Source organism: Cupressus sempervirens, chromosome 1 (assembly GCF_028749045.1).
Source record: "Cupressus sempervirens isolate cs-2001-9-10 chromosome 1, ASM2874904v1, whole genome shotgun sequence".
In the NCBI taxonomy this organism is placed as follows: Eukaryota; Viridiplantae; Streptophyta; class Pinopsida; order Cupressales; family Cupressaceae; genus Cupressus; species Cupressus sempervirens.
The window spans coordinates 796621945-796891309 of NC_143118.1; the positions used below are offsets into that span (position 1 = coordinate 796621945).

The 269365-nt window shown below is 34.7% G+C and overlaps 3 protein-coding genes and 1 long non-coding RNA gene across 14 annotated transcripts; 3 read left to right on the forward strand and 1 right to left on the reverse strand.

The window, feature by feature from the left end:
• Positions 1 to 52233: 52233 nt before the first annotated feature.
• Positions 52234 to 243511, reverse strand: LOC149580280 (uncharacterized). Of its 11 annotated transcripts, none has more exons than XR_016353479.1 (2): positions 243301 to 243511; positions 52234 to 52447 (listed from the first exon to the last, which is right to left on the reverse strand). It is a non-coding gene; the product is annotated as an uncharacterized LOC149580280 (long non-coding RNA). The 11 variants fall into 11 exon arrangements; XR_016353477.1 differs by lacking the exon at positions 52234 to 52447 and adding an exon at positions 140613 to 141023; XR_016353473.1 differs by lacking the exon at positions 52234 to 52447 and adding an exon at positions 152774 to 153091.
• On the forward strand, positions 160776 to 161702 carry LOC149580281 (ABC transporter G family member 38-like). The gene has a single exon (XM_089790201.1). The coding sequence runs from the start codon at positions 161025 to 161027 to the stop codon at positions 161409 to 161411; it is 387 nt and encodes a 128-aa protein (XP_089646327.1). The 5' UTR covers positions 160776 to 161024; the 3' UTR covers positions 161412 to 161702.
• Positions 162205 to 173811, forward strand: LOC149580282 (ABC transporter G family member 36-like). The gene is made up of 18 exons (XM_089790214.1): positions 162205 to 165072; positions 165245 to 165298; positions 166961 to 167051; positions 167149 to 167450; positions 167576 to 167857; positions 167951 to 168267; positions 169019 to 169179; positions 169269 to 169372; positions 169648 to 169801; positions 170248 to 170414; positions 170569 to 170901; positions 171014 to 171304; positions 171385 to 171468; positions 171850 to 171983; positions 172069 to 172296; positions 172647 to 172818; positions 172958 to 173212; positions 173418 to 173811. The coding sequence occupies exons 1-18, from the start codon at positions 164998 to 165000 to the stop codon at positions 173688 to 173690; spliced, it is 3477 nt and encodes a 1158-aa protein (XP_089646340.1). The 5' UTR covers positions 162205 to 164997; the 3' UTR covers positions 173691 to 173811.
• LOC149580283 (ABC transporter G family member 29-like) lies at positions 219894 to 229302 on the forward strand. The gene is made up of 24 exons (XM_089815648.1): positions 219894 to 220580; positions 220674 to 220794; positions 221240 to 221328; positions 221430 to 221514; positions 221608 to 221767; positions 221861 to 221937; positions 222151 to 222204; positions 222471 to 222561; positions 222661 to 222962; positions 223194 to 223475; positions 223562 to 223878; positions 224073 to 224233; positions 224318 to 224421; positions 224703 to 224856; positions 224952 to 225080; positions 225254 to 225420; positions 225644 to 225976; positions 226087 to 226377; positions 226467 to 226550; positions 227363 to 227496; positions 227582 to 227809; positions 227905 to 228076; positions 228164 to 228418; positions 228867 to 229302. Exons 1-24 carry the CDS (start codon positions 220225 to 220227, stop codon positions 229137 to 229139), a joined length of 4419 nt encoding a protein of 1472 aa, XP_089671774.1. The 5' UTR covers positions 219894 to 220224; the 3' UTR covers positions 229140 to 229302.
• Positions 243512 to 269365: the final 25854 nt, after the last annotated feature.

Here is a 269365-nt window from a genome sequence, read left to right on the forward strand (position 1 = left end):
CATTTTGTTTGCCCTGCCAAGTTTCAAAATTTGAATGTTACCCCGCCCAACGGTCACCTCCCCAATTACTAATATTTTAATACCCATGAAGATATCAAAATTACCTAAGTTCTGAACCTTATGATATTTTTATGCCTTGCAAGTTCTTCGCCGTTAGATCAGGGCCGATCAATGGTTGTCACCATCTTGCTATGATAAAGTTGTGCGAGGGTTACGATGGTGACATAGTGACTGGTCGACGCGTGTCCAGTGGGTCCAACTTGTAGGGCAGAGGATGGCGCAGGTCAAAAAAGTTTTATCGCGAGTCAGAAATGTTCTGCGGCATTGTAGGCACTATGTCACTATTACGCGTTGGCCCAAAAATTTCCATGGCAACATAGCGCCCATCAGAAAAGGTGTGCTGACAACGATGAGTCAGCATGTTCAGCGGCAAGGTTTGGCAGGCCGGAGAAGATAGCGACGAGGTTTCAAGAAAGTAGTTGGGTTACGTCAGGTACTTCATCTACCCAGTTGGCAGAGTCTGGTGTCACGGCAAAAAATTAGAGGGAACCATGCGCACTGAATCTTTAGTTCAGCCAACACAAAGATGAGTCTTCATGATCGTCAGATTTGTAGAGATCTACGGTTGGCGCTATCTCGCCATTAGAAACTGCTCGAGAGATAACATCGGCGATGTAGCAACAAGGTGCCATGTGTCCTGGTGGGACCATATTTCATCTTGCCAGTGCAATAGGGATTAAATGACCGACAGACCAACAGGGAAGTGCCACATGTACCACGGGCCTAGCGAATTACGAGTGAGGAAGGTTGTAGGAAGGTGGGTCTTCATGGCTGTTCGATTAGAGAAGATCAATGACTGTCACCATATCGCCATGGTGAAGATGTGCGATCTTTACCATAGCGACAGGTCGCCATGTGTCAGTGGGGCCAGGTCTCGCCAGGGTGCGATCACTAAGGTATTGCTAGGTGTCGGTTGGATACGACAAGGTTGCAGAGGTGGCGCCAATTATGATGGGCCTGAGGTAGGGATAGCGTGGAGTATGACAAATCTTTACAATCGTCGGATCTAGCCCAATCAATGGTCATCGCCACCTCGCTATGGGTAAGTCGCTCGAGGTTTATGTTGGTGACATAGCGCCTTGTTGACACATGTCTTGCTAGTCTGATCAGAAAGGATGGTCGGTGGCTGGTGGTTAATGTAATCGTCACAGTTAATATGAATATCTGCAAGGGTGGCGCGGTTAGTCCGATGACGGAAGGTCAACCACGAAAGACTTCCCCAGGTGGCGGAGCGAATAAAGGTGATTGGCCCGCATGACCTAGCTGGCTCGTATAGCCTATTTGACTTGCTTCAACCCTGTTGATTCACGAACTAGGAAGCAAAAATGATCAAGGTTATCTTGTGATCTGATCTTCATGATCAATTCTGACCTACCTGAAATGAATGCAAGGCATAGGGAAACACTCCACCATCTCAGTCAATCCATCTACTGTGTCAGGATCATTCATTGGCATTTTTTTTATCTACTCAAGGTGTTCTTTCAGTCGAATATCTAATTTTGTACTTCAGAACCATGCTCGAGTGTGATCTTTGATCGGATATTTTGGGGTTCAATGGCAGTAGTTGAGCAATTAATGCAGAATAATTTCCCTCAGTTATGCCTGAACTATAAAGGCAATTTTGTAATCTTTTCCAAGGGTCTACTCTTTCTAATTTCTCTGATATTGCTCTGCAACTCTCAGTGTAACATTCCCTGTGCCTTTGAACCGAATGATTCTCTATTTTATCCCTTTCAGCCATTGATGTGTTTGTGCATTCCTTTTGCCTCTCATTGGTGTATTGTCGAGATCTGTAACCTGCATACTGTATATGTTTCTTGCCTACTGGATAATATATAAGTGAGATTCCTCTTTCCTTGTGTTATTCAGTTGTGCTTCTTGATCTGCATGAGGTTATTAGATCAAAACAAGCCTATACGTATATATCCTTAGTTTCATTCTGGTTCAATAGTGCATATATGGGAAGAAATGGTTTGAACACTCTATTTTGGTGCATCACCTCCGTAGTTTAGGTAGAGTAGAGTTGTTTTCTGCATCTCCTCCTTCCCCTTTTCCTTTTGAGAGTAGTTAGGTGCGCCCTGATAGTAAGAGGAAGCCGGCCTTCTCCGGAGACTCAACCTCACAGTTCAAGTCCCATAGCTTGGAGGTTGTTTCCATGTTTCACTAGGTTGTCCTTGCGCATAGGCCTTGGACAAGGGTGAAAACCTAAGTGACAACACATATGACTAGGGATAAAAAAAAAATTGAGCACATGGAATATTATGATGGTGGTAGTGTAAGATTTGGAAACAATAAACCATGTAACATAAAAGGAAGAGGTTGTGTTTCTTTTACTAAAGAACTTGTATGTGATAATGCTTATTGGGTTGAAGGACTAAAGAATAATCTACTAAGTTTGGCATAGTTGAATAACATTGGATTCAAGGTAGAATCCATGAATGGAAAGGCCAAACTACTAGACGAAAAAGGAAATCTGGTTGGATCTGGCAAACAAACAAAAGGTAATCTATTTTATCTTGATCTTAGTGAAAGTTCATGTTTCATTGCTCAAGTAGAAGAAATATGGTTATGGCACAAAATATTATGTCATGTAATCTTCGATTATCTAGTTAAAATAGGAAAACATAAAAGAGTAAGAGGCATTACTAGTTTGAAGAAACTTGATATGGGTCTATGCAAAAATTGACAAATTGGCAAGATGAGAAAAACTAGTTTCAAAAGAAAGTACTATCATTCAGAAGAAGTTGTTAGCCCTTAGAAAGTTTTGAGATTTGAGTAACACACTTAATCACTTTTTTATTGAAGTCAAGTACACCATGTATGTTGAGCCACAACGTGTGCCAAGTTAGTATTGCAATAGGTGTCTAGTGACTTTAGGTGCTGAGTAGTATATAAGTGCCAAGTGATATACAAGTGTTGAATGCCAAGTAAACCAGAATCATATATGTGTTGAGCAAGATAGATTCTAGTTGATGCCGAGAAATCCAGTATAGTATGTGTCGAGCATCAATAGTCTAGTAAGTGTCGAGTAACATAGAATCAACATATGAGTTTGTGCCTTCACAAACTCAGATGTAAATCATTTTTGGGGCCGACATAGAGAGATTTTGAAAAGGCAAAAGGAAAAAGATGAATCATTTACATTCCCTATGAAATCTACATGCAGCCAATAAGAAAAATGGTGGAGACATGAAACCAATGAGAAAAATACAAGGTATGAGGGGGAATTTGAGATTCAATATGGATTGTAGATCCATACCAAACCCTAAGTCTTCACATTCTTTAAAAGGAGGTCAAAAATCCATTGCATATGAGGATAAGAATAGTGTACAAGAAGATTATATCAAAATTTATAGTTTGAAGAAGGAAAGACTTAGAGAAATAGAGCACCAATTTTATATCTAGTTGGTTAGAATAGGATAAGGGACAAGGAACACAATTAGACATAAGATTTTAGAGGATCAAGATCAGGGAGAGTAGATCAAGTGCCTAAATCTAGCAATTAGAGATTGCATACTATTAGGTCAAATGTTCTAATACTTTATTGCAATTGTATTAGATGCTGAAATCCTATATTGATAGATTAGCTTAATAGCTAGGTAGGAGAACCTTTGGAGAAGGTGATTGAAAAGCCTATGTATTAGGTGGGTTTAACAACTATTGTAAATCCTTTAATAGGGTGACACTTCATGTAAAGTGTTTGTAAATCCTCTAACCAAGTCACTATTGACACAATGTAAAGCCTTTAATAGGGCATGCCTTTCATAGGGTAGACCATCAGAAGTGGTTGAACTATTATTGCTGCAGTGATTTTTGTGGGTATCATCTCCACCCCAGTTTACCTTCTTATTCCTGGAGGGTTTTTGGGTTATCAATTCTAGTGTTATGTGTTATTGCATGTGATTTACTTTATGTTTCTTTATATGTTTACATGCATCTTATTTTATTTTTTCAATTATATGTTTAAAAGTTTGAATAAGGTGAAAAGTGTGGTACTTTTTATTCAACCCCCCCCCCCCCCCCCCCCCCCGTCTTAGAAGTACTCTTCCCATTTGAATATTCCAACAATTGGTATCAAAGCTTGGTTCTCACAAGGAAGAAGTCAAACAACTTGGAGAAAAAGATCAGAGGATGGAAGTCTTCAAACTTGGGAAGATTATTGAAAATGAAGTGATTGATGTGCAGTAGCTCTACACAAAGTAGAGAAAGTCAGAGAGGAATTGAGAAAATCCCTGAAAAGAAGAAAGGAGATAGCCATAGCTGAAAATGACATACACTACAAGGAGATTGATACCACAAAAGTTTTTTCCAATGGAGACTCCAAAGAGTTTGATGCAACAATAGTAGAACTAATGGAGAAAAATAGAGCTCAAGCAGAAGAGATAAGATCTCATTAAATAGAACAAGAATCACAAGCCATAATGCTTTGTGAAGTGACTGAACAAAACAAAAGAGCTATTGAAGACAAGACCATGATAGAAGATGACAAGAGAAATCTCACCAATAGACTGGAAGAGAGGACAATTGAGTTTGAAAAGATCTCAAACATGTATCTAAATACCTTAAGCCAGATGATGAATTCTCATCATGAGCTAAACATGAAGGACATTGAGATCTCCACCTTGAAAATGTAGAATGAACAATTGTGGAATGAGTTGAAGAGAGAAAAGGAGATGGAAGAAAGCTACAACAAAACCAATGAGACTATCAAGTACTTTGACCAATTACTAAAATCACCAAGGGCTAGTATTGATACTTCAGGACTTGGTTACACCAATATTGAACAAGGAGAATCATCCAAGGCTACAACAAAAAGAATCAACAAAGGTAAGAACACGAAACCTACTTGTCATTTTTGTGGTAAAAAGAGAAATGCCTCTAATGTGTGCAAGAGCAAGAATAGTCATCGGCATGATAAGCCTACAAATGCAAGCCTTTGTCACAAGTGCAAGAAACAAAAACATCAAGCACATGAATGCAAAATCAAGACTATGAGAACACAAAGATTTGAAGGTCACTGCTACAACTATCGAAAGTATGGACATAGAGCTTCTAAGTGTGGATCAAAGCCTAAGTGGACACCTAATAATCCTCAAAGGAGAAACAATAATGCACACCACTACAACTGGGATTGCAATACCAGATATAGTTCTCACTATTGTCAAAAGTATGGACACATTCCTAAAAATTGCATAAGGACACATTTTAGAGGAAATTACAGCAGATGGTTAAGCCAAACCACATGTTTTAGTTGCTTAAAGACTGGTCATATTAGCAAAAATTTCCCAAAAAAGGCCAAGTCACCCAAATTAGAAGTCAACAAGGGTAAAGAAAAAGTTAATGTGGAACACAACAGGGCAGAAATGAAAAAGACATGGCAAAGAAGAGATGGATCAAGTTCATCCAATGGTGAGATCACTTCACCCAAGAGGTCAAGTGATCACATTCCATCTAATTAAGCACAAGATAGGTACATGGGGCTGATATATATAAAAGATGTATTATACATCAGCCCAAAAGAACAAAAGAACCAAAAAAAAAAGGCATTGCAAAGAAGAAATTAGCATGAGAAAAGATGCCAAGAAAATTTTTGAAGAAGTAGTCAGGTTACCCTTAGATACTGAGTGAAGCTCCAATGGATGCCAAGTTTCCAATAGCTATTGATTCTGAGTAAAGTAGAAGTCTAGTAGAAGCCAAGTAAATAAACTACAATAGAAGCCAAGTGATAGTAAATCCTTTGAGTGTTGAGTTCTACAACTATAAGCACAAAGCATTTAATGCTAGGTCATTGATAGGTATAAGGTCAAATTTTTTTCATTTTCACATAATTTAAACACAGAGCAAAGATGAGAAGAGCGAAGAGGGAATAAAGCAACTACCTTATAGTCAATTGTATTAATTTCAACAAATATTCAACACAAACACATCGATTCAAAGGTATTTATCAAGTGTTGAGCTATGTAGAGTTTCAATTTTTAATACATTTTAAAGCCCTAGTTTGCTAAAATGGCCTCTAGCTCCATAAACCCTAAGGCTAAGGAAGACCATGAGATTCAACTAGTTAGCAACAAAGTTAAACAGCCTGAATTCAAACCAATACTCAAAGTTGCCTATATAAATGACCCAACTAGTGCGTTATCTATCATTCCACCCAAGGTTATTATGGTTCAAGATGTTAGGAAGTGCTACAATTGCAAAATTGGTGCCATAAGAGACTTAGAAATCTTTCATTCCTATGATAAGCTATGTAACAATGGAATACTAAAGGATGAGTTTCAAATTGTTGAGAAGAAGGGTTTGACCAAAACCCTAGTTTTTCCTACGGTGTTCAAAATAGAATGGATTCGCATTGTTATGAGCCAAATTCATGATGGATTTCTGTGGCTAGAGATAGGAACTATCAAGATTACAAAGAGGATTATGTATAGGGTTACTAGTCTCCCAACCCTATATCATCTAAAGACTTTGAGAAGTGACAGGAAGGAAGTAATTAAGAAGAACATGGGTACAAAATGGAACAATATGAGAATGACTATTGACACTATGACCAAACCCCTACTTGACTTTGTTGTAAGCATAATTTCACATAAATTTTATCAATCCAATAGACTGAACAGCATACCCTACATAGCTATTGATGTGGCATATAAACTAGTGAAGAAGGATCATACTTATGATCTAGCTAAACTTATGCTGTAGCAAATCAATGAGAACTTAGGAGCTATAAGGAGATCAAAGGGTGCATAATGAAAATTTGGCTCAGTTCTCATGTGCATATTCTTTTATCTAATGGAAGAATTCCCTTCAATTGGAAAGGTGAAGTGGAACTCTAATAAGTCAACAGTCACCCAAATTAATGATTTCATTGATCAAATGGGAGATAACTTTGAGGCACATATGACAAGCTATTTTGAAGACTTTAAGAAGTCTATGAAGCAAAGAATGAGGATACCAGTTTCATTAGTTGAGAAACATGTCAATGATATATGTTTCTTGGTTGATATTGATTTTACTTATATTCAAGTAGCAATACCAAGGGTAAGATGGCTAAGGCCATTAGGTTATGAGCTTGACATAGATGAAGCCACAACAACAATCACAACATTTCTAGAAGAAGAAATTGATAAAGAGGCTCCTCACTTTGGGACTTATGATGTGGTTAAGTCCAAAATTGAAACAGAGTTGAAAACTACTTTAGTCATCAAAAAGAAAGCCAAAATGGTAAGAAAAATAAAGAAGACATTTGGAGTAGATATTGAAGGCAAAGAGGAAGAAGTAGAAGAAGTAGAAGGTGAAGAAGAGCAAGGGAAAAGGCTAGTTGATCCAACACAAGGCCTTGGAGAAGAAAAAGAAGAAGGTGCCAAGGAAGAAGAATTTGAGGAAGCACCTACACTTGCGAAGAAAAAGAAAAGAAAAGAAAAAATATAGCCTACAGTTCAGCCAAAGCCCAAGAAGGTGATCAGGCAAGCTCAAATGAAGTTAGATCTAGCTAAGCCAGTAGCAACAAGGGCCACAATAAGAACATCAACTCAAAAAGCCAAAGAGGTAGTAAAGGAGAAGAATAAAGCCACTGCCCAGCCAACATAAGAGTGCAACAAAAGAAGAAGATATGTGGCTCAACCATATATAGATGATGAGAAAATAGAATCTGAGGATATAAGCCAATTCAAAGCGGTAAGTCATCCTCTAAAATATGCAATTGAAAAACTTTTTAATAAGATTAGAAATATAGATCTAAATGATTTAAAATCTTTAAATTTCAATAAGCTTAGTAGGGAAGAGCAGAATAAGATAGAGGAATCTGTGTATGCCATTATGGAAAAATTCAAAAACACACCTCTAGAGCTTAATAACACAATGCCAAAGGAACTATATGAAATAGTAGAGTATAAGTGGCATTATTGTTTAAATATGGAAAGGAAAATTAGAGAATCTACCCTAGCACAAGTAAAGCCCAATATGTTAAAGGCTCAAATAACCAAGGCTAACAAGAAACATAGTGCGAAATTTGCACCCAAATATAGAGATTTTTGCATTCTTCAAAACAAAATTGAAGATGTGGTAACTAAATCTACACATCTAGAAAACAATATACAAGATTACTGATGATAAAGTGGAGGAAACTAATAAGGTAGAAACCAGTGCCAATAAGAGGATAGAAGAGTAGAAAGGAGAAGAGAAAGCAAAGGAAGAGGAAAAGAAAGGTGAGGGAGAGAAAGGAGAAGAGGAGAATAAGGAGAAAGAAGAGGAGGAATCAGGAAAGGGAGAGGAAACTATGGCAATAGCTAACTAGTAGCAAGAAGATGAATAGAGTGTGCAAGACACACAATTGCCACCTCATGTAATCACTACACCTACAAAAATAGTAATCATAAAGGATGTTATTGACAAGACACCTCAGAACATCAATCCACTTACTATAGAGGATCTCTCAAAGATCCTTCACCAATCTACACTACATGTACAATTGTGTACAAGCTCTATATTGGTGAGTGTAGATGAATTACAAAAAGCAATAGCAACACCACAAAAAGAAAAGGTGAAGCTAAAGAAATAACCTTTCACATTAATTGCTACTAGAACTAAAGTCTTGATGCCGCCACCACCACCTCCACCAAGTGCAACAAGTGATAATGTTCAGATGCTGAGTGTAGAGGAGAGGAAATTCGGTGAGAAAGAAGATGCAACAAAAGATAAAGAGTAGACCTCCATTCAGACATTGGTAGAACTACCAAAGATTGGCACTCCTACTAAGACCATTCAAAAGCTGAGCATTGACACTATCTCCTTGCAATTTTCAACTCTAAGCTCAAGTTCAACAAGAGTGGTCAAGGTACCTCACTATGGAGACCTTGAATTAGATGAAGAGATTGTGATACCTTCTTATGATTCCAAAACTATCACAATAGCACAAATGACTAAAATGCAAAATGTATTGGATAGAAGGATGAGGCAAGAGATATTGAGGAAAGATTTTAAACACAAGAAAGCACTTCATGACATCAAGGAAAGTTTCATGGATGCTTTTAGCTTGCAGTCACTCGATGAAGGAAAGCCAATAATTGAGCAACTATCAGACATAGTTGACCAGGTGACAAATGAGGACAAAGACACCAATGTCAAACTCATGGAATGGTCAAAAAGAAAGTTTCAAGGAAAGGTTAACGAAAAGATATCAAGTGGCATTGCACTTGAACAAGTGGAGTTGGCCAAGACAATAGATAAGGCCAAAATTGTTCTTGAAAATATTTTTTCATTGTATAGGAAGTTCTGTGATTTTTATAATTTCACACAAGAAACAAATCAAAGAATAATGAGCTTGGAGAGGAACTTGAAAATCTCTAACATACAATTACCTAGAGATCCAGCTTAGAGTGAGAAGCATTTTGCACAATCACTTCACACACAAAGGGAATTAGTTGTATTAATAGTAGAGGAGGAAAATATTAAGGCTAAATTAATGTAGATCCAATCCTCCATAACCCCTCATTTAGAAGTCCTCCACAAGGAACAAGTCTATGCTAAGACAGTATTAAAGAAAGATCCAAATCTTTCTACTCTCGATGGACTTGTACACCTTGCTGCAGAGACTGCCATCTAGCATAAGTCATTAGACATAGCTTTGGAGAATTGGGACACAGCTCTAAAAACAATAGTGAAGGTAAACAATAATTTTTTGGCTAAATATGGTATTACTAATTAGAACCCTTTGACATTAGTATCAAAAAGGGGGAGAATTAATAAAAGGGGAAGAATTAATGAAGAGAGAAATACAAAATTTTGACACTAAGGGGGAGATATATGTTTTGATGAAGATATAAATTATGATAGCCAAAAAGAGGGGGAGATACAAAAAAATTTAAATTTTGGTACTCATATGGAACATAGCTTCAATGATAATGCAAAAATTCCATAAGAAGATACAGAGGCATAGGTACAGAATGCAAGTACAAGATAGAAGATAAAGAGAATCAGGCACAGTCAGCATAGAGTTTTGATTCCAAAATGACAAGGTTCAAATCAACTAAGGGGGAGTTAGGATATTTTGAATTTTTTTTGAAAAATTGTAAATAAGGCATTCATAAGGATAGATGAATAAATATTTAGTTAAGTTTTTTTGACACTCATGTCAAAGGGGGAGATTGTTGACCCTTAGAAACTTTTGACATTCGAGTGTCAAAACACTTAATCACTTTTTGTATTGAAGCTGAGTACACCATGTATGCCGAGCCATAATCTGTGTCGAGTTAGTATTTCAACAAGTGTCGGGTGACTTCAAGTGTCGAGTAGTATATAAGTGGCAAGTGATATATAGGTGTCAAGTCACAATATGTGTTGAGCAAGCCAGAATATTGTATATGTCAAGTAAACTAGAATCATATATGTGCTGAGAAAGACAGAGTGCAGTTGATGCTGAGAAATCTAGGATAGTATGTGTTGAGCATCAGTAGTCCAATAAGTGTCGAGTAACACAAAATTAGCATATGAGTTTGTGCCTTCACAAACTCAGATGTAAAATATTTTTGGAGCTGACACGGAGAGATTTCAAAAAGAAAAAAGGATAAGGATGAATCATTTACATTCCCTATGAAATCTACATGCAACCAATAAGAAAAATGGAGGAGACATGCAACCAATGAGAAAAATACAAGGTATGAGCAAGAATTTGAGATTCAATATGGATCATAATCCATACCTAAACCTAAGTCTTTGCATTCTTTAAAAGGAGGTTGAAAACCCATTTCATATGAGGATAAGAATAGTATATGGGAAGATTATAGCAAAATTTATAGTGTGAAGAAGGAAAGTCTTAGAGAAACAGAGCAGGAAGTTTATATCTAGTTGATCAGAATAGCATAAGGGACAAGGAACACTATTGGACATCATATCTCAGAGGATCAAGATTAGGGAGAGTAGATCAACTGCCTAAATCTAGTAACTAGAGATTGCATACTATTAAGTCAATTGTTCTACTACTTTCTTACAATTGCATTAGATGTTGAAATCCTATATTGATAGGTTAGCCTAACAGCTAGGTAGGAGAACCTTTGGAGAAGGTGATTGAAAATCTTATGTATTAGGTGGGTTTAACAACCTATTTTAAATCCTTTAACAGGGTGATACTTTAAATCCTCCAACCAAGTCACTATTGACATAGTGTAAAGCCTTTAACAGGGTAGGTCTTTCACAAGGAAGACCATCAAAAGTGGTTGAATTATTATTGCTACAGTGATTTTTGTGGGTATCATCCCCAACCCAGTTTTACCTTCTTATTCTTGGAGGGTTTATGGGTTATCAATTCTAGTGTTATGTGTTATTGCATGTGATTCACTTTATGTTTCTTTATATGTTTACATGCATGCATTTTATTTTTTTAGTTATATGTTTAAAGGTTTGAATAAGGTGAAAAGTGTGGTACTTTTGATTCATCCCCCCTCTCAGAAGTACTCATCCCATTTGAATATTCCAATATAAGTCTTAGAGCTTGTGAAAATAGAATTAGTGGAACTATTAGAATAAAAAGTTATAGTGGAGAAAAGTTTTTCATTCTTTTTGTTGATGACTATTCTAGAATGATGACTATAATGTATGTAAAAGAAAAATTAGAAGCCTTTCAAAAATTCAAGTGGTACTTGGTAAGAGTAGAAAAAGAAACTAGAAAGAAATTTAAATGTTTGAGGTTAGATAGAGGTGGTGAATTCAACTCCAATGAATTTAATGAATTCTACATTGAAAAGGAAATTAAAAGACAAGTATCAACCCCTAGTACACCTTAGCAGAATGGCATAGCTAAAAGAAGGAACAAATCCATCATGGATTGTGCAAGAACATTGATGATAGAAAAGAATGTTGCAATCAAATATTTGAAGGAAGGTATTAGCAGTGCAATTCATACCTTGAATAGAATACGACTAAAGAAAGATTCAAATCAAACTCCTTATCAACTATGGTATGGCTACAAACCTAATTTAGGTTACTTGAAAGTATTTGGTAGCAAATGTTACAAACCTAATATTACTGCAGAAGTAAAGAATACAAATGTTTGAATTTTTCTACTCATAAAACTATAGAAAGTGCACATGTAAGAATTGATGAGTTTGCAGGAAAGAGTGAAGAAGAAAGCAACAAAGAGCTTGAGGATTACATAAGATTTGTTTACTATGAACCTGATACCCTGCCAAATCTATCTGGAAGAAAGGAGGCTTCACCTCTTGAGTCCCAAAAATCTCCAACAATTATTGAGTTGTAGACAATGTAACCTGAGTCACAGTCAAAGGCTACTGAGCTAGTGCAAATCGAGTCAGATGGACTTGAGTCACAGACAATGGGAACCAAGCTTGATATGAAGCTCATGATAAAATTAGTGAAACTCATTCTAAATCCAAAGAACCTATGTTAGCAAGATATATCAGAAGACATCATGCTCCTAATCATATCATTAGAGACAAATTTGATGGAAGAATGACAAGAAGCAAATTGAAAGGTACATGTTTACTTGCTACATTTGAACCTAGAAATGTTAAAGATGCATTAGATAATGAAATTTGGATTGAAGCAATGAATTAAGAAGTAGAAAAAATAGAAAAGAACAAAACCTAGACTCTTTTTCCTAGACCCAAGGATAAAAATGTAATTGACACAAAGTGGGTGTTCAGAAACAAGTTGAATGAAGATGGAAAAGTATCTAGAAACAAAGAAAGGTTAGTATGTAAAGGCTATTCATAAGAAGAAGGTATTAATTATGGTAAAATTTTTGCTCCTATTGCAAGACTAGAAGGTATTAGAACTGTACTAGCATATGCAACTTATAGAGGATTTCAAGTTTATCAAATGAATGTTAAATCTATATTTTTTAATGGAATTCTCGATGAGGAAGTCTACATTGAACAACCAAAAGATTTTTTAGATCCTAGCAAAAGGGACATGGTTTAAAAATTACACAAGGCATTATATGGTCTCAAGCAAGCTCCCAAAGCTTGGTATGAAATACTTCATAATTACTTGGTACAAATTGGTTTTCAAAGAACAAATGATAATAGTAGTCTATATATCAAAGAAGGACCAAACAAGAAGATTGTATTGGCAGAAATATTTTTTCATGATACCTTATTCACAAAAAATGATGACTTGTGCAAAGCATTTTTAGAAGAAATGAGTAAAGGATTTGAGATGTCTATGTTTGGTGAGATAAAATTCTTTGTTGAACTGTAGATTTAGCAGAACAAAAATAGTATCGACATTACTCAATCTAAGTACGTCAAAGAAATACTAAATAAATTTGGAATGAAAGATTCAAGACTAGTTGGAACCCCTATTTCCACTAGGCATAAGCTTTCCAAGAATGATGATTCCAAAGAGATAGATCAAACCACATAAAAATCAATGATTGAAAAATTACAATATGTAGTGCATACAAGGTTTGATATTGATTTTGTAGTTGATATGGTGGCAAGATTCTTAGTAAATCTCAAAGATAATCACATGATGGCAATCAAGAGAATCATGAGATATCTAAAAGGTGTTGAACACTATGGCTTATGGTACAAAATAGAAGGTAATTTAGACTTAAAGGTATTTACTAATGTTGATTGGGTAGGAAGTATTGATGACAGAAAAAGCACTAGCGGTGGAGCATTCTTTTTTGGTAAAAGACTAGTGTCTTCGACAAGCAAGAAACAAAATTGTATCTCTCAGTCCACAATAGAGGAAAAATATGTAGCAATGATAGTTAATTATTCTAATATTGTTTGGTTCAAACAACTAATGAAAGGTATGAAGATGGAGATAAAAGATCTAGTAGTCATATACTGTGATGATACCAGTGCAATCAATATATCAAAGAATCTAGTGATGCATACCAAAACCAAGCACACTGTTATAAAATATCACTTCTTAAGAGAATTGGTGCAAGATAAAGAAGTTAGATTGGAATATGTGAACACAAAGGAACACATTGTAGACATATTCACTAATCCATTACCTAAGGATGCATTTTTTTATCTAAGAGGTAAGCTAGGGGTTATTCCCCTATCTAAAGCTCACTAAGTGATGCATCGACTAGAGCAAGTTGGAAATCAATTAGTTGGTGCAATATTAACAAGGGAATATTGCAAAAGAATTTTTTCTCAAGGTATGTTTACTTTAACAAAGTATTGTCTTTGGCATGTGTTGTCAAAAAGGGAGAAGCTTACTTTCATATCTGATAGAAATTTTGTTGAAAAGATGAGAAGTGTGCTATCATAGTGAAGAGGGAGATTGGGAGAAAAGATCTAGCATACAAAAGTTTACTGACATAGGGAGAAATTGAAGGCAAAAAGAGTTCACACTAATAGAGGAAGTTCTCATGGATAAGAATTAGAATGAAACTAACGATATGTTCCTTATTTTATTCTTGCTCCAAAATTTAATTCTATTATGAAATGTTGTGTTTCCATCAATGCCAAAGAGGGAGATTGTTGAATAAAATTGATTAATTATGTATTTTCTTTGATGTTACACAAAATGTCATATCATTACTAGTCAGTGAGTTCTAAACTCACTCAGGCATTGAAGATAGTTTTCTATGTCTATTGAGCATTCTAGAGTTTGTCTAGTTTAGAAGGCAGTGTCTACCAAGTTCACTTGGGCATCACAAAAAAGTTTACGGATGATGAGTGTTAACTAAGCTCACTCAATTAATGAAGAAAAGTTGGATGGAACTAGTGTTAATAAAGCTTACTTAGTTACCAAAGGAACTTTGTGAGTACGCAGTGTTGATCAAGTTCAAGTTGGTTAACATAAAAAAATCATTTCTGAGTTAGTGCCTATTGAGCAAGGTTGACTAACGAAGGATTTTCTTGTTTTAGCATATTGAGTTCAATTATTTTATCTATTGGTTCTAGCTAACTGATAAGATGAATATTAATTATTCTAAGTTATATTCTAAATGACATGACATATGAAAGATATAAATATAAGGTCAAGTTGAGATTTAGATGTGTGTGTGAGTATGGAAGAATTGATGATGCTAAGAAGAAGCGAATTAGATAGATAAGAAGAATATCCTTATAGAGTAGAAAAAACATATTCAACCAAGAAGGATCAAGTATAACATAGAATTGAGATCTATAATCAACAATTCAATTGCATCCAAATCAGATCATGTCATTGTTACTCTCTAATCATTGTAGAAATGGTCTAAATCTCTTAATAGAGTCAGCTTAACAGTTATTTTTAAATCCTCTAACAAGGTGGCAATTCTATTGAATTGTCTAAACACCTCTAACAAGGTCACTCCTAACAGGTTGATTAAATCTTCTAATAGGGTCACACCTAACATTGTGTTTTGTAACCTTTAATAGGGTTGGCTCCTAATAGGGCTCACTATAGAAGAGTGGAAAACAAGAACTAGTTGCAATTGGTGGCTTTTCCCAAATTGGGTTTCCATGTTAAATCTTAGTGTAAAATGTGTTCATGCTATTTCTTTTTATATACTTGAAACTAATTTAAAGTAATGATAATCAAAGATAAAATCTCAAGATTTGTATGTTAAGTAATTACTGAGCATTCTCAATGTTTACCGAGTTACAACATTTCTTTGTTTGCTGAGCATAAACAAAATTAAGTTTTGATAGAATTATTTTGTACTAACATCTAAGGGATTTGAGCTCTATTTTGTAGTAACTAATTCACCCCTCCCCTCTAAGTTACTCCTCTTATATTTCCAACATAGGTCATATCTAGTATGTGTGCTCTAGTGGCTAGTCTAGGTAAAAAGTGTCACACTTCTATAAACCATTATTCTTGAGAGAATCCATGGAAGATGGAGTCTCAAGAGTTGGCTTATAACTCTCTATCTATGATGTGCAAAGGTTGTGAGATGGTGGCTCTCAAATAAATCAAACTATGCAACCCTTGCAAGGTACACCATAGAATGAGAGATTCAAAGAGTAGAGGCAAGAGTGCCAATATCCAAGAATCTAGAATAAAATGCAATGAAAATGCAAGCTATTCTAAATGAAATGCAAGCTAACAAAGAGAAATAAGATAAAGCATAAATGAAACTAAGATGAAAAGTATGCCATAATGTAATTAGACTGAGAGCTAAGCTAAAATTCAAAAATGCAAGAATTTCTAAGTCTCCAAAATCACCAGGAAAACTTGCAGCATAACAATAGCATGAGAAACTAAGATTTTTTGAATGAGGAGAGAGCCCTCCCTTTTAAAGAAAAATAGATGGTAGAGATTAAGAGGCAAGATGAATGTAATCAAGGGTAGAGTTTAAAAGTGGGAGTGATCCATGTGCACAAACATCTCAACCAATCACAATTAATGGCTGACTTTTGAGAGGGTTTGAAATGTGTGGAGGAGAATTAGAGTTATTTTTAAAAAAGAAGATTCCTCTCACATAGGAAATTGTGCATTCATGTGTAGACAAAAATGCCTTTTCTTTTATTTCTAAAATAGGAATAATGCTTTATGTGTGCACACTTAGGATAAGAGATGAGTGGGGAATTTTATTTAATTAAAAGGGGGACATGTTCTTTTAATTAAATGTGAACTTGATATAAAGTGATCACACCATAGGTTATAACTGAATAAATAGATTTTTAAGGATTTGATAAAAATTAACCAATGGATAAATTAAGCAAAAATGCTAGAAAGGGAGCTCATAGTCTAGATGACTTTTTTTGGTGATTACATTTGCCCCTCTTCGACTAATGTGTGATCGATCTGGGAACACATTATGTCAAAGAAAATATAAGCCAAGTAGGCATCTATAGATATATAATTTTGAAGAACAAAATGTAGAAGAGATAGAAAATCTTGAATGTACAGTCTGATAGCAATAGTTTTGAACATTAGGATAGAGACAATATCAAAACTCAAGAAGAGTACTAACACCAAGAAAAGAAGATAGATCAAGATAAAATAGATAGTTTTAGTAGAAAGAAATTTGCAACAATGATAGAATGTTCATGTCCCCTCGGGATCAAAATCAAAATGAGATAGAGATGTAGAAATAAGTGAGATTTGATCAAATTAGGACAAAGAAAAGTTCATGATGATAAATAAGAGATTAAGACCAAAGACAGGCTACCAAGCAATGAAGATATGCCCTAGTTTGACTAACTTTGACCAAGAAAGATAACGCATAAAAATTAGGTCAAGGAAAGAAGAAAGATGAAATGAGATGAAATAAAATTGAAAGAAAAGAGTGGAAGAGAGTAGAAATGATGATTTCCCCAACAAGATTCAAAGACTAAGCCTCAATAGGTTAGCCAACTACATAGAAGAAGGAAGAAATTTTTGACTAGCAAGATGAACCCGAATTTGGATTTTGATCCCAAAAATGGATCTAGGATATCAAGATTAGCAAAGATAGGTCAAAAGCATAAATGAGATAGTAAGATAGAAAAGAAGTGAGAAATAGGAAAAAAGAGATAAGATAAGATCAAAAAGACACCAAAGAAGGATGAACACAATTATCTGACAAGTCCATGAAAGATAAAGAAGAGAGCTCTCTCAACATGCAAAATGCAAAGTAAGCTAGAATGAACCCTAGAATGCAAGCTAGTATGAAAAGGTGCAATTGCAAGGGTTACATAAGTATGTCCTATTTTTTTATCTTTGAGCTTTATTAGGGACATCATAAGATCATACAATCATCACTAAAATAAATATGAGGATATGAATATGATCTATATTAGATAGAAATGTGGGAATCCAACTTAAGCATCAAAGGCATATAAGTCAAGATGACTATGCAGTTAGATTCCCTAAATTAATTATAGCAAGATTACACATGTATCAAGACATAAACACCAGGATAGCCCCCAAGTGTGGTCTTGTGAAAAAAATCAAGGATGATACGTTTGTGAGTCAAAGTGTCAAATAAGCCTCAATGCTCAAAAACACCTTTAAAAAAACAAAGTATACCCACAAACAAAAATCAAGAAAACATGCCCCATGCCCCCAGTCTTCTATTCAATGACATCCTCAAAAGACTATTAGAGAGGGAACATATAGCAAAGAAACCATCATAGACAACACACAAAGTAGATAAAGTTCATTATAGCTCAGTCATTCAAATGTTTAAGTGTGTGTGTGTGTGTATGTAAGTCACTTGGCCATTTCTTCAAGGCTTGATTCTGATAGTGAGAAATATAGTGACATTGGAGACTATATGTAAACTTATGTGAAAAGTATTGAGAAACACTTGATATCAAGTTGGGGGTAGTGTTGAGAAACACTATTTTGTGAGTTGTTAAAGAAACCCTAATGCATAAGGAAAACTCAAGTAGGCTAAGTAGTTGCGCCCCTAATGTATAGTGAAATGAGTGATTAAGACTGATAGACATAGGTGCAAGGGTCTCAAGTAGCGCCTGTTTCTAGGTTTTCACCACTTGACAGATTTTTTTAGGACCTTTTCAATTTATTTATTTATGTTTTGTTTTTTTTTTTTTTTTTTTTTGGTGATACATCAAAGCACCTATTGATAGGTTTTCACTAAGATGATCCCTTTTTTAGGACATTTTCTGATTTTTAGGATTTCTCAGCATCATGTATGATTTTTTTGGATTTTTTAGAATGATTTAGAGATCACTAGTTCTCAAGCAAGATCACATCATTTTCTCCCAATGTCTAGCAAGATGTATAATATGAGTAGGAAGCTAGTGGATAGACAGAGATGGATACGCAAGGAATATGAAGCAAGTGAAAGTGATCCTCAAGGATTGACTCCTCAAGAGTACCCAAGCTAGGAAAAGATAGCCAAATGAATAAGGTTTTGGATAGCAATGGAAGCAATAAGCAAGATAGCATGTAGGATAAGTAGTGAAGCCAACAAGTGAGATAGCATGAAGTGTGTAATCCAAAAGAGTAGACATGTCAAGAGACCTAAGAACCATTTTTTTCTTTGTGTGATCAAGACCAAGAGATCAATTGGATGGGATAGTGATGGGATAGAATAATAAGAATGAAACTAGATATGAAGGCTATTAGCGAACGATAAGGATGGGGTGAGCAATGGATAAGATAGACAATTCACTTGGATAACTCAACAATATCAAGATCAAAGAGGAAGAGGGAAAAGGGGATAGATGGATGATGGAAGAATTATGCATGATACCTATTTACCAGGTTTTCATCATGGTACTTATCCAAGATGCCACAAGAAGTGGTGTTCACCATAGGACAAATTTATTTCTCTTTAATTTTGCTACTAGGGTGCTACAAGAAGTGGTTTTCATGAAGGCACATTCTTTTTTCTTTTTTATTTTTCTATTTTTTTTTTTTGAACTTTTAGAAAGAGCTCAAGCTTTGTCAATTTAGATAGTGCTCTTATAGGAAGAATAAGTCATGATAAGCTAAGACCATAGATAAGTATGCTCAAAGATGTCTATAGGGTGATGGAAGGGAGGTGATAGTAGGAGTATATGAAGGATAAGGGCTCATGTCTTGAAACAAATGAATGAGCATTGATAGCGAGTAAGTGTAAGTTTTAGAGGATTTCATAAGGCTAGCCAAAATATTGGGCAAGATTAACATTGACACACACCTTGAAGGGTATTAGAATGATGGAGGAATCGTGGAAGAAATAGCTTGAGGTTTAGATGTATGAGGTGGTAGAAGATATTTGGAAAAAAGTGGAGTGGAAGGCTTTGGAATATTTTTAGGAAGATTTTTGGAAGAAGATGGAATGGAAGCCTTTGGAAGCTTGAATGTCAACTTTTATTTCCTTTCAATGTTCAAGTCTTTCAAGAGAGACTTTGGAATCCATATAGCTTTAGATTTTCCTTTGGAGACTTCAAAACATATTTCTTCAATAATGGGTTTAGGAACCCATATTTTCTTTGAGTTATCTCTTTGGATAGTGGACCTTTGTGGTCTATTGAATGTTTTATCTTTCTTAGCATTCACATGTTGATTAGATAGAACATAGTGATCTTCATTTTTTAATGGATTCTTATGTTTATTCTTGCTTCCAAAAGACTTGAGATTTGTCGATGAATAAGGCTGATATGACTAGTTTAGATGGATATATGGGTGGAAATTCATCAAGTATGAGTGTCTTTGTTAATCTTGAGGTATGATGGGAGAGCTAGGAGTGTAAAATGTAGGAGATGAAGGAAAATAAGGTCCCAATATAGATTGAAGGTTTGAAGGCTTTAGCTTTGATGGATAAGGACTAGGGATAGATTTTGGATATGCAAATGGATAGTGAAAAGGGATATCAACATCTTTAGAGTGAGCAACATAGTCAAAGCCATCAATAGACTCATGAGTAACTTTGATAGGAACAACATTTTCAATAGGAGCACTTGAACTTTGAGCACAATTTTGAAGTGGATATGGAGAAGTAGAACATGAGGGGATGCTTTGATCTTGAAAAGTAACTTTGGATAGCATAGGAAGAGAAATTTTCTCATAATTTTTAGTAAGCTCAAGGGAAATAGTGGAAGTGATTTCTTCATCATACTTAGGATGTGGATAAAGCATAGGATATGGAGGAGTGAAATTTTAAAGGAGATGAAAGGGTGCTTGACCTTGATCTTTCTTGAAATTTATAGCTTTTTCTTTTTGAGAATCCTCTTGACATGGAGCCACTTCTAAGGACAAGGGAGAATTAAGAGTGAATGGAGTAGTCATTGGATTGTTAGGCTTAGTAGCATGGAAAATATTTGCAGCCGAGTAAAGGTTAGCTTGAGTTTCTTTTAGAGGTAGCCCTTGAGGATAGGCATAGTGTACATGAAGAGCATTAAGTTCTTTATTTGATAGAGGCATGTTGGAAATATTTGAAGTGTTGGAAGGTGTAGGAGTGTTGGAAGAAGTGGAGATATCAAGGAAACCATCACTAGACATAGGTTCATTAATATGATCTTTCTTAAGAAAAGTATCCTCATCACATGATTCATTAGAGGTATCAATAATCCCATTATCAATAAGATTTTGGATTTTATGTTTCATCTTAATGCAATCTAAAGTACTATGCTCATTATGTTGATGATAAGAACAATAGATATCCAAGAATGGGTTTCCATATGAGCTAGACTTAGGTAACATGATGAGCTTGGTGCCAAGAAGTGTTTGCAAAGTGTCATCATAATAATTTTCCAAGGGAGCAAAATTTCTATCAAAAGTATGTCTAGAGTCCTTTTGTTTTTTCTCAAGTGAATGGTATACATCCATGTCTTCATCACTATCTTGGTCAAAGATAGGTCCATCATGATAGCTTGGAATAGGCTCAAAGGAGGCATCATTTTCTTTCTCTCTAAGGAGCTCTTTAGATCTAGAAGATGAAGACATTTGATGTCTTAGAGTAGAATATGTAGACCTTGAAGAAGATGAACCATGTATATGTAAAGGTCTTAAGGGATATTCATTTAAGAATGTAATCTTCTCCTCTAAAATTTTCTCAAGTTTAGACTTCATTTCTATCATGTGCTTAGAGAAATGAAGGTAAGAAAGATCATTTGTCTCTTCTAGTTCTTTGTATTGAGTGTATAGATCTTGAAACTCTTTAGTGGCATGGAGGATATCATGATCATCTAGCTTTGGTTGAGGTTTGGTAGCAAAAGGTTTGAATGCCATAGTGGTAGATAGATAATCAAGAATGAAGGGGACTAGAGGAAGCTAAGAAGGTGACACAAGATAACTTGCTATCCAAACTAGAGTGGTAGAGTGTTCACTTGCCAAAATAGTTAAGATAGAGTAAAGTGACTTATCAAGAAAGTGTCCAAGAAACTTACAACACTAGTGACTCAAGTCAAGATCTAGGAAAGAAGCCAAATAGCCAAGTAGATTGAGAAAGTGGGGTGACAAGTGAACAACTTTTCCAACATAAGAGTGTAGTCAAGAAATCAAGGAAACCATTTCAGCAAAAAGATAACTAGCAAGCAGACATAGGCAATGAAGATAGAAAGAACAAGAGTACTAAGACCAAAGAGTCACTTTAAGAATGTTCAAACACTAGAGACATAGAAAAGAAAAATCAAATGATAAGACTCCCCTTAGCAAGAAACACAAGAAAAATGTTAAGACTTGATGCTTTGACTTGCTTGACAAAGTTTGACAATAGTTGATAGCATAGCAAGTTTGATGTTCAAAAGCAATTTCATTCCAAGCAAGATAGTGACACATGGAGTAGTCTTCAAACAGTCAAGAAAGGGAAAAAGAAGCCTTGCATGATACAAGCATATGTGAGGTCTTAAAAGAAATCTCTAGAACTATCATCATGTGTATATTAAAAAGATTTCCATAGGTCTAGCACATTTGAGAACACATCAAGCAATATCTACCTAAAAGTCATAGTTCATTACTTAAAAACTTGGCCTGTGCTTGATGCTCCTTCACCTCACACCAAGTGGTTTCCCACAAGAGATTTTGGCTTTTTCATGGAATTGCCATAAGCACAACCAAGGGAACACAGATGGTGAGTGTAAAATCTTGGGGTGATTCGGGTAGTCCACTAGGATCGATCCTTGCACCAAGAGGTTGAGCAACAAATTAGGGTAGATACTAACCTAGGGTGTTTAGAAAGGGCTTCTATTCATAATGTTCCTCTTGCACCCAATTAAGGGACACCCCACCTTGCAGTGTGTAATAGACCTTGTGGTCACAAGAGCACCTTAAGCATTCTTACCTAGTGATCTCCTTATGGTCAAAATCTCATAAGAGATCACACTAAGTGAAGAAAAACACTACGTCTACCAAGTTTTTGTATCCTTGATAGCTTTGAGTTTATAGTGTATTGGAAGAGCCAAGTAATTTTCTTGTCCCCACTTGGGTCATTCCTCTCAGGTTGTCTGAGAGCAAGCCCTTTAAGGGATTCTAACTACCGCAAAATGGATCCACTCTCAAGGGTCAAGATTTTTTATTCACCTTAAGGGTGAAGAGCATACTCTTCTATCTTTATTGCTTTCCCCAAACACCCCAAGAAGATCCAATTACCCCCCTACTTTTGAAATCCAAAGGTGGGTCAAGATTTTTGATTCACTGCAAGGGTGAAGAGCATACTCTCCTATCACAAAGAAATCCCAATTGCAAGTTTAATGTGCCTACAAAAAATAATAACCAGAAAATAATACACATGAAATAAAAAATCATGAAAGTCTTGTTTTTATGCTTTGGGCAACCCTGTAAACAATCATTTGTAGCCCTTGCACATTTGAAGCTTTGACATGCATTCTTTTTAGCAATGAAAATTACAAAATCCCTATAAAGAAACCAAGGTTAGGGCATAACAACCAAGTAAGACCTAAAACATAAAGTGTTTAGTTGCCTCAAAAATCAAAATTATCTTCCAACCAAGTGTATGCAAAGAAAGTGCAATCTCATCACAAAATGATCTATTTTTTACTCTTTGATTTTGACGTAGTCAACAAGAGTGGACTTGTTTGCTATGATTTCAGATTCAAAAATAGAAATGAAAAGAAGAGACCCCTACTAAAAATTAGATATCTTTCCAAAAATACAAGAAATTTAGAAAATTCTCTTTATTTGTGCCCTAGGGAACCATTTTGTCAAAATAGACTAGATTTATCAAATCGAGTTGTTGATGCCTAATATGAATTCAAAAATCAAAACACAAAGAACTAACCCCATTTATAATTTAGAGATATTTTTGTAAATGTAATATTTTCCAAAATAATTCACTAATTTGTGACCAAAAATGACTTTTATTTTATTTTAAAAAAAAAATCATAACTAACGCAAATCAATTCAAAATTATGTAAAAATTGGATCAGACACATAGTAAACCTATTAAAAAAAAATTAGAACCAAACTCCAACTGGTTTAGGAGATATGATCAAATCATCAAAAACCCAGGGTTTTGGCCTTCATACCAATCAACATATGGGTTAGCCTTAAAACCAAAGTGAGAACTCTACCAAACCACTTGATTAGATCCAATATGTCATTGTAAAGAAAATAAAAATGGAAAATTAAAACAAATGGAGCTAAAAACTTGATTCAAGCCCCACGGTGAGCACCAAAAATGTGTGTAGCAAATGTGGACACACTTCTATAAACCATTATTCTTAAGAGAACCCCTAAAAGAGGGAGTTTCAAGAGCCAGTTTATAGCTCTCTATCTATGACATGCAAAGGTTGTAGGATGGTGGCTCTCAAATGAACCAAACTATGCAACCCTTGCAAGGTGCACAATAGAACAAGAGATTCAAAGAGTAGAGGCAAGAGTGCCAATATCCAAGAATCTAGAACAAAATGCAATGCAAATGCAAGCTATTCTAAATGAAATGCAAGCTAACAAACAGAACTAAGATAAATCATAAATGAAACTATGATAAAAAAAAAAGTATGCCATAATGTAAGTAGAATGAGAGCTAAGCTAAAATGCAAGAATGCTCCAAATCTCCAAAATCACCAAGAAAACCTACAGAATAACAATAGCATGAAAGACTAAGATTTTTTGGATGGGGAGAGACCCCTCCCTTTTAATGAAAAATAGACGATAGAGATTAAGAGGCAAGATGAATGTAATCAAGGATGGAGTTTGAAAGTGAGAGTGATCCATGTGTACAAACATCTCAACCAACCACAATTAATGGTTGACTTTTGAGAGGGTTTGAAATGTGTGGAGGATAATTCAAATTATTTTAAAAATAGAAGATTCCTCTCACATAGGAAATTGTGCATTCATATGTAGACAAAAATGCATTTTCTTTTGTTTCTAAAATAGGGATAATACTTTATGTGTGCACACTTAGGATAAGAGATGAGTGGGGAATTTTATTTAATTAAAAGGGGGATATGTTCTTTTAGTTAAATATGAACTTAGGATAAAGTGGTCACACCATAGGTTATAATCAAATAAATGGATTTTTGAGGATTTGATCAAAAATAACCAATGGGTAAATTAAGAAAAAATGCTAGAAAGGGAGCTCATAATCCAAATGACCATTTTTTGGTGATTATAATATTCATCATTCTCATAATAGCATAAGAAAGGAAAGCATGTATAATCATGAACATCATAAAGGGCATAAAAATCTCATAAACATCATAAGTGCTATAAAGAGATGCAAGAAAGAGAATGTTGAAAAAGATAATCATAGACCAAATGATCTTCATGATGTAAGAGAAATGTAACTCCAAGGACAAAGAAGAGTGTGTCGGGTTCACCAATAAATGTGCAGTATCAAAATGGAAGCAAGTCCTACACACATTAATAAGAAGGGGGAATACCAAGATCCACCCTTTTTGGATTAGATTAGGTTGGTACCTAATAGCTAATGACAAAAGAAGAATGGATAAAATAGGTTTACTTCTTTCTCACCCCCACCTTAAGAGGATTTTGGAAAGGAAATAAAAATAAGGGAAATAATGAAATAGAAACTATAGAAATAGAAAGGAAGAGATAGTACCTTGAAGAACACAAACTTGAAAATTTGTAGTCTAATGATGTACAATGTGACTAGAATTTGAGATCTAGGTTGGAATATGTGTGATAGAAAAAACTAAGAAATCTTTGGACAATCTATTAGGGGCAAACTAGTGCATTAGAGGTGCAGTGTGACCCTGAGTGATAGTGTTTGAAGTTGATTCTAATTTTACAGTTCTGAAGAAAGTCGAAAAGGGCATCTAAAGCTATGACCTGTTCATTTATCTAAGATCCAAAACCTACAAAAAAAGGGATTTTTTTGTTTTGGGGGGGGGGGGGGGAGAGGGGGGCGGGGAATGGTTTTCCTCAATAAAATATTAGTTTAGGAATTAACCTTTAATTTAAATGATTGAAATTGAATGCTAACAAGTAGTAGTAACATGAAGTAATGTAAATCTATGAATATGCTTTTGAATTTAGAATATAATCAAGTATGTGGATGCAATAGCTTTGACTTAGCCTTAAAAACCTTAGAAGGAAATTAAAGTGAAACCAGCACCTTCTTCAATGCATGTGTTTGAAATCCACCTTTGATGAATCATGAAGAGGATGCAACAAAAGACCTTGAATGTATGAAGGGAGAACTTGAATTTTGAAACTACAATGGAAGATCTAGCATAAACTTCTTCAATGTCTTGAATGCATTAATTATTGATCTTCAATGGAAGAAACCTTAAATGTCTTAGATTCTTGAAGTGAGCTTGAGAACTTGGATGCTTGAGCAATTGAGAAAGATGTTGCAATTGATTGATAAGAAATGGAGAAAATGGAAGGATTTGAATAAAGATCAAAATCAACTAACTCCTGCAGACCAATTGAAATTGGACTTTGTATCCAATTATCAAAAATATGGGATCTAGAGAAAATGGCCCAATCAGGGGTGTAGTGTGCCCCTAATGTATCAATGGTGTGTTCTACCCCTAATGCATCACGAGTGCAATGCACCATTGATTCTCATGTGCGCAAATGCTGGGGATAATCTAGGGACCCCAAAATAGGTTTTAGAATTTGAAAATCATGCTCAGATTTTGAGGAAACCCTATTTTGGCACAAAGATCAAGTTCCAAGTGGAAAGGTGGATGGAAAGGAAGGTTCTAGGGGAAATGCATCCTACCTTGAGCTTATGACCATGAAAATAAGATCTTTAAAGAGGATCTATTAGGTTTTACCCCAATTCCACGTAGGAGAAAGGATAAAAAGGGGAGAAAGAAATGAAAGAGAGGGAGAACATGATGAGCTCACTTTAAATGGGTGATAAGACTTCATTAAATTAGATTACTTCTAGTTTAAGATGGTACATTTACTAAAGAGTTACCTTCTCTAAAGGACTTACAAACATCACTAATCAGTGTTACCATATAGGGCTAAAACTAGTCACAAGGAAGAGGGATGAATATCAAAAAAGGGTAGAGAGGAAAAGAATAAAAGTTTTCCTTCTAATGGATAAAAAATAGTGTAGAAATATTGCAATAATTTGACTTCAATACCATTAATATAACCCCAAAATAGGGAAAATAAATGGTAAAAAATGCAAGAGTATTATTTCTATTTTAAGGGGAGATTTCCACTAGATTAATATTTTATACAACTAGGAAAGAACAACAAAGAATTTATCACTTAGAAGAAGAGGTTGAGGAAAAAAATTCAGATTTAGTTTTTAGTTCCAATTTTTGGACTTTGGTTTGTTTGAGATTTATTTTTTAATATGCATAAACTCGATTACTTCCAAAACTATGATTATTTTAGAGGAAATGCATTAATGAAAAGAGTAATAAAAACCCCTTGCTTCTAAGGTTGTGGATTTGACGGTAAACAATACATTTTTTAGAGATGAAGTCATTGATAAGTTATATTCTAATCATGAGAACTTAAAACGTGAATATATGAAGAAAATTGTTAAAAATCAAGAACTTTAAAGGAAAATTGAAATACTACAAGGGGGGACAATTCCAATTATTTAAACTCCTACCACCCTTGTGCCAAAATTTATATATGGAAGCCTTGATGATATATATAAGAGTTTAATAATAAATTTGAGAAAGGATAAGTCATCAAGGGACCATGTCACAATAATATAATTACTAGTTTGAGGCATCTACATATTGCAAAAATCAAATTGGTTGAGAAAGTTATGTCATTCATAATGAAATTACAAGTTCAATTGGAGAAAAAAATTTAAAACCATTGATAATTAATATAATGTAAAGTATTTATGAGCATAAAGGATGAGAATAAAATATTTTATCAATGGAAGTCAAAAATGTAAACTCTCTACTTTTAGAGGTGATTTCAATTGTCTATAAAGATAATTAAGTGAATATAGAAAAAATCAAATCAATTGATTGAAGAATTTTATTCCTTTACAGTGGCATATGTGACCTATCAAAAGGATTCAAGGTCAATATTAGATTCCAATTATACTAGCAACATGAAATTTTTGTGTGGATCCTTCAATGGATCTTCTTGGTCGAATGAGTTCAAACTATCTAGCTTCTACAATAGTGGGTGAGCTCACTTATTCAGTGCCACTTCCTCTACTTCAAGTTCCTCAATTCCAACTATAATTTCGAATCCATAAGATCCCTTTGCATCAATACCATTTTTGGATTAATATATTACACCTTTGATTGGGGTTGGTTGGAGGGTTTTCTTTGGTTATGGTACTCGAGGTTAGGATATTTCTACTAAAATAGTGCTCACTAGGAAATATTCTGAGAGATGTATATCTACTAAAGTTGGGAATGAGGGGGTATCCCCCCACCCAAGACTCTATCATCTTTCAGTGGGTAGAGATTTGATCATGTTGCTTGTAATGCCTTGCTAGGGAACACAAAAGAAATTAACCTAAATTTTCACTAAGTTTGTTAAGAAAAAAAATTAAAAGATAATAATATCAATAGATAATATAGTAGAAGCAATAACAACAAGAGATAAAATAATAATGAAGGCATTAACTCACATGCATAACAACCAACATAAACATATTGCATCTCTTAGGGTTATGTGACATTGAATCATATTTATGTTTTATTAATATTAAATATAACAGATTACAATTCCACATCATAGAATAGCTACAAGTATGGATCCATTAAAATAATATACAATTATAGGATGCCACTTGACAATAAGTAGAATGCACAATCATCGACTGTACAAGTCATGGGGTATGGAAGGCTGAAAGTATATACATCATAAAATAGATTACATCATTCTATAAGATCTATCAAATCAAATCAAATACATTTAGAATATAATCATCAATCATAGAAATACAAGATCAGATAGAAAGGAACATTTGCATAAACACACCCAATAATGACATCCTACAGTCAAATCTCAATGGTATAAGAAAATGTACTACCAACCAACCTCATGGAACCTAAATGGCCCACTCCCACTGTGCTAAGGAGATAAACTCAAGTCCCAAATAGGATAATAATACATAAGTCAAAACCAACATCTAGGTCAAGGAAACACCTTAAAGCAATCTATCTCAAAGGGTACCAAGACACAAGTATCAACTAATCCCAAAGGAAACCATGACACATAGGAAATCTACTATGAAAGTGGGTAAGTGTCATCGCACAAGCCAACTCTAAGGTTACCCTGTAGCCACTATGGAATTTGGACCCCCTAGTGTCTCTATTCAGCATCACTATCCTTTTGTATAGACAAAACATACTAACATGTCAGCTCTAAGGTTACCTTGGTAGTCTTTTAATAATCTAGACCCCCTAGTGACTTTTTGTGGCACCAATATTTTATTAATTAATTTTTAACCCATTTAATGAAATATTATCACTTATTAAAATAACCTACAATGGGTTATCCCCCATCCTCTTTAGGGCCTCGACCTCCATTGCAAGCCACTTCCCAACATGACATATAGATAACCTACCCTAAGCTCAGCAAAAAAAAAAGATCTCAAATGACTATAAACCATACATCATTTCTTAAATAGGCAATAGGAAAGTACTGGAATATTATTGATCATAATCACAAATTCGACCAATATGATCATTATAATAGGATTGATCCAAAATCAAGTACACATCAACCAAATCCAAATCATAAAATGACATCACCAAGATCAAATCACATAATCGCCTCATTTTTATACAAGCAATTGGGAAGCAATCCAAAGATAAGTGATCGAAGACTCAAAAGTTATATCAGGAAAGACACATCATCCACCTTGGTTCTACACAAGAACTCGAAAACACATCAAAATTACTGATCAGAATCATCATAGCACACACATGAGATCACCACGGTTGGGTATAAAAGATCATAATCAAAACATCATCATGACATTATAGAATAGAACTCCCAAGCCTCTGGGAAACATCCTGACTAGACAAAGCTAAGTCAACCCCGAAACCCATAACATTAAACCACACGTCATAAAGAGTACATACAAAAGTCATTTTCATAACTCATTACATTTTGAAAACACAACAGTCCAATTTTCACTAAACGTTTCAAGTTTTCATTTTCATTTTTCAGGTATTACAGATTCACTAAAGTTTTTGAGTTCACTAGAATCCTAGACGATTCAAGAATTCATATAAAGTTGTTTAAACATTGTTTCATAGTTCAATTCATTTTTTAAACACAAGATTTAATAACAACCAGGGTTTCAATTTTCTTTTCCAAGTATTATTGTTTATAGAGTTTTTAATCTCACTCAGGGTTCACATTTTTATTTTCTCAAAGTATTATAATTACTAAGGTTTTTGAATAAGAAAATTTCCCTAGTATTAGAAATCATTTTCATATATTTGAACCATATAAACACATCCAAGTTTATAAAAGAAAAGATTAATTCTCCCAATTAATTTTTTTTTATTTTCAATTTACTTTAGAATTATATTTTAATAATAAAGTAATAAATCAAAATTTTAAATAATTAAATTTAAAAAATTAACAATACTTATTAAAATTATTAATAATAATAATTATCAATTATTACCATAATAATTTAAAATTTATAAAACTTTGAAAAAACTTTCCTAAAAAGGAAACATGCTTAAAATAGAAACATGCTAAAATTGAAAAATTTTCCAAAATGTAAACCTACTAAAAATGAAAACCTACTAAAAACAAAAACTTTTCTAAAATGGAAACTTGCTAAAAATGGAAACTTTCTCAAACCCTATCCCAAAAACACAGATTTCTTAATTGATTCAAACTACAAATTATCTAATTAATCAAATGAGGGTTTTAGATTTTAAATTCATTCACAAATGCTTTTAAAAAGAACAATCAAATTCATACAGACAAAACAATTAACAAGTCAACTCTAAGGTTACCCTTGTAGTCTTTTAATAATCCAAATCCCTAGTGGCTTTCTGTGGCACCAATATTTTATTAATTAATTTTAAACCCATTTAATAAAATATTATCACTTATTAAAATAACCTACAGTGGGTTACCCCCCATCCTCTTTAGGGCCTTGACCTCCATTGCAAGCCACTTCCCAACATGACATACAGATAACCTACCCTAAGCTTAGCAAAAACAAAAGATCTCAAATGACTGTAAAGCACACATCATTTCTTAAACAAGCAACTGGAAAGTACTAGAATATTATTGATCATAATCATAGATTCCACCAATACAATCATCATAATAGGATTGATCTAAAATCAAGTACACATCAACCAAATCCACATTATAACATGACATCACCAAGAACAAATCACATATTCACCTTAGTCCTATACAAGCAATTGGGAAGAAATCCAAAGATAAGTGATAGAAGACTCAAAGGTTATATCATGAACGACACATCATTTGCCTCAGTTCTACACAAGAACTAGAAAACACATCAAAATATATGATCAAACTTATCATAGCACACACATGAGACCACCATGGTCAGGTATAAAAGATCATAATCAAAACATCATGATGACACTATAGAATAGAACTCATAAGCCTCTAGAAAACATCCTGACTGGCCAAAGCTAAGTCAACCCTAAAACCCACAACATTAAACCACACATCATAAAGAGTATATACAAAAGTCATTTCCATAATTCATTAGGTTTTGAAAACACAATAGTCCAATTTTCACTAAAGGTTTCAAGTTTTCATTTTTATTTTTTAAGTATTACAGATTCACTAAATTTTTGGTTCACTAGAATCTTAGATGATTCAAGAATTCATATAAAGTTGTTTAGACATTGTTTCATAGTTCACTTCATTTTTAAAACACAAGATTTAATAACAACCAATATATATATATATATATATATATATATATATATATATATGAAAATATCTTAAGTTATAAATATGAATACATAAATAAGTTATAAATAATATAATCCCTCACATTGTTATATTATAATCTCCATCCTTCTAATATAATCAAGCATCGGCATATTATCAAGTGTCAATTTATTGTTTGTCATTAATGTCAGTTATCTAAAGTCATGTCTGATAAACGTGACTCAAATATGAGTCACCACTATTGTTCATGACTCTTGAACCATGCCACATTCATATAAAGGAGTCATTGTTGCTGACTGTGGGATATACAATGAACACATAAAATACACAAGTCTTCCAATACATTCAAAGTAACAAATACTTCACTCGCATCTTTCAATATATTCCAGAGCATCAAATCTTCATACCACCTTCAGTATTAATCACATTCTTGTCTTGAATTATTATTTTGAATAATATTAGTCTTCAGTCTGATACTTTAACATGGTATCAGAGTAGGTTTAAAGAAGTAATCCTGATATCAGACTACAAATATCTAGGTTATAGAAGCAATGCATATTATTTAAAATAAAATGGTGAATGGTATGAGGCTTGAAGATAGACTAGAAAGTGATTTAGATTTTGTAGGTTGGAAGCTATGTTTAAAACTTTTACTTAAAGAACATGGTCTAAACAAGTTTATTGAAAAATCTAACCCATCACCTAAAGGAAATGATGAGCTAGAAAAATGGGAGAATGACAACAATAAAGCTATGAAAATTATTATGGATGGTGTTAAAACTCATATACTTCCTATAATCTTAGAACTAGACACTGCACATGAGATGTACAATGCTCTTCAAAATATGTTTGAGATAACAATACTATTTCGATCATTACATTAAAGGATAGAATGTCAAATATTAAAATGAATAAAGGAGAGAAAATTTCCTCTTCATGAGAATAACTAATCTTTGAAATCAACTCTCATCCATAGGACACATTTTTTATGGAAAGGAGTTAACAATAATGGCTCTTAAAGGACTTCCATCATCATGGGATACCTTCAGATAAGGGGTATGATCTCGGTCAAAACTACCTAAATTTGAAAGACTTAAAACTAATTGTATAAAAGAAGAGTGTATGCAAATTAATTGAGGTCAAAAATTTTCCTCCTTAAAAGAAGATTTTCAAGTTCTCTCAACTCAAGTAAAAAAGAAGAAAAGAAAATTCAAAGGAAAAAGGAAGCCACCTAACTTCTCCAAAATACAATGTTATAGGTGTGATAAAATTGGACATCCAATATCTAGATGTCCTGATAGAACTAAGTCTCAAGCTTCATTTGTAACCACTCAAAACTCTAATGGAAATTCTAAACACAATACTTTCTATTTAGCACTCTCTAGTGAAGCATCAACTAGATCAATTACTTGGGTAATTGATAGTGGAGCCTCTCAACATATTACATGTTTTAAAGGAAAATTAGACTCTCTAAAAGAATACTATGTTGATGAAGTAAGCATTGGAGATGATACAAGATATCCCGTAATGGGAATAGGAACCTGTACTATTCATCTAAAATTAGGGGAAAAAATTGAACTTACTAAAGTACTATATGTACCTGGTATAAAAAGAAACTTTCTTTCTATCTTTGCTCTTGAAGATGAAGAACTCAGAATTACGTTTATGGAAGGAAAGGTCTTAGCTTGGCCTAAGAATTCTAACATAAAAAATGCATTCAAAATTGGCTCTAGACATGGATGTCTTTATTAGATTAACTCTCTCTCTCTCTCTCTCATTTAGCTCTAGTTCATGATTCCTTCAAAGAAAATGAAATCTGGCATAGGAGATTAGGTCATTTTCATTTTCAAGGATTACCCTGTATAGGAAAAATGGTAACAAGTATACCTAAACTTAATCCATACCATGAAGGAACTTGTAAAGGTTGTTCTCTAGGGAAGAATATTAAAACTACATTCCAAAATAGTCAAACCAAATCCAAAGAAGTTCTAGAACTTATTCATTCAAACTTATGTGGTCATATGTCAGTTCCTTCTCTAGAAGGTTCTCTATATTATATCATATTTGTGGATGACTTCTCTAGGAAAACTTGGATCTATTTTCTTAAAAGTAAAGAATCTAAAGAAATCCTGACAAAATTTAAAGAATTTAAAGTCCTTGTAGAAAACCTTTCTAGAAAGAAAATAAAAGTCTTAAGAACAGACAATGGTAAAGAGTACATTTCTTACATCTTTATAAATTATTGTAAAACTACTGGGATCAAGAGGGAGTGTTTTTTTCCTTATAATCCTCAATAGAATGGAATAGCTAAGAGAAATAATATAACTATAGTTCATTCTACTAAAGTAATGCTTCATGATTAGAATCTTGAAACTTTTGTTTGGGTTGAAGCTTCAAATACTATTGTTTTCCTTCAAAATAGGTGTCCTCACTCTTATCTTGAATTCAAGATCCCTAAAGAGGTATTTATCAGGAAGAAACCTGATCTTAAATACCTAAAAAAATTTGGTTGCCCTATCTATGTACATGTTCCTAAAGAGAAGATAACCAAACTAGAGCCCTCAAGAAAGAAATGAATCTTTGTAGGTTCTAGTGAAACTTCCAAATATTATCATATCTATATCCCTGGACAAAGAAATATTGAACTTAGTTGAGATGTAATATTTGATGAAGATTTGGCCTACAAAAGATCTAAAGATGAAAATGAAACAAATTTAGAAGAAAATCTAGAAGAAAAAAACTCTGATAATGAGAGGGAGTCTCTAATGGAGGAAGATAAATCAGTTGAACCCATGGACATTACTCGCACCTCTAAAGAAAAGAAAAGACCACTATGGGCTAGAAAGCTAATTGAAGAAAATGATTCCATTCCCTCATATTTCATTAGGTTAAGAAAATGTCCTAATATATACTCAAGTTACATTGCATTAATGAGTGAAATACCCAAATCTGAACCATCTAATGTAAAAGAAGCTATAAAACATCAACATTGGAAAGATGCCATGATAGAAGAATACAACTCCATAATTAAAAATAATGTTTGGGATATTGTTGCTAGACCCAAAAATAAATCAGTTGTCTCCTCAAAATGGCTATTTAAAATTAAACATGATGTAGATGGAAGTATTGACAAGTACAAAGAAAGGTTTGTAGCAAGAGAATTTTCCCAAAAGGAAGGAATAGATATGAGGAAAATTTTTCTCTAGTAGTCAAATATACTTCAATCAAAACTATTTTAGCCATTGCTGCATCCAAGGGATGGAAAATTCATCTAATGGATGTAAAGACTACATTTTTGAATGGTGTTACAGAAGAGGAAGTTTATCTTGAAAAACCAGAAGGATTTGTAGTACACAATAAATAATATCATGTATGCAAATTAAAAGAGGCTTTATATGGATTGAAACAAGCTCCCTGAGCTTGGTATGAATAGACAGATCAACATCTAACTGAACTTGACTTCTCTAAAAACATTGCAAATCCAAATTTATATTACAAGATAATACAGGGGGATATGTTAATCATGGTTTTATATGTTGATGATCTTTTGATTACAAGAGAATATCATATAATTGAAAAATGTAAACAAGATCTCATATCTAAATTTGAAATGAAAGATCTAAGAATACTACACTAGTTCTTAGGACTAGAAGTATGGCAACATTCAAAAGGAATCTTCTTAAATCAAGGAAAGTACACTTTGGATCTACCCAAAAATATTGGCATGTTGGATAGCAAGGCAATGAAAACTCCTATGGAAACAAACCTCTAGAAACTAAAAGAAGCAACTAAAGATTCTATAAGTGTTGATCCTACTCTATATCGACAGATAATTGGTTCCTTAATATATTTGCTAAACACAAGACCTAACATTTGTTATGCTATAAGTGTTCTTAGTTCATGTGCAAACCTAAACAAACTCATTTAGTAGCAGCAAAACACATTCTCAGGTATCTCAATAGTATAATTGGATATGGTCTCAAATACACTAAAACTAAACTAAATCTAAGAAGATATATAGATTCTAATTAGGTAGGAAATTTTGAGAATCATAAGAGCACTTCAAGATGTTGTTTTACATTGGGTTCAAAAATGATATCTTAGTTTAGTTGAAAGCAGTCTTCAATAGCATAGAGTTCTACAGAAGCTAAGTACATAGCTACTCCTATGGGAGCAAGAGAAGTTTTATGGTTGAGGAAAATTCTATTTGGATTATTTGGGAAGCCACTTCTACCTACTACTATGTATTGTGATAACCAGAGCTGCATCAAGCTATCTCTTAATCCTATGTTTCATAACAGATCAAAACACATCGAGATACCATACCACTATGTTGAAGACATGGTTGAGAAGGATGTAATCAAGTTGGAATATATTAGTACAAGGGATCAAATTGCAGCTACTCTTACCAAACCACTTGCTAAGACAAAAGTGGAGCACTTTCATAAAGAACTTGGTATGATTGTAAAATCTGAGGACATGTATCAGAGAAATTGATTATTGTACATTTTTTATATATATTATAAATAAAACTTGTGTTGATGATTAAGAAGTGATGACTTCAAGATGATTTCACTTGTATTAGGAAAAGTTATTGTAAAGTGACATCGTTACAATAACTTGTAGCATGTCTCACTTTTGTGAAAGTGTTTCATGTAAAGGCTTTATCTTATAAATCAACAACTAGGTGGTTGATACCATTAATTTGATTATCTACAAGTTGATTGTATAGATATATTTTTGGTACTTGGTGTATATCTTGCCTTGATATTCTGATAGGCCATTACCACACTATGTACTTGGTGATCATCATTAAGTTGATGTTTCTGATAGGCCATTTCTCTAGAGAGCTTGGTGAATATCATGTGATTGATATTCTGATAGACCAACTCTCATATTACATGATATCATATATAAGTTGATTATATTAATCAACACTTATATTTGACATTGTATTAAAGAAGCCTTCTAATCAAAGGCCTCTTATGTGTGTTTATCTTACTAATCTAAGAAGGAGGGTTGATGTATAGATTAGTTGAAGAGTTATTAATAACTCTTATATTGATTTATGTTATTCTATATAGTTGATATATATATGTATAAATGTATATATGTATATATATGTATATGTATGTATATACATACATATATATATACATATACATACATATATATATACATATATATACATATATATATATGTATATATATGTATATATATATGTATGTATATACATACATATACATATATATACATATATATATATGTATATATATATGTATATATATATATGTATATATATACATATATATGTATACATATGTATATATATGTATATACATATATGTATATATGTATATACATATATGTATATATATGTATATACATATATGTATATACATATATGTATATATATGTATATATATGTATGTATATATATATATGTATATACATATACATATATGTATATATATATATGTATACACATATACATATATGCATATATGTATACACATATATATATACATATATGTATATGTGTATACATATATATATATACATACATATATATGTATATACATATATGTATATACATATATATATACATATATGTATATATAGATATATATGTATATACATATATATATACATATGTATATATGTATATATATATACTATATACATATATGCATATATGTATATATATATATATATATATATATATATATATATATATATATATATATATATATCCTAAGTTATAAATATGAATACATAAATAAGTTATAAATAATATAATCCCTCACATTGTTATATTATAATCTCCATCCTTCTAATTAGATCAAGTGTCGGCATATTATTGGGTGTCGGTTTATTGTTTGTCATTAATGTCAGTTATCTAAAATCACATCCGATAGATGTGACTCAAATATGAGTCATGGCTATCGATCGTGACTCTTGAACCATGCTACACTCATATAAAGGAGCCATCATTGTTGACTGTGGGATATACAATGAACACATAAAATACACAAGTCTTCAAGTATATTTAGAGCAGCAAATACTTCACTCACATCTTTCAATATATTGTAGAGCATCAAATCTTCATACCACCTTTAGTATTATATCACATTCTTGTCTTGAATTGTTATTCTGAATAATATTAGTGTTCAGTCTGATACTTTAACAGTTTTCTTTTCCAAGTATTATTGTTTATAGAGTTTTCAATCTCACTTAGGGTTCACGTTTTGATTTTCTCAAAGTATCATAATTACTAAGGTTTTCAAATAATAAAATTTCCCTAGAATTACAAATCATTTTCATATATCTGAACCATATAAACACATCCAAGTTTATAAAAGAAAAGATTAATTCTCCCAATTAATTTCTTTGATTTTCAATTTACTTTAGAATTATATTTTAATAATAAAGTAATAAATCAATTTTTTAAATAATTAAATTAAAAATTTTAACAATACTTATTAAAATTATTATTAATAATAATTATCAATTATTACCATAATAATTTTAAATTTATTAAACTTCGAAAAAACTTTTTCGAAAAGGAAACATGCAAAAAATGCAAACTTTCCCAAACTGTAAACATGCTAAAAGTGAAAACTTTCCCAAAATGTAAACCTCCTAAAAATGGAAAATTTCTCGAAATGGAAACTTACTAAAAACCAAAACTCTCTTGAAATGGAAACTTCCTAAAAGTGGAAATTTTCCCAAACCCTATACCAAAAACACAGATTTCTTAATTGATTCAAACTATGAATTATCTAATTAATCAAATGAGGGTTTTAGATATTAAATTCATTCACAAATGCTTTTGAAAACGAAGAACAATCATATTCATACAGAAGGGTTTCAATTCAAATGTAATATGAAACAATTTTGATTTGACATAGAGAAGATAGATATATTTAAGAACAAATCTATTGCATGAAACTCATAGGATCCTACCTAGATTTGATGCTAAAACAACAAGCACATAGAATTCGCAAACAATTCCTTTTTTCCTTCAAAACTATTTTCTTGAAAATTGGCTCCTCCAAATCTGTGTAATTGAAAAATGAGCTCTAGATCTCTAATAAAGAGTTCTCCCTTAAATTTAGGGCTTCGATTGTGCAACCATGCGAGAACACTCATTGATCTTTAACTGTTATTATATTTTAATTTCATGCATAACCTTTTTGCCATTAATTAAAATATCTTTATTAAATAACTTTCTTTCTCTCTTTAATAATTCTTGAGACATTTTTAATATAATATTTTAATTTAACTAATAATATTATTTAGAGTTTATTGTTGAAATAAAACTCCTAAATAAATTATTATTAAATTAAATAAATATAAAATTCTAAAATTAGAACTTTCATTAATCATTTAAATTTAATTATTTTATTTTATTAATTTCTCAATTAATTAAATATAATTAAATATTGATTTTTCCTTATTAAATTTTCATTAAATCAATTCATTAATTATCTTTTAATTTGATTTAATTATAACAGAAAACCATCACAAACCCACAAGACTATATACAAAAATCCATCATAAAGTACAAAATACCAAAACAAACTCTAGGGTCAAAATCATGAATTCACGTCACTTGAAAAATTTGGAAGGGTGAAACTAACTCAGATACTTGTCCTATTTTCTAGAACAATTGGCTTAGGTTAGGATTTGGACTCAAGAATTATCTCCCCACTTATACTATTAAAATACTAGAATAGGGTACGTTCATCCTGGCAAGTCAGGGAAGTCGATACCAAGTACCTGTAATCTACATAAAATCCACACATGTACAAAACACATATATTCTAAACTAAATAGGCAATTATGGGAAGTAGTGCATCATATAGATCCCAACTTGCAAGTGACTATGACTCCCTTCCTCAACCACATCAAAAATTTCTTACATAAAGTAAAATAGACAAGTACACCATACACATGCAAGTATGGGGTAAGTAACCATAGAAATGCTTATAAATAATCCATCTACTAATCATCACGAGATAACTGAAATTATTAAATTAACATAAATCTATCATATTAAAATAATCATGAAATAACTGAAATAACTAAGTAACTCATCACATAAATCAACTGAGTATGAAATAACATTTAATCAAACTTGGTAACCAAGCACCAATAATCATAAAAATAGCGTAAAAGAATTCAGTGCTACAATAGAAATGTCAACTAGGGGTAGCCATTACATCCACTCCCCCTAGACTTAGGCTTAATCCTAGAAGCCTATAAGAAAGATAAAACCATACTAGGGGTAGGCATTACATTGCTAGATCTCCTAATACTCTTCCTCCAAAGGTAAAATCTTGATATCTTGCTTGTATAAAGACCTATCCCATGTGGTTTGTGGTCATGAAGTAGTGGACAATGTTGGTCCAAAGGATAAGTGTGACGAGGGGTTTAATCAAAGATGTTCCCACTTAGACCTATAAGGGAAATACAAGGTTCCCCAAACCCTCTAAAGAGAAAAAGTTCACAAACAATTCCTACACCTCCCCAATAAACAAGGTGGGTGTCTAGTGTAAAGGCTTAAGGTTCCAACCAAACAACCTTTAGTTAAGGTCTAATCTTGAATCTTCCAAAGATTCTTGTTCTTGTCCTTCTCACCAATACAAGACTCCAAGGCTTCTTCACCAACTTGCCTCCTAGGTATAGTTGATTTGATGTGGACTCAAACTCCCCTCTAAAGCACTAGTCCAACTAATCCTCCTCTTCTTAGAACCCTATCCCCTACTTAGAATCTTAACCTTCCACTACCCTAGAGTCTACTGACCATCTAGAGACTCTCCATAGCCTTCCTAGCCTCACTCACTATATCATCTATTTTAGTATAGTAAAATGAACACTAATCTATAAAAAGCATTCTCAATAATAAAAACAAGTAAACACTTAAGATAGGACCAAAGAAGACAAAATTGAGGAAAGTAGACCAAAGATGGTAAACTCCTCAAGTGCTTCTCATGATGACGAAGCTATGTCCCTGATGGATAGTGGATGTATGCTCACAATGTGCTCAAGCTCCAAGTGGATGAGTGATAATCAAATATGGGTGTGGATGAATGATTCGACAATGAAGGTATGGAGGGGTTTCAACATTATAATAGTATTTTGGTAGTTTTTAGGCTCTCAAAATAGCATTATAAGTTTACTTCAAAAGTGGATGATTTTAGTGAAGGGAGAGGCTTCTATTTACAGGCCAAGGGGTAGAGGGATGGATGGTGATGGCAAGATGATGAGGGAAGGCTAGGATGCACTCAAAGGGGAACATATGGATTGTGCTTGTTTGAAGCCAATTAGGAGGTGACACATGTCATAGGGTGATTGGATGTGAGAGGATAGGATAAGGGTTGGTCAAAGGAGTAATGAGGGAGGTTGAGCCATAAAGAGGGATGGTTGGGTCAAATAGAGATGGTTGGGTCATAAATAGAGATGGTTGGGAGGAGGATGAGACTGTTGACTTTGGCTTGGGTTATAAATAGAGATGGTTGGGAGGAGGATAAGATTTTTGACTTTGGCTTGGGTCAGCAAGTCTTAAACCTTGCTTAAGTTGTGCACATGATTAGAAGAGGGATTAGGATTAGCTTAGGAGTTGGCTAAGTTTCTTTAGGGAATATGACAAGGTTAGAGGGGGGATTAGGATTAGAATCAAAGATAAGGATTGACATCTTCTAGAAGAGTCTAGGCTTTGGATGAGGATAAAAAAGGTTTTTAGAAATAAATAAATTTTTATTTATTTGAAGGGTTTGAGTTGAGGAAATATTTATTAAAATATTTTTAATAAACATGGAGACTATTTATTTAATCTTAATTAAATATTTTGAGTTGGGATTAGGGTTAGGAAATGATGGGATTAGCCTTTAATCGAAATTAAAGAAGGATTAGAAGATTCTAGAAGAGGTTAGTGGTCTTAAGGAAATTGGCCAAGTTTTGGGCAAAAAATAAATAAATTATTTATTTTGGGATTTTTGGTCAATTTATTAATTAAATAATTAATAAATAAGAAAATAATGTTTAAATAAGATTTAAACATTTTTGGGAGGGATTCCTTAATTAAATATTTTTAATTAAGATAAAGGGATTTAATGGCATAAAAATAAATTAATTAAATAATTAATTAATTAATTAATGATGATGTCATCAGGGAATTTTTTCAGAAAATAAAAATACTTTATTTTCTAAAGGATTTTTAGGTGTCTACATTTTGCCCCTCTTTGAGATAGTGTTGGAACAATACTATTTCAAAGAATTTTGAAGATAGACGACATGAAGGAAACTTTGAAAGCAACATGATTGCCCCAGTCTTGAATAGAAGAAGAGAGAGTGGACTGTGGTGTGATGCCCCCTCAAGAAGATGGTGGGGAGAGAAGGTGAGGCCTGGCAGCTTCTTGAAAGGTACAAGAATCTAGGGCAAGAGGAGGACTGAGGGTAGCTAAGAGAGGTGTTTCAAGGAATCTATGGGGGAATGATACAAAAGAAAACCTTGTACGCAAGGATAACCAATGGGTAAGAATACAAGCTTGAGGGAGAGGGGAGAGGGTGATTGGTTTTCTAAATTGAACCTAGGGAAGTGAGTTGGAAGATGGGAGATTTGGGGAGATTATGATTCAAGGATTTATGATTGGTGATGACTAAGATTACGATTAATGCAGGAGCTATGATTATGATTGATGAAGGAGCTATGATTATGATTGATGTAGGAGCTATGATTATGATGGAGGAAGGAGCAAGGATTATGATTGATGAAGGAGCTATGATTATGATGAATGAAAGAGATATGATTATGATTGATGAAGGAGCTAAGATTATGATTGATAAAGGAACTAGGATTATGATTGATGAAGGAAATAGGATTATGATTGATGAAGGAACTAGGATGATGATTGAGGAAGGAACTAGGATTATGATTGATGAAGGAACCTCGATGATGATTGAGGAAGGAACTAGGATTATGATTGATAGAGGAGGTATGATTATGATTGATACAAGATTAGATACCATGCGATTGATAGGAGATATGATTGTGATATGGATAAAACTATTAGATCATGATTGTAAGACTAGTTCGATGGGATGCTTGGATAGGATGGGATGTTTTGATAAGATGGGAGTATTAAGGAATCTATTGAAGCTTGAGCATGTGGGTGTTCCAAAGGGAAGCACCACTATGTAGTTGAGCACTTATTTTGATATATGAATATTAGGGATATGCCAAGGTTACTAAGAACATCAAGGCCTTGTTACCAATATTACATAGGACTGACACAAAACAAACATGCAAGGATTGCCCCAGCATCACACATGAATCCTGAAAGAATCAAAGTGGAAATGATACTGGGTAACCCACAAGAAAACAATATTTTCCAAGTGCATCATGTAACCATGAGTGATCACATGTTTGGACTATGCAAGGGTCATATCCGACTGACTCACAAGCAAAAAAGAAAAAAGAAAAAGACCTGATCAAAACCTTGCTCTTGAATTGCCCCATTCATAGCACACCATGATATAAAATATCATGGTGACCATGAGGAGGGAACAACCCAAATCACCTTGAAGAGATAGTTTTTAAGAACCAAACTTTGAAATCCTGAAAAGAAAATAAATTGAAAGAAAATGTAAATCCATGAAAAAGTAACCTTTTGCCAAAGAGATCGGTAGGACTGGATACTGACAGACCAAGATCAGATGAGAGGAAGGATGCATCCTACAAAGATCTATTAGTAATATCGAGGACTAGGATGAGCTAGGCAATCAAAACTCTTTAGGAAAACATTTTGATGACAAGGGATCTCGTATGAGGATTTGCTAAAGCACCTAACCAAGAGAATTGCAAGTTATGATCAAGCATGAACTAACACGAAGAGATGAGAGATATACAATGGTACCATGTGAAGGACTGACATGCAAGGATGGTACAATGGACAAACCAAAGTATTTACAAGGGATTACCATACAAAAGCTCAACGTGATAGGATAGTGGTGGGAAAGACGAAGATGAGAAGGTTAGCAGAAGAAAATCTAGGGATGAGGAGATGGTGCAATGAAAAGCATTAAGAAGCTAGTGGAAAGAGGTAGGATATAGCATATTGTTACTATAGGGGAGGTGAGGTGTGGAAAGGACAGAAGTAGTTGCCTACTTGACTATTATGATGGTGGGTATTGAAGCTTGTTGCCGAAGATATGGATAGTGTGTAATGGAAGCTATGGAGAATGTTGTTGGTTCTATAAAAGGTGAGTGAATTTGATGAAAGCCTAACAAAAAGAAGTGTTAGCTAAAGCATAAGAAAAGTATGAGCGAAGAATTAAGTTGTGAGTGAAATACCAATGGCTGATTCGCAAGAGCAGAGGTAGAAAATGCCAAAGGTGATAGAAGAAGGAATGAGGGGATGGAGTGAAAAAGAAAATGAAAGCCAAGGACAAAGGAAATGGTTGAAGGGGTAGAAGCAGGGTGTAAAGTAGAGCCAACAATGTGCGACATTGCGATCGGGGAGTGGTGGAGGCTCAAAATCAACCAGAAGAGGAAGAAGAAAATCCAACCTTGCTGGTGCGATGAAACAAATAGAGGTGAGGGAAAGAGAGAAGGAGACAAACTTACCAAGTGGGGGCATATTGGTAGAGAGAGAAAGTGCAAAAGATCAGCCATCTATAGAAGAGACTCTTCCAGAAGGGGAACAAAGATCTGTGATGCGACCAATATCGATCATATGGAAGAAGGGAAAAAGAAGTTTAGGGGATATGATGTAGAGCTCTGGGGAACAAAAGGGTGACCCAATGTTGTCTATATTTTAGCCATTTCAAGAATTGCAATCTAATGTTGCAGTACAAGTGGCTCATGATGCGTCTGTGGTGATGGAGAAAGCATTGGTAGTGGAAAGAGAACGAGCTGACTAGGTAGAGAAAGATGCAAATTTCTTTCAAGGCCTGATTGAAAGAGCACGAGAGGATGGTGCATGGATGGAAGCTGAGTCCCTAGGGATGATGTTAATGATGGAGCAAACAAGAGTGGAGACTTTGGAGGTGACTTTGGCAGCTGAGACAGCGGCGATGGAGAGATGTTAAAATGAATTAGTGCTCCTGCGATCGCAAGTAGAAACATTTAGGGAGTTAGCAGTGCAGACTAATAGTTTAGCGCAGAGGTCACAAGAGTAGCTGAATGCAAGTAATGTGCTCATTACATGGTACCAAAATCAATTGAATACAGTGAAATATGAGAGGGAGTCAATTAAATTCTAGCAAATAGATATGAAAGAGAACGTGATATTGTGTGGAGGACAACAACTATTACAGGAGCAAAAAGACTACGGATAGAAATGAAAGATGTCATGGAGCAATTAGTGAGGGTTGCACGAGAGGCGGCATACTCCATGGGATTATATCACCAAGCAGTCCCTTTGGAGCAAAGGAGAGGAGTTGTATACGCTGAGAAACATTTTATGGAGCAGATAAACACCCTCTTGAGGCATGGTAACATCCTGATCCCTATGGATACACTTTGGGTAGGTGTGAGGATGACTCCAGGGGCATCATCATCTGGGACTGGGTTTGAAGGAATGTCATTGATTGGACACCCTATCTTGCCACCTCCCCCAAGGAGGCTAGAATAAAAAATCTACCAAACATTATTAGTTAAATGGAATGTTGTTGTTTTTTTCGTAGGAGAATAGAAAGTTTGTGCTTTTTGTCATGGCAATCAAAGGGACAATGAATGTTGTTTGTAATGCAATCTCATGTTTTTTTGTTGGGATTTTATGGAAGATATATGGATGTTTTTGTGTTTTTGTCAAATATTTAAATATTTTTGGGATGTTTGATATATATTTGAATGTTTTTGTGTTTTTGGGATAAATAATGAAATAGTTTGACTCTTGTAAAAGTGGGAACAATACAATCAGTAGAGTAAGGGTAACCATGACTTGTAGGTGAGAATGTCTGTGTAGATTTAGCAAGTGTGACAGACAATAATAAGACAAAATGTGGGGATGTTTCTCTAGGTGTGTGATGAGATGAATGTTTATGAGGCGTGGAAAAGGCATTGGGACCTATGCAAGGCTGGTGATGGCCAAAAGAGTTCAAACAGGGTCTTGAAAAGACCAAAAGAGGGCCTTGAAAAAGGCATGTGGGCCAAAAAAGATGTCTCAAGGGCCTAAAAAAGGCATTTGAGCCTGAAAAGATGTCTCAGGGGCCGAAAAAGGTCAAAATAAGACCTTGAAAAAGGCGTTTGGGCAGAAAAAGGCAGTTTGGATGCTTGAAAAAAAGTGCTTGGGCCTATAAAGACATTTTTGGGGCTTGAAAAGGTCAAAATAGGGCATTGAAAAAAGTGCTTTGAGCCTAAAAAGGCATTTTGGGGGCCAAAAAAAAAGGCGCTTGGGCCTATAAAGGCATTTTTAAAGTGGAAAAAGGTGCTTGAGGGGTCCAAAAAGGACACTTGGGCTTTGAAAAAAAGCTTTCAGGCCTAAAAAAGGTGCTTGAGGTGTCCAAAAAGGACACGTGGGCTTTGAAAAAAAGCTTTTAGGCCTAAAAAGGTAATAGAGGGGTCCAAAAAGGACACATGGGCCTTGAAAAAGCATTTAAGGCCTAAAAAGGCGCTAGAGTGGTCCAAAAAGGACACTTGGGCCTTGAAAAGCATTTAAGGCCTAAAAAGGCACTATAGGAGTCCAAAAAGGACACGTGGGCCTTGAAAAAAAGCTTTTAGGCCTAAAAAGGTGCTAGAGGGGGCCAAAAAGGACACGTGGGCCTTGAAGAAAGCTTTTAGGCCTAAAAAGGCGCTAGAGGGGTCCAAAAAGGACACGTGGGCTTTGAAAAAAATCTTTTAGGCCTAAAAAAGGTGCTAGAGGGGTCCAAAAAGGACACATGGCCTTACGAGACACTATTGATATATTTTTTGAAGGTGAGTAGACAAATCATGGCCACTACAACTTAAGTAAGACTAAAAATCCTTCTTGATTCACATTAATAATGGTGCATGGAAGGAAGGCGACAATTGGCTTTATGGCATCTCTTTCGCTATCCGAGTTGTGCTGAATTTTCCTAAGTCTGGAATTATGTTTCAGGACATTACCACGCTTCTTAATATCAATTTCTTAATATCAAAATTTTGAGAGGAATTTTGGGGTAGTGTCTTAATGTTTCAAGCTTTTATCGCCATATTTGGCATTTATGACCCCCTTTTGAATGCTTTAGAATGTTATTTTATTTTTTTTGATATTGTTTGGGTAATTTTTGAATTTTTTAGGTATTTTTGGGTGATTTTTGAATTTTTTGGGTATTTTTGGGTAGTTTATGAATTTTTTTGGTATTTTTGGGTAGTTTATGAATTTTTTTGGTATTTTTGGATAGTTTATGAATTTCTTTGGTATTTTTGGGTAGTTTATGAATTTTTTTCGTATTTTTGGGTAGTTTGGGTAGCTGTTGTGGCTATCAACATTGTCTTTCCCTCCATCCTTGTGGGTTTGATTTTGGGGTGGTTTGTGCATAATCCTCTAGCCATCCAATGGAGGACATTGAAGAGAGAGTTTGGCTTCATTTTCTAGATGTATTGATGGTCAGTAGAGGAGTGATGGGGTTGGTTCTCCTTTTATGGTGTGAGGCAATTGGCATGGGCCTTGCAAATGGTTACAACTCCAAAAGATTCTCTTCGAGAGGTCTATGTGAAAGGGTTGTAAGTCTATTTGTTTCTCATTGTGTAGGGTCTATGAAAAGTTTTTGTCTCATTTCAAGGTCTTTATTGTGGAAAGTAAGGTCTGTGTGAAAGGATTGTGAGAGGAGGAAGCTCTTTTTTTTTTGGGATGATTTATGAATGTTTTTGATAATTTTTTGGAAAAAAAAAAAATTTATTTTTATTTTTTGGTATTTTTGAGTGATTTTTGGGTCTGTGGGGGTAAAACAGAGGATGTGAGCGAGATTTGGTGGAATATGGGGGTAACCAAGACCATGTGAGGTACAATGAAGGGAGTTTATAGATGACATTGGAGTATATGGGGATAGCCAAGAGCTAGATACCAATGACAAGGGATGTACCAAGTGAGGGAAAGATGAAGAGATGGTGAGAAGTGCAAGGATAGAAGAAAAGGGAATGAGTGGTTTTGGGAATGACAAGAGAAAACATAGGGCTAGGATGGGGGCAAAAGAAGGATGAACACGACATGATATCCAGGGAATATAGTGCCCCTAGTCTATGTGATTCAAGGGGAGGGTTTATGAGGGAAGTGATAGGATGGAAGATTGGTCAATAAGAGGATAAGGGAGATATATGGAAACTAGGAGGAGTTTTTTTATGAGGCATGTGATAGGATAGAGGGGTGGAGTGGATGGTGTAGAGGGAAGCTAGGATAGAAAAGGTGAAGGAGCAAGGAAGATAGGGGATAATAATATTCAATGGATGAGGATGAGGGATAGGTGGAGGCAAACTTCAATGGGGAATGGATGTCAAAAGGATGACCAAAAGCATGTATCTAGTGGTGGACTTTATTTTTATCAAGATCTGAAGGAGGATGGAGGGTGAAATGGATAAAATGTGGTGGGTATGGTGGGTGATGGAACATGCCCCCAAGTGTATAGAGCATTTGGATAAAGGGATTACGCATGACACTTGTTTGCCAAGTTTTCATCATGGTACTTATCCATGGCACTTGAATTGCCAAGTTTTCACCAATGGATTTTTTTTTTTTTTTTTGGATGCATTTTGACTCATAGATGTTGGTAGGAATGGAGGGAGTTGAAAACGATTAGATTATACAAGTAGAACGATAGTTGAGAGTTGGCCGGTAAGGGATAGAAAGATATGAGGCTTGTGGGTAAATGAATGAGGAATATGGAAGGATCATCATCGACACACACCCTAAAAGGTGATGAAATAGTGGGAAATATGGTATTGAGCAAGGTTGAGGAAAAAATGGAGGAGTAGAAAGATAAGGACTAAAAGTAGAGTTGGAATATGGAGGATGGGAATTTTAGGATAAGAAGCATATGGGCTAAGAGTGGATTGGGGGGACGAAGGATGTACATATGGAGATTTGGATAAAGGATGAATGGATGAGGCTTTTTGAGTAGCATGAATGGATGCCAATTGAGATTTTTCTTTGAGATGCAATTCTTTTATGAGCATCTTAGGTATCCACATGATTTTTGACTTTTGTAGCTTGGGCCTTTGTGGCCTCTTGACTTTTTCTTTGATTAGGATTACATGTTTCACTTTTGGAACATGTATTTTAGAAGGGACATGTCAAAACTTGGATTTTGTAGATTTTTGGATTTATGCACTTTAATTTCAGCATCCAATTTTCTTCTATTAGCCATGGTATGGGAACAAGAGGATAGGGGATATGGAGGGATTATGGATGGAATGATAGAATTTGAAGGTTGGAAGGAATTCAAGGATGAGTGCCTTTGATGATCTAGCTTATGGATATGAGGGGATGGAATGATGGATTGGAATACAAGATATGGATGGATATAATTTCCCAAGATGGATGGAGGGAATGAAGGATGTGGGCCTAAAACAGATGGAAACAAGGAAGTGTAGGTCCCAACATATATGGAGGGGATAAAGGATTCATATTAGGTATATAAGGACCCAAAATGGATGGAAAGGGTGTGGGATTTAGATAAGGGATATATGGACCCAAAATGGAGGGTTGGAGATAAGGAGTAGGATAAGGGCCCAAAATAGATGCGGAATAAGATGGATGGGAACTTTGGGGTGGAGATGGAAGGACTTGTGACCATGTAGGAATAGTGGGGATACCAACATCTAGAGATACATTTTTATTTCTTTCTTTAATATGATGTTCATTATTTGAACACAAGATGTGAGTCCATTATTAGCTAAAGGAGTTGAAGCTTCATATATGATAGTTAGTTCTTCTCCAATGGATCTATCATTATGGATTATGGGAGATGTATGATCATGGAGTAGAGGGGATGGAAGGATATGATCTTGATTTGGATGGAGTGATGGGAATGGATCTTGAGATGGAGTAGGTAAGATGGTAGGATTCAGATATGGAGGGGATCGTAAAACAAGATCATGTAGGGGAATAAGTGGGATGGTGGGATCTTTTGTTGTGTCGAGGGATATTTCAACATGCTTTTGGACAAGATCTTGACAGGAATGGGTGGGAGTGGATGGTATGATAGGATAAGTATGGATTCTTTCTTTAAGTGTGGTAGATGGATGGGTAGGAGGTTCTTCAATGGGGATGGGTTGATGCGGAATGGACTCAGTAGGTTTGTTACATGTGATTGGGGTAATGCTAGGAGGAGGTGATGTGGATAGGATTTGGAGGGATTCAATGGATGGGAGGTAGGAGATGGAAGGGGTTTGATAAGTGGGGTGGATGCGATAGGGATAGTAGCGATAGGATGATGTAAGAGGAATGATGGGTGTGGGAAATGGATTTGCTTTGGGTTTCCTTGTAAAATTCCTTGGAGACAAGTGTGTTGGACTAGGAGGAGTAAGGGGATTGAGGTGATGTGTTATATGACTAGGATTGATTGGAGTATTTGGAAAGGGGTTTGAAGGATATTGGGATGGTGGATTTGGGCTAGGGATGTAGCTACTAGAATTGTTCTGGAATGGTGGAGGTTGGGAGATGAAGGTAGAGGAAGATGGAGATATGACTGATGTATAAGAGGAATATACAGGCACAATATAAGGAAGAGGTAAGGATGAGGATAATAATGGATTTCCCTTGTCAAAGGTATGGTAGGGAGTACTAGTGGGTTGCATGGAGGAAGGATGGAGTAGTTGGGAGGAATGTTTGGATTTTGGAGGATGTTGGGAGTAATATCTCTAAGGCTTTCAATGTACCCATCATAGTTGACAAGATCATCATCATCATTGGAATAGGATGGGGTGGGAGAAAAGGTGAGTTGACCAAACTCATTGTAATAGGATTGTGACATTATGTTTTAATGATGAGTTGTATGGGGATGAAGGATGTATATGGATGGATAGGATAAGTTCGGAAGCTTAGATTTGGATTTGGATTAAGCTCATGATGAAAGGAAAGACTGACTCCAAAGGATATGGAAATAGGGTGGGGAGATGACTAAGAAGACTTTAGCTATCTCAGGATAAGGAAGACTTGATGGAAGACTTAGAATGATGTAGGAAAGGGTGTGATTATGACAACAATGCTTTGGAAGTTGTGGATGAACCTTTTATGAGGCAGTAACTATGCCAAGTATGCCTTTCATTGGGGTTGAATGACTTACCGAGGGATAAAGTGGAACAAACTAGACTTAGGATTGTTGCAAAAGGACTTGCTAACAACTGTTGTGAATGGTGTATAAGTGATCTCTTTAGCAAAAGGTCTTGATTGTTTTTGAAACATGGGGAGGATTTTTTAACACTCAAGCACATCAAACACACCAATAGCCCTATAAGATGTTTGCTAGGATATACAAGATTAGCTAGAGGTGTCCTCAATATACACAAGGTATGTGAGGCCCAAATCTATAGATGAAAGAAAATAATGCCACTTAGCTAGGAGGAGACGGTAACCCAAATCTCCACCTTCACTTCCCAAAGGTATAAAGTTCTTTGGGGCTTAGCCAAGAGTGACAAGATTTTTCTTCCAAGAAAGGTGTCTTTCGATTCACCTCCCAATGTTTATACTCTGCCAGAATGCTAGAGATGAGGTCATCCCAAGGGGTGATGAAATCCCCAAGAAGGCCTCCTAAAAAGAGTTAAAAAAGATCCACATATGTGATCTTGGTTTTAAAAGACACACATTCATTCCAATTGATGATTTAGATTTTGTAAGCTATGATTGAAGACACTTGTGATTATGGCATACAATGTTCATTCCAACTTGACAATGTCGTCAACATAATGGAAATTGAGAGTTCATCAACATAAGAAATTCATGCACATGAAAGCTTTTAAAAAGGAGGGAATAAGAACATTTTGACTTTAGAGCATTCAATATTGAATAAAGTTCATTTTAAGCACCAAGGTTGAAGTTTGTTGATTTGCAATGTTCTTTAATACCCAAAATCAAATGTTCATCGCATTCATTCTTTTTAACCTTTAGCATCCAAGATTGTGTTGATCATGCATTCCAATGAAAATGTTATATTTTAATCCATGGCATTCAAGATTTTATTTTAGCAACATGCATTCAAAGACAAGTGTTTAAACATTCAAGTTCATTTTCCAAGAGCTTTAAACCATGTAAGGAGAACTTGCAAGAAACATGGTTAGTGGTTTCATAGAAGTCTTCAACCAACAATGCATGAGTTAGCAAATATCCTTGCAAAAATCACCAAAGTTCAATCATTGATAGTGAAAATAAGTATATAAAAGGCTGTAAAATATGATAAAAACCAATACCATCATGACAGGCTCAGAACCAGCTTTTTGATGATATTTCATTTTCTGAAAACGGAGTCTATATGCTCAAGTTATGAGCAAAACACCAAATTTTGCTTCTCAAGACTTAAAATGGCATGTAGAAATGATGTCGTGCTGACATCATCAAAGTGTAACTTTAAATTTCAAGGCTATATGGCTATCATAGGCATAAAAAAAATTGACCTGCTAACATGGCAGATCCAATGGGCGTGGACTATGCATGATTAGATAGTGACTTAATATGATGATGTTTTACTACAATGGCTAGAACCCAATGAATGAGTGCAGCGGTGTTGGTGGTCTTCAAATGCCATGGGTTGTGACTAGGAATGGCATTCTGGTGGCTGCCAGGTTGGTCTGGATGGTACCTACAAAAAAATTGAAAAAGACAGGCATGTATTTTACATTTTTTTGAATTTTTTTTTTTTTTTTTAAATACATATATATGAATATGCATATTTTTACCAAACTTTCACAAAAAAAAGGTGTACCCATAAAAATAAAAAATAAAAAATAGTTTTTTTAGTTTTTTTTTTTTTTAAAGAAAATTTGAAGAAGAGAGAAGATGAGATTTTTTTAATTTTTAATTTTTTGGTATTTTAGGATATGTTTTCTTCCTAAATGTATCTTTCAACCTACATAAACAAGCAAAACACCTTGCAACACCCTCAAACAACAAAAAACATTAGATCGTTAGTTTGTAAACAAACAAAAAAATGGATTGAATATGGATTGAAATGGATGAATGAATGACCGATAGTGGGGTCCCACCGAGCATGCCAAAATGTATCACTTATTTTAGTAGAGTAAAATGAACACTAATCTATAAAAAGCATTCTCAATACTAAAAACAAGTAAACACTTAAGATAGGACCAAAGAAGACAAAATTGAGGAAAGAAGAGCAAAGACAGTAAACTCCTCAAGTGCTTCTCATGATGACGAAGCTATGTCCCTGATGGATAGCGGATGTATGCTCACAATGTGTTCAAGCTCCAAGTGGATGAGTGATAATCAAATATGAGTGTGGATGAATGATTCAACAATGAAGGTATGGAGGGGTTTCAGCATTATAATAGTATTTTGGTAGTTTTTAGGCTCTCAAAATAGCATTATAAGTTTGCTTCAAAAGTGGATGATTTTAGTGAAGGGAGAGGCTTCTATTTATAGGCCAAGGGGTAGAGGGATGGACGGTGATGGCAAGATGATGAGAGAAGGCTAGGATGCACTCAAAGGGGAGCACATGGATTGTGCTTGTTTGAAGCCAATTAGGAGGTGACACATGTCACAGGGTGATTGCATGTGAGAGGATAGGATAAGGGTTGGTCAAAGGAGTAATGAGGGAGGTTGAGCCATAAAGAGGGATGGTTGGGTCAAATAGAGATGGTTGGGTCATAAATAGAGATGGTTGCAAGGAGGATGAGATTGTTGACTTTGGTTTGGGTTAGCAATTCTTAACCCTTGCTTAAGTTGTGCACATGATTAGAAGAGGGATTAGGATTAGCTTAGGAGTTGGCTAAGTTTTTTTAGGGAATGCAACAAGGTTAGAGGGGGAATTAGGATTAGATTCAAAGATAAGGATTGACATCTTCTAGAAGAGTCTAGGCCTTGGATGAGGATAAAAAAGGTTTTTAGAAATAAATAAAGTTCTATTTATTTCAAGGGTTTGAGTTGAGGAGATATTTATTAAAATATTTTTAATAAACATGAGGACTAATATTTAATCTTAATTAAATATTCTGAGTTGGGATTAGGGTTAGGAAATGATGGGATTAGCCTTTAATCAAAATTAAAGAAGGATTAGAAGATTCTAGAAGAGGTTAGTGGTCTTAAGGAAATTGGCCAAGTTTTGGGCAAAAAATAAATAAATTATTTATTTTGGGATTTTTGGTCAATTTATTAATTAAATAATTAATAAATAAGAAAATAATGTTTAAATAAGATTTAAACATTTTTGGGTGGGATTCCTTAATTAAATATTTTTAATTAAGATAAAGGGATTTAATGGCATAAAAATAAATCAATTAAATAATTAATTAATTAATTAATGATGATGTCATCAGGGAATTTTTTCAGAAAATAAAAATACTTTATTTTCTAAAGGATTTTTAGCTATCTACACTCACCACTTCTAGTCACAACAAAACACCAAGAAATTCCAAACTCTTCACATAGGCTAATTAGGCCTATTGTCTATTAGGTCTAATGACCCTATTTTGCTCTCATTCTTTCAATTCTTCCAAAAATCCCCAAAATAAACTTAGGAATCTAGTAGGTATCCCCTAGCACACCAAGAATCCAAACTTTCAAGGCTCTATGACACTTAAAACCCCAATTAGTACCAATCCCTAGGTTTTAGCCTTAACATTAGGCATTTTGTCCAATTAGCAAAAAAAAATATCTTTGACCCCTCAAACTTCTCAACAAGCTTCCATTCCACTTGCATGTTCAACCTAACATCCTAGGGTTTCTAGAAATTGCACTAGTTTTCCTTAGCATGATCATGGGTGTGCCCTGCATTGACATTTATAAAATTGCCCTAGCTCACTTGCTCCTAGCAATTAGTAGGCTTTATTGTTTGGCTTGGAATACCATAAAAAAATGGAAAAAAAAAAGTAAAACAATATCTACATATTTGAACCTATCACCCCACCTAGTTTCATTCATTATCCAGCATGGGTGATTAGGTTAGAGGCATTTTTGTGCAAACAACACTGAGAACTATTTCATAGACCAGTCAACAAGATAGTCTTGTAACTTGCAAACCCTAGGACTCCAACACCAAAAATAATATGGAAAGGAATCAGTAAAAACTAATCTACCAAAAACATGAATGGATCTACTATGCCAATCTGTGCAAGGTCATACTACTACATGGAAACACAAAAAACCCTACAGAGATGTTTGTATAGTAATGTTACACATGTTGATCTTAGATTGGTTTTGACAAGTGAGTGTCTACACACTTATGTCATTTACTTAGTTCATGTCGAATAAGTAATACATGTCGAGCACAACATGTGTATTATAGAGCATGCCAAGTCCATAGTGAGTGTCAAGCCACTCATGTGCCAAGTCACTCAAGTGTCGAGAAGATAGTGTATGCCAAGTGATTCAAGAGCCAAGCAAGTAGTGCATGTCGAGTGATACAGATGCCAAGTCTTAGTATAAAATTTAGTATACGTCGAGCATCAGAGACTTCATATGCCGAGTCAAATAGTTTTGTTACAATTGTTTGTAATGGCACAAACAACTACGTAAATTATTTTTGAGTTGACTTAAGATTGAATTATGAAATTTTGGAGATAAGGAAAAATCTTATGTTGGATTCCCAATGCAATTACGTGCAGCCAATTAGAAAAAGGGAAGGTTTAAGTGGAAAAATGGATGAATTACAATCTTTGATTCATACCTAACCCGAAGTCACCTATGTCTTCTTAAGGAAGAAAAACCCTAAACTATCAAGAGTGTGAAGGTGGTGTCTGAAGGAGTGAATAGAGAAGTTTGCTTGTGCAAAAAGAGCATTTGTGGTGACTTAGGAGTTATGATCTAAGATTGCATTGCAGAATCAATTAAAGGAGAACAAAGGAAGAGAAGATCATACATTAGAGAGACATTTTACCAAGACGGATTGAGAATACATTAGTTTAGAGGTGATCTATAATCAAGCAATCAAGTGCTAATCAAAGGATCATTGTTGAATCATTCTAGTAGGTGAATTACTCAAATATCTTAATAGAGTATTCCTAGCAGGCTATATTGAAATCCTCTAACAAGGTGCTTACTTAATTGTGAGTTAAATTCCTTTAGCAAGGCATACTTCTAACAGGGTGTTGAGATCCTTTAATAGGGTGAGACCTAACAATCTTTGTAAGCCTTTAACAGGTAGACCTTTCATAGGGTAAATCATGTATCATGATCAAAAAATTGTAACCTTAATTATATACACTTTATTACTATAGTAGTGAAGATTTGTAGGTTTTATCCCCACCTTTGTTTTACCTTCTCATTGGAGGGTTTCTGGGTAATCATATCTAGTGCCATACATGTGTGAATGTTTACTTTCTTACATGTTTTAGATGTACATGCTTTACATGTTATTTCAATTTACTCATTGAATGCATGAGATGGATGTGTGGTGAAAGTTTTATTGATTAAATTTTAAATTTTTGATTCAACACCCCCACTCGCCCACCCCCGCCCTCTTCAGAAGTTTACTTTTCCTATTGTAATTCTAACAATTGGTATCAAAGCCTTGTTCTATGAAAGAGAAGCTTTGCACCTTTGAGGAAAGATCTTGGAAATGGAAGTCTACAAGTTGGGAAAGACTATTGAGAATTAGGAGATTGAAATACATCTCATTCTATATCAATTGATTCAAGCAAGAGAAGATATAAAGAAATCTTTGAATAGAAGGAAAGAAATTGTTGTTGAGGAGAATGACACACAATACAGAGAGATAGACATTACAAAGCTATTTGTTGATGGAGACTCAAACCAATTTGATGCAGCAGTTGCAAATCTAATGGAAAAGAATAGAGTCCAAGCAAAAGAAAACATAAATTTCAAGTTAGAGCAAGAATCACAAGCCATACTACTATGTGAGAAAAATGAACAGAAAAAGAAATCTATGGAAGACAAAGCCATGATTGAAGAAAAAAAAAGAATTTTGAGCAATAGACTAGAGGAGAAATCATTAGAGCTAACCAAGATTTCCAACATGCAATTGGATACATTGAGTCAAATGATGAATGCCAACTATGAGTTGAATGTCAAGGGCATTGAGATAACAACATTGAAATTGCAAAATGAGCAATTGCAAAGTGACCTAAAAGGGGAAAATTAATTTTCTAAAAGAACCCAAATGAAGCCATCAAATACTTTGAGAAATTATTGAGATCTCCTAGATCCAATGATGAGACATCTGGATTGGGATACACAAGTACTAAAGAAGGAGAGTCATCAAAAATTTCTAAAGAAAGGAGCAACAAAGGTAAGAATTCCAAACCTACTTGTCATAATTGTGGTAAGAAAGGACATACTACTAATGTTTGCAAGAGCATAACTACAAATCAGAATGTCAAGCATAAGAGCATGGTTCACTATCATAAGTGCAAAAAACAAGGTCATTAGGTACATGAATGTAGAACCTAGACCATGCACACACAAAGATTTGAAGGATATTGTTATAACTATCAGAAGTATGGACATAGAGCTTTTGAATGCAAATCCAAACACATGAGGTCATCAAACATGCAAACAAAGGTAAGGAACAATAGAAATTCTTATAATTTGGATTGTAATACAATATATAGCTATCATTATTGTCAAGAATATGGACATGTTCACATGTTCCTAAGAATTGTATTAGGGCACTAACTATAAGAGGTGCTTGAGTCAAATCAAATGTTTTAGCTATCTGAAGACTAGTAACATTAGTCGATATTGCCCAACAAATTCAAAGGCACCAATTTCTGAGTTTGATAAAGGAAAAGGCAAGGTAGATGTTGAAAATGTCAAAAATGAAATGAACAAGAAATGGAAGAAGAAAGATGATTGTAACACATCAAATGGAGAATGGATCACTCCACCCAATAAGTTAGGTGATCACACCTCATCAAACAAAGAAATGAAGAGGTATGTGGGATTGATATTTAAAAGTTATATCTTTCATTAGTTCCAAAGGATTTAGTACTGAAAATATTACATTAGAAAGAACAAAGATGCAAGATGTTATCAGGAATCCAAGTAAATTCTTTAAGTTTTTCATGTTTTTGTGAGCATGAAAATTTTCCTATGTCTACCAACTAAAATGCTAGAGGATGCTAAGCTAATAAACTAGCTAGTTGATGCCAAGCTAGTAATGGTTTCCAAGTGAATGAAATGTTAATGGATGTTGAGTAAGCTTGAAATTGGTTGATGCTAAGCTTATAGTTGTGTAAGAACTCAACATTGATTGCAGGGTTTCAAAAGGGTATTTGATTGATTTCAACTCATTTTTCATCATTTCAAAATCAAGAAAGAGAAAGGTGGGTGAGAGGCAATCTAGAAATTTATTAGAAGTGATTGCAGAAGATTTGTGTAACAATTCAACATCATTTCATCAAATCTTGCAAGGCATTCACCAAGTGTTGAGCTACACTGTTTATATTTTCATAAACCTGAGTTTTGCATTATGGCATCTAGTTCAAATAATGTAGAGGGTAAGGATTTTTTGAATGTTTAATTGGTTATTAATGAAGTTAACCAGCCTATATTCAAGGCCATACCTAATATTGCTTACAAACAAGACCCCTCAAGTGCATTATTTATGATACCACTGAACATTTTAATGGTGCAAGATGTTCAAAAATGCTATAACTATAAAAAATTTAGCATTGGTGATATGGAGATTAGGAAAGAATATGTTAGACTATATGATAATGGTGGACTAAGGGAAGAATACAAAATTGTAGAAAAGAAAGGGTTAACATGAGCCCTAGATTTTTTTAATGTATTCAAAATAGAATGGATTAGTTTAGTATTAAACATAATAAATGATGGTTCACTATGGTTGGATAATGGACCTATCAAGATAATCAAAAGGATAATCCATGGGGTTACAAGATATCCAACCCTAGATTGGCCTAAGACATTAAGAAGTGATTCAGAAAAGGTCATTGAAAAGAATACAGGAGCCATGTGGAATAAAAGAGGAATGACTATCGACACCATTATTGATCCTTTGATAGAATTTGTAGTAAGGATTATTTCACACAAATTCTACCAATCTAGTAGATTGAATAGTGTGCCATGTATTGCAGTGGATGTGGGTTATAAAATTGTTAAGAAAGATCACACATATGATCTTGTAGAGCTACAATTATAGTAATTGATGGAGAACCTAGGAGCAATAAGAAAGACAAAGAGCACACAATGAAAATTTGGTTCTATCTTGATATGTATATTATTTTATGTTCAAAACACTTTTCCTATATTTGGCACAATTGGTTGGAAAAAACATAGGTCAATGGCAACACAAATTGGTGAGTTCATTGAACAATTAGGTGAGAATTTTGAGTTTGTGATGATAAGTTATTTTGAAGACTTTAAGCAGTCAATGAAGAAATGATTGAGAATTCTAGTGTCACTAGTAGAAAAGCATTATGATGATATATGTTTTCTTGTGGATGTCAACTATACATTTTTTCAAGATGCTACATTGAGGGTAAGATGATTGAGACCCTCAAGATATGAAATAAATGTAGATGAAGCCTCTACAACTATTACTACATTACTTGCAAAAGAGGTGGACAAAAATGCCAAGGCATTTGGAAAGTATGAATTGGAAAAGTCTAAAATAACTATGGAACTCAAGACTACCCCTATCATTAAGAAGAAATATAAGCTAGTGAAGAAGTTGAAAGCCAAGTTTGGTGAGTGTCGAGTGGGAGGAAGAAGAGGAATAAGAGGATGAAGAGAAAGATGACTCTCAAACCCAAGCACCACTTACATTAACAACAAGAATGAGATAATATTAGGACAAGGAGGAGATAGAAGTTGTTGAAGATGTTGAGGGAGAAGAATTTGAGGAAGCACCTACACCTACTAGTCAAAAGAAGAGGAAGGCCAAGGAACAAACTATGGCAAGGGCTAAGAAAACTATCAAGCCAAGCCAAGCCAAGCCTACAACACCTACTACAAGGGCTAGTGCATGTGTGACTACTCAAAAGGAAAAGGAGAAAGCTAAACCAACTAAGCAAGAAGGTGGTGTATAGAAAAATCTGAGGAGGAAGTACATTGCACAAGTTGAATCTAATAAGGAGAAAACAAAATTAGATGAAAATACCCAGTTCAAAGTGGTGAGTCACAATCCTTTATTAGACTTAGAAAATCTATGTGAGAATGTTAAGACATGCAAATTTGTTAGGATTTTCACATGTTGACTTTGATAACCTTGGTAAAGTTGAGAATTGAGAAAATCAAATGGAGGAAGCTATATATGCCATGATGGAAAATTTTAAGAAATCTCCACTAGAAATTGCTAACTCTATGACAAAAATCTTATATGAGAGAGTTGAGTAGAAGTGGCATTATTGTTTAAACTTGGAGAGAAAAATAACAGAGGCTTCACTTGCCCAAGTCATGCCTGAACTCAGTAAGGCACAAATTTCTAAGGCTATGAAGAAATAAGAAGTTAGGTTTGTACCTAAATACAAAGTCTTTAGCATTTTGCAAAATTATATTAAAGATGTTGTTAAGAAGTCCACACAGATGGGGAAAGTAACATATGGGCTTACAATAGTGAAGGAAGGTGAATGAGAACCCATAGAGGTTAAAGATGATGAGGAAGATGATAGCAATGACAATACTATTGAGGGAGGGATAGAAATGCAAGTAGATGACAAGGCAACTACTGAGGCAAATTAGCAAGAAGAACAAAGTGTACCAAATACATAATTGCAAAATGTAAGCCCTCAACAATTAACAAGTGAGAATAATGAAATAATAATAGTTAAGGATGTTTCTAATGTCATAGCTCAAAACATCAATCCCCTTATAGAGGAAGATCTCAAGAAGATACATGATTAGTCTACACTGCATGCAAAACTATGTGATAATCCTATTCTAGTGAGTGTAGATGAACTACAGAAAGAAATGACTGATACTCCAAGGGAAGAGGTGAATACACAAGAACCACCTACTATCATCCCTCAAGTCACTTATGTACAACCTTTGGATAAAGTACCTGAAGCTACATTAGAAAAGGTTGATATAATTGAAAAAGTTGATACAATTGAGAAGGATATAGTCAAAACCAAGCCACTACAGAAACATAGAGCATAATAGGTTAGATAATATTTTTTGCACCTACAACACAAGTACAAGGTGCAAGTCAAGCCATTGTGGAACACAAGGACAAGCCTAAAGAGATCGAGTTGACACCAAAGTTGAAGGAGAAAGTTACCATTCAAGCCCTGGTAACTTTACTAGAATCTAGAACACCTTTAAGTCATACTTTTCAGAAGTTGAGCATAGATGCAACACCATTGCAGATCTTAGTGCCGAGTCCAAGCTCATCAAAGGATGAAGAAGTAATCTGATATGGAGATGTGAACCTTGATGAAGAGATTGTATTAACTAAATTTGATTATGACACAATGACCATAGAGCAGATGGGTATATTGCAACAAGCCCTAGTATGAAAGAAGCATCAGGAACTACTCAAAAGGAAGTAAAGGAAGGAGTAAGCAATGCTAGACATCAAAGACATCTTTTTAGATGCATTTAGTCTACCAACTCTAGATGAGACCAAGCCACTCATTGAACAACTAACACACATAGTGGAGAAGGTTAGTGATGTAGAATTAGACACAAATGCCAATTATTAAAATGGTCAGAAAAGAAATTTCAAGATAAAGTAAATGAGAAAATATAAGGTGATATAGCACTCACACTAGTTTCATTGGCAACTAAGGTTGAGGATGTGATGAAGGTACTTGGGAACATTTTCTCACTATACACTAAACTATGTAATCCAACACTCTCTACCCAAGAAACCTTAAGTCACATTTTGAGTTTGGAAAGTCAAATCAATGCATCAGGTGCAAAACTACCTATGAATCTAGCTCAAAGTGAGAAGCACTTTAGAAGTTTTCTATAAACCCAAAGTCAGTTAGTTACATTGTTAGTCGATGAAGCCAATATAAGGGAAAAATGATTAGGATCCAAAAATTTCTCACACCACACATGAAAATTTTGCATAAGGAATTAGGCTATGCTAAAACACTTATGAAGAAAGACCCAAATCTTTCAACATTAGATGGCCTAGTTCGCCTTGCTACCAAGATGGCCATCCAAATCAAGTCTTTGGATATAGCATGTGAAAATTGGGATGTATCTCTCAAGATTATACTAGATTTCCATAAATATTTTCTAAACAAACACACTATTAGTGTATAGCCCATTGACATGAGTTTCAAAAAGGGGGAGATATAGATCTTGGGAGAATAAGAAAATGAATAGAGAAAAAGATAGAATAAGCTAAGGGGGAGAAAGTAGAGAAACAACATGAAGTCAAAGAGTAATAGTTGAGACACATTTACTCAGTAGGAGTACATAATTTTGGATATAGAATTGATCTATCAACTTAGGGGGAGTTATAAAATTTTGAGGTATATAAGTTTTTACAAAATTTCCAAATTTTGGAGTTTTGTACATAAGCCAAGTAAGAGATATAAGAGATATGTTATGCACATAAGATTAAGGATATTAATGCATGACCAAGTATTTTCGACACTCATGTCAAAGGGGTAGATTGTTGATCTTAGATTGGTTTTGAAAAGTGAGTGCCTACAAACTTATGTCATTTACTTAGTTCATGCCAAACAAGTAATACATGTTGAGCACAACATGTGTAGAATACAGCATGTCGATTCCATAGTGAGTGTTGAGCCACTCATGTGCTGAGTAGACAATGTATGCCAAATGATTCAAGATCCAAGCAAGCAATGCATGCCAAGTTATATATATGTCGAGTCTTAGTATAAAATTCTATATATGTCGAGCATCAGAGACTTCAAATGCTAAGTGAGGTAGTTTTGTTATAGTTGTTTGGAATGACACAAACAACTATGTAAACCATTTTTGAACTGACTAAATATTGAATTATGATATTTTGGAGATAACGATGAATCTTATGTTGGATTACCAATGCAATTACATGAAACCAATTAGAAAAAGGCAATGTTTAAATGACAAAATGGATGAATCGCAACCATTGATTCATACCTAACCCCAAGTCACCTATGTCTTCTTAAGGAGGACAACCCCTAAACTATCAAGAGTGAAAAGAAGGTGTATGAAGGAGTGAATAGAGAATTTTTCATGCAAAAATAGAGCATTCATGGTGACTAAGTAGTTATGATTTGATATTGCATTGTACAATCAGCTAAAGGGGAACAGAGGAAGAGAAGAGCATACAAAAAAGAAACATCTAATCAAGAAGGATCAATAGTACATTAGTTTAGAGGTGATTTATCATGAAGCAATCAATTTCTAACCATAGGATCATTGCTAAATCATTCAATTAGGTGAATCAATCAAATCTCCTAATAGATTAGTCCTAACAAGCTATATTGAAATCCTCTAACAAAGTGCTTACTTAATTGTGAGTTAAAGTCCTTTAGAAAGGCACATTTTTAATAGGATGCTGAAATCCTTTAATAGGGTTAGACCTAACAGTCTTTGTAAGCCTTTAATAGGGTAGATCTTTCATAAGGTAGATCATTTCTCATGATTAAAACATTGTAACCTTTTTTAGATACACTTTATTATTGTAGTAGTGAAGATTTGTGGGTGTCATCCCCACCCCAGTTTTACCTTCTCATTGGAGGGTTTCTGGGTAATCATATCTAGTGTCATACATGTGTGAATGTTTACTTTCTTAAATGTTTTAGATGTACATGATTTACATGTTATTTAATTTTACTCATTGAATGCATGAGATGGATGTGTGGTTAAAGTTTTATTGGTTAAAATTTAAACTATTGATTCACCCCCCCTAGAAGTTTACCTTTCCTACTGTAATTCCAACAACACGTGCAAAAATTGATGGTAATTATTCCAACCCTTAAAAATATGTTCTAACCTTCTTATATACCTTATAATGGGTAGTGACAAGCTCAAAAAATTGATAAATGTACATTCTTGCAAAAGTTTCAAAAGTTGCGAAAGTTGCCAAGCAACATTTTTGTAATTTTGCAATTTTGGAGCAACTTTTTGCTCACAAGACTTTGTGGAAAAATTGGTCCACCTAGAACCATCCTAGGAAATTAGATAGAAAAAATAGGACCTATTTGGCTAACCAAAGATCCTATTTACTCATCCTTTCCCATATTTTCCCTACTGAGCAATTTTGAGCAATTAAGACCTAGTGAGCATTTTAGCTCTTACAATTGGAGTAGTTATCTTCCAAGGACATTTGGAATTTATTAAACACACTCACACACCTAATCAACCCCTAATCACACAAAAAACTCAAATTTTGGGATGTGCTCTCCACCATACTCACTTGGGACAAAGAACTCAAGTCCCTTGAGTTAGGAGGTCTTCAGTGGTGATCCCATGTTTCAGTATGTCTTCTTTAGTAATCCAAGTGGTCTCAGCATCTGGTAGTCCCTTCTATTTCACCAAGTAGTTCTTATAGGTACCCTTCTTGGTCTTCTTGATCACCTTAGAATCCATAATGCATTATAGCTATAAAGGTTGGGGTGTGGGTAAGCCTTGCACCCAGTTAGCCCCTTCCACATCTGCAAGAGTATGGTGATCAACATCTACAAGAGTCCCCTTATATGGAAAAAAATCACACACATTGAAAATAGGATATGTTCCAATGTCTGGAGGGAGTTTTACTTCATAGGCATTGTTTCCATATTTGTGTAGAATTTTCAAAGGCCCTATATTTTTCATCTGCAACTTTGTTAGAAGTCCTTCTAGTAACCTCTCTTTCCTGACGTAAGAAAGGACTAAATCCCCCACTTGGAATTGTAAGTCCCTTCTTTTCTTATCTACCCTTTATTTATAGTTTTCCACTTGGTGTTGCAATGTCTCCCTCACTTGGTCATGTAACTCTTTCATCTATTTAGTAAATCACTCCCCTTGGCCACTCCTTTTGTCATGTAGGCTGAGATCCCTCAAATCCAATATCCCCTTAGGGTGAGCTCTATACACAATTGAAAATGGACTCCTTCTAGTGCTCCTATTGATGGAGTCATTATAAGAAAAAATTTCCTACCCTATAACATGATCTGATGATTGACCATGCTATTTGGTTAAAACTCTCAATAGATTGCCCAAATATATGTTCACTACCTCTATTTTCCCATAAGATTGAGAATAGTAAGCTGAAGAGAATGAAAAATTAGTTCCCAAAATCTTCCAAAGAGTCCTCCAAAAGTGTTCAATGAATTTAGTATCCCTATCACTTACAATGTTAAGTGGAAAACCATGGATCCTTGTTATTTTCATAAAGAATAGACATGCAATATGTGAAGCATCATTTATTTGTTTTCATGGAATGAAGTGTGCCATCTTGCTGAAATGATTAACAACCACAAACACACTATCATGCCTGCTAGGTGCTTTAGGAAGACCTAAACCAAAATTCCATCCTCGAGAACTTCCATGGTCTTTGTGGTATGGTGAGTGGTTGGTATAATCATGCATTACTACTATGTTCTTTAGCTCTCTGACACACATGGAATTTCTCCACAAACTTCCTTATATCTATTTACAACCTAGGTTAATGATAGCACCTAAAAACCTACTCCAATTATTTGTCTATTCCAAAATGTCCTCCCAATATACCCTGATGTTTTTCCTTGAGAATATTCTCCCTCATATAACATTGAGGAATGCACAATAGATTTCCCTTAAACAACAAACCCTTTTACAAAATATACTCAGTAAAATTAATTTTAAAACCATGCTAGAATTTCACACATACCTAATATGCTTCTTTGAAATCCTTTTCCTCCTTGTAGATGTCACTTAGACCCTTCATTCCCACACTTTGCAACTGAATCTCTTGGATGCCTAGAGCTCTTCTACAAAGAGTGTCAATACCCTTGTTACTCACACCTTTCTTATGTTTGATCAAAAACATAAAGGCTAAGAAATATTCCACCCATTTGAGGTGTCTTTGATTCAATTTCTTCTGCCCATTCAGAAAACTAAGGGCATGATTATTTGTATAAATCAAAAATTCCTTTGGAAGGACGTAATTCCTCCACTTCTTCAAGGCTTGCACCATTGCATATAGCTCCAAATCATAGGTGAAGTACTTCTATTTGGCCTCATTTAGCTTATCTAAGAAGAATGCCACAAGATGTCCTTATTGGCTTAGAATTGCTCCAATGGCTAGCTTACAAGCATCACATTCCACTACAAATAATTGTTTGAAATTAGGAAACCTTAAAGTAGGCAATTCTTCTATCCTTTTCTTCAACATTTAAAATCCCATTGTTAGTTTGTGGTGACTGATCAAAAAAGTACTATACATACTTCATAAATTATTTGGGGTTCAGGGTTGACATTGTGGCCGACATATGGCTGACATGTTGTTACCCTAAAGTGACATAAAATTACTTGTATAAAAGGGCCTAGGGTTAGGTATTTTCATTAAGTTTTGATGCAAAATTGGTTCTTGCGATGGTATTGAGTTGTAAGGATTATAGATTGTAATCAGGTTATAATCACTAGATCATAATAATATTGGACTTGTTTGGTGGACATAGCCCAGGGATTAGGCGAACCACGTTAAATCTTGGTGTGTTGTGTTCTTTTCTATGTGGTCTATTATTTTCTATTATTGGTTATATTTGCATGTAATTGTTATTTATGTCCGTAATTTAATCCTAACAAGTGGTATTAGAGAAAATAACTCTCAAAATCGTGGGAAATCAAGACTAAAGTCAAAGGGGAGGAGGTCCCAATCAAGAGGACTGAATGATTGCTAGTACTATAGGAAACCAGGGCACAAAAAGAAATATTGTTGGAATCAAAAAAAAAATGAAGGAGATAAACTAGATGGAGACAAGGAGGCAAATGTGGTAAGTGACAAATCCAAAGAGGATGTTTTGCTTGTCTTTAGAAAGTGTTGATGATTCATGGGTTTTAGATTCTAGTGCTTTATTTCATGCTACACCTCATAAAGGTTATTTCATTGATTATGTCCAAGGTGATTTTGAACTTGTTTATTTGGGAGATAATGGACCCTATTAGATTGTTAGAAAGGGAAAAATTAAGATTAAGTTGTAGAATGGGAATCATTGGCTACTACATGAGGTAAGACATGTTCCAAGGTTGAGTAGGAATTTAATTTCAGCAAGGCAGCTCAGTGATGAGGGTTGTGTAGTTACTTTTAATGATAAAAATTGGAAGGTTTCAAAAGGTTCCCTTGTAGTAGAAAAAGGTGTGAAAATAGGAACCTTATATCTTTGTACAGGTCATATTTTTCCTTCTACTTTGATTGTTTCAGAGAAAAATGAATATTCAAGAATAGTTGCTACAATTGAGCAAGGAGAACAAATAGTTGTTGTAGATTCTGATACAACGTTGTGGCACAATAGACTTGGGTACATGAGTGAGGAAGATATGAAAGTACTTCATTCAAAGAGAGTTTTACCAGGTCTAAAATGTATTAATATGGATTTCTATGAAAGTTGTGTGTATGGAAAACAAAAGAGAGTGAGTTTTGTGAAGACTAGGAAGGAAAACAAAAAGGAGAAATTAGAGCTTGTCCATACCAATGTATGGTGACCGGCTCAAGTATCTTCCCTTGGTAGCTCTCATTATTATGTTACATTTATTGATGATGCAACTAGAAAAGTATGAGTTTACTTCCTTAGACAGAAATCTGATGTATTTCAAACATTTAAGAAATGGAAATGCTTGGTTGAAAATCAGACTAGTAAGAAATTAAAATGTCTCAGATCTGACAATGTTGGTGACTATTGTAGTCATGAATTTGAAGATTATTTCTCCACTAATGGTATTCATAGACAAAAAACTATTCCAAGGACTCCACAAGAAAATGGAGTGGTTGAACACATGAACAGGACTATAATGGAATGTGTAAGGAGCATGAGGTTGCATGTTGGGTTTCCCTTACACATGTGGATAGAGGTTGTTAATACTATTGAATATTTGATTAATAGAGGTCCCTCTACTCCTTTACACTATGGTATTCTAGAGGAAGCATGGACTGGTAAGAAGGTGAGTTATTCTTTTCTCAAAACCTTCAGTTGTGAAGCATTTGCTCACATAGATTTTGAAAATAGAACCAAGCTAGAAGCTAAGTCAAAGAAATGTGTATTTTTTGGATATGGCATTAATGAATTTGGTTATAGGCTTTGGGATTTTGAAAATCAAAAAATTGTAAGAAGCAAGGATGTCATATTCAATGAGAAAGTGTTGTAGAAAGATCTGTTATAGCAACATGAGAAGAAAGAAGATGATTATGTAGTGCTAGATGATACTCCAAAAGTTAATGTTCCATCCATTCCTCATGACACGCAACAACCACAATAGCAAATACCACACACACTAGTGAATGTTAGATGGTCAACAAGGAAAATTAGACCTCCACAAAGATTTTCTCCCTCTTTGTATTCTATTTTACTTACTAATGCTGGTGAACCTGAAAGTTATGATGAAGTTATGCATGTGGATACTAAGATTCAGTTGGAGTCTACAATGAAAGATGAAATGGACTCTTTGCTGAAGAATAAGACATGAGATTTATGGAAGTTGCCTACATGTAAAAGAGCTTTATAGAATAAGTGGGTTTACATATTAAAAGAAGAGGAAGGAGGTAAGAAAATATTTAAAGCCAAGTTAGTTGTGAAAGGATTTGCATAGAAAAAGGGCATTGATTTTGATGAGATATTTTTTCCTGTTGTTAAGATGACTTTTATCTGTACTATTTTAAGTCTTGTAGCTATTGAAGATTTGCATTTAGAGTAGCTTGATGATAAAATAGCATTTCTTTGTGGTTATTTGGATGAAGAGATATATATGGCTCAGCCACAATGATTTGCGATCAAAGGTAAAGAGAACTTAGTGTGCAAATTGAAGAAAAGTTTATATGGCTTGAAGCAAGCACCTTAGCAATGGTATATAAAATTTAATAGTTTTATGCATGAGCATGGTTATATTAGGTTTCATTCAAATCATTGTTTCTACTTTAAGAGGTTGGATGAAGATAGCTACATTATTTTATGTTTATATGTTGATGATATGCTAGTAGCTAGGTCTAACATGGATCACATTAAGGAGTTGAAACACCAATTAGCACATGAATTTGCTATGAAGGATTTGGGGGCAAAAAAACAAATCCTTGGTATGAAGATTCATAGAGATAGGAAGAACAAAACATTGATGCTATCTCAGGCTAATTATGTGGAGAAGGTGTTGCAATGTTTCTCTATGGAGAATGCTAAAGTTGTCAGCACGCCTTTACCTGGTCATTTGAAGTTGATTAAGGAGATATATCCTAAGACACAAGAAGAGGAGGATAAGATGTCCAAGGTACCCTATGCTTCAGCTATAAGAAGTTTAATGTATGCTATGGTATGTACTAGGCTGGATATTGTACATGTAGTGGGAGTTGTTAGTAGGTATATGAGCCATCTAGGAATTGAGCATTGGAATGCAATCAAATGGATTCTCAGATATTTGAGAGGAACATCCAATAAGTGTTTACACTTTGAGGGCTCTACTACTAATTTACAGCGTTATGTTAACTCAAATTTGGCAGGGGATATTGATACCAAGTAGAGTACTATAGGTTATGTCTTTACTATTGGTGGGGCATCTATGAGCTGGGTTTCTAGGTTACAAAAATGTTAATGCTTTATCCACTACAAAGGCAGAGTATGTAGCTACTACAAAGGTAGCCAAGGAGATGATATGGCTTTAGTTCTTCTTGGAAGAATTGGGACATCCTTAGAAGGATAATTATTTGTTCATAGATAGTCAAAGTGTCATTCATCTTGGAAAGAATTCAGCTCTACATTCAAAGACCAAACACGTCCAATTGTGGTACCATTTCATTCGATCAATTTTGGAGGATGGATAGTTAAAGTTAGAGAAGATACATACAAATGACAATCTAGCAAATATACTGATAAAGGTAATAACAAGGGAGAAGTTGAACTCCTCTTTAGCTTCGATTGGTCTTCTAGACTGAACATAAATAAAAGAACAATAGAGTCCAAGGTGGTTTGATCTAGTGGGAGCCCCATGTGGTAGTGGTATTGCTACAAGATCAGTCTCCAAGTGGAAGATTGTTGTCTAGTGTGGAGTCTGATTAGTCCCCAAGTGGGAGATTGTTAGTTTGTGGTGACTGATCAAGAAAGTATTGTACATACTTCATAAATTCTTTAAGGTTTGGGGCTGATGTTTTGGCCAACATATGGTAGACATGTTGTAACCCTTAAGTGGCATAAAATTATTTGTATAAAAGGGCTTAGGGTTAGATATCTTCATTAAGTTGTGATGCAAAATTGGTTCTTGTGATAGTTTTGAGCTATAAGGGATTACAGATTGTAATCAAGTTATAATCACTGCATCGCAATAATATCAGACTTGCTATTTGGTGGACATAGCCCAGGTATTGGGTGAACCACATTAAATCTTGGTGTCTTTTGTTCTTTTTTATGTGAACTATTATTTTCTGTTATTGGTTATATTTGCATGTAATTTTTATTTTTGTCTATATTTTAATCCTAACACCCCTATTTGTTGCATCTATCCATTTGAACTGACATTTCATTCCCCCCTTGATTGTGTTTAGTAAAGGTGCACATATATGGCTAAAACCTCTTACAAACTTCCTATAGTAGGATGCTAATCCATGGAAACTTCTAACATCCCCTATACATTTGGGAGTTGGCCATTATAAGATGGACTTGACCTTATCAGGATCCATCTTGGTACATCCATTAGTAACAACAAAATCAAGGCACACTAGTTCAATTTTTAGGAACTCACATTTATCTTGATTGATCAACAACTTCTCTTGGTGTAACCTCCTCAACACCATCTCCAAGTGTATCATATTCTCTTCCTTGGACCCACTGAAGATTGAAATTTCATCTAAATACACAATGAAAAGCTTACCAAAAAATACTACTAGCACCTCATTCATTAGTCTCATAAAGGTACTTGGAGTATTTTATAGGCCAAATGGTATTACTATCCACTTATACAACCCTTAATTTGACTTGCTATGGAAATTATCTCCTACTTATTAATTGATGAGCTTAAGGGGATTTCTAATCAATGGTTCATAAGGAACAACACTTGGTGAAGGTTTTGCAAATGTGATTGCAAGCTTTGGGTTTAACCATGGAGGAAATTATATAGTTAAGCACACTTAGGTTGGAGAAGTATTGGGATGGGTGACCTCTCAGGAAGTCCCAGTGCTTCACCCCTATGAGAATCACCTAGATCCAATGTGTATTAAGTGTTCCATTTACTCTCATGAGAGATGAATTTATGTTGAATCGCTACTCATGAAACATGGGTCAATTAGTTTGACTCAAAAATCATGAAGTTAAATCCTAATAGCAATATGATAATTTGACTTACTATGTAAATTATCTCCTACTTATCAATTGATGAGCTTAAGGAGCTTTCTACTGAATAGTTCATAAGGTATAAAACTTGGTGAAGGTTTTTCAAATGGGGTTGGAAGCTTTGGGTTTAACCATGAAGGAAATTTTTTAATTAAGTGTGCTTAGGCTATAGTAGTATTGGGATAGGTGACCTCTCAAGAAGTCCCAATGCTTCACCCCTATTATCATCACCAAGATCCAATGAGTGCTAAGTGTTCCATTTATTCTCATGAGAGATGAATTAATGTTGAGTCACTACTCATGAAACATGGGTCAGTGAGTTTGAAATCAGAAATCACATAGTTAAATAATGATAGAAATATCATACTTTGACTTGCTATGGAGATTATCTCCTACTTATCAATTGATGAGCTTAAGGGGATTTCTAATGAATGGTTCATAAGGAAAAACAATTGATGAAGGTTTTGCAAATGTTATTTCAAGCTTTGGGTTTAACCATGGAGGAAACTCCATAGGTAAACATGCTTAGGATGTAGTAGTATTGGGATGGGTGACCTCTCAGGAAGTCCTAATGCTTCACCCTTGTGAGCATCACCTAGATCCAATGAGTTACAAGTGTTCCATTTATTCTGATGAGATATGGATTCATGTTGAGTCACTATTCATGAAACATGGGTCAATGAGTTTGACTAAAAAATCACACAGTCAAATCCTAATAGCAATATCATAATTTGACTTACTATTGAAATTATCTCCTACTTATCAATTGATATTCCTAAGGGGCATTCTAATGAATGGTTTATAAGGCACAAAACTTGGCGAAGGTTTTACAAATGGGGTTGCAAGCTTTGGGTTTAACCATGGAGGAAAATCTTTAGTTAAGCACACTTAGGTTGGAGTAGTATTGGGATGGGTGATCTCTTGGGAAGTCCTGGTGCTTCACCCCTGTGAGCATCACCTAAATCTAATGAGTACTAAGTGTTCTATTTATTCTCTTGAGAGATGGATTCATGTTGAATTTCATGAAACATGGGTCAATGAGTTTGACTCAAAAATCACATAGTTAGATCCTGATAGTAATATCATAATTTGAATTATTGTGTAAATTGTCTCCTAATTATCAATTGATGAGCTTAAGGGGCTTTCTAATGAATGGTTCATAAGGTACAACAATTTTTGAAGGTTTTACAAATGGGGTTGCAATATTTGGGTTTAACCATGGAGGAAACTTCGTAGTTAAGCGTGCTCAGGCTAGAGTAGTATTAGGATGGGTGACCTCTTGGGAAGTCTCGGTGCTTCACCATTGTGAGCATCACCTAGATCTAATTAGTGCTAAGTGTTCCATTTATTATCATGAGAGATGGATTTATTTTGAATCACTACTCGTGAAACATGGGTCAATGAGTTTGACTTAAAAATCACACGGCTAGATCCTAATAGCAACATCATAATTTGACTTGCTATAGAAATTATCTCCTACTTATCAATTGATGAGCTTAAGGGGCTTTCTAATGAATGGTTTTTAAGGCACAACACTTGGTAAAGGTTTTGCAAATGGGGTTGCAGGCTTTGATTTAACCATGGAGGAAACTTCATAGTTAAGCACGCTCAGGCTGGAGTAGTACTAGGATGGGTGACCTCCTAGGAAGTCCTAGTGCTTCACCCCTATAAGCGTCACCTAGATCCAATGAGTTCTACATGTTACATTTATTCTCTTGAAAGATTGATTCACATTGAATCACTACTCATGAAACATGGGTCAATGAGTTTGACTCAAAAATCACACAATTAAATCCTGATAGCAATATCATAATTTTACTTGTTGTGCAAATTATCTCCTACTTATTAACCCTTAAATTTTTTAAAGGTTGTTTTCTACTCATCACCAAGCCTCATTCTAATTTGATGATATACTAACTTTAAATCTACCTTAGAGAAGTATCATGAGCCTCCTAGATTGTTCAATAAATCCTCAACCCTTGGCATAGGAAACCTATATCTAATAGTGATCTTATTTATTGCTCTAGAGTCTGTACACATCCTCCAGTTGCCATCTTTGTTGGATGCAAGGACTATAGGGAGTGCACAAGGACTCAAACTTTTCCTAATGAGCCCTTTCTCCAACAAATCTTGAATTTTTTTGGCTATCTCTATATTTTTCTTTCATGTCATCTTATAGGCTACCTTGTTAGGTAGGTTTTCCCTTGCTATTAGATCTATTTGATGACTCATTTCCCTCATAGGTGGTAGTGCATTAGGAATCCCATTATCCACTATCTCATGGTATCCCTCCAACAAATGCTACACTTCTTGAGAAATACCAACTTTGGCCTTGGTTTCTTCCTCTGGCTTCACAATTGTAAGGAAACTCAAATACAAAAACAACTTCTTACACTAATCCCTTAAGGAAAATATTGTGCAAATTCCTATTAAATCCTTAAAAATTTTAATTCAATATTATGTAAACAATAATATTGCAGTCTACCATGAATATAGAAAAAAGATAGAGAAAGAAAACACATAAACACAAAGATATGCTAGTGGGAAAAAACCTTTTGATAAAATAAACCCACCCCTTCAAAAATTACATAGTGTATTATCTTAAATACAAAGGTTACGAAACTCTTGCAATGCAAGTTCTTTCGAGATATACAAGACAAATCTAGTTGCAACTAGATGGAGACTCGAGTGTATAGTACTCAATGATCAATTGCCACATGTCTTCACATTTTCACCCATCATCAAATCTTTCAGAGATAGCTCTTATGCATCATAGGAATCTATCATAACCATTTCAGCCATGATCTCCTTACAGATAATTCAAGATGTCAACACATACAAGTGGAGTGACACATCAACATGCCAACTAGACATGTACACTCACAATTAATTACATTATTTGCAAAAAAAAAATATTTACAAAAAAAATAATAAGAATAGGAATTATCCAAGGTTGAAAAACCTTATTCCTAACATTCTCCCACTTTTCCAACACCTTGTAAGAGCAACATGAACATAACAGGAACTAATTGATATAGTCAAAAAGGTTAATAGACTCTGAACACCATCTAAACTTCTCTTTGCCCACTAGTTTTGTCAATGCATCTTCAACATTCTTTATAGTATCTACCTTCTCCAAATTTTACCTTTCCATCATCCACCATATCTCTCACAAAGTGAAACTACACATCAATGTGCTTCATTTTGGCATGGAAAGTTGGATTCTTCGCAAGGCAAATAGCACTCTAACTATTGCACCAAATAGTAATATGTCCTGCATCAACACCAATATCAGAACACAATATCCTAAACCAAATGGATTCCTTATAAGCATGAGTAGCATCCATGTACTAAACTTCTATAGTGGACAAAGAAACCACAGGTTGTTGCTTACTCATCGAACTGATGGCACCACCAAACATGGTGAACACATAAGCACTGGTGGATCCCCTTCTGTCAACTTCACCTACCCAATCTGAATCCACAAAACCATAAATACAAACTAAATATAGAGCTCTAGAAGAGTTACCATGATAGCAAATGGAATAATCTGATGTACCTCTCAAATATCTAAATACTCACTTAACTGCATCCTAATGTACTCATCCAGGATTAGCCATAAACTAGCTCAAAACTCCCACTGCTTGGGCAATGTTTGGTCTAGTATAGACCATAGCATATATAAGACTGCCAATTGTAGTAGCATAAGGTGCTCTACTCATGTCCTTCACCTCACTAGGAGATGTTGGACAATCATCTATAGATAACTTTTTTCCCATAGAAATAGGAACACACAATGCTCTACAATCTACCATCCTGAACCTGCCCAATACAAACTTCACATACTTACTCTGACTCAACCAAATCTTTCTATTAGACTTATCTCTACTGATTTCCATACCCAATATGTAACTTGATGCCACAAGATCTTTCATCTCAAATTGTGCTAACAATTGAGATTTAAAATTAGAAATCATACCCTTACCCTTCCCAAATTACAACATATCATCAAAATATAATGCAACAATAAGAAGGTGATCATTTTCAACTTTGAAATAAACATAATGATTTTATTTCAATCTTACAAATCCAATTGACAACACAAAGGCATCAAACATAAGGTACCGCATTGTAGGAGATTGTTTCAAACCATATGGAGACTTCTTTAATCTACAAACCAAAGATTCTTTACCTTTAACAATGTAGTGCTCAGGTTGTGACATATAAATCTCTTCCTCCATCACCATGAAGGAATTTTTTTTTCACATCCATCTCTTCTATCTCTAAATCATATGATGTAGCAAGAGATAATAAAAATCTAATAGATATTAACTTTGCAACAGGAGAGAATATTTCACCAAATCTATTCCCTCTACCTGGGAGTACCCCTTTGAAACCAATCTAGTTGTGTACCTTTCAACACTGCCATCTGCACATAATTTCTTTTTGAACACCCATTTTCTACCAACAAGTTTTTTTCCTTTAGGAAAAGGTACAAGGTCCCAAGTTTTTTTTTTTTAATCCAATAAAGCCATCTTATCATCCATGGCCTCAATCTAGGAACCTACATCTTCCATATACAAATCCTCTTTAATAGATCTAGGCTCATCAGTGTTAGTAATCAAAGTGAAGGCAAAACTAGAATCTAACATAGAATAACCAAACCTTTCTAGCATATTTCTTACTCTCATCGATCTCCTCAAGGGTTGAGGTTGAGGTTGTTCTTCCTGTTCTTCTAAACTATTAGAGCTACTAGAGCTCTCCTCGTCATTAGACCCAACATAGTCTTTTTGTTTAGTCTTCTTAGGGGTAGGAGGAAACTTAACAATATCTTCCTTCTTTTATTTTTTATCTAGTTGTAGCACAATAGGAGAAGATGTTAGCTCTCTTAAAATAAAATTTATGCTATACAACACCTTACTAGTCATAGGGTTCCAAAGCTTGTATCCTTTCAGACCAATATTGTATCTGATGAAAATACATTTGATAGCTTTGTTTTCCAACTTAGATCTTTTCTCCTTTGGAACATGTGCATAAGCTTCACAACCAAAAATACAAAGATGTCTAATTGAAGGCTTCTTACCAGACCACACCTCCATGGGTGTCTTACCAACAAGACCTAATGTAGGAGATCTATTAACCAAATAGCAAGTAGTGGCCACAACTTCAACCCAAAACCTTTGTTCAAGACCAACTTCACTAAGAATACTCCTAGCCTTCTCTATCAGTTTCCTATTCATTCTTTTTGCAACTCTATTTTTCTGTGGGATATAAGGAATTTTCTTATGCCTCTCAATACCTTTTTCTTTATAGAACTATTTGAACTTTGCTAAGAAAAACTCGCCCCCATTATCAATCCTCACACACTTAATCTTCTTACTACTCTAATTCTCTACAAGAGCTTTAAATTCCTTGAACTGACTAAAGACTTGTGTCTTACTTTTTAGAAAATAAATCCATGTCATTCTATTGTAAACATCTATGAAAGATACAAAAAATACAGACTTGGAGATTGAAGGAACTTTTATAAGACCAAATAAATTAGAATGAATAAAATCCAAAACATCAGAAGATTTGTGAGAACTAAAGTAAAATTGAACACGATTTTGTTTACCATAGACACAATGTTCGCAAAAGTCAAACTTGAGATTACAATCATTTAACCCCTCAATGAGGTTCTTGTTTTTCAAGGGTCTAAAACCCTTCTCACCAATGTGGCCAAATCTAATATGCCACAACATTGACTTTTCTACAGAAAGCTTGCCTTCCAATGTGTTTGCACCCTTAGGTACACATGTTGCACTACCATCAGAACCAATAACCACAGTCTTCTTTACTGCTCAATCAGATGGTGGGATGAAGTCATAGATACTTTCTTCTTTGAAACAGAAGAACTATTACACTAAGAAATGCATGCATCAAGCTAAAACAGAGTACCTCTCCTAGCACCCTTAGTAAGCACCATAGCTCCTCTCATCATCTTGCATCCATCTTTAGAAAAAAATATTAGAGTAAATAATTATTATTTATGCTTTACTTAAGTTTACTTAGATAAATGCATTTAGTTATTAGTTGTCATCTAGTAGTTATTGATAAAATGGGAGTTTATTCCTACCTAGTCATACTTATCTTCTCACCTACATGGAGGATAATCCACCTTTTTTGGACATATTCTTAGTTGTCACACTTATCTCCTAGCACTTTCTAGCTTTTTCTAGAAGCTTCCTAGAGGCCTTTATAAACAGGCTCTCCCATTGTATTTTTGTACAACACTTTCACTTTTCATTGTTGGAATATAATTTCTCTCACTCCGTTGAGTTTCTCCAAGCCCTACCTTTTCTTCTTCAATTTCTCTTCAACAAGTTATTTGCATGCAGGTGATATTGGCGAGCTATGAAGTTGGCTTTCATCAACTTTTACATGGTATCAAAGCCTCCCTCTTGCTTCCTGGTTTGAAGGATTTTTGAAGCCGCGATTCGGAGACACAAACCCTAGTTTGTTTGTGATTTTTTCTTCAATTGAGAGGAAGATAATTTTTTTAGGGAACTTTCAACTCAAATGGATGCTACCCTTGCACTCAAAAGGCCCATTACAATCAGAATCAATATAAAATTTTCCATTTTTGGTGACTATAGCTTCTGGCAAAAAAAATTTGCCCCCTAGGAGGTCATATGGATGCATTTATTTCTCCAAAACAAAAAAAATGCAACAGCGCCTGCCACCACATAGCTAGTGCACCACTCTGGTGCCACCACCACCAATAGCACCATTGCAGAGCCCCCAAAAAACCACCAAACCTCAATCATGTCTCCATGGCCACTATCGCACCAGGGCCACCACCTCCCACCACTTTGCGGCCACTACCACCTCACTAGTCCACCACCCTACTCCACGATGCTGCCTAGACCGCTACCCCTATGGCCACCTCCATTAGGTTCATCCACTCTATAGCCACCCATTTTCCACCTGCTCACACTGCACACTTTGCACCAATCTACGTGTGCCATGTCGGCACCTGCCACATCAACGGACCGTACTGCCACATGGAACTACCATGTACTAGACTTTTTTTTCCTTGATAACCTTCAAGCCATCAATTTTATGCCAGTGATATATTGATGTTAACATGATGTCATCATTGCACCAGCACTCCAAGATCCTCTTTAGGTCCCTTTTTGACCTACTTGTGGTTTTTTGGCCATAACTTGAGCATACAAAGATCTTTTTCTGATCTAAAAGAAGTCTCAAAAAGATGGTTCTATGATAGAGACATTGGTGTACGTATTTTTTGGTTTTGATATAGTTTTGTTGCCTATTTTTGTAGTAAAAGTTAGATGTTCTATTTTCACTCTGGTGAGCATACCTTGTGCATCCCATCTCTATTTTTTGAAAACATTATATTTTTGGAAAGTTGGTTCTGTCATCTCTTTAAAAATGTTGTAATCTCCTTTAGATTCTTCCTCGTGCTCTTTCTATCATGCTTTTTTGTTTTTTTGCACTATGGTGGATATCTTGGGTGTTCTAGGTTCAAAGATCATTTTCATGGCATGGGATTCTTTCTTTTGGGTTGTACTATCTATTGTATTAGTTTTTTTTTCCTTTCTAATCATTGTTGATATCATTTGTAAGAATTTTTATGCAAACACACTGAGATAAAGTGCCACTCTTGCATTTTAGGATCCTAAACATTGTTTTGAGTCAATTATACTCACACTAGATTATAAAGTGACATGGGGAGGATATTTGTATGTTATTTTTATTCCCTCTTCCTTTTTCAAGTGAGTGTCCCTTCCATGACATTAGCCCCATGATGTATTGATGATACATGCCTTTATAGGTGTTTGTACCTCTTTCTCTCTCTCTCGCTGTTCTTGGTTCTTTTTGCAAAGGGTTTTGGTCCACTTTCTCAGTTGCCTATCCCTTCACCCTATCTACATTAAGGGGGGTTTATTTTGTTGTTTCTAATGCTTCCTTGGTTTGATGGTTCGATGGAGTGAGCTATGTATTCATTATTTGATCCTACATACTAGGCAATTGTAATGGTTGGCTACCTATGCATTTCGGTGAGATGGATCATCTACCATATAGACATTCTCTTGTTCACAACCTTCTATTTTTTTGGAGGTTCTTCAAATTAGAAGTTTCCTTTTGATAGATTTTGTGGCTTCTTCATGCTTCAGTGATGTTCCTCATGATCTTCTCTTTGTTCCTATTTTTTGGGACATTCCTCTAGTTGGAGCCTTCTTCAGTCCTTCACTAGGTTTTGTGCTATCTCTTTTTGGAGAGGGGTTTTTCCCGCTAGGTTTTCTCCTTTGTCTCTAGTTTATAGAGATTGCATTGCATTTCTTTGCATTTGTACATAGGTACCTAGCATGGCCTAGTTGTCATGACCCATTTTTCATTTCATCTTAGCTTTTGTAAGCTTCAGTGCATTCCCCTAAGTTGCACTTAAGGGGGGGTGTTAGAGTAAATAATTATTATTTACGCTTTACTTAAGTTTTCTTAGATAAATGCATTTAGTTATTAGTTTTCATCTAGGAGTTTTTGACAACATGGGAGTTTGTTCCTACCTATTCATACTTATCTTCTCACCTATATGGAGGATAATCCACCTTTTGTGGATGTATGCTTAGTTGTCACACTTATCTCCTAGCACTTTCTAGCTTGTTCTAGAAGCTTCCTAGAGGCCTTTATAATCAGGCTCTCCCATTGTATTTTTGTACAAAATTTTTATTTTTCATTGTTGAAATATAATTTCTCTCACTCCATTGAGTTTCTCCAAGCCCTACCTTTTCTTCTTCGATTTCTCTTTAGCAAGTTATTTGCATGCAGGTGATCTTGGGGAGCTATGAAGTTGGCTTTCATCAACTTCTACAAAAACAACTTGCACACATACATCATTAAACATACTTATAGATAATAGGTTTCGTGTCAAACAAGGGATGTACATTATCTCGTTGATCCCTTTTACTCATCCATTAGGGAATCTAATAGTGACTCATCCTTGTGCAACTATTTTTAGGTGAGAATCATCACCTAAGTACACCTTTCCACCATCGAAAGCTTCATACTTTAAGAACCAACTTTGATGAGAGGTCATGTGGAAAGAAGCGCACAAGTCTATCAACCATACATCATCAGATCCATATTTTTCCAGGGCTGTAATGGAAGCATCACCATCTTCTTGAGATTTTTCTAAACCTAAATTTGAGGCCTTATTCTTCTTATTTGGCTCTTTATAGTCTTTATGGAATTGTCTAGTCTTATCACAGTTCCAACATTTTTCCTTGGACTTTCCAAGATTCTTTGAATTTCCATAGGATTTGGATCTACCCTTTCCAGACTTATTGTCATTTTTCTTACCTCTTTCATTGGATCTACCACAAATAACAAGAGCTTCCTTAGCTAAATCTAAAGACTTTCTCTGCATCTCCTTAGATAATAGTGAAGACACCACATCATCCATTTTGAAAGTGACTAAAGCACTTCCAAGAGCCATCACAAGATGGTCCCATGAATCTGGAAAGGAACATAACAAGGTCATCCATTGATCCTCCTCCTCTATCTTGACACCAAATGATGTCAACTATGCAATCAATAAATTAAAAGCATTTAGATTATCTATAATAGATCCTCCTTCCTCTATTCTTAGAGAATACAACTTCTTCCTCAGGAATAACTTGTTCACTAGAGATTTGGCCTGATACACAAACCCAAGCCGTGTCCACAAACTATTTGTGGCCTTCTCATTAAGAATGTTTAGGAGAATTGAATCAACTAGATAGAGTCTAATGAGACCCTTAGCTTTTTTATCCTTGATATCCCAATCTTCTTAAGATATTACTATAGGTCTCACGTCAAGTGAAGCCACCTCCTATAGATCATGATCTTCAAGCAAGTCTTCTATCTTGAGTTTCCACAACTCAAAATTACTGCCATTAAATTTCTCCACCTCCATTTTTCTTTATGATAAACTAGCCATCTCAATCTACAAATAAGATTCAAAATGCTCTAGAAAAAATTCTCACTCAACTTGAGACCAGCTCAAAAAACCCTACCCAACAACTAGGATCAAGATTTAATACCATTTGTAAAGAAACTCGGGTGTAGGAAAAACTTCCTACACTAACCCCTTAAGGAAAGTATTGTGCAAATTCCTATTAAATCCTTACAATTTCAGATTCAATATTATGTAAACAATAATATTGTAGTGAACCATGAATACAAAAAATAGATAGAGAAATAAAACACATAAACACAAAGATATGCTAGTGGAGAAAAACCTTTTAGTAAAACAACCCCACCCATCCAAAACCTACACAATGTATTATCTTAAAAACACAAAGGTTACAATACACTTGCAATGCAAGTTCTTTGAGGACATAGAAGACAAATCTAGTAGCAACCAACAATACACTTTTTTTCACTCTCTCCTATCTACAACCCTAAAGATGCTTATATCATGCACTCTTCATTTTTAGGGAAACTTCCAAAGAACAACTATATTAAGGTTTTACCATTCTTCAAAAAATTAGGAACCCAAAAAAAAATTTAGGGTGATACCTTGAACCTTGTGTGCTAGATGGAGACTTGAGTGTACAATACTCAATAATCAATTGCCAGGTGTCTTCACATTTTCACCCATCATCAAATCTTCTAGAGATAGCTCTTACACATCATAGGAATCTGTCATAACTATTTTAGCCATGATCTCCTTACACACAATTCAAGATGTTGATACATACAAGTGGAGTGACACATCAACATGCCAACTAGACATGTACACTTACACTTAATTTTATTATTTGAAAAAAATACATTTACAAAAAAAATAACAAGAATAGGAATTATCCAATGTTGAGACACCTTATTTATAACAACAATAATTGCACAACATACCTCTTTCTCCTTCTTCATGACTTTAAGAACTCCTTGCCACTCAATAGAATAACACTACTTCCTATTTGCTTCTCTCCACTAGGTTCTACCAAAGGGTCCATTTGATAATTTTTACCTTGCTTAGTTATAACATAACTATTCCTCTCACCAACATGGATGCCCTTTACATCATATTTCCATGGATACCCCAATAAGGGATGACATGCATCCATAGGAATTATGTCACATAGGACCTTGTCTTGGTATTCCCCAATCTCAAACTCCACTAAGGCCTACTCATCCACCATGACTTGTTGACCTTTTCTCAACCATGACACCTTGTAAAATGTTGTATGGGGTACTCTCCTAACTTTCAACTTGTCCACCATTTTAGTGGAACCTAAATCCACTATTACCTTGCAAATCTTTCCATGTGACCTGCAAGTTGTTCTAAACAAGTTTTTCCTTTGTGGTGGTTCAATCACACTAGGTACCTTCAACAAGATCCTTCTTAGAATCAAATTTTCACCATATACAACTAGCCTTGCCTTAGAGATAGGTGATGTGACACTTTGAGTGTCATCCTCTTGCACTAACTAATTCCTCCTTTCTCCCATGGATGAAGAAGAAGCCTTATCTAGACATCTACCCATTGTATGTCCCACTTGATTATAGTTATAACATCTACTAGTAAAAAAAGTACTACCCCTACCTTGTGACTTGTTACCTCTTGGTGGTCCCCTTCCTCTAAATCTTCCTTTTTGTGATGAACCCATGTATTGGTTGTTTCCACTATTTTCAGTAAACTATGTTTCATCATTCATATTAGGACTTTTTCCTCTTCAAAAATTACCTCTACCTCTGAACCCTCTATTATTGCCTCTTCCTCTTTGATATGACTCATTTCTCCTTTTGGCCTTTTCGTATGCTCTCAAGGCCATTTGGAAGCATTTATGCATACTATCTAGAGCCATCATGGTGATCTCATCTTGGATCCCCTACCTTAAGCCATTGAGGTATCTTGCTACCCTTTCAACCTCTTCTTCTCATCTCCTAGCCTAAAGGCTCAACCTATTAAATTCTTCTGTATAGGCACTTATTGTTAGGTATCTTTGTCTTAAATTTTGTACCTTATGACACATTTGGATTTCATAGTCAATGGGTAAGAATTGAGCTTTAATTCAAATCTTCATTCTCTCATATGACACTATCTTCTTCTTCCCTGTTGCTACCCTATCATCTTGCATCATGTTCCACTAGACTAATGTGTTGACATTATAGTCAATTTTTTTATTAGTGACACACACTTATTCAAATAGATAGTATCTACCAAGCTTATTGTATATTTAATAGTGTTAACCAAGCATTTCAAGCTTTACCGAGTTCTACAGTTGCTACCGAGTTCAAGGAACAACATTCAGTTTATGCCAAGTAGTTTCTACCATGTTGATGATCATTAGTGTAAATTGAGCTTCATAAGGTTTACCGAGTTTATCAATGCAAACTAAGTTGTGCAGTGCTTAATAAGTTTGTAGTTATAGTGATGTGAATCCAGTGTTGATCGAGCCACTCAATATCAACTGAGTGATTCAGTTTATGCTGAGCTCATAGTGATAGCATTGACCAAGATATGTAGTTTGAATCAAGTGATTTAGTTTATATGCCAAGTCACTAGTGCAAACTGAGTTCAAACTACTTGGAAGTGATTAGTATGGACTAAGCTTCTATGTCAACAAAATGAATGACGATGTTGAGCATTGATAGTGGATGTCAAGTATTAGAACCTCACCAAGTTAGTCTTTAGAACCTGGGTTACTATATTTGGGCTGACTTTGTGTATTTTGTGTAAACTTGTATTGTAGCTAACTTTGTTGAATTATAATTTGGATTGGTATATATGTAATGCATTTTATCACATCCAAAAGAAGAATATATATGACATAAGTATAATGTGAATTTGAAGATCAGAAGTGTGAAGCAAAAGGCTACATCAATTTAAGGAGTAGAAAAGATTTATCTATCACAGGAAGGTGATCATTACACTCAAAGCATTCTCATTTAGCAAACCAAGTTGCAGATTAGAGATCAGCCATTATTTCATCCTAACAGCTAGATCAGTTCAATCCTTTCACAAGGTAGATTTAACAGTCTTATGTAAATATCTTTACTGAGTGCATACTTCATTGTATGTTTGTAAATCTTTTTGCAAGGTGGACTTAGCAGTTCTTATTACTCATAATAGGGAAAATAATCAGAAGTGATCATTGTAAGCTTTGATAGGCCAAATTTATACTATAGTACTAAAGATTGTGGGTATCATCCCCACTCTAGTTTTACTTTCTATTTGGAAGGTTTCTGGGTCACCATATTGTGTGTCAAAAGTGTTATGTATGTTTTAATACTTTTAATTTTTTATGCATGCAATTAGATAAGAATAAACATGAAGGATTAGTTGGTAATAAAGGATTAAGTTTTATTGGTTACTGATTTACCCCTCCCCTCTCATTAACTTATCCTATCATATATATTTTAAAAAATTGGTATCAGAGCTTTGTGGTTCTCAGAAAAAATTTTAACAACTTGAGCAAAGATCAAGAGGCTATGGAGGTGTTTAGACTTGATAAGGCTATTGACAATGAAAAGATAGATTTGGAATTAGCTATTGGGAAACTCAAGAAAGAAAAGGAGCAACTCTCTCAATCCTTGAAAAGAAGAAAAGATCTTGCAATCCAAATGAATGACCAACTCTACATTGAAGAAAGAAGTGAAGACATCTGTTCAGAAAGCAATTCAGATGAAGCTAATGAGGCAATCAAAGAACTATTGGAAAAGAATGCTACACTTCAAGAAGAAGTTAGGAAACTGAAAAGAGAATAAGAAATTTAGTCAATAAGATTGTGTGAAGTTATGGAAGATAAAAATGAGATAAAAGAACAGATAGAAGGAAAGAATAATGAAATTCAACATCTACCCCTTCAGCAAGTAGACTTTATTGATCAGCTTACCAATGCAAATGAAGAAATCATAAATCTTAGATCAGAGAATGAAAGATTGCAAAATGACCTAAACAGTGAAATGCAAACCAATAAGAGGATGATAAAATATCAAGTAGACATGGATGAACTAAATGAGAAAATCCAATATAGATAGAAAGGCAAAGTAGGAATTGGATATATAGAAGAAGGTGAATCATCCAAGCAAGGAGCTCAAAAGAATCAAAGACCTACTTGAAATCACTGTGGTAAGATAGGTCATACATCAAACAAATGTTGGAGCAATGAGAAAGCTAAATTTAATGGAAAATGCTACAATTATAATCAACATAGACATAGAGCTAATAAATGCAAAGGAAAACCTAGATTTGAAGGCAAATGTCACAAATGTAAGAAGCATGGGCACAAATCTTCAGAGTGCAAAACTAATATATTGAACCCAGTAGAACAAATTGCAAAAGCTATATTTGGTTGGGACTATAACACTTGGTGCAGATGTCATTACTATGGAGAATTTGGACACATTGGAATGAATTTTGTAAAACATCACGTGAGGACAAGAGACACCACCAAAAGATGTTTTATTTGTACAAAACTTGGTCATCTTGCCAAGAACTATATAAATGCTAGAAGAATTGAAGATTAAAAGAAGGAAATAGCTAATAACATCATAAAATAGATGAGACAACAATGGATTTCAAAATCTTCTAAGAATGCAAGTCCAAGCAATGATGAACATGTCACTCAAGAATTGGGTGACTCAAGCATTTCTACTTCATCTCCCACAAGAAGAACTGAAACTAGGATTTTGAAGAAGACATCTCACATTAGTTCCAATCAGCTAGAAGGAAAGATCCATATCAGCATTCAAGATGTAAAGGATCACCGAGCATTAAAAAAATGCCAGTAACTATTGAGCAAGGTTAGGTTACAGACCCTACTGAGCAAGGTCAGGAGTAACTTTCTACTATATGGAAACTGAGTCGTGAAGGTTCCTACCAAGCATTTGATGCAGGTCAAGTGGAAGATGTTTTGTCATTAGTGAAGCATTTATATGAAGGATTTATGGTAATTAAAAGGAAAATTTTGATAAAAAGGGAAAATTTGAACTCATTCATTGCCGTGAATTTTCAAGAGCTATCTGTGCAGAATGATCTTAGTACATCTAAGTGATCCATGTGAATTACTATTAAAGATTTCTGTGTCTTTTCAAACCCTATCGAGTGATGGCATCCACTAGTAGTAAATGAAAGAAAGGATCTAAAATGTTAGTTCAAGGTATGGAATGTAAAGCACCAAACTTCAAGCTTAGTCCAACAGTCACAGAAACCCTAGATCCAATGAGAGCTCAATCTCAGATCCCATTGAAGGTACTATTGATTAATGATACTTGCATGCCTTTTTGATGTTCAATTCAAGACATAGGAACTCTAGAAAAGGATGAACCTCTGAGAGAATAGTATGTAAATGATGTATTAAAATTGGAGCATCAACACCTTGAATTGAAGGGTTTGACTCACATTCCTCACATGCCATAGGATTTTAGATTAAATGGATGATATTTATTCTTAGTCGTGTGCATAATGGGAATTTGTGGTTAGAACAACCTATTGCAATAATGAAGAAAATGATCCATAGGATAACAGGGCTTCCAATGTTGACAAAGACAAAAATGACCAAAAACTTAGCTTGGGTGGAGCTAGAAAAGAAAACCTTTACTGAGTGGGATGGAAGGGAAATGAAGGTCATCTATGTCATGGATATGGAATTGAAGTTTGGAATACATGTCATTGCACATAACATATATAGCTCAAGAAAACTCAACAGTGCATCATGTCAAGCTGTGGATCTCGCATTTAAAGTGGTCAAGAACAATATGTCATTCGACCTTGCTAAGTCGATGCTGAATCAGTTCAACAAGAACATGGAGAGCATAAGAAGTTCAAATAAAAATCCTTATATGTTTGGTTCACTCTTAACTTGTCTATTTTTCTTTGTGCAAAATTTTTTCCCATCAAAAGGTACAGTTGTATGGAGGAAAGATGTACTTGTTCTCTACCAAATAAATGAGTATATAGTAGAAATGGGAGAGAAATATGTTATTATAATGGATAATTATTCTGATGAATTTAAGGACAAGATGAATAATAGATTTATAATCCCTAAGAACTAGTAGAATACTATAAAGATGATATTTGTTTCATGGTTGATTGTGATAAAATGTATATACAAGTAGTAAGACCAAGAATTGTATGGGTCAACCCTCTAGGTTATGAGGTTAATATAGATGAAACTAAGGACATTATTAAAGCACTAATAAATGAGCTTGTTGACCCAAAAGCTACATATTTTGGCACATTTGAGGAAGCAAAAGCAAGAATTGAACTTGAAATAAAACTCCCTCAAGCAGTCAACAAAGGGAAGAAGAGGATAGAAAAATTGAAACAATCCAACACCACTCTCCCATTGACTGGAGGAAAAGGTGATGACATTGAGGAAGATGAAGTAGAAGAAGAAGAAGAGTCAAAAGAAGAAGAGCCTATAAAGAAGAAAGGTAAGGTTATTATAACCAAACCTACAAAGCCATCTACTGTAGTGTTCACAGGAGGGCATCTAGGAAGAAACAAGGAGGAGATGTCATATTCAAACGACCATCACCATCATTCCAAGAAAAGTTGAAGGAAATTGACTCTAGATCTGGAATGGAAAATTTCAAATCACTAAGGTATGAGATAAGAACTGCAAAGGAGCAGATGCAAATTGAAGACATAGTTATGTCTAAAATGGGTAAATGGAAATATTCTCTAGACCAACTTGCTCAACAGATTTTGAGTGATTTAATGGAGAAAATCAAGCCAAGAAAGGAACATGTTTTGAAAGTTGCTAAAGAAATAAATGAGTAGACCATAAGGTAGCTCATACCAAGCTTGAATGATAAAGAGGTCAAAGAATCCATCAAGAAAAATAAAGAGAAGCTTACCCTAAAGTTTAATAGTTGCTTGATATTGATTAATGACATTGAACATGTGGTAAGGAATGCAAACAACAACTGGAAAAACATTTTCAATCTTCATAAGAAAAGTGATTTTATAGTTCATGTTAGTGATAAGGATGATGATGATAAAGATGACAAGGAAGATGAAGAAAATAATGATGGAGAAGAAACACATTATGACAATATAGATGATGAGAAATAGGAACATGAAGCTAATGAGGAGAATCGACTAGAGGTTTAGAACATTAAGGAGACCAACCCCAAGAAGATTGCAGCAGTAGTCATAGCCTCACTTCCTCATTCTCCAAGAAAATCTTTGAAGACATCAAGCTCAGAGAAAGCTACTATAGAATTGGCTGTGTCAAACATTGTGAGTACAATTCACTCAATCAATATTTTCACCTGTTCAACTCAGAACTTCATTGACAGAAGTGACAAGCACTTCATCTACTGATCAATCAACACTTCCTCCTCCATCAATTTGGGCCACACAAGGTATTTCTTCAATAAGTGTAGTATCTAATTTTTATGCCAGTCCTACTATTTCTACCATTGTTTCCATTCCAAGCATGCAATTAATAAGTATAGGGACAATTGAGACCAAGTCTCAATTGAGTACAAAAATTTTGAGAGAGGACAAAGAAAAGGAAGAAGAAATTGATCTTGATGAGGAGATAGTTATCCTAAATTGGGATATCTCCAATCTTAATCTTGATCAAATTCACATCATTAGAGAACTTCTATAGAAGAAAGCTAAGCAGCAGAGGCTTAGAGATGAAAGGAATACATAATTTCAAGTGCATGAAGATGCTAAGAATATTCTTGTAGAGACACTTAGCACGAAGGTTGATACTTCTCAACCAATTTTGGCTCAGTTGATAGAGGTAGTCTAGAAATTTAATGAATATTTGAATGGATAGGATAAATTATTGCAAAGAGCAGAGAAGAAATTTGAGAATAAAGTTTTGGAGCTAATTGCACAAAAGATTGCAATTCATCAAGTAAATTTGTCTACTATTTTAAGCTCTTTGGAAACATCTTGCATTAATGTAACTTCTTTATTCAGTAAACCCTGTGACACTTCAAATTTCATCAACAAAATCAAAAGACAAACTTTCAAATATTGATGAAGATCTAAAGGAAGGTACACAGTATTTTCAACTTGACCCAAGTTATAGCTCTACCCACTATACAAAGATCAAATTTCTAATTGGTATGTAGGCAAAATTACTAAGAGAAGAAGCTAGGATAAGAGCTACACTTGTAGATATGAAAGGCATGATTCTCCCAAACATGGATACATTAAAAAAACATATTGCACATGCTAAAACCCTCATCCATGATAATAACTTCTCTATTGCTGACCACATGATAGAACTTCTAGTAGAAGTTTAGGTTTCATTGCACACAAGCAAGGTTTCCCAAGAAAATTGGGACAAGACAATGGCGTTGATTCTAAAGGTACATTCTAATTTCTTGTCACATTTTGGCATTATTGTATAGTATATAGAATACACCTTTGGCATTAACATTTGTCAAAAAGGGGGAGAAAATGTATATGTCATAGGTGTTGAGATAATGGGTGTTGCACACATTGCATAATATTGTTATATTTTATTTTATTATGTAATGTTGTGCCTAGATGGACGTGCAACATGTAAAGATTCCCATAGAATATTCTTAATGAGTTGTATTGTAACATTGTGAAAATATTTCATGTAATTATTTAATATTGGGGAAAAGAATTAAATGCCCAATATTAAATGTGGGGTTAGTGGGTTAGGTAGCACATGGTTTTAGCACATGGTTTATGTAATACCACTTGGTGGTTTTGTGGGACTTGCTACTATATAAGCAGCCACAAGGGTAGTTGTTGTATAGAGTGTGACAAGGAGAAGACAAAAGGCAAGAGTCGAGCGGGACAAGGCTTGACAGGTTAGCCAAGGGAGCATTTGTGAAGGTTGAAAGCATGGCATGGGATGTGTGGATTCATGCTCGTTCACATAGTTTGCTCGGTTGTGGCTATGGCCATGAAGGCTTCCATGGTTGTATGGAAATGGTATTTTTGTTGAATAATACATGGTGATGGATGCTTTTGGAGGCTGGGTTTTTTTCTCAATGAGGGTTTCCCAGGGTATATCTTGTGTCACATTTTGTGGGTATGTTGTCTATTCTCTTGCATGTGGATTTTAATTCCATGTTTATTTCATATTTATTATGGGTTATGTGGAAACAGTTATATTCTTTATTGCCAAGTTTCCTTACAATATGTAAAGACGAGAAGATATATATAGCATCTGAAAAAGGGGGAGAAGATGTGAGAAGATGTAAAGTATATTGTATATATATATATATATGTATATGTGTATGTGTAGAGATATTCAAAGAAACATCTATTACAAAATCAATTTTGAAAAATCTCAAAAATAGAGTACTCTATCGAGTTGAAGACATGGGATGAAGAATAAAGATTATTTTGAATTCAGTTTTGATTGATAAGTTTTTTTGTCACTAATTTCAAAGGGGAAGATTGTTGACATTGCAGTCAAGTATTTTCTTAGTGACACACAATTATTTAGATAGATAGTATCTATCAAGCTTATTGTATAGTTAATAGTGTTAACCAAGCATTTCAGGCTTTACCAAGTTCTACAGTTGCTATCAAGTTCAAGGAACAACATTTAGTTTACACCAAGTAGTTTCCACCATGTTGGTGATCATCAGTGTAAATCGAGCTTCATTAGTTTTACCGAGTTTATCAGTACAAACTAAATTGTGTAGTGCTTACTGAGTTCATAGTTATAGTGATGTTAATCTCGTGTTGATCAAGCCAATTAGTGTCAACTGAGTGATTTAGTTTATACCAAGCTTGTAATGATATCATTGACCAAGCTATGCAATGTGAATCAAGTGATTTAGTTTATATATTGAGTTTTGTAGTATTCACCGAGTCACCAGTGCAGATTGAGTTCAAGCTAATTCGAAGTGATCAATATGGACCAAGCTTCTATTTCTACCAAATGCATGAAGATGCCAAGCATTGACAGTGGATGTTGAGTATCAGAACCTCACCGAGTTAGTCTTCAAAACCTAAGTTCTTGTAGTTGGGCTGACTTTGTATATTTTCTGTAAACTTGTATTGTAGTTGACTTTGTTGAATTATAATTTGGATTGGTATATATGTAATATATTTTATCACATCCAAAAGAAGAATACATATGACATAAGTATAATGTGAATTATAAGAGCAGAAGTGTAAAGAAAAAGGCTACAACAATATAAGCAGTAGCAAAAATTTATCTATCACAAGAAGCTGATCATTACACTCAAAGGAATCTCATTCAATAAACCAAGTTGTAGATTAGAGATTAGCTACTTTTTCATCCTAATAGGTGGATTAGTTAAATCCTTTCACAATGTAGACTTAACAATCAGTGAATACTTCATTGTATGTTTGTAAATCATTTTGCAAGGTGGATCTAGCAATCCTTATTGCTCCTAATAGGGAAGGTCATTAGAAGTGATCATTGTAAGCCTTAACAAACCAAATTTATACTGCAACACAAAAGCTTGTGGGCATCATCCCTACCTCAAGTTTACTTTCTATTTAGAAGGTTTGTGGGTCACCATATTTTCTGTCAAAAGTGTTATGTATGTTTTAATACTTTCAGTTTTTCATGCATGCAATTAGATCATAATACACATGAAGGATTAATTGGTAATAAAGGATTAAGTTTTAATGCTTACTGATTCACCTCTCCCCTCTTAGTAACTTAGCCTATCATATATACTTCCAACATAATGTTGATGCTTTGAGTCTAGCTTTGGCATAACTAACTCTTTTCTCCTCTTGTACCTCCTTGTAGTCAAATTGGTTATCAATGAATATTAACCAATCTAAGAAATCATCCCCATCTAAACTACCACTATAGTAAGGGATGTGATCCATAATATCCTTTTTAAGAGACTTAAAGGCTTCCAAAAACACCTTCTTATCCTGATCCATCTCCTCCTTACTATCTTGTGTCTTCCTTTGTAAGGCCTTCATATTCCTCACCACTTTCATCTACTCATTTTGTGATCATCTTTCTCTTTCTCTTAACCTCTTCTTGATTGGCTTTGGATGTTAGGTCCTTGACCAAATCCACTATGGCACCCTTTCTCATTGTATTGGGTGGTATATTGTCAACTTCTTGACCTCCCTAACTTCTATCTTCATTAGATATGTACCAACCTAAGAGTTGGCTCTGATATTATTCTGATGCCAAGGGCTCAAGTTTCCAACCAAACAACATTTAGTTAAGGTCTAATCTTGAATCTTCCAAATATTCTTGTTCTTTTCCTTCTCACCAATAGAATCCTCCATGGCTTCTTCACCAACTTTCCTCCTAGGTATAGTTGATTTGATGTGGACCCAAACTCCCTTCTAAGGCACTAGTCCAACTAGTCCTCCTCTTCTTAGAACCATAACTCTTGCTTAGGATCTTAAACTTCCACTACCTTGGAGTCTATTGACCATTTAGATTCTCTTCATAGCCTTCTTGGTCTCACTTACCACTTTTGGTCACAACAAAACACCAAGAAATTCCAAAATCTTCATGTAGGCTAATTAGGCCTATTGTCTATTAGGTCTAATGACCTTGTTTTGATCTCATTCTTCCAATTCTTCCAAAAAATCCCAAAAATAAACTTAGGAATCTAGTAGCTATCCCCTAACACACCAATAATCCAAACTTTCAAGGCTCTATAACACCCACAACCCCAATTAGTACCAAGCCCTAGGTTTTAGCCTTAACATTAAGCCTCTGGTCCAGTTAGCAAACAAATTTCTCTTCAACTACACAAAATTATCAAAAAGCTTCCATTTCACTTGCATGTTCAACCTAACATTATAGTTCTTCTAGGAATTGATCTGGTTCACCTCATCATGATCATGGGTGTGCCTTGCTTTAACATTTGTAAAACTATCCTAACTCACTTACTCCTATAAGTCAGCCTAGGGCTTTACTATTTGGCTTGGAATCCGATCAAAAAAATGAAAAATAAAAGTAAAACAATATGTACATCTTCCAACCTATCACTCCCCCTAGTTTCATGAATTTTTTACAATAGGTAATTAGGTTAGAAGCATTTTGTGCAAACAAAACTAAGAACTTATTCGCAGACTAGTTAGCAAGAAAAACTTGTAACTTGAAAACCTTAAGACTCCAACACCAAAATAAATATGGAAAATAATCAGTAAAAAATAATCTACCAAAAACATGAATTGGATCTACTGTGCCAAATTGTACGAGGCCATACTACTACATAAAAACACAAGAAACACTACAAAGATGCATGTACAGTAATGTCACACATTAAAAACTTGATGGTAATTCTTCCAACTCTTCAAAATATGGTCTACTTTGCTCATATACTTGAGCATGGGTAGTTACAACCTCACAAACTAATAAATACACTTTCTTGCAAAATTTACAAAAGTTGCTCAAGCAACGTTTTCGCAATTTTGGAGCAACTTTTTTCTCACAAGGCTTTGTGGCCAAATGGGTCCAACTAGAACCATCCTAGGATGTTAGATAGAATACCTAGTGTAGACACCTAAATTTGATTACACTGCTTTGGTAATCTAATTTAGCCATCTCTAAAGGCATCATTAATTAAATTCTTATTTAATTAATCCTTTGCCATCCCTAGTTGATTAATTTAATTAATCATCTATAGTCCTAATTGATAAATCAAACAATCTATTATTTATCAATTAAATCCTTTTCTCCTATCTAATTTCAAAAATCCCCATTTATTAAATAAATCTATTTGATAAATGAAATCTTCAAATTCAAAAACCCCTAACCTATCTCTAATCCTCCATTTAGCCCAATCCACCCCATCCACCCATACTAACCAAGCTTAGCCACTAACTCACCCACCCTCATTAATGCCATCCACTTGCACATCTCTAACATCCCTAATCTAATCCTAAACCCAAGCCTAATCCACCCCCTAATGTTGTCACATTCCTTAAACAAGTTTAAGACTTTCCTAATCCAAACCAAAGTCTCCCCTCAAAAAACCCAACCACTAAGTCATGAGTGCCCTTACAAAACATAAAAGACTCTTACAAGCCCACTCATGACTCTTACACCCATCTTCCACACTCTTCCCTCTTCCACACTCATTCCTCTTACATCCCTCTTACATACTCAACCCAACTCATCATGCCTTTAACCAACCCTTTACCCTACCCTCTCACACTCATCCTCCTTGTGACAAGTGTCACCTTCCCATTGGTGCTAAACAAGCACAATCCATGTTCTCTCCTTTGAGTGCATCCTAGCCCTCCTTAAGCCTTCATCCATCCTTGCATCTAAGCCCTCCATCCCTCTACCCCTTAGCCTATAAATTGAATCCCATCCCAAGCCATTTCATCAACAATCTTTGAGCTAAAGTTACCATGCCCTTTTGAGAGCCAAAAGCCATACCCATACCCTTATAATGCCAAATTGAGAGCTCACAAAGCTACCAATTTTCCATTACCCATCTCTATTGAAGCAGCTTTTGAGCATCTTGAGCATACATCCACAGCAAAAGGACACATCTACAGAATCAAGAAAGCATGGAGTGTTTTCTCTTGTGAGGTTTTCACTTCTTGTTTGCTTTCTTTGTCTAAGCATATATGTGAATTTAGTTTTTGGTTTGTGAATGTTTACTTTATTTGTTAATGTTCTTTGCATACTAATTCTTGTTCTACATTTTGGCACGCCCGGTGGGACCCCACTATGGGTCATTTAATCATCTATTTTCATCTATATGTCATTTTTTAAACCATCTAATGTTTGTTGTTGTTTGAGTGTGTTGTGAGGGTGTTTTGCTTGTTTTTGCAGGTTAAAGAACGCACTTCGGAAGAAGAAATACCATCTAAAAAAAAATTCGCGTTTTTCAACTTTTTTCGTGTAGTTTTGGCGTCTGCAACCTGTTCTGTCTGCGAAAATCCACGTCTGTGCAAATCGACGTCTGCAAAAATCTGCGTCTGCGCAAATCAATGTCTGCAAAAATTCGCGTCTGCACAAATCGACGTCTCCGCCACCGCCAATCCAAATCGTCATCTGCGAAAAACTGCATCTACGCAAATCGGTGTCTCTGCTTGTCACCTATTTTCTATGCCGCAAATCTGCTCTGTCGTCTCCGAATACTAGCATCTCTGTATTTTTGCGTCTTCGTATTTTGGCATCTCTGCTTGATAGACTGTCATCTCTGCCTGCTTATGTTGCATTTCTATTTTAAAATCTTTATTTCTGCACTTTGTAGCTATAAAAAAAAAAAAGAGTATAAATCAAAATTTGACTTTTAGTGGTTCCGTAGGATTTAGACCATTTTAAGCATTTTTACGCGTAGAAAAAACAGCAAAAAAAGTTTTTAAAAAATTTTCCATAGTTAAGCTCTCATTTTTGAAGATTTTGGCTAACTAACTAAATTGCTTTTTTTTGTCTCATTGCAGGTTGGACCACATATGGAACCACTAACCATGTTTCTTGCAGGTTTTTCATGTTGCTAAAAAATGAACTTGAATGTTTAACCATTTGTCTTTGAATGCATGTTGCTAAAAAAATGAACTTGAATGGTTAAACACATTTTCCATTGAATGAATATTGCTCAAAACACACTCTTGAATGTCATGGATTAAAATCAACTTTCTTTGGAATGCATGCTTAAAACAACAAATCCAATCTTGAATGCCAAGGATCAATTAACCATTGCAATATCAAACACTTCATTTGGAGCTTCTAAAATTGAACAAAACAAATCTCTTTTCCACATGCAATCTAGGTAAAGTTTGATTTTTGGACATTTAAGAAACTTTGTTAAGTTAAAATACAAATTTAAAAAAATCAATTTGAGTAGTTCCTTGGACTCACCTCTTTTCTAATCACCCATCAAATATTAACCATTGGTTGCAATCTCAGCGCCATTTATGGGGATGGGTCTACTTGAAAAAGGTGTTAAATGTTCCACAATCTAACTCACTCACTTGGTCTTTGAACTTTTGCTTTAACTTTATCAAGATTCTTAAATGGCCAAAACTCTAGATTAAATCGATCACACTTCAAGTTTGGGCACTAAAATTGAACAACAACTGACGTGGAGAGCCTCTGAGCACGCACTTGAAATCGAATCTCACACACTTTTTTTTTGGGCTTAAAACAAACTCACATCAATCTTGAATGCCTTAAAGAAAATTAATCGATACTTGACGTGGAGGGCCTCCGGGCGCGCGAGTTTACTTTTGTTGACCCTAACTCTTCGTATTGTTTGCATTCTTCGATCAATTTACTTTTGTTGGCACTTCAAGTTGGAATTGAACATTGTCTCTTAAACATGAGTGCTTGCAAAGTCTAGATTAGCATACATAAGAGTCAGCTGGTAAAAGAACAAGCATGTTTTTTAGCTCAAGGTCATCCAAGTCTTCTCTCCCCTTGTCGTCTTTCGAGGCCATCTTGGGTGCATAAGATTAGGATCCAAAACCTTGTTTCTTTTTAGGAGGCCTGCTTGGGGATTTCATCACCCCTGGACGACCTCAACTCCAGCATTCCGACAGAGTATAAGAATCAGGAGGTGAATCGAAAGACACCTCTCTTGGGATCAAGATTTTTTCATTCGGGCTAAGCCTCAAGGAACTTTATACCCTTGAGAAGTGAAAGAGGAGAAGTGGGTTACCGCTCCTCTTGGCTGTATGACATCCTTTTGGTCTCATCTATGGATTTGGGCCTCACGTACCTTGCGTATATTGAGGACTCCCTAGCTAAACCAATTGTCAGCCTTGCAAAAAACCATCTAGGATGTTAATGTGTTTGGAGTGACTGATCGAAACATTTGTAGAACATACACACTCCTCGGCGTAGGTATCACATTCTGTGAACCACAAACTTCTATCTGGGTGTTCCTATCTATTTCTTGTTTTTATTTGTTGAATGAATGTTTGAAAAACTTGGTCAATCCTAGATTAGGGCACACTTAGCGTAGTCACTACCTATTTTAGAAGTTGAACAGGTTGAAGCAAAACAACCAGAATCTCCCAAAGCCAAGCAAATTCAGGAATTTATGTCGGAACAACCCAAATCCAAATAGAAGTTTCACAAAGTCAAACTCAAGCCATCTCTAGCATACCAAGAACTTTCAGCCAAGAGAAAAGAAATAACACCAAGCCCACGAATTGCCAAACTCCACAAAGCAGAAGACAAAGCTACCGACCAAGCACTTCAAGAGGCTTGGTTAGAGCGTACCATCAAATTTAGCCAACATCCAGGAGTTAATCCTGCTTATGCCTTACCAACTAGGCATGATTTCTATGATTAGACACCCTTGTTTCTCCACATCTTCTTGGATAAGCTTCACTTTAGAGTCATCTTTGTAGAAAAGCTAGCCATCTTAGGTTATCCCCTTAAGCATTATTAGCTCATCCATCTCATTTAGAATCATACCATCTAGCCAGTAATCAAAAATCTGCACATCTAAGCTTTCAAAATTGTTGTCACCTTGCTAAAAGTTTGCCATTCCTAAAATCTTCCAAATCCACCAATCTCACCAAGGTTATCCCTTTGACAGAGCTTTGTCTAGAGTAATCTAGCTTTGTCACTTGTTATCCCTCATCACCTTGAGCTAAAGTTTGGGATCCATAAGTGGTCAATCTCGTGTTCTTCCTAAAGGATCATCAGTCTATCCTTAAGTTGACACAATCACCACCAAGCTTGCACATAGGAAAGCAGACCTTTTGTGCTTTGACAACATATCTTTGAAGTTAGAATCCCCAACCCAATCCTCCTTAGGTTTTGTCATATATCTTTGCCTCAACCTAGGAAATCATTTGCATAGAAAAGCCTTCCCCCTTTTGCATCCATCAGCATTATTGCATCTCATCCCTAGGAGCATTTTTCATGCCACCCGTCACTCGCTTAGCCAAGAAGAAAGAAACAATGGAGCCCTATCATTTGGATCGAATAGCCTCACCTCCCTTGAGCACTCAGCCATCCTTCAGCCTAGAGCAAGCTATGCCATCACCTACTAACATTGAAGCTTTCATGAACCAACCAGGAAATGCAGTATTGGTAAATGCCATTATAGACAAAAACAAAGAGACAATCATGGCTAATTTTCGAAGGGACAATGTAGGAACCTTTGATTTTGGAAGACCCCCTCCATTATCAGATCCATCTCACCCATTGTTTGGGCAGCTGCCACCACCCATAGGCTCTTATGATCCAAATTATCCTCAATATATTCCAAAAGAAGAGCCTCCAACTAATCCATATGACCCAACAGACCCAAACATACCATCATCCACCCAAGTTGAAATCCCCATGCCGCAAGCCAACCCAGCCACCACCACTCCATCCTTGGTTCATACCTCTCCGCTCCAAACCCCCTTTACTCAAAACACCTCACTGTTCACCCCCTTAACTATTGCTGCTGCTCCCACACCCAACCTTCCAAATCCACCCATCTCCCAAACCATTGCTAGCATCTTTGGCCAACTTTAGCAATATACAACAGGGATGCCACCCATGGGGCCAAGTAATCAACCTTTCATCACCCCCAGCTTGTTCACCACAGCCCAAACTACAATCCCATCATTTCCATTAAGTCTTGGGAGCTCAATACCACCAGCCACAAATCCACAAGCTACTACCTTCACTCCACAAAGCTATCAAAACCCACAAGCTACTGCCAATCTTCTACCAAGCTCCCAAGTGACCCCAAGTCCCACCACCACTCTACCAAGCTTCCAAATCCAGCCACAAAGCTATCAAACCCCATCAGTTCCATTCCCAAGCTTTCAATTCCCACCACCTCCACCACCAACTAATCCATTACCTCCAATTACCAACTACTTTTCAATGCCACTTCTAGGAGGTAATCCACCACCCCAGCCAACCACCAATTATTTGCAGATACCATCCCAAATGGGGTCACAACCCACATATATTGGTCAAACCCCACAAGCCCTCTGATCCTTTCCCCAAGCCTCACAACCATCTTATACCTTACCTCCACAAAGAAATCTATTTATCCCACAGCCAGCTTATGTTCCTCAATCCCAACCTCAAATCCCATATCAACAGAAAGCCTCGCAGCACATGCAGCAATATGCACCACCTCCCCCTCAACAACCCGTCATCCACCATGCAGCTGCCTAAACAATGTACAATCCCTATCAGCAAATCCCTCATAGCCATCCATATTTAGTGGCCCCATCCAACACATACCTACCTCAAGGAACTCCTACATTGGGGGCACCCCAACCATCACCTATCAATTCAGAGTGGGAGCAAATGAAGACAGCTCTGAAAGCCATCCAAGAAGGGAATGATCCAAAGACATTCAAGTTTGAGAATGTGTGTCCTTACCCATTTGACAGAGCCATTACCACGACACCATTTCCCTAACACTTTGAGGTACCTAAATTTGACAAATTCAGAGGAAAAGGAGACCTTGTCACACATATCAAAGAATTTTACATGCATTTCCAGGACGTGGCATACAATGATGTCTTCCTCTTGGGCCTTTTTCCCAAAAGCTTGGTTGGACCAGCTCTTGAATGGTTTTATAGAATCCCCTATGGCACAATTAAAAACTTTGCTAAATTATCTGAAGCATTTGTAGCCCAATATGCCCATCTTGTTGAAACAGAGCTATCAATAGTTGATCTTGTCCACACCAAGCAAAAAGGTGGAGAAAGCCTCGCCGAATACCTACAAAGATGGAAAACCCTTACCACCCGCATATCATGCACCTTGCCAGAACGCCATGTGGTGAAAATGTTTATTGATAATGCACATCCCAGCTTGGCTCACCACATGACCATGAACTGTTTGTAGACCCATAAGGATATCAAAGAGAAAGGAATGATCCTTGAGCAAGGACTCATCAAAGATGGTGTGGTAAAGATTTACAAAGAGGCCAACCAAAATCAATCACATTCCAATGACAAGTCTAGGTATTGGAACAAAAACAAGCATGTTGCAACAGATGGGGTTACTGACACCAGACATGTGAATATTGTTGGTCCTTCTCAAAACCAGTCTAACCCACCATATCAAACAAACAACCAACAAGCTATCAATTACCAACAACGAAATAACCAAAGCTATCAAAACCACAATACAAGACCCAACTTTCAAGGGTCTAACAATCAAGCTAATGCCATCAATGCAGCTGCAGGGCAAAAGCCTAGATTCCAACCTGCACTTAGAAACTATACACCCCTTGGTGAGCCATTGGATGTTATTTTTGAGAAATTGGCTAAAGAAAACCTCATCAAATTTCCTCCTACCCAGCAAATTGATCCAAGCCAATCCAAAGCTGCATGGTACAAGGACAATGAGTATTGCAAGTTCCATAGGGTAAACGGTCACACCACCCTCAGATGCATGAAACTGAAAGACTATGTGCAAGACCTCATTGATCGAAAGGAAATCACTGTTGGTGCCCAAACCTCTCCCAATGCAGGCTTACAGATTTATCAAAATGCTTTTCCTCCACACAACAACCAAAATCTTGGAAAAGCACCTATCCAAAACAACACCAACAACCGCCAGCCAAACCAACAGCATGGGAAGAACAATGACCACACTTCATCCTATATAGACTATGGTCGCCTTATAGGTTGTATATCTGAGAAAGAGCCTTCTGTCAATGTTATCAATATCCGAAGACCAAACAATGAGTGTGCAGTCACCACTCGAAGAGCGCGATTTACATCACAGGCCCACCAGTTTCATCAACACCATCAGCTCCATCAAAAAGCCGGTACAATATCTTGGAACACCTTGGGAACATGCCAGCCCAAATATCCATTTTAGACCTTCTCCGCACTAGTCCTATGTACAAAGACATCCTTGACAGTGCTCTCATAGAATCTCGTGTCCCTTCTGATATCAATGCTACTGATTTTCATAATCTTGTTGGACACCTTTCATCCTCATGTGCCCTATCTTTCAAACCCACCGACATACCCGCGGTTGAGCCAGATCACACCCTTCCTCTTCGCATAGCCATCATGGTATCCAATTTTGCCGTGAAAAGAGTAATGATAGATAATAGATCAGCCTTGAACATTTACACCCTAAAATTCATAAAACAAGCTAGGTATACTGAGGCAGATATGATCAGTGAGGTTATCACCATCAAAGCTTATGACAACTTGGAAAGGACCACAGAAGGGACTATTTTGCTACCAATCAAGGTTGGGCCAGTCATTCAAGAGACAGTTTGCCATGTTGTTGATCTTAACCTACCATTTAACATCCTCCTCGGTCACCCATGGATTCACACTATGAAGGTCGTTCCATCCACCTACCATCAGTGCATCAAATTTCTGCATCAGGGCACTGAGGTAACCATCCATGCCGATCCAGAACCCTTTGCTTACTGCAATGCGGTTGAAGCTTCATATACAAACCATTGCCCTGGAATAGACATCGGCACAGCCATCGCCAGCTCATCCCACACTTGTAATGACGTAGAAACCATCCTTGCTTCCACCCTATCTACTGTAAAGATCAACAACAAAGGTTGTGGAGAATATAGTCTATCAGATGCATTTTCTGTTGGAGCAATCCCACTTGATCCACATACCCATGGACGGACAACATATCACAAAGCTAAGGAGATTCCACCTCCTCGATACAAACAGTTTGGCCCAACCACCTTTGTGTCCTCAAAAACCCCTCTTCATGAGGAGCTCACTCCAGATATCAACAATTGGTTACATAAGGATGCACCTCCAAGAAATCAAGCACGCCTTGATCACTTTAGCCAGAAGTATCCCCAACAACATAAGCTCATCACTGAAAAATGGAACTATCAAGGAGGTGGACTAGGACCAGAAGAAAGGGGCATGCAATGTCCCATCGAAGCACATAATTGGGAAATGAAGTCAGGTCTTGGCTTTGGCATACCCACAACTGGGGGCACCAATGAGAACGGTCACGCTTTTTCGAACATCCACGGTGACCTTGTCGAAATCGAAGACATTCCTGAGGAAGTTGAAAAGAGAGCCTACGACGATATCCCAAACCAAATCTTCCTAGGAGACTCTGTTCTCTGAGAACTATCCATCCATCTCATTGACCTACCACTTGCTCATCCACAACTCATAGATTGGGACCAACCAAGTGTCATACATATTGATGAGTTCACATTAGAGGAAGTGCTTCTAAGATTCATGGGAGCCGAAACTCCTCATAAGAAGACAAAGCCAGATTTTGCCTACATCTACAAGCTAGATCCCAAGGGGTATTTTGGAGAAAATCCCCAACCTAGTTTCGATACACCCAAAACTGGAACTAAGGTAAATCTGGGACTAGCTAAGGCAACGAAGACAACCCCTCAGCAAGAAAACCCAGAGCCACAAGCAGAACATGAGGATTTAGTATTGCCTCCTCAAGATGATCGACCAGAGGTGTCTTCTATTCTAATAGAGGATACTAGAGAAGTCAACATTGGTTCTTCAGAGATCCCTAGAATTGTTCACATTGCTGCATCCCTATCACAAGACCAAGATGACCTCCTCTTTGAGGTTTTACGAGAGAACATTGGCCAATTTGCATGGTCATATCAGGACATGCCAGGACTTAATTCAAAGCTTGTAGTTCATCATCTTGCATTCGATCCAAAGATCAAGCCCATAAGACAAAAGCTTAGAAAAATGCAACCCAAGGTGGCCTTACTAGTCAAAGCTGAACTAGAAAGAATGTTAGCTGCTAAGGTTATCCGACCTATCGACTACTCAGAATGGATCTCCAACATGGTCCCTATCACTAAGCCTTCTGGTGACATCAGAATCTGCATTGATTTTAGAGATCTTAACAAAGCTTGTCCAAAGGATGATTTTCCCTTGCCCAACATAGATATGATTGTAGATCTTACAGCTGGACATGAAATTCTTTCCCTTATGGATGGATTTTTTGGGTATAATCAGATCAAGATTGCAGAAGAGGACCAGCATAAGACGGCATTCACTACCCCTTGGGGAACCTTTTGCTACACCATGATGCCTTTTGGCCTAAAGAATGCTGGGGCTACCTATCAAAGAGCTATGACAGCCATTTTTCATGATCTTATCCATAGCATTTTGGAAGATTATGTGGACGATATCCTAGTCAAATCTCACACCTTCATGGATCATCTTGCTGACCTGAAAAAAGTCTTTGATAGGTTGGCCCAATATCATCTCATGCTAAATCCCAAGAAGTGTGTCTTTGGGGTCACATCTGGCAAGCTTCTAGGCTTCATAGTTTCTAAATGAGGTATAGAGATCGACCCCAAAAAGGTCAAGGCTATCTTAGACATGCCTCCTCCCCAGACACTGCGACAGCTTTGCTCTCTTCAGGGAAAACTTCAATCTGTCCAGCGCTTCATCTCCCAACTTGCAGATAAGTGTACACCATTTTCACACTTGCTAAAGAAGAATGAGAACTTCAAGTGGGATCTTTTATGTCAGCGCAGCTTCGATCAACTCAAGCAGTATCTCACCAATCCCCCTATCTTGGTTCCACCAGTTCCTGGTCATCCCTTGATCTTGTATATATCAGCAACACCTACTGCTCTAGGGGCACTTCTAGCACAACATGATGATTATAGCAGAGAGAGAGCCATCTACTATATCAGTAGAACCCTAGTTGGTTATGAACTCAATTACACTCCTATGGAAAAAGCTTGTTTGGCAGTTGTTTTCTCAACTCAAAAGCTTCGCCACTACATGCTAAGTCATACCATCCAACTAGTCTCTAAGATTGATCCTCTCAAATATATGCTCTCTAGAACAGCACTCACAGGTCGGCTAGCAAAGTGGGTTATGCTACTAAGTGAGTTTGACATCCAGTATGTGGACAGAAAGGCAATCAAAGGGCAAGCTATAGCAGATCACCTAGCTGATGCACCTCTAGTAGATGCATATCCTTTGCTCACAGAATTCCCAGACGAGCATATCTGCCTAATTGAAGAACAGCCCCCATGGAAGCTTTATTTTGATGGCTCATACACCTCTCATGGATCAGGGTCAGGAATATTATTAGTTACACTTCAAGGAGATTACATTCCAAAAGCCTTCAAGCTACAATTCCCTAGCACCAACAATATAGCAGAATATGAAGCTCTTGTAGCAGGATTAAAGATAGCTGCAGAATGGAATACCACTGAGTTACAAGTCTTTGGTGATTCCCAGCTCATCATCAAACAAGTCTGAAATGAATATCAAGCCAAAGATGAAAAGCTATTACCCTACAAAGAGCTAGTTGATCAGCTGACCTAGCATTTTACAAAGCTTCAGTTTACACAAGTGCCTCGAATGCAGAACAAGGTAGCAGATGCCATGGCCACTATCAGCTCACTCTTGGAAATTCCCCAAGAAGCTATGCAGTATGAGTTTTTAGTTGAGCAGCTCCTCACACCTGCGTATGCGAATGAGGATTCAAACCGTGTTTGTATCTTGGTTGGTCCCCAATCCCCTTGGTACCATGAAATTCACACTTACCTTAACGATGGTATCATATCCCCTGACCTCACACGTACCCAATGCCAGAACCTCATCCAAAAATCATCCCGCTATGTTATCATAGCCAATACCCTATATCATCGAGGTTATCATGATACTCTCTCTCGATGTTTAGATGAAAATGAGGCCGCGATAGCATTAAAAGAAGTACATTCTGGACTTTTTGGTGCCCACACGAGTGGTATTGTCCTAGCACGAAAAATCCTTAGAGCAGGCTACTATTGGCCTACCATTGAAGAAGACTCTTGTGACTTTGTCAGAAAGTGTCTCCCATGTCAGCAGCATGCAAATCTTGTGCACACTCCAGCACAGGATCTACAGCCTATTGCACCACCTTGGCCTTTTGCTTGTTGGGGCCTTGATCTAGTTGGAACTATCACACCTCTCTCATCTAATGGACATAAATGGATAATAATAGCTACAGACTATTTCACTAAGTGGGTGGAAGCAGTCCCCCTAGTCTCAGCTACAGGAGTTCAAGTCTCCAAGTTCATCTTGTACCACATTGTTTGCCGCTTCGGCATCCCATCCACCATCTTCACTGACCACGGAGGTAACTTTGAAAATCTCAACATGGAAGAATTATGCACTTCCCTCCACATCCATCACCGCTTTTCTAGCCCATATTTCCCACAAGGTAACGGCCAGGCAGAGGCAACTAATAAAACCCTCCTCAAAATCTTAAAGAAAGCTGTCAATGATTCCGGCCGTGATTGGCACCTTCAAATAAATCTGGCTCTATGGGCCTATCGAACTTCCTTCCGTACATCCACAGGCACAACTCCATACTCCCTAGTCTATGGTGCCGAAGCGGTATTACCTATAGAAGTTGAACTCCCCTCACTACGCATATCTTTGCGAGGGCAAATTTCAGATGAAGAATACAGAGTAGCTCGACTCACCCAGCTAGATCTCTTAGACGAGAAGAGACAACAAGCCTATGACCATCTCACAGTCTACCAAACTCGTCTCAAAAGGAATTTCAACAAGAAGGTGCTCCCATGACACTTTCAGCCAGGTGATATGGTCCTCAAAGAAAATATGAAAGTCCAAGCAGATCGAGAAAAGAAAAGCAAGTTTGAACCTACATGGCTTGGTCCCTATGTGGTTACTACCTCCTTTGGCTCCGGAGCCTATCAATTATCTACACCAGAAGGAGAACTCTTGAATGATCCCACTAACATCATTCATCTCAAGAAGTTCTATGCTTGAAGATCTTTGGTATACCCAACTTTTGAAAAATACAAAAAAATAGTAAAGAGAAATAAGCGTCCAATGGTGAAAACTTGGCAATTCAAGCGCCTTGGATAGGTACCTTGGTGAAAACCTGATAATTCAGGCGCCTTGTGTGCTAAAGACTAATCCATTATCTATCACTATCCTATCCCTCATCCATCCACCCACCATCCCATAAAACACCTGCTTGTTCCTTTGGTGTTCCAATCAAATATCCAAAATCTGATGGAGCTTGTCAATACCTCCTGTACAGCTTGTAAATCTTGTACCAAAGCTTGTATTATACCTTGTAAATCTTGTACCATACCTTGTATATATCCGAATCTTGTCCAAAACTTGTACCATATTCTAGCTTGTGAATAATCTTGTATCCTAGCCTGTATCCTATCACATGCACACACAGAATCCCATTTTCCTTAATCTTTTCACAAACCATCTACCTATCCACCTATCAACTATTATAGACATCCCATCCTTCACAAACATTTCCATCTCACAAAAAACCAAAACATGAACAAACTTGTACATTTGTAACATATCTTGGTCTGTCAGCTTGTACATCCTCTTTAGCTTAGTATCATTGTATCTATCTGGCTTTCGTGTTAGTTCATCCTTGGTCAACATCTTGCACACATCACACACTTTGGTTAGATATTCCAATGCATCCTTTAGCTAGATCTCCTATCACCAAAGTGTTATCATTCTTAGTTCAGCTTGCCAGATGCATCACTCATCCAGATCCATCAGCTTAGGTGCTCTCTGATAGATCCTTGCAGGATATAGCTTTCCTCATGTCTGATCTTGGTCCGTTAGTACCTCATCCTATCCATCTCATTGGCAAACAGTTCTCTTTTGGATTTTCGCTTTCTTTTGATTTGGGATCTTCCCTTTTGGGTCTTGAAATATCTTTTCCAAGCAATCTCCTTGTTCCCTCCTCAAGGTTGCCATGATCTTCCATATCATGGTATGCTGTGAATGGGGCAATTAGAGCGTAAGGTCTTGATCAGATCTTTTTCTTGTTTTCTTTTTCTGCTTGTGGGTTACCTAGTGTCGTTTCCACGCTGCTTCCTCTAGGATTCATGTGTGATACTGGGGCAATCCTTGTGTGTTTGTTTTGAGTCAGTTCGTCAGTCCTCTGGACGATTGGTAAAAAGGCCTTGATGTTCTTGGTAACCCTGGAAATTAACCAACAGTACTATAGCAAATCTAGTGCTCAACTACATGGTGGTACTTCTCTTTGAAGTATCCCCCCGCTCAAAAAGCTTCAATGGATTCCCTTCATCTCCATTATCCCCCATCCATATCCTACATCTGTCACTCCTACCCCAGCTTATGCATCAGTATCTCTTTGAATCACTCCTCATGCTTAGCTTTAGGGATCCACAATCCTAGTCTTAGGGATCCACCAATCAAATCAATCCACCAAGCTTCATCTTTCGAGATCCACAATCCTAGTCCTAGGGATCTCTGAAACCCATCTTTCGCTAGTCTGACTCTTTGAAATCTTGTTGCATCAGCTTTATCATTCTATCATCCATCTCCCTACCATGGATTCCTTTTATAGAGCTCCGCTCCTCCATCTCCCCCCCCCCCAATCCTGGAAAGTCTTAAGCTTGCTTTACTATTGTGCCTCTGATTTCCCTTTATCATTCTCCCGTAGTGAGAGTTTGAGCTAATTCAGCCCCTTCTCTTCGCCAACCTGCATCTCAGCTCGTCCCAATTTCTTGTACTTTTCAAGAAGTCGTCGAGCCTCATTTCTCTCCCCTCCGCCTTCTTGAGGGGGCATCATCTAAGTCTAGTCTCTCCTCTTCTTATCCGAGACTGGGGCAACCTTGTTGCTAAAACATCTTCCTCGTGTCATCTTCATTCGAACTTCTTTGAAATAGTGTTGTTTCAACACTATGTCAAACAGGGGCAAAATGTAGATACCTAAATTTGATTACACTGCTTTGGTAATCTAATTTAGCCATCTCTAAAGGCATCATTAATTAAATTCTTATTTAATTAATCCTTTGCCATCCCTAGTTGATTAATTTAATTAATCATCTATAGTCCTAATTGATAAATCAAATAATCTATTATTTATCAATTAAATCCTTTTCTCCTATCTAATTCCAAAAATCCCCATTTATTAAATAAATATATTTTATAAATGAAATCCTCAAATTCAAAAACCCCTAACCTATCTCTAATCCTCCATTTAGCCTAATCCACCCCATCCACCCATACTAACCAAGCTTAGCCACTAACTCACCCACCCTCATTAATGCCATCCACTTGCACATCTCTAACATCCCTAATCTAATCCTAAACCCAAGCCTAATCCACCCCCTAATGTTGTCACATTCCTTAAACAAGTTTAAGACTTTCCTAATCCAAACCAAAGTCTCCCCTCAAAAAACCCAACCACTAAGTCATGAGTGCTCTTACAAAACATAAAAGACTCTTACAAGCCCACTCATGACTCTTACACCCATCTTCCACACTCTTCCCTCTTCCACACTCATTCCTCTTACATCCCTCTTACATACTCAACCCCACTCATCATGCCTTTAACCAACCCTTTACCCTACCCTCTCACACTCATCCTCCTTATGACAAGTGTCACCTTCCCATTGGTGCTAAACAAGCACAATCCATGTGCTCTCCTTTGAGTGCATCCTAGCCCTCCTTAAGCCTTCATCCATCCTTGCATCTAAGCCCTCCATCCCTCTACCCCTTAGCCTATAAATTGAATCCCATCCCAAGCCATTTCATCAACAATCTTTGAGCTAAAGTTACCATGCCCTTTTGAGAGCCAAAAGCCATACCCATACCCTTATAATGCTAAATTGAGAGCTCACAAAGCTACCAATTTTCCATTACCCATCTCCATTGAAGCAGCTTTTGAGCATCTTGAGCAAACATCCACAGCAAAAGGACACATCTACAGAATCAAGAAAGCATGGAGTGTTTTCTCTTGTGAGGTTTGCACTTCTTGTTTTCTTTCTTTGTCTAAGCATATATGTGAATTTAGTTTTTGGTTTGTGAATGTTTACTTTATTTTTTAATGTTCTTTGCATACTAATTCTTGTTCTACACCTAGGACCTATTTGGCTAATCAAAGACCCTATTTACTCATCCCTTCCCATATTTTCCCTATTGAAGAATTTTGGCTCAATGAGCAATTTTTAAACAATTAAGACCTAGTGAGCATTTTAGCTCTTACAATTGGAGTAGTTGTCTTCCAAGGACATTTGGAATTTATTAAATACACTCTCATACCTAAACAACCCCTAATCACACCAAAAAATCAAATTTAGGGAAGTTCCCTACACTAGTGTCTTAGGCTAATACATGGTGGATTCAAAGGGTTTCAACCAAATTTGGGTTCTTAAACAACACCCAACACCCAAAACCCCCAAACTATCCAGTAGGCCTAATTGTTTTCCTAATAAGTCTCTAGCAACACAAATGTAATGTTTACTCCAAAACTTTCCAAAATGCTCCACAAAAAAATGGTGGATTTAGATACCCATTTCATCATTCTTTAACATATCCCAACCCTAGCATATGTTGTTTTGGCTCAACATATAGATCTTCAAATTGTGCATCTCTTTTAGGCATAAAATAGGGTCATTTTAAAAAGAAAGTGTAAGACCCACTTACTCACAAACTCCAATACTTTAAAAAATCTCTTGAAATGGTTCTAATACAAGGAAAATCAAATCAATTTGGCCTTCAGACCTCTGCAAGTAAGAAACCCCCAAATTGGTCTCCTATAAACCCTCAAAGTTAGAGTTTTCTCAATGTACACATTCCCAATCAAATATATAACCTCTAAGAGTTGATACAACTCCTCCATACCATATGAAATCACTTTCCAATCATAAAACACATACCTCTAATGGCTAGAACTCATGTTGTTGCTCCATAGCCATGAATTTAGTGTCCTTCACACTCACAAAATTCATTAGTGATCACCAATCCTTAGAACTTCCTATCACATTCTTTTAGGGCTACTTTGTACATATAATTACATGACCAATCCATAAGAATTGAGTTCCTACATTCATGGAATGGTCAAAATTTCATGTGAACAGTCAAAACTTCAAAGGAAAATAGTGAAATCCTTAAAGTAGTGGATAGAAAACTTAATAGGAAGAAACTTTACCAATCTCAGTACATTAGAAATTGATCAAAAAATGTATAACTATGCTAATGAGATCATAATATTTCAAGAGATCAAAATTAAACAAGAAACCATGCACAAAATGCTTGCAAATCAAAGTTTTATTTAACTTCTCATAACCAGTCTGTACACATGTTGATCAAATCTATACCACCATATTGCCCCCATGCCTTGACCAAGCCATATATGGTGTATGAAAAATCCCATAACCAATTTCATTCAGTTAGAACATATTACAAATATGTTTAAGGTCCTAAAACTAGTTTCCCTCCTAAATCCACCTAATCGTTGGATTTCAATTATTTGAATTCCATATCTTGTTTTATTACATATTTTATCAAATTAACTCCTATATTTGCATGGATTCAATCCATAGTTACTCCTAGGACCTAACTGACTCTTCTAATCAACATAGATCCTTTGTTAGCACTATTGGCCACCCTTACATCAAATTTGGTCCTACATCCTTTATTAGGACTTCTAGGACTTTTTACATTTACATCAAACTGTACATTATAAAGTGCCATTGTTGGCTTAAATATCTCCTAATTAACATTCAAGGATGTTAGAAAATATATTCCATTGATATAACTGAGAAGGGGTGCTGAGGTGAATCAATTATACAACTATCATCACAATCATTAACCTTAAATGAACTTAACCATGCAAATAATATAAACTAAAACCACAACAAGATACTCATACACAATTACCATTAGATATATTAACTAGGGAAACCCTTGATTAGAGGGAAAACCCCAGTGAGGATGGTACCCACAAGATAATGTACTAATATAAATATTCCTTGTTAGAGGATGGACCCTATTAGGAGTCTATTACAACATTCAATACATATGAGTCTCTTTTATGAGACTTTGAATCCCTATTAGGAGATTACAACCCTGTTAGGAGCTATGCCACCCTATTAGGGGTTGTGGAAGATAGATGGACCCACTGCCCAAACAAATTCATGGTTAAGATCAAAGAACCCACTATCCAAATGATCTTTGTATTATTCCTTGCAAAATAATAGAACTGAAATGTACTTCTTCCATTTGTTGAAAACAATTTGATACAAGTATGATAAACATGTTTCAATCATTATTTTGTCACTGATGTCAAATCTGCTACTTGTTGGTAAGATAATTTATTATATGATTTAAGTACTATCATTTGTTTGATTGATGAAGAGGATTTGGTCAAATGAGGTAACAATAACACTTAGAGGAAAGGTTTAGTTATGATATGAAGAAAGAGTACAAGGATCAGTTAAGATAACGATATTATAGTGCATTGATAATCTACTTAAAGTTGAAAAGGTTGGTTACACTGAGTAAGTTTAGAAGAACAAGTTAAACAAACTTTGTCTGTCAAGCTTGATCGAGTGGACAGTAGGTGCCGAGAAAAGTTAGTGCAAGCCGAGCAAAAAATTAGTTGGAGCCAAAAAAAGTTAATTTTAGTGTAAGCTGAGTAAAGTTTAGTTAATGTCGAGCACCAGTAAACTTTAGTTCATATTGAGTATTTTATCGATGGATACCAAGCAATGTAGTATATGCTAAGCATTAGGAGCTAGTTAATGCCAAGTGTTAGCATTACAAGAAAGATCAAGTATTCGATGAATCTGAGCTAATGAGTTTGATTTATTGGATTGTGTGAACCGTGTGGAAGATAAGATTGATGAGTTGATGGCACAGAATTCAAAATAAACCATTTTGAGGTGAATTCAAAGCAGATTGAAGGAGAAGTTTCTAGAAGGGAATGAAATGAAATGAGGGGTAGATTCATTGAATCCTATCTAATCTAATGTAACCCTAAAATGGATGATGGAGGATCAACATGAATATATCTTAATTCTCTATTTATAGAGATGGTTGGTTAGAAGAAAGAGGTGATGTGTGAGAACCTAAGGAAGACAAGTAGTCTAGGGTATTTGCTTCATTCAGTGACCTAAGAGAAGAGTTTGCATTGGTAAACAAAGCAAGAAGGCTTAATGGTATGGATTCTTGAAGGGTGAACAAGCTATCAAAGTTGAAGAGTGTGAAAGCCAAGCAGAATGGAGGACTAAAATAAAGATTTGTAATCTACAAATGAAATTGTAAGTTATCATCAAATCAAGCCTTACTATTACTCTCTAATTATTATATCAGTCTAGGGTAAATCCTTTGGATTAAGGTTGACCTGATAGTCATTTGTAAATCCTTTAACCAGGTGACATTCTAAGTGAATGATCTAAAGTCCTCTAACAAGGCTCACTCCTAACCTAGTGATTGAAATCCTTTAACTAGGTCATATTTAATAGTGTGTATTGTAACCTGTAACAGGGTTGGCCTTTCATAAGGCATCACTTCATAAGAGTGAGAATGAGTAGCATGTTACTGTGATTTTTTTCCAAATTGGGTTTCCATATTAAACCATTGTGTTAAATGTGTTATTGAATCTGTTATGTTTCATGTTTACATTTCTACCAATTGATTTGACAGTAACCTACAAGTTTAAGTGATTGCATAATCTAATGGATGCATACATGATGAAAATCTTTTACAGATATGGGTTCACTAAGTTGTGAAAAGTTTTAATTGTACATCTAGACCTTGGGTAACTGATTCACACCCCCCCCCCCTCTTATTTATTCTAAAGAATTCTAATGATTGGTATCAGAGCTATCTACTTAAGAGAACTAGTTTGAAGGTACTAGAAGCACAAAGATCAAGATGTTGAAAAGAGAAGTACCCAAGCTTAATAGAGATAACTTTTCTACATGGAAAAGTTTCATGAAGCTACACCTAGGAGGTCTTGGAGATCATGCACAATCTACCATTTTTTTTAGCATATTGATCCTATTGGTGCCCTAACTACTGAAGATCTAAAAAAGAAGAAAGAACACAACCAAGCAATGTTGGAGATTGCCACTGCCCTAAGCTATGCCAAGTTTGATGGTATCAAGGGTTGTGATAGTGCAAAGAAAATATAGGATGCTCCACATACTATATATGGAGGTGACAAAAATGTTCTAAAAGTCAAAGTTCAAAGTCTTAGAGGTAAGTTCGATGATATAAGAATGCAAGAAAGTGAGAATGTTGCTCAATATTGTTATAGAATAATAGATGTTTTTAATGAAATAAGAGGAGCTACTAGTGAAATAGATGATGATACTATACTAAGAAAAAATTTTAGAACACTATTGCCCATCTATGCTATTAGAGTTTCTACAATACAAGAATTAAGATGTATACCATGGAATGATCCGACTCTTGAAGGTATGGTGGGTAGGCTCACTACTTTTGAGCTATCTAATTTTGATAATTACAAACCTAAAAATATTGAATCTTCTTTCAAAGCTAAGTTGTCATTGAAGAAACCCAATAAGAAGAAGAAAAAAACGTTAAAATATGTGTCCAGTGACAATGATATAGACAAGCAAGATGTAGATCAACTTGAAGTACTACTAGAAAGGAGATATCATAGAGGTAAAAGTAAGTTACCTATCATGTGTTTCAATTGCAATGAGGTTGGTCATATTGCTGCTAGATGGCTAGAGAAGAAGAATTACAGAGGTGGTGACACGTACAAAAGTAGAAGAGATAAAAACTACAAAGAATACAAAGACAAAGGCAAGAAGTCTTGCTACATTTCTAAAGAGGAAACAGAAGATGGATCTGAAGATCATGATGATGAAGTGGGATATGCTGCAATGAAGGATGAATCTGATGAAGATGAGGCAACTACACTAGTGTCTTGTGTGAAAAAGAATGAAAGATGGATCATCGATAGTGGGTTTTCACATCACATGGCTAGAGATAAAAGTAAGTTCATTAACATAAATTATTATAATGGAAATAGCACCAGGTTTGGTAGTGACGCACCATGTCTAATAAAAGGAAAAGGTTCTATCAAGTTCACAAAAAATGTTTTATGTGACATTCCTTACTATGTTGAAGGACTTAATTATAACTTGTTGAGTGTATCACAACTAAATAATTTGGCTTGTAAGGTAGAGTTTGAGAAAAAAAAATTTAAGATATATGATACTGATGGAAAACTTATTGGAAAAGGTGATCAAACTATAGGTAATCTATTCTACCTTGATATAGAGGATGCTACTTGTTTAGTTGTAGAATTTGATGATGTGTGGCTATGGCACAAGAGTTTATGTCATGTTAATTTTGATAACTTGGTTAGTATCAGTAACATGAGAAGAGTCAGAGTTTTAACAAAGTTGAAAAAGCCTGACAATATAATTTGCAAACAATGTCAGTTAGACAAAATGACAAAGTCAAATTTTAAGAGTATGACTCATACCTCTAAAGGTATATTAGAGATTGTTCATACTGACTTTTGTGGACCAATTGAAGTGAAAGATACAAAGGAGATAAGCACATTATGCTACTTATTGATGATTATTCTAGAATGATGACAGTTATATTTTTGAAATAGAAATTTGATGTTTTCTAAATGTTTAAGTGGTACTTAGAAAGAGTTGAGAAAGAAATAGGTAAAAGTCTGAAATGTTTGAGATCTGACAGAGGAGGAGAATTTTCATCAAATGAGTTTGCGATGTTTTGTAATGATAGAGGAATAAAAAGACAAACATATGCTCTTAGAACCCCTCCACAAAATGGAATTTCTGAAAGGAGAAATAGATTTGTAGTGGACTGTGCTAGGAAACTCATGATGGAGAAAAATATTGTTTTAAAATACTGGAGAGAAGTTGTAAGTACATTTTTCTATGCTTTGAACCATGTACAAGTCAAGAAAGGTACTCATTCAACACCTTTTAAACTATGGTATGGATATTCACCAAATTTAAAATACTTTAAGGTATTTGGAAGAAAGTGTTATATTCTTAAAGATTTCAAGAATGGTAAACTAGTTGGAAAAAGTGAAGAAGGTATGGTTCTTCATTATTCCACAAGAAGTAAAGCTTATAAGTGTCTAAATACTAACACTAACAAAGTTTTGGAAAGTGCAATTATGAAATTTGATGAATATATAGAAGTATATGAGGCTGAACCTGTGAAGGAACTAGAAGAGTACAAATCATTTGTATACTTTTATGCAGGTATGCTTGCTAAAGAAGTTGATGTAATCATGTTGCAAACCAACAACAAGTTTCACTAACTATTGAATTACTTACTATGAATGCCAAGTTGTATTTAGGAACCAAGCTACATTTAGATGTCAAGTTACAAAATGAGGTTGAGGCATATTTTGATTATGAAACTAGTTTATGTAAAAGAGATGCTAAACTACCTAACATAGAGGTACATAGTGATTCAAAAGTTGAGAGACCAAATGTAGAAGCTGAAGCTGAACCAAGATTGTCTAAATATGTTAAGAGACATCATCCTGCTGCAAAAATCATTGGTGATAAAGATGCTAGACCAATGTCAAGGAACAAGTTGAGAAATGATACATGTTTACTGAGCATACAAGAACCCAAGTCAGTTAAAGATACCTTAGAAGATGTCAATTGGAGTAAAGCCATGGAAGAAAAGATTGAAAAATTTGAGAAAAATAAGACAAGGACTCTAGTTCCTAGACCAGAAGACAAAAATATGATTGGTAACAATTGGGTATACAAAAACAAGTTAGATAAAAATGGTGAAGTCACAAGGAACAAGGAAAGATTAGTTTGTAAAGGATATGCACAAGAAGAAGGGATAGACTATGGAGAAACACAAAGCTCTTTATGGTTTGAAGCAACCAATAAGAGCTTGGTATGAGAGACTTAATAATTATGTTGTAAAGATTGGATTTGAGAGGACTGATGATAACAACAAGCTATACATGAAGAAAGAGAAAAGAAAAGGTATTTTGTTATCTAAAGTTTTTGTTGATGATATAATATTTACAGGTCAAGATACTTTATGTAATGCTTTTGTAAATGAAATAAAACAAGAATTTGAGATGCGGCCTATGTTTGGAGAGATCAAGTTCTTTGTGGGTTTGAAAGTACATCATATGAAATATGGTATATACATCACTTAGTCAAAATATGTTAAGGAGATACTAAAAACTTTTGGACTAGAATATTTCAAGCTAGTAAGCACACCTATGGTGACAAGACATAAATTTTCAAAGAATGATGATTTAGTTGAGGTAAATTAAACATTGTACAGGTCTATGATTGAAAAATACAATATGTAGTATATAGAAGACCTGGTATTGCATTATCTGTAGGGATAGTTGCAAGATTCTCTGCTAATCCTAGAGAGAATCACTTGATGGCAGTAAAGAGAATAATGAGATATCTGGAAGGAACAAAGGAGTATGGTCTATACTACAAGAAAAATAAGAAATTTGAATTGAGAGCCTATACTAATGTTGATTGGGTTAGAAATATTGATGATAAAAAGAGCATCAATGGAGAAGCATTTTTCTTAAGCAAAAGGCTAGTTACATGGACTAGCAAGAAAGAAAACTGCATTTCTCAATCTACTCCTAAAGCTAAATATGTTGTTGTTGCCATGAATTGTCCAAACATTGTATGGATCAAATAGCTACTCAAAGGTATGAAGGAGGAAATTATTGAACCTGTGATACTCTATTGTGATAATACAAGTGCTATAAATATATCAAAGAATCTTGTGATGTATATAAAGACTAAGCACATTGCAATCAAGTATCTTTACTTGATAGAATTAGTTCAAGATAAAGAGGTCAAGATGGAATATGTCAACACCAAAGAACAAATTATTGATATCTTCACAAAATAATTACCTAAAGATACTCATGAGTATCTAAGAGGTAAACTAGGGGTGATACCCCTATCAAAGGCTATCTAAGAAGCATGAGGAATGCTCTGCATCAAACAAGTTGATTGACATATGTTACACATTGATGTCATGGATCTTACTTTAGGAGTTTCCTAAAGTACTCAAAGAGCTAGAACTAGAAATCAGTCACAAGCAAGGTGATAGAGGGAGAAACTAAAAATATTCATATCTACACATTAAGATGTCATATATTTGGCATTATTGTCAAAGAGGGAGTTACATGAATAAGAGGGAGAAAGTGTACTAAGTTTCATGAAATATGAAGGAGATGAAAGAGAAATCCTTATCTTCCTAATCTTGAATGTTGAGGGAGAAAGTGTACTTGCTAATTACATCCACCTAGTAAGAGGAAGACATTGTTGAGGGAGATATAAGAAGTGATCAAGAGATAAGGATGAGTTGATTGTCTGTAACCTATTCAGAAGATGAAAGTTGTTGATAGAGGGAGAGATTTCAATACAAGGAATTTTTTTTTTTTTGGTATTCTGATTGGTCATACTGATTAAGTTTGGTCAGTTTGGTTTTCCATCAATGCCAAAGAGGGAGATTGTTGAAAATAGATTGATATAAGTATGATAAATATGCTTCAATCATTATTTTGTCATTGATGTCAAACCTACTACTTGCTAGTAAGACAATTCCTTATATGATTTGAGTACTATCATTTGTTTGATTGATGAAGAGGATTTGATCAAATAAGGTAACAATAGAACCTAGAGGAAAGGTTGAGTTATGATAGGAAGAAAGAGTACAAGGATAAGTTAAGACAATGATATTATAGTGCATTGATAATTTGTTTAAGGTTGCAAAGGTTGGTTACACTAAGTAAGTTTAAAAGAAAAAGTTAAATAAAGTTTTTCTACGAAGCTTGACCAAGTGGACAGTAGGTGCTGAGAAAAGTTAGTGCAAGCCAAATAGAAAATCAGTTGGAGCTGAGCAAAGTTAATTTCAGTGTAAGCTGAGTGAAACAGTGTAAGCTGAGTAAAGTTTAGTTGATGTTGAGCACTAGTAAACTTTAGTTCATGCTGATTGTTTTGACAATGGATGCCAAGCAATGCAATATGTGTCAAGCATCAAAAGCTAGATCATTACAAGTATCAACGTTATGAGAAAGATCAAGTATTTGATAAATTTGAGCTAACAAGTTTTATTTCTTGGATTGTGTAAATCATGTGGAAGATAAGATTGATGAGCTGGTGCCACAAAATTCAAGATAAAGTATTTTGCGATAAATTCAAAGAGGATTGAAGGAGAAGGTTCTAGAAGGGAATAAAATGAAATGAGGGTAGATTCATTGAATCCTATCTAATCTAACCTAACCCTAAAATAGATGATGGAGGATGAATGGAAAAATATTTTAATTCTCTATTTATAGAGATGGTTGGTCAAAAATGAGAGTTGATATGTGAGAACCTAAGGAAGAAAAGGATTCTATGGTGTTTTCTTCATTTAGTGACCTAAGAGAAGAGACTACATTAGTAAATGAATCAAGAAGGCTTAAGGGTATGGATGCTTGAAGGGTGCACAAGCTATCAAAGCTGAAGAGTGTGAAAGCCAAGCAAAATGGAGGATTGAAACATAGATCTATAATCTGCAAATGAAGTTGTAAGTTGTTATCATATCAAACCTTACTATTACTCTCTAATCATTGTATTAGTCTAGGGTAAATCCTTTGGATTAAGGTTAACCTAACAATCATTTTTAAATCCTTTAACTGAGTGACATTGCAAGTGAATGATTTAAAGTCCTCTAACAAGGCTCACTCCTAAAGGTTGATTGAAATCTATTAACTGGGTCACATTTAATAGTGTTTATTGTAACCTTTAATAGGGTTGGCCTTTTACAGGGCATCACTTTAGAAGAGTGATTGCATAATCTAATGGATGCATGCATGATGAAAATGTTTTATGGATATGAGTTCATTAAGCTTTTGCAAAGTTTTAATTGTATATTTGGAGCTTGAATAATTGATTCACCCCCCCTCTCAATTATTCTAAAGAATTTCAACACCTTTGTCTATGTCCTATCAACTAGACTTCTACTCCTTCAAATCTTGTAACCAAATGTCATACTATGCATCCAATGATCCCTTGGATCACTTACATGCATTCAGTAAGAATTTTGCTCCTTCTTGCTCTGCACACTAATCCTTCACATTCCACTTGGTCCTCTTATCCAAGAGACATTAAAAATAAAAATTAAACAACTTTCCTTTATACCTTATCTTCATATTAATTCCTTGAGTGGGCCTTGAGGTTTTCCTAATTAATTAAAATAAGATAATTAATTCATAGTTTCAACAACACTATTGGCTCACAGTCTATACAAAACTTCACATGTGTGAAACCACATCTTGTGCACATGTTGGCATCATCATTTCACTATTATCTATTACTAAGTGACTGTGCATCTCTTCATTACATCTCACATGAAAGATAGCGATAGATCATTAGAACTATGTTTCTAATGCTCTATTTCTACACCACTTCTAGTAAAACTAGTGTAGCTTCCGTACTACATTGATACAAACTTATTCCTACATCGTCAGGACAACCTTAGGAACATATCATCTCCTATGTATCATCTAAAACTTCCTTAGCTTCTACACATCTTAAGATTAATGATTGCTATTCTTCCAATCTTAACATAATTACTCCTATGTTGACATCAATAAAAAAATACAATCACGAATGCAACATATCAATACTCTCCAATTCTTAGAATACTCCCCCAATGTAGTATCATTAGCGTTCATGCTAACAAAGGATTCTTTTGATCCTCTAGTTCATTTGGTTCCAAGGTGGGTTTAGGTGTTTGGATAGGTGCCCCTGCACCATACACCACACCTTCAAAAAGACTCTTATCCCAAGGGTGAAGGAGAGTTGTTTTCTTGCCACCCATTCTTCTAGATAGATACTTGCAAGTCTTCACCCACAACTTAACATTTTTCACATGTCTACCTCTTTTATTCAAAGTGTTAGAGCCAACAAAATAAAACTAATTACAAGCATTATATTTGTAAGTTTGTTTAGGGTGGAAAACTTCTTCTCCCACAACCTACCCTTTATCTTTATTATAAGGATCCCAAAGACCCTTACTACCACCCTCCATGGACATACCAACATCACATTTCCTTGGTGACACCATAGGACACCAAAGTGTTCCTATCATCACTCCCTCTTCATGCACTATCTGCTATAAATTAGAGTTCCTACCTTTTTGATGAGTAACAACAACACTTTTCATCATCACAAATGAAGTCTTATGCTTCATTCCTAAATCCTCAGAACCACTTGTTATCAACCCTTGAAAAGTAACATACTCCTTTGTGCCAAACCATACAATCCTTTCACATTCACTACTATCAATCGATAAAGGAGTAAGATGAAATTTATTACCATCCTTATGCACAATATACACATTTGTCAAAATGTATTGTATTCCTAGAGGCTTACCATGGCCTACCAAGAATAATATGACAACAAGTCATAGGGATTATATCACATAAAACCCTATCAATATATGCTCTAATTAAAAAATAAACAAATGCTTGTTCCCTAACAATAATATTTTTCTTATTACTCACCCATGAAGCCTTATATAGTTTAGCAATGGGAAATATTTTCAAATTTAGTTTTTTAACCATCTCATAAAAAATCAAATTGTCAAATGAACCAGAATCAATGATCATCCTACAAATTTTACCATGACTTTCATAATTTATTCTAGAGATGGATACTTGTTGTTGTATTTGTAGTCTTCTTCTTACCATAAAAGAATCTACTTTAGTATATAGTCCTATATCAATGCCTTTATCTTTGTCTTCAAATTCTTTGATTTCGTCCTCTCAACTTTGTGCCTAGTGGACTCTCTTCTCTGCCTTTTTGAAGTCAACTCCCTTCTTAGGACACCTATGAGATTGATGCCCAATTTATACACAAGTAAAGCATTTACTAGTGAATATTGTTAGCTTGATTGTTGATGATACTACATTAGGGGAGTATCCTAAGAATTGGAGAGTATTGACATGTTAAATTCGTGACTGTGTTTATCATTGATATCAACATGGAAGTAAGTCTATGAAGACTAGTAAAGTGGTAGACAAACATCTTAATAATATGGACAATGTTTTGATTCTCTAGTGATACATGTTCATGGACATGTTCAATACAATATCTTGATGTTAAGATTCAATGCACAAAAGATATGCCTAATTTACAAAGAGCAATATAGAGACAAAGTACCTAAGAAGTAGTTTCTTATGTTTATATTATATCAACTTGCAGTGATATAATATGGAGATGCAGAGTCGGCCAGTGACACATGACATTCTTGTTGACATATCAGTCAAGTTTGTTGTTAGTGACACACACTTATTCAAATTGTGTATGGCTACCGAGCTCATTAAACAATCTATAGTGTTTGCCATGTAAATTATTAACCACTAAGCTCTATAGTTGCTACCAAATCTTCTAGACTAATTCTAAGTGGCCATCAAGCATTCCAATGGTTACCAAGGGAATTCAGTTAGTGTAAAGTGCAATAGTTCAAACTGAGCATAATCAGGCAGTGTGAAGGCTAGCAATTCAACCCCGAGCACTTCAGTGGTTACCAAGCATTGCAATTTCTACTGAGCCAGCAGTTCATGTGATGCAAAGCTAGTGTTAACCGAGCCATATGCAAGGATAGTGTTTACCGAGTGAGGTCATGGTAAACTAGTAATTCAATTTATGCCAAGTGACACAGTATTTACCAAGTCACCAATGTAGACAAAGTTTGAGACTACTTTGAGGTGATTAGTATGGACCGAGCTTCTACTTCTACTGAATGCATGATGATGTCAAGTAATGATAGTGGATGTTGTGTATCAGAACTTCACCAAGTCAGTCTTTAGAACCCAAGTGTCTTCATATGGGCTAAATTTTTAATATTGGTGTTAACTTGTATAATGGCCAACTTTGTTATTTTGTCAATTGGATTGGTATATATGTAATGTATTGTATCATATCCAATGTGTATGAATATGTAATTCATGAACATAAGTATGTAAGAATGTGAATGTAATCAAATAGAAAATAAAGTATACATTAAAGGTCATATTAGAAAAGGAGTAGTAGAGATGTATCCATCACAAAAGGTTATCAGTACAATCAAGGAATCTCTATCAAGAATTCAGTTGTAAGTCAGAGATCTATTGTTTCATTCTAACAAGTGAGTCAATCTAAATCCTTTAACAAGGTAGACTTAATCTTTCTTAAATCTCTTAACAGAGTGCATACTTTATTTTGTGTATGTAAAAACCTCTAACAATGTGGATCTAGCAGTCCTAATTGCTTCTAATAGGGCAGATCCTTAGAAATGATCATTGTAAGCCTTAATAGGCCAACTTTATGCTGCAGTATTGAAGTTTTGTGGGTATCATCCCCACCCCAATTTTACTTTCTATTTGGAAGGTTTTTGGGTCACCAATTATTGTGTTTAAGTGTTGTGGATGCTTTTATGTTTTTAGTTTCTCATGCATGTAATTAGATCAATAAATGATAATTGGTATATTGCTATAAAGTGCTAAATTTGATAAAGTTTTATAGGTTACTGATTCACCCCTCCCCTTTCAGTAACCTAGCATAGTCTTGAATATTTCCAACAATCGGTATCAAAGCTTTGTGGTTCTCAGGAGAAAGTTTTATAGCTTGAGCAAAGATCAAGGATATGGAGATATTTAGACTTGATAAGGCAATTGACAATGAAAAGTTAGATCTAGAAATAGCCATTTCACAACTCAAGAAAGCTAAGGAGAAACTTTTCCAATCCTTGAAAAGAACGAAGGAACTTACAAATCAAATGAATGATCATCAGTGCATTGAAGAAAGAATTGAAGACTTTTTCCCTTCAAGAAGTTCAAATGAAGAAAATGATGCAATCAAAGAACTCCTAGAGAAAATGGTTCCCTGGAAGAAGAAGTAAGAAAGCTCAAAAGAGAACAAGAAATTCAATTAGTGAGGCTATGTGAAATATTGGAATAGAGGAACAAGATAAAAGAAGAAATAGATGGAAGAAACAATGACATCCAAAACCAATCCCTTCAGCATGTAGATCTTATGGAAAAAATCTCCAATGCAAATGAGGAAATCATGAGCCAAAGATAGATCAATGAAAGATTAAGAAATGATCTAAATTTGGAAAGACAAATCAATGAAAGAATAAGAAATGAGTTGAGGTTTGAAAATAAAATTAGTGAAAGATTGAAAAACAATCTAAACATTGAAAAACAAATCAATAAAAGAATGATGAAATCCTAAGCATACATGAATCAATTAAATCAACTAAATGAGAAAAATCTCTATAGACAAAAGGGTAAAGTGGGAATTGGATACAAAGAAGAAGGTGAATCCTCCAAACAAGGTGCTCAAAGGAATCAAATACCTACTTGCAATCATGGTGGTAAGTTAGGTCATACATCAAACAAATGTTGGAGTAATGGAAAAGAAAAATTTAATGGAAAATGCTACAATTGCAATCAGCATGGACACAAGGCTCATGAATGCAAAGAGAAACCAAAATTTGAGGGCAAGTGTCATAAATGCAAGAAACAAGGCCACAAGGCATCAGAGTGCAGAACTAAGTCATTCAATCCAACAAAGCAAATTATAAAAGCAATATTAAGTTAGGACTACAACACTTGGTGTAGATGTCATTACTATGGAGAATAAGGACATATTGGCATGAATTGTGTTAAACATCACACAAGGAAGAGAGATACCACCATAAGATGTTTCACTTGTACCAAATTTGGTCATCTAGCCAAGAATTGCATGAATACAGGTAGAGTTGAAGATGAAAAGAAAGAAAAAGTAGCTAATATTTGAAAGTAGTTGAGGTAGCAATGGATTCCTAAATCTACCAAGGAAGCCAGTTCAAGTAATGAGGGTCATGTCACTCAAGAAGTGGGTGACTCCACCATTTTCAACTAGGTTTCCAAAGGAGAATTGGAACTGTGCTAACAAGTTGACATTCAAATAGTTCCAATTGAAAAAGTGACAAAGATCCAAATCAATATTTGAGATACAAAAGAATCACTAAGGAAGATCAATATCAATCATCACCGAGTTACCTTCTCTATCGAGTAAGGTCGAGCCATAGACTCTACTGAGCAAGGTCAAGAGTAATAAGTCATACATGGTTATCAAGTCACGAAGCCTTCACCAAGTAATCAATTGAATAGTAGATGACAGCCTATTGAGCATAATGTCAAGCATGATGTCAACCTAGCTACCTTCATATCGATCATTAATGGAAAAAGTTTTAATAAAAAGCATGAAATTGAATTCATTTTTCACTATGAAATCTAAGTGCTATTATGAAGAAAGAAAATTCTAGTGTGATCAAGCGAGTTCAAGAAAATTTGCAACAAAATTTTCAAGGATTTTGATAATTTACCAAGTAATCATGGCATCAAGTAGCAATAGCAACAAAGTGAACAAAGGGTCTGAGGTGTTAGTTCAAGGAGTCGAGTGGAAAGGGCCAAACTTCAAACTTGTGCTTGTGATCGTAGAAACCCTTGAACAAGCAAAGCTCAATCGCAAATCCCACCTAAGGTACTCCATATTAATGATATTTGAACTTATTCCAAGTGTTCTATTTAGGAAATTGGAACCCTAGAAATGGATGATTCCCTAGGAGAAATGTGTATTAACAGAGTTCTCAAACCTGAGCATAAACATTTGGAAGACAAAGGTTTGACCCACATTCCTCACATGCCCTCAGGTTTTCAAGTCAAGTGGATCAAATAAATTCTAAGCCAGGTGCATAATGGTTAGATATGACTTGAGCAACTAGTTGTAATCACCAAGAAAATGATTCATCACATCATTGGCCTTCCCATGCTCACTAAATCAAAAACCACCAAAACCCTAAGTCAGGTTGAACTAGAAAAGAAAACCCTAGCTGAGTGGGATGATAGAGGCATGAAAATCAATAGTGTAACTGACGCAAAACTAAAATTTGGGATACATGTGATAGCTCACAAGATGTATAGTTTGAGCTGCCTCAATAGTCTATCATGTGAAGCTGTGGACCTAGCTTACAAAGTTGTGAAGAAAAATTTGTCTTATGACTTGGCAGATCTATTATTGAAACAATTCAACAAGAACATGGAAAGCATTCAGACTTCCAAAAACAACCCCTACAATTTTGGCTCTTTGTTGATTTATTTGTTCTTCTATGTTCAAAAGTTCTTCCCTTCCAAAGGCACAATAGTATGGAGAAAAGATGTGCCTATACTATACTAGATTAATGAATACATTGCAGAAATGGGAGAAAATTTTGCTAGCATTATGGATAACTACTTTGAAGTATTCAAAGAGAAAATGAATAATATATTCAGAATATCTAAAAAATTCGTAGAAGATTACAAAGATGATGTTTGTTTCATGGTAGATAGTGACAAAGTCTACATTCAAGTAGTAAAACATAGAATTGTATGCGAAAAACCTCTTCCCTATGTAGTAAACATTGATGAAACCAAGGACATTATTGAAGCTCTGGTTAATGAACCTATTGATCCAAAGGCACCACACTTTGGAACATATAATGAGGAAAAGGCAAGGATAGAGCTGGAGATAAAGCTCCCACAAGCAGTTAACAAAGGTAAGAGGAGGATAGAAAAACTAAAATCAAGCACACCTCTAATGTTAACCAAGGGAAAAGGAGAAGATATAGATGAAGAGGTAGAGGATGAGTCTAAAAAGGAAGAAGAACCCTTGAAGAAGAAAGGCAAGGTGATCATCACCAAGCCACCAAAGCCATCCACTATGGTCTTCACAAGGAGGTTTAGGAAGAAAGGTAGTGATATTATCTTTAGAAAACCTCCTCCCACCTTCCAAGAAAAATTGAAATAAATGGAAGAAGGTGCAGGTATAACCAACTTCAAATCCTTGAAGTATGAAACTAGGTCAGAGGCAGAGAAGAAACAGGTTGAAGAATTGATGTTAACCAAAATGGGAAAATGGAAGTATTTGCCAAATCAAATAGCCTCCCAAATCTCTAATGAATTATTAGAGAAAATTAAGCCAAGATGACATTTTTCAATGCAAATAATAAAAGATATTTATGCACAAACCCTGAGGAAATTGTTACCTAGCATGATAGATGCTGAGGTGAAAAAGTCCTTGAAGAAAAATGAAGATAAGATGACTCTTAGGTTTAATACTTGTTCAATTTTGATCAGGGATATAGAGCATGTGGTTAAGAATGCCACAAGCATGTGGAAGAATGTTTATCATTTTCATAAACAAAGTGACTTCCCAGTAGATGTTAAGGATGATGATGATGATAGTAATGATGATGGAGAAGAAACTTATACTGAGCCCACACATTTTAACAATGAGGAAGTTGAAGAAGATAAAGAGGAAGAAGCTACCGAGGAAGACAAAGAAGATGATGAGGAGACTGGCCCTATGAAGATAGTAGTTGTAGTCATTTCCTCACTTCCTCACTCTCCAAGCAAACTAGTTGCTATATCAAGCTCGGAGATAGCTTCAACAAATTTGATGATGAAAACCACAGATACTTCAAATGTCCAATCACTCTTCGCCCCCACATAGCTCAACACATCATTAATAGAAGTGACTACCACTTCATCTACCGAGATGCAGCCTCCCTCTTCTTCAGCTCCTAAGTTGCAGTCATCAGTTATGAATACAATGGCTTCTACAATTTTGAGCTCTTCAGCAATAAGTACTTTAGTTTTGAATACTACAATTTTGTCTACTTCAGTAATGGATACTTCAGCTATGACTTCTTCATTTTTGGATTCAACAAGCATTCCTATTAGTATTCCATCAATTAGTACTATATCAATTTTTACTATAAGTCCTAGTATATCTACAATTGTTTCCATTCTGGATACAAAGGCATTAAGTACAAGGACAGTTGAACCTAAGGTTCAACCAAGTACAAGATTTTTGGGTAGAGGAAAGGAGATAGAAGAGGATATAGACCTAGACGAGAAAATAGAAATTTCCAAATGGGACTTTGATAATCTCATTGCAGATCAAATGAATATGGTTGATGAACTCCTGCAAAAGAAGGCAAAGTAGAAGAAATTGAGAGAAGAAAGAGATAAAGAATATAAAATTATAGATGATGCCAAGAACATTTTGTCTAAGGCAATAGGTATTGAGATAGATTCTTCTCAACCTATTTTATTGCAGTTAGCTGAGGTAGTCCAAAATTTTAATGAGGACACTAGTGGTCAAGATAAGTTAATTGAGAAAGCAGAAAAGAAATTTGATGATAAAATGCTTGAGCACATTGCTCAACAAATTTCCATTCAACAACTTGAGCTTTCCTCAATTTTGACCAATCTTGAAACCTCTTATACCAATGTGACATCACTTTTTGGAAAGTTGTGTGATGTTATCGAGTTCACAAAGGAGATAAAGAGAAAACTTTCTAAGATTTATGAGGATCTAAAAGCCAGTGCATATCAATAGCAACTTGACTCTAGTTCAAGCTCTCCACATCATATGAAGATTAGATTTTTGTCAGACATGCAGGCAGAGTTGTTGAGAGAAGAACCAAGGATCCAGTCTACATTGATAGATTTTTAAAATATGATCCTTCTTATCATGGATACAATGTAGAAACATATTTTTTATTCAAAATCCTTGATCCATGACACTAACTTCTCTATTGCAGATCACATGGTAGAACTCTCTACAGAAGTGCAAATTGCTCTACATACATGCAAGATTTTGCAAGAGAATTGGGATAAAACTCTAGCACTTATCCTTAAGGTACAGTCTAAGTTTCTATCTCATTTTTGTGTCTCCATGTAAATAAGTTTGAATAAATTTTTGGAATTATTGTCAAAAAGGGGGAGAAACTATGTATAGTGAGAGACTATGTATATTGTATGGGGAAGAATTATGCAAAAAGGAAGAAAATGTATATAATAGAGGAGAATTTTGTAGATATGTTGTATAGTATATAATATATACTTACAAAGATAAATTTTGAAAAATCTCAAAACAGCATACCCTTCCAAGTGAGTATCACATGGTGATGTATATAAGTTTTAGCTAATAAGTGTTTTTGTCACTAATGCCAAAGGGGGAGACTGTTGACATATCAGTCAAGTTTGTTATTAGTGACACACACTTATTTAGATTTTGTATGGCTACAAAGCTCATTGAACAATCTACAGTATTTTCCATGTAATTCAGTAGCCATCGAGCTCTACAATTACTACCGAGTCTTCTAGACTAAGTCTAAGTGGCCACCAAGCATTCCAATGGTTACCAAGAGAACTCAGTTAGTGTGAAGTGTAGCAGTTCAACCAAGCATTGTAGTTTCTACTGAGCTAGCAGTTCATGTGATGTGAAGCTAGTGTTAACCAAGCCATATGCAAAGATAGTTTTTACCGAGTGAAGTCATGGTAAACTAGTAATTCAGTTTATGCCAAGTGACACAGTATTTACCGAGTCACTAGTGCAGACCAAGTCTGAGACTACTTTGAGGTGATTAGTATGTATTGAGCTTCTACTTCTATTGAATGCATGATGATGCTAAGTAATGATAGTGGATGTCGTGTATTATAACTTCACCAAGTTAGTCTTCAGAACTCAAGTGTCTTCATATGGGCCAACTTTGTAATATTGTTGTTAACTTGTATAATGGTTGACATTGCTATTTTGTAAATTGGATTGGTATATATGTAATGTATTGTATCATATCCAATGTGTGTGAATATGTAATTCATGAACATAAGTATGTAAGAATACGAATGTAATCAAGCTACAGTTAAAGTATACATTGAAGGCCATATCAAAAAAGGAGCAGTAGAGACATATCCATCACAAAAGGTGATCATTACAATCAAGGAATCTCTATCAGTAATTTAGTTGTAAGTCAGAGATCTACTATTTCATTCTAACAAGTGAATCAGTCTAAATCCTTTAACAAGGTAGACTTAACAGTCTTTCTTAAATCTCTTATTAGAGTGCGTACTTTATTTTGTGTATGTCAAAACCTCTAACAAGGTGGATCTAGCAATCCCAATTGCTCTTGCAAGGAAAATCATCAGGAGTGGTCATTGTAAGCCTTACTAGGCCAACTTTATGCTCCAATATTGAATTTTTGTGGGTATCATCCCCACCCCAGTTTTACTTTCTATTTGGAAAGTTTCTAAGTCACCAATTATTGTATTCAAGTGTTGTGGATGCTTTTATGTTTTCAGTTTCTCATGCATGAAATTAGATCAATAAATGATAATTGGTATATTGCTATAAAGTGTTGAATTTGATAACATTTTAGAGGTTACTGATTCACCCTTCCCCTCTCAATAACCTAGCATAGTCTTAAATATTTCCAACAATCTAATGATGATGTTAGTAAATGCTCAAGCCCTAGCATTACACGTGGAAGTTGTATAGACTATGAGCTGATAGTGCTATTGTAATTATGAATTAATTAATTATCTTATTATAATTAATTGGGAAAGCCTCAAGGCCAACTCAAGGAATTATTTTAAAGATGCAATATAAAGGAAAGATGTTTTCTTGTTTGTAATGTAATGTAATAGTTGCATTGAGTGAAAAGCTTGAAAATAATCAGTGTTTCGTGAATGTGAGTAAGTGACCTGAGGGATTATTATATGCTAGATTTGTGATCTGGTTACAAGATTAGAAGGAGCAGAAGTCTAGTTGACAAAAAAGAGACAGAGGAAGGAGCAATACTATTCATTTCTATTATTTTGCAAGGAATAATACAAAGATCATTTTGACAGTGGGTTTGTTGGTCTTCCCATGAAGTTGTTTGGATAGTGGGTCCATCTATCTTCCACAACTCATAACAGGGTTGGAATCTCCTAACAGGGATTCAAAGTCTCATAACAAGGAATGATATATATTGAATGTTTTTATAGACTCCTAACAAGGTCCATACTCTAATAAGGAATATTTATATTAGTACATCATCTTGTGGGTATCATCCCCACTAGGGTTTTCCTAGTTAACATATCTAGTATTATTGTGTATGAGTATCTTTTTGTGATTTTTGATCATATTTCTCATATGGTTAAAGTTTAGTAAGGTTGATAATAGTGATATTAGTTGGATAACTAATTCACACCCCCCCCCCCCCCCCCCCCCTCACTTATATTCGTGGACTATATATTCTAATAGTTGGTACCATAGCTTCAGGTCCTTGAAGGAAAAGCTTAAAAACTTTGGGAAATCAATGGTGAATATTTTCAGAAAGGATAGTCCTAGATTTGATGGGTCCAACTATGACAATTGGAAGGAGAAGATGAAGACTCATCTGCTATGTATATGTCTAGGCTATTGGCTTTTGACTAAGAGCAAAAAGATCATTGTCAAAGAAGAGAAGATTGAAGGATACAATGGATAAATAGAGTGAGATTTATTCATGTGCAACATGAGAGCTAGAGAAGCTCTACTATTATCTCTTCTAGAGAATGAATATAGTCAAGTAAAGTCACTAGAAACATCTAATAATATTTGAACAATATTAGAATCTATTTTTGAAGGTGATACACATACAAAAAGAGTAAGATTGCAAAATTGGATATTTGAATTTCAAGATACTATCATGATGGAAGATGAATCTTTAAGAATCTATATTGGTAGGATATCAGAAATTTTTGTAGGAATCAAGACATATGGTCGAAAAAAGGAAGAAGATGAGGTTGTATAGAAGATCTTGAAGACTTTGACACCATCATTCAAGAAAGTAGCTCAAATAATTCAACCACTTATACCCTATACTAAGGAGTTTACAAGGGAAATGTTGCATGGAAGTTTGGAAGCAATAGAAGTAGGTCTGAGACAATTAGGAGAACATACAAGAGTGGAGATAGATATTAGTACCTTAAATGTTCAGCCAAGTCTTTCTGGAAGTGCAAGCACACATGGAGATTTTGCTAGTAGCAATAGAACCAGATCTAATGAAGATAAGAAGATTGAGGAAGGTATAACACTTCTTATGAGAAGAGAAAAATATGGTAAGAATATCTTTAAATGTTAGACTTGTAACGAGTTTGGTTATTAAATGTCCTAAAAGAGAGAGAAAATTATAAGGGAAAGTTTAATCCTAGAAGACCTAGGAAAGTTTTGTATGCTAATAAAGAAGAAGAATCTGATGAAAAAGCTAAGAATGAAAGCGAGGATGGGCTAGAATTTGTATCTATTAAGGAAGATGATGTTGATAGAGAAATTAGATAAGAAAAGGCTCTAGTTTATCAAGTTGAAAAGAAATTTGACTGGATAATAGACAGTGGATGTTCACATCACATGACTAGTGATATAAATAAGTTTTTTAAATTCAAGAACTATGATGGAGGTATTGTTAGAGTTGATAACATGTAGCCTATCACATTACATGAATATGATCCATTACTCTAGATGGATTAACTAACATTGATGACATTTACTTGTTGATAGATTAAAGCATAATTTGTTAAGAGTTGGACGGTGGACAAAAGGTATCAATTGAAATTCACAAAAAATACTTGCACCACCAAGGATAAAGATGGTAAGATGATTGGAACTAGAACTAGGCCTAGAGGTAATTTATTTTAGTTTAATCCCACTGGAATGACATGTTTGGTTACACAAGTGGATAACAGTTGGTTATGGCATAGGATATTTTTTCATATAAACTTTGATAATATTGTGAAAGTTAGGAGCACGTAGAGATTTTCCTAAGATAATAAAGCCTACTAATGTTGTTTGTAAAGAATGTATTTTTGATAAGCAAAATAAAATGTCATTTCCCAACAATAAGTTCACAACCACAGAGAAGCTAGAGATTGTTTACATACATCTGAGTGGTCCCTCTAGAACAAGGTGATTCCATGGTGAAAGGTATTTCATGATTTTTGTTGATGATTTCACTAGAATGACGTGGGTAGCATTTCTTAAAGAGAAGTCTAAAGTATTTGAGAAGTTTAAGATTTTAAGAATAGAGTTGAGAGTGAATCTAGTGTTAAGATAAAAATTTTGAGATCAGATAGAGGACGAGAATTCACCTCTACAAAGTTTAAGATATTTTGTGAAGAGAATGGAATCAAGAGACAACTATCTTCACTTAGGACACCTAAATAGAATGAGATCATTGATAGAAGAAACAAATTAGTAGTAGAGACAACAAGAGCAATGTTGTTTGAGAATGATGTTTCTAAGAAATTTTAAATAGAAGTAGTCAATACAATAGTATACACTATGAATAGAGTACAGATCAAAAAACGTATGAACAAGACAACTTATGAATTATGGTTTGGTCATTCCCCATTAGTTAAGTATTTCAGAATATTTAGAAGTGTTACATTAAGTGAGTTGATGATATTGGTAAGTTTGATCCAAGAAGTGATGAAGGTATGTTTCTTGGCTATTCATTGAAAAGAAAGGCATACAATTTTTTTATTCATAGAACTAAAACAATAGTTTAATGCGCAAATTGTAAGATTGATGAAAAATTTGGAACTAAGGAAAAGATGTTATATTACAATTCAGATGAAGAAGAAGATAATACTAGAATTGTTAGACAGAATGTAGACATTTTCTTTGAGACTAACAATGATCTAAAGAATGATGTACAATTTGTTGAGTAAAGAGGAGAAAAAATATTTGAATCAAGAGATGAGATAAGATTCAAGTTGGAAACTCCTACCTCTAACAAAAACATGAAAAAGAATCACCCTCTAGAGAAGATAATTGGAAACATAGACAAAGGTGTGATGATAAGAAACAAAGTTAAAGAAGAGATATGTTTAATTTCTCAAGTTAAACCTGAGAGTGCAGATGAATCCTACAAAGATGATAATTGGATTCAAGAAATAAAGGAAGAACTAGATCAGATTATGAAGAATGAAACATGGTAATTAGTTCATAGACGCAAAGACAAGAATGTTATAGAAACCAAACGGGTATTTAGAAACAAGATGAATGAGCAAGGTGAAGTTGTAAGAAACAAGGCCAGAATTGTATGCAAAGGATATTGATAGAAAGAAGGAATAGACTATGAGGATATATATGCCTCTATATCTAGAATGGAAGTATTAAGAATTTTATTGGCTTATGCAGTGAATAAGAAGTTCAAGGTATATCATATGGATGTTAAATCAACCTTCCTAAATGGAGAACTTGAAGAAGAGGTTTACATTGAGTAGCCTAAAAGTTTCACATGAAAGGAATCATATTAAAAAAAAATCAAGAACTCTCAAATCCACCATAGATTTCAATGATCAACACAATCTCTTCAACATGATAGAGACATTAACACATTTGAAATAAACTTTAGTCTAGTCATTAATAGTCATCAATAACTCTTAAAATATTGAAAATTATGCCTATCCCACCATTCATATTGTAGAAATGGTAATTATATAACATTTCTCCAATTTATAGCAAGATCCAGTGGTTCAATAAAAAGTTATGAATTTTTTTCCAAAACTGGTCACTGTGAATCAGAATTTTGGGTAGTTACAAATGGTTTTCACCAAAACTTTGATAACTTCTTCATTAGTTCATGAAATAATCTCAAACCAAAAGAAATGGAAATATTATTCAATTTACTAATCTACCATTATATAAATACACTTTTTTCTAGGATTACATGGTTGTACATGACCTAAAAACAAGAGGAAAAACTTCCAAGACAACAAAACAATAGATTGAAACAATAAATATTTGATGCCAAAATGCTTCCAATGATTTCTAATGCTTATCCAACTTTAAATTTTGTCTATGAATGACCATTACAAGGTTTTAATAGTATTTACAACTTAATTTTGAAGTTATAACTACTCAACTTCCTCTTATGACCATTCAACTTCCCATTTTGTCTTTTTACAACTTTTGAAAAGTTGTCTTTCACAACTTCTACAATATTTGACTCAAATGACTTTACAACTTTATAAGAACATTCCAAACATATTAGAATGGAATAATAATTTACCTTATCACCATTTTACCACTTCATGTTTATTTTATACAAATTTTACCAAATAACCAATTCAAGACCATAATAAGAGAAAATTAAATACTTTGTTGGCACCCGTACACCATACTACTAGACTTGAAATATTTCCATGTCCCATGGAAATGTGTTGTTGAGAAACTACAAACAATTCTTTGCCTCTATTGGATCAATGCCTCTATTACTTCATCTTTTTCACTATCAACTGACTCCCATCCATGGAATTATGTCACTGCCTTCAATGGTGTTTTTCCCAATCAAAGTTCACTCTTCCATTACTGCTTCCAAACTATATTTTGTCCCTCAGTTGGGAGTCCCCTCTTGCCTCTCTCCCCAAGACTCTTGGCAACACACAAGACCATATCCTATGGCCTTTGGTAGACCTTCTTGTCCACCCACTCGCAATAGAGGGAACCACACCAAATCTACAATCACAAACTGCATAGCAAGAACCAAACAAAAACCACAATACTGCCTAGTGTAGATCCCATCTACACGCTCAAAATCTTCTGAGCTATGATACCAATTTGATTTAAGGAATCATATTAAAAAATTTAAAGTACTCTCAAATCCATCATAGATTTTAATGATCAACACACTCTCTTCAACACGATCGAGACATTAACACATTTGAAATAAACTTTATTCTGGTCATAAAATTACAATCATAAATAGTCATCAATAACTCTTAAAATATTGAAAATTATGCCTATCCCACCATTTATTGTAGAAAGGGTAATTATATACCATGTCTACAATTTATAGCAAGAAACAATGGTTCAATAAAAAATTATGAATGTTTTTTTCAAAACTGATCATCATGAATCAGAATTTTGGGCAGTTACAAATGGTTTTCACCAAAACTTTGATATCTTCTTCATTAGTGCATGACATAATCTCAAACCAAAAGAAATGGAAATATTATTCAATTTAATAATCTAACATTATAGAAATACACTTGTGTCCAAGATGTACATGGTCGTACAAGAACTAAAAATAAGAGGAAAAACTTTCAAGACAACAAAACAATACATTGAAACAATAAAGATTTGATACCAAAATGGTTCCAATTCTAATCCAAATTTACATTCTATCTATGACTGATCATTACAAGGTTTTAATAGCCTTTACAACTTCATTTGGAAGTTATAACTACTCAACTTCCTCTTATGATCATTCAACTTCTCATTTTATCTTTTTACAACTTTTGAAAATTCAACTTCTCATTTTATCTTTTTACAATTTTACAAGAACATTCCAAACATATTACAATGGAATAATAATTTCCTTTTTCACCATTTTACCACTTCATGTTTATTTTACACAAATTTTATCAAATAACCAATTTAAGACCATAATAAGAGAAAATTAAATACTTTATTGGTGCCCCTGTAGCAGTTTCCCTCTAACAAAAGACCAAGATATGGTGTGAAGACTAAAGAAATCTCTACATGGTTTGAAGCAAGCACCTAGAACCTAGTATGCAAGGTTGGACAACTACTTGGCAAAACTTGGATTTGCTAAAGGTATGACATATAGCAATTTGTATTTGAAAGAAATTGAGAATGGTTTATTGATACTAGTACTATTTGTTGATGACATAATATATGGAGGTAATGATGAAGCAAGTGATAAGTTTGCTAAAGAAATGAAGAATGAGTTTGAGATGAGCATGATAGGAGAAATGAAGTTTTTCCTAGGGTTGCAGATTGTGCAGAATAATGATGGTATTTTTATTTTAGAAGCTAAATACTTGAATTTTTTGTTGAAAATGTTTGGATTGAAAAGTTGTAAGCCTGTTGGTACACCTATGATAACTAGTCACAAGTTATCTAGCAAGGATGAGACACCTACAATTGAGCAGAAGAAGTACAAATCAATGATTGGAGGTTTGCAATATTTGACTCACACTTGACCAGATATAGAAAATGCAGTTGGAATTATAACTAGATTTCAAGTTGGTCCTAAGGAGTATCATTATGTAGCAATAAGAAGGATATTCAAATATTTGAAAGAAACATCTAATTATGGAACATGGTATGACAGATCGAGTTATTTCACTCTATGTGCATATACTAATGCAGATTAGGAAAGCAATATGGATGATAGAAAGAGCACCAGTGGTGAAACATTTTTTATTGGAGGAAGATTGGTTTCTTGGCTAAGAAAGAAACAAGATTGTATTTCATAGAGTACGCTTGAGGTAGAGTATGTAGTAGCAACAAATAATTATAGTCAAGTTATGTGGATGAAACAAATACTGAAGGATATTAGGATTGAGTTTACAAAACTTGTTATCATATACTGTGATACTATAAGTATAGTAAGTATGTCTAAGAATGTGTTGCATTATAAAACTAAGCATATATCTATTAAGTATCATGTCTTCAGAGAGAAGGTAGTAGAAAAAGAGATTAGATTGGAATATGTGAGTATAAAGATCATATTACAGATATATTTATGAAGCCCTTACTTGAAGATACATTTGAGTACTTGAGAGGTATGCTTGGGGTTATGCCCCTTCCTACTTCTAAGTAGATGTTGTAGAGATTGTATCAGTCTAGTGGTGCAAAGCACTATTGCTAGACTGGACTAAATGTTGATACTTCATGTATGGGGGAGTATCTGTTATTAGTTGAGTCATTGAGGACTCTTGGTATTTGTTCTTGAACAATGTGTTTGGATGCTTGAGCTAGTTGAAGACTTAGAGTAGTAAATTGACATAATGAGGCATTTTTCATTGATGTCAATGGGGATGAATATGCATTAAAAACAACTCCTAGGTATGTACGAGGAGAAGAGTGCATGAAAATATGTACTTTATTAGGGAGATTTAGAAAGATTCATGTAAGAAAGAAGGAATGTCTCTATGGGGGAGATATGCAACATGAGGAATCCTAATGTATGGTGAGTTGCTAACTATGAACAACTATTTATGATCCTAATAAGATGCAAAACAAAGTAGTGTTCCTGAGGTTTTAAAATTTGATTCATGAGGAGGATTTGAGAAGATAAGAACAACAACAATAGAGTACTATTTTTGGTATTCTTGGAACTTAGATATTTTTCATCTATGTTTCCATCAATGCCAAAAGGGGAGATTATAAGCATGAATGTTGATGATATTACATTGGGGGAGTATCCTAAGCATTGGAGAGTATTGACATGTTGCATTCATGAGTTTGTTTATCATTGATGTCAACATAGCAGTAAGTCTATGAAGACTGGTAAAGTAGTAGACAAAGATCTTAGTTGTAAAGACAATGTTTTGATTTTCTAGTGATGGAGGTTTATAGACATGTTCAATATAGTGTTCTAATGTTAAGGTTCAATGCATAGTACCTGAGTCAAAGATTTATGGAAGATATAACTAATTTACAGAGAGCAGTACAGAGATAGAGTACCTAAGAAGCAATTTTTGATGTTTGTATTATATCGTCTAACAAAAATATAATCTAGAGATGCGTAGTCAACCAATGATATATGAAAGTCTAATGATGATGTCAGTGGATGTGCAAGCCCTAGTATCACACATGTGAGAAGTTGTATAGACTATGAGTCGACAATTTTATTGTAATTATGAATTAACTAATTATCTTATTATAATTAATTGGAAAAGCCTCAAGGCCGACTCAAGGAATTATTTTGAAGATATGGTATAAAGGAAAGATGTTTTCATTTTTTGTAATGTATTTTATATTAAGGTAAAAGAAAGTTTTGAAGGGACCCGAAATCCTTTACAAAATAATAAAGATAAACAATAAAGCACCACTAAGTTTTACAAGGACCTGAAACCTAAATTTTAAAACAACAAAACTAGGTTTTATAGGGACCTGAAACCAAAAGTTTAAACCATAAAAAATGAACAGGTTTTGTTGAAGAAGGAGATTGATGAGAACAGATTGATCTACAAGTATGATCAATATGTTTCAATTATTGTTTTGTCACTGATGTCAAACCTGCTATTTCTTGGTAAGACAACTGCTTATATGATTTAAGTACTATCACTTATTTGATTGATGAAGAGGATTTGATCAAAAGATGTAACAATAGCACCTAGAGAAAGATTGAGTTATGTTATGTAAAGGAGTACAAGAATCAGCTAAGAAAGTGATAACATGGTGTATTGATAATCTACTTAAGGTTACAAAGGTTGGTTATACTAAGCAAGTTCAGAAGAACAAGTTAAATAAAGTTTGTCTACAAAGCTTGACTGAGTGGATAGTAGGTGTTGAAAAAAGTCAATACAAGATAAGTAGAAAATTAGTTGGAGCCAAGTAAAAATCTATTCTAGTGTATGTCAAAAAAAATAATGGATGTCGAGTAAAGTTTAGTTGATGGCGAGCACTAGTAAACATTAGTTCATGCCGAGTAATTTTATAAAGAATGTCAAGCAATGTAGTGTGTGTCAAACATTAGAAGCAAGTTAATACTGAGTGGCTGCATTATTTGAAAGATCATGAATTCGATGGATCTAAGCTAACAAGTTTGTTTTCTTGGATTGTGTGAACTAGGTGGAAGATAAGATTGATGAATTGGTGGCACAAAATTCAAGGTAAACCATTTTAAGGTGAATTCAAAGAGGATTAAAGGAGAAGTTTCTAGAAGTGATATGGAATAAGGGGTAGATTCATTGAATCCTACCTAATCTATCCTCACCCTAAATTGGACAATGAAGAATGAATGACAAAAGATCTTAATTTCCTATTTATAAGAATGGCTGGTCAGAAGCAAGGGTTGTCATGTGCAAGAAATTAAGGAAGACAAGAAGTCAAGGGAATTGCTTCATCAAGTGACCTAAGAGAAGAGTCTGCATTGGCATGTTAAGCAAGAAGGCTTAAGGGTATGAATGCTTGAGGGGTGAACAAGCTATCAAAGCTAAAATGTGTGAAGGCCAAGTAGAATGGAGAACTAAAACAAATATCTATAATCTACAAATGGAGTTTTAAGTTGTTATCAAATCAAGCCTTACTATTACTCTCTAATAATTGTACTAGTCTAGGGACAAATCCTTTGGATTAAGGTTGACCTAATAATCATTTATCAATCTTTTAACTAGGTGACATTCCAAGTGAATGGTCTAAAGTCCTCTAACAAAGCTCACTCCTAACGGGGTGATTGAAATTCTTTAATAGGGTCACATTTTATAGTGTGTATTGTAACCTTTAACAGGTTTGGCCTTTCACAGGGCATCACTTTTAAAAAGTGAAAAAGAGTAGCATGTTACTAGTGGTTTTTCCCAAATTGGGATTCCATGTAAATCATTGTGTCAAATGTGTTGTTGAATCTATTATGTTTCATGTTTACATTTCTACAAATTGATTTGATAGTAACCTACAAGTTTTAAGTGATTGCATAAATCTTATGGATGCATGCATGATAATAAATGTTTTATTAGTTCACTAAACAATGAAAAGTTTTGTTTATACAGTTGGACCTTAGATAACTGATTCACCCCACCTCTCAGTTATTCTAAAGAATTCCAATAGGTTTTACAAGCACTTGGAACCTAGAGTTTAAACAAGCTGGAAAGAAAAAAAGAAAAAACCTAAAAAATTGCCCAATCCAACAACTAGCACACCCACTCCATAGCTAGCACCTACAACAGTTGTTTGATAATGTTTGCCACCTTTACCTAATTCTATAGTACTTTGGATTATGTTAGCTAGAGAAAGAATAGGAGCCTTAAGAGCCTTAGCAACCTTTTTCCTTGTGCTTTGCCTGGTTCTCTTACTAGGCCCACCTAGACTCCCCATTCCTGCATTACTAGGATACATTATCTCCTCATTACTCTTCTTACCCAAACTAGTTGTTGTGGCACATAGACTAGAAGTGACCTATTCCATTTTTTAACCACTTTCATTTATAAGATGATGAAGCCCCTACTCATATTCTAAAAGCTTATCAGGGATGTTACCAATCTACACTTCCATCTAAGTTCTCCTAGCGTGTTCAAAATCCAATTCTTTCTACATAACCCCCGTTTTCTTCTTGAGAACCATGATTTCATTATACAGCCAAGAATCACTCTAGAGAGAAGTCTCAGCTGTAAGCTTAGCATTGTGAAGAAAGGAAAGTTTAGCATCTTGAGAATCATCCCTCTCATCAACCACATTCCTAGGCTCAAAAGTGATCACAATATTGATCTAGGTATCAGTGTTAATGTCTAGATTCTCCATCCTTTCCTCATTTTCTTCTCTACTTTGGCTATTGTCCTTATCCACAAGGCCTTTATCTTCAGTCTCCTTACCTATATCCTCCTCCATTTTCTCCTCACTGGAATTATGAGAAGGGTGATCACTATGTTTATCATCATCCTCCCCAAGGGCTTTCAACCCCACATTTGAGTCTGTATTTCTATCTTTACTTCCCTCCATATTATCTTTACTAGTAGACACACCTTTACTTCTAGAGTAACCATCCAAGTTAGAACTAAGATCCTCCAATTTTGTTTTCTCATCTTTGTCCAAATTCTCAGATTCAGTAATTTCATCAACGTGTTTCTTAGTTCTCTCCCATTTGAAGACCTTCTTGCTAACACTAGCCCCTTCTTCCATATGTATTCTCTTAGAGTGGGGCTCACTACTAGACCCTTTCCTTTTCTCAAGGACCAGAGAGGGATTTATAGCCTTACTTTTACAAAAACAATCAATGAGTAAAATTAAACCTTCATGAAGTACAAGATGAGACTCTTTATTTCTATGTGCATAAATGTTTAGAAGCAAAGAGTATTTTAAAAAAATGGAAAGGAAATCCTATTTTTGTGCCTAAAATGATTTAGGAAAACAAAGTGAAATTTATGGAATCTCTTAGCCCTACCATCAAGAATAAAATACTCATGGATACAAGACAACACATCCTTCCAGATAACTTTAATTTGATTCAATTCATAGAAGTCCCTATTTTTCTCCAAATTCTTCTCTTCTGCTTCCATCTTTGGAAATTTCTTGAATGTCACGTTGGAGATGCTAGTATCCTTGCTGAATTTGATCCCTTCCATAGGAAGCCTTGTAACCTTAGCAATAAATTCTTCATTCAATTTCACCGTGACCCCATGCAAAGTTATGCTATCTTCAAACCATTTTTTCAAGAAGACTTCCATAATGTGAGGTTTATACCCATGGAGTCTCTCAATGTAGGTTGTCACATTACCTTTCTACAATATCTCCCAAACAGAGGCCTTCGTCTTCCATACCCTGCAATTTCTTGGTTCTTGCTTTCTTGGTTCCCTGCCCATCTCAAAAATTCAATATTCTATGTGAAACACTAGAGTAGCAAAAACTAGAAAAGATAATAAAGTATTGAAGATTTTTGAGAAACTAATAACTTTACTTACATGCCAAATGCAAGTCATAATAGCACAAAGGTACTTCCTAGGGAATCTCAAACTATCCTCTGTAGGCCCACCACTCTTCTTCATAAATTTTCCAATCTTAGGAAATATTTTGTAATGTGTTGTGATCATTGCATTGAGTGTGAAGTGTGAAAAGGAGTAGAGTTTTTGGTGAGTACAAGTAAGAGATCCAAGGGATTATTGGATACAAGATTTGTGATCTAGTTACAAGATCAAGAGTAGAAGTCTAGTTGACAAGATAGAGAAGAGGAAGGAGAAGTACTATTCATTTCTATTATTTTGTAAGGAATAATACATAGATCATTTGGATAGTGGGTTCATTGGTCTTTCCTTAAAGTTATTTGGATAGTGGGTCAATATGTCCTCCACAATGTTTTAATAGGGTTTGAATCTCCTAACAAGGGTTGAAAGTCTCCTAATAGGGACTAATATGTATTGAATGCTATTATAGACTCCTAACAGGGTCCATCCTCTAACGAGAAATATTTATAGTATTACATCATCTTGTAGGTATCATCTCCACTAGGATTTTCCATCTAATCAAGGGTTTCCCTAGTTAACATATTTGGTGTTATTGTGTATGAGTATTTTGTTGTAGTTTTTAATTATTTTCTCATATGGTTAAAGTTTAATAAGGTTGATAATAGTCATATTAGTTGGATAACTAATTCACACCCCACCCCACCCCTGCCCCTCTCAGTTATAGTAGTGGACTATATATTCTAATAACACCACTACCTCTACCATGGCCAAATTTTTCACCTCCTCTATGCCTTACATCAAAATTTATATTCTTGCCTTTTCCATTACTAGGATGTCCCTTTTCTGTTATAAATGCTTTAGAATAACTGAGAGGCGGGGGGGGTGTGAATCAATTATTCAAGGTCCAAATGTCCTATTCAAACTTTTCACTAAGTATAGTAAGTCCATTCAATCATTCATTCATCCAAGGTTTAACTTTTCTAACCAGCAAGTTACTGTAAATCAACATGCAAGCATAACACATAAGAAATCAACACATAACACAGTGATTTACGTGGAAACCCAACTTGGGAAAAACCACCAGTAACATGCTACTCAATTCTCACTCTTCTGAAGTGATGCCTTGTGAAAGGCCTACCCTGTTAAAGGCTTACAACACACTATCAAATGTGACCTTGTCAGAGGATTTAACCACCCTATTAGAAGTGGGTCTGGTTAAAGGACTTTAAAACATTCACTTGGAATGCCACCTTGTTAAAGGATTTACAAATAGCTACTAAACCAACCTAAGTCCATAGGATTTTCTCTTATCTAATATAATCGCTAGAGAGTATTAGAAAAAAATTTGAGTTGACTACAACATACAACTTATCTTGCAGATTTCAGATCACTTCTCAGCTCATACCATTGCATGGCCTTCAATCACTGCAACTCTGATAGCTTGCCCTCCTTTCAAGCTTAGTCTCCTTGACTCTCCATGCTCAATGTACTAGTGCAATCATCTCTTCATGACCACTTATAGAAGAAAAGCCTCTATGCTCTTCCTTCTCCTAGATGTCTTCTCCTTGACACCCTTCCAACCACTTTGCAATTTTGGCTCTTTAGCAGCAATAGTATCAGTAGCTCTTTGCTTCTTGGTCTATGACTCCTTAAATAGAAGTCTTGAAGTTTTTTTTCCTGCTTGATTCTTCCATTCTTTATTTTCAATTCGTATGGATTAGGTAGGATTCATTGCATCTAACCCATATTTTGTTTCCTCTAGAAACTTCTTGAATAATCCTTTAGAATTTGCCCAAAAATGGTTTACATAGCTTTATGTGCCACTAGCTCATCATCCTTATCCTCCAACTCGTTCACAAAATTCAAGACAACCATTTTGTCAGCTCAAATTTGGTGAATCTTCGTCATTTGAAATAATGTAGCAACTCGTCACTATTGAAATAATGGTGCTTGACACATACTATGTTACTCGGCATCAACTGTGTTTTTCCTGACGCTCGGCGCCTAAAGATCACTCGACACCAACTGAGAATTTTTTTATGCTTGGCACCTGATCTTCACTCGGTACACACTGGAATTTTCTATTACTCAACTCCAACTGAGAATTTACTTGGCTTCAACTAACTTTCTCGGCACCCACTAATGATCTTAGTTTAAGCTTTGCATTCAACCTTGTTACAACTTCTTCCTCCAATGTTTCTAAGTGGTGACCAACCTTTGTATCTTTGAGTATGTTATCAATACATCACTTAACCATTGTCTTAGTTTATACTTGCACTTTATTACAACATTATAACTCAACCTTTCCCTTAGGTGTTGTTGTTACATCTTATTGATCAAATCCTCTTCATCAATCAACTAAGTGATAGTACTTGGATCTTATAAGCAAATGTCATTCCTACAAGTAGCAAGTTTGACATCAATGACAAAACAATGATTGAAAACATCAATCTTCCTTCTTTGCAACAATCTCCCTCTTTGATCTTCAACAATGAGTTTTTCAATCAGATTTCTAACATTTTTATCATTGGCTCTACCTCTACTTGGATTTCCTCTAACACTATCATTCTTGTCCTTTTTTCTCCTCAACTTCCTCTTCACTCTCACAACCAATTTATAACATTTCTCAATTGATCTAGGGGTTGCAAGAATTAATTCATCTTGGATGTTGGATCTAAATCCCCCCAAATATATTTCCATCTTTTCTTTTACATCCTCTTCATGGCCAACTCTAATGTCCAACTTATGAAATTATTCAATGTACCCTTGTACATCCAAGTCCCTTTTCCTAAGACCCTACATTTTTTTGCACATCCATACTTTTTAGTCACTAGGTAAAAAATTTACCTTTATTTTGTCCAGCATAGTATAACAAGAAGTAATATTTGGCGTGTTATTCTTCTATCTCTCTTCTTTAACACAATTACACAATAACAAGGCATGTCCTCTTTGTTAGTGTAAATAATTAATTATTATTACACTTTACTTAAGTTTACTTAGGAATATGCATAGAGATATGAGTTGTCTTGTTGACAACATACAAGTTAGAAACTTATTAGAGCACATGGTGTCTACAACATCTCTTTATGAGATACACCTATGTAAACTTATTCTCTCAACATCGCACAAACTCCTATGCTTAGTGGAGGATAATCCACTTTTGGTGGACATGTGCTTAGTTGTGATGTTTATCTCTTTACTGACTCCTAGTCATTTTATTTGCCTTTATATATAGACACTTCTAGTGTGCATTCATCTCGTATCCAATTATCTCATATCTCATATACAATTATCTCATATCCAATTATCTGATATCCATTCTCATTTGATCATCATTAGTCTCTCTTGTGCTATCTATTAAGCTTATTGATCTTGGTGTTATTTTGTCCTAAGGAAAATTCTTACATGGTATCAAAGCTATACCAAATTCTTACATGGTATCAGAGCCATAGGAGTTTCATTGCATAGCCATTGGAGGGATTTTTTGGTAGGTCAAGATTAGAGCTTGCTAGTGCAAATTAGGTATTGGTATCACCTTTATAAGGTCAAAAGACCCCCAAATCAACTTTTGTTTCATCAAAATTGGATATCTAAGGTGAAATCTAGAGTCATTTGATTTTTGGAGGTGCAATGGCGGTGATTCAGGAAAAATAATTATAGAGGTGATTTTCAAACAGTGATATCTCCCTCATACGGACTCCTTTTTTCAAGCATCTTTTTTTGTTTTGGGGTAGAATTTTGTGATCTACACATTGGTGTAGGATGTGTGAGATCTTTGTTCCTAATTTTTTCTAGAAATTGCAAATCTCAATTTTTGCAACTTCAAAGGCTTAGTTCAAGCTCATCTGGACACATATTCAGTTGCTATTTTTTTTAGAGTACATGATTTTTTGTCTACTTTCCAGATCTAGTATCAGTTTAGAGTAATTTTGAGTAGACATAGTACTTTCAAATTTTGGTCTCATTTTGGCCTATTGGCACTTGTAATTAATCAGACCCTTGAGAAGTCTTGTGTCTTATCTTGTTGAGTCTAATATAGCTTCATATTTTTTGTTATAACCATTACAATCATAAGCCCACTTACACCATAAATTGGCAAGTGGGCATTGTAATCACACTAAATATAAAGTGCCAAATCATGCATTAGTGGGAGGGGGGGTTCTTTGATTTTATTTACATTTTGGGAGTGCATACATTATTTGATCTCATGGAGTCATGTCACAAGTGTCAGTTTGGTTTAAAATTGAAGTTGATAAAAGGAACTATCAGAAATGGAGTGCTTTGATGATTGATCATTTAACAGAACATAAGGAAGTATTTCTTTATCTATGTTCTAAAGAGCTACCCTCTTACACTGATCTGTTGCCTATTAGCATAATTTTGCAAGCTATTTTTATAAATATCAATATAGATTGCTTGGATGTCCTTAGAAAGGCAAGTGAATGTGATGACCTTTGGATGTGTCTTTGGAAAGCATATGGAGATCCACAAGTCCCTCCATTCCCAAAAGACATTCTACCACCAGTCACTCCAGTTATGGTACCTACAACTCCAAGTGAGATCATATCTCTTGATGCTCTTGTTGCTTCTATTGATCTAGTTCTAGCCACAGATGCTCCTAATTCAGTGTAACAGGAAATATCATGTCTTCCTATTTCAGCTTCATGCAATGACTTCCTTCCAAACATTGCAAATTTTTTTGTGGAGTCTTACATTGAAGATGCGGGATACATTATTCATGACATCCATCTTCTCTTTTTTGAGGAGAATTCTTCTTTACTTGTTGTGAGGGAACACTCTGACCCTCAACCACTTGATCTTTCTTTAGTATATTTATCTCTCTTTTTGGAGGAGGGTTTTTCCCATGAGGTTTTCCCTCTTTCTTTGTTTTTCAGAGAGATTGCATTACACAGCATTTTATGTAGTGCATTGCATTTGTACATGGGTACCTAACATGGCCTAGTGGTTGGAACCCACATTGCATCTTGCATTTAGCTTTTTCAGCTTAAGTGCATTTCCCTAAGTTGTACTTAAGGGGGGGTGTTAGTGTAAAAAATTAATTATTATTACACTTTACTTAAGTTTACTTAGGGATATGCATAGACATATGAGTTGTCTTGTTGACAACATAGGAATTAGCAACTTATTAGAGCACATGGTGTCTATAACATCTCTTTATGAGATACACCTATGTAAACTTATCCTCTCTTCATCACACAAAATCTTGTGCTCCATGGAGGATAATCCACTCTTGGTGGACATGTGCTTAGTTGTGATATTTATCTCTTTACTAACTCCTACTCATTCTAGTTGCCTTTAGATACAGGCACTTCTAGCGTGTATTCATCTCATAATTAATTATCTCATATCTCATATACTATTATCTGATATCCAACTATCTAATATCCATTCTAATTTGATCATCATTAGTCTCTCTTGTGCTATCTATTGAGCTTCTTGATGTTGGTGTCATTTTTCCCTAAGGAAAATTCTTACACTCTTAATCTTGAATTTTCAATCTTTACTTTTTTCCCATCCTTAATGTCTTCACATAACAATAGTTCTCCATGGAACTAAACCAATCTATGAGTTCTTCATCATCCATCTTACATGCATACAAGGGTAAGTATGATTTTCCTTTTGCATCTCCACTTCTTATGGCTTTAGCAAACTTAGCCATCATCGCATCTTCCAAATCTAATTGTGCTTTCCCTCTCAAAGGATTTGCTTCTTCTCCATGATCTTCAAAATCATTAGCATCTTCTAACTTGTTATTTCCTCTCTTTTCAAGGATCTCATTTCCTTGTCCTTCTCAATCTTCTCCCTTCTCTCTTGTTCAAGGGTTGATCTTATTCTATTATTCTTTGCCACACACTACTTCACAAGCTTGGAAATTTAAGCATGATTGACCCTCTAAGGGATCCCATCATCTTCTCCTTTTGACATCTCCAAATGTACTAAGACTAACTATGGGACACTCAAAAGGAAAGGGACACTCCAAGGTCTGAACAAAGGATAAAATATCCAAAAGACTCCAAAAGATTCCTTCTTTCTCTCAACCTAGGATGCTCCTAAGCTCTAATACTACTTGATACAGAGGATAAGTGTGGTGGGGGTCAAATCAAGTTTGTTCCCATTTAGACCTATAAGGGAAGTACAAAGTTCCCCAAACCCTCTAAAGAGAAAAAGTTCACAAAAAATTCCAACACCTCCCCAATGACCAAGGTGGGTGTCTTAGGCCAATATAAGGTGGACTCAAAGGGTTTCAACCAAATTTTGGTTCTTAAGTAACACCCAACACCCAAAACCCCCCAAATAGTTTAGTAGGCCTAATTATTTTCCTAATAGGTATCCAGCAACACAAATGTGAAGTTTAATCCCAAAATTTTCAAAACACTACCCAAAAAAATGGTGGATTCAAATACCCATTTCATCATTCTTTAACATATCCCAATCCCAAAATAGGTTATTTTGGATCAACATATAGATCTTTAGGTTGTGCACCTATTTTAGGCATAAAATAAGGTCATTTTACAAAGCCAGTGTAAGCCCCACTTACTCTTAAACTTGAAGACTTAAAAAAATCTCTTGAAATGGTTCCACTACAAGGAAAATTAAATCAATTTGGTCTTCAGACCCCTGCAAGTAAGAAACCCCTAGATTAGTCTCCTACAAATCCTCAAAAGTAGGGTTTTTCTATACACCTTCCCAATCAAATATCAAACTTTTGAGAGTTGATACACCTCCTCCATACCATAACAAACCACTTCCAATCATAATACACAAACCTCTAATGGCTAGAACTCCTACTGCCACTCCATAGCCATGAATTTAGTGTCATTCACACTCACAAACTTAATTAGTGATCACCAATCCTTAGAAATTCTTGTCAAAAAATTGTTAGGACTACTTTGTACATACATTTACATGACTATTCCATGAGAATCAAGTTCCTACATTCATGGAATGTTCAACATAAAATAGTGAGATCCTTAAGTAGTGAACAACAAACTTAACAAGAAGAAACCTTACCAATCTCAGTACATTAGAAATTGATCAAACAATTTATAACTATTCTTATGAGATCATAATATTTCAAGAGATCAAAGCTAATCAAGAAACCATGCACAAAATGATTTTAAAACAAAGTTTTATTAAACTTCTCATAACCAGTTCGTACACATGGTTATCAAATTCGTACCACCATATTGCCCTCATACCTTGACAAGGCCATATAGGGTGTATAAAAACTTCCTCAACCAATTTAATTTGGTTGGAACTTATTACAAACATGTTTAAGGTCCTAAAACTAGTTTCCCTCCTAAATACACCTAACCATTGGATTTCAAATAGTTGAATTCCATTTCTTGTTTTATTGCATATTTTAGAAATTAACTCCTCTAATTGCATGGATTCAATCCACAATTACTCCTAGGACCAAATTGACCCTTCTAATAAACTTAGATCCTTTTTTGGCACTATTGGTCACCCTTACATCAAATTTTGTCCTAAATCCTTTATCAAGACTTTTAGGACTTTTTACATTTACATCAAATTGTCCATTACAAAGTGTCATTATTGGCTTCAAGACCTCCCAATTAACATTCAAGGATGCTTTTGATCCTCTAATTATATTTTGTTCCAAGGTGGGTTTAGGTGTTTGGCTAGGTGCCCCTGTACCAAATGTGAGCTTTTACCAATATTGTGGCTAGTCCGTAAATTTATTGGTTTAGATATATTTTTCTTTTAGATCTTCACCATTGGGTGATATATTATTAGAAATAATGTTGAGCTCTTTCCTTGTATTAAGATTTTTTTTCCTTGTAATCAAATGAGATATGGTGCTTAGAAAATTATGGACTTGGAGGATTCACTTTCTATTGAATAAAACTTTGATTGTATCTTTTAAATATCTTACTGAGCTACTCAATATGTGTATTTGGTATGACTTCATCTTCCCAATCTTTCCCTTAATTTTTGGAGAATTCTTTTTCAACTCTATGAAGAGCGGGGTGTGGTGAATCATCATAAACCAAAATTCACTAGCTAACTACAAGAGACATCATATGGAGTAAAAAGAAATGGAAAAAATGAGCAACACATGAATGCCCAAATTTTATATGTGGAGAATCAAAGCTCAAAAAAAAGGTGAGCACTTGCTCACAAAGAATAAATTATTGATGTATATAGTCTAATCACAAAAAAATTAGGACCTCACTACTTTAGACATGCAACCAAAGGTTCGTTGTCAATACGACTATAAACATACAATAGGAGATCACTTATGTAGACTTACAAACAAAGGATCACTACCAAAGTAGTAAGATATAAGAAAAACTTGTCCACCAAAGACTTATTATCTTGGGGACATAATACATACATCTCTTTACAATGATAGTGATCGATTATCCTAATAAAAAAATTATTTGCACAACATTTTCATCCTTAGAAACACACTATTACTTCCATTTCTCCTTTCCCACTATTACTAAACTCTATATTTCCAATTTTAGATCTTCACTAGTTTACATAATATCCACTTTTCACCTTACATTTTCCCAAAGAATTAACTATACTTATAGACAAGATAGATCATTTGAGATAAAACAAAGTTGACAATGTCAAATTGATATTATAGTTTGAGTTATAAGTCACCAAAATAACAACAAAATAAAGTAAGGTCCCGCGCAAGAAACATAGAATGGACCCAATCGAATAAGAGATAATTACTAAATGAATAGGTTACATAGAGAACAATCCCATATGATAGATAAAATATAATCATGAAATGCATAACCAGGAAAATCAAGAAACATGATCTACCCTAGTATATAGGGACCACAAATATGTGACACATAGCCCAATGTTAGAAACATGGTAGCAAATGAATCACTTGACTTGCCAACCATATATAAAACCCCACAAACTATATTAGAAACACTAGTTCATATCAATAATCTATGTCAAGAGTTATCACAAAATATTTATGGACCAGGGAAACAACTAGCTAGAACTACAACACTTGATGAAACAAATTTTTGATCATCAAGAATGATTTTAGGATCACAAGGAAATTCCACAACCAAGAGAAAAAATTGAAGTCTACTACATATGTATCAGTATACTTTCAACCTTCATGTTAGGAGAAGGAACCTTCCAAAATTAAGCACTATTAATTACAATCATAAAATTGGTTTTCTCTATTCATTGAATTACCAACATCCAAACCACGCAGACATATGGATATATGGAGTTCTTGGTAATACTAAACTCTTCCCTTGTATCATGGGTTTTCTTTTTTTCTTTTATTTTCTTTTTTTCCTTCTAATCAACAGTACTTATAAAATTGTGGACTTGGAGGATTCACTCTCCCTTGAACAAAACTTTGATTGTATCTTTTAAATATGTTACTAAGCCACTCAATGTGTGTATTTGGTATGACAACATCTTCCCAATATTTTCCTTCATTTTTGGAGAATTCCTTTTTAAACACACTCTCGATGTTGGGGGGCGTGGGGGGGTGGGTGAATCATCATAGACAAAAATTCACTAACTAACTACAATAGAGTTCCTATGAAAAAAAATCAATGAGAAAAATGAGCAACACATGAACACCCAATTTTTTTATTTGGAGAATCCAAACTCAAAAAAACCAAGGTGAGCACTTTCTCAAAAAGAATAAATTATTAATGTATATAGTCTAATCACAAAAATCGTAGGATCTCACTACTTTAGACATGCAACCAGAGGTTCGATGTTAATACAATAATGAATATGCAATATGAGACCACTTAAGTAGACTTACAAATAAAGGATCACTACCAAAGTAGTATGATATAAGAAAACCTTGTCCACCAAAGACTCATTATCTAAGGGGCATAATACATACAACTATTTACAACGATAACAATAGATTGTCCTAATAATTTTAATTTTTTTGAAAAATATTGTCAACCTTAGCAACACACTGTTACTACCATTTCTCCTTTCCCATTGTTACTAAACTCGATTTCTCTAATTGTAAATCTCCACTAGTTTACATACTATCCACTTCTTTTTCACCTTACATTTCCCAAAGCATAAAGTATACTTATAGACAAGATAGATCATTGGAGATCAAAAAGGTTGACCAAGTCAAAGGGATATTATAATTTAAGTTATAAGTCACCAAAACAACAACAAAATGAAATAATGTCTCGTGCAAGAAGTATCCCACCCAAAACATAGAATGGACCCAATCAGATAAGAGATGATTACTAAATGTATAGGTCACATAGAGAACAATCCCATGTGATAGATAAAATATAATCATTGAATGCATAACTAGAAAAAATTAAGAAACATGATCCACCCCAACAGATAGGGACCACAAATACATGACACATAGCCCAATGTTAGAGACATGGTAGCAAATGAATCAACCGACTTTCCAACCATATCTAAAACTCCACAAATTATATTATAAAACCTAGTGCATATCAATAGTTCATGTCAAAAGTCATCACAACACATTTATGGACCTAGGAAACAACTAAATAGAACTACAACACTGGATGAAATAATTTTTTATCATCAACATTTTTTTTGGATCATGAGAAAATTCCACAACCAAGAACAAAACTTGAACTCAACTACATATGTATCAATACACTTTCACCTTTGTGTTAGGAGAAGGAACCTTCTAGAAATCCAAAATTAAGAACTACTATGTACAATCATAAAATTGGATTTCTATGTTCACTGAACCACAAACATCCAAACCACACAAGCTTATGGATATAATATTATGACACTAAAGAACTATTGAACAATATATTATTATCATCATAGAATGTATAATTGGTTTCCACTATCTCGAGTTTATACTTTTCTTCTATTGTGCATTGTAGATCTTAATACACACATTTCTTCAACTACTATAAATACATACTTGTCTTCAGTTTTTCAATAGGTTTAGTACACAAAAATGATTCTTAGATAATAGAAGACTTCTAGACTATAGTGTTTTAGCAATCACAAACACCTTTGGAATACAATATTTGACATCAATGAGAAAAAACAACCAAACATATATTTCCAAAAATCTACCCCTTTGTCACAAATGGTAAGCAACCAAAAAAATGTAGATTCATTTCTAGATTTGATTTAAAAACATATCCAATAGAATTCATAAATAAATTTGTATTAGCAAATAGATTTGTGGAAATTTGATAATGTTAACCACAAAGTTTTTTTGGCTGAAATATTAATTACTATCTATAATGGCCCCTAATAAGATCTTAATTTTTTTTCTAAAATTTATCTTTGAAGATTTGAATGTACTCAAGTTCATGGTGATTTTTACTTAGGTCAACATATTTTAGAAGCAATGCATACTTAATATTTAAACACAAATATATATCTTGTGATTAATACCAAAGAGAATACAAGAGAAAATCATTACCATATTGCATGCATAGGTGATAACCATTCTTGTTTATAAGTAAATATTTATTAAATTAAGATATGTTATATTTACAAGAAATAATGATCTAGATGATATGTTCATTTCTTGCAAATCATGAAACACTAGCTAGAGCTACATATCCTTCCTCTTCATAAACATTCATAAAAGAAACATTGTGCTCTTTTACTAAAAACAAAGTTTGTTTACATCTTCCACTTTTATACTTCTAATGTAATCCAATACATAATGAATTTTATGTGATTTTTGTTAATGAAAATATATAGCTAGAAAGTACCAAATCTCATACAAATATGTCCAATACATGTGGAACTCAAAGGAATGAGCCTGGAGAAATTATGGTAATGTGCAACATTAATAGTAAGTCATGAATCAAGATTATTCCATGCTTCTAAATCCTTGGGACTCTTCTAGATGCCACAAGCCACAAAACCATTTATTTTTCCACATGTCACAATTATCTTTGTTGTGTTATAATGTGGACATTCCATTGAGCCCTATGAAAAATAAGTTTGAGTCATCCAAGCCATGCAAATATGTATCAAATCCAACTCATTTAATATATTTTCAAAGTATTAAGATAACAATTTGTATAAAGACTTAATATTGTTACTCTAAATATACTTTACACATAAATAATATTAACAACTCAAGCTTACTTAAGATTAGCTAGCATAAGTTAACTTTATTATAAAGTTACTTTTGTAACTTAATATTTAATATTATTCATAGGATATTAGTTACCCTAGATGGAACTCTACAAGATAGATGACAAATCATAATTTAATATTTTCTTAAGGCCTTTATTATATTGTATCACACATTTAATATTTGTAGAATGTGTAGTTGTAACTGACTTATCACCTTTCCTATATAAGGAAGGCTAATTTTTACACTGTATCATATCAATTAATTGCAAGTTATCATCACCCATTTTATTTTGATATTATATCCAAAAAGGTATCATATTTTTTTCCAGCCAAATTTCCTTCTCATTCAAAGAATTTATTAATTGATAGAGATGTTTTATTTTTCCTCTCATAGTCTAGTTCATAAACCATGCATCATTTCAACAATAAAAATTCATTGAATTTTCAAAACTTGCCTCCATTTAGGTTGTCATTACACCTATAGTGATATTATTCAATTTCTTCTCATTCTTGTAGTAGTGAAAATACTACCTTTTAATTATTATTAAACATCTCATTATTGCATAGTGATAGAAGAGATTGAAATATTTACTATGCAATGTCTCTCTATTAGCCAAGTTCAAGGTACCTTCCAACAAGAAAATCATTAGACTATAGACAATTATTGGAAGACCTATTGATAGTCAAGTTCTTGGAGCATTTATATCAAGAAACCTTCATTTATATTTAAATTATTTTACATTCAAAGGATGTTGATATTATTGGAAGTTGAAGTGATCCATACTTCATCACAACACTACAAGGATATTTCACAAAGGAGCAGAGCTCGAATTTAATAGAGTGATAATATATTATATGTCTAGCATTTTGTTAGTTTTGAATTGATTAGTGAATGCATATTGTTCGGTCAAATTGAATTAAATATTTTTCTTGATGAATAGTGTCCCTTCTATTAATTAATAATATAATATACATGTATTCACAAAAGAGATTGGGGAATGCAAGATATTTTACAAGTGTGGTTGTCCTTGCACCAAAAGATTGACCTATCAATGTCTGATATGACCACTAGACTTATACAATCCACAAGAGGCGGGTAGTCCCTTGCCAAGAATCATGAGGGGAGCACTACTATTTTTCAAACGATCTCCCCTTGAATGTTACCCAATGAGATTTAAACCTACAACCAAGATTTTATAACACTTGTTATAAGTAACTGTGGTTTTATTGTACCAAAAGATCAAGATGTTGATGCTTGATGCATTCACTAGACTTATAGAATCCACACATGAGGTAGGTAGTACCTTGTCATGAATCCCAAGTAGAGTGCTAATCATTTTTCCAAAAAGATCACCCCACAAGAGTTCACTGGGTAAGTTGGAAACAATTACAAATAACAACTATACATATGAAAACATGGTCAGGTCCTAGAGAAAGCCATCTCATTTGAACAAGGAAGTTTCAGTCGAGGGAGGGATCCCAATAATCTTTTTCAATCCAAGTATTAGGGATAGTTTTCAGGTCTAGAAGGGACCACCCATATTTATTCTTTTTTCCCTTTTTTTCTTCCTTTGTCATGGAGGGAGAGATCGCAAGGGCTAGGCAACAAAACCACATGGAAGAAGTGGGCTAGGAGGTATCACCACTAGCATTTGGCCAACTAGATCCACCCAATGTTGAAGAGGAAGAAGAAGCCATGGGCTATATAGAAGTAATTTTGTGGTGCCAAGGGGATTCTAAATGATGCCTCCACACACTACATCCTCTACTAAGAGAGCCACAAGGAGCTTGACAGCACGAAGTATAGGAATTTGATAAGAGGAGGAACTATGGTCGTGGTGGTACCCACAAGGTGGAGGTCGGTCCTTGGAAGTAAAATATAGAGGAACTTTGGCAACCATACTAGAGCACTACCTAAATGTTGAAGTAACTTCTAAAGGTGGGCTACCTCTAGTGCAACCTTGTTTACTTGTACTTGCATTTGCATAAGTGCATTATTGCACATATATGCTCTAGTATACAAAGAAACATTGATATATAAAACAACGTATGTGAATAAGACCACATTTCTATCTTTCCATAAAGTGAAAAGGATTTCCATCCAAAAAGCATGCCATGTTTGTGAGTACTTGAAAGGATTCCTAGGGGAATCACCCAATAAAACCATATGACAAGAAAATAGCTTAGGCATAAACTACCAAAAAAATCATAAATCAAACTACAATACTATAGATCTCTTCTGCAAAACCATAAAATATTAAGAAAGACTCAGGTTGCCTGTAGAAAGGGTGCCAAGGGTAAGGCGCATATGCCAAAGTATGTAGCCTAGAGGAAAGCCTTGGAACAATACACCAAACAAATTTTTGGGCTCAATAATTACAAACCAAACAGTGAGAAATTTGTCTCCATGTCTTCTAGGAATACTATAAATACCATCTCTGATTAAGAATAGTGACTATTGGAAAATGGAAACCGACCAAAGATAATCATCTTGGGTGTATAACTAGAAAGAGGAGTACAAGGATACCACTTTAAATACTTTCATCAAGGCATGATAGACTAAAGTACAAGCTTATGAATCATATTTTGATGCAATATTGAGACTAGCAAGTCAAAAGTATGTCAATCTAAGAGAGATAGTTGAAACTAGACATGGTCTTCTTATAATCTGAGATTCATAGAAGCTCTAGAGAAAATGTCTTTAGACATTTTGATGTTGCATTTCTAAAATAGAGAGCACAAACACTTTGAATCTTCATAAGAAGCATCCCCTCATAAAGAAATAATGGTGACCACCAAATGTTTTGTTGGTTGAAAGAAATCTCATCCTGAACTCTATTTCTAACCTAGAAAAGCCACGGCTTAATGGCTTCCCAAGCTCTCCAAATGCTATATTCAACAAAGATGCCCTAGATTTGAGATGAGTTATTCATTAAAACAAGGGTTTCAAAGCCAAACCCCTTCCAAGAGGGTCTGTGAGTAGGAAATCCAAAGGAAATACAATAGTTGGGAATAATATTTAAGATCTCATTGCTCATAAGGGCTCTGATTACCTATTTGGTACAAAGAGAGAACCCTTTCTATTGGGTAGATAAAAGACAAAGCCCACCAGAGTCCTTGGGAAGGTAGCAATACTCCCAAGTAACTGTAAAATCCATGATGATCAACTCCAAAGGCCTAGAGAAAATCATGCAACAACTTCTATAGCTTCTTGTACGATGCTTTTGAAGGAGCCTAACAAGAGGAATAATACACATGGGTAGCTACCAAGACTTTAGAATAAATTTGGAATTTACCAGGAAAAGAAATATGCTTAGTAATCCAAGAAAAAAATCCCAAAATAGGCAAAAAATGATTCTATAAGTCCAGTAGAAAATCTTGTAAGCTAAAAGGGATGCCTAGAAAGTAAAAAATTTCCCCATGTTGAATCCATTTCCAGCCATACTGGAGAACCCAAGGTGATGCTAGGAGAAAGGACTATCAAGATAGCATTGCATTTTATGCCACTAAATGGTTGGTCTAGACAAAAGGTATCCAAGCATTGAAGAGTTGCCCTAATATTATCTTCATCCTAAATCAGATTGACGAAAGAGTCATGTACAAAGTGGTCATTGACAAGTTTAGAAGGTGACTCGAGAAATGCTCAAATTCTTTTTTACACAACCAATAAAAATTGCAAATAAAATAAAATACCCAAATCCTTCAACAAACAACACATAGAGGGAAGGTGCCTAAGAACAACCTTAGTAAATAGATTTGAAAAGACCAAAAGAAGAGGAGTGATACCCATTAATGTTGATGCAAGAAGATGCATCCCCAAATAGATTTTGCATGGATTGAATAAAAAAAGGCCCTTGAATTGTATTTTGATTTGATATTGGCATCATTTTATAGACAATGTTATTCATATGATATTTTTTATGACAATTTGATCATTTGAATGTCTTTTATTTCCCGTTCTATGAAATATATTATTTTCAATATTTTTTAACTTGCAATAAATTTATGTTAAATTCTCTTAAATTAAAAAGATTCTAACTTAATAACAATAATATATAATAAACATATAGAACCTTGTATTTGTTCTAGAAAGAAAATAGAAGTAGAAAGTAATTATAAATTAGTATAATATGAAAAAATCTCAAAATTTCTATGTTCATATGCTTTACTATATAAAGATTCTAAATCAATCTAAATTTATAAAAAATAATATTACGTTAAATACTAATATTAGAAATTAGTAATATATGCAATTTAGCAAACAAGTTTCTAAAATTTATATATTCTATATTTAAAAAATATAAATTAATATGAATTTACAATAAACAAAATTGAATTTGGATACCAGTATTAAATGCCTATCAACTAATAATTATTAATAATATCAAATTTCTTAATTTATTTGAAAATATTTTAAAATTTAGGAATATTTATATTTATCATTTTAAAATATCGAAATAAGTTAATAGCACATATTTATCTTATAAAGTAAAATACTATGTTGTATATAATAAATTCTTATGGCTTAGTAATAATTTAATGTGTCATATTTACAGTATTATATAAATATAACATGTCAATCCATACAGTCAGAAAAATTCAAACTGTCATATGCAATCCAAAAGTGCAAAAATAACCATTACGACCATCAAATTCCATGCTTGGTAAAGAGATTCACTACTAATGAATTTCAAGGTCAGTCAATCAACATCGATATCTTTTGGAAGCCTCACTTACCGACCCTTATCGTATCTCAAGTTGTTTCTATTTTTCAATCATATTTGGAAGTTAGTCTATCATTAACATTTTGAAGAATATCATAGTATGCAATGGAATTATCAAATTGTCTTTGTTTGGTTGCTTTAAATAGGAGAAACTACAAACATTAAAGAAATGACATTATCTATCTTAAAGAGTTTCATTTATTGTCATATCTGTAGAATCTTATTCCCCTACCTTACACACTTTGCCAAAAAAAATCTAGTAATTACCATATGGATCTTGTCTTCAAAGTTGTTTTCCATCGTGTAGATATTGACACCTTGAGGTTAATTGTTTAAGTTGAATGCCCTCGTCCTCTTTGGAATGAAATTTGGGAGCTATATGGAGATCTCGATACTCCAACTTTCCTAGAAGACCCTATTGTGTCTCTTCATTCTTCAAATAAGGTACCCTATTATAACGATTCTCTCGACATTTTTGACACTTTAGTTGAGGTTACTTCAAAGGTTCTTGATGATTCTTCAAAAAAACGTACATATGTCATCACTTTCATTAACTCCTCTAGAATTGTTGACTAAGACTTTCATCATTCTTGATCAGCAAAGCTATCATTGTCTCTCACATTTTATTGGATGACACACTTTAGTATATTCGTCTTTTGCATTTCTTCTTTATTGATTTCCACGCAGTTCCACCTTGTCAGTTGCTTACATTTATATCGGAATGTCCTTAAATGGATTGTGACATCATCATCTTTCCTAAATAAGACACATAAGAAATTTTCATACATATCTTCATTGTTCATGTGGCCATAGTTCATTGCATTTCGAAAATGAGAAGCACACGTACATTTATACATAGTTTTGTTTCTTCCTAAAGGGATACAAGCAATACAATTTTGTTTCTTCCTAAAGGGATACAAGCAATACCAAGCATTGGATCTTGCTTTATCATTTTTGTAGAAGGTTATTCAGTATAGGGCCTACATCATCTCTCACTTTCCCCCCTATGGGGGGTTGTCATTGATTGGATTCTCGTGATATATGCAATTCTTTGATGGTATTGATGTTAAGAATTCCATACATTACTTGATCTATCACTTGTAAATGATTTGCACATCTCTTACTTAGATAAGATTTGTGTGCAATAGAGTTTTCTCCTTTCCTTTCTTGTAGGAGATCAATTGCATGGTTAGTAATGCATAGTTTCCTAATGTGGCCTAGATGTTGGGACCATTTCATATTGAATTTTTATACTAGAGTCTTGCACCATTTGCTGATAATTTTTGTCCCTATTATGCATTTAATGGAGAGTGTAAGCGTAAATTATATACTTACATGCAAACATCAAAAACACTTTTAAGCTTACTTGGGATGAATTGGCGTTAGTTACCATAAAATTACTTTTTTAACATTTCATTTAATATTGTTTGTAGGATCAAGTTAGTTGTCCTAGGTGACATTCTAAACAAAAAATAATATTTGCATTTTTTAGGCATTTGTTATATAGCATAATAAATTTAATATTTGTAGGAATTGCACTGTAACCACCTCACCCCCTTGCCTATATAAGGAAGGCTCATTTATGTACTATATCATATCGAAGCATTGCAAGTTCTTGTCAAGCATTTCATTCGATCCCATTGTTCTTCATTCCTCTGAAAGTTGCAATATTCTATTGTGGTTGGATAGTTTCTTCATTCAATTTCTTGAAGTGTGGCCAACTTCATGGTGGACTCCTATTCTATCCATCAAATAATTCAATCATCATGAGATTATAATGTTTCAAGGATAAATTTGTATGCAAACATATATGATGAGCATGAAGCTAGATAAGATGTAAGGAATAGATAGAGCAAAAATGGTTAAACAAAACAACAAAAAATACCTATTAAAGACGATCTTAGAGCAATTATCAATGAGGGATCAAACAAAGAACCAGGGCACCCAAAAAGACAAACATGATGCCCAAAGAAGGGGTTAGGTAAACTATTGTTATGGTGTGATCTTTTTTTATTTATTATTTTCTATAATTGTAATAATTATTGTATTTGCATAACATCTACTCAATACTAAGTGAAGACAGTGTATTTTATATCTTTAAAACTTAGAGAAAAATAATTAAATCCTCGTCATATTTTAGACATCAAATTTAAAATTAGTAAAAGTACCAAGTGAAATAAACTTATTTTTCAACTTTAACATATAATAATAATTAATTTTAATAAAAAAATAAAAAATAAAAAATAATCTTCTTCACCCCACTCTCTCTCTATATATAACACATCACTCATGATCCAACATTTAAATTGACATTTGAAAGTCGTGGGGTTACAACTCTTAATTATCTGACATAGCAGATTCTACAAAGACAGAAAAAATAAACGCAATGGGATTAAAAGAAGCGTTAAATTATATCATATGATAGCCTGCATATTGACTACTTGATGAACATCAATGACAACTTCCATTTAATTTATAGTTTTTAAATTAAAAATTCAATGAAATTGTAACTTGTCTAAATTGCCGTATATGGACGGCCTGAGGAAGACCAGTGACAGCTTTCCCCATATATTATTATCGTTTGCTGGGAAACTTTCCCAGATTGATAGTTCCAATGCAGAAAAGCCTATGCAAAATGCCATTTCGTAATGGACAAAAAAAGCATATGTGAAGAGTTTATATTTATCAAAAAATGGAACATAAAAATTAAAGGTGCCCCTGTAATCAAATAATTATGAGTACAATTTTGATTTATATCATACATTTCTTATGGACAGGACAGGAAAGTATGCAAAAATATCAGTGAGTTTTTTGTTTAGCTTCAAGTACATGGAGTGTTTGAGAAAAATCACCAAGTGTCTCCGTAAAATAAAACAAGTGATGTGATGACATTAAAGATTCCTCCGTGGTAGCTTACTGTTTGGACGCGTAAACTACATAAGTTTAAGAATTCAGTGTTAGAGAGATTGGAGAAATAAAACAACTTAGCAATATAGGAAGGAAGATGATTGATTAGATTGTATAGTTTGTAATACAGAGTATTTGAATTCATAAAGATGGCAGTTTTAGAAATGAGAAGCCCAAATAACAGAAAGTGGGGAATGTCAAGTCCAAGTATTTCTGCAAGATCAAGCCCAATGGAGATGCGACGTGTGGAGGATGATGAAGCTGCATTGAAAATGGCTGCCATTGAGCAACTGCCATCATTTAACCGTTTAAGGACTAGTATCATGTTTCAGAGTTTTAGTGATGATGATGATGAAGGCCATCGTAAGGAAATCCTCAAAGAAGTTGATGTTCGAAACTTGGATGTCAGTCAAAGAAAAAAGTTCATCGAGAAGGTCTTCAAAGTGGTTGAAGAAGACAACGATCAGTTCTTGAGAAAATTGAGAGCTCGCATAGATAGGTTAGTTTTTTTTGAGAGTTGGAAAGCTTTGGATTAATACATGCTTTAGATTAATACATGTCTGTGTGTAGTATGAGTGAGAATAGTTTTGGAAGGAATTTGTTTATAATTTTTAAAGGAATGTTTTAGATTGTATTGGGCAATTCAGCATTTAGACGAGGAGACATTTGAAATATTAATTTGAAAATTATTTAAGGGAGATAATTTTTACATCAAGTCAAATTGTGACATTGCTATCAGGATTTAGTTGTGTGATTTTGAATCAAATTCATTGACCCATGTTTCATGGGCAGTGATTCAACAGAATCCATCTCTGAGGAGAATAAATGGAACACTTAACACTCATTGGATCTTAGCAGTGATTCAACACAAATCCATCTCTCATGAGAATAAATGGAACACTTAGCACTCATTGGATCTAGCTGAGTGATAACTGTTCTTTTTATTCTCATGAAAGATGGATTCATGTTGAATCACTACTCATGAAACATGAGTCAATGAGTTTGACTCAAAATCATTTAATAGCAATATCACAATATCTAAGGGCTTAAACATCACACACTAAGGCTTGACAATTCCTAGATTGAAAGTGTTAAATAGTCAAAGTTGACTTATTTTTGCAAGCTTAGTTTCTTATGTTTAAGGATGACCGAAAAATATACATTATTTTTTAGGGACGTAAATATTTAGAAATTGGAATTATTTTGATTGGGTATAGAATTGAGTAGTTGAGGGGGTTCTAGTAGATGTGATAGTACCTGCTCATTTAATGTTTTATGTTTTTAATAATATTGTACCAATGAAGTACGATTTGGTGTATAATTGTTGGTTTATGTTTTCATTTATTTTAATGCTTTGGAAAATATGTTGATGTGGAATCATATTTGATATGTAGTTCTAAAATTTTAGTTATAAAACATAAGACATGTCAAATATAACATCATATTTGATATGTAACTCTGAAACTTCAGTTATAAATAGAGCAGATTAAAAAATATTATAAGTGATTTGAAAAGTTTCCAGAGAGTATTTTTAAAAGTACTAAATTAGAATACTCTATAATAAAAATGATTGTGGTGATATGCAGAGTAGGGATGAGGATTCCAACAGTAGAAGTTCGGTTTGAAAATCTGACAGTAAATGCTGAGTGCCTAATTGGTGGGAGAACACTTCCCACACTTGTTAACTCGGCCAAGAACTTCTTGGAGGTAAAGCTAGATTTCAGTAGAGTTAATCCATCGTAGATACTTAGCACAGTTTGCCATAATAAAAATAGCATAACGTTAAAAAATAGGTTGCTCTGTAAATTAGTTAGCAATAGTATTTAATATTTTTTTTGCTTTTAAATTAATATTTATATTTTCATTAAATCAGGGAGGTTATAAATGAAAGATTTCGTTGTCGGACATTATTGTCAAGAACGTCATCAATATCATTACGACATGTTAATACTAATAATATGATTCAAATTGTAAAACATAACTGTTTTATATAAATTACATATTCATAGTCGAATGATAAATCATATATACAAATAGACAAAATATATTGAATATGCCAAAAAAAAAAAAAAAATTATTGATTTTATTTTATAGATTAGTTATTTCCATTCAATTATAATTAAAAATACACTATTCAAAGTCAACTGACATTATTTATTTTAATTATTTTTCAGTAAAATCAACATTATGAAAGTTTCAAATTTTTAATAAAATTTTGAGAGTGAGGTTTGAATTATGAGTACATGTTCAATATTGACTTTTTTGATGATTTTATAATTAATTTAAAAATTACATTACCATGCTTTCTTTTCTTTTATTTAATTAAAAAAATTCTAACATACATAATCTAGTCTATTAGTTAGCCACTAGCTATGTTTAATATTTTAAGATTCTATAATGCATACAAACATGCTTTATCCATGTTTTTATATAAATATGACTCTCTACTTTTGTAGATCTCGAATCTATTAGGCTGGGGTCCCATGGAAGCCAGCTTCCTAAAAAATAAAGCTGCACCCGTTGAGATTTTTTTTAAAATTTGTAAGCTGAACGGTCCTATGAATTTTGAAATTTGAGTTTCAGCTCCCAAATTCAAGGAAAAACTTTCTAAAATTTATTTTATGATAAAAGACTTTTTTAGTTTTAAAGTTTCAGTCTTTGACAAATGGCTAGATTTTTCCCTAAGCTGGTGGGGCTATTTCCAGCCCCACCCCATTTTCATCCGCTTCCTAAAAAAGTGAGGCTCCTATTATGAAGGAAAAGATTCTAATTAACCCTGTAGCCCCTCAAAAAATTTCTTATGGCACCTCCTCTACCTGAAAAATAGCCTTGTAGCCCCCCGTCATGGGACCCCTGCCTTAGTTTCACTTACATCCCTTGGGAGTGGAACTGACTTGTTGATTGCTTTTGGCTAAATGGGTTTCAATTGGAGTGCAAGACTAAAATATTGTTGATAAGGGACAATTACCCTTTGATTTATCGAATAAGACACTCTAGAACTCTTTGCTGAACTACTCCTTGTGTTTCTCTTTTGTTTTAATAAAAGAATTATCCCTCTTTTAATTTAATTTATTGACATAAATATTATGTATAAATGTATATTTTTCTTCATATTTTCATATGAGCATTTTTAATTTTATAATATCTTTTAAATTTTTCTTATATAACCATTTCTTTTTATGTTCTCGAAATTAAAAAGGAAAAAGAAAAATATTTATATCCCTCAAATCCATTCCCGTTCCCTTCCATCTTTGGTCCGAAAACTTGGGTAACCTTTAGTAAAACCCATATCTGCTATAGCTCATAATTTTAAGAAAAAACAATGCTTATGTAGCATTCAATAAGAACTTTTCTAAGGCAGAATTTCTCAGAAGCAGTTATCTCGTTTTATTCATGCTTCTAGATTTGTAAGTATTAGCAGTCTAAATAGATCTTGGAAAAGATTTGCTTACTAGTGACTAGTAACAAATAAGGATTGGACAATGAATGAATGCAGACCATGTTGGGCACGATTGGATTAACACCGACTAAAAAGACAAAATTAACTATTCTGAAGGATGTTAGCGGGATCATAAGGCCAGCCAGGTAAATTTTAGTTAAGATATGTCAAAACATTACAACCTGATGTACAGATAGTACTACACACAGATTTCAACGATTGTGATAAGTCCGGATATATCTGTTGCAGAATTACTTTGTTATTAGGTCAGCCTGGATCTGGAAAATCTACTCTACTTTTAGCTTTGGCGGGAAGATTAGACAAGGAACTAAAGGTCAGAACAAATTCTGCCATTCACGTAATTTACAGGAGTTCAAATTATACTAAAATTTTGGGGATTCTACTTACACAATTATAATAAGTACAGGCGAGTGGTTCAGTCACTTACAATGGGCATTCACTGGACGAGTTTGTCCCTCAGAAGACATCTGCCTACATAAGTCAAAATGATCTGCATGTAGAGGTGATGACTGTTAGAGAGACATTGAATTTCTCTGCAAAGTGTCAGGGTGTTGGTAGCAAATATGGTATGGAACTAGACAATGAGACATCTCCTCCCTGCATTTTATTTTATCTTTTCAAACGTATGGTATAATTATGTTGTATTGAATATGTGAATAGAAATGTTATATGAACTGGATAAAAGAGAGAAAGAAGCTGGAATTGTGCCAGATGCTGAAGTAGATCTTTTCATGAAAGTGAGCCTCTTCTCATATTCTTGTTATGAATATTATTGATCAAGTGCGTGTTAAATATATTTAAACAGCTTTATCCAAGAAATTAGCATACTGAAGTTATAAGCATTTGCATATTTCTTAATGAGGTTTAAGGTTAGTTTTAATAATGCTTCTACCAACGTTGAGATTGCAGGCAACATCCGTGGAAGATGTCAAGAGTAGCCTTCAAACAGATTATGCTCTGAAGGTGGGTGAAATTTTCAACATGAGGTTGCATTCCATTGATGGAAATATGGAAAGTAAATATACAATTTATTTGTATGGTTGGGATGATTTTATAATATAATTTTTAATTTAAATTTATTGCGATATTTTATGTACTATGGTCTACAAGAATTTATCTTGTATGAGAATTAAAGGTACACTTAGTATTCATTGTATCTAGATGATGCTTATAAAAATCAAGCATTGGGCCTCCATGAGATATTATCAATCCCACTACTACTCCAACTCAAGCACAATTAATCATGGAGTTTTTTCCAAGGTTAATCCCACTTAGCTTGTTACTCGATTTGCAAAGTCTTTAGCAAGTGTTGTATCTTATGAACCCTCTCTTATAGAGCCCATTTAGCTCATCAATTGATAAGTATGAGATATTTTTCAAACAGGTCAAATTATGATATTGCTGTCAAGATTTAATTGTGTACTTTTTGAATCAAACTCATTGACTAAGTTAAATACAAATATTCTTGAAAAGAAAAAGGTATTTTCCACAAATCAATTTATATTATTACTATTATGCAAGGTTGTATAGGTACTCGTACCCACACCCCTGGTACTCGTACCCATGTTCCCAAGTACCGGGCACACGTATCCCACATACCAGGTACTCGGTGGAGAGCATCATAGCTAAGGACCTTGATTAAGATTCTGATTTTTTTTTTTGGTTTTTTTTTTTGTATTAGCTTGTTGTTTATCAAACTAAATTCAATACCAAATCAGTTTGAAACTTTGATACTCATTAACAATAAACTTTATCACTGTTCAAGTCATAAGTTTATCATTTGCAATATGTCATTGTCATATGATTTAGGATCTTCTTGTTCATGTTTAAAGTCTGCCTTCTTTGTTATGCATCTAAGCATTTATCATGTATTATTATTTCAAACATATAGCAAATCTGAAACTGAAAACACTACATTACATTTGCAAACTTTATCACTGTACTTTTTTTGAAAAACCATTGTCATGACTCATAATTTCAGATTTTTAATAAATATAAAAGCATAATTTTTAAATAAGTTTGACATACCCAAGTACCTCTGTCCTCTATTATGAAAAATACTTTAAACATTAAACATTTAGCAATAGCATATATATATATATATATTATAATTTGACTTATGGCTCATATTTTCAAATTTCTTATTTTGAATGTTCAATGTCATGACTAATGACATATATTTTGATTTTAATATTTTCTATAAAATATTAATTATATAGAAAAAAAATTAGGCATACACACGTACCCCCGTCCTCTATTTTGAAAAATATGCATACTTGTACCTGTTCCTGTACCCATTCCTGTTCCCGTACCCACGTACCCGTGCAACCTTGCTATTATGCAGTTTTTCTAGTCAAATTCCTTGATCCATGTTATATGAGTAGTTCACAAGAACCCATCTCTCATTAAAAAAATAATTAGTATACACTTATCACTTAATATCGACTTCACATATTCGTATATGAAAAATCCAAATAGAAAATAAATTCTAGATGACTAGAAAGTTCATAAGAGCTCATATTTTCCTTTAACTGACATTGAGGCCTTCAATTTTTCACTGTAAAAGGAATACCAATTTCTAGAAAATTATAGTGGACTGTCTTAGCTAATCCAATTTGGAAACAGATTCTTGGTTTGGATATATGTGCAGATACAATATCAGGAGATGAAATGATTAGGGGGATTTCAGGCGGACAGAAGAAACGCCTTACAACTGGTATGCTTGTTAAATAGTGCATCAATTGATATTGTTTTCCACATTTTTATGGGCTCAGACTGTAAAATTTATAAATGATTCTTTTGTCTGCATATAGGGGAGATAATTGTTGGACCAAAAACTACTCTTTTTATGGACGAGATCTCCACGGGGCTGGACAGTTCTACAACGTATCAAATTGTTAAATGTCTGCAGCAATTTTGTTCGCATATGAGTGCAACTATTATCATGTCTTTGCTACAGCCTGCACCAGAAACATATGAATTGTTTGACGATATTATACTTCTTTCAGAAGGACAAATTGTGTACCATGGGCCCAGAGAACACGTGCTTGAATTTTTTGAAAGCTGTGGATTCAGATGCCCCGAGAGAAAGAGTGCTGCAGATTTCTTACAGGAGGTATACATAAATGTGGGATCTTTGTATAATCAAGTTTAATTTACTTTGTCTAGAATGGATCTTTTTCTAAAATGTTAAATTATTAGTAAAGTCTATAGGCAAACTAACTAGGTTGAGATTTGCAGGTGACTTCGATGAAAGATCAAGAGCAATATTGGGCTGACAGGAGTAAAACATATCAATATATCTCTGTGAATGAATTTGCGGATATGTACAAGAGATATAGTGAAGGTACAAGACTATCCGAAAAATTATCTGTACGATACGACAAGCTTAAAAGCCACACAAAATCTCTGGTCTTTAGTAAACACCTAACTTCTAATATGGAGATCTTCAGAGTCTGCTTTGCTAAAGAATGGCTGCTTCTCAAACACAATGCGCCCATCTACATATTCAAGACTTCACAAGTTAGCCTTTACCCTTTAGCTTTTTAGTCCATTTTGAATGGAGATTAGCATGTCTATTGTAAAGAGGCCTCATTATAGATGTTTATTGTACAGATTATTTTCATAGCCTTTGTAGCAACTACAGTATTCCTGAGAACACGAATGCACCAACGAAATGAGGAAGATGCAAATTTATATCTTGGGGCTCTCTTTTTTGGTCTGCTTACAAACACATTCAATGGCATGACTGAGCTTCCATTCACAATTGCCAGACTACCGGTGTTTTATAAACAACGAGACCTGTTGCTATATCCTGCATGGGCTTTCTCTCTTTCCACCTTATTGCTCAGCATCCCAATGTCATTTGTGGAAACAGGTGTTTGGGTTGCCACGACCTACTATGGAATAGGATATGCTCCTGCTGCTGACAGGTCGGCGTGGATGACTTAAACATCGTATACTATAGTTTGATTTCTAAATTAAAAGTATTAAATAGTCAAAATTAATTTTTTTCAAGCTTATTTTCTTCCTTAGTGTGTGATGTTTAAAGATGGTCTTAGATAAGCTTGTAGATTGCATTAACAATGATAAGTATTTTTTCTTTTCTTTTATTTATTATTGTTCTTTTAAAATTAATTTTTAAGAGAAGGATAGGAGAGAGGATTAAGTAGTTGAGTATTTTAAATTTTGAACTTCTCGAAATCTTATATAGAAACTTTAAATCACTTTCAATTTTCTATACCAGTTTACTTGACAAGCCCCTTACTCATAACTAAGATTTCAAGGTCACATTATTAAGTATTATGAGAGAGCAGCATGTTTTTTGTCAAAATGTTCAGAAAGGCCCCAAGAAAATAAGTGAGATAATGAAACTCATATCTGTGCACTCACTCATATTTTGTTAGAGCACTAAGAAATACATTTCATTCAAACATAGATAATCATCATCAACACTAACAATTCTAAAATCAAAACTATCGATATGATATTGACAAAAATATTAAAAATTCAACCAATAAATACATCAATAATTATTAAAAAACACTCAGTCACTAGATCTTTTCCCTTAATTCTATAAGAACTAAGAATTTCACGGAATGAAAAAAAAAATAAAGATGTTTATCTATGTGAGAGTTTGACTTTTCAGAATCTTAACATTTTATAGTGTGGCTGATAATGCAGGTTTTTCAGGCAATTCCTCATACTATTTCTACTACATCAGATGTCATCTTCTCTTTTCAGATTTTTAGCAGGACTTTGTAGAACGACGACAGCATCCAATGCCGGAGGATCACTTACAATCCTAGCAATTTTACTGCTTGGAGGATTCGTTATCACCAAAAGTATGTAATCCTTCTCATGTTACACAAAAATCAAATAAGAAAAGATTTTCAGCATCTCATATCTTTCAAACATTTTATTTTCTTTGCAGATAGCATTCCCATATGGTTGAGATGGGGTTATTGGTGCTCTCCGCTAGTGTATGCCCAAAGTTCCCTTGTTTTGAATGAGATGCTTGATCCCAGATGGAATATAGTATGTAATCATTCTCATGTTACACAAAAATCAAATAAGAAAATCAATTGACAAACAACCTATCTAATTCAATATTAAATGCTATGTGACAATTTAGTTTCAATAATAGAAAACTACCAACTGAAGAGGTGATTTAAACACTAACAGCCGGTGCATTCATCATAATACAAGGGTGTTTCTAGTAAGTTGCTAGTGTTCAATTTAAGTAAAGATTGACTGGTTATTTATTAATTTGCAAATTATTTCCTTGAACTTGGGTTAATATTGATTTACAGAGTACAGATTCTTCATCAAATTTGGCCCTTGGTGTACTTGAGAGGCGTAACATCAACCCCAACGCATACTGGTATTGGATAGGAGCTGCTGCTTTGTTGGGATTTACTGTGCTCTTCAATTTTTTATTCACAATTTCGCTTACATATCTAAATCGTGAGTTCACTCATTCATGTTTTATAGTTTTCTTCATTGTATTAAAAAAATTGTGTTTTTCTGCATGCTGACAATGATTTTTGTGCTGAGAAGCTCTCGGCAAGCATCAGGCTATAATACCAAAAGGAAAGCTTGAAAACGAGGCACAGAACCCACGGGACCTACCCAAATCTGAGATGGAGCAATCTAAAGTATATCCTACCAAAACTGGAAAAAGCACAAGTAAGAATGTATTCCTCTTTTCGGTTGTAATAAATGTTGTTGCACCATAAAACTTCAATAATAGATGTTGCACAGATAAGAATTATGAAAAACCACTACAAGAGAAAGGATTGCAAAAGTAAAGCTTTTCATTTTTCTAGCCTTATAATGCACTTATATTAGTCTTCCACGGTAAAATCTGGTCTGGTCTCTCCCGGTCTGCTCAAAAGTGTTTGCGTATGCAGAAGAAATGCAGATGCATCACATGAACAGGAGATCGATCAAACGAGAAATCATTTCAACAGATTTGGATGTGGAAGCTGGCGTTTTGAATAACAGAGGAATGGTTCTTCCTTTCAAACCTCTGGCAATGTCTTTTATCAATGTGAATTACTTCATTGATATGCCTCCGGTATAACCCACTTTTAACTCCACTTGTTAAGTTGATAATTATCTGTATTTGCTAGTGATTTCAGCCCTTAATTTGAGCGTTTATAGGTGTGTTTAAATACCAAAAAAATGGGTTTTGAGTAATATTGGGACTTTTGGCATTGAACCTTATGCAGGAAATGAAAGAAGAGGGAGAAACAAACGATAGACTTCAACTACTTCGTAATTTAACCGGGGCATTTAGGCCAGGAGTTCTCACTGCTTTGATGGGGGTTAGTGGGGCTGGAAAGACGACACTGATGGATGTTTTGGCCGGAAGGAAAACGGGAGGATACATTGAAGGGGATATTAGGATCTCTGGCTTTCCAAAAAGGCAAGAAACATTTGCTCGAATCTCTGGATATTGTGAGCAGAATGATATTCATTCTCCACAAGTGACAGTGAGGGAGTCCTTACTATACTCTGCTTTTCTTCGTCTTCCAAAAGAAGTTGATAAGGACACCAAAATTGTAAGTCCCAAGCTCAAATTTTGTTTGGCATATTTAATCTTTACATCATTTGGTGGGATTCAGTTCTTAAGCTCTGACTCAATCCATTTATTTGAATTTTCAACTACCATAGGCCTTTGTAGATGAGGTTATGGAGCTGGTAGAGTTGGATGGTCTAAGGGATGCATTGGTGGTTCTTCCTGGTGTAACTGGTCTTTCAATAGAACAAAGAAAAAGGTTAACAATTGCTGTGGAGCTTGTTGCAAATCCATCTATTATTTTCATGGATGAACCAACTTCAGGACTAGATGCCAGATCAGCAGCTATTGTCATCAGAACAGTACGCAATACAGTTAACACTGGAAGAACCATCGTTTGTACCATTCACCAACCTAGCATTGACATTTTTGAATCTTTCGATGAGGTAGGTTGAAGAAATCTGAGATGGTTTTGCTTGATAGATTTTTTTTAGATACATTGATAACAGGTCCACTTTCGGTGCAGTTGCTCCTAATGAAGAGAGGCGGTCAAGTCATTTATGCAGGACCCTTGGGTCAAAACTCCGGAAATGTTATTGAATATTTTGAGGTAAGCGCATCAATCTATGACCTATATAATCTGGTGTAACAGAGGGGAGACTATTGTATAAAAGGTTTAACAAACATGTTCTCGAGTTACTGCAAATTGAGTATGATAAATATTTTTTATGAGATTGTATATGTAGCAATTTGATTTTCTCTGATTTTGAAATCCAAAATAATATTAATGTTTATACGAAACCCTATGTCAGAATATAAATCTCTTATATCTGCTAAACAATTGCGATGAGGCCTTACTGTAAGCGAGAGAAGATAAAATTCAAATAAGGAGATAGAACGTGAAGAGTTATGAAGTGCACTTGGACTTTTACAGAGATATGTATTAAAGATGTCTTGAAGGCCTTATCTTTTTTCATATGGTTTGTTATAGGCTATACCTGGAGTGCCAAAGATAAACGATAAGCAAAATCCTGCTGCATGGATGTTAGAAGTGAGCTCTACTACTATTGAGCTTTCTCAAGAGATAGACTACGCAGAATACTACAAGAACTCAACTCTCTATAAGTACGTACCAGTTCAATTCAGATTATCTTCCTAAACCATGGATTTTCAATATTGTCAAATGACAATGGATGTCTTAATAATGCAGGGAAAATGTATCATTAGCAAAAGAGCTATGTGTACCAACTTCTGGTGCAAAAGATCTTTATTTTCCAACCCAATTTTCACAATCTTTCATGGGACAGTTCATGTTTTGTCTGCGGAAGCAAAATTGGTCATATTGGAGAAGTCCAGACTACAATTTCATTAGAATTCTAACAAGTTTTGTAGTCGCTGTAATATTTGGATCCGTATTTTGGAAGGTTGGAGGAAAACGGTATGTGCATTATTGCATAACATATGAAAATCATGTAAATTTATCAAGGTGCTAACTTTTATGAAGTGTTTCTGATTTCGATTTTATAAGATTTTTTCAATGTTTCAGATCACATTCTGGGATCTATCATCAGGATATTACGATAAGAGAGCATCAAAAAGTGATGTTCTCTTACTATAATATTCTGATGATAGATCACAGACTGATTCGAAATGCATATTCAAAAAATCTTACACAATCGAAATCAGAAACACTTAACATAAATCAAAGAAAAACTCATATTCTTAAGTGAAGTGATATAACTCGTCAAGAAGTTTCAAAGATATTAACAACAAATGTGTATGCATCAGGGATAACAGTACAGATATTTTGAATATCATAGGGGGTTTGTATACCGCAGTGTTGTTCATAGGAGTGTCAAATTGTCAAACAGTACAGCCTATGGTTGCAGTTGAGAGAACAGTTTTCTATAGAGAAAGAGCTGCAGGAATGTATTCTGCAATGTCTTATGCTTTGGCGCAGGTATGTAGAATTAAGCTTAGTGTGTGAAGTTTAAGCTGTTCCAAAATATCGTTATGTTAATACAGTATGTTGCATTTTCTTGATCGTTTCACAATGGTAACAAATAGCATTACTAATACTGCTGATTTTGGCCGCGCAGGTGACCATTGAGATTCCATACGCCATTATCCAAGCACTTGTGTATTCTATCATACTATATGCCATGATTGGTTTCCAATGGACGCTTCACAAATTCTTGTGGTTTTTTTACGTCCATTTCTTTTCATTTCTCTGTTTTACCTATTACGGGATGATGACCGTTTCAATCACACCAAATCCACAAGCGGCTGCAATTGTTTCTGGATTTTTCTATGCTCTGTTTGCTCTGTTTTCGGGGTTTTATATCACTAGAAAGGTAATCAACAACTTATTTGGCATTTCCATCAACTCTTATCAACCAGTAAAATGTTCAAATGATATAAAAAACAAATGCTTGCACCGATTCTTATTGACATGTAATCTTTTGTGATTTCCTATCACAAAACTCAAGATTTATCTTAATCTGGCATTTAAGATATGAACTCATGAAAAACGTATCGTTTGCTTCTGTATTGATACAGCAACTTCCAAAATGGTGGGTTTGGTATTATTGGATCTGCCCATTATCTTGGACAGTGTATGGTCTCGTTATTTCACAATACGGAGACATCACCCAGCTTATAGAGGTAGATGGGAAGGAGGTGGGAACGCCGCTGAATGAATATTTAGCAGAGAATTTTGGATACAGTAATGACTTTATGGGTGCTGTGGCTGCAGTGCTTTTGGGCTTCACACTATTCTTCGCATTCATTTTTGCTTTCTGTATTAAAGTCTTGAATTTTCAGCATCGATAAGGAGCTGGTTCAAATTAGTCTGTATGTTAGATTGAATATTATAAAAATATTAGAAATGAAGAATTGTTATTCTTTTAAGAACTATAAATCTGTTAATATACAAGACTAAGTTTTTCATGCACATCTATCTCGCGAGTTCTAGTTCAATAAGGTGGTGCATTTTTTAGCTTACCAATATCAATACAGTCTTAAAAGTTTAATAAGATCACCATGCAATAGTATTCGTCCACCCTGCTTTCTTGAGGACATGATTGTAATAATCACCCTTGGTTAATAACTTTTTCCTAAAAATCCTACATCATTGTACTTAACCAAAATATGGAAATAAAAATAAGTATGTCACTAACTTACATTCTTAATTAGATGAGTAAGCTCTCTCCATTATATGACATGTCCGTCGACTTAGTTCTATTCTTTGAGGAACCAATTCATGGGCCTTGCCTACATATTCATAAGAGAACAAAAGGCTACACATTTTATACACACAATAATAAAAAAGACTTGAATTTTGCAATCGAGATGAGATTTTTAACTACTCATTTAAATCACAAACTATTAATGATGCAAGAGCATTTTTGGGTCATTGGAAATCTTGCATCGCCCAAAAATATTTCCTTTTAGTTATGTTCTTGTTTACCAATTTCTATGTTTTAGTTGGCATTCCTTAGTTTGTGGTCATCTACTATTGTGAAGTTTGTGGTCATCTACTATTGTGAACCTCCAGATATTTTCTAGACACCATGACTAATCTATGTCTTGGTTTTCTCTTTATTTGGATACTTCGCACGAGAGATATTATGGATTCTTGTTCGATTTTATATGTTCTTCATGGTTTCAACGATCAGTCGAGTTTTCAGATCTCGTGAAGTATTTTCCTGACCAGTAAAGCTTAGTGGCTCATATCACGACTCCAACATCTCTTTCAGATGGTTGAGCAAATTTTATCATTCGGAGGGAGGTTTTTTATGTTTTGGGTCTTGACCTATATTTGTTGTATTACATTTTCTTATTCTTGGAAAATGTAATTGTTTGGGCCAACTTGTTTGTTGCGAAGGTTTTATATATTGAGGCATTTTTTTAGGTGAGGCAGTGGGTAGTAGTGAGAAGAATGGCCTAGGAGGTTAATTCTAGGGTTGGTTATGGATTTCTATATAATAATGTTGGAAGTTTGTAAGCTACATGTTGCAAGCCACTGTGATGTTAATTTATGAACTTGAAATAATGTGAACGTGGAGTTTTGCATATCTTCCAATTCATTATTGAAGATCTTGAGTTACTGATTTTTGTTGTCTTGACTTTAGTTGCATGGTTTGGACCATCTCCATTGGGGAAATTCCTTCCATGAATGCATCATTTGGTATTAGAGCAAGATCATTCCTTTAATTGCAGATTCTTGTTCCTAAGCTTGTGAAGACCTTGATGTGTTAGTTGTGGGACAATAGATTATAGATTTAACCTACAATAACATAAGGCTTGAGTAGAGTAGTTAGGAAGGGATTTTTTGTTGATTGTTGAGTGTTTATATTTCCCATTGGTTCAAAAAAATCAACAAGAGGAGGAATTTTGCAAGGGTTATTCAATAGATCATTGAGTAAAAGGAAATTGACTCCATAAAATCAGATTATCAAAGTTGAGGCAATTGCACTTAAGGGTTTGGGAAGATGTCGCCTAGCAGAATGACCCCTAAATGGCAAGAACAAATGCTGGAAGACTCTAAAAATGAGACAAGGACTGGGATCCGAAACACATTGATTGGATTACAAAATAATCCTGAGACTTAGGAGAGATATGAAGAAGTTGTTGAAGATCTAGAGGCTATAGATGTTGAGATCCCTACAGATGAATAAAGATTGTTGAGAGCTTTAACACAAATGGGTAAGAGTTTTGGGATGGATATTTATAATTTCTTTAGTTCATTACATCTTGAGGTTTTGATAGATTAGATAGGTGAATAAGAAGATCACTTTGAGCTTGAAGATATTAGAGATCCACAGAGGGTTAGGTTAGAACAAACTGAGTTGAAGGGTCATGCTGCCTTAAGGTGGAAATAAATGCAGAAGGATAGAGAGGATAATGGTGAAATGGAAACCACTAGATGCAGGGTGATGGTTTCTAGATTTAAGTCAAAATGCATACCCGAAGTTATGAATTGGAATTGAATTTTAATCTCTTTCTTTTGTTGTTATGTTTTCTTTCCCTGAACACCATTTGGTGCTCCTGTTGTAGGATTTCTTTTTGTCATGTTTTTTCAGTGCCTTAGACCCTCTTGTTGGTCTTTTGTTAAACATTAACAAATTTGTCCTTTTTTTTATAAGTAACATTAGCAAAATTTATCTTATCTTATATTATATAACTTAAAGCAAAAGGACACGAGTGTAAAGGAATACATTGAAGATTTTTACAACATGACAATCAAATCTAGTCACCAATAACTGTCTAGAGAGAAGGTGGCTAGATACATTAATGCTTTAAGCTTCAATCCTCAAGATGATTTAGGTATGTTGAGGATTAGTAATATTGAAGAAGCTTATTAGTATGCATTGAAGGAAGAAGATAAGTTGAAGAGGAAACATAGTAAGCCTAGAGGAAAGAAGAAGCGAGTAACAATAACAAAGAGAAGAAGACCATTGAAGGGATACTCGACAGAAGACACTTAAAAGAGGGAGTGGCAGCAAGGAACTCAAGGTACTTGTTTCAAATGTGGTGCATAGGACATAAAGCTTTTCCATGTTCCTAAGAAAACTAGCGAAGGCTTGGGTGAAAAAAATCTGGTGGCACATGAGAAGCAAGCTACTGATGAAGTTGAGGAAAGTATGGGAAAACTTAAGAAGGGTGAATCTCTTATGCTTGGGAGAATCATGTTGAGCAACAAGGAAGTTGAACTTATACAAAGAAGGAATTTGTTTAGGATTGTATGCAAATTAGGAGTTAATATTGTAATGTTATTGTAAATAGTGGTAGCACTAATAACCTGGTGTCAAAGGAAATTGTACAGAAGCTTGGTTTGAAGAGGCTTAAATATCCTTGTCCTTATGGCATAAGATGGTTTCAGGATAATCACATGGTGGAGGTGAAAGAACAATGTTTAGTGAACTTTAATATTGGACCATACAATGATGTGGTATTATGAGTGTTTGTCATGTTCTATTGGGTAGACCTAGGACATATGGGAGGGGAGTTATTCATATTGTAGAAGAAACTCGGTCACACTAGAGAAGGATGGGAAATTTTTTACTTTGCTTCCCTTGAAGGAGGAAGAGGGGAGGAGTGCAAGAAATCTGGGCATGGTGAAGATTAAATTGTTCTAAGAGTCAAAATGCAGAGGTTAAGATGAAGAAAGACTTGGACCTGAAGGAGGATCTTAAGTCTAAGAAATAGGTGGTATCAGGTAAAGGGGAAGGTTGAGCAACAAAAAAGAGAGGTAGTTGTTGGTCAAATGAATACTAGTAGTAGAAGTAAATGAAGCGTTCAAAAGACAAAAGGTGATGACCAGTAACCGAAACAGTTCTTTGTTATCTAATGGTAGTGTGAGCTACGATAGAGAAAGTGCAGAGCAAAGTAAGATGATGGATCTGACAGAGGATAAAGCACTCTTAGAGAATCAAAGTTGGAGATAACAAGTAAAGTTGGATGAAGGAAAAGAATTGGATTTATGTCCTAAATGGATTGCAAGATTTTCGTTAGTTCTTCTTATGGAACATCTTCTTCTCACCAGGGTGATATAGGAGCATCCATGGGTTATTCCCAAAAATAATTCCTTTCGGTCATGTTCTTATTTTCCAATGTATTTATTTTTCGGTTGTCATTCCTTAGTCATCTACTATTGTGAACTTTAGGATATGTTTTGAATATCATGATTAATCTGGATGTCTTGATTTGCTCTTTGTTCGGAAACTCCACATGAGAGATATCATGTGGATCCTTGTTCAGTGTTGTATGTTCTTCAACGTCTCAACTATTAGTTGAGTTCTCCGATCTTGTGGAGTATTTTCTCGACCGACGAAGCTTAGTGGCTCATATTATGTTCCCAAATCCTTGGTCAACATTTCTTTTGGATCGTTGAGTATGTTTTATCATTTGGAGGGAGATTCTTATGATTTGGGTGGGCCAACTTGTTTCTTGTGAAGGCTCTATATATTGAGGCATTTTATCTTTGTCTAGGAAGTAAGGGGAGGGGTAGCAGTTATAAGAATGATAATTGGAGTGTAATTTTAGAGTTATTTATGGATTTTTATAGTAATCAGGCATATATGTTAAGAGTTTGTAAGTTGCATCTTGTAGGCGAATGTGATGTAACTTTATGAATCTAAGATAATGAAAATGTGGAGTTTCACACGTTTCCAATTTACTATTGAGTTATTTATTTCCACTATGTTGACTTTAGTTGCATGGTTTGCACTATATCTTTTGAGGAAATTCCTACCATAACTTTATCAATTAGTTGATCTTATAATTACAATATAGTTCATATTAAATAGTCTAGTAACAAGCTATTCAAGATGGATCTTCGTATGATGCCAATAACAATATCTTAACACAAAATAACATAGTGAACAACTCATGATACATCACATATAGTGAGTAAATGGTAATAGATATTGAATGTGACTTTACTGCATGTATATTTGCATCACCCAATTTACTAGAACCTAGGCCCTTTGTAAAATTATGAAAAAAATAAAAAGAAAAGAAAAACTAGAGCAATCTCATATATCACCATGGGTCCATCATTTTCTTGGTTCATTGTCAACCAATATGACAATGGAAAATATCTCATATTACTTGAATATAAATGTTTATTTTGAGAATGACATTAGAATTATGAGAACAAATCAAACAAGTCATATTTTTCCACAAAGGTAAAATTCAATTCCCTACCTTATAGAGACCATTCAAAAATACCACAAGAAGCAAAATGTTATGTTCTTAAACACGTAGGTAAAATGGAAATAATAAGATTTAAAATTTCAAAATGAAAGGAAAGAAAGGATCTTGCGATAATTTAGCTCTCTATCTTAAGTCTACTTATAGTAAGAGTAATATAAGACTACACTATATTCCTTAAAGACGCTACTGAATTGTACGATAACTTAAAGACACGTACCTTATAAAATTTGAACCTAAAATTTGAATGTCCTTTAGTTTCCCTCCACAATTTTGTCAGCCTTCTAAAATGTGAGGGAATTGGGTTGTACAATCTAGTATACAATAGATCCTCCTCTCAAATTAACTAACCATACAAACCAACTTGATACACATATTTCATTATTGATCTGATTACGATCTAGGCAATTATATACTAGTGAAAACGCATAAAGGTGTACAAATACTTAATGTCTAATGTATAACTAAAAAGACATCAAACATTAAGAATGACATGAACAATAGAAAGAGAGAATGATATCTCCAGATATAGGGTAAAGAGATTGTAAAACCCAATGTGCTAGTGAAATGCGTTCAAACACCAAACTCTATGCCATCATACTTAACCACTTCAATTTAGTTCAATGCGGAATAAAGAACTTAAATGATAGCTAAGTGAAACTAATAGCACATATAAGCACAAGAAAAAAAAACGAGAGAGAGAGAGAGAGAACTGATTTGATTTCGAAGTTCATCCGACTAAGTGGACTACGTCTCCGGGTCTATCTCAACTAAGCGACCGATGCATAATTGATGCTCTTAAAAGTTGATTTACAACATACTGTAGTCCATCCACAAAGTCATTATACAATTCTTGACTTGAACCACCTTGCCTACAAGCTCCCAAAAGTACAAGATTGGTTTCTAAAGAGCAAGAAAGACTTCGCCTGACAAGGCTTTACTATAGAGACAAAGCATCATTACATCATATTCTCCTTAACTCCTACAAGAATTCTTCTTGATTAGAGAAATTCTCACATTCCTCTTGGCATTGACTGAATCATATGCAAAATGCATTCAGAAAATGCCCTCTCTCTGTGGAATGGCTTAGGAATTCCCCCTTCTTATACAAAATATTTGCTTAAAATAGGCCATAACCATATTTTTTTTAAATAGGCCCCATAACAATATGTAAATTCGAAATACCCCTTTGCCATTTTTTACAATGTTGGTTTTAACCCAAATTGGGGGTTATTATCCTAGCAAATTAACAAAGAACCTAATTTAAAATAGGTTGGTTGGCGGATTTTAAAAGTTTAAATATAAAATGTGCCCAACACTCTAAGTGCTACAATAGCACAACAGCCTGCCTAATTTTGGACAGGCTGCCGGTCGGGGGTTCAAACCCTACCAATGGCCTTTCAAAAGCCGATTTTCAGCGAGCAAAGCTTAAAAAGTCTTGTGCCATATATATTGTAAATGCGACCGACAACCCAATTGGCCACCGACCGAGTCTACAAACCCAGAGGTCGAGGGTTCGACCCCACCAACCTTCAAACAAAATTTTAAACGACACTCCTTCTGCCACGTAAGAGCCACGTGGCACCAATTCACTTGCCATCGCAATGACACGTGTCACAAGACGATAGGTCAAAGCTAACAGTGTACTTGCCTCCTGTCGTGCCATGTCACTTGCTGACTGTCTACTTGCCACGTCACCATGACGTGTCATCATTTTACGCTGCCACGTCACCATGCTGACGTCATTGTATGAACATGCCAGTAACAAGTGAACCCTTTTCTTGGGCATCTTTGACCGATCATATCTCCTACATACAAACTCCGTTTTCAATGAAACGAATGTTGGAATCATGGCGACGAGACCTTCGACTTGATGCCATTTTCAACCAATTTGGAGATGGTCAAATTTTCACGCCTATTTTTGGTCAACCCCTGATATGCCTGTTTGATTACGACTTTGACTGGGTATAACTTTTGCGTCCAAGCTTCATTTTGAATGAAATGAACATTTCCAAAAACCTCTCGACGAGATCTTCGAATTGGTGTCGACCTTGACCAGTTTTGGAGAGTTCCAAATTTCACCCTTTTTTATAGCCTCTTGTCCAAGGTTTGACCCAACTTTGACTGGCCATAACTCAAGCGTACGGACTCCTTTTTTGCCTGTTCGAGTTGCTTCGGATTCAAAATTTTAAGAACTTTGACATGGTGCTAATTATGGGAGATCTAGAGATACTTCAATTTTTTATGAAAATATCCTCCAAATCAAACTTCCCCACTGAAAAGGCTTTTGGTCCTCCAAAAGCATATACAGTAGAACCTTTAGCTCCCTTGTTCCAAATCTCAATTTTATTGCTGCCTCTAAAGCTTCACTGCAATGCTTACATTCGACCTCAAGGGGACTCGTACTTGAGTCACACTAGGACTTCTAAAGAAAGGAATACAGTTCAAACAGAACTTGAAAAAAAACCATAAAGTAAGAAGAAAAATTGAGCACGATAAACTTGTCACTCAGTACTTCTTACGATGGTAGTTCACGTCTGCATTCCAGCCTAGTCATTTTTTATGCTCCTTTTTGGCAAACTGCACGAGCGATGGTAATAAAGCCTCAGCTTGAATCATTCCTTCACCTTTGTTCTTCAAAATGGCTGACTAAAGGTATCACCAAAAAGCTCCAAATATTTGCATATGTATCAAGGTCATGATAAAGACCTGTAGGAACATCGGTCATCAACTATCCATCTTTAACCAAGCCATAAAGCGGAGAACTTTAAAGGCATTGGCTAGCCGTTCTCTACAACTCCGAATCACATTAGCTGTAATAGGTGCTTCTTCTGAAGAGCCTCGCACCAAACAAATTTTGTAATAAGTTCAAAGTATCCTCCTTTCTGGATTACAAGAGATATGGCTTTTAATAGCCATACAAACATCTCAACCCTAGAATTATACTTCATTACATACAAATTTATTTAGAGTCATATACTCATAACACACTAGCTTACTATCAACATTTATCCTACTAAAAAGGTAATACCCACAAAGCTGATATCGCTAGTTAGCTGAAAATTGTTCCCAACTCTTACGGAGTTGCTCAAAGGAACCTCCCTTCTTAGGTTTCTCACTGCTCTATTGCGCTTCCACTAGGATTGCTTCAGGAGTGGTAGAGACTACTGGTGCTGCTTCAGGAGTGGTGGAAACTATTGGCATTGCTTGTGCCTTGGTCTCTTGCGTGGTAGTGTCAGGTACCACCTTGATTCCTTCCTTGTCTACTTTGGGCTAACTAGATTCTGCAATGAACTTAGGAGAGCGTCGAAGTTCTGGGTGTAACTTCCAACACTTCTCAATCCAATGACCACTTGTCTAACAATGGTTGTAGAAGTTCTGGATCTTTTCATGCATCTTGACCTTCTTCTTCATAGAAGACTCAACCTCAACACTGTCCAGAGAATTTATCTTCAACAAGGCTTCAAAGTTCTTGTCAGTTTCTCCATAGCCCAATCCTTGTTTTCGAGGCCTCTGTTTTGCCTCAATAGGATGGGTCATGCCCTGCTCATGGATACCCAGGCCTTTGCCACTATATCCCATTTTGGACATTAGTTTCTTGTTGATGCCCTTAGTGTGCTTTTCAAAACTCCCAATAGAGTGGTGATTAGGTTCCTACTTCTTTTCTGATGTAGAAGACTCCTCTATCCAACCACTGTGGTTGGTAGGTGCTTGGAGTTGGAACTGTCTCAAGTACTCCATTTGTTCGCAAAAAGCACAATGGCTTACATTCTCCTTTGAGCCATAATTAGCCCATTTTTCATGGCCACAAGGAAATCCTTGCTTTGGTAAGGACTTCATGGCTGAAGAAGCATCCATACTTCCTGAAGGGGTGAGCAGAGAGTACGAAGAAGTTCCTTCTGATCGCGGGCTCAATGCCCACATACCAACACTTTCTGAATGAAGAGGACTTCTTTCAATATGCTCCCTTCCGAACATCTCATGCAGGCTTTGCTTCTCCCTATTAGCCTCCTCTAGAAGCCTTCGGAGATTTGCATTCTCTAATCGAAGCTGGTGATTAGCTTCTTCCAATTTCTGGATTCTCTCATCTTCTTCTTGATGGTCTTGAAGGAGTAGCTCCACTATCTCTGTGATAGAGTGAATAATTTCCATCATAGATGGAGTTAATTCCTCCCTTTTTGATGTCATTGTGAAAGGTAAACCTGCAGTCACTTTGTATACAACTTGCCAAACTAGCTCTAATACCAAATTTGATCTGATTATGATCTAGGCAATTATATACTAGTGAAAATGCATAAAGGTGTACAAATACTTAATGTCTACTATATAACTGAAAAGACATCAAACATTAAGAATGACATGAACAATAGAAAGAGAGAATGATATCTCCAGATACAGGGTAAAGAGAGTATTTTGAAACCCAATGTGCTTGTGAAATGCGTTCAAACATCGACCTCTATGCCACCATACTTAACCACTTCAATTTAGTTCAATGCAGAATAAAGAACTTAAATGATAGTTAAGTGAAACTAAGGGCACATATAAGCACAGGAAACAGAGAACAAGAGAGAGAACCGATTTGATTTCAAAGTTCATCCGACTAAGCAAACTACATCTCCGAGTCTATCTCAACTAAGTGACCGATGTATAATTGATGCTCTTAAAAGTTGATTTACAACATACTGTAGTCCATCCACAAAGTCATTATACAATTCTTGACTCGAACCACCTTGCGTACAAGCTCCCAAAAGTGCAAGATTGGTTTCTAAAGAGCAAGAAAGACTTCGCCTGACAAGGCTTTACTATAGAGACAAAGCATCATTACATCAGATTCTCCTTAACTCCTACAAGAATTCTTCTTGATTAGAGAAACTCTCACATTCCCCTTGGCATCAACTGAATCATATGCAAAATGCATTCAAAAAATGCCCTCTCTCTGGAATGGCTTAGGAATTCCCCCTTTTATACACCAAATTAACCAAAATAAGTCTGTAACAAAATTTACAAGTTTAGACCCTTCAATGAATTCCCCTCTCGAATTAATCCTTTAGCCATTTTGAGAGATTCGGTTCCATGTCAATTTTAGGGTCAAAAATAAACAATAACCTTATTTTACTAAGGTTAGGTGGATTTGGCTAAGAGTTAAATAAAATATCGCGGAGATATATCTCTAAGCGCTACAATAGCGTAATGACCGGCCTAATTTTGGACAAGCCACCAGTTGGGGGTTCAAACCCTACCGATGGCCTTTCAAAAGCCAATTTTTGGCGGGAAAAGCTTAAAAAGTCTTGCACCATATATATTGTAAATGCGACCAGCAGCCCAATCAGCCACCGACCAAGTCTTCGAAGCCAGAGGTCAAGTGTTCGACCCCGCCGACCTTCAAACAAAATTTTTAACGGCGCTCCTCCTTCTGCCACGTAGGTGCCATGTGGCACCAATTCACTTGCCATCGCAATGACACGTGTCACAAGATGATAGGTCAAAGCTGACAGTGTACTTGCCTCCTAACGTGCCACGTCACTTGCTGACTGTGCATTGCCACGTCACTTGCTAACTATGTACTTTCCATGTCACCATGACATGTGTCATCGTTTTAGGCTGCCACATCACCACATCACCATGCTGACATTATCGTACAAACATGCCAATCACTAGTCAACCCTTTTCCTAGGCATCTTTGACCGATCATAACTCCTGCATACGAACTCCGTTTTTGATGAAATGAACGGTGTTGGAATCGTGGCAATGAGACCTTCGACTTGATGCCATTTTCAACCAATTTTGAGATGGTCAAATTTTCACACCTATTTTTGGTCAACCCCTAATATGCCTATTTGACCACGACTTTGACCAGGCATAACTTTTGCGTCCAAGCTCCATTTTCAATGAAATGAACATTTTTGAAAACCTCTCGACGAGATCTTCAAATTGGTGTCGACCTCGACCAGTTTTGGAGAGCTCCAAATTTCACCTTTTTTATGGCCTCTAGTCCAAGGTTTGACCAAACTTTGACTGGCCATAACTCAAGCGTATAGACTCCTTTTTTGCCCGTTCGAGTTGCATCAGATTCAAGATTCTAAGAACTTCAACATGGTGCTGATTATGGGAGATCTGGAGATACTTCAATTTTTGATGAAAATATCCTCTGGATCAATTATTTTGCCAAAATATGATTCTTCGTATGGCCTTAATTCGCATGTGAACCTAATACATGGACATATATGTTGGTATGTGAAAGGATGAAGATTGTAATTTATGGCATTTGGTAAAGGACTTCAATTTCTTAGAGTTGTAAAGGTGCAAATTCCTTCCACTAAATTTGAAGTGCATTTTGAAGAGCTTGGAGTGCATAGTTTGAATGCTATGTTTGATTTTCAATCTCTTCCTATGATATTTTTGCTGTTTCTATTTGATGCTATGTCATGATGGTTAAGGAAAGAAAGTAACATGAGTTTTCTAAATTTATTTTGATCGCATTACAATTGGCAATTGGCAGTGTCCTATTCACCAAGGATTAAAAGTAGCATCAATTAAAAGGGATAAATGAAGAGTAAATTATAAATGTGTGAGATTCAATATTTTATTGGATTGTAGATGATGCAAATAGAAGATAAAAATTTTATTTGTCAGTATATATATGTCAAGGAAGTGTTGAATATTTTTTTTTAAAACTAAAAGCAAGGTAAAAATTTTATTGAATACCAAAGAGAACAAAACAATAGAAGATACAAAAAGCACTAAAGAGCTTTATTCTGGTCCACAAGTTGAGCCAACTTATGAGATAAATTAGGGGGGAGCATCCTATGCTCAATAATGTTCCAATCCGGCACATGCTCGGAGGCCCATTTAGCCAAGCAATCAACCACACTGTTCCACTCATGAGGGATATACATTAAAGGCACAGAATCCAGAGAATTACAAAACTGAGTGATCTGTTGAATAAACAAAGCCAAATGCCAATCCACATCCATAAAGTTTCGTCTATTCAATAAATTCACAACCACTTACAAGTCAATCTCACAGGAAATTCTTCTCCAGCCACGTTGACAACATTGTTCCACTGCAACCAAGATAGCAAGGGCTTCCATGAGGTTATTTGTATGGTAACCCTTGTAGATAGAAAATAGAAACTGAATATCACCAGAGCTGTCACACGCAACTCCCCCAATACCATCCGGTCCAGGATTTCCCCGAGAAGAGCCGTCAGTATTGATTTTAAGAACTCTAGCTTGGGGAGAAGTCCAATGCCCCTCATGATTAACATGCTGAGAACGCTGCCTAACTCTATTCCCAGAGCGTCTGTGGGGGAAAGAGGGAGTGCCACCCTGAAGAGGAAAGGAAAGGCGTGAATAAATACTAGCATCTCTAGGGTCCAAACCTCCACCAAAGTCAGATTTAGCCAAAAGTGTTTCATGAAGAGAATTAGCAATTTTCCCCCACAGGTGCCTGATCTCTAGCTGCACATCATGAAAGATCCTCCTATTCCTCTAAAGCCAAACATGCCATAAAATATGGGAAGGGCCAATAGTCCAAGCAGCCTGAAGAAAAGAGGTCTTGGAAGGGGGATGGCCCTGACGGTCCCAAAACTTAGACAAGGAGGAGACATGCCAGCATGTGCATCCCCACACACTCCACTAGAAGTGCTAAATCTGTTTGACGAAGGGGCACTAGAAAAAAAGGTGAGAAATAGTCTCTTCACTATTATGACATAAGACATAGATGGAAGGCCCCTGGAAGCCTCTCTTGCAAAGATTCTCCCAAGTACAACAACAATTGTAAACCAAGATCCAAAGGAAAAAGTTACACGTAGGCCAAGAAAAGCTATTCCAAGCTTTTTTCCACCAAGAGACCTCCACCTCGCCAAACACTTGTTTAGTCAGTGCAAGGTACCTTGAAGAAACAGAATACTTGCCAAAAGAAGCACCTCCCCAAGTGAAAACATCAAGTTCTTGCAGAGAGTTGCACTCTCCAGAAACCAAGATTTGAGAAAGCTCCAACCAATCCCCTAGAGAGCCACTTGGTAGCCAATCAGAAGAATTCTTCCATCTGTAACCAACAACAAGGCCCAGGTTATGAGCCTCTTTATAATGAACTACCTTATTTCATCCAACAGAAAGGAAAGAATTACAAAGAGGCTGTAAGTGCGAATGAGAGGACAAGAGTTGAGGATGTCCATTCCACAAGTCACTCCAAAAATAGAGCCTCAATGCCTCTGTTACAGATCCAAAATAGACTTCTCTTCACTAGGTAAGCACCAATCTTGAGTGTATTCCACACTGTAGAGCCTCTTCCCTCATGAGGAAACCTGGAAACATATGAAGGTTCAATACTAGGTAAATACTTGTGTGACAAGATACAAGCCCAAAGTTGAAACTGAATAGAACACCAACACCAATAGAGCTTGGCAATAAGAGCTTGATTGCACAAGATAGCAGAATGAAGGTCGAGGCCTCCTTCCTTTTTTGGCCTACTGACGATATCCCAATTGATAAGGCTCCATTTAGTATTTTGCAAATTGCCGCTCCAAAGAAATTGGCTAGAAAGAGGATCAAATTCCTTAAGAAAATACGTCGGGGCAGCCTGAACCATGCTTTTTTATATGGGAAGGGCATGTATCACAGATTGTAGGAGAGTCACCCTGCCAGCAGTAGAGAGCCACCTACGAGTCCAATGATTGACTTTTTGTTGAAGCTTGTCGAGCAAGCTCTACTAGAAAATCCTGGGTTATCTTCTCACCACAATAGGGACCCCCAATTAATTCAGAGGGAGAAACTCAATCTAAAATCTCAGGATATTAGCAATCCTCCACTAGTTAGGCTCGGGAGTGTTTAAGAAAAAAAATAGAAGACTTGTGGTCATTGAATTTTTGACCAGAGGCACCCAAATAAGTATCCCAGGTGAGCCGAGAGGCTTCAGGTTCCCAAATCTGAGATTTCCCAGCAAGGGTTGTATCATCAACAAACTGGAGGTGGGAAAGAGTGGGCAAACCATTTCCCCATTTTCAGCTCTGAATCAGATTTTGGGAAACATGAGACTTGATAAGTCTACCAAGTCCCGCAACCATAATCATAAACAAATAAGGAGAAAGGAGATCTCACTGGCAAAGACCCCTAGAGGCCCCAAAAAGCTCTGATGGTTCACCATTAAGAAGGACTGAGAAGGAAGGAGTAGTAACATAGTTCAAAACCCATCTAACCCATTCCTGACTAAAGCCAAAATCCAGAAGAACTTTCCGCAAGAAACCCCAATTGACTATTTCATAAGCCTTAGCCATATCAAGCTTGATGAACACGGCACGTTCCCTAGACATACACATAGAGTGAATGGCTTCAGAAGCAATAACCACCCCATCCAAAATTTGTTTTCCAGCCACAAAACCCCTTTGTTCCTCAAAGATAACCATGTGAAGCCAAATTTCAAGCCTCTCTGCTAGGACCTTAGTAATGATTTTACAGACCACATTACAAAGAGCAATGGGCCTAAACAAGTCCAACTAATTAGCCTCTTCCTTCTTCAAAATAAGGACTAGGAAAGTAGCATTCAAGCTCCGGAGCATATCTTTGTTGGAATAGGACTCCTGAACCACATCCAAAAGGTCATGATTGATAATATCCCAAAATTCTTGGAAGAATTCAACAGGGAAGCCATCAGGCTCCAAAGCTTTGCCCTTATGCAAGTTGAAGACCACCTCCTCCAAGTTAGACATACAAATTGGCTGCATAAGAGAGTCATTCATCTCACTGGTCAGAATAGAGGGAATACAGGACAAGATCGTATTCTCCTTAATCTCTGTTGGAGGCAAGTCATTTGAAAAGAGAGCAAAGTAAAATTGAACAGCTTCCCAAGACACAGCTTGAGAGAAGGTCATATGCGTCCCATCAGAAGTAACAAGAGAAGAAATGTAACTCCTATTACGTCGAGCCTGCACAGATATATGAAAAAATGCGGTGTTCTTGTCCCCTTCCTAAAGCCAGTCAACTTGAGCCTTCTATTTCCAATAAATTTCTTCTCTAAGATCCCACTCTGCAAAATCACTAGAAGCTTGGGATTCCGCTATGCCAAGAGCTTAAGAAAAACCCAAATACTAAATTTGCCTAGTGATAACATCAAGATGATCCTTAGCCCTCTTCTTCATAATGTGGAGATTACCAAAACAATTCCTGTTCCAATTCTTCAACTTCCTTTTGACATACTGTAATTTTTTAGAGAAGGAGAACATAACCGTGTCATAGGTAGGGCTTCCCTGTCTCCACCAATGAGCCATTAAATCATGGAGAGAAGAGTGTTGAAGCCAGATCGGCTGGAACTTAAAGGGAGGCTTCTTGGGGACAACAACATAACTAGCCATGAGCGTAATAGGCCAGTGGTCAGAGCCTCTCCAATCAAGAATTTTTGAAGAGAGAGAAAGAGAGCCACAATTCCAAAAGCAAAAAATCAGGAACCTGTCCAAGCGTTCCAAAATGGCATCACCTCCAACTCTTCTATTATTCCAAGTAAGAGCCCATTGAGAGGCTTGACATTAGAGAGATGTAAAAGAAATATATTTTCCTGAAGAAGCTCAAAAGAAGGACCCAAGCGAGCCAGCCCACCCCACTTCTCCTCTAGATTGATGACAGAGTTAAAATCCCCAACTACAATCCAAGGCAAGAATGGGTAACAACTTCTGACATGCCTAATATATGCCCAGAGCTTAATTTTACCAAGGAGATCAATAGGAGCATACACATTAGTAACAAGAATCAGCTCTCCAGTTTCCAGAGAAGAGGCCACCATTGAGAGAGCCGAGTGGCAAGAGATCCAGTAGAGAGGTGTAACTTTCCTAAGATCCCAATAGATGGCAAGACCACCAAAGCTCCCCAAAGCACCAACACATTGGCATTGCTTCAGAAACCAAATTTTAGGAGCACATCTAAACATGGCATCCACTGAGAGCTTGGTCTCCTAGATGCAAAGTATATTTGGAGAATGATCAGCCACCAGCTCACGAATAACTTTTTGTCTTGGGATGCTATTCAACCCCCTCACATTCCATGAGAGAACAATCATTGAGTAGAGTGGGGAAAATGTTCGTCCATGGTCTTTATAGCCCCAGACTCTACTAGTAAATCTCCTTTAAGTTTAATTTTTTCCTGATCCTGCTTTCACCCAACTCTTGAGGGAGTAGCAAAGGAGACTTTCTTAAATGGTCTTTGCATCAGGCCCAAAGCAAGAGAAAATCCCTTTCCTTTACCAGAGGCAAACACATCTTTGACCAAATCTGCCAGAAGAATATCCTTTTCCTATGGAGCAGGAGAAACCACAAGGGCACCTGACTCAGGACCAATAGAGGTCTCCGGCTTCTGCTGAACTACAACATCCTAGTTGCCACTAAGAATAGAACTCCTCCCCTCTGAGCCAGTAACCCCACACTAAGCCTCAACAGGAATGCCTTCTTCTATGACATGTTGTTGAGCACCTCAAATCGATTGAATCTTGAGTCCACTTGTTGATCTAGATGAGATCGCTTTTGACCCCTTCCCTTAGCACAGTTTCGAGTAGGGATAAAAACATCTTTATCAGGACCAATAGTATTGGATCACCCTTGCCCGTAACTTGAAGTGTTCATTTGAGCTTTCCCTTTACCAGTACTATTAGTCTGAACATTCCCTTTTCTAGTACTAACAGTTTGACCATTCCCCTTGCCATCATTAGCCATCCTTGGACCTAAGAACCCACTAGGGGTACCATTGCCTTTAGAGGCTTGAGGACATTGGCACTGTAAATGACCATATGCATGACAAATGCTACATCGTAAGGGAAGGGATTCATAGTCTAGCTACTAAATCCAAGAAGAAGAGCCTAGGAGAATTTCCAAAGAATCTGGCAAAGGATTATTTAAATCAATTTCAACACAGATATGGGCATAAGAAATAACCTTTTTATCCAATGATTGATGTGCTATAGCAATCGGCTTCCCAAGTACAAAGGCAATCTATCGAAGGATATCCTCTTGCTACAACTCCAAAGGAAGCCGTGACAAGCGGATCCAAACAGGAACCCTTGAAGGAAGATCCTTAGTAGAATTGAACCCCGTATGCTAGGGTTTGACAAAAAGACCCGCACGGTCATAAAAATATGGGCCTCCCTCAAAGACCCAGTTCCGATCTAACATGCAAGAGAAAGCCACCAAAAAGTAGCTATTACCAACCAGCATAATATCTATATCACCTTCCACTTGCCATGAACGGCGAATCCAAGCTTCCAGAGCCAACAGGGAAACCTAGATACCAAGAAACTTGCATATCAATGCATGTGTGGCCAAATAGTCCACATCTTCCATTACTGCCTCTGGAGGGATAACCAACACAGCCAATCTTGGCTATGCAGAAGGCAGCCATTAACTTTATTTAACTTCAAGCGCTCTCTAACATAAAATGTCTCCTCCTCCTTGAACTCACCCCGGAAGAAGATCCACCACAAGTTGAGGCTCCAACAAGAATGAGACTCTTATCGACCCCGCCCGTGGCCATAAGAGCCCAATAGACAAAACTCCCTCATAGCTAGAAATTCTGCAAAAATGTACATAAATTGTTGCTTCCGTGCCCTAGTTGCTCCAGTGCCGTCATCTTACCAATAAGTTTTACATCAATCATGTTGAATATTTTTGTTATAGAAGATTAAAAACTAATAGGTACACTTAAGGTCACGGGATGTAATTAGTTGTCGAAAGGATGGCACTTTAAGTTCAGCCAATGAAACACTTTATAAATCTATGACTGAATAGTTGCACCATATCATACATAATAGACCTGATATAGCTCATGTAATTGGGAAAGGTGCTAGATTCTAGTCAAATTCAAAGGAAGCACATATGGTGGTAGTGAAGATGATGTTTAGATATCTTAAAGAGACAATTGATTATGATATTTGGTATCCTTGTAATGTTGAGTTTATTTTGAAAGCGTTTATTTATGCAAATTGGGTAGGTAATGTAGATGATAGGAAGAGCATAAGTGGTATGTGTGTGTATGTTCAATGATTTGTGATGTTTGATTAAGTAGTCTCAAATAACTTTTGATTGTGAGGGAGGTGTATTTGTACTAAATGAATTTCTTTTGCTTCGAGAACTCATGCATTATAGATAGGTTAGAATAATATATCTAATCTATATAATTAAAAAATATGTATTTGTTTTTATTTTATTATATAAAATTTTAACTTAATTATTGTGTGAAGGCCAACGATCATACTCTATTTTTCCCTCCAATCATCTGTCTCTTGGTTTTACGAGATTCTTCAATATGTAATGTAATTGGAGCACTTTTATATGCTGCTCCTGCATCATTTGTATCTTATCTTTTACATAATTAATACAATACTCTGCTTAGTCTGGATGCAGCCACATTTGTGGTGAACTGGGATAAATTTGTGTGTTTATATTGTCTTCAAATCTGTCTTGTTCTATATTTTTGTTTTGCATTTTCAGCCCACTTCAAAATTGGTATTAGAGCCTGGCGTAATTGCTGGAATTGATTCTGGTGGTTTAATTTCCAGAAACATAGAAGATTTGAGATTGCAAAAATTTGGGCAGAACTTCGACCTATGGAAAGTACAAATGCGTACTTTTCTGGTTAAGCAAGACTTGTCAATTGCAACTGGAGGAAAAACTAAACAACCAGCTGCAATATCGAATGAAGATTGGGAAAAGATTGATGAGAAGGCAATGGCATCAATTTTTTCTTTTGCTATCCCAAAATGTCTTATTCAATGTATCAAACAAAAATTCTTCAAAGGAAGTTTGAGAAAAACTTCAAAGCATGTATGAGACGACATCGACTAAGAATTAAACTTTAATTATGAAGAAGCTCTACAAGCTGAAAATGAATGGACTGCGCTTTTAAATCACATAAATGAGTTGAACACCTTATTATGCCAAGCAACCTCGACTGGTATGACTCAAGATGAAAATTCTAAAACTATCATCTTGTTGTGTTCCTTACCTGATAGTTGGGATGTCGTAGTTACAGTAGCTAGCACTTCACAATTGGTTTCGAAGCAACAAGAAGTTGGTCTATGATGAAGTTGTGGCCACTCTACTAAGTGGAGATATGAGAAGAAGAAACAAAGACTCCCCGTCCAGTGATGCTCTTACCATGTTCAGCACCAAGACAAGGGGAAGAAGCCATCATAGAGGCTAAAATTACAATCAAAGGAAATCTAAATCACCACTTCTTGTACGGATTATTTTACAAACTATCATAAAAGACAATTTGGAGACGTATTTCTTGGAGACAATAAGTCTTGTGAGATGGTAAATGTGACATTATGCTACAACTAGAAGGAGGAGGCCAATTGTTGCTAAAGGATGTTCATCATGTTCCCAAATTATGGCGAAATCTGATTTGTGTTAGTCATCTTTTTGCACAAGGATATCATCCATTTTTTCATATGGATTCTTGGGAAAGTGACTAAGGTTATATGATTATTGCCAAAGGCAATGAAGTTGGTAGTTTATATCTTTTTGAAAGACCTACCGAGAGAGGTGCTGCTATGACAGTTATGGGCAACAATGTGGTACTTTGGCATCAATGATTAGGTCACATGAGCAAGAAAGGATTTGAGGTAATGCTCAAAAGGGATCAACTACCGGGTCTCCAATTAGCAAACTTGGAGTTTTGTGAACATTGTCTCTATGGAAAGCAAAACCGGGTTAGCTTCTTGAAAGATGGGCATGGCATGAAAACAAAACCATTGGAACTTGTGCACTCAGATATTGTTGGTCCTACCGAAGTGAGTTGGTGCTGCAATATATTTTGTTACTTTCCTTGATGATTGTACTAGGAAAGTTTGGATATATATGATGGCTAGCAAATCCTAAGTAATTTCTAAATTCAAAATTCTCAAAGCTCTTGTTGAAAACTAGAGAGATCACAAAACTAATATTGTAGTATATTTAATCAATCGAAGTCCTTCATCAAGGTTGAAGTTTGGAATTCCGAAAGAAGAACGACAAGGAAGAAGAATTTCATACTCACATCTTCAAGTCTTTTGGTGCGAAGCCTATGTACATGTCCCCAAATAAAAGATAACTAAACTAGAGTGTAAATTACAAAAGGGAGTTTTCATTGGTTATGGAGAGGACCAATTTGGGTTCAGAATTTAGGATCCAGTTGAAAAGAAAGTTATTCGAAGTAGAGACATTATGAATTTAGGATCCAGTTGAAAAGAAAGTTATTCGAAGTAGAGACATCATTTTCAATAAGAAAAACTTTCCAGCTTTGCCAACACAAGAAGAGACTACTCTCAAAGAATATTTCCCTCTGTTTGATGGCAGTTTTCCCTCCCTCTCCCAAGGCAGTACTTCTGCAAATACTCAGACAATTTCCTCCACACCCACCTCTGTCCTAGTACCTCCATTTTACTCACCAACGAATTCAAACACTACAATTTCAAATGCCCAAGATAGTGACGGTGACCAAACCAGACAGCACCGTATTACTGTCACATGGTCAACTCAAACAAATATGTATAATGGGCAGACATCAGAAGATAATCAGGTAAGAGCAACATCCACTAGAATTAGCATTCCAATTGCATCGCACACTCCAAGAAGCAGTCACCAGGCATCCAAGCAACATGTATCAGAGGTTGTTGGTAATTTGCACGGGACACGAGGCTTTGTGACTGATTATGCAGAGAACGGTATACAAACACAAAACAGAGTATCTGTTCGAAAACACTAACACAAAACAGACTCTGTTGGAAAACACTAAAACTCAATGACCTATATTTCATGATGATTCAACATAAATCTATCTTTCATGAAAATAAATAGAACACTTAGCACGGATGCTCAGTCAGCATCACCTAGCTGCCAATTGTTTCGATCAATGGACAGTCAGCATAGACAGGACATGTCAATGGACAAAAAACAGGTATCAGAGGTTTTTGGAATCCCTCTCAAGAACCCCTCTCAATCACCGTGCAATTCCTCCCGTCTGCTGCAATGCATCCAATCCTTTCAAGAATGATGGCTACTCCACTTATCATACATCGCAGTCTTCAGACTGCTCTCCACGCAGATTTAATGGGCGTTTGAAAGCCCAAACACGTGCATCTCCTCCCTTACGGTCTACCCAACATCTCGTGCAGACCCACTGTGAGGCACCCAACTCATAGAAGTCGCAGGGACATTTACCATCGCAAGCAGGTGGTATATTTGAAGGCAGTCATGAGGTGCTTGGTCACTCATGCCCTCTTGCAGGTGCTTTTGACAAAGTTATTTCTTCTCCAATCCACAGTAAAAAAACAATATGACAGGATAATAGAGATACTACAGCCCATGTAGAGACTGATTCACAAAATCACAATAAAACAAGTATTTTAAAAATAATACAACAGGTGCTTTGAACACTCGGGTCTCTGGTTCTGTATTTGAATCAATACCTTTCAACAATAATTCGATGAATAGAATAGAGAATGTAGAACCTCAATTAAGAAGGTCTACCTAGGGAAAGGAGAATGCCTGCTAAGCTCTCTGATTATGAGTTATTGTTCGCTGAAGAGGGAGAGCCTTCATTATTGGTTTCGGAATTCTCAGAACCAACAATTTATAAAGCTTCTCTCAAGAATTCAAAGAGTGATAAATGGCCAATTGCAATGCATAAGGAGTTGGATTCTTTAATCAAGAATTGAACTTGGGATTTGGTTACTCTTTTACCAAATCGAAGACCACTCAAAAACAAGTGGGTATACCGGATGAAAGAAGAGTAAGGCAAAAAACGCTTCAAGGTCAAGTTAGTGAAAAAAGGGTTTGATCAAGAAAAGGGAATAGACTTCAATGAGATCTTCTCACCAATTGTTAAAATGACAACTATTTGAATATTATTAGGATTACCGATTGCATTAGATGTTGAATTGGAGCAACTTGATGTCAAGACTGCATTCCTACATAGTGATGTAGAAGAGGAGTTGTATATGGAGAAGCTTCAAGGATTCGTCAAGAAAGGACAAGAGCATCTTTATTGCAAACTAACTTGGAGTTTGTATGGGCTCAACCAAGCCCCAAGACAATGGTACTTAAAATTTAGTCACTGAATTTAAATTCACAAGATGCAAATCAGATCCATGTGTCTACTTTAAGAAAGTTCCTAATAGTGAGTTCATCATTCTCCTTCTTTATGTTGACAAAACGTTACTTGCTGGAACAAGTAAAAGAATAGTTCATGAGTTAAAGGAGAAATTGGCAAGAAAGTTTGACATGAAAGACTCAGGGGCAGCTAAAAAGATTATTGGCATGACAATTGCAAGAGATAGGAAAAAGATGGAAATTATGGTGTCGCAAAAACAATATATTGACAAAGTTGTTGAAAGGATTGGCATGGCTGATGCAAAAGTTGCTCCTATTCCACTTGCTAGTCATTTTTGTTTAAGCTCTGAATTGTGCCCAAAAACTCAAGAAGAAAAGGAATTCATGGATAAATTTCTTATAAATCTGGAGTTGGTAGCATTATGTATGCAATGGTTTCTACTCGCCTTAATATTGCTCATGCGGTGGGAGTTGGGATAACTTTAAGAAATACCCCTTTAGGAAAAGGTATATAATTATGACAAATCCGACATTATTTTAGAGGGAGGATTTCTATTGGCATTTTTTTTTAGCAAAGTAGGAAAGAATTTAAATTTATTAACGGTTTTTTTCCATCGTGTGAGAATTTTGTAAATCCCTGGCAAATCTTTAAATTATTTAATAAAATTGCAACCAAAAGTACAAATACCTAGAAACCATAATTTCATATCATCTAAAATACAATAACCCTTTTTAATAACCATTAGATGATCCTAAATCAATGGTATAAATCTTATTCTAGGCTAAAATATTAAAAAAAAAGTTTTAGAGGATGACAATTGTCCACAATGAATTCTATTTTGGGCCAAAGATTAGAAGAATAAAAAGTTGCTTGGATAGTCTTTGAAATAGAGACACTCGTCAAGTCTATGTACTTTACATATTACCTAACCTAATTTTGTGACCGTCGAATAAGACAAACCTCGAAAATTGTAGGCAAAGATATTTAATTTATCGCGTTAAAAGATTATATTACATTGGCGAAGTCATCACCAAAATACAAATAATAATGTATCATTATTGGTGATTGGCCTAAGTACGAGACCCAATTTTAATAAAGTGTGGGTGACATGGCGACTCTGAAAGTGCAAATCTTTTTGTCAAATTCAAGGTCCTCGATGAGTAAATTTGTCATTTGGTGAATATTTGCCACTAAAGTTATCCTTGTTCATGAGCAATCTCAGAAAGGCTGATTGGAAAAGCGGTTAAATGGATACTAAGATATTTAAAAGACACTTCAGATTATGTGTTATGTTTTGGAGGAAATAAAGTTCAGCAAGGCTTCACTAATTCAGATCTTGTTGGTGATTTAGGTAAATAAAAGTCTACCACTAGTTATAGTTAGGCTTCAAGGTTGCAACATTCTATTGCTCCTCCTTTAGTTGAGGCTGAATATTTGACTCTTTCTGAAGGTGCAAAAAAAATAATTTGGCTTCAACAATTACTTGGTGATTTGAAGTTTCAACAAAGCGATTATACTTTATTTGGTGATAGTCACAATTTCATTTTTATGGCTCATAATCATTCATCACAACGTTACTCTAAGCACATTGATGTGCCTGCTCACTTTGTTCTTCATGCAGTTGAAGAAGGCAAATTGAAAGTTGTAAAGATTGACACAAAGATCAATCTGACAGATATTTTCACAAAGGTTGTAGTCAAAGAGAAGTTTGAATGTTCCAAGACTTCTCTTGGGCTTGTGAAGAAAAGATAAAACAACTATTAAGCAGGGTACTGGGTGATCAGTTGCAGCACTGGTTGTCCTTCAGGTGGGAGATTGTTATTATGTGAAGGCCAATAGTCACACTCTATTTTTTCCTCTAATTATGCGTCTCTTGGTTTTACAAGACTCTTCAATATGTAATGTAATTGGAGTCTTTTTATATGCTGCTACTGCATCATTTGTATCTTATCTTTCACATAATTAATATAATACTCATCTCAGTCTGGACATAGCCACATTTGTGGTGAACTAGGATAAATATGTGTGTTTATTGTCTTTAATTCTATCTTGCTATTTTGTATTTTTGTTTCCCACTTTCAGCCCACTTCACAATAGTAATATATTTATAAGAGTTTTCTATATATTAAGGGCATGTATGTATGTAATTAATAGTATTTAAAATTTAATCTGTTAGATGATCAAAATTATTGTTGAATGTCTTGCATATAGGGTAGTTACACACATAATAGTATAACTATTCAAAATATTAACATTGAAATGTGTCAAGTGTTCACAAATTTAACTTCTATGATAGTCTTAATTATTATGAAATTTGGAGTAGAGTGAGTAGTCCACCAACTACAATGTTGTACTTTGGGGTGCATAGATGTACACAAATGTCTATATACACAATCCAAGTAATGATCATTGATGGATTTAGCTTAATTTACTTTAATTGAATTCTGAAAATTATCATGTTGATAATCATTCTTTTTGTGATGTGAATATCAGGATTTAACTGTGTGATTTTTGAGTCAAACTCATTGACCCATATTTCATGAATAGTGATTCAACATGAATCCATCTCTCATGAGAATAAATGGAACACTTAGCACTCATTGGATCTAGGTGATGCTCACAGAGGTGAAGCACCGGGACTTCCCGAGAGGTCACATATCCCAGTACTACTCCAGCCTGAGTGTGCTTAACTACAGAGTTTCCTCCATAGTTAAACCCAAAGCTTGCAACCTCATTTGCAAAACCTTCACCAAGTGTTGTGCCTTATGAACCATTCATTAGAAAGCCCCTTATCTCCTACTTATCAATCATTCTTTTTGCTGAATTGAACAGGTATGAATGTATTTATGACTAGTCTAAACTAGTCTTTGTTTGGTGAAAATATATAAGGAACATATGCAAATCTTGTAGATGAGGCTATAAAGTTGACATGGACTCCATGGTTGTATCTTTGATAAAGCTTGAAGTGCTAGATTGATCTTCACACCCAACTCAAGTGTATGCTTAATCTAGGAGAAAGGTTCAACCAAATGCAATTAACTTATATACATAGTTATAATACTTGCAATTATTTCCATTCATCAAATAGGGTAGTTTGTAAGCCTACAAATTTATACATATATTAGTAAATGATCATGGGAAAATATCTTTAATATGTCCTAAATGATATTAAAGATTTTATGTTGCAGGTTACAGGCTTGAGAACCTCTACACCCAAATCGGGTTCACTCAAGTATGATTTTGCTTGGGGGCATGCCCAACTAAGCACAAGTAGATCTCGAACACACCACGTGCATTATGGGTATGAGCTTGTAAACCCTTTACACACTTGGGATGGCTAGGGCACAGCTTGTGTGTGCATTAAGGCATACCTGAGGTATACCCCATAAGTTACTTATGGGGTGACTAAGGAAAAAATACCCATAAAAAATAAAATAAAAATATTTTATTGAATTATTATTATGTAAAACCTTAAAATCTCCATATGGGACTATTTTGATCTAAAAGTAACTTGCGTTATTCTTTTTGCTCTTGACTTTCTTTCTCATTTTGACATATTGAATGACAACTAGTTTTTTCCATGAATGATTGATTGAGGAGGGACAAACAACTTGCATAAAGAATATTTAAGCATCTAAGATAAGCATTTAACCATATGCTCCAGTCTATGATTTTTTTCAAGACTAAATATTTTATCTTCTTAAATATGTTTTTAGAAAAGAACAAATTTAACTGTTTGTAATAATGTTTTTTGATCTTCATTTTGAACTTAAATGTTTGTATTTATTTGTTTTCTAATTAAAATTGTGTAATTTCTTAACATAGCAAGAATGATCACTAGTTCAAGTTTGGTGCTTGTGGATGCAAGCCAAAAATTTAAAATCGACAATGGATCTCCTTACCAAAATGATTGAACAACTTCTGAAAATTAGGGATATCTTTGTGAGTTATAATGAATGTGAATCAATTTTAGGAGTAAGCATTACCGAGTGAAACTTCACTTTTTTGGCTCTTAAATGGAAGAGATTAGAATGTATGAATGGCCAAATACATGAAGGGGGTATTAGCCAAAAAAATGGCAAGATATCTTAGAGAACAAGAAACAACTAATAACAAGGGTTGAGAAAGAAAAACTAAGAGCTCATCCATCTACCAAAAAAACAATGACTTTACCTACAAATTCAGTAATCACCTTCCAACATGCCTTCTTGCAAGCACCCTCTATGTAAGATGAAGTAGAAATTCCCACTCTTTCTTACAAAAAAGGTTCATTAGACACGACATTTAAAATGGGAGCAAGAGATATTGTGAAATTAAAAATTTCATGTTGCATCTATGTCAATAGTCTTCCTTCTAACTTGACAAGATCATCATATTGGCGGAATGTGGTATTGACAATCAATAGTGTATCTCCTAGTTTTACAAGTCCTAAGTATGAAAAGATGTACTCCACCTTATCGGGATGAGAGAAGAATTTTGTCGAGATTTCAATAAAACCAAGTAGAGATTTTTGGATTGAATTAGGAGCTTCTATTGTTTTTGATGGATGGAAAGATTGCAAAATTGTCTATAAATAAATGTAATTGTAGTGTTCCTAAGAGGGAATATTTTTAAGTGTGGTTGATTGTGATAGGAAAATCAAGGACGTGGAATTAATTTCCAAAGTCCTCATTGATTCCATAGAGATGGTGGGTTATGAGAATGTGGTCCAAGCCATTATAAACAATGCATAAAGTTGTAGGTTTGGAAGTGTTTTAGTTGTGCAAAAATATGAGCACATTTTGGGACATCATACACTAAACACTCCCTTAATTTGGTAATGCAAACAATTGGCACTCAAATAGAGTGGGTGAAGGAAATATGACAAGAGAGTGAATCTAGATATTTTTCAAAAACCACCATATGTCACAAGACATTTTCAAGTCTTTCTTGAGGTTGGAATTGTTTTTAATATTAAAAATCAGCCAAAATGGGGGCTGGCCCATAGACAAAAAAACTCAGCTGAGATTCAGTCGTAAGTCATTACCAACAGATTAACCTACCCCTTCGTTAATATAAAAAACCCCTAAACTAACATATTTCTATATCTAAAATTACTATAGTCATAAATTAACATATTAACATAATTACATATAATCCTAGCCCAACTTAAATTCTAGGGCATAAACAAGGTCTAACAAGTATTAACCAAAGGAGCCCCATGGACACAATAGTATTCAGTAAACATCAAAACACAAAAGACAAAAGGCAAGGATCCAGGAGCCAACTCTCCTTTTTATGCTTATTTGGATTCTCCAGCAAGAGCCCAGTCAATCGTCAACGAGGAATCCACAAAGGGAGTTGGTAGTTTCCATGTCCTTAACATTGTAAACCTCCTCCTTACCAACCTGTAGAAGATGAAGGGTAGTGGCCACAGAATGCATGACACGAACTGAGAAATTTGTCATCCTATCAAACTTATCCTCTAGATCCTTATTCTTCTTTATTGAGGTAGTGATAGTCTCCTCTAACCTAGGACAATCCTCTTTTGTAAGAGGATATTTTTCAACTGCTTCCTAAGGTAAAAGATTACCCAACTTCTAGTTTTCTCCTCCCATTGGGTCTTCCTATTGAGTCTCCACATTTTTTTCACTCCCCATATTCCAAGGTTCCATATTCACGTTCCTAATTGGGGAGGTGATCGTCCCTTGATCCCGAGTCTCATCCCTCACCTTAGGCTCTGAGGTATTAGCTTCATTTTTAAAAGTTTCCAACACATGGGATGGCATAGGGTTTTGCTGATCACCAGTAGGGGTATCCTCTCCTTTATCTTCATTAGCCGTCTCCTCATCATCATATTCCCCATAATTTTTCCCAGTAGATTTTCTTTAAGGTTGAGGCCAATTTTTCTTCTCAATATTCTTAGTAGAGTCTGAGCTAATCAATCTCTCTTGCCCAGGAGGGGTAGAGGGATTCTTCTCTCTTAGTCTCTTGCTAGTCCTAGGGATTTTCTTCTTACCCATAGCTCCAACACTATCCACATCAAGAACCTCAATTTTTTCCACCTTAATCTTCTTCACACTGCAAGAGGTACCCTTATTTTCCATTGAATGACAGAAGGGGATGAGGTTTGGGGAGTAGTAGAAATATTCAATGGGGAAGGGGCCAAAATTTTCACTTGAGGGTTAAGTCCCTTATGGAATTTGAAGAGGCAAAACATTATTATATTTGTGGTAAATGGTATGACTCTTACTCTCATCTCTTTTCTTGCACACATCCCAAAAGGAATCCTCTATGGAGTGTAATAACATGTAAGGAAAAGATATAATCTCCCTATTCCTAAAGTGGTTGAGAATGGGAAAGTGATTATAGTATAAAACCTTAAACCTATCTTCAAGAGTAATGTACCTCATAATGGCATAACAGGTCATGTCCAATGGCTCTAGAAGTTTCTCATGCACAAACCCACCACGAAAGCATTCAAGAGACTCGTATGGTCAAAAGAATTTCCTCAAACGTGCTTCATCCACAACCCTCGTTTGTTTCCTCCAATTCTTTCCTTCTAGGGAAAGACTAGTCCCATTTGTAATGAACTCCTCAATGATTTCAAATGAAATCTCATTAACGGTTACCTATCAGTCCTTCCAAGAATCAAAAAATTGACTAGAAACCCTTTCATCATGACCCTCTATCTATCCAATAAAAGGAAGCAAACTACCTTCACACATGTAAGTCCAGGTAGCTTTATCCTTTCTAATGACTTCCTCAAATCGCAATGGCTCGATATGGGCATTATTACTCTCCATATATTGCCTTTGTCTCTAAGCTCCACCACCAAATCTTCCAAAAATTTTGACATACCCACAGCCACACAACCAAAAAATCCAAAGGAAATAGGATGAGGTTGAAATTGTTGAAAGTAAATTTAATTTAGTTTTTCATGCTCAATATGTGCATAATATTTTTTAATATGTTATTAATGTGATCATGAGTTGTTGATACTCAATTAGCATTACATACAATTGTTTTGAAATGACTTTTGAAGGTGTGAGTGGCATTGGGTGCAATGGTTATTAACAACTGATTAGGTGTTCCAAAGTAGTCAAATTTAGAAAGGGCCAAAAAGTTCAAGTCATTGATCTCGAATGATGATTGGTGGGGTCATGTAAAACATGTATTAAATCCCACCAAATCTATGATGGGTATGCTTAGGTTTGTTGACACAACTGCACCATGTTTGGGTGAAGTTTATGACAACATAAACACAACGAGAGAGAATAAAAATCATCATAGTAAAAAATTAGAGAATGACCTTGACGAAACCTTTTTCAAAAGGGTGGAATCAATCATTATTCATCATTGGAATAAGATGGTCATGTAGTTACATCTCCATATAAATGCATTATATTCTAGATACTATAGGTCCAAAGTACTTTATTTGTTAGGGAGAACAACACAATCTAGAGATTTTTGAGTTGTTAGTGGGTACAAGTGAGTATTTTCTACACTTCTTTTAGATTTAGAGGTGAAGGAAAATTATAGGAGAGCATTTGGCTAGTTTACTTCAAAAAATTAAAATATCACTTTTATTGTTATTAACCAATCTCAAATAGATGCTCGTACATGGTGATACCACCATGGTCAAGATTTTACATTCATCCAACCTCATGCAATCAAGAGTGTATCACAAAGTAATTGATAAAATAATTGCTTATTATTAACAGAGGTCGAGAGGTCTATATATACAAAAGAATAGAATGATGTTTCCTTAGGAAACGATCATAAAGAATAGAAACTTTCTATTCTAGCTAAGAGACAACTAACAGTTATCTACATCTTACTAAATATTAGAAACATTCTAATATTTACAATAGATTACAAATAGATTACCATTAACTAATAATAGACATTTATTTATTATCATAATATCCTCCCTTAATGGTTAATCTATCCACAACTCTGAGTTGTCCTCTTAATTTGATAGACTTATTAGGACCAAAAAGCTTGGTGAGAATCTCTACAGTCTAATCTATGGTAGGAACATAGCGCAAGTCTATTGTCCCATCTTCAACCAACTGTAGTATGTAGTGATAGTGAATATCCACATGCTTGGATCGTTCACGAAAAACTGGATTTCATGCTAACTTGATAATGCTTTCATTATCAACAAACAAAGTGGTCAATCCTATTGGTGACATGTGCATATCCACAAGCATCCAATGAAGCCAAACAACTTGAAATCTTGCCTTAACATTCCTTCTATATTAAGCCTCTATAGAGGTGAGAGAAACTGCTCATTGCTTCTTATTGGTCCATGTAATGACACTAGATCCCAAACTAAAGACAAATCTAGAAGTTGACTTTTTATTATCAATAGAGCCTGCCCAATCTGAATCCATTAATTCCTTTAGCCTTAGAATATGTTTGAGGTTCAAACATACAGTGAAGCTTGACCATGAGAGAAAAGTTAACAGACTCTGTAGGTTCACTCTTTTTCCAAAAAGTTCTCCCATCAATGAGCTCATCATCCCAAAGATCAACAAGTGTCTTAGCCCACCACTTAGGCTGGAGAGGAGAACAACCAACATTAGTATCAGGAGATGCTTGGTGATTAGGTTCCTCATTAGAAGAATCTAGATCAAATTTAGGTGAATCGTCTACAAATCGTGGGCATCCTGTAGGTGAAGTTGGAGGTGTCTGTATAGAGATCCCTGGTATAACTAGAGCCACAAGAGATACTAGAGCCCTCTCATTAACTGGACCTAATGAAAGCCTAAATATCAAATCATGAGCCTTCATAGGCTAGCTTGTTGAATTAGGAACAAGAGAAACATGCATGAATGGTTCTCGTTGCTCATCAAAGACTACATCACAACTGTATAGGAGACGAGATATCCCAGTGTCAATCAAGTGGTAGGATTTGTGAAGACTATTGTATCCAGCAAGCATAAGTTTCAAACTCTTGGCATCCAACTTGGTGTGTGACGCATTAGGGATCCAAACAAAAGCATGGGAGCCAGAATCCTTCAAGTGATTGATTCTAGGCTTGCGACCTGACCGGGCCTCTTCTAGAGTCTTACTTTTGACCACCACTATGGGTGACCAGTTCAAAAGATAAACTGCAATATTAACTGCTTCTGCCTAGAAATTCTTCATAACATGTCTATATTCGAGCATGGATCAAGCCATCTCAGTGATTATTTTGTTCCAACATTCAACAACACTATTTTGTTGTGGTGTGTGGGGTGTGGTTAACTAGTGTTTGATGCCATGAGTATCCAAGACGCTAGAGAATTCATCAGAACAAAATTTCCCCCATTGTCTGATCTAAGAGTAATAATAGATTTCCCAAACTCTTTTTCAACTAAAGGTTTAAACTTCTGGAATATAGGAAATGCATTGAATTTCTTTTAAAGAAAATACACCAACATTTTTCTACTGAAATCATCAACAAACAACAGAAAATACTTGGACCCAAGAATAGAAGCAATGGCCACAGGGCCACAAATATTGACATGAACAAGTTGAAGTACCCGAGAAACTCGCCATGAATCACTACTGGTGAAAGGTGTGTGATGTTGCTTCCCAACTTGGCATGCATCACAAACTCCAAGCTGTTGAGTCTAAATCTTTGGCAAACCGAGAACAAGATCTTCCCAAGCAAGCTAAGAGAGATAATGCACATTTAAGTGTCCATACTGTTGATGCCAAAGTGTGCTAACAAACGACTGCCAAGAAGCCATAGCTAAGTCTCAGGAATCACCAGAATCAGTAACTCAGAAAAGAACATGATCCTCAAGACCCACTGCAACAATTGATTGAGTCGCCTTATCAGTAATGGTACATTGATGTGAATTGAAGGTGACATCCAACTACGAAGGTGGTCACAGTAACTAACTAATTGAGATTAGATTTAGTTCCATTCGTGGAACATAGTACACATTGAGGAAAATGAGATTGCTCCCCATAGATTGAATCTAAATGTTGCCTTTACCGACAATGGTGTACTCTTCTCTATCACAAAAAATAACAGAATCTGAGTAAGGTTGGTAGTCAATGAACTAAACTCTACAATGGATGAAGTGACGAGAGGCATCTGAATCAATGTACTAGGAAGACAACTTCACATGATTTGCAAGTATTTTAGCCATGAATAAGTAAAAGGAAGATTTCGTGAGCTCAGTGTGCTATGCACTATTCTCTTTAGGCTACGAACTTGATTTCTTAGATTGGGTAGCCAAGAATTTTCGACATTCAACCTTCATGTATCCAAACTTGTGGCAATAGTTGCATTGTATGTTTTTCTTTCGGGAGCCTTCTGAAGCTAGAGCAGAAGACTTCTGCTCATATGAATGCTAAAAAATTTCTTTATCCTTTTGAAAGGATTTGGGAGCAAAGGCTTGCTCTATGGAGGTGGAGGTGGAATTGCTACCGAATTGTTGTTTCCACCAATCTTGTTGAAGCAAAAGTGTGTAGAGATCAATAAACTTCATATCAACACTAGAAGACGTAATGTTGAGGGTGTTGATAAAATTCTCATAGGACTTTGGTAAACTCTAGAGAGTGGTAACCACAATGTCTTCTTCCTCCATCTTGCGATTGATGGAAAGCAACCGGTCACAAATTTCCTTAATCCTATTCAAGTGAGCCTGGAGTGAGGTTCACCCATCCATGATAATAGAAAATAGAGTGTTCTTCAAGAAGGCTCTACCTTTGTCAAAAGTCTCATGAAGATGTTTGAGATGCGCCCTATCTCGACAGGTGTCTTGCCAGATGAAATATGAGAGAGATGATCATTAGCCACAGATAAGTTGAGAAGCATCACTACCTCTCAATTATTCAAATTCCATGAATCCTGATTAGTGCCAAGGGCAATCTGACATTGTGTAACAACCATAACAATTTGATCGGTATTATGATTTTCAAAAGTTGTTATGATTTGCCATTTCCAAGTGCCATAATTTTGACCTCTGAATTTTGAGTTGCTCGAGTAGAATATTGGTCAAAGATACCATAACACATCTTCTAATGAAAAAACATGAATATCTATGAAGACACATTCTTCGAGGTAAAAAATGAAAGACCCAAAAAACTTGAAGGATGACCCATAAGAGAGCTCAAAAAACCCAAAAAGAATATGTTGTCAGATTTTGGATCCGTTTGCTCAAAAATTGAGGCACCCAAAAAATCAAATGACAACCCAGTTGAGCTCTCCAAAAACTGACCAAGAACTGGAAATTAGAAAAAAAAATTCAAGGTCAAAAAATTAGAGTTTCGAGCAAGAAAAGCAGGTTGACAGTCATGGAGGTCGAATATGTAGAAAAAAGGTAGATTTGGATAGAACTAGCTGATTTTAGTTGTACAGAGCGACTCTCAGCCAAAGACAGTAGTGGAAGAGAGTGGGGACACAAAAAAAGATAAATTTCACTGTTGCAAATGCATGCACAAACAAATAGATCCAATTGCCAAAAAAATGGCAAAGAGACTCATGGCTTTAGATAGAGACCACACGCAAGTTTAAACAAAGAGGAAAATGATGCCATATACTATGCCATGAGAGTTCATGCGAGTTATAGTCATGTCTAGTGCTGAGCTAGAAGAAAAATAGCAATTTTAGTCCAATTTTTCATAGAAAACATGTTTTTCTTGTATGTGGATTTGCACTACAAAAAAATGATTTTTAGCATTCAAATTTCTCCAGGAGAAGACCCTATGTGGGTTATAGAGAAAGAGATTGAAATAATTTCGAAAAATTTGAACAAATAATTTTGAAAGAAATTATAAATTTGTCAAAAAAAATTTAAGTATTGGCTCTGATATCATATTACGAAGTAATTGGTAAAATATTTTCTTATTATTAACAAGGACCAAGAGGTCTATATATACAAAAGATTAGAATGATGTTTCATTAAAAAATGATCATAAAGAATAGAAACTTTCTATTCTAGCTAAGGGACAACTAAGCTAACTATATATTAGAAACATTTTAATATTTACAATAGATTACAAATAGATTATCATTAACTAGTAATATATATTTATCTATTATCATAATACCATCCACTTGGAAAAGCATAAATGGTTGCCTGTGGAGAGAGAGGGAGAGAGAGAGAGAGAGAGAGAGCGCACGCGCGCGCTCGCGGGGGGGGGGGAAGATTATGTTCATTCATATTTGCATCTTCTATTATGTAAGGAACACCAATACAAGGATGGATCAATGAAGCATTGGGATGTAATTGCTAATGTACCAACTTGGATGTAACTATCAAAGAGTTTGCAAGATTCACTATGGGTGATGATGATGATGACAAACCTACACACAATGCAACTAGTATGTGTGACACTCTTTTGAGTTCAAATGTGGTTGAACTTGCACTAAATGTAATGACTGGTGATTTTTATCTATATCCTTTAAATGATTGAGGAAGATAGAGGACAATTATTTTTTATTTCAATTCTTAATTATATTTATTTTCATTTGAATAGTGATCCTAGAAGTGCATGATATGACATTTAACTTAATATTTCAAAATCCTAAGCTATCAATTAACAGGTGATATTAATCTTTGGCATTTGGCATTAATCAATGATGAAGTATCATACCATCAAATGATTTAGTTTTATAATTCTGAATATTTCTTAAATTATTTGTGTACACATACCCAAGGAAAAAATTCCCGTAGTAATAACTATTACAAATTAATTGGTAAAATACTTGCTTAATATTAACAGAGACTGAGAGGTCAACATATGCAAAAGAATAAAATGATGTTTCCTTAGGTATCCGTTGTAAAGAATAGAAATATTCTATTCTAGGTAAAAGAAAGCTAACAAATAACTACTGACTAACTAATATTCACAATAGATTACAAATAGATAATGATTAACTAACAATAGAAGCTTTATCTATTATCGTAATACACTCCCTTAATGGTTAATCTATCTAGAACACAAAGCTGTCAAAAAGCTTAAAAGACAAATTTTGTCTGCTCAAAGTGCTATGCACTATTTGCTGTGGGTTGCAAACCAGATTGCTTAGATAGGGAACCTAAGGGCTTCTGAAATTCAACCTTCAAGTGCCCATACTTGTGGCAATAGTTGCATTGAATGTTCTTTTTCCTGGAGCCTTCTGAAGTTGGAGCAGACGACCTTTGCTAAGAAGACTATTGTAAACCAGAATCACCTTATCATTGTCCCAATATTCAAATATGGTTAGCATCCATTGTTTCCATGTGCCATAATTACGATCGTTGAACTTCTGGTTTGCCTCAAGCAAACTATTAGTTAGAGATACCATAGCACATACTTCGAGTCAAAAAATAGAAAAAATAGAATACCCAAAAATATGAAGAGGTATCCAAAAGAGAGCTCAAAAAATCTAGAAGGAAGATGTTGTCAAATTCTAGATCTGCTAGCTTGAAAATCAAGGCATCTAAAAAAAATGGATGACAACATAGTTGAGCTCTTGGAAAACTCACCAAGAATCTATTAAAAATTTGATTTGTTACATAAATTTAGGGTTTTGAACAAAAACATCCCTGGCTTCAAAAAAACTTAAAGAAAGCTAACAAATAACTTTAGACTAAATTGAAATTATGATTTGCCTTGAGCAAAATATTAGTCAAAGATGTCATAGCACAATTTTCAATAAAAAAACGTGGAAATCTATGAAGGGATATATTTCGAGGCAAAAAAATGAAAGACCCAAAAAAATTGAAGCAGTACTTAGAAGAGAGCTCAAAAAACCCAAAAAGAATATGTTGTCAAGTTTTGAATCTACTAGCTCAAAAGTCAAGGCACAAAAATAAAGGCACCTACAAAAATATGACAACAAACCAATTGAGCTCTCAAAAAATCCACCAAGAATCTGTAAAAAAAAATTTGATCCGATTTTTGAACAAAAACAATGCTGGCTACAAAAAAAGCTTAAAAAAATGGTGGATTTGTAAATAAAATTGCAAAATCTAGGTGCGAATAACTAGCAGAGGTTTGTAAAAAACCTAGACGCCTCCAAATAGGCAAAAATTGACTACTTTTTTTTTAAATGGAAAAAAATGGCCACAAAAAAGACATGCAATTTTTAGAGAGTGGCACAAAAATTTGGGCGTGAATTACAGAGAAATGGCACCTGCCAAACCTCAACGTGAACAATAGAGAATAACCCTCAATTTTCAAAGGATTTGGTCGCACTAGCTACAAATAGAAGGGCGCGAGTTTACAAACCCAAAAAAATTGTGGGAGTCAAAGACAAAATGGTGAGATTTTATGGGAGAAAACCCTAGTCAAACTAGAGGTTTTGGAAGCAAATATGCATAAAAGTAATTTTTTTATATATTATAAATCATGGGATCAAAAAGGTACATCAAAAAGGAGGGAGGCAGAGCCTCAACCAACTAATCGAAAAAACAGCAAAAGAAACAGTCCACCAAGAGGGACTGCTATTCGAAATACAAATACATCAGAGTAATACAAGGAGAAAGGTGAGCCAGAGTCATAGCAAATGGAAAGCTATGGGATAGCATCTTCAAACTTATTGATCCAGGATATCCAACCGAGGGGTCCCTCCATCCATATGGCTTTTTTCTGATTCAACAGCTGGTGAAAGACTTGGAGATTATCCGCAAAGGGGTTCTTGTTGTTCTTGATCTCTTGCATGAGTTTGGCAAGGGCTTCATCAAACGCCACCTGATTGTCTATTATACTGGCCAGCTCGTAACCATTCTGCATCTCGTAGATAAACATGGTAGCCCGACCATCCCTCAGAAATCTAAGCAACTTCCTTTTTTCCACATTCAACATGCAGCAAACCTGTGAAGCAATTTTAAAATGTATGAGATTTCTATGAAATCCAATAAGAGATCTGGTAAAACCTTGGAACTTAGCATCATTTCTAAATTTCCATTTATGCCAAAGGATGAGCGATGAGATGTGATGAACCTCCTTATAGCAATATCGTGAGAATGCTCGAAATAACAGAATACAAAGTGATAGCAGAACTCAGAATGAATCTACTGATCGCAGGCCACTTCGAGGGGGTAACCTCCTTTGAGCAAGCTCAATACAATAAATTCGTCCGTGCCCATCAAGGGCCTCAACCTATTCTTATATACTGAGTACGATCTAGAAAAGTAATACTACCTATGCATGTGGGATAATAAAATATACTCACGGGACGACTTACAAAGCATATGCGTCCAACAACACTACTCTAACAAAATAAACAGAAGGAACACACAGGTTCCTAACATCCCCTCTCCCTTAGAAAAAAGCTTTGTCCTCAAAGCTTAAGGTGTGGAAATTGTTGTTGAATCTGAAGAAGGGGTTCCCAGGTAGCATCCTCTGGTTGCATGCCATGCCACTGAATCAAGACCTCAGAGATGGAGCGAGAGCGAAGCTGGCGAGTGCGCTGGTCAATGATTGCCACCGGCTCCAGGATAATGGATCCTTCCGTATCCATTTCAGGAAGAGTAGTTTGTGCTCTGACAGTGGTACCCAGAACTTTCTTTAGACAAGAAACATGAAAGACTGGATGAATGCGGGAAGAAGGAGGAAGTTCCAGTTTATAAGCAACTGAACCAATCTTCTGCAGAACCTTATAAGGCCCATAAAATTTTGGGGCCAGCTTATGACGCCCTTTCAGCTTTAGGGAGGATTGTTTGTATGGCTGTAGACGAAGAAAAACCATATCCCCAACTTGAAATGAGCGCTCAGAACGGTGTTGATCTGCTTGCTGTTTCATCCGATTACGGGCCATGTGAAGATTATCCTGTAAGGTACGAAGAATCTGATCCCTGCTACGGAGAACTATGTCAACTGCCTGGACTGGTGAGCTGTTGGGAGTGTAGGGAAGGAGCACTGGAGGTGCCTGACCATAGACTGCTTCATATGGAGTCATTTTAGAGGCAGTGTGGTAAGAGGTATTGTACCACCATTCAGCTAAAGGGAGCCACTTGGCCCACTGATGTTGCTGTTCGGAAGTGAAGCAACGAAGATAAGTTTCCAAGCATTTATTGACAATTTCAGTTTGACCATCAGTTTGTGGGTGATAGCCCGAACTCATCTTCAGTTTGGTGCCAGTTTTCTGAAACAGTTCAGTCCAAAAATGACTGGTAAAAGTTGCATCACGATCAGAGACAATGGAAGAAGGGAGTCCATGAAGACGAAATATCTGGTCCATGAAGATTTGTGCAACAGAGGAGGCAGTATAGGGGTGGCTGAGGGCACAAAAATGACTATATTTCGAGAGACGATCAACCACAACCAAGATCACTGTCTTGCCACCGGATTTAGGAAGCCCTTCAATGAAATCCATAGAAATATCAGTCCAAATCCGTGTAGGGATGGGCAATGGTTCGAGCAAGCCAGGAAGGAGGGTCGTTTCACCCTTGTGGCGTTGGCAAGTATCACATTCAGCCACCATCTGTTGAATCGTCTGTTTCATCCCTTTCCAAAAGAAGTTTCTCCTTGCTCGCTCATAAGTTTTGAGGAAGCCTGAGTGCCCTGCTGAAGGAGAAGCATGGAGTTCATAAAAAATAGCCTGATGTAGAGCTGGGTTCTGAGGAAGCACTAGCCGACCCTTGTATCGAAGAGAAGCACCATCCCAAGAGTAATGTGGTATAGCAGAAGGATTATTGGCTAGCTGGTGAATGATTTGAGATAAAGAAGAGTCACTGTCATAGCCCTGTTGAACAGACGCTAACCAATTGGGAATGGGCATAGAAATAGCGGAAAGGGAAGCTTGATTATCAAATGTGCGAGAAAGAGCATCTGCCACAATATTCTCCTTACCCTTCTTGTAGGTGATCTCATAATCATACCCCATGAGTTTGCTGACCCATTTCTGTTGTGTAGGAGAGGATACCCGTTGTTCCAGGAAGTATTTCAGACTTTGGTGATCGGTTCTGATGCAAAAATGACTCCCTAAGAGGTATGGCCGCCACTTCTGTACAGCATGCAAAATAGCCATCATTTCTTTTTCATAAGTAGAGAGGGCTAGATTCTTACCAGAGAGGGCTTTGCTAGTGAACGCAATAGGATGGTCATCTTGCAGGAGAACAGCACCCAATCCATTGCCGCAAGCATCACTCTCAATAGTGAAGGGTTTGGAAAAATCTGGCATTGCGAGAACAGGTGTACTGCACATAGCCTGTTTCAGTTGTTCAAATGCAGTCTCAGCAACAGGGGTCCAGGAGAAGGCATCCTTTTTTAACAGAGCTGTCAATGGTGCTGCAATTTTCCCGTAATCTTTGACAAACTTGCGGTAGTAGCCAGTCAACCCCAAAAAACCCCGAAGGCTCTTGAGAGTTTTAGGATGCGGCCAAGTTTTCATGGCATCTATTTTTGTAGGATCCACCCGCACTCCATGGTGTGCAACAATATGCCCGAGATACTCCACTTCCTCCTGGCCAAACACACATTTAGATAGTTTTGCACAGAGTTGATGATCAGAGAGAAGTTGCAAGACAAGCTCCAGATGATGGAGATGCTCAGCCCAAGTTTTGCTATATATGAGGATATCATCAAAGAAGACCAGAATGAATTTCCGGAGGTATGGTCGAAATATGTATTCATCACTGCCTGAAATGTTGAAGGAGCATTCGTGAGGCCAAAGGGCATGACTAAAAATTCATAGTGACCATCATGTGTGCGGAAGGCAGTTTTAGGTATATCCTCCTCATTAACCCGAATTTGATGATACCCAGAACGAAGATCTAACTTGGAGAAAAAATGAGCCCCATGAAGTTCATCAAGAAGTTCATCAACAACTGGAATGGGAAACTTGTCCTTTATAGTGAGATGATTAAGTGCTCGGAAATCAATGCAGAGTCGCCATGACCCATCTTTTTTGCGAACAAGCAGAACTGGAGAAGAAAAGGAACTGGTACTAGGGCGAATAATACCTTGCTTCAGTAAGTCACGGACAAGTATCTCGATTTCGGTCTTCTGATGAAATGGGTAGTGGTAGGGCCTGATGTTGGGCGGAACACTGCCAGGAAGGAGCTGAATACGGTGGTCCTCTGGACGAGAAGGAGGTAATCCCACAGGTTCAGCAAATACACCAGAATACTTGTCCAAAATGTGTTGGAGATCGGCAGGAGTGCTAGAGACTGCTGATGGCTGCATCTGAATGGAATGGAGCTGAGCGATGACACCATGTGAATTCTTCTTAAGAAGTTTTTCCATACGGTGTGAACTGATGATGCTGAGAGACCCTGGTTGTAAGCCTTTCAAAGTGTGTTGGTGCCCCTCGGCTGAAAACTGCATCCAAAGTTCAGCAAAATCCCAGAGAATGGGGCCAAGAGTGCGTAACCATTGGGCACCCAAAACCACATCACAGCCACCTAAGGGTAAGGCAAACATGTCAGAGCGCATGTTATAATCGCCAATAGAGAGACGCACATTGCGACATTTCCCTTTACAAGGTAAAGTGCCCCCATTGGCAATCATGACTTCAAAGCTAGAGCAGGGATGGATAAAGCAATCAGCCTGTTTGGCTATTCGTGGATCAATGAAGTTATGAGTGCTACCAGAATCAATGAGTATAGTAAGAGGGATCTTCTTGAAGAAACCCTGGACCCGCATGGTTTGTGGAGTAGTGACTCCTGCCAAAGCATGGACAGATATCTCTGGTGGAGCTTCTGGTGAAGGAGGTTCAGGCTGGTGAGGCTCAACCTCATCATCCACTGTTTCCTGAGCATCTACATATTCTTCCAGTTCCGGTGGAGAATCCACATCCAAGAGATAGAGCTTTTGCTGAACACATCTATGGCCCCGAGACCATTTCTCATCACAATTATAACAAAGCCCTTTGTCTCGCCTGACTCGCATCTCTGTTTCAGACAAGTGCTTGATCGGAGTAGTTCTGGGAGCTGGTATGACTGGAGGGTTGTGAGAACCTGTATTTCTGAATGGAACAAAATTAGATCTGGAGCGTTGTAGAGCACTAATCTTGTCTTCCGCTAACTTAGCCAACCCAAGGGCTTCCATCATTGTAGTAGGTCGAAACATTTTGACTTCTGAGCGAAGTGCATCCTTCAGACCACTGACAAAACAACTACGGAAGAATTCATCAGACAAGCCCTCTGTGTGATTAGCTAATTTTTCAAACTCTGTCTGGTATTCTCTTACAGTGCCTGTTTGACGCAGTTTAGTGAGTGCTCCTGTGAAATCATCAAAGGAACTAGGGCCAAAGCGCTCCAAAATGAGGGTGCACAATTCTCTCCACGTTGGGCCTACATTAGCCTTGATGTACCAACGGAACCATTGAAGAGCTTCATGTTCCAAATGAAAAGATGCAAGGGGGACTTTGTGGTTATCCAAAGTATTATGCAAGCTGAAATACTGCTCTGCCCTATAGATCCATCCAATCGGATCAGAACCATCGAAGCGTGGAAAATCAAGCTTTGGTCCACGGAAATTGCCAGAAGAGGACCCAGTATCTCCTGAATGGTTTCGGCTCATGGCTGACTGCTGAAAGTTAAGACTCAGAATTTTGTCATCCAGATCTTGAAGTTTGGTTTTGAGGGATGCCATTTCTTCTTCCATGATTTTTGCTCCTGTACGCGTAACAACCATAAAGCAAGGTTTTTTTTTTTTTTTTTTTTTTTTTTTTTTTTTTTTTTTGGAATGGGTAGAAGATGAGAAACAAAAACTTTTTTAGTTACGGCAAACTTGGATTTGGGTAAAACTCAGATAGGAAATGGGTGTTCGACGGGTGGTGGGAGACTATCTGGGGACAAGGGAAACAGAAAAATGAGGGTTTCAAGGGTAGGGAGGCAAAATGAGGCGAACAGTCCAAGAGGGATAAGGGAGCAAAATGAGGAATTGAATCTTGTGGCTCAGTTTGGTGGCGATTGGATGAGAGGTGAAAAAGATAGGGCAAACCCTAAAATTAGATAAATGAGGGATTTAGGGCTTTGATATGTAAAATTTGGGGTTGGGTCGCCAAGGAAGGAAGTATGCGAAATGATATTGCAGACGTTCTGCGGAAGTATGAGCAGAAACAGAAAGCAAACAAGGAAGCTACGACTAAAAAACAGAAAAAATTTTACTCTTTTTTTTTTTTTTTTTGAACAGTCGACTTAGAAAAATTCACTCACAGACAGAACAACTGAAAAGAGTTATTGCAATAACAAGAGATATTAGAAGTGAGAGGAACCTGAAGGCCACGACAGAAAAAAAAAATTTGATGTAATTTCCACCCAGCGAGCCCAAGAGAGTGCTCTGATACCAGATGTGATGAACCTCCTTATAGCAATATCGTGAGAATGCTCGAAATAACAGAATACAAAGTGATAGCAGAACTCAGAATGAATCTACTGATCGCAGGCCACTTCGAGGGGGTAACCTCCTTTGAGCAAGCTCAATACAATAAATTCGTCCGTGCCCATCAAGGGCCTCAACCTATTCTTATATACTGAGTACGATCTAGAAAAGTAATACTACCTATGCATGTGGGATAATAAAATATACTCACGGGACGACTTACAAAGCATATGCGTCCAACAACACTACTCTAACAAAATAAACAGAAGGAACACACAGGTTCCTAACATGAGAGAATCTGCCAGAACAAATTAGCATCTTTTCTAAGGCCCTCAATAAAACCAAAAATAATATCCAAAGTGTAAACATAATGAGTGACGCATATACCAAACATAAGCCAGATTTCTCTAGCAAAAGAGCAATCAAAAAATATATGTCTCATAGTCTCAGGAACTCTGCAGATAGAACAAATATCAAGATTAGCATGCTGGTTTCTTATGGGGAGTCTGTCCAGCAGGAGCTGCCACTTAAAATATTGAATTTTGGGCTGAATAAGAGCTTTCCAGAGTTTATCAAAAAATTTATGCCAGTCTGAGGAGGTAAAGGAGCAGTACCAAATGCCATTAAGATGGTGGGAAATAGAGCTATCATGATTAAGAAATCTGTAAATATGTTTAGCTTTGACAGAGGTGAGGAGAGTACCATCTTGCCATCTAAAGGAGAGAAATCGGTGAGAATCCACATCAGTATTATGGGGAAGATTAAGCTGAGAACAAGCAATTTTGATAAGATTGTAAGTACGCTTATGAGAAGCAGGAAGATTATATTGATTGGCAAGGACATCCCAGTTGATGAGCTGATTCTGCTCAAGGATGTCCATAATATATTTAACACCTTTGTTGGCCCAAAATCTAGCCGAACAGCCTTTGGTCAAAGCAAGAGGTTTGCCCTGATGGAGAAGATTCCACCATAATGATTGCTCACCATGAAGAGTATAGTGATAGTCAAAGGCTGAGTTATCAATATGGTGGCGAATGTTCTCCCACGCTTTCCAAATGGAACGGAAAACCCAGGATCCCTGCATAGAAACGTGGAATTTGCCAAAAATCAGATCACTGAGGGGCAGATGTTTCCACGATTTAGCAGGTTTAGGCACACCATTTTGAATGTTACTTCTGACAAGCACTTTCCAGGGCTCATTACCAACAAGGGATTGAAGGATCCATTTAGAGGCAAGAGCCATTCCCTGAAGTTTGAGATCTTTCAAACCAATCCCACCAAGACCTTTCTCCAGATAAAAGTAATTTTGAAAATAAAAGGCAGATAATTTCAACCAAGAAACTATCATTTTTTTTTAAAAAAAAATTATCACATTGGCTCTAATACCATATTACGAAGTAATTGGTAATATAATTGCTTGATATTAACAGCGACCGAGAGGTCAATATATACAAAAGAATAAAATAATATTTCTTTAGGAAACAATTGTAAAGAATAGAAATATTCTATTTTAACTAAAAGAAAAATAAAGAAGGGTGACAAACAACTACAGACTAACTAATATTAGAAACATTCTAATATTTACAATAGATTACAAATAGATAACCATTAACTAACAATAGAAGCTTTACCTAATAACTATACTGACAACTTAGTTAATAATAAACAGATGCGTTATCATAAAAAATGATTTAACTTATCTTATAATAGACTAGCTAAACATGTAGATAAATATAAATATTATTAAAAGATAATTTGAATTATCCCTCCATATTTTGACAGATTGTGATCAGAAGAAAATAAAAAGAGATTTTTTTTAGAAAGGTATAAAGGGCAATATATCTCCTATAAAATTTCAACACAATAAAAGAACATACAATGAAAAGTGGTATTTTTATTATCATATTATTCTATTTTAAAATACATTTCATAACATGTGGTATTACTTTGAAGACAAGAAACATCAAAATTATTGTAACATTACATATTGTTTTGGCAAAGTGTATATTTGTCCAATTTTAGTGAATATTTTTGTATATTTTGTAAGGTTTTCAAGGACATATTGAAACTACGCTAACCTAATTTTAAAACAAATTGGCACATAAACAGATAAGCAATTATAGAATTAGAGAATCAACCATTTTCACTGCTTAGACTATAATTTAGCATTTTATTTCTTTATTTTTAGAAATTGACAAAGGAAAAATCATTAAAGTATAGTCCTAATTTGAAGAGTTTTGAAGCATATATAAATTTACTTAAAAATTACAGTTTCCAGCTAATTGTCTCTTGGGCCTACAAATTGACAAGATTCCTCAAGTGTTATTAGGAGATATTATACAGGTTCTACAATAAAATAAATATATTAGTTGTATTTATCTTGTAAAGATAGATTTTAAAAATATGAAGACAAAAATATAATAAGAAAAGGAAACATAAGAACAAGAATAACTGGTAGAAAAAATAGATGACGAAGAAACTTAAGAAGCTAATGAAAAAGAAGAGAGAGAAAATTGAAGAAGGTTTTATGAAGAAGCATCCACAATCAATTAGCATTGAGATCAATACTTTAATAACTCTAGAGAGTAATGTTATGTCCTAATTCTAGCCTTGTAAAAGTATGGGGTAATTATTGATCTAAGTAAGAGATATTTTCCACAACAAGTCAAATTGTGATATTGCTATCAAGACTTAACTTATAGTTTTTTAGTCAAACTCATTGACCCATATTTCATGAGTAGTGATTCACATTAATAAATCTCATGAGAATAAATGGAACACTTAGCACTCATTGGATCTAGGTGATGCTCACAGAGGTGAAGCACAAAGACTTCTTGGGAGGTCACCCATCCCAAAACTACTCTAGCTTGAGCACGCTTAACTACGAAGTTTCCTCCGTGGTTAAACCCACTCTACTTGCAACCCCATTTGCAAAACCTTCACCAAGTGTTGTGTCTTATGAACCAGTCATTAGAAAGCCCCTTAAGCTCATCAATTGATAAGAAAGAGATATTTTCCATAGCAAGTCAAATTGGGATATTGCTATCACAACTAGAAATTATTGTTAAGTATCTAAGTTGACTTGGGTGGTAATCAAAGCATACTTTGATATAGATAGGAGTTAGTGGCTAATTATCATGTTGAGCATTGTGTTCTTGTTGAGGACCATTGGAAGCATCCATCTTGAATTGGATCAAGAGATTTTGGCCTCTTAAGTAGATTATTCAATAATTTCTATTACATTTGCTATTATATTCTTCTATAACATAAGAGTCGTTTTATGAAAAAAAAAAAAAAAAATTATTACAAAATTAAAACCATGTTAAATTAATATTTATTTGAAATGAGGTCTCCCAACTCATGAAATGCTTTAGGAATAAAATTGCATAATATCTAAGGTCTCTAAGAATGAAATGATAATCTATTGATATTCAATTAAACAATTGTACGTGAGATAGAAAACATGAAATACAAAGACAATGTATCTAAAACAATTGTTAACACTAGAATTAAAAATAAAAAGATAATAAATTAACATTAAATAAATTATAATTATTATATAATAAATAATACAATATTATTCTAATAAAAAACTAATTTGATAATAGTGATAGAAAATATACTTATAATTCGATACATTAAATCTATGAATACAATTATTTATTTAAAAAATTAAATTAAATTTTAGAGCATAGTAAAACACACAACTCAATTGATATAAAAAATTTAAATTAAGTTTGAAAAGCCTGGTCTCACAGCCTAATAGCTCCTCCAGATGCCGCTCTTGTTCAGATGAAACCAAGACATCAAAAACAAATGCAATGGGATGAAACAAAAGTTAAAACTAAATGAAATTACTGTTTTCTGATTTGTTTGAACAGGGACGGCCGAAAAGCAGCACTATCAGCTTTCATTTATATTATTATTATTATTTCATATTGAGAAGGATCTCTGATTTATGTTTTTAATGGAGAAAACAGATGCAAAATACAAAATTCCACTCCTGAAGCAATTTGTATTTATCCATAAATGGAACAGGACAACTGAATATTATGATGCTCTGAGGAAGATCACCAGTATGAGTAGATGTAATCTTCTGGAGAGGACAGAGGAAAAATACAAAGTCAAAAACTAATGAAATCTTAGCTTGTCCCATACAGGGATGGTCTGAGGAAGATTACGAACATGTCTCCGTAAAATAAAACAAGTGCCGAAATGGGAATAAAGATTCTCTATTTCTTCCGATGCATAAAACGAGCAGTGTTAGAGAGATAGAAGAAGCAGAGAAGATGGTTTATTAGATTGTTGCATACAGAGTGTTTGAATTAAGAAAGATGGCATCTTTCGATACAAGGGCAATGAGAAGCCCAACTCCCAGAATGTGGGGAATGGCAAGTCCAAGCATTTCTGCCATGTCAAGTCCATTTGAGATGCGAGATGTGGAAGATGATGAAGCCGCATTGAAAATGGCAGCCATTGAGCAGCTGCCAGCATTTAACCGTTTGAGAACTGGTATCATGTTTCAGAGTTTTAGCGACGACGGCGAAGGCCATCGTCAAGAAATTCTCAGGGAAGTCGATGTTCGGAACCTGGGTGTCGATGAAAGAAAAAAGTTCATCGAGAAGGTTTTCAAAGTGGTTGAAGAAGACAACGATCAGTTCTTGAGGAAATTGAGAGCTCGTATAGATAGGTGAGTTGGAAACATTAACATAACAAGCATCACTTAATTTTTTTAAGATTGGCCATGTATTTTTTATTAACAAACTTTTCTGGTGATGTACAGAGTAGGGATGAGGATGCCAACAGTGGAAGTTCGGTTTGAAAATCTGACAGTAAATGCTGAGTGCTTAATTGGTGGGAGAGCACTTCCCACACTTGTGAACGCAACCAAGAACTTGTTCGAGGTAAGCTAGATTTCAGAAGAGTTAATCCATCACAGCTGACAATAGATTCTATTTAAATTGGAGAACTACACCTTTAACATAACAAAATCTAGGTACATTATAACATAGCTAAAACAAAATAAGAACAACTCTTAAACATCACATTAAGCAATTAATTAAACATAAAATAGATAGTTAATTTAGTTCAGAAATCAGTTGTTAGTATAACATTTAAGACAGCCGTTGATAATGAATTCTCCTCAATCAAAAAAAAGCTAAAGACCTTGAGCATAATAAAAGCCATGAGTATAGCTCAAAAATTCACCATATTTGCTTATTTCCTATTCATAATGAGCTTTCCGCGGGCAGAAAAGCTGAGGATTGAATATCAATGGTATTTATTTAGTTCTTGTAAAGGATTTGCTAAGTGGGTGACAAATTAGGATTGACCACTGAATGAATGCAGGCCATGTTGGGCATGGTTGGATTATCATTGACTCAGAAGACAAACCTTAGTATTCTGAAGGATGTTAGCGGGATCATAAAGCCATCCAGGTAAATTTTTAAGATTTTTTCAAAACATTACAGCCTGATGTGCCGATAAAACCATTGAAAAATTTCAGCAATTGTGATCAGACCGGATATATCTGTTGCAGACTTACCTTGTTATTAGGTCAGCCTGGATCTGGAAAGTCTACTCTACTTTTAGCTTTGGCAGGAAGACTAGACAAGGAACTAAAGGTCAGAACAAATTCTGCCCTTCACGTAATTTACAGGAGTTCAAATTATACTAAAATTTTGGGGATTCTACTTACACAATTATAATAAGTACAGGCGAGTGGTTCAGTCACTTACAATGGGCATTCACTGGACGAGTTTGTCCCTCAGAAGACATCTGCCTACATAAGTCAAAATGATCTGCATGTAGGGGTGATGACTGTTAGAGAGACATTGAATTTCTCTGCAAAGTGTCAGGGTGTTGGTAGCAAATATGGTATGGAACAAGACATCTCCTAGACTTAGAATCCCCTGCATTTTATCTTTTTAGGTGCAACTGATACTTCTGTTGCATTGAATATGTGAATAGAAATGCTATCCGAGCTGGATAAGAGGGAGAAAGAAGCTGGGATTTTGCCAGATGCTGAAGTAGATCTTTTTATGAAAGTGAGCTTTTCATTTTCCCCTCTTCTTGTCTTTGTTATATATATTATTGGTCGAGTCAAATATTTGAGTTGGAGAAATATCACCATAAATTAATTTGTTCTATATTGGACTAAGTTATCCATAATGTCAATTAACATTTCCATGTTTTTTTAGCTAAAAGGTTACTTCCATAATATTGATATTAATGAGAATAGTATTGCTTTGAGTTTGCAGGCAACATCTGTGGAAGATGTCGAAAGTAGCCTTCAAACAGATTACGCTCTGAAGGTGGGTAAGGTTTTCATCGTGAGGTTGTATTGATAGAAACAAGAAAATTTATTTACATGGAATTTTTTTTTTCTACCAAGTTCAAATACGAGTATTCTTGTCTTGGCAGTCCAAACAGAGAACTAACTCTTCATGAAAAAAGATCATTTAAGTTCATCTTTTCCTTTTTTTTATTGGAAAAACCTATAAATTTTTACTGTAACAGAAATATAGGTTGTGAAGAAAAGTATAGAAGAATGTCTTAGCTAACTCCAATTTGGAAACAGATTCTTGGCTTGGATATATGTGCAGATACAATAGCAGGGGATGAAATGATCAGGGGAATTTCAGGTGGACAGAAGAAACGCCTTACAACTGGTATGGATATTAGAAAGTGGATTCAATTGATATTGTTTTCCACATTTTTATGGGCGGAGACAGTAAAATTTATGAATGATTCCTTTATTCTGGCTGTAGGCGAGATAATTGTTGGACCAAAAACTACTCTTTTTATGGATGAAATTTCCACGGGCCTCGACAGCTCTACAACATATCAAATTGTTAAATGTCTGCAGCAGTTCTGTTCCCATATGAGTGCAACTATTATCATGTCTTTGCTACAGCCTGCCCCAGAAACATATGAATTGTTTGACGACATTATACTTCTTTCAGAAGGACAAGTTGTCTACCACGGGGCCAGAAAACACGTGCTTGAATTTTTTGAGAATTGTGGATTCAGATGCCCGGAGAGAAAGGGTGCTTCAGATTTCTTGCAGGAGGTAAACATAAATGTAGAATCTTTGTAGACTATTGTCAATAATGGATTTTTATTTTCATAAATTGTTATGCGATTGGTTAAATTCTTAAGGTATACAATTTTGATAATCTTTTTCAAGAATCATTATCTTTTGGCATTTACAATTTTGTAACCTTAGTTTTAAATTTTTGCATAGTATTCACATTCATTATTCTTTTCCAAAATGCAAGCCTAACTGGATTGTGATTTGTAGGTGACTTCAAAGAAAGATCAAGCCCAATATTGGGCTGACAAGAGAAAACCATATCGTTATATCTCTGTGAATGAATTTGTGGATATGTACAAGAGTTTTAGCGTAGGCAGAAGACTCTCCAGAAAATTATCTGTACGATACGACAAGCTTAACAGCCACAAAAAGTCTCTGGTATACAGTAAAAACCTGATTTCTAATATGGAGATCTTCAAAATCTGCTTTGCTAAAGAATGGCTTCTTCTCAAGCGCAATGCCCCCATCTACATATTCAAGACTTCACAAGTAAGCCTTCATGTGCAAAGAAAGCTCTACACTATATTGAGTCAATCTTACTATAAATGAGCCTCATTAAGATTATTTATTCGCAGATTATTTTCACAGCATTTGTAGCAACTACAGTATTCTTGAGAACGAGAATGCACCAACGAAATGAGGAGGATGCAAATTTGTATCTTGGGGCTCTCTTTTTTAACATCATTACAAACACTTTCAATGGCATGACTGAGCTTCCATTCACAATTGCCAGACTACCCGTATTTTATAAGCAACGAGACCTTCTGCTATATCCTGCATGGGCTTTCTCTCTTTCCTCCTTATTGCTGAGCATTCCAATGTCATTTCTGGAAACAGCTGTTTGGGTTGCCATGACCTACTATGGAATAGGATTTGCTCCTGCAGCTGTCAGGTACGCTTAGAGATTGCATTAACATTAATAGCTAAGCACTCTCAAGTCTGAACCATTCATTCTCTGTTTCCAAACTTTTCAAGAACCAACTTTTAGGAGAGTGGGAATTTAATGAGAAGAGTTCACTCAATGGAAAATAATTTCAGGATCTTTATTTATGTGAGAGTGATTTAATAGTGTCGCTGACATTGCAGGTTTTTCAGGCAATTCCTTATACTATTTCTCCTGCATCAGACGTCATCTTCCCTTTTCAGATTTTTAGCAGGAGTTTGTAGATCAACGACAGTATCCAATAGCGGAGGATCACTCACTTTAATACTAACTTTACTTCTTGGAGGATTCATTATCACGAAAGGTATGTCATCCTCTCATCTCACTCAAATAAGGAAAAAAATATTGTTCAATCCCCCCCCCCTCCAACATTTTATTTTCTTTGCAGATAGTATTCCCAAGTGGTTGGTATGGGGTTATTGGTGCTCTCCGCTAACATACGCACAAACTTCCCTTCTTTTGAATGAGATGCTTGATCCCAGATGGAATATAGTAAGTTTCAATCGATAACGACTAATCTAATTTCATATTAAATACTGTTGCAATTTAGTTGTACGAATTACAAATTAGCAACTCAAGAGGCGAATAGTAAAGGGACACTAAACATAAACGCCCAGTGGATCGATGATAACACAGGGCTATTAACAAGTTTTCAAATTAGTTTATATTGAATTACAGAAACGAATTCTTCACCATCCATCGCTCTTAACTGCTTCTTTAGTTTTATCAAATTAGTTCCCTGATCTGGGTTTATAATATATATTGAATCACAGAGTACAGATTCTTCACCAAACCTGGGCGTTGATGTACTCGAAAGGCGCAATATCAAGACCGAGGCATATTGGTATTGGATAGGAGCAGCCGCTTTGTTGGGGTTTTTAGTGCTCTTCAATATTTTATTCACAATTGCGCTTACATATCTAAATCGTGAGTTCACTCACTATTCTACAGTATGCTAATTGAATTCATAATTTAGTCCTTTGTGCATGCTTGGTGCTAAGAATGCTATTTGTGTGGAAAAGCTCTCGGCAAGCATCAGGTTGTAATACCAAAAGAAAAGCTTGAAAATGATGAACAAAACCCATGGGACCAGCCAATATTTAAAATGGCGCCATCTAAAACATCATATACCAAAAATGGAAACGGTGCAAGTAAGAATGTTATCCTCTCTTCGCTTTTAAGAAATGTTCTGGCATTGTAAGACTTCAATACTGAAGATAAGCAATCTGAAATGATTGAAATATTTTTTTCCCTCTAGCCTTCCATAGCACTGATATTAGTTTCTGGTTTCTCCTAGTTAGCTCAACAGTGTTTGCTTATGCAGAAGAAATGCAGATGCATCAGATGAACAGGAGATCGATCAAAACAGAAATCATGTCAACTCATTTCGATGTAGAATCTGGCGGTTTGAAAAAGCGAGGAATGGTTCTTCCTTTCAAACCCTTGGCAATGTCTTTTATTAACGTGAATTACTCCGTTGACATGCCTCCGGTATAACCCGCGTTTAACTCTTTCGCTCCATTAATTAAGTTGATAATTATCTTTGATGTTTGCTTATAACTTAAGCTGTCAAATTGAGTGTTATTGTTTATAGGTATCTAAATGTGTTTATGTATCCCTTAGTAATAGGTAAGATAGTTCGAATTGATTAAGCATACACAAAAACATGTATTTTTCAGTAATATTTGACCTTTTGGCTCTGAACATTCTGCAGGAAATGAAAGCGCAGGGAGAAACAGAGGATAAACTTCAATTACTTCGTAATATAACAGGGGCGTTTAGGCCAGGGGTTCTTACTGCGTTAATGGGGGTTAGTGGGGCTGGAAAAACAACATTGATGGATGTTTTGGCTGGAAGGAAAACAGGAGGATATATTGAAGGGGATATTAGGATCTCTGGATTTCCCAAAAAGCAAGAAACATTTGCTCGAATCTCTGGTTATTGTGAGCAGAATGATATTCATTCTCCACAAGTAACAGTGGGAGAGTCCTTGCTCTATTCTGCATTTCTTCGTCTTCCAAAAGAGGTTGATGACAGCACCAAAACTGTAAGTTCCAAGCTCAAATTATGTTTTCGCATATCTGATCCTTAAATGATTGGATGCTATAGGATTCATTCTTTAGCCCTGCCTTAATTGATTTATATGAACTGCCATAGGCCTTTGTGGATGAGGTTATGGAGCTGGTAGAGTTGGATGGTCTAAGGGATGCATTGGTGGGTCTTCCTGGTGTAACTGGTTTGTCAGTAGAACAAAGAAAAAGGTTAACAATTGCTGTGGAGCTTGTTGCAAATCCATCTATTATTTTCATGGATGAACCAACTTCAGGATTAGATGCAAGATCAGCAGCTATTGTCATGAGAACAGTACGCAACACAGTTAATACAGGAAGAACCATTGTCTGTACCATTCACCAGCCTAGCATTGACATTTTTGAATCTTTCGATGAGGTATAAAATGTCCGAAACGGTTGTGCTTATGCTTTTCTTTAAAAAAAAAGTATTCTTAGACATTGATAACAGGTCCATTTGTGGTGCAGTTGTTCCTCATGAAGAGAGGTGGTCAAGTTATCTATTCAGGACCCTTGGGTCAAAACTCTGGAAACGTTGTTGAGTATTTTCAGGTGAGTTCATTATGTTGGAACATTTAGAAAATGGTTGAGATTAGCTAAAATAAATTTTGATATTGATGTTCCCGAAGATATAATCTGATATAAGAGAGAAGAACTATCGAATTAATGGCTGATGAACACAGAACGAAATTTAAAATTCAATAGTACATTAGATTACCAAATAATGGTACTATAAAAACTTATATGAGTATACATATGTAGCAATATAAACCTATTAGAATTTGAGATCTAATAAATAATGAAAATTCGCTAGCAAAGCAATTGTATTGATGTCTTACAAGAAGCAAAAGAAGCTGAAGCTTGTGAATTATAAGATATAAACGGAGAAAGGGTTATCTTTCAAAGAAACAAGCATAGCTGAGCTATTAGGCAATAGAAGGAAACTGAGTTACTCGACACAAGAATAAACTAAAACAGTTAATGTTGAGTAATTTTAATACAGCGAATTAGTCGTGTTATCCCACTGTGTAAACTATGAAAATGAAACCCCAAATCACATAACAAGAACAAGAACAGAGATTGCTGCTCTGTTTTTTCCAACAAACAAATGCACATCGGAATAAATATTTAAGTGGAGACAATCACATCATAAGAGGAGATGTGCAATTCAAAAGAAGCAAAAGAAGCTGAAGCTTAGATTAGGAGGTAGAAATGCGAAAAATTATGGAGATCAAATTGAAATCAATTTGTATGGATGAGAAAACGCCTAGAAATGAATTTGCGGTATCATTAGACATTCACAAACATAAAATGTATGAGAGATAACTCCAAGGTCTTATCTTTTTCGCTATGGTTTGTTATAGGCTATTCCAGGAGTACCAAAGATAAAGGATAAGGAAAACCCTGCTACATGGATCCTAGACGTTACCTCTACTACTGCTGAGCTTTCTCAAGGATTAGACTTTGCAGAATATTACAAGAACTCAAATCTATATAAGTAAGTACCAATTCAGCTCAGAAACTCTATCTAACCCATTTTTTTTCAATAGAGTCAACTGACAATGGATGCCCTAATGATGCAGGAGGAATATGTCATTAGCAAAGGAGCTATCTATTCCAGAATCTGGTGCAAAAGATCTTTATTTTCCAACCCAGTTTTCACAATCTTTCTTTGCACAGTTTAAATTTTGTTTGTGGAAGCAAAATTGGTCGTATTGGAGAAGTCCAGATTACAACACCATTAGAATTCTGACAACGTTTTTGGTTGCTGTGATATTTGGAGCTATATTTTGGAATGTTGGAAAAAAACGGTATGAGCACCATTGTACAACTTATGAAAATAAAGTACATCTGTAAAGGCATTAAGGAATTAGAAAGATATTAACAGCAAATGTGTTTGCATCAGGGACAACAACATAGATCTCTTTAATGTAATAGGGGGCATGTATTGCGGAGTGTTGTTCATAGGAGTGATGAATTGTCAGACAGTACAGCCTTTGGTTGCAGTGGAGAGAACTGTTTTCTACAGAGAAAGAGCCGCAGGAATGTATTCCGCGATGGCCTATGCTTTGGCACAAGTATGTGGATACAAAATCTTGCAACATTTCACAAATTAAGCAACACAAAATGAAAGCATTGCTGATAGGCTTATCTTGGCCATGCAGGTGATCATTGAGATTCCATACGCCCTTTTCCAAGCACTTGTCTTTGTCGTCATACTCTACAGCATGATTGGTTTCGACTGGATAGTAAAGAAATTCATGTGGTTTTTCTTCGTCAATTTCTCTACATTTCTCTATTTTACCTATTATGGCATGATGGGCGTCTCAGTCACACCAAATGCACAAGCGGCTGCAATTGTTTCTGGATTTTTCTATATTTTATTCGGTCTGTTTTCAGGGTTTTACGTTACTAAACAGGTAATCAATTATTTATTCAGTATTATAATCAATTTCTTTCATAAGTAAAATGTTGAAATCATAAGGCACACAAACACATGCACTGATTCTTATATCCTGTACACTAATTTGATGTTTCTTAATATTATCATATAGTTTTGTTTGAAAAATATTGTAATTTTAAGACACTATAGTTTAAGTTATATTTTGTGCTTCATGATCATTATTTCTTCATTTCAATAATGAGTCACAAAAACTGATTCGTAAGTTTTAGTAATTATATCGACAATTTATCAAAATGTTATAATAAACATTGCAAGCAAAGAATTTTCGAAAGTCTTTGGACACCATCATATTAGTATGCCTTTGGTAAATTCAAAACAAAAGATTTATCTTTCCTATTTGGGACTTTAAAGATATACCCTCATGAAAAATGAATTGATTTTCTCTGCATATGTTTGATATGCAGAAACTTCCAAAATGGTGGGTTTGGTATTATTGGATCTGTCCAGTATCATGGACAGTTTATGGACTCATTGTTTCACAGTATGGAGACATCACCGAGCTCATAGAAGTAGATGGGAAGAAGACAGGAACGCCACTGAATCAGTATTTAGCAGACTATTTTGGATTCCATAATGATTTTATGGGTGTCATAGCTGCAGTGCTTTTGGGCTTCACCTTTTTCTTCGCATTTGTGTTTGCTTATTGTATAAAAGTCTTGAACTTCCAGCACCGATAAGGAGCTGATCATTATAATTCTGTCAACTTCAAAGAGTAGCTCTATTGTTCCATTCTGACTGTGAATGCTTTAATAAACATATTTCCACAATATAAGAGAACACGGAATATGAATAATGTGATCTCAGCAAGCTTTTTTTAATCTATTTTTTAAAAGTTAAATATCTCAGATTATAATTCTTTAGGTGCTTTATATATATATATATATATATATATATATATATATAAAAAGAGATGGTGGTGAGTTTTCTTATCTACACTTTAATCTAATAAAAAGTTTTATTTAAAAAAGTACTAACAACCATCATCTTCACAGTCCTAAATAATAAGGGAGACAAAAATCATTAACAAGGTAGAGGCATGAGTTTATCACTATCACTGTGTAACTAGAAGACTTAATAAAATATCACCTTGCAATGGAGTCCACCCCTTTCATTGAGGAGGACATAAATGTAATGGTCACTCTTGATTACGAATTTCTTTTAAAAAAATTGTTACTCTTACCAAAATTTAGAAATGACACAAAGTTATGTTCTTAAACTAAGAGTAAGGTCCTCCATCACATTACATATACAAAGACCTAGAACTATTCCTTGAGAGACCTATTGATGTGAGTTTTATGACCACTCCAATGTGCACAACAAAATGTCTCTTTTGAACACTGAAATTCAAGATTGTCAAACAATGTAGCAATTGTGTAATCAAGTTAACCCTAAGATTTATGCTACCTCCTTGCAACTTTGTGTTCTACGCAACTTAGACTCGTGATATGCTAGTAATGATGTGGGAACTAAAGATATTTATTTGTAAATCTATCCAAATTTTAAATGACAAATGATTTGGCAATGTGAGTTTATCTCAAGTAATCCTTATAATAGTTTTGAAATAAAAAGCAAAAGAGATTGAGTTTAGAAATCTCATCTATTTCTAAAAATGCAAGAAACTATTGCTGATGCAGTGAAAAAACCAAACTTTTCTTTGCCAAGTAGAACAACCATGCAAAGTTGATAAAAATCTTCTTCAACACTCGAATCATTTTCAAATCACTTTCACACCTCAAAATAATGACATGAGCTAAAGAGCATGAATAAATTGAAGCTATGCCTTGCTATTAGTTCAACATAACTTTACACGGTGACTTGTAATAAAAAATTAACATAAGGTAATCAACAAAGGGAAAAAAAACATTCTACCACTCAACACAAACAAAGTCTGTTAGTTTGAAAGATTGCTGCATATGTAATAGCATTGCCTGTTCAAGGTATATGTTTTTCATTTGCAACATCTTCTCATTTATATTGAGCATAGGTTTTTGAATAGACATGTCTATTCAGTAATCAAATCATTAATTTATATAAACTTAATTATGTTTACACACACACACACACACACACACACACATATCTCACATATAATAAGTTTATATCTCACATAGAATTATATCTTATATATAATTACATGTATATCCAAAGAGTTATCCGACAGAAGCTACCAAACATTAACACTCACTCTTAGCAAGGGAGGATAAACACAAGACAAATATTACATCATTGGTAATATAAGGATCTCTCAGAAGTTTTCCACAAATTAATATCGCATACAATATCAAGAGTATTGATCTCCAGAATATCAACATATGATATTCATCAATTACTCAAACTGGATAAGATATCACATTTGATATCAAAAGTCTTGATCTCCCAGAATATCAACATCCAATATTCATCAAGTACTCAAAAAAAAACAAGATTTGATATCATATTTGATATCAAGAGTATTGGCCTTCCAGAATATTAATGATATTCACCACTTACTCGAAACATTTAGATATCACATTTGATATCAAGAGTATTGGCCTCCCAGAATATCAATGATATTCACCACTTACTCAAAACATTTAGATATCACATTTGATATCAAGAGTATTGGCCTCCCAGAATATCAATACCAAGTACTCTAAGAGTAATGGCCTCCCTGAATGTTGAGATACAAGACATTCACCATTTACTCAATTTATTAGATCTCATAATACAAGTTGACTGTAAGATCGTCACCTTATAACAACTTCTCCCAAATACAAGTAATGATCATTTGGAAGTCGTCACTTCCTCATGATATACACAGGGGATAGGCCCATAAAAATATCACATGGTCACAGTCCTCTTGACTGTGACAACTTATTGATCATTAGAGAAACCATCTCAACATGGTTTACTCCCTCTTAATCAAGAAGATCGAGTTCACTGAAGGTTAACTAAATAACATTCTTAGTCTTCTCCCTCTGAATCTTAATCTCCCTCTTTTTTCTGCAAGAACATTCTCGGAAGAAAAGATCAAGACAAATAACTCATAAAAAAAGAGAGATATTAATATCATACTCAAATAGAATCTTTCTAATAACAATATATACTTTGAACATATTTCATTTAAGTGGATTATTAGAATCATCCTTTCAATAATAATTTAATTAGTATTCTGTCATATAATATTATGCATAAAATTGAATATTAAGGAATAACAATGTCATAAACTCACCTTTTATTGAGTTGATTTCGGATGCAGGCTCTTGCTTATATTAAATACAACTCCTTTATATGTTAGGATAGTTAGTGGTTGACGTAGAGAACAATAAATCACCACTTCCAAATATATCTCCTCATGATAATTTGGCAAGTTCATTTCCCTTTCTATGTTATTCTAAGTTGATCGTTCTTAATGAATTCTTAGACATCACCCCTCGATATCAAAATATTGTTCTCTCTTAACAAACATAGTATCCAAATCCCAAAAGACCTTCCATATGTCCTGGTACTTGTGCGGATACAAAGATACCCTAATTGTGGTCCCACGGGCCTTTTATAAATATATGTTATCTTTCGCAGTATACATATTATCCTAGAGGATAATGGTAGGGACTTCTACGATATATTGTTCTTTGCAATGATAAGTAATTGTGGTCTTCGTATGTGTTATTCAATCAATCCAAATGTCCTTTTTGTTTCTGCTCTAAGTCAAAGACTTTGCAAACCATCTCCTTCTTCGTTACTATCTAGTTGTTGTTCCCACAGTGTATATCCTTCCATGTGGGTTCTCTATTTCTCCTCATGCTAGCTCCAACCTTTCCTTCAATCAAGGAACTATGATCTCTCATTACTAAATTGTAGGCTAATGTGGACAATAAGTGTCTTTTCTGTATTCTCCATCAACGCTCGGTGTACGTGATATTTTACTGACTGTCAATTTTGTTAATCATTCCAATTGATACCACTATATCTCCTCCCTGTTTCCTCCCGACAGTGCACGATGAGTTCGATAATCCCTCTATTCATATTGTGTTTGATTATTATTATTATTGAATATATATTTCACTGTCATTTCCTTCCTTATTTTTGAATAACAGTGACGTCAAAATCTGAAACAAGTTTGATGCACACAAATTTCCACTGTCCAAAACGTGCTTCACATTACCATTATCATCATTCAGAAGCATGGCCAAAAAATTGAAGCCAACGTCGATCACCAAATAAAACATATGAATCAACATCTGCGGCACTATGCGGGGTTCCCAATCTCCTCGAAAATAAACCTTTCACAACGCATTGAAGATTGCCCAAACCCTATTCTAAAGTTATAATTTCCACGCAGACTACACATTGCGCTACGCAGGCCCCTCAACATGCCTACCTACTTCGTTAGAGTGAAGCGACTGCATCACAACATCTTGGTGTTACTCCTTATATAGGTGTTACTTCTTATGCACAGTATATGTAAGATTGATTGGAATATAGAAGTGGTTGTAGACGTTTAGTTTGACAACTTCAAATATTATATTAGACACTGCAATTTTCCTCATTTTGGAAACATCATAGGCTAGCACCGAACCTGCTCTAATATCATGTTAGTTTGAAAGATTGTTGCATATGTAATAGCATTGCCTGTTCAAGGTATATGTTTTTCATTTGCAACATCTTTTCATTTATATTGAGTATGTCTATTCAATAATCAGATCATTAATTTATATAAACTTAATTATTGTTATATATATATATATATATTTCTCACATATAATAAGTTTATATCTCACATAGAAATATATCTTATATATAATTACATGTATATCCAAAGAGTTATCCGACAGAAGCTACCAAATATTAACAAAGTCTAAGTAAGCGAGGAACAGGAAACCATGCAACACTCCAAAATAACGCATCTTAACTCCACTTAAATTAATTTGCATTCACTTTGGCAATATTTTGGCAACAAATCCACAAAAGCCTCTATTGTAAATGAATTGACTAAGCCTTACATAGGACTCTTAGAACCAACAGCCTAGTTCTTTTCAAGATTAATAGGCAATAATTCAAAGCAATTATAATTGGGATTTTCTTTTACTACCACCTACAAATATTAAATGTTGGTCATTAGGAAACTTCATATTTCTTTGAAATAAATATCCTTTCAAAGATGAACCAATGAGGAAATTCATTGTACTAATACATTAAATGCCTTCCACATGTACATTGGTGGATGAATTTGGTCGGATGAACTTTGACATGTCAACTTGGAAACCTTCAAATGGTTGAAGATGAAAGGGAGCCATCTTAATATGTTTGAGATCTATCAAATTTACACAATCCATCCATGTAGCATAAATACTTGGAATTGATTATCTGCCAATTTTTTCATCAACATCTTAGAGCACACCTTGTGATCATTTTTCTCTCCTTGGTCTCTCTTGCATCCTGATAATATATCACAAAGTGTGATCTGAAAGGTTGATGAAAGACACTAGTACACAATCAATTCCAAAAGTATTTATACAACATGTTTATCTTGTAAATCTCATTATTTGATCACAATCAAAATATATTTCTTGAAACAATATTTTAATCCTATTATTTATTGGGATGGTTTAAAGTCCCAAATTGCTTCATTTCATGAATTTTCTTCTTCCTTGCATCTTTCAATTTTGTGGAGATCTTTTCCTTAAATTATTGTTGAGATATATTGTCTTAGTCTTGTTGACCTAGTTGGACCTCATGATGTTGGGTCCTTCATATTGATATTGGATTTCCAAAGGAAATTCATGATTAAGATTGTTAAAGCTTTAAGTGACTCTACAACACCTCCAAGATCAAATGATCAAATGAACGACCAAGATAAATTCTGCAAGAGAATGACTAGACAATTGCATTAAGATATAAGAATGATATTATTGATAATGAACAATCAAAATGTAATAATGGGTCCCTTATATAGGAAAAGTGTTAAGAGCCTAAGGTAAGGAATGGATAACTTATCATGACCTACACAAGATGTAATCATATGTCCACCAAAGGTGGATCATCTTCTATTACGAAATGAAGCACATGCAACATGTAGAGGATAATGCAATATATGCATTATGATATGTGCACTAAAACTTTAGTAATGTGTACTTAGTGAATATTTAATTAACGCCAACACACCCCCTTAAGTGCAACTTAGGAGAATTCATTTAAACTCACAATGCAATATGGGGCCCGACTACTTGGTCATGTTAGGCACCCATGTACAATATGCATTTATGCAATGCAAAAAATACAATAAGTCTTTCACAATGCCGAAAAAGGGACAAAACCTCATGGAAAAAAATCCCCTCTAAAAATAGAGATGAAAATACATAGGATGAATGGATAGAGGACTCAATACGCCAAAGGACTACATACACCATCCATATGCAAGCATCCTCCCAAAGGCAAGAAATAAAGGGACATGATATAGTGAAAGACCAAGATAACTTCCAAAATATAATGGTAAGACAAATGCATTAGAAATGCAAGAATGATATTATTGATAATGGCCATACTAAAAATGTACCTAATGTTAGGATTAACCTTAGACAGAAATAACAATTACATGCAAATATAAACAATATCAAAAAATAATAGATCACACAGAAGTGAATACAAGATACCAAGATTTAACATGGTTCACCCAAACCCTGGGCTATGTCCACCAAACAATAAGTCCAATGTTATTATGATCTGGTAATTACAACTTGATTACAATATGCAATCCCTTATAGCTCAATACTGCCGCAAGAAGCAATTTTGCATCACACATCATGAAATATTCCTAATCTTAAGCCCTTTATACAAGTATTTTTGCCACTTTCGGGTTATAATTAATTATTACATGTCATCCCAAAATCCTGATAAAATAGAGCCCAAACCCCAAAGAATTATGAAGTATGTACAATACTTCCCTAATCAGTCACCACAAACTAACACCTAATAGGCTTGCTTAAATAGGCAAGACAATAAGAGACTGTAGATGACTTATCACCTACACAAAATGTAATCACATGTCAACCAAAGGTGAATCATCCTCTATGATGGAAAGAAATATGTGCAACATTTAGAGGATGATAATATGATATGTGCATTGTGATATACGCACTATAGCTTCAGTAAAGTGTAATTAGTGAAAATATTTAATTATACCAACACCCCCTTAAGTGCAACTTTGGATAACATACTTAAACTCACAATGCAAAATGGGTCCTCATTACAAGCCCAAGTTAGGAACCCAAATCAAGAAATGTAATAAATCTCTCATAAAGAAGAGAAAGTGAGAAAACCACCCAAATCTGAAGTGTTAGACTCCACAAATAATGCACCACTATCTGGCAAATAGGAATCCCAATCAAGATGAAAAAATAATCTCTTTTGCAATGGCTCACTATAATTGCCAATAAGAGATAAAAGTGTGATCTTGATTTAAATATCTCTTACAGTGACCCACTAGAATGAAGAACCTTTGAAACATCTACAATCTCCTCCAAAGGATTATGACCATGGGTTTTCTAATTTGAGAATGAAATGGCACATTGGAGTTGAAAAGAGGAGCATTAAGAGATGGTGAAGAATCATGATCTTCGTATACCTCCCAAAAAGCACGAGGATCCCAAACATAAACAAATGACTCCATAAAGACATCAACAACATCCTCAGATGTCATATTAAAAAATTTATCTTGAAACATTCTCTAAATAACATAATTTCCATCACAAGGAACTTCATTATATAAATAGTGCAATAGATTATGAGAATTTCCCAATAGATAATACTCACTAAGATTCTTGTGAGAATAAGTTCACTCCATTGCTTATAGTTCCCTTTCTCTAAAGCAATTAAAAACCCTATATTTTTATTAATGATATACTTCTCACATTACAAGTTGAGATCGAAAATTGATTACACCACAAAACCAAAAAAAATGCTCAAAAAAGGAGTCAAGATGACTGAGATATCACTATTTGAAAATTGTCTCTGTAATTATTATTTTTTGAATCACCACTGCCACACCTCCAAAATTTAAATGGCTCTACTTTAGCCTCTAATTTTTTATTTGGATGAAACAAAAGTTGATTTAAGGGTTTGTGGACCTTCTAAATATGATACCTGCCTGTGATTTGCACCAACAAGTTCCAATTTTGACTTGCAATAGAAAGTCACAAAATAAAAAACACAAAACCCCAAATTTTCTCCAAATACACTACATAATGATGACACCCAAATAGCCTTATTTTTCACCCATTAATGAAGTGATCCAAAATTATTATTCTTGAGAAATTGTCTTCACACCTTAAGAGCTACGATACCATGCTAGAGTTTTAGGTGATTCTATATCCCCTAGATTAAATGAAAGAGTAAGATAACTACATTAAGATGCAAGAATGATATTATTAATAATGGACATGGTCAAAATGTACATAATAGGTCTAGTAATATAGGGAACACAATAAGATGCTATGATAAGGATTGGTGAGTTATCACCTATACAAGGTAGAATCACATCTTAGCCAAAGTTGGATCATTTTCTAATATGGAATGACATATGTGCAACATGAAGAAGATGATAATGTGATATGTGCACTAAAGGTGTATCTCACACATAAAGTAGAATTTACTAACAACTATTGCTGCCCAAAGTGGGATTTATCGTACACCGTGTGCTAATATAGGTGCAAACTCCTAGGTTTGTCATACGCAAACTACTATGTAATGTATTATCCTAAGTAAGCTTAAGTAAAGTGTAATTAGTGAGTATTTAGTTACACCAACATGTTAGAGTTTTAAGTGACTCTAAAATACCATCATGATCAAGTGAAAGACCACAATAATGTCCAAAAGAGAATGATAAGATAATTATATTAAGATGCAAGAATGATATTATTGATAATGAACATAATCAAAATGTACATAATAGTCATTCTTATAGGAAAGACAATAAGAGACTATGATAAGGAGTGGATAAGTTATTACCTATGCAAGGTGAAGTCACTGAAGGTGGATCATCCTCTATTATGGACTGACGTATGTGCAACATGTATAGGATGATAATGTGATATGCAAACTAAAGGTGGATCGCACACATAAAGTGGAATGTGCTAATAACTATCACCACCTAAAGTGGAATTTCTCCTACACCATGTGCTAATATAGGTGCAAACTCTTAGGTGCCTCATATAAAAACTACTATGCAATGCATTATCCTAAGTAAGATTAAGTAAAGTGTAATTAGTAAATATTGAACTACAGCAACCAGAATAATCTTTTAAATTTATAGAACTTCTCCATTTTATTTGCTCTTTAAATTTGTCTTGATTTGAATCTTGTACTCAAATTTATTCTTGTCCTTGAATTCAAAATTGTTCTTATGTCCCTCCTTCATGACAACTTGATCTTGAAATAATTCATTCCTTCAAGCTTGATCTTTGAACTCTCCTTCCTCCCTGACTTTGAATCCCTCCCTTGAACTTGTCCTTGATATAGCCTTCTCATCTTAATGTCCTCTCTCAAACATCATCTCCAATGATCATCTTCATATATTGGAGAGAACATTTGTAATATAAATAAATTATTCTATAAGACAATGGTTGTTACAAATCTTCACCAAGAACTTAAAAGGAATCAAGATGTGATGTTATTTCAGATTCTTATAAATGATTTTCAAACTTACACCTTACAATCTTTAACATCCTCATCCCAACTTGTGCATTTCATGGAAGCAAGTTTCAATTTGGTTTGATATTGACTTAATAATTTCAGAAAATCAATGTTTTTTCATTGAATTTACACTAATTTGATCAACACCCCACCTTTGTGCATATAAAATCCCCCTCTTGTTGTGGGTAGTAGGACTTTACGGGTTCCTCCCAAAATTCGTGTAAGTTCTATTAAAATTTGCACCATCTTAATCTAATGTTACACCTTCAAAAGATCATATTTGGGGTATTACTTATGACTTTGTTAGATCTAGGAGTAAACACTGTATCTTGTCTTCCCAAATTTCTTCCCAATGGATCAAATTCACAAGTATTAGCTCTACTCTAGTCCTGATGGATCAACATTTTGAATTGTATTTGAAAGGTTACGTTCAATCTTCTTTTGTATATTTGATAGTTTCACTCTTCAATCTAGCTGACCTCCCATTCAATTAAGATTGCCACCTTAATTAGATTGCCTCCATAATTTTCCCTTGCATCATTTTCATTTTTTTTCCCACTCCTTACTTTCATGTCACTTTATAAGTTTTGCCTTAAGAGTGGAAAATTGACCACTATCATGAAGGTTTGATTTCATCAAGGGTTGAAATTCACTATTGACCATACATTTCTACTCTTCTCTCATTTTTCATTACAAATTTCTTCCAGGAGTGGGAAATCAACCTCTACCACAAAGGCTTAATTTAACATTCAAAGTTCGAAAATCAACCCTCACCATAAAGTCTTTATCTTGCAAGCAATTAAAATTTGGGGTGGATTTCTTCTCTTCATTTACCTTATAATTTTTCCCCACAAAATAAGATTTGACCAAGAGATTCTATAGTATTGGGTTACACTTTTAACCAACTTCAACACTGAAATAATCATTTTGAAAAAGAGAAAAAATTACATTTGTACATCTCTTGCCACTAAAGTGTTAAAAATTTCAAGATGATGTAAACTATTGATTTGTGACATTTTGTGTATAGATTCTAAACATGTTTGTCTCAAATTGATTTGCATATATATTTTCATCTCATTTGAAAACTAGTCTTTAACAACAAACATCATTTTTCAAGAGTGTCATTCAATTTGTATCACGTAACTTTATTTCTAAAAGGGATTAAAATGTAATTCCTTTGAGTATAAGTTTTAACTCTGGTATCTAGTGATTGCAACTAGTTTCATTTAGTTATGTTGAATATTTTGTATTTTATTAAGTTTTGTAGTCAATTAAACTGTAATTTAGATGTAAGTCCCTTTACACACAACATGCACTTTGTGTATTGAGATTCTTTTTTTTTTTTTTGAAAGAGGACAATAAAACCTAATGTGTGGATATTTTCATAACTTTTTTTAGTTAGTTTGATACTTTTTTATAAGAGTTCAATAAAAATGTTGATATAGTGAAAATCCTATATTTTGTTATACTAAAAGACAAATTAGCAATAAATTCAATATATATTAAAACCATTATCATTGAAAAGACCTCTTCAAGTAGTACTGTCCTAAATCTAAATTTATTTTCACCTACGAATGGAGATTTGAAGGCCAAGAATCCAGAGAAATCAGAATAGTTTGGGGGAGAGATCCATAGAAAGTAGGTTCACTACAACATAGGTCCAAACAAAAGGGGTTGATTGAACCCATGTTGCACGAATGTTGAAGTAATGACCACATTCATAGAATGTGACTTATATTAACTATCAACATTCACTAGAACCTATGGTTGACCGAATTTTATTATCAAAGACATTACAAATCATGTAAGTGTACATCTGTTATGTGCAAACAAATGTGATAAATAAAAGTATGCAATTTACTAGAAATATTGAAGACTAAAATTTCTTGATAATTTAATTAGCTAGCAAAAACATCTACACACATGCATACAAACTTACACATAATTTAATTTATCACCAAAATTAGATTGTAAATTGAACAATTCATAATATTATATCAAGATTACAATATGTACATCATCAGTATATTACTGGATACACATAATGAGCTTAGTACTAACTTGTTTAGACATAATGTATTGGTCATTGTTACATAAACTGAGTTACTTGTGCTCAAGTTTTAGGGATATGTTGGGGATGAGATTTTGAACAAAAATTCTAGTTTTTTTATGCTTATGATTGGTAGAAAGGACACAATGCAAAAATAAATAAAATAAATAAGAAAGACAAATTGTAACATATTAGTAACATTTTACATTTGTATTACTTGTAAAATGAATGAGTTTTCACTATGGTACTTTTAATGTGTGTATGAACTATTCATTATGTGTACAATTGATGTATGGTTGAGCTAATCAATATGTTAACTTCTAATTTTGGAATGATAATAACCTCTATGTGACTTTGTGACTATTTGCATACATGAATGATTAGTATGTGACAAACTCTTACTTGAAATGTGTAATATTATTCATATAGGAGAATATGGTGAATTCTTTTTCTTTGTCATCTAGGTTAGAAATATATAGTTATAAAAATGATTAGTTGTTTACAGAATGACAATACTTGAAAAAAAATCAAATGCCTACATTTTATGTGTACATGTGTACTATAGTGCTTGAAAGTCATAACTTTAGCTGTTTTACATGTTATGTTACTAGTCCTTAATAGGTTCCTAGTAAATCATAAATTGAGCCAGAGTTTATTTAAGCTAGGGTTTAACACTTTTCCAATTTTTTCTGATTTGTTTATAAGCTTTTACAAAAACCAAAAAGAAACCTTAAGACTTTGCAAAAACTAGGTAGCTAAGACTTGACACACACATTATTGAGCCAATTAAAGTGACTTGAAACTAAAGAGCTTCAACAAGATCTAAAAACTACCCACCGCTTTGCTATATTATTTCATGCTAAAATTGCTTACGGTTCAATTAATCCTAGAACAATCTAGTACTTTTGCTTCTTTTTGAGGCGCTTCTAACAAAATGTCTTTTTTTTTACGACGAGTGAGAGAGGAAAACTAACTAGCATTCAAGTGAAGAAAATTTTTTAATACATGTGATTCCTTTTGAATCTTACCGACTTCTAGGCACAGTGCTTGTCTCCAATTATCTTTTCTATTTTTTTAACAACTAGATCAAATAGAAGTAGAGACAACCCTACCATAGGACTTTTGAATGGTGGTATTAGGTTTCTTAGCAACACTAGAGCCATCCCTAACCTCTACAATACAATCCACCACATTTTTCTTTCCTAACGTTTTAATGAGCCTCCCTCCATGATGTCTACCTAATGATTGAGGCGGAATATAATCCTCCTTATCACAATCTCTTACATCCCCATTTTGCACTTCTATGTAGATAAATAATGGTTGTGTTATGACACAATTTAAAAATTGCAAATGAGTCCTCAAACATAATATGTTCTCTCAAAAACCCAAAATTTGGACATGAAAAAACCAAAATAAAAAAAGATTTCTCCATCTTAATATACATGTAGAAACTAGTATATAATAGTTGAGATCTCAACTTGATAACCAACTGTGAATTGACCAAAAAGATCTAGAATACTATCCAAAATCTCAATCTCCCAATATTCTAAAGGTAAACCCAACAACTTGACCCAAATTAAGGGCCTAAAAATTAGATTTCACCTCTAAGTAAAACCCAACTCTCATTTACTAAAAAAATGTCTTCATTATATCTAGGAACCAAAGACCGCCACAAAGGTCCAAATGCAATCGTCTTGGAACAAATAAAATTTTTGGAAGAAACCATTTGTCATAACTGCTATCACATGGCCCCTCAAATTTGTCAAAGTTGATATCATGTAGCTCATCAAATTCTATTTTTTAGCACATATTTCTTAATAAGAGAGTATTCTTGTACAAACTTTCAATTAGGAAAAAGGATAAATCCGAATCTTCCCCTCTTTTAGTGGAGTAGCTAATGTTTAAGAATTGAATTTATGTTTTAAGAACAAGAGGGGGATCGGAAACAAGCATTCACTATTCCTTGAAAAACATTCCACGGCTCCATTTATTTCTTTCCTTCCTCTTTTCTTGACCATTTTTCCTTCAATTTTATGTGAAAAACCCAAGATAAGCTCAACAGTTCTGTGAAGACTTGTCCTAAAGAATGATGTTTTGATGAGAAGTGAAGAACCCTGATGAATGATATATTGATAAAGAAGTGAAGAACCTTAAAAGACACCAACCTCTGGCACTACAACCAGATCCAAAGAGGAAGACGACATATTTCGAATTGGACTTTCCCTTCGAGAGATGCAGATAGTCCATACGGCACGATGGCTGCACACAGACATATTCCTCAGCATTCCCAGGGGTGGAGAAAACCCCTGCAGTCCCTCTGGTTTGAACAGGGGGCGCAGGGGATTCACCACTTTTAATAACCCCCGCCCCAGGTTAAATGCAACCCAACAAGGCACCTTAAGAACTAACGAATTCAATAGAAGCAACACCTACAGTGGCAACGGCTATAACGGGGAGAAGGAGAAACCCTAGCTGCAAACGCTTGGCACGTACAAAAATAGAGTCGAAAGGAGAAACAAGATCAACATCGACAGAGGACTCTTTAGGAACGAAAGCCTTAGATCCAAAACCATTTGAAGCCTCACTGAATTGCTTTCCATAATTTTAAGAAATAAAACATATTCGTTAGGTCGTAAATGCCCTAGGATCAGTTATCATTCTTTTCCATGTTTCTATTTTTATCAATTGTATTTGGTTCTTGGAAAGATTTTTCTTCGTTAGTAACAAATTAGGATTATCTAAAGAATAAATTGCAGGCAATGTTGGGCGCGGTTGAAATATCATCCACTAAAAGGGAAAGAGTTAACTACTCTTAAGCACGTTACGAGGACCCTAGATCTCTACAAGAAATTTTGGGTTAAACTATTTTTAGACATTTTGACCTAAACTACAGATAGTACTATATAGAAATTTCAGTGACCTGTAGCAGAATTACCTTGTTATTGGCCAATTTGAATGTGGATAATCTGTACTTTTTGTTTTGACATGAAGATTGAACAAAGAACTAAAGATTAAAACAAATTCTGCCATCTCCATCATTTACAGGAGCTAAAAATAATCTAGAATTCGGTCTCTACTTAAGCAATTATGGTAAGTACAGGTAAGTGATCCTTCCTTACAAGTTCTATCTGTGTTTGATGGTGCTGCCTTCGGCTTTGCTGCGCCTAATTTTCGTATGCTGCTGCATTTGAGCTCTGCGCTTTGCATTCATGGTTTTCTTTTAATTTGAGCAAGTTTTTTTTCATCTGAAAATCATGTGAATTTATGCGGGGATTTTGAAGTGTTGTGCTTGCTTTTTACTGAAAATCTATTTAAGTTTGGAAAGATTCACTTTGGAAATTTTGTTTTTTCTTAATGGAATTGTTTGTGTTTTTACTTATCAAAGTGTTATTGCAAACTTTGGAGGTGGGAGGTATAAGGTTTTAGGAGGTGGGTAGTTTATAGGTCAATATTAATACTAGAGGAATTGGGCATTTAAAAAAAATTGTAAACGTTTTAATTTTGTTGTTCTTGGTTTTTAGATAGCTTGTTCTATAACATTAAAATTATTTTATATTTTTATTCAAAGTTTGTTAAAGTAGTGTATGTAGAATGATTATTGATTGTTGGATTTTTAGTTTTTAAGTGATCTTTTATTTTTATTTTTATTTAAAGATGGTGTTGGAATAGATTAAAGTTTGATCTTTATTTTTTCACTTAAAGATATCATTATGAATAAAGGTTTAACCTCTACTATGTTAATGTGGTTCGTGCAAACCACACATGACGTTAATATTAATCATAATGCAAGGGTATCACATGTTTTCCACTTTATTTTTCTACATATCGCTAAGAATGTTTGTTGCGATTTAAACTTGACTTTTTTAATCATTTGGGAAAAACCCACCTTCTTTAGCACATTAATGAACAACTAGGTATACATATGAAGAAGACATTTGGATACATATATAAGTTGGTGAGAATTTATAATGAGATTTTGTGTCTCTTATAGTTGCGATTTTGGAACAAAAAATGTGTGTGTGTGTGTGTGTGTGTGTGTGTGTGTCTTATAGTTGTGATTTTGGAACAAAAAAAGAGTGTGTGTGTGTGTGTGTGTGTGTGTGTGTGTGTGAGACTGAGACTAAGACTGAGAGAGCGAGAGAGAGAGAGAGAGAGAGATATATAATTAGGAAGAAGGAACAACATGGAAGACTTTACTGTGGCCTAAGATTCTAAATGGAAGTAAAAGCCTATAAATAACTATTACTCTGAGGGAAAAGGAATGAAATACTATCTTCCCAAATTGTTACTTCGGAAAGTTATTTGTGAGTTAATTATTTGTGTCACTACCCAATTTATCTTGTGATTGATGGTATGTTGTCAAATCCTTTTTACCTAATATTTGTGTCTTGCAATAGGGATTCTTATACTTGTAACAACAAACTATTGTACTAGCAATGGTTGTGTGGATTTCTTCTAGAAACACAACTTCCTTTCTCCATGTTTCATGTTCGGTTTGGTTAGGTTTCAAGAGCATGTACAACAATGTAGGTGTCATTAAATCACATGATGAAGAAGGGCCTTATTTTTACAATAAGAAAAGGTTGTTTATTATTAATCCTTGGCATGATATATTTGACTCTATGGAGGAGTTCCAATCTCAAATTCTAATTTGTATTTTTCTTCTTTGACTACCCATAGAATTTTTGAGATTTAATATTCTTCATTTAATTACAATGGTTTTGGAAAACTTATTAGCCCTTCTTGTTTAACACATTAGAAAGAGGTAAGTACTTTTTCCCATATCCATACAAAGATTGACGTAAATGACCCTTTTCTTATTTCACTAGGGATTAGGTAGAAAAAATTGTTTTGATATAAGAGGTGGACTATAAGGCTCTACATTTGTATGTTGTCTATGTCATGATTGTGGAAAACTTCAAAGAAATTACCTAAAATGAGTTCATAAGGCTATTTATTCTTGAGAAGGTGTTTATGTCATGAAAGAAATACAATTTCACAGAGTGAAAGCCTAACTTTATATTGAGAGGTTTACCTCAAAGAAGTTTATTCTTATTAAAACTTAAAGAAAGGAAGGGGTTATTTGTTTACCAAAGCTTTCTCAAGTGGAATTCGTATAAATGATTGATGCTGATTATTTTTTTAATATATTAATTCTGATTTAGTTGAGAAGACTTTAGTTAATCAAGAATTAGTACAATTTCATTATTCTTCCTTGTTCACATTCACTTAACTCTTCTCAATCTATCAAATGTGAAAGTGTTACATCAAGGACATGGTGCAAAGCATTGACTAAGTTGATAGATTTTAATTTGAATGTTATGGTTTGTAATTTAGGTGTTAATGTAGTCCACAAATATATATATAGATCCTATTATACCTACAACCCTTCATGATAGAAGAGTTAAAGATGGTGTTAGTATTAGAAAGAAGAATCTTAATTCAATGGGTTTTCAACAAAAAAACTTCAAAAGATGATAAATGTTTAGGAGAAAGTGAAGTTACCAAGAGAAATATTAATTGAATTTTTGACCAATTCATAATTTAGATTGTCTTATTTCTCTCCTTCATAAATGATTATTATCTAATGGATATTATGGGATTAGGCAACTCCCCTCATCAAAACATTATTTTATATCTTACATAGATTCATAAATCTCACATTCTTTTCTTCAAGAAAAAAAGAGGACATGTTTATTTTATAGTTTTTTTAAAAGGTAGTTAATGCCAATGCATCGATTAGTAAGTCTCTAGAAGTGAATTATATTGTTTGTGAGACCCTTGACAAACTTCACCTTCCTCTTGGTTAAAATATAAACATTATTTATTTTTCTAGGTTTTATTTACTATTCTAGAAATCAAATTTTATCCTCCATTATTTATGCACCAATAAATTTTCAAGGAAAGATTTGTTATGGTCAAATATTTAGTTTTCTCATTCTGTAGACATTTCTATACCTTTTTTTTACTGGATGTTTGTCTTTCTCTTGATGGAAATTTAGGGCCTTGAGCAGAGTTGATTCATCTTAATTCTATCTCATGAAAAATGTTTATACTTGTTAGTCTTTTGGATATTATACCAAATGGATTCATTTATACTTGCAATAATAGAATATGCAAGTATAGTTCCATACAAAAACATCTAGATAGTTTTTCACTCTTAGTTGACTACATTGGAGATAATTTTACAACAAGATCTACCATTTTACAATGGTGTGGATCCAAATATTATTCAATTAAATTTTTTCATCTCTTTTCTCAATTCCTCAAAAATCAATGTTCAATTTTCAATTAACATAATATTATCATTACGAAAATGGGGAGAATATGAAAGTTTGATGATTGTGGGAGAAGCCCTCCTTAGGTGATGTAATGTACTTATTTTCAAAATGCTTTGATTTGTTAAATTTAAATTTCACCAATGAAATATTTTTTGTTTTGGTAAATTTTTATAAAAAAAGAGAGGTACAAGAAAAATTGATTGAATTTACTTTTTGGATTAAAAGTCTTAGTTTAAGGAAATCATATTTGAGGAGTTTTCCCTTTCTAAGGAGCTTCAAGAATGGATTTGTAAAAGGAATTTTTTTTAATTGTAAGTACAAGATCACATGGACCTTCTTATTTCATACATTAATTATAGACAAGAGAAGTATGAAAGTTATTTCCACTATTTTATCTTCTCAAGATTTTTAGTTATCTTAAATTTAGGAAATAGATAAGTGTTTCTCATTTCTCTTCATTGGTTAGAAGCAGTCATTACCAAGTAAGAGGAAATGGATATTTTGGGGTCTAACCCTTATTTATTATTACTAAAATAGATAATCAACTAAGGGAACTGATCACTCACAAGGAGTTGGAAAAGGCAATCTTCCAAATAAACAAATGTAAGGCTCTTGGTCTAGATTGATTTTCCAAATTTTCTTCTAATAATTTTGGTTAAAGTTTGATCTTCGTGATGTGGTTCATAAATCTAATTAATGTTTTTTTTTGGCTATAGTTCTTAGGAAAGTGTAGGCCATCTCCTTTACTTTACTTCACCTCAGAGCTCTTTATAATAATAATTATAAGATATTACCAAAAAATGTTAGTTTGTGAAGGGATGTAAGTTTCTAAATGATATATTAATTGATTAATTAAGGATAAGACTATGTTTATCAAGCTAGATGTGTCAAAAGCATATGGTAGGGCTTAATGTGGTCTCTTTCAAAAAAAAAAGTGGACTTAGAAATTTTTAATATTGAATTGATTGGGTTGTGAGCTATGACTTCATGATCCTTTTCATATTTGATTTACAAAAATCCATCTTCTGTATTTTTTTGTAGAATGATTAAAGCAAGGTAACTGCATTTCACCATGTCTTTTAGTTCCTATGGTTCAAAGGTTGGGAAGGTCACTCTATAGATGATATCCATTGGGAGTATTTAGGGTTGACAAGTGTTGACAAGTTTTGGACCCCATTCTCATCATCAATCTATAGAAGGTACTATATTGATCAATGAGTTTTTCTATCAATTTTCAAGCAATAAATTTTAGGAAAGATTTGTATATGCATTTGATTGCTTAAGGTAATTAAATCAATCAAGACAAGTCAAATACTTATTTATTTTATACCCTTTTAAAATGTTAACGAATGAGTATAATTCATTTTGAAATTTAAGATTATGTAGCTCCCTTAGATTAACTAAAATTGTTATCAATTTCCCTTCTTAATCACCTCTACTAGAAGCAAATTCTTGCTAGGCTTACAATAAGGACTAATCATTTGCCTTTCAAATAGTTATCTCTTTTTGGTTATCTTTCCCTCTTAAAATAAGTGATATAGCCTCTATTACCTATAGATTTCTAGTGCTTTATTTTCTTAGTTATTTTTTTGGAAGAATTTGATTATCTCTCTTAATAGGATCTCTGGGTGGGGAATTCAAATTATCTTAAGTGAATCTTTAATAGTTGGCACTAAGTTTCTGCGCATACAAAAAAATGAAGACCTTGACCTTAGCTCTTTTGAGTTTAGCACTAAAGCATTGTACATAATAAACTTCATTAAAAATGATATTTGAAACAAAATTAGTCTTGGGACAAAATTCTTCACCATAAATATTTGTGTGGTGTTATTTATTGATATGTTACAAGCATGAGATTGGTTTGAAAAGAGTCTATTGATTGGAATATATTAATGAAATTTAAGCATCTCTTGTCAAATATGGATTTCAAATTATCAATTTAGGACACAATGCTCTCTTTTTGGATAGATTCTTAGGATTTTTACCTTGCAATTTCTCATTTAAAAAAATTAATTGGTTGGTTTATCATATTTTATTTCCTATCTTCTCAATCAATGGGGAAAATCATATTTACTATTGAAAGGATTTGAGTTATTTTTTAGTAGTGGGTGATTTGAACAATTGGTTTACTTCTTGTTTTACTCTAGTGAATCAACCATAGTGTTATTTGTGGAAGGTCAATACTCTTTCCTTAGGATATTCTACATTCAAATGAATGTAATAGTGTTATTGTGCCCAACCTTCAATCAATAGTAGTTTGCATTGTTTCTATCCAAATCAATCCCCACCATGCAACTTCAATACCTTGAAAATACCAACTCTTTAAATACAAAAGAAATTGGTATGAAATTTTCCCCTTGTGGGAAAAGAAATATAGAATATTACTATACGTACAAGTGGTTGTGTAACTTACAATAGGTGTTCATTTGAGAAGTTTATCACTTAGAAGACATTACATATATTAATCAAAATGATCAACACGTAGGCATGATTACATTAGAGACATAAGTTTTTTCGTTTGTAATGTGTTAAGATTCTATTTGTAAATATTATATGAAACTATCCATCTTGTAAAGTTAGAATTGCATGCATTTTTTTATTTGTAATTGAATTTTTTACTAGATTGTTCAATAGACCAAAAATCATAGGTGTTACTAAGCTTACAAATCATTGATACCTAGAGTTATGTTTAAACAATGAGATAAATTCTCAAATGTGCAGTGGTTATTCTTGTTGGTATGTGGTAATTGATCAAGCTATCAAGCTTAAATATGGGTAACTTTACAACCTATTTTTTCCCAAATGAGTTAATAGGGAGTATGGGGAAAGTGTCCCCACTAGGAGGCCCAAGGTCCTATCCCCTTGGAGAGGGCTTGGGGGTCAAACCCATGGTAGGAGTTTGGGAGCTACTACATGCAGCGACCCTAAAGCATATATTACTCATTATTTAACAAATTAGTTAATGGTAATTTCCATTATAAACCAACTATTGTAAAATGCAAAAATGATAGATAAAAAAGTGTATGTAAAATGTAAAAGGTTATAAGACTCCAATTTGATTTATAGTTGATAATAAAAAGAAACTGGAAATTTTTTTCTTTGAGGATGTAGTGTGTATTGGGTAAGCCTTGTTACATCTATGTGCTATTCTAAATTGTTAATTTTCTCCTTTATTTTGCATTAACTAATATTTGTCATTTCTATATATTCCTAAACCCTAACAAATCTAACACCCCCTAATGTAGTTCTAAGGGACTTGAACATATGTTTAAGCTTCAATAATATATATTCATTTGTTATTGTAGTAAAACATGTGAGTGTTAGTGAACTTTCAATCATCATCTTCCCCTATACCCATAGTGTGGATTGATCTATAAGATTGATTAAAAAAACTAAGATACTTAATCAATAAGATTTTTTTTTATTGAATTAGTAGGGAGAGTACCTTGATTCTAATTACAAAAAAATTAGCAAACAACACATTAAAACCTACTATGGATCATTATAGTCATTGAAGTTGTTGACAATCTAGTCATGTTTGTTATTAGTGACATACACTTATTCAAATTGTAAGTACCTACCGAGTTCTACATTTGCTATTGAGTCCTTTGGATAGATTTCAGTTTGCATTGAGCAATTACTACTATAGTGATGATCAATAGTATAAACTGAGCATCTCAGTGTATGCCAAGTTTACCAGTGCAAATCAAGTTGTGCAGTTCTTACCAAGTTCACAATTGATGTGATGTGAGTCTAGTGTTGACCGAGCTACTCAGTGTTAACCAAGTGACTCAATTTATACTGAGCTTGTAGTGATAGCATTGACCAAGCTATGCAATGTGAATCAAGTGATTCAGTTTATATGTCGAGTTTCACAATATTCGTTGAGTCACCAGTGTAGACCGAGTTCAAGACTACTTGGAAGTGATTAGTATGGACTGAGCTTCTATGTCTATCGAGTGCATGATGATGCCAAACATTGACAATGAATGTCAAGTATCAGAACCTCATCGAGTTAGTCTTCAAAACTTGAGTTTCTACACTTTGGCCAACTTTGTGATTCTTGTGTAAACTTGTATTGTGGCTAACTTTTTAATTTGTAAATTGAATTGGTATATTTGTAATACACTATGTCATATCCAATATATGACAATGGCATAGAAGTAATCAAAGAAGAGCAGAAGAGTGAATTACAAAGGCTACAATAGTATAAGGAGCAACAAAGACTTATATATCACTGCAAGGTGATTTGTACACTCAGAGGAATCTCATTTAGCAAACCAAGTTGCAGATCAAAGATCAATTATTGCTTCATCCTAACATGTGGATCAATTAAATCCGTTAACAAGGTAGACCTAACAGTCTTGTGTAAATCTCTTTATTGTGTGCATACTTCATTGTATGTTTATAAATCCTTTTGCAAGGTGGACCTAGCAATCTTTATTCTTCCGAATAGGGAAAATCATCAGAAGTGATCATTGTAAGCCTTAATAGGCCAACTTTATACTACAGTGCTAAAGCTTGTGGGTATCATCCCCACCCTAGTTGTACTTTCTATTTGGAAAGTTTTTGGGTCACCAAATTGTGTGTCAAAAGTGTTATGTATGCTTTCATGTTTTTAGTTTCTCATGCATGCAATTAGATTAGAATACACATCAAGGATTAATTGCTAATTAAGGATTAAATTTTATAAGTTACTAATTCACCCCTCCCCTCTTAGTAACTTATCTTATCATAATATTTCCAATAATTGATATCAGAGCTTTGTGGTTTGCAGAGAAAAGTTTAATAGCTTGAGTAAAGATCAAAAGCAATGAAGGTATTCAGACTTGATAAGGCTATTAACAATGAGAATCTAGATTTGGAATTGGCTATTGGACAACTCAAGAAAGAAAAAGAGCAACTCACTCCTTCCCTAAAAAGAAGAAAAGATCTTGCAATCTAGATGAATGATCAACTCTACATTAAAGAAAGAATTGAGGACATCCACTCAAGCAATTCAGATGAAGCTAATGAAGCAATCAAAGAACTATTTGAAAAGAATAGTACTCTTCAAGAAAAAGTTAAAAAATTAAAAAGAGAGTAAGAAATTTAGTCAGTAAAATTATGTAAATTCATGGAAGAGAAAAACAAGATAACAAAAGAAATAGAAGGAAAGAACAATGAAATTCAACACCTATCCTTTCAACAAGCAAACTTCATTGATCAGCTCACCAATGCAAATGAAGAAATCATGAATCTAAGATCAAAGAATGAAAGATTGTAGAATGATCTAAATATTGAAAGGCAAACCAATGAAAGGATGATAAAATCTCAAGCAAACATGAATCAATTAAATGAGCAAAGTCATTATAAACAAAAAGGAAAAGTAGGGATTGGATATACAAAAGAAGGTGAATCATCCAAGCAAGGAGCTCAAAAGAATAAAAAACCTACTTGCAATCACTATGGTAAGATAGGTCATACATCAAACAAATGTTGGAACAATGGGAAAGCAAAATTCAATAGAAAATGCTATAATTGTAATTAGCATGTTCATAGAGCAAATGAATGCAAAGAAAAAACAAATTTGAAGGCAAATGTCAGAAATGTAAGAAGCATGGGCACAAGTCATCAGAATGCGATTGTAAAAGCTATATTTGGTTGGGACTACAACAGTTGGTGCAGATGTCATTACTATGGAGAATTTGGACACATTGGAATCAATTGTGAGAAACATCACATGAGAAAAAGAGATACTACTAGAAGGTGTTTCATTTGTATAGAACTTGGTCATCTTGCCAATAATTGTATGAATACTGGAAGAATTGAAGATGAAAAGAAGGCAAAAGCTAATAATATGAGAAAGCAGATGAGACAACAATGGGTTCCAAAATCTTTTGAAAATGTAAGTCCAAGCAATGATGATCAAGTCACTCAAGAATTGGGTGACTACACCATTTCCACTTGATTTCTCAAAGGAGAACTGGAATTAGGATACTAAAGAAGACATCTAATATCAATTCCAGTTGACAAAATAAAGATCTATATTAGCATTCAAGATGCAAAGGGATCACCGAGTAAGAGATGGTAGTCACTACCGAGTTACTATCATTATTGAGTTTGTTTGGGTTGCAAACTCTACCGAGCAAGATCTAGAGTAACTAAATTTTGTATGTTTACCGAGTCATGAAAGACTACTAAGTATTCAATGCAAGTGAAGTGGATGATAGTTTGTCATTTGAGTGAACAATTATACCAAGCATTTATGGTAATTCAAAGGAGAAATTTGATAAAAGGGTGAAATTGAAGTCATTTCTCACCACAAATTTTTAAGAGCTATCTATGTAGAGCGATCTTTAGAGCATTCAAGCGATTTGAGCGAATTGTTACTAAAATATTTCATATTCTCTCAAACCCTATCGAGCAAAGATGAAATCCACCAAAAGAAAAACAAAAAGAGGTTTAGACATGTTGGTTTGAGGTGTGCAATGAAAGGCACTAGATTTTAAGTTGACTCCTGCCATTACAGAAACCCTAGATCCAAGTGGAGCACAGTCACAAATTCCACCAAAGGTACTATTAATCAATGATATCCATTCACATTTTAAATGTGCTATTCAAGATATCATAACATTGGAGATGGATGAATCATTGAAGGAGTTATGCGTTAACAATGTGTTGAAACCTAAGAATCAACATCTTGAAACAAAAGGTTTAACTCGCATTCCATATATGTCGTGGGATTTCCAAGTAAAATGGATAAGATTTATCCTCAATCATGTGCACAATGGTCAACTATGGTTGGAGAAACCAATTTTGATAACTAAGAAGATGATCCATAAGATCACTGGTCTTCCCATGTTGACAAAGGTGAAAATGACTAAAACCCTTGGTTGGATTGAACTGGAGAAGAAAACCCTTGACGAGTGGGATGGAAGGGAAATGAAGATAAGTTGTGCCGCTAACATGGAATTGAAGTTTGGTATACATGTCATCACTCACAAAATCTACAGCTCGAGTAGGTTGAACAATGTATCTTGTGAAGTAGTTGATTTAGCATACAAGGTAGTCAAGAATAACCTGTCACTTGACATTGTCGAGATACTGCTAAACCAATTCAACAAGAATATGGAGAGCATCAAAACTTCCAAGAACAATCCATGTAAGTTTGGTTCACTCTTGACTTGTTTATTTTTCTATGTTTAGAAGTTCTTCCCATCAAAAGGTACAATAGTTTGGAGAAAAGATGTACCCCTTCTTTATCAGATTAATGAATATATTACTGAAATGGGAGAGAATTATGCAAGTATGATGGATAACTACTTTGATGCATTCAAAGAAAAGATGAATAAAAAATTCAAGATTCCAAAGAAATTAGTTGAAGATTACAAAGATGATGTTTGTGTCATGGTTGATAGTGACAAAGTATACATTCAGGCAGTTAGCCCAAGAATAGTATGGGTAAAACCTCTAAGATATGAGGTGAACATTGATGAAACCAAAGAAATAATTGAGGCATTGATAAATGAGCATGTTGATCCTAAAGCTGCTTACTTTGGCACCTATGTTGAGGCCAAGGCTAGAATACAACTGGAAATCAAACTTCCTCAAGCAGTCAACAAGGGCAAGAAGAGAATTGCTAAACTGAAAACCAATTCCACTCTTTTGTTGACTGAAGACAAAGGAGAAGATGAAGAAGTAGAAGATGAAGAAAAATCACAGGAAGAAAAGCCACTGAAGAATAAAGATAAGGTAATCATTTCCAAGCCCGCCAAGACATCTAATGCTATGTTCACTAGAAGATCATCCAAGAAGAAAGCAGATAAAGGAGGAGATATAATCTTCAAGAGGTCTCCACCCACCTTTGAGGAAAGAATGAAAGAATTAGAATCGGGATATGGCATAACAAACTTCAAGACATTGAAATATGAGACCAGGACTACAGATGAGAAAAAGAAAATAGAAGTGTTAATAACTAAAATGGGTGAGTGGAAATACTCCCTAGACTAGCTTGCTCAACAGATTCCTAATGTTTTAATGGAGAAAGTCAAGCCAAGGTGGGAGCATGCCATTAAAACTACAAAAGACATATATGAGCAAACCCTGATGCAACTCATGCCAAATTTAGATGACAAGGAGGTAAGAGAATCTATGAATAAAAATGAAGAAAAGCTAACTTTGAGATTTAACACTTGTCTTGTGTTTTTGAAAGAAATAGAACATGTTGTGAAGAATGCTACAAACACATGGAAGAATGTTTATCTTCTTCACAAGCTGAGTGATTTTGTAGTTAGTTTAAGTGACAAGGATGATGATGATGATGATGATGATCAGAAGAAAGATGAAGAGATTGATAATGAAGAAGTCACTCATTTTGATAATGTAGATGGTGAAGATGAACAAGGGTAGGAAGCTACTAAGGAAGACTTACCAGATGTGCATGATACTAAGGAGATTGACCTAGTAAAGATTATTGTAGCAGTCATAGCCTCACTTCTTTATTCTCCAAGAAATACATTGAAAACACCAAGCCCAGAGAAAGCTTCAGTAGGATTGAGAAACATTGAAAGCACGAGTACTCAGTCAATCTTTGCACTTGTCTAGCTCAAGACTTCATTGATAGAAGTGCCAAGAACTTCATCTATTGAGTAGCAAGCTCTTCCCTCTATATTAGTTTTGGTTACTCAAGGTATTTCAACAATGAGTGAAATTTCCACTTTTTCAACAAGTTCTACCATTTCTACAATTGTGTCCATTCCTACCATGCAAGTAATAAGTTTGAGGATAGTTAAGACCAAGCCTCAACCGAGCACAAAAATTTTGGAAAGAGCAAATAGAAGGAAGATGATATAGATCTTGATGAGGATATTTTCATTCCTAATTAGGACATCTCTAATCTCAATCCTGATTAGATGCATATTTATGGAGAACTTCTTCAAAAAAAAGATAAGCAACAAAGGCTTAGAGAGGAAAGAAATAAGGAATTTAAGATAATTAAGGATGCTAAGAATATTCTAGCAAAGGCTCTAGGCATAGAGGTTGATACTTCTCAACCAATTTTGCATCAGTTAGTAGAGGCAGTCAAAAAATATAATGAAGATGTAGATGAATAGGACAAATTGTTACAAAAAGTTGAGAAAAAGTTTGAGAACTTATTGTTCAACAAATTACTATTTATAAAGTAGAATTATCTACTATTTTAGGCTCTCTAGAGACCTCCTGCATCAACGTGCCTTTAATTTTTGGTAAACTTTGTGATACATCAATCTTCACTAAGGAAATAAGAGAAAAATTGTCAAAGATTGATGAGGATCTAAAGGCAAGTTTAAAGTACTTGCAACTTGATCTATGTTCAAGCTTTTCCCACTTCAACAATATCAGATTCCTAACAAATAAGCAAGAAGAATTGCTGAGAGAAGAGGCAAGAATAAGATCAACATTGATAGACATTCAAAACATGATTCTTCCAAACATGGATGCACTGTAGAAACACATTGCACATGCAAAAATGCTCATCCATGACAACAACTTCTCCATTGCATAACATATGATAGAATTAGCAGCAGAAGTGCAAATTGCATTGCACACATGCAAGGTGTTGCAAGAGAATTGGGACAAGACTTTGGCACTTATCTTGAAGGTACATTTAGATTTATTATCACATTTTGGCATTATTGTATAAATATATATAGCATAAATCTTTGGAATTAATATAAAAAAGGGGGAGAAGATTGAAGGAAGATTGGAGAAAGAAGATTAGAGAAGATTGAAAGATTATAGAGAAAATGTATATATTAGATGTATAGTATACTATATATTATGTATGGGGGAACATTACCATGTACAAAAATATATCTCTTACAAAATCAATTTTTAAAAATCTAAAAAATAGTATACTCTACCGAGTTGGAGACATAAGGTGATAGATATAAGATGTTCTTGAATATTCTTGAATTCAATTTGAACTGATAATTATTTTTGTCACTAATGCCAAAGGTGGAGATTGTTGACATTCTAGTCATGTTTGTTATTAGTGACATAAACTTATTTAGATTGTAAGCATCTATTGAGTTCTATAGTTGCTACCGAGTCCTTTGGATAGATTTCAGTTTGCGTCGAGCAATTACTACTATAGTGATGATTAGCAGTATAAATCAAGCATCTTAGTGTATGTCAAGTTTAGCAATGCAAACTAAGTTGTGTAGTGCTTATCAAGTTCACAGTTGATGTGATGCGAGTCTAGTGTTAACCAAGCTACTTAGTGTTAACTAAGTGACTTAGTTTATACCGAGCTCATAGTGATAGCATTGACTGAGCTGTATAGTGTGAATCAAGTGATTCCATTTATATGTTGAGTTTTATAGTATTTGTCGAGTCACCAATGTAGACCAAGTTCAAGATTACATGGAAGTGATTAGTATGGACCAAGCTTCTATGTCTATTGAGTGCATGATGATGCCAAGCATTAACAATGGATGCTGAGTATCAAAACCTTACTGAGTTAGTCTTCAAAACCCGAGTTTCTACACTTTGGTAGACTTTGTGATTCTTGTGTAAACTTGTATTTTGGTTGACTTTGTAATTTGTAAATTGAATGGGTATATATGTAATACAATGTGTCACATCCAATATATGACAATGACATAGAAGTAATCAAAGAAGAGTAGAAGGGTGAACTACAAAGGCTACAATAGTATAAGGAGTAGCAAAAATTTATCTATCACAACAAGGTGATTTGTACACTCAGAGGAATATCATTTAGCAAACCAAGTTGCAAATTAGAGATCAACTACTACTTCATCCTAACAGGTAGATCAGTTAAAGCTTTTAACAAGGTAGACCTAACAGTCTTGTGTAAATCTCTTTACCGAGTGCATACTTCATTATATGTTTGTAAATCCTTTTGCAAGGTGGACCTAGTAGTCCTTATTGGTCCTAAGAGGGAAAATCATTAGAAGTGATCATTGTAAGCCTTAACAGGCCAACTTTATACTACAATACTAAAGCTTGTGGATATCATCCCCTCCCCAATTTTGCTTTCTATTTGGAAGGTTTTTGGGTCACCAAATTGTGTCTCAAAAGTGTTATGTATGCTTTAATGTTTCCAGTTTCTAATGCATGCAATTAGATCAGAATATACATGAAGGATTAAAATTTATAGGTTACTGATTCACCCCTCCCCTCTTAGTAACTTAGCCTATCATAATATTTCCAACAAAAGCTACACAAAATCCTTAATAAAAAATTAATAGTATCCACATTAGATTTCATCCTAGCACTACTACAAACAACATTATCATAATAGTAGCCTTACATCGTAATGTATCTAAGAGAATATATTTTTTCCAAAATAAGAACATAACCATTGTAGTCCCCACTCTTAAGATACAAATTGACCACATAACAACTACATTGAATAAAACCTAAGCCAAAAAGGTTGTCTAAAACTACCATAATTAACTAGATAGAAAGTGGCATTGAAGAAAAAAAGATAAAGGATTTCTATCGTTATTGACATTAAATTTAGCAATCCTCTATTAGTCCTTTGAGAGACAATTCAACTCATTTTGCCAATCTTCCATTGCCTTGTTTTGTGTTCCTTTGTCACTTTAGTTCTCAACTTTCCTTTTCTTTGTCATTTTCCTCATTTTTCTCTTACCAGTAACAACACCAAAGACAACCTTTATTGCCAAGCCATCAAAAACTTTGTAAAGAGAAGTATTAGCAATATTGAACTACTCAATAGTAATGTTAGACAAGGAATCAAAGTCCTCAAGAGCACTAACTCTATTTTCAAGATCATCAACTTGCTCCTAAAATTTAGAAGGTGTATTTTATATCAGTGCCTAGGCTAGGGGAAGGGGAGATGTTCTCCAAAAATTATCTGGTACCAAGGGTAGGGAAATCAAAAGAGATGTTCACAATGTCCTTTAATGCATCCCAATTCATTATAGTATCAACTACTTTTTCTTTTTCTTCTTCCCTAGACTCATCTTCATCTTTATAATATTTATCCTCAAAATACTCTATAAATTCTCCCTATTTTGTGACTCATACTTGAAGTTTGTCTCTGACCATATCTTCCATGATTTGATTAAATTTCCTTTCTTTATTGAAAAAACAAATGGATCTCCTTTTACAAAAGTTGACATCATGTTTCATCGCTTCAACATTTCCAATTTCTTGGGAAACCTCTTCCTCCTTGTCAACATCAATTAACACGCTCATTTTTTTGACATGTTTGCCCATTTTTCTAAATTTTGAAGGGCTATGTTTGTTGAGAGAGGCTTTTATTTTAGAGGGGTAGTAGCCAACAAACTAAGTAGCTTCAAGTGGGATATCTAATGAAAATGACTTGATGTTTTCCCCTTTTTATTTCTAAAACTTTGATTAGATATGTGAATACAACAACATCCATAAATTGAATATGTGAACATAATTTCTCTATCAACTGGATAGATGAGAGAAAGAATCAAGAATTGTATTAGATCATTGAAGTAGATCTTTTCAAGAAAGTAATGTCTTTGTAATCTTTTGTTATGAATTTTTTATCAACTCAAATATTCGAGGGGTAGATAAAACCTAAAATTAAATTGTCCTTGTGCATCCATCAAGTCCATCAAAAATGTATTTATGCACTATTTTTAATTAGAAAACTAGGTATACTAAATGTAGATTGGTATTTACCTATTTTTTAAGGAGTTTTGAGGTTAGTATTACATGTGAAAAGCTCTAAAATATTTATATTAATAACTCATCTATATTGATATTGTTCGCAACATGTGTGAAAGGTACCCAAAATAGCTTTCAGACACAATATTCTTTGGACATGATTGGCTTTGTCATTATGAGGGTGTGTTTCTACTTTATGGAAGTTAACATTTTGGTAATGGTTGCTTACCATGACAACTAAAAGAAGAATATGTAAAACTAAATCAAATATCATCATTTTAATAGAACTAATACAAAAAAACATTTAAAAACAAGTTGTAAATTGTTACATGGTGATTTGTATGGGAAAAGCCTTGCTTTTAAGAAAAACACCACTCCAAAGTAAATCAACACATTAATAAATAATAATTAAGGTTACAATTTACTTGTAAGGAAAACATTCATAAGAGTTTTACCAACATAGAATGAGTAGTACTAGCAACTTTTGGTAGCCCTTTTGTACGTGTAAATTCATAACACACAAACTATTGCCCCTAAGCCTCAATTTATAGGGAAATGTTATAGATGTTCATACATGGTACTAAATCTCATGCATAGTTATTTTCTAAAATTGTAGCATCTTCATCCATGGTTATTTTTAGAAAAATCTACATTATTGATACCTAATTCCTCTTCTACAGATCTCAATTTAGTTGCATTAGTATTAAAAAAAAAATACATCTCTAATCAATGAGAGAATACTTACAAAAAATTTAATGTTTTCCTATGCCTTGTACAAACCTTCAAACAAGTTGCGATGGAGATTTTCCCTCTTTTGAAGGTTCAAAGATTAATGAACTCTCCTCAAGTTCTTGTCGAACTTGAAACCTTGATGCACCTTTCTTGGCTTTAAAAGGAAGTTAAACCACTATCTCTTTTTTTCACTCTTTTTTAGTTGCTATATAACATGAGAGAATCATTAGTTTCTCTGAAATTTACATTTCCTTATTTTGAAGAAGATTCTAAAGCTTTTATCCATTCATACCATAATGACAATTGATAAAAATATATTTTGCATGCTTATTCTACCTACCCTATGTTTGTGTTATGAGGGGTAACTTATGTGTAAATTTCATTTTTTCCAACCTATATCTATGTAGTTCACTATATAATAGTGAAATATGTATTTTTCATGTTGATATCCATTTTGTTTCATGCCCATTTTGAGAAAATAGTTTAATGAATCTACATTTCAAAAAAAGGAAGCACTCTAGTGCAAGGTGGTCTCATTGTCAACTTATCATGTATCTCCATTTTACTTATAATACTAAATTCTTATACATTCACCTTAATTATTGTTTTATTGCATCAAAAAAAGAAGCACTCTAGTGCAAGGTGGTCTCATTCTCAACTTATCATGTATCTCCATTTTACTTATAATACTTAATACACAAACTAATTCTTAAATAATCCATACATACTTTCATGCAAGGGAGAAATGATAGCATCAACACAACAGTTTGAACAAATAATCAAAATATATTAGTAAGAGTGTAATGTCCATGATCAAAATAGTCCAAATATTTGAACCTTTGTGACAATATCAAGAATTTAGTAATTTGACTCTGACAATAATTCACAGATGATGTATAATTATTCAATAAATTACCTTTAAATCTTCAAGCTATTTAAACTGAGGAAAAAGTGATGAGAACTAATCTATAAAAGATGTAGAGATCAACAGAATGACCTTATTGCTCTTCAACAAATTCCATGAAATTCTATAGTGATAATATCTTCAGTTCAACATTTTACATTAAATTGATTGATTTCATAACACCATTTAGAAGGTATAAACAATAATAAAAATTCACAACATAGAATATGCTTCCATGTTATTTTGATTTTTGAAAAGTTGGCAACATAGTTAATTTGATTCAAGTTTGATAACATAAATAGTGACAATTCATTAAGAGGGAAATTTTCTCTTTTTCCACTCCTTTTTCTCATGAATTATTTTAGCTAACCAAATAGTTTTTTTAATTACAATAAAACTTTAAATTATCCCAATTTTGAGAAAAGGTTTATGTTGGCAATATGGTCAGTTATATGTCTTGATAATTTTCATTTATAACAACATATATTCAACATTTCATTTATGCATTCAGAGACTGATAATTGTCTAAGAATGAGATAATTTGTAGGAGTCCAGTGAATAAATTTCATTAGTACAAATGAGGCACAAAGAGTTAGCTTATGTGTAGTTGAGGAAAGGTTTTTGACATTGTTACGATGATGTTTACTAGTGCACATATGTGTACAATCATTATGACACAAGTTACAAAGAGTTTAACTGTGTTGGTATTTAGTAGTGCAGAAAAAAAAACAATACAGCTTTAGGAATTACTTTGATTTCAAAATAATTACTAAGCCATGTTAAGCTAACTATGTGGATATTATTTCAAGTGTGTGAAGACATGGAAGCCGACTAAGCAACAATTCATGAATGTGCAACATATAAGTAAAGATCTTATATTGTGTAAATAGAGTGGAGTGTGAAAGTGTGTTGCACAGTAAATGTGTGTAATGTGCAGATATTGTGAAAGTTGCATGATTAGATATGACATGCAAACTATTGTGAGAACCATCTAAAAGCCTCATGTGATGCAAAATTTGATGTAAGATTAGAGAAAGTGTGAGTTACAACAACAAGCAAGTATTGTATGTATATTTATTTTGTGAAGGAATTGAATTGTATAATTGCACGTTAGGGCAATGGGCTCTTCTTACATACATTATAATTGATCTACCAACTCCTAGCACAGTCGTAGAAACCCCTAATAGGGTTGAGGCTTCTGACAAGGTCTAGCCCTCTACCAAGGACTCAAGACACTATATGTACTTCATAGACTCCTAACAGGGTCAATATCCTTAACATGATCCTATTGTTTATTGAATCATCTAGTGGGTATCATCTCCACTGGGGTTTTCTCTTGGCCAGGGTTTCCCTAGTTAAAAAATAATGTTTTTATGAGTTCTCTATGTGTATGGTTATATTTATTGTTTAACATTGTTGGTTTACTTTCATATGCAAGTTATAAAGTAATTAACAATATTCATTGTGGGAAAATTTTTGTAGAATACTGATTCACTCCCCCCTCTTAGTATTAGAGATTTCAAACAATTGGTATCCGAGTAGGGTTACTTTGAAGAGGCTTAACATCTTAAGTAAGATCCTAGTGAATATTGAATAGTTGAAGAAGAATCTTGAAGAAGCCCTTGAACAGATTGACCTTCTTACTGCAAAAAGAGATAACCTGAAAGATAGATACAAAGATGCAAAAGTTTACATTGGAAAATAGAAAGATGAAATTGATGATCTGAAATATGGTAAGGAACCTTTTACACAGATCAATAGTAATGATGATACAGAAAATATCAAGAAAGAGAATGAGATCTTGAAAAATGAGTTGAAAATTGTTGAACTTAAGTTGTCTTAAGACTAGTAGCAATAAAAGTGAACTTGATCTAAAATATGAGAATGCAAACCTTAGATCCTAATTAAGTCAAGTGACATCTGAATTAGATTCTATTAAGATAGAACATGTAGAGTTGGAAAAATACAACATCATTGTGAAAGGAGATTTGACATAAGCTAAACAATAATCAGAGAAACTTTACACAAGTTCTGAGAAAATTGATGAACAAATATTTCATCAAAGACCTTCTTATGACAGGACAAGCCTTAGATATCTTCCTAGAGAAAGTCAACAAAGAAGGATGAAATTAGGATTGAACCAGATCCTATAAAAGAAATTCCTAAAGAAAAGTTTAAATGGTTTGATGAAGTTGAGAAAATTGACTTGACAAAGAAATTTGATGAACCTAGAACTATAAAGAAAGTTGAAGAACCTAAGAAAGATAAATTATCTAAAGAGGTAAGACATGAACTCATAGGTAGATGCTACATATGCAATGAAATTGGCCATATGAAGAGAGATTATACAGGTAAGTCTTTTAAACCTATTACTAATTTCTATTATTATAGTTGTCATGGTTATGGACATAAGGTAGTAGAATGTTAGAAACCTAAGTTTATTTTTTATAATAAGAATAGTAGAATGTTTTGAAATATTAACCCTGCAGGTAATAGAAGAAGTAGATCTTAGAGAAGATCTAATGATGAAGAGAAACCTGATGGTAAAAGAAAGTAGTTTGTTTGTTACAAGTGTAATAATCCTAGAAGTATTGCAAGGAATTATAGAGCACCTCAAAATCAAAATGGGAACAAGGGTCAGTGCAAGAAGTTGGGTCTCACTTTTGGCCAAAAAGTGGAAGTGTTTTTCCTGTTTTTGAAATTTTTTGTCAATTGATGTCAAAATTTGAGGTATTTAGAGATTGAATATAAAAAAATTCTAGAAATAAAATTTTTAGTGTTCAAAATCTAGTTTTTGAATATGTAATTTATTTGTGTACCCATATGATAGATTATTTTTTTGGTTTGGATCTTTAAAAACCACTTTTTCAAAATGCCTGTTTCATGACCATACCATGCTCATGTACATACACCATAATTTGACACAAATAAATGAATTTTCGCAAATCCTTTTAAAGGAAGTTATCTAATACACCTAAGATTGATGAAAATATTTTTTCTTTATTTTTTATTGAATAATTTATTTTTATTAATTATTAATTGGCTATAAAGGTAAATTTTAAAATCTCTCATGTACGGACCACATAATTTGATCAAAATCTCACTTTTAAAAAAAAAAAAAACATCAAAAGAATTGTATGTAGATTGATGACATATAAATTAATTTAAGAAAAATTATAAAATAAAAAAGTTATTAAAGTTTTAGTGAATGTCACTTTTTAACGTTTAGGAGATAGTTTTGATTAATAAATAATGGAAAAATAGCAAATAAACTAATAACGCTATAAAATTTACATTTTTGGAATCATAATAGTAAGACCTATAATGGGTTTTTGTCTCATCAAAAAATTCAATGGGGACGACTATAAAAAAATAATGACAATACCAGAAATTGTCGATTAAATGCCTTAGAAAAAAAAAGATCATAAAGGCATGGCTTGGTGGGACCAAGCCTATGCCATGCCTTTCCCCAAGGAAAAACCCCATGCAAAAGTCAAGAGCCATACCAAATTCTCGCTCATGTCTCAAGAATCGAGCACCCAATTTGTAATTCAAAAATTAGGTGCCCAATTGCTTAAAAATTGGGTACTCGATTCTTTTTGAAATTGGGTACCCGATTTTTAAAGAATTGGGTATCTGTTTCTAATGTACCCATTGGGCCCCAAAAGCTGCCCCACAGATTGAGTTTCAATGATTGAAATGATTGAATAACAGTTTCGATCTGCAACAATAAATTTTGTCATGCTTATTCTATTTTCTTATCCTCTTATACAATTTGCAAGCTACTGATTCAAATTCAAAATTGGTGCAAACATGGGATCAAAACAACGAAGAAAGAAGAAAGAAAAAGTTCTGACAGATGAGGAGATTGCAGCAAATGAAGAGAATGAAGCACGACGTCAACGAGAGAGAAGACAGAGAATTAGAGACTTGAACAATGTTTCAAAGAAGAAAGACATTGAGGATACCACGATGGATGAAGAGGTCAAAGAAGAGAACCTAATACAAGAAAATTCAGGTGCACATTTTAATCATGCATTCAATACAGGTGTGTCTCCAAACCCTCAAATTTTCTCTCGTGATGAAATTGGTGATTTTTTAGAATCTGGTTACGATTTAAACGATTTAGATTTTCTTCATGAGAAGCAATTATCAAACGATCATGCACAAAAAATTCCAATTGAAATGCATGCCTTGAAAGAAATACCAAGAAAATTTGAAAATGATATTCAAATCCCAAATAACAGTGAAAATAGTAGAGTGTTCGAAAATAAAAATTGCATGAATGTAGACATAGAAACGCCAACTACTGAACAAACATGTCAGAATGATAGTAAAGTGTCTGAACATAATTTTCATATTCCTAATGATGTGTTAGATAATCTTAAGGGATTGGTTTCATGGAGACAAATTAGGACACATGCTAATAGATTATATAGGCATTTTTTTTATAATAAGAAATTTGGGTTTCAATGTTAGCTAATGTTGCAACTAATTAAAATGTCTAAAATGCGAAAAGTAATGAGAAGGTTGGGAATGTATGCAAAACCCAAGGATAAAAATGAGTCTTTAAAACAAGTTGTATCCATTGTTGCTAGTGCCTTTGATGTTATCGAAAAGAGAAGTCAGTCTAAAGATAAGAATGCAGCACAATGAGCAATAACAATAGCTACAATAGCTTTAGTTAACAAGTCAACATCTAACAAAATATTGATTAGCAACATAAGTGGATATCTTAATGTGAATCGTAAGACTTTAGAAATAGCTGTAAAGAGAAGGGTTAACTTTGAATGTGATCTAGCAAATATTTTATGGACTTCTAGTGGTAGACTCCCAAGATGTGATATGAAACTTACTAGTGAAGTGAAAAGTTTGATTGAAAATTTTTGGCATGATAATACAAGAGTATCACCTAATTCAAGAGATGTTCTTAAATTGAGAATTGGGTCAAAAAAATGTGATCCACATCCTAAACACCTTTTAGACATGACTCAAACTAAATTGTTTAAAAAATTTGTAGATGGTAAGGTATTAAATATTACCATTAGTCAAAGATCAATTGAAAAGTGTAAACCATGGTATGTAAGGATTAACAAGGAAAGAATCACATGTTGTTGTAAAAGTCATATTCAATTTTATTACCATTATGATGTATTTCGATCTATACGTGGTACCATGCATAGTAAAGAAATGCTGCAAGAATGTGGTATAAAAATACCACCTCAAACTATAAAAGATTTCATATTAGGTTTATTTTATAAGCCACCTAATGATCAATACTTTCTTTTCAATGCATGTTTTTCTAGTACATGTGATATGTGCAACAATCTTTCTTTGTTAGATGGATGTTTGCATGAAAATGCTTTGACTACTTTTGGACAACAATTAGTTGAGGTAAAAAGATTCAAAACTATTGAATATCCATTGAAGGATGGGAAGATTGGAAGAAGGTGTGATCTAGTTACAGATAAAGTTAGTTGTCATGCATTTATGGATGAGTTTAAGAGTGTGATCATACCAAAATATGTTAAACACTCTCAATATTCTAGATGGCTTGATGGACAATTTCACATATGTAAGAATACATTTCCAATTGGTACTATACTTTCAGTTATTGACTTTGTAGAGAACTGCATGCTTGCACCGCAAGAAGAGGTACAACCACAATATTACAATTCAATGCAAGTAACAATTTATGCTCATATAGTTTATAGGCATGCACCTAATAGTACAGAGGAGGATCAAAAAATATTGAGAGAGTACCATTTTTATATAAGTGATAATAAACTCCATTCATCTAAGTTTGTCCAATATTTTTTCAAGGTCTTTTATGATAATTTAAAAGAGAGACAAATTCAAATGACACAACATTGGATATGGTCAGATAATTGTATAGGACAATTCAAGAATGCTAGAATGTTCTATTGGTTGAGTAGGACACATAGGCAAACTAACATCCAACATGTGTGGATTTTTTTTGAGGCTGGACATGGTAAAGGAGAACATGATGGTACTAGTGCATGCGTGAAGAGAGCCCTTAGTAGAGAGCAATTAAAATTTGAAGAAAAAGCTAAATTCAAAAATGCACATGAGATTGTTGAATGGTGTAACAAATATTTATACACGAGATCAAGTCAGAACTCTACAATCAAAAGTTTCTTCTACCTAGTTGAAGAAAATAATATCCCTTCAAGATATGACTGTGATATAATTAGTGGGTCAGCTAAACGGCATTCATTTAGGAGTTCAGATTCTAACACTTGGACTATATGGACTAGGGAGCTTGCTTGTTTTTGTCAATTTTGTCTTGCAGGTGAATGGGAAGAATGTGAGAATACATAATGGGTTGAAGATTGGCAACAAAGATCATTAGCACCTACTGACATGCATTTTGAAGATGATATAGTAAATGAAGGCCATAATGTTACTTTTGCATCAGAAGACTATGATCGTATTTCAAACCTCATAGAACCTAGTATGCACAATTTAATTAGGATTTTTTGTGATCGCATGCTTCAATTTATATAATTTGCATATGTACACTCATGTGATTAAAGTGTTTCTATACTTTAACTTATCTTTTAGGACATGTTTATGCTGTTATTGCACCTAGTGATAATGATGAACAGACTGAGTATTGGCTAGCTAGATGTGTGGAACCTAAGAAAAAATTGACATGTCATCAAGTAGACGATGATGGTTTTGAGTATCCAATTGGGTCTTTCGTTGTAGCTAGCACTTGAATACATAGATACCTAACAAGAAGAAATGGTTTGCCAACATTTGAAGACTACCAAACCAAAAAGAAGATTTTACACTATTCTCATTTGGTTGTGGAAACAAATATCAAATTAGAAAGATACAAAGGGAGACCCGCCAATAAGGTATTATGGACAATTTCAATAGACGAGCACGAGACAATCATAGATGCATTGCAAAGAGAGAGGATGCAGATGGTATAGTGGGATGACTACATTTAAATCAAACACATGTAAGTTTTTTCATTATTGTATTATTTATATATATATATATGTACTTATATAATTTAATTACATGTATGTTTGTGTTGTCAATACCAATTTAGAGAACTTATATACCTCTTATTTAGGTCTCAATTACAATTTATGCAAATTTAAATGTTAAAGTGGATTGAACATGAACATCTTGTGCAATTTCACATAGTAAGTACATACAAATTACACATATATTTACATAGTTCAGATACCTTGAATATTAATTTATGTGTTTATTAACATGTGTTTTTGTTTTACAATTTTATTTTACAGGACCTCATTTGAAGAGATTGGTTGAACCAATTTTATGTTTTGAGTTCATTGAACTATAAATATATCATTGACATTGTCTTACATGTATTGTGAAATATGTTGTACAAACTAATTCAAAAATGAGAGTTTACTTCTATTTGGAAGTTAAAGGTATGCACTTGATAAATTATAAATTAATTGTCAATTTAAGTAATGACCTCCTATTTTGTTCCATTACTTTTACATTCAAGCATGTTTAAATTAATGTTTGTTTGAAGCTCCAAATTACTATTGATTGTAATATTAAAAATAAGTCACTTGTACATGATAATTTAAAGATCATTACTCATTGTATTCATTGTATTAATTATATCTTACATTATCAAACAACACATTAAGATCACTTATGATACATTGTTAGGTACGTTATCCATAAATGTGTGTCTTAAGGGGACATAGGAGTCCTAATAGGTCATTATGTATGTTATAGGTTATGATAGGTATTTATATGTTTACTACCATAGTAGGTCTTATTAGGTAATAATGACTCTTACATTACCAAACAACACATTAATATCACTTATGATACATTGTTAGGTACATTATCCATACATGTGTGTCTTAAGGGGACATACAAGTCCTAATAGGTCATTATGTCCGTTATAAGTTATGATAGGTATTCATATGTTTACTAACACATATTAGGTGATAATGAATCTTAGATTACCAAACAACACATTAAGATCACTTATGATACATTGTTAGATATGTTATTCATACATGTGTGTCTTAAGGGGACATAGGAGTCCTAATAGGTCATTATGTCTGTTATAAGTTATGATAGGTATTCATATGTTTACTAGCACATAATAGGTCTTACTAGGTGATAATGAGTCTTACATTACCAAACAACACATTAAGATCACTTATGATACATTGTTAGGTACGTTATCCATACATGTGTGTCTTAAGGGGACATAGGAGTCCTAATAGGTCATTATGTATGTTATAAGTTATGATAGGTATTCATATGTTTACTAGCACATAATAGGTCTTATTAGGTGATAATGAGTCTTACATTACCAAACAACACATTAAAATCACTTATGATACATTGTTCGGTACGTTATCCATACATGTGTGTCTTAAGGGGACATAGGAGTCCTAATAGGTCATTATGTCTATTATAGGTTATGATAGGTATTCATATGTTTACTACCACATAATAGGTCTTATTAGGTAATAATGACTCTTACATTACCAAACAACACATTAATATCACTTATGATACATTGTTAGGTATGTTATCCATACATGTGTGTCTCAAGGGGACATAGGAGTCCTAATA

Excerpts from the sequence above, each read along its gene's own strand:
- LOC149580283 (XM_089815648.1), top strand. The coding sequence starts at position 220,225 with ATGGCATCTTTCGATACAAGGGCAATGAGAAGCCCAACTCCCAGAATG. Across the intron at positions 224,422-224,702 it reads TTGATCCCAGATGGAATATA|AGTACAGATTCTTCACCAAA; the intron begins GTAAGTTTCAAT and ends ATTGAATCACAG. Across the intron at positions 225,081-225,253 it reads CAAAAATGGAAACGGTGCAA|AAGAAATGCAGATGCATCAG; the intron begins GTAAGAATGTTA and ends TTGCTTATGCAG.
- LOC149580282 (XM_089790214.1), top strand. The coding sequence starts at position 164,998 with ATGTTATATGAACTGGATAAAAGAGAGAAAGAAGCTGGAATTGTGCCA. Across the intron at positions 165,299-166,960 it reads AAACAGATTATGCTCTGAAG|ATTCTTGGTTTGGATATATG; the intron begins GTGGGTGAAATT and ends ATTTGGAAACAG. Across the intron at positions 171,469-171,849 it reads ATGTTATTGAATATTTTGAG|GCTATACCTGGAGTGCCAAA; the intron begins GTAAGCGCATCA and ends GGTTTGTTATAG.
- LOC149580281 (XM_089790201.1), top strand. The coding sequence starts at position 161,025 with ATGGCAGTTTTAGAAATGAGAAGCCCAAATAACAGAAAGTGGGGAATG.